The sequence below is a fragment of the Pholcus phalangioides genome, unplaced genomic scaffold, assembly GCF_987345545.1.
Source record: "Pholcus phalangioides strain wild (caught in Gottingen) unplaced genomic scaffold, Ppha-v1.0 ptg000007l_1, whole genome shotgun sequence".
In the NCBI taxonomy this organism is placed as follows: Eukaryota; Metazoa; Arthropoda; class Arachnida; order Araneae; family Pholcidae; genus Pholcus; species Pholcus phalangioides.
Genome location: NW_028301600.1, coordinates 16,099,881 through 16,338,377, shown reverse-complemented (window position 1 = coordinate 16,338,377; position 238,497 = coordinate 16,099,881). Strand labels below are relative to the sequence as shown.

General features: G+C 36.4%; 3 protein-coding genes across 7 annotated transcripts; 2 read left to right on the top strand and 1 right to left on the bottom strand.

Moving 5' to 3' along the window:
* Window positions 1–4,030: 4,030 nt before the first annotated feature.
* Window positions 4,031–27,289, bottom strand: LOC149084983 (WD repeat-containing protein 54-like). Its single transcript, XM_089233872.1, has 8 exons — window positions 26,931–27,289; window positions 23,230–23,292; window positions 16,586–16,655; window positions 13,304–13,354; window positions 6,770–6,977; window positions 6,171–6,333; window positions 5,636–5,701; window positions 4,031–4,220 (listed from the first exon to the last, which is right to left on the bottom strand). Exons 1-8 carry the CDS (start codon window positions 27,150–27,152, stop codon window positions 4,092–4,094), a joined length of 972 nt encoding a protein of 323 aa, XP_089089998.1. The 5' UTR covers window positions 27,153–27,289; the 3' UTR covers window positions 4,031–4,091.
* Window positions 27,290–43,375: 16,086 nt separating this feature from the next.
* Window positions 43,376–90,048, top strand: LOC149084982 (peptidyl-prolyl cis-trans isomerase FKBP4-like). Of its 5 annotated transcripts, none has more exons than XM_089232726.1 (8): window positions 43,376–43,602; window positions 51,900–52,360; window positions 54,797–55,060; window positions 55,682–55,929; window positions 57,940–58,023; window positions 66,675–66,911; window positions 69,178–69,363; window positions 89,230–90,048. In XM_089232726.1, the coding sequence occupies exons 2-7, from the start codon at window positions 51,904–51,906 to the stop codon at window positions 69,361–69,363; spliced, it is 1,476 nt and encodes a 491-aa protein (XP_089088852.1). In that variant the 5' UTR covers window positions 43,376–43,602; window positions 51,900–51,903; the 3' UTR covers window positions 89,230–90,048. The 5 variants fall into 5 exon arrangements, with proteins under 5 accessions (XP_089088852.1, XP_089088851.1, XP_089088853.1 ...); XM_089232725.1 differs by having other exon boundaries at window positions 43,394–43,602; window positions 89,698–90,048; XM_089232727.1 differs by lacking the exon at window positions 89,230–90,048 and adding an exon at window positions 74,809–76,565 and having other exon boundaries at window positions 43,396–43,602.
* Window positions 90,049–115,295: 25,247 nt separating this feature from the next.
* Window positions 115,296–220,665, top strand: PAPLA1 (Phosphatidic Acid Phospholipase A1). The gene is made up of 17 exons (XM_089232724.1): window positions 115,296–115,664; window positions 121,638–121,892; window positions 125,276–125,437; window positions 127,238–127,437; window positions 128,928–129,050; window positions 136,741–136,894; window positions 146,883–147,024; window positions 148,304–148,512; window positions 160,131–160,384; window positions 167,696–167,782; window positions 187,849–187,961; window positions 189,191–189,326; window positions 192,547–192,558; window positions 199,184–199,274; window positions 210,339–210,527; window positions 218,650–218,815; window positions 219,991–220,665. The coding sequence occupies exons 1-17, from the start codon at window positions 115,535–115,537 to the stop codon at window positions 220,409–220,411; spliced, it is 2,844 nt and encodes a 947-aa protein (XP_089088850.1). The 5' UTR covers window positions 115,296–115,534; the 3' UTR covers window positions 220,412–220,665.
* Window positions 220,666–238,497: the final 17,832 nt, after the last annotated feature.

The window sequence follows — 238,497 nt, the reverse complement described above, 5'->3', positions numbered from 1 at the left end:
TCTTTTTGGTCGAAGACCCACAAAGAAACCTTTGATTTTCGTTAAGAATAGAAAGGCCCTACTTGATTTTGCTTGGAAGCAGCAAAGTTGGACTCCTAAACAATGGTCGAAGGTTGTTTGGAGTGATGAGTCCAAGTTCCAAATGTTTAAATTGAGTTAATGACAATATATTAGGCAGCCAGTAAACTAGCGATTCAACAGGAGATATCAGTTTCCTCCAGTTAAACATAGTGGTGGTAACATCATGATGTGGGGCTTCTTTGGATCATCCGGTGCTGATCTTTTGGTGCGAATAACGGGCATCATGGACCAAAAACAATATTTGCACATTCTAAAGGCCCACATGTTACCCTACGGCAAAATTCAAATGCTTCAAGGATGAATTTTTAAACAAGACAATGATTCAAAGCACACAGCCAAGTCTGTGAAGTCGTGCTTTACCGCCAAAAAAATGGGAATTCTAAAATGGCCATTGATGTTACCTGATCTAAATCCAATAGAGTACCTATGGTAGGTGCTTAAACATCACTCTACAGCAATGAAATTGTCTAATCTGGGTGAAAAATTTCAATTTTTAAAGCAAGAATGAAAAAAAATACCTATAAAAAATTTGATGGACTCAATATCCTGCAGATGCAGTGCAGTAATTAAAGCCATGAGTGACCCTACCAAATACTGAAAAATGTTATTTATTATGTTCATTTTTAATGGTTTATCTCATAAGTTTGAGTATTTTTGTTATAAACAAAGTATGATTCGATTGTGGGTCCAATTTCTCAGATATGTATTTTATTCGTAGGTAAGAATAAAATCTATATGCTTTATATACCGATTGCACCCATGCATTAAAATATTTTAGCAAAAATGATGTCGTCCGACTTTTTATGAATGTAACTATTAATTACTTTGTTTAAGCTGCATTTTTGTCTAAACACTTTCAATCCATCCAAAAAACAAAAATAAAATAAAAGTTTACTAACCCCAAACAAATTTCAGCAACGTGTAGATGTCATCCTTCTGCCTTATTATATACTAAGTTCTCAGGGTAGTGCATGCATATGAATTGGCACTTCTGGTATTATTGCATTTGTCAAAAAAACTTTAGTGTGCTACTGTATGTAGTAGTTTCTTAATTTGATAAATAGTTTAATTTATGAATAGTTCTTTTTTTAATTAAATTTTTTTTGTGTTTTTTTGTTTAATCTGTGACCTTTTATTGATTTAATTTTTGTTAATTTATATCAAAAATATTTGCCTACAATTTTTTTTCCCATGTTTGGTGCCTTTTTTCTGAAACAAATGCTCCTGATCATAATGTATCATTATTATTAACTGCTCCACTTACAAGGAATTGGCAAGAAATTTGGATGATCTCTGACGAATCAGCGATAAATATAACTTAGTTCTAACATAATGGCATTTTAGAAAAAGGAAGACAAAAAACAAATGTGTGAAAGGAACAGTATATTGCTATACTCTCCCTCTTATCTGTAATACAGAGAGTAGGTATGAAGTACATTTCTCTTTTCACCCTCATTACCTGTTCTCTTTTCCCTCTTATGTACATAGTAGAAGCTTTTAACCTCCTCATGATGGAGGTAAAATACAGTAGACTCTCAGTAACTCGACACCCTAAAAGTATCGACAAACATGTCGAGTTAGCAGAGTTTCGCTCTAAATTTTTGTCCGATCATTTTTGTGTACGTAATTATATGCATTAAAACAATTTGATTAAATAAAATGCTAATTCTCTCATTAATTTTAATTTGGGGTTGTTTCATAATAGAATCAAATCATATAAAAAAATTTACCTCATGAAAAATAATCAAGTATATTTGTTTGTGTTTCTTTCCGCAGAGAAAACAAAAAATTCTTCTACACTGTTCAGTTTATCCTGCGATTGTTCGGTTTTTTCCTGAGTGCGTAGGAATTGACGTATCACATCTACAGCTTTTAATGCATCATGACGAGATGGTGCAGATACTTCTTCATCTGAACTTTTTGATTCTATCTCTTCGGAACATGAAGCACTTCCTCCTTGATTGATTCATTGATTCTAGAATATCGTCGTCTTCTAAAAGTCCTGAAGTTACAAGATCAAAGTCAACATTCACAAATTCATCTTCTATAAAATCACCTGTAGTGTTATTTATGCTTTCTCCACAGGTAATTTGAGAGGAATCTTCGGATAAATTAACGTTTTCCAAAGACTCGGAACAAAAACGAACATGACGAAAGCAGTTCCGAATCGTGGCACGCGTTACTGACTTCCACGCAGAATCAATCATTTCAATAGCATCTAAAACAGAAATTTTTACGTCCATTCAAACATCCACAAATTTTTTTGGTCTGTAATTTTCTGTAAAAAGTTTTCATACTTAGGATAATTCCTTGATAAATTTTCTATCTAACTTCCTCAACCATTGTTCGAAAATCTCTGATGTCATCCATGCCTTTTTGTTGCCATCATATAATCCACAGGAAGAGTTTTAACATTTTTAAACCACTGCAGGTTTTTGATTTTTCGATAACTAACGGTTTCAATTTTTCAGAACCATCTGAGTTCGCAGCCAAAAGAACTGTCAAACGATCTTTGTGTTTTTTTTATTTCTTTCACATTTTTCGCCTTTGAAGGTAAGCGTTTGGTTAGGCAAAAGGCAAAAAAATAAACCTGTCTCTTCACAATTAAGCACATCTGCATCTTTATACCCTTCTATATATCACTGTTTTCAGAATATCATTCTTCCAATTTTCAACAGTTTCTTGAGATGCAGATATGCTTTCTCCACAAACTTTCCTAAAAAAAATGCCATAGCGCTCTTTGAATCGGGTCAACCATCCGACTTTTGCTCACAGTAAAATCACCTTGATTGAGACTTTTTGCGAAATCCTTTGCTTTCTCCTAAATTATTGGTCCTGATAATGGGATTGAGTGAGATCGAGTGGATTTGAACCACAAAAGAGTTGCTTCTTCTACGTCACTGAAGTCTGCTTGGTCCTTAAGAAGATTCAAATGCTGACAAAATTGTTCCCTTGTTTTTGGCAAATGTTGAAATAGTGTTCTGTGCAACTCCATATTCTTTGGCGAGTTCTGCCCGATTCTAGTTTTTTCAAAATTCAACTTTTGATTTTAAACTTGAAGTGTGAAGTTTGCATGGAGCCATTGTATTCATGGCCGTCGATACTCAAGATGAAAACCAAATGAGATATTCAGCATCTAACCACACACAGACCCATCATAAAGGACAAAGAAACAAAGGATTATCAAAGTACCCATGAACAATGTCAAAAAATTCTTAGAACTGGTAACAGAAGGCCAATTGTAAAATCTAGTCGTGGTGAAGGGACAAAAATCGTAGTTGACTTAAGCGGAGTTAAGCCAAACGTGTCAAGTTAGAGGGGTTTCCCTACATTGAAATTAGTATTGTGCCAACCAAGGGAATAATAGATGTAGAGTTATCCACGTATCGAGTTACAGAGAGTCTACTGTACTAATTTTTTTTCATAGGGTTGCAACAAAGTTTTGTGGTGATGAGGAAAGAAAACAGACTTGTTTGAATTTATTCCACTGGCATTTGGATGCAATATTATGTCCTTGACCATAAAGTGGTTAAATTGATTATTGTAACCATAATTATATTTGAAATTCACAAAAATTTCGATAAAAACTATTTTCGTTTCTCTAACAAATTTTTTCATGGAATGAAGCTACTTCACGGATGGAGGCAACTGTGTAATGTAGTGGAAATATAGATATGTAAACACCAATATATACATGAGAAATGAACTTAATTTTCTCTTAAGGATCAATATACAAGTATATACTCTTTAAAATGCACATATTCAATTTTTTTTTTTATTTACAATCATAGACAAATATCCATATTAAATTTTTGACATCACCTCCAGTTTATTTTGCACTAAATGCCAGCAAATTTTTAATATTTAAAGTGTGTCATACTTGAAATATAACACCATAAATAAGTAATCTTTGAGCAGCCATTGCCTCGTGAAAGCTATGTAATTAGCATAGACAACAGAAATATATTTTTAATATTTTTAAACTTTCCGACACTTGCAAAACAAAAATTCTACATCTTGTAACAGATTATTTCATTCATGTCATATCCTGAAATGCAAAATGAGTTGCCAGATGCTCCAAGAAAGCAAGCTCCATGCAAAGGACAATCTGGAACATTTTCACTAAATTTATATGATACCTGAATAAGATAATAAAACAAATTAATCTATTGTATTTGTTAGAAATAAAATACAATCATTAAAAATACAGTAAATAAATGATATTGCTTCTAATAAAAATATTGTTACTGACTCTGGAAATAATCAAAATTTGACAAAAGCCCTCAGAATCTTATAATCAATCAAAATTTTCGTTTAAAAAATATTTTCTGAAATGTTTGTTATAGTTTTTGAATGAAATTTTAAGACTCAAAATCAATTAAGAAAGAGAAAGATCCTCGTTTTCTGGCCCACAAAATATCAAAAAAAGTGATTTTCCTGGATATTATATAGTACTGAAATCTTCAAAAAACGTTTGTACCGATGAAAATGTATAAAAGGCAACAAATATATTCATCATGCACATCCAATATTATATATATATATATATATGTGTGTGTGTCTGTAAATTTGTTTCATTCAGTATCTTAATATATATTTGCAATCTTTATCTTGAAAAGAGATGGGCATTCAGAGATACAAAAGTGGAAGAGGTGACCTGTCATCATTTACTGAAAAAGAAGGGTGTTGAAGAAAACAATAAGGGATAGTAAAAAGGAAATTGAATCGAGGTTGGCAGATAATATTGGCTCTGGCCCAAAATCATTTTTAGGTATGTCAATGATGGATGTAAGGGGATAAATTACTTGATTTTATCAATAGGAGTATCAATCAAATATATGGAAAAGACATTTATAATGATATTTAAGAACTATACCTTGGAAATGCTTTAAAATAAAAATATATTCAATATTTATTAAATATACAAAATGCATTTGCAAATTATACACAAATAAAAACTGGTAAAAGTGATGAATTCCTTCATATTTATTCAATTTACCACCCAAACTTGGATATTATACATAATCCTGAACAAGAGTGAGAAAAATATAGTCAAACTTACAATGAGTTTATTTTAACTTTATGATGAGTGATTATGCATAATAATTGATAAATCACTTTTGCCATAACACATACAATTATTACATTGAGATCGAACAATTCTAGACTTTCAAGAGGTTTCTACCGAGCGAACTTCTACAAAGTTGAACTTCTTTCAAGAAGTTAGACATTTTGAAGGTCAAGAAATTTAAGACAAGTTAGACAGCCAAAGCATAAGAATTTTGAGTCTTCTGAAATTTAAAATTTTAAACTTGAATAGTTTTAAGTGGTCATATCAGAGAAGATTTCAACATTCCCAAAAAAGAGTATCAGCAGAAATGTTTCAAGTAAAAGTTTAAATAGGAATATGAAATGAAAGAAATACGGATTTTCCCTATTGTAGAGTTTGATGCTTATGAGCCTTCCACAGTATCAAACATGAAATGTAAATAATAACACAAAAATAATGTAAATATTCAAAAAGAATATTAAAATCTTATATTCTTGAACATACAGCTGGAACATGTCCATGTTTCATTTGCCATATACGAATGAAGCTATCTTCTGACACAGACAAAACCTGTAATAGCACAGAAAAAATTACTGAAAATCAACTAAAGCTCAATTATGTTTTTTTCAGTATTTATTTAATTTGCATTTTTTCCCCCCAAAAATTCAAGCAAAAGATGTGATGCACAAATCTGTTATGTTTCTATCATGAAAATGTTTCATTTATATAAGAGTACAGTGATCCAAATAAGTATACTTCCACTTTAATTTACATTAAAAAATCACATTTTTTTGGAATTTAAATTTTTGTGTCAATTCAACCAAGGGAAATTACCATGACAATGTCTGCAATAAATTAATTTCTATTGATTTATACATGAAAAAAAATTACTTTCACAGGAATGCTGTTCCAAAATGTAATTTTAGAATTACTTCTGATGAATTTAAGAGAAACAGATAATTTCAAGATTCTTTTTTTTATTCAATCTCCCAAGAAACTTTTAAAGTGAATTAAACTGGAAAAAAAAAGAGAAACATGCCAGCCCACAATCATCTGCAATGTCAACAGCTGTGATGGCACGAGCATGTGCATCAATATCATTCATCAAGTTTCCTGTAACAAGATCATACAGTTTCAACTGTCCTTGAGCAAAGCTTGCAACCAAAATATCTTTCCATATGTTCAAACTTGTACATGGAATTCTGAACAAAAAAAAACATTTAATTTTATCAATTGACATATCAAAATTGTTTTACTGACTCAAAATACTTCATGCATTCTTATAAATCATGGTAATTCATGAACGGTAATTCATGAAACGAACTCATAATATTGTAATATCATTGCAATTTTAATTCATGCATATTGATGTTACAACTTTTTAAACAACATTAGGTATTATTACAATATATTATTTCATACATACAAAGTTTCAAATTCTGTTTGTGTTAAAAACTTTCATACACTCCTGTGAATAAACAATAACTTTTGAGAAGAAAAAGAAGGATGTGCCTGGAGTGTTAAATTTGACACCACCGTGATGCTCTTGTTTTGAAAATTTTAGTGAATCTCATAACATTAGAAAAGTGGAATGATAAAATAGCAACTAATTTATTAAAGTTTAGAAAATAGCATTACCCTGTAACTTGCAGAACATGGGTCATTTCTAATGAATCCATGTTTTCTTTCCATATGCACAATTTTCCATCGTCATCTCCACTTACCAAAACATTCTTGTCACTTTCAAGGCAAGACACTGAATTTTCATGTTCTTTCAGAGTTTCTAAAAATGTAATTTCACCTTCGAGTGGCACTTGAAAAACAAGAATAGAACCATTGGCTGTCCCTAAATACAATTACAGAACAGTGACAGGCATTTATATAGAATCTTTTTAAAAATATCATGATAGAGTAAAAATAAATTTGTATAGAAAGTTTCATATGAAAAGGTAAAGTTTCTGGCTGTTTTCTGCTATTTCAATCTTTCACTAATATACATAGTTCATTTCTATACTCAAATTTTGTTTATACAGGGTGTTTCACGAAGGACCCCTAACTTTGAAAATAAATAACTCAGAAACAGTGATAGAAGCATGAAACCAGTGGTATGTCTGTTAAAAAAACGAAGAATCTGATATAGAAACCTCAGAATTTAGTTTAAAATTGCGCCGATAGATGGCACCGCAGGCAGCATTACCATAAGTAGGCTGTACATAGTGGGTAATGCAAGCAGACCTTGTTGCATTCACATCAAAAGCAATTCAAAATGTGCACCTTTCACACAACACACGTCGCAAACACAGAATGAAATTGTCAGTGAGACTGTAGTGTGTCACCGGAAATCGACACACAAGCTTGACAAATAGCCTCCACCAGCTCATCGAGTGTTAAAGGATTGTTGCGGTAAACAATGTCCTTCAGTGTGCCCCACAGAAAGTAGTCGCAGGGGGTGAGGTCGGGTGAATACGGAGGCCAGTCCATGCCTTTTCCCTTAACTGTTGAATAGTTCAACACAATAACTCTATCATCACAGTATTTGTCCAGAAAGTCAAAAACGGCTTGTGTATGGTGTGGGCGAGCCCCATCTTGCATGAACACCCCTTGTATGGTCGATCGTCCAACGCTTGTTGAGTGGCGACAAATTGTTTCAAAAACGCAATAGACCAGTCAGTCATCGCCATTTCTCGCAAGAAAAGGGCCCAATGATGCCTTTGCGGGAGATTGCAGCCCAAACGGTAAGTTTTGGGCAATGGAGTGGTCATGCGTGAAACAAATGTGGATTTTCGGTACCCCAAAATCGGCAATTGTGTCTGATAACGACACCATCCAGATGAAAATGTGCCTCGTCTGTAAACCATATTCGGGCGACATCGAAACCAGAGCCATCAATCATGCAGTAGTGTATTTACAAGGGGGGCTAAGCGGCTATAGCCCACGGTGGCAAATTCAGACGGGCAGCAACTAATGGAGTATAGAGATAGGGGAAAGAAAAAACATTTTTTAAAATTCATGTTTCGTGAACGTGTGGAAGTGCCATGAGTCATTTCTATCGTAAATAATATATAATTATTAAACCATATTGTTTATTTTTATTTATTTTTTGTGTTTTTTCCACACAGACTGCCGTTGGAGTAAAAGAATATATGATTATCTAACCTTCCTATTTACAGTGTTATTCACCGCGTTTCCCAGCTGACCACAAAGAACATTTCAATAGCTCAATTTCGGCTCTCTGAAAGTAAAAAGACAACATTCTACAATGCAGGTTGTCTGAATAGGGGCCATTCAAGTATTACGTAAGCAGATTTTCAGCTATTTTTGACCCCCTCTCCTGTCAGCAAAATTTCGTCAGCAGCTTAGAATATTTCATATCTTCAAAAAGCGGTAGTAGATGACGTAAGCAACCTTCAAACCCTCCTCCCCCCCCCCCTGTCATCAAAAGTCAGCAAATTCAAACCCCCCCCCCCCTCGATGCTAACGTAATACTTGAATGACCCCATACGAAAGGAAAAAATATCCTCTAATTTTAACAACGCCTGCCATATGAGAAAGAATCTTCTGCAACAAAGATGCTTTTATTGGCGCTGGTCGGGACTTTGGTGAGTCTTTGGGTTATGGTTGACCATATGGGGGATAGAAACAGTGTTAAGTGGATATAAACGAATGGATGAATTCGATTACAATACGATTTTTTTTAACTTGTTTGGGAAACGAAATGAGATGAAGCTGGTCAATCCAGAAAAACCTGTTTGAAGCCACTAATGGGAATATAAAGAAATCATGGTACAGAATGGTAGGCGGGGTCACGCGATTCTGTCCTAAGGACAGCTTTCCTCATGCGACGTTTTCCTGAAAAAAAAGGGGGGAACAAATGTGGAGCTTTTGGCAGAACCCACATTTTTATTAATTAATTGTTTACAGTATTTCAAAACTACATTCGGTTATAAACGCAGGATTACCAACAAAATGGAAAAAATCTTCATTCCACACTTTCCTGACGAAAACAAAGTAAGTGAATATCGAATATAGCTACTCGTTTCTGATAAGTTCATATGTTTCATATTTTGTGAGTTTTCTTCAATGATAATTTATTAACAATTGCCACAATTCAATCTTAGGTAATTTGGAATCCTCTGTAATACTCATATTTTTTTATACGATACATCGATAAATTGAAAATAAACTTTGAGATAGTGTTCATTTAAGAAATTAAAGTAAAAAAAGAATAGTTATTGTGTATTTTATTTATTTATTGTTATAGGACTTGATGTTCTATGACTGTTTATAGTGTAACGAAAATACAGCAAATTAATAACGTTATCTCAATATTGATGAAAATGGACATAGTGCCTTTTACATATACACAGTATTTTAACTGCTACGTTATATTAATCCTCTTATTTCATGGAATGAGCATCGTGTTGTCTACATTTTGAAAAACATGATTTTAGAGACTGGTGGTACTTACACTAAGAGATGTGACACGTATGTTAATTTTCATTTCAAAAAACCCAATTTCCAAGAGATTGGCCTATTGAATTACATGATATTCAACTCTCAATTGACCGAGTAGCATTTTTAAAATTGGCAAGCATTTGATAAGCATTACTGAGCATTTAGCAAGTATTTCCGAAATTAAAAATAAGCATTTATTAAATTTTTATATCAGAAATGTGCAGCAGATGCAGACCTTATGTTAAGTTCATAAAAGAAATGTTATTCACATATTGATGGTTCTTTTTTTTCCGATACAGAGCAACGCATACGTTCATGCAGTGGCATCGGAGCCGGGGGTGCTCAAGCACCCATAGTAATTTGTGGCATGGATCCAAGTACCCCCAGAATTGATTCACAAATTAAAATTTCTGATATAAAACTAAAGAAACTGAAGACGAGCACCCACAGTTTAAAAACACTTCCGATGCCCCTGCATTCATACGGTGCTTATTCCAAGAAATACAGTACTGTGTTAAACTACATTCACTGGAATAAAAAAACATACGCAATGAAATATAGAAACAAAAGACCGCAATAAAATATATATTAGTTATAGCTCATTTCGTTTTTAATTATAATAAAAAAATTAATTGCCACTCAGTAAATCCCATATCAATTCGTATTTAGAATCTATGTAATATAATAAGTTTGATTGTTCAGACCTGTAGAATTGAAATTTTGGAAAATTGTCTGGAAACTGATGAACATACCAAGTTTTGGAAACCATAAAGTTTCATGATGCATTTTTGGTCACTGATTTTAAACGTGGCTCATTTTTGACTATCATGTAAAATTTTTTCACAAAAATTGATTTTGGTATAACGAAGAAAATCTGTAAAATATGTATTATTCTAACCTTTTAAGTACTAAATCAAATTTTCAAAGAATTTTTTACATAATTTTTGTATTATTATATTTTTTTATTATGTAGCTTTCAATAGCATAGGGAAAAGAACAAAAGCAGTTTAATTAATAAGAATTTCCTTGTTTCTAAGCATTCACTGAGACATTTGAATTCGAAAATTGGAGGAAAATTGAGGGAAAAAAAAGCAGCAAAAACTAACAGACAACGCTTCTTTCACAACTTTTATTCAATTTTTGAATTCAGATATATCTGTGAATATTTCACTTAGAAACGTTGAAATTTATTCGTTGGCACCAGAAGAGACAGGGCAACAACTTCTTAATTCAGTTTTTGGGCACAGGTTGTCCATATATAAAGTTAATTTTTTTAAATTTTAATAACTATATAATCCCTTGACACATGAATGACATTTACATTCCACAAGAATGACTTTAATATCTGTCATAATTTTCTTGCTATTCCTACTTTGAAACCGTCAGACGATTGTGGGACACTCTGCATAATCAAGTAATGCAAGAATTTAAATCACACGTGCACAAACCAGTGGCAGGCCCCGTCTAGAATTTTAATCGGTCCACGAAAAAATTTTGAAAAATTATTTCATTATTTCAAAATGCACTTTAGAATGTGTGGTTAAAGATAATATGTATAGATATTATGTAATGCATTATTGATTTTTTTTGCTAGACTATAACCAAGTACGCACAAAGTATCTCGACACTATTCATTAGTGCTGAGATACTTTCATATGTGAATGTATGCACCATACATTGGAATTAAATTCATCAGTGTTTTTCATCGATGTGTAGATGCCTATGGCAGGAGGCTGAGCAGTCCGGCCCAGGGCCATCTTAAGAGCATCATGGACCCCTGGGCCAAGTGGTTTTTCTGAGACCCTACCTTCTAAATGCTAAAAAATTTGAACTGGATCTCAATTTTGTGAGGTCCTCTTCTCCTGAGGCCCCCAGGAGAAGAATGCCCGGGTGGGCCCATGTGTTAAGACGGCTCTGGTTCGGCCCCTCCACCGTTATATGGCAGTCATTACGGATTGGAATAGGATACGAATACAGGACAGAAAAGTCAAATTTAGGAGCAACTATATACAGTACCACTTTTTTGTCTTTTGTTTGTTTATGATTTATTAGTAATGGCCTGGGAGGGGTAAAAAAGTTAGACTGAAATGGGAGGGGGGAGGCAAAATTTGTATAGCCCACAGGTGGCAACAACAAATATGTCCCTCCAATCATGTTGAGCATCTTGTTAGCGAAATCCTCTCGTTGTCATTCAGTTCGAACTGGTATGGCATGCCGGCATTGAATCTTGTGCGGAAACATGTAATGTTTTCCGCACAATTCTGTACATGCTGGATGGCATGATTCCGGATTCAGCTGCAAGTCTGCAGACAGATTTATTCGGATAACGCTCAATAACTGCAGCAATTACCATTGTATTTTCAGGTGTAACGACGGAATGGGTGGGACCCACATTTTCGACTAATGCATCGGCCATGTTGCCAGTCTGTTGAAATGTTTTGAATAGCTCACGAATTGTTTTCCCATCTGGGAAAACAAAATCCCTTTTGCGACTTGAAATCGCTTTTGAAAACTTCTCCTTGTGGCAATAGGGCTATGATTTAATCTCTCGGTGGTACTCCAACACAATAAACACATGTTCTTCCATGGAATACATCACTTCCGGAATTTCTTTCACTAAACGCTAATAGCAGTCACGTTTCAACGGCGTAATCTTTGACGACTGATTGCTCTCGGCGTCTGAGCTCTCTTTATAGGAATCTGTACCATCTAATGCACCATCTATTGGTGCAACTTGTAATTAAATTTATGAGGCTTCTGTATCAGATTCTTATGATTTTTTTAATAAACATACCACTGGTTTCATGCTTCTATCTATCACGTTTTCGAGTTATTTTCAAAGTTAGGGGGTCCTTCGTGAAACACCCTGTATCTTTCTTATAAAGCTTCCTTAGAAAATAGATGTTCAGCTGACATACATCCTCTGTGGGATATCTGATTGACCTACTCATGTTTGTATGACATAACTGATATCTTATCAAAAACTACGAAATCAGACATGCACCTCATCCATATTCCTCTGCGGAACTTCTAATGAATTGGTAGATGTTGGAATGTGTGTGTAGTGAACCTTCCATGAAATTTGTTTCTGTGTAATGTTTGTTTTGTGTAGTGCTGCCATCTGCCATCAATTTTTCTAACTATGCATGAAGTCTAATGATGGAATAGTATACTGTTGTAGGCTTGTTGCTCTCTGCAGTGAACGTCTTATCAACTGGTGGCCATTATCATTCCCCCAAAGAGCATTGAGGCCAACAAGTACTATCCAACATCAACACGATTTCAAAAGGAAGAAGCACCCATAATTTGAACACAGAGCTTGGCTTCTTACTCTTTGTAACACTCATTCAAAATAATTAAGCTTTCAAACTTTTTGGTGATTTATCCGCCACTCAATAACTCAATAAGCCTGATGCCACGCAAGCTAGTCACTTCTTTGAATAACATCTTAACTCTGACTTGGGCTCTGCTATCTCTGGACACTTGAGAAAATCCCATCTACTCTGGTACAGTCAGTCTTCACTGAAAATGTCTGCGATGACTATAAAATATTTGGAAATCATAACCCACATCTGAACCAAGACTCTTTAGCCAGGAACATTTTTGCTTTGAATGAATAAATTTATCAGCTAAATATAGCTCTTCTTTGCTTGCTGCTGATCATAACAGCACAAAGGGAATTAGAAATCACATACATATTGAGAATGAGAAACTTACCAACACATAACTTGTTGGATTTGAAAACTGCAATTCCTTGGCCAAAAGTTTCTAAAAAATAAATAAATTGGATAAGATATTGAAAAAGCATAAGATTATATTGACACTTTTACTCCTTGAAAAATAGATAGGAAAAACAGGGTGCATCTTATACATTGGTATCTAGCATTTGCAAGTGTTTGAATATAAAAATGTTTTACAAAAGGAGGAGTATACTTTTCATTCACTAGCAAATACAGCATTTTGAATAATCAGTGCAGGAGTTGGAATGAAATCTGCATAATCCTCTATATGTACTCCCGATTCAAAAAGAAATGTCAGTTATGTGTTAATGTCAGTCTTATGATAAAAAAATAAACTAATTGGTTTATTAGAGAGAGAGAGAGTTGAATGACATGAACAATTGATATTTAGGATTTAAAAATTGAAGGTGAAAGAAGTTATTGTTCATACTTCTCGAAGTACACACTCCAAAGACACCAAATTCAAAATATTTACTTTGAGAAATGCAGGTGTTGTGGGGGGGATATGATCAAAGTGGTTAAAATTTTCAATAGGATGAATCATGAATTATTAATACACTACTGCAACAAGGGGATACCAGTATTGTTAAGTAAGGGACAACTCCAGGTTGTGGTGTCACAGAGTTTTTCCCTAATAGGGTTCTTAATAAATGGAATAACTTACCTTCGGGGTCATGAATCCTAACACAATTGACACGCTTAAAAAGAAATACATAGTAGGATAAATAAAGAAGCTATCCATACTTAGAATAAGACAAACCATAATCTTTTTAGGGCAGTGTATATAGTAATTAAATTTTATAGTATTATATCGTATTAATTTTTTTTTTCTTTCATGATACATGCTTTTAAATTGGGGTGCCGTATTTTAGTTATACTGGACATCTATGTTTTATGGGCATTTTTTGTGCATGCCTACAGGTTAGGAACCAATGGTAATGTGATTAGTGCATAAATACAAACACAAAGGTCACAACAGACAAATTGCCCAATGAGATGGCTGAAAAAACCAGCAATGGCGGAAAAAAAACTAGTGCAGTAACAAAAGAAAAAGTACAAAATAAAGGAACTAGCAAACATACCGGAGGGAGGGTAAACAAGGTGCTAGTAGTATATACACACACCTTTCCCACATTTCTAGGGATTCAAAAGCCTGCTCATCTATAGTGGTACACAATGTAACAGATCAGGATGGGATCCTTCTTCATTAATTATATATACAGGGTGATTATAAAAAACTATCCCGACATATAAACCCCTAACTATCATACCATTCACAGAAACTGAATGAAATTTTGGCATAAGGTATTTTGAGGTATGCGCTCAAGAATGATATGGAAAACAACAGTGTCACCCTAACAGTTACGGTTACAGTGAGAAAATTTCGAAAATATCAAATGGCAACACCAAGTTTTTTGTATTGGAATGTGATCTCCATTGTGAAAAACCCTAAATAGCGTTCGAACGGCAACTTTAGCATGAAAATCACCGGCGGTAGATAGGCTAAAAGTGAGGACAACCAATAAGGACAGAGAAGCAGCATAAAATAAAGCATTTTATTGTGTTTCACAAATTTTCCACATAACCTTGTGGAGGACTAATCAGGCTGGGATCTCAGCCGAAGAAACGGTGTGACGAATGAAACGAACATTAATGCTCTGGTGCACGGCAAAGTCCTTTTTACTTTTTCCTTGCCTAGCTCCGGGGATTTTCGTAGTACCGAGAGAGTTCGAAAATTTTTAAAAGTGTAATTCTTTTGTTCTTAATGTTCAAAATATTCAAGTTTTATAGATTATGACCACTGAAATTCACCAATAAACTTAAAAATATGTTAAAATAGGCATTTATGGCAGGAAAACTTCAAAAAAGGTATTTTTTTTAGACGACACCAATGAATAAGGCAAATACACAAAAGTCCTAATGCATTTCAACACCAATGGGTGCCGTCTTCAGAGGAAAAATTTAACCACTAGTTTCGCTGACCGAGTTTCCCATTTGGGTTGAATACCAAATCTTCACGCTCGATTGCTCAGCGGAAGAAGTACGTCTGTTCACTTCAAACGTCGTGGTCAGAATGAAGCTGTGAGCCTGCGTGAGATACTAATGCAGCGTCCTGATTGGACATTTGCGGAATAGTGCTAACTCTTCTATAAAGGTATTTTTACCAAAAAAGTTTGAGAATAGGCAAAAAAAGGCATTTTGCCTGAACTTCCAGGCTCTAATTATAACCCTCTTGCTCCCAGCTGGTTCGGATGTAATTTTTTTTTAAATGAAATTCTAAATGTCTCTGAGTCTTGTGGATTAGGATTGAGATACAGCTACCACTTCAATATGTGTCTTGAGTGATGTATTACCGAAAGACTCCTTCAATGATTAAATGATTATGTTGTGATTACAATAGCCCAAGTCCTCTTCCTTTAGCAGCATCAGTTTGGTTGGTACACATCATAGCATTCATCAAAAATTTTTTGTTCGTCTATTGGATAGTGATAGCTCTTGATCAGACTTGATCTACATGATATATTTCTACAATTCGTCATCTCAGAATGGTTGATTCTATATGATGTTTGTAACTGTGGCCATCTGGTTGGCGTATGTCATTCACGAGCTATTAGTTGATTGTTGATGCCGTCCACATGTACGGTGCCTTTCAACACATATATGTGCTCCAAGGTTGAAATTCTATCTGCTTCCATAGATTAGATGATAGAGCACTTGTGCGGCAAGTGAGAGACAGGGGTTCGAGTCCCCGTGGGGGCAGTGATGAATTTTTCTTCCTTGTAATCTTCATCTCCACAAATAGCCAGTCTTTCAATGAATCTTGTATTGACAAGTGGAGAGGACATTTCTAAATGCATAAGGGAGGTTAATTAACACAAGGGCAGTACATGTACACATTAAGTTTCACAACAAGTGCTCAAAGTTCTTACCATCCACAGTTATGCACAATGTTTTTGTTTTTTTGTGATTCTGTTTTCTACCGCCCCTAAAAGTTTGTACGTTGAGTTTTGAATCACCCTGTATATACATACTCCAGTTCAATTAAGCCTTTTTATTTTCTTTTTTTGTGATATGGAAAAAAAAAATCCTTGGAAAATTTGTGATTTTCATCTTATGGATTAATAAGACAACATTCTGACAAAATATTGGAGATCATAAACTTGAAAATTTAGCAAGAACTTCTTGCTTAGTTTTTTTAATTTAATTTTGTGACAATCAGTAAGAATTGAAAATGTCAAATTATGTATTCAAGGTTTACCTTCCATATCTGTATCTGGTGATAAGAAACTATGCCAGCACAAAAGCGTAGTACCCGTGTTATCAAAAACCTGCAATGGTTGAAAGAAATTTAAACAGATCTAAATACTTCTTGAGTTTACCTTAGTCAAACGTATTGCTATGATAAAATTGAATTCATAAACTTTTAAATACAATGTTGACTATTAAAAAAAAATCAGCACTGAAATTACTAACACCTTTCAGCACACATGACTGAATGAAGTAACAAAGAGAGAGGTGGCTCTAGGGCTGTGCAGTTGCACTTGTTGCAGTTATGGGAAGGGTTCCAAATCAGGGTAAAAAAGAGAAATTAATTGCAGAAAAAATTAGAAAAATTTTTTTGTCTGTGAAATTCAAATTATGAATGCATTGAATATTTTTTTTTTTCATACCGAGCACAACTCAGGTCTATCGCCATAGGCAATTTACTACCTAGCGAGTTGTGCCGGAATTGCAAGTGTGTGTACCTAACAGTCTGAGTGCATATCTAGTGTTGTGTATGATTTTTCAGTGATGCTATCTATATCTCAGAAGTGAAGTGAGTGATGTGTAGTGACTGAATATTTGTACTGTTTGTAGGCCTGTTGCTCTCTGTGGCGAGACTTTTTAACGGGGCTCACATTTGCGCCTCGAAGCTGGGTACCACTGTGGTGATGGTGGGACTCGAACCCGGGTCCCAGCGATGCGAGTCCGTCACTATGACCACTCGACCACCACAGCGGCGAATGCATTGAATAAAATGATTCACATAGAGAAAAGTAAGATGCATTTCATCTAGCTGAGAACACAGCTGTGAGTTTTTAGAAGTTTTACTGGTGCGGCTTATATGCTGGAAGGGTCTCAGAGTGAGAATTTTGGCTTGATCCGCCCCTGAGAAAAGATGATTTTTCAATGCTTTGAGACCACATTCTGAGTTTTATATTATTTCCTCGAGCAGTCATCTCTGTATAAATTAAAAAAAAAAAAGTTAAGTTGTGCTTTGAAAGAATGCAGTATAGCTTCAGATTAAAGAATATATACATCTGTTAATCTATATATTAAATGCATAAGCAAGTGCAGATTAACAGAATGCAGAATCTGCCAAATGTGTCAGTAGAAAGGAATTTCTTTTAAAGAGGAGCACAGTGAATTTTCAGAAGGGAGTAGCAAAGTAGTAGCATAGACTTAACCATGTTATTTCATAGACATCAGTCATTTTCTCACATTTTGGGCAGGGAGTACGGACCGCTAAGAACTAGAGATTTTCAGCATGAAAGAATCACATTTCATTCACATGGTGAATGCCAAAGAAACTTTCTTTTCAGCTGAAATATTTTAGCCCCTATTACAGAAAATCACATGAATAAAATCTTTAGTCTGGACATGCCCCCTCCCACATCGTGCAGCCAGGCTCCTAGGGTTGGATCTTTGATGGGGCCCCTTTAAAGTGAATTTATAGGTGAAAAAGTAAAATGATATGAGTCCTAATGGGGCCCTAACGCTAGAGGCCTATACAACCCTGCCCTTGTGTGGGTCATGAGTCTAGAAGTGAGTAACTTTCCATATTTCCCAGGAACTCTTGTATTTTAAATTATGTTCTTATGATCATCTCAGCACCAAAATATAGCATGCTTAATATGATTTGATTGATATTATGTATTTCAATGTGCCATAACTTAAATATCTACTAGTGTATGAACATATTAACAAATGATTCACTTCCTAATTTTTGGGTATCTCAAAAATTTATCAGAGAATGATGTCACTCTCCGCTATCCATATGAAGGTTTTTAACAGCTAGCTGATGCAAAGATGTATTTAGGAAAGAGAGAAAATTCAACTGCCCTTGTGGGAATCGAGAGAACCCATGCCCTCTCACTTGCCAGGTGCCCACCCTAGATCACTAGACTTCAAAAGGCAACAAATATCTCAATCTTTCCTTAGAGCTTGTGTGCACTGAACAAGACTGTACAGGAAGGACAAGTTCCCATCTGGTGGCAGTGTCAGCAATTGTGAACTTAGGCCTGAATCGGGTCTGATGGTCCCATTCAGTGCCCACGAGCTCTAAGGAAAGATTGATATATTTATTGCCTTTGTAATCTAGTGGTCTAGGGTGCTCACCCAGCAAATGAGAAGACATGGGTTTGATTCCCTGCAAGGGCAGTTGAATTTTCTCTCTTTTCTAAACACATCTTTACATCAGCCAGCTATCAAGAACCTTCATATCTCAAAATTTGTCAAGACCCAGTGTCCCGTAATTTCATGTCAAACAGTTGGAAACTCTACTGAAGTTTGTTGTTAAATTTTTTACTTTGGTGGAGACAAAAAGATCCACTTGTAAAAAAAAATCTTTTCTTCCATGATTTATTGTATGCATCCCTGATGTTAAGTGGAGTAGCTTTGGGCTTGTTGTTAGCTTTGGGCTATTAAACAGGGGCAGCTCGTGAAAGAGGTGTGTAAGCGTGCCCCCCTCCCCCGAAAATTACAAATCATTAATTCTTCAAATGGATTTGATACCAACTTAATACCATTGAATTTCTTTCTTTTGATAAATTATAAAAGAAATACATATTTTTGGAAGCATTGATAAAAAAAGTCCCGTAAAATACAGGCCATATGGTCGAGATTCTGTGGTGCTTTCCATGGAGAGAGCTCTGTATTCTTCTCTCCTCTTTAGGCACTTTCCGTTGTGTGCCATATGAGATACCCTTTAGTAATAGAAATACGAGAGAAGGGAGATAGAGTTAGCACAGGCTATTATGGTCGTTTTGGCCACACTGAAAACGTGCTGTGGATACTGATACTACCATCTACATTCTATCTTTTAAATATATTTGAATAAAAAATATATATATTTTATAACTTTATCATAGAATTTTATACATCTTTTAAATTAGAGTATAATATTCAGGGGTCTGTCCAGACCTTTTTTGTAGGGTCCTGTTTTTGTGAAAAGTATCATTAATTTTGTGAAAAATAAGTAATTTTGCGGGAAGTGAAGTAATCTAGTTAATCAATCTATCACAAAAGAAATGAAATTCTAAATTAATGGTTTCATTAATTTTTATTTTGGGAAGGTTAATTTTTCAGGTCCAGAATTTTGTAAAGGGTCCATTTTTAGATCTGGAATTTGTGAAAGGTCCTGAAAACGGGTCAAATTTTGGCTGGGCAGACCCCTGATATTGGAAGAGTATGAATTTACACACAATTTGCAAAAACCATTGCCAATGGCAACTGCTAAACTTAAATGATGATTTTCAAGGTTGTTAAGATATTGATTAAGCTTACTGAGCAAACAATTTGCGTAAATGTTGCATTGATAGAGCATTATTATTTTTGTACTGCATAGATATACAGATGTAAAAAATAATTTGATGAACAAAAATAGGAGTTTTCAATGCAGTGCAATACTTTACTAATTGTAAATAGTACATGTACTTGATTACATATCTTCACCGATAGATGGCAGTATATATTTTTGGAAATTTGTGCCCTCCCAAAATATCCGACCGCGAGCCGCCACTGCTAGTAAAGTATTAAATTGCTTTAACCTCTACATACAAGGATGAAATATTTTGGCTCAGAGTAGATGGAAGAAATATATTCAAGCTCTCTCTCTCTTCCCTTTCCTTGTATAGTCATTTTATTAGTAACCCTATAAGGAAATTGTTTGTTTTGCTTTGGAATTGCTTTTCCCTTTTTTTTTACAATGTCATCTACAGTAAATAAAAGGAGGAACTTTTAATAATGAATTATACCACAGGACTGTAACTAGGATTTATGTTGGCGGGAACACGATTTTTTCCTGTCCCAGACACTGTAAAAGTTTATGATGTTCTCACCTATAAAATTTGCCACACTTAAATTTAGCCTTCCCGGGCAGTTGCCTCCTCTAGTTTTTGCCCTATAGTACTGAAAGCAAAAAAAATCAACTGAACTTAATGGTAAAATGTTTTTGTCATTAATAGAATGTAGGCTAATTTATTTGTTTTAATAACATTTCATTACCAAGGAAAGCACAGTTCAAAGCATAATAGCACATCACAAATTTATTGAAGTGTTTTGATAATCATGATAATCGTAATAAGTATTGTGTTATACTGATTTTATTGTAATATATGGAATATATTAACGATATAGGAGGTGCAGAAAAAGGAAATATATAAGAAACTGGAGAGAAATATTGTTGTATAAGTAATTATTGTTAAAAGGGTATCGTTACTCAAGGATTTTCACCGTAGGTGGAGATAAGACATGAAAGGCTGGGGACATGATGATGATGATGATGCCAATTCACATATATGCATATACACTCATGTCCATAAATTAAGGTTAATGCCAGCTCCGGCAAATAAAGGTTCAGAAACAAAGCAAACGTTACTTATTCATAAAGCCCATTTATTAAACAAAAGATAAAGAACAAAAACGATGGTGTATGTATGATACCATTCATAAAAACTACGATTTTCGCTCCCTGGAGCAATTGTAAAAAATATCTCCTTTACTAAAACTTAGTATTACATGGTTGGTATGATGGTTAATACATTGTACATGTCTCCCATGCGATGAAATACAGTCCGTACAATGCCTAGGCATGCTGAGTATCAAATTATCGATCTGATCTTGGGGAAGATCACTCCATTCAGCAAGCAATGCTCTCCGAAGTTCCGGTACACATGTAGGAGGTGGTTGACGGGCTGCAACTCGTTGGCCAAGCATGTCCCACACATGCTCTATCGTATTCAAGTCAGGTGAGAATGCTGGCCATTCCATACGGGTTATATCCTCAGATTCAAGGCATTCGTTTACGATGTTTGCTCGGTGAGGGCAGGCGTTGTCATCCATAAACACAAATTCTGCGCCCATGGCACCCCTAAACAAACGTACATGTTGTTCCAGAATGATGTCCCGATAAATTTGGGCTTTCATGGTTCTGGTTTTTTGAACATGCAGATCTGTTCTGGAACCCAGTATAATTCCACCCCAAACGAGCAATGCTGCACCACCGTAACGGTGTCGTTCAATGATGTTGTCTTCGGGGTAACGGGTACCTGGCGTTCTCCATATGAAAGTCCGACGTGAATCAGACTGCAAGCTAAACCTGGACTCGTCAGAAAACATCACACAAGCCCACTGTGACGATATCCACATTGCATGTTCTCTACTCCAGGCTAATCGCTGCCGACAGTGAGTTGCCGTGAGCGGAACACATCTGACAGGCCTGCGAGCATATAGACCAATATCTCCCAAATGTCTGTACACGGTTTGCCTTGAAACTGTGGTACCCGTGGCTGCAGATAGCTGACGAGACAGGTCGGATGCTGTGCTCCGTCTGCTTCTTTTGGCAGTTACTGCCAAATACCGGTCTCTATTCTGTGTTGTAACTCGGGGGCGACCTGTACTGTAACGTCTACTGACATTTCCGTTATCTTGGAATCGTTGCCAAAGCCTAGAGATGACACTTTGGGCAATTCCAAGTTCCGGATACTTCCATCTGAGTACGCCCACATTCCAGGCGGCCGATAATTCTACCACATAAAAAATCATCCACATGCGTCCTCTGTGTCATAACTATTCGCTTATGGCACTGAGCGCCTTACAGAACTCTTGTGAACAATTTTACTTCTTTGCCACCATTCCTTATATACCCCCCTCTTACACTCTCGTCATTGTGATGTACTATCGGCATCATCTGGTGGCTTCCTGAAATTTGCATATCATTCTTGCAGATGTGTGTGATAATTCTACAGGTGAAATTTTTACTTTAGATTTCGATTTCCGTGTGATTCTGAATTATCCTTAATTTATGGACATGAGTGTATATTAGATCTGTCGACTTTGTCATTGATGCTATAGGGAGGAGGGAGCAATACCCTCCCCCTGTATCTTCGCCCATGATTTTCACTATATGTACATAAAACTAAAATCAATTTTCACCAACTATGAGAGACAGAATCATTTTCAAATGCCAGAAAATAATGAAAGGTGCATGTTGAGTTTTAAAACAGTTTTGTGTATTTTTTTCTCTCATACATATCTGGTATGCAAAATACAGGAACAAAGAACATTTTGGATTAACTCTGCCTTATATAGTTTTATAAATACATTTTTGGCTCCTGTGTGTGTGTGTGCAATGTACTCAAAGATGTGACCTATTTAATGACTTTTCCTTTCTTGCTGTGTATTGGTAAACAAGTGATAAGGACCGAAGAATGGTGTCAGCTCACAGGTATCGCCTTATCATACAATAGGCACTAGAACTTGAGCGATCAGGGTTATAAATATATAACACAATCCCCCTCCCCTCTGCACATGGCTTTGAATCCCATATATATGGAACGTTGGGCAACCTCACGACTCCCAATGTTTTGATGCCAGTGCTTCTGTTTCTAACGCTCAGCAAACTATATTTTACTATGATGGTTTGTGTTATGGTGTTGGAATAAATCCCAACATTTTGTCTGTATCAGCTGCAGGCACTATGAATGGAAAGAAAATAGTTAAAGAGAATCCAAATTTTTTGCTTGACAGACAAATTTTTCTTCATATGAGTAGCAAAAAATTATTTGCATACTTACAATATATTTGAATATTACATACAATTTGTATATTTAAATACTTACTCAAAAGAGAAAAATAGCTTACTTGTATGCCTATTTGGGATGTGATTACAAATAAAGTTTTATCAGTTAACATCACCCATTTAGCCTGGAGAAAGATACAACAGCATCATTGTGTAAAACGTTATATTAGCAATAAATGTAATTAATTTTTATTCAACTAATATTATCAACAAGTGTTCAATTCACCAACCAATAAACATAACTCAAAAGAAAAACATTAAAAAAAAATACATAACATAATAAAATTGGTAATATAATATATTATGATCGAAGTCATGACATCCGTGAAATAATTCCCCTTCCCCAGCTGAGAAAAAAATAATATAATTTACATAAAGTTACTTTATGTAAATTATATTATTATTGTTTTGGATGGCTATATTGTACATAAAGTGTGTGTTGTTTTTCTTTTTTTTTTTCTCAGCTGGTGAAGGGGAATTATTTCACGGATCGCAAGAACAGAAGTTTGCCCACATGGCCCCCTCAGACATTCCGTAGATGGATGAGGTCCACTTTCACTTTGAAGGGGTCGGATGGTCCAAGTTCCTGGAAACTTTCCGTGACATAGGGCCCATTCACCACGCTGATTGGCTCAAAGTCCCACTCCAGGAGCACTATCTTGTGAGTTTCGCTTCTCTCGGGGCAATTTTTGATGAGTATGTCAATGTGGTAAGAAGTAAAAAATTAATAATTGAGCAGGACTACGATGTCTGTGCTTGTGTTGTGTGTTAAATGTAATGAAGTAGTGAAAGGCACATCAGAAAAGATGGGGCATCGTTGTAATCTTTTGTTCTTTTTTTATTTATATATGTTGTATTATATGTATTATATGTTGTATTATATGTGGTTCGAACCCCACAGTGGTGGTCGGCTGAAGTTGGTTTCCTGTGGTTCCCAACTTCAAGGCGCAAATGCGAGCCGATCTCCCCGTTAAAAAGTCTCGCCGCAGAGAGCAACAGTCCTACAACGATAAATCATTCAATCATAACACTTCACTCATAGTTAGAAAAACTGGTGGCAGATGGCAGCACTACACATAACAAGCATTACAGAGAAACAAAAAAACTTCGCGTCAGGTTTCACTACACGTACACGCACATTCCCGCATGTACCGATTCGTTGGGGGTTCCGCGGGGGGGGGGCATGTGTGGTGTAGCAGTAGTAGGTAGGGCTCGGGGATCCATGATGTTCTTAAGTCAGCCACCTCGTTGGGCAATTTGCCTGTTGTGGCGTTGTATTTGTATTATTTGTATTGTATTATATATATTATATTATTGACACATTTAAAAAGAAATACGATAAACATGTTGGGGTAAATCGAGAAGCTATCCATACTAAGAATAAGACAACCATAAGTATTCTTTATGGGCATTGTATAATATTTTATCATGTGTATATATTGTTTATAATTTTTGTGATTGTGTTTTTAATTGGGTTGCTATATTTTTGAAATATATGACATTCATATTTGTTATGGGCATCTTTTTCTCAGCCACCTCGTTGGGAATTTTGCCTGTTGTGGTGGTGTATTTGTATTTGTATATTGTGATTATGTAACAAAGGTGTCAAGTAATTATTTTTTTTCACAACACACATGTCCTATTCATGAAGTAAATGTGAAGCTTTAAATTAAAAAAAAACAAACATACACACTTTATGTACAATACAGCTATCCAAAACAATAATAATATAATTTACATAAAGTATGTTATGACTTCGATCATAATACACATGGCCTGAGCCTTCTAGGTTCCATTGCCTATGAGGTGTATTTCATGAACTTTCAATTAAAAAAAATTAAGTTTCAAATGATTTTTTTATTGTACTATGATTATGTTGTCCTAGGGGGTATCTTCCACCCACCATGGCAAAGCTAAACATTCACCACTACTGACAAGATCAAACCAATGTTGGCATGTCTGCATTTATTTAATACTTAGGAATATTTTTTTGAAGAAAAACTTTGAAAGATCAATGCAATGGTAGAAAAATTTATCATAAGATAAAGAATGAAAGAAATTGCCAATATATATATATACAAAATCATGTATAAAATTTTAGTAATAATACAAATACAAGCAAATGGATTTCATATAATGCTAGGCTATTTTTTTAAAATGTAATTTAGCAATGAATACTATGAACTTTCTGTTTATATAGGCTTCAAAATTCAGGCTTTCACCGAGGTTTGGCCAGGCCTTATACGTTGATCCCTATATATGGATCAGTAAGATATCGATATTCAGATTCCTTTGATCATTAGGGTTGTCATAGCTAACCATAATAATTATGATTAGTTATGGCTAATTATAAATGGTCATAATTATCACAAAAAATATGCCAATGCAGCGATGACCCTGAATCACTGGGATTGATATAAGGATATATGGAGATCGATATATAGGGGCCGGCCAGAGCACGGTGAAAGCCCAAATTTGGCTGTTTCAACTGGACTGGCGAGTTTGCGAAGTGGCCAACTTCTGGCTTTGGCAGTAACACATATATACTATCATGTTAAATAAATTAATAAAACAATTAAAAAAGAGTACTAGAACATTAAGAAAATTCTGGATATGTTTTGCTAAAAAGAATCGATATACAGACAATATATGTTTATGCAGTGTTTTGTTCTTTTGAAGTAGATACCCTGTGCAACCATGCATTTTTACCAGGGTTCATACAAAGATATAAAAGCAGTTTAAGTTTTTTTAAAACATCCTCCGTTGCCTCTGTCACTGCGTCTTTGGAAGTTAAGAAGCATCAGCCTCTTAACCCTTTAAACAGAACTGACATGATATCCTGCTTTCTTAAAAGTCTCTTATTTTAGCATTGACAAGCACAGACATTTTGTAAAATTGATTTCTAAGTGGAACACTTTTCCCTACACTCCTTAGTTTACACATGCTGAAATTCAGAAGGAAACCTATTTAATTTAGAAAGATATGGCATTTTGAAGGGGTATAGTGATTTCTTCTGTGACGCTTCAAGGGTTAAGCTAAGGTGGGTGGCAAATTTTTTGCAGGTTGACAAAAAGAGGGGGGATGTTTATGATTTCCAAAAAAAGTGTATCGAGTAACTGGAGTGGCAAAAAAAAACCAACCTGGAATCCAAGGGCGTATCGGGGGGGGGGGGGGACTAGGGGGTGCCCCCCCCAAAAATGTGAGAAAATGACTAAAAAAAGGGGGGGGGGAAAGATGGCCAAATCTATTGTTCTATAACTTTGGTGTCCCCCCCCAAACAAAATTTCTGGCTACGCATCTGTAACTTTGTATCAACCCGGGGAAAAAATACATCGGTGCATAGGACAATTACTTTGAAGGAAAAACACCCATAAACAGGTACTATCAGTACTTATTATTTTTCAATAAAAAAGGTTTCAAGAATTTTTTTGGCATACTAGTAAAAATATTTAGTATACATACTAGATATATATAATTTGTTGTGAAATGCAAAGAACAGTATAGAGAAAATTTTAATTACACAACTTTCGCCAACCTGAATTCCCATTACCTCAGTATTAGTGTGTTTACAGCCACATATATATATTTTAGTATATTTGAGCATCATTAGCAGTAAATTTCACAATTTGAATAAAATAAAAATCTGTCAGAACATAAATAAATGTACAAAAGTGAAATGATTAATGGCACATGGTAAAAATATCTAAATTGTAATAAAAAAAATGATAACTTTAGTATTTGAATTATATATAAACAGATTTACCTGGTATAATAATGGTTGGTATGACTTCACTGAATCACAGATGCTTTTCAACCCTACTTGTCTACATTCAAAATCGTTTGGTCCATGTGTAATTAAATTAACAAGGTGCTTATGAATCACTGCCAAACTATATTTATCAGAACTTTCAGCAAAGTATGAGAGATTGTTATTTACTGCTGAAGCACTCTGCTTTAAAGCTATCCGCATGAATTTTTCGTACATTTTAAAACTAAATCTAGTATTATATTTATTTAAAAAACTTTGAAATGTCCAAAAATCGAAAAAAATTATCTATTGAAACATTTATATCATTTTATTTCTCTGGCTAGATTTTGAGATGTTACAAGCATTTATGCTCAACAAAGATTCCCACGTTTCGGAAAATAAACACGCATTCGTTTTTCAAGTAGTAGTTTCTAATTCGTTGCTCAGTTACCGTTCCTAGTATAGAAAAATGTTTGATTATGGTTTCCATGGTGATGAAAACAAATAACTTGTCTTGACTCTATTATTCAAAGTTTGACCATTCGATTCAATGTGACCATATGATCCATATTTACTGGAACATTACGGTATGTTTGGTTGTCCCGCTTTTTTTTATCCCTTTAACCTTTAAAGAGGAGAAATAGAGGAAAAGTAAAACTTTTTATATTTCTCCTCGATGCCTTTAACAGGCAAAAAAGTCACTAAACTTAAGTTGACCATATTTTCTCTAAAAAAATACGGGAAATTCGGTTCGCAAATATTGGAACATACGTAGGCTGACCATATTTCCTCGAGAGAAATACGGAAATTGGGATTCTAAATACGGGACATCGCCAATTATCGTCAAGAACAACACTAAAAGTGCACAAAGTCACCAAATATTGCTGAAATTACGGAAAAATAGCAATGCGGGAAACGAAGCGTTACTGCAAATTGCAGTGGATTGAAATGAATCCCACGAAATAAAACGTTCAACAAGACAAATGTGGGAGATTAATGTTTTTATTTATAGTTGTAATTATCATAATATAACTTATGAGTTGGAAAACAATTTCAATCTTTCCCTTCAATAAAGAATAAAAATCCAAGTAGGCGTCATGTAAAAAACGGGGAAAACCGGGACGCTTTTGCCAAAAAGTCGGGACTGTCCCGGGAAATACGGGGCATCGCCGATTATTGCCGTTGTTAATGTGGGTGTTTTTCATCACTCTTTTTTTAAAATGAGAATTGAGTAGAAGAACGGCACCACACATATTTATGTGGTGGTTAAAATTCACAGAGTACCATTTAAGTTGTGACAGATCAAAAAACTTAACACTTAAGTCCATCGTTTTGACTTTGCAATGAATGGGTTTTAACGAGTCGACTGATAATCCCATAGATTCAATCGGACCATGATTTACAGAAGTCAAGCACTAACAATGACTGAGATGATGATGTAGAAGGCAAAAAAAGAGAATTTTTCTTAAAACTAAAATTCAGTGAGTGTTGACATTTCTTTTCTTTGTGTGGGATTTAATCATTAAGGTTATGAATGTTCTAGTGCATATTGATCAGGAGAATTACTCTCCGTGGTAAAGGGCTGTTGCGGTCGTGGAGACAGCATATTGTATAGCCACTTTATTGATCACCGGCCAAATTATTTGAACATAAAGGGAAACTTTTTTCCGAAAAAGTTTCCTTAGAGGAGAAATTTTTTTCGGAAAGTTTCAGAAAAACTTTCCCTTTATGTTCAAATAATTTGGCTGGTGATCGATAAAGTGGCTATACAATATGCTGTCTCTACCATGGCCCCCACAAGGGGTAGACTGACAAGGCTCCAGCCCTGGGGGCAAAATTCTGTTTGCCCCGGGTGGCAAAAATCCTAACTACGGCCCTGTCAGAAGGTGCTCGAGCACCTCAGAATTGATTCAGAAATCAAAATTCTTCATGTAAAGCTTAAGACGAGCGCCCACGGGCCTAAAACACTTTCAAAATGTCCCGGATCTATGATGAACGAAACAAAAAGGAAAAATAAACAGTAAAAAGAAAAAAATATGAAAATGGCATTTTAAATTGGAGCTTCATATTATTTTAATTAATCATATTCCCATAGACATTAATGTGATACATCCAATTTTTAAAATAAATTGAAGGCACTGAACTAAAAACTTATGAAGAGTTGAGAGTAAAAAATGATCTTCCCCTTTCAAAAATGAATTAAAAATATAACAACCCCTCTTTTTTATATATAAGGATAAGATTTTATCTTTCCCCATTATCGGATCATGTAGATTACCTGAAGACGCATTAAACAGTGATGGTGCTTAAATTTATTTAGTTATTAATATTTTAAAAGAATTCGATCCGGCAAAACACACGTTAAGTATAGGGAAAAGAACGGTTTGTTTGGGCTGACTTGTCAGCCTATAGGGTTGCCGCAACGGCTTTAATTTTCGTGCCTGATGTCACCTCCTTGTATTCTTTCTTCTATGATATTAACCCGACTTCTACTGGTAGAATAGAGACGGCCCTGTGGACAGTCCCGGTATTTTCTATTTTTCTGGTCGTCCCGACTTGTTGGCAAAAGTGTCCCGGTTTTTTCCGTTTTTTACGCGAGCCCTACTTGGATTTTTATTCTTTATTGAAGTCAGACTGAAATTATTTTTCAACTCATAAATTATATTATGACAATTAAAACTATAAATAAGAATATTAATCTCCCACATTTGTCTCGGTGAATGTTTTTGCTCGTGGAACTAATTTTAGTCCACTGCAATTTGCTGTATGCTTTATTTTCCGCCATATTGTTTTGCCCATAATTTTAGCAATATTTGGCAACTTTGTTCAGTTTTGTTGACATTTTTGGAAATGTCCCGTATTTCGAATCCCAATTTCCCGTATTTCTTTCGAGGAAATATGGTCAGCTTATCTTAATCTCTTTTTCCATCTCCACCCAACCCTTTCCCTCAAATGAAGGGAAAAAGACTGCTAGCGAGAGTGACCATACGCCCCGTATCTCCCGGGATAGTTCCGTTTTTCTGGATGTCCCGACTTTTTTGCAAAAATGTCCCGGTATTTCATGTATTTTCTACGAAGACAAATTGACATTTTATTCATCATTTTATATATTCTTCAAATCAACGATTAAAATTATCTTCCAAACTCAGAAATTGCATTACAATAATTACGACTATAAATAAGAATATTCATGTCACATTTGTCACTGCAATTCGAATTGGCGCTTCATTTCCCGCGATTGGCTAGTTCTCTGTGATCTTAGAACGAGTTGGCAATTGTGCTTACTTTTGGCGTTTTTGGCGATAATTTGCATTGTCCCGTATTTTCTCGTATTGAGAAGCCGAATTTCCCGTATTTTTCTCAAGAAAATATGGTCAGCCTACTGCTACCAGAACATTTTTACATATTTACATACTTGAGTTTCACTTTGTGCTCTGAATGTGTTTATTCTGCAAAATATATAATGGAAAAAAGATTTTCGGTGGAATATTCACAGGCCACGTCACCGTTTTATTTAAAAAATCAATACTACTCTCAATGCACAAGATGTTGAATAAAATCTATTAATCAATCTAATCTAAAATCTAAATGAATTAACTTATTCACAGCTGCCTGTCAAATGTGAAAAGCAGCAGGCCTCTGACAAAAAGATGTTAATGGGCATTCTACTATGCATGGTTTATGTATGTTGAGGAATGTGTCGCTAAATATTTCAAAATCCTTCAACTCACTTTTGACGACTCAAGTGTTGTCAATACGTGTAATATTCAGAGAAAATACAATATATATATATATAAACCACTAGAAATAATGTCAACTCGTCAACTTATATTTATTGAGTTATGAAAATTACCTGTCTAGATTTTTGATGGAAATAACAAATTCAAGTATTCAAGTAAACTCTGAGAAACGGGAAAAATCGGGATATTTCAGCAAAGTAGTCGGGATGGCCAGAAAAACAGAAAAAACCGGGAGTGTCCCGGGAAATATGGGACATGTGGTCATTCTAACTAAACTCCCTCTCCTTTACCATCTTTATACCTGTAACATTGGCGTACGCAAAGGGGGTTGTGGGGTTCTGACCCCACCCCCCGTCAAGCCGAGATTATAGTGTTATTTTGCAGGAAAAAACGCAAACCCCCGTTTGAGAAGGACCCCCTTGAGAAAATTGAAACCCCCCCCCCCTTGAGAAAATTCTGCATACGCCTATGACCTGTAAAGTGTCTTTTTTTTATGAAGTGAGCTTCCGATTTTTTGCGGGTACAAATTAAGCGGGATAAAAAAATGTGTAATTTTCAAAAATCAGCTTTTTACAAAATATTTTTGCTTGTCATTGCTAAAATAAAAGGCTTTTGAAAGGCGAGATATCTCGACAATGCCCGTGAGAGAATTAAATGAAAATGTTACGTTTTCTATCGTATTTTCAACGAAGCCTACATGAATTTCTATTTTTTATGGGCATCTTTTTCTCAGCCACCTCGTTGGGCATTTTGCCTGTTGTGGCGTTGTATTTGTATTCTTCACTAAAATCTAGGATCAAAACTATTTTTGTTCATTCCAGGTTTTTCATGAAATATATTCTGATTCACTCCATTTTGCAGTAGTGGTTCATTTTCGGCCATTGGTGAACATCACAGCAATAATACAATTGCTTATAAGAATCCCGTTTGGTTCAACCATTTTGATTCTTATATCAGATTTTTCTCTGTTGCTCTTATATATAGTTACGACCAGTGCCGTCTTAACACATGGGCCCACCCGGGCATGGCCGGGGGCCTCAAGAAAAGAGGGGCCTCAGAAAAATGAGAAGTAGTTGAATTTTTCGAGAATCTTCCAGGTAGGGCTTCAGAAAAATCTCTTGGCCCGGGGGTCCATGATGTTCTTAGGACGGCCATGGTTACGACTGTAGTACGCGCGGGGAAAAGAGGCTTAAGACGATGTGATGTTATGATGTTGTAAAAAACTGAAAAAAACCCACAGTAATTTATTATTAAATATAAAATTTTAATTCTTTAAATATCCATAGCATATCGTTATCCTTTGATATCGTTCATTGTCAATGTAGACTGACTAAAATTTTTCTCAGTAATGGTACTACCGGAGCCCATAACTAGGATTTTGACCGCCCGGGGCAAACATGATTCAGCCGCCCCCACAACTTTAAAATTTGATAATTTTATAACGGCGTTGTTTGTTCCCACCTGAAATTGCCGACCGGGCAGTTGCCTCCCCCCCCCCGCCCACTCTAGTTCCAGCCCTGGTACTTACCTACTACTTTACTATTTTCCGAGCACGTAACTCTATATCAATCTTTCTCACGGTGGGCAATAATTGTACAGGGCATGGGAGCCGGATCCTAGGGGGCTGAGGCTATTTGAGCCCCTCGAATAAATTTTGTGAGGGGCTCAGCTCCCCCCACCCCAATAATTGATGAATATGCAATGCAAAGCACCATTCCGTCTCGTGCGTACGGACTTTAGTCCCGTATAAACGGGACGAATGTCGATTTCGAGCCCCCTCAGTGTTTTCTTCATGTTGGCATCTCTAGTCCAGGGGGAAGGTAGGAACTATGGGTGTGACAGGGATTACTGTAGGTTGACTTAATTGAGTTTGAGGGGCGCGGCGGTGAGAAAAAGAAATTCCCGACGAAGGGGTGATGGAACAAAAAGTTTCGGAAACTCTGCTCTAGATCTGTTATCAGGGTCGGACTTGGGAAGGTGCGAAGGGTGCGATTGCACCGGGCCACAAAATATTAGGGGCCGTAAAACTGGATTTATTTCATGATTTCGTATAACGTTTTACGATAACTGCTTTTCAAAAGCCAGAACATGAAATTCTATTGGTCTATTGATGAAGAATTTCTTTATTTATTAACAGCGGTAGTGAATTCGTGGTCCCCACAACCTTGAATGGGGAGGGGAAAGAGCCTTGATTTTTCACAGGAACAGGACCCCAGAATAAGATTTTTAGCTGGCTTCTTATGTCAACTTTCAATAAAATTTGTAGCTTTAAGTATTAAAAAATATAAGACCAATACATAAGGCTCCCAGAGCCCCTTTCAGCCTTTCCCATGAGGGAGGGCATAGTTTTAACATCGCCATGAGCCCTCGTTAAAAAAAGAATCTCTGGGAGCCCGTCATCCCTATTCAAAATCTCATTTCAATGTATTAGACCGTGGTCTTAAACCTTTCTCGAGTCATGAGCCCTGCCTATGCTAATCATCAAACAGAGAGCACCTCTTATTAGGAAAAGGGTACTCAACCTTTACGAGAATGCGGTCCACTTTATTGGTTTTCAAACCAATAAAGTGGACCGCATGACCGTGTCGCGGGCCACTTAAATGATCTTTAACTATGCCGTGGGTCCCTTGCTTAAGTGATTTGGAGATATAACCGCCGACCACTTAAGTCATCTGTAAATATGCCGCAGGTCACTTGTAAATGTTCTGTTTCGTTCATTTTCACAAAATTAGTGTTCGAGGTAGAGAGAAAAATTAAGCCTATGGGTCATGAGTTGAGCATTATGCTTTACGGCAACGTCTATATATGCATGCTTGAAATCTGCGTAATTGTAATTCTTGAATGCAGTTTTTACAGGGTATTTAATCGAAGAGTTGCTAAAAAGTGACATGGAATCTGGCATGAGCATTGAGTGCTTGAGGACACATTGCACTCTTGGTGCTTGAGGACAGACAGGGATCTGTGAGGGGGAGGGGTTGATCACACTGATCACCCCATCCCCAAGCGAAATGCAAATATGATAATATTGCAATCAATAAATCCGTTGAAAATTACTTGTATCGATGTTTTTGGGTTAAATAACAAATTCAAGAAAAATTCGACTAAAAAACGTAAAGAACTGGGGCATTTTTTGAAAAAAATAGTCGGGACAGAGAGAACCGTGGCTGTGTCCCTGACAATGTGGAACATATAGTTACTATATCCACAATGTGGAAAAATCATTTCCCTCCCCCCAGAGAGAGAGAGCTCTAGATCTGCCCCTGCTTGAGGAAAAACTATGGTGCTCGCGAGCAACAGCTTGAAGATGACTGTTACGCAATAGTTTTGTTCTTCATATGTCTCGTTTTACGCTAGGCCCCATAATCGCCTGCACTATCCAGTAGGCTATGCCGATGGGTTAGGCGACCCTGCTTTCTGAAAGTTTTTTTTTCGACGTACCAGAATTCCAAAACTTTTATCGCCCCCCCCCCCTCCGCTTAATTTGGTATGTATAGCCAGAAATCAGTTAATCTCCGGGCCTAATTCCCTATCACATCTCTCTCGTAATATTGAAGAGGACCGCAAAACTATTATCACACCGGGCCTTTAAATGGCTAAGTCTGGCCCTGTCTGTTATTCATGGAAGCTCACTTTACTACAAAGCTGTAATCCTTTCTGCTTGAGGAGGGGAGGTCAGTACGGAATGGTTAAATTATCCGACGATACTGGATGCATCCGCAAAACGTTGCGTGACGAAATGCTTTAAACGCTCATATCTCAGGAAATATTCAGAATATGTCAGTGTTTTCATGTCTGCGTGTAGATCTCGTCAAGACAAATCCAATGGTTCCACTTTGGTTTTAATACCTCTTCCACTCTGAGTACTAGGCTCGTGACCCGCATTCATAACCAGGGCCGCAACTAGGGGGGGGGGAGCAGGCGGGTCTAGTGCCCTGTGCGCTGGACCCGAGGGGACGCAAATTTCATTCTGAAACCTCTCCATCAACATTACAAGGGGGCGTCAAAATGCGCGCTTGTCCCGGGTGACCAAGCATCTAGTTGCGGCCCTGTTCATAACGAAATCCTTTTACACTATATCTCGGGAGGTTTGCAAAGCAAATAGAAGCTAATGGTGTGTCGTCTGCCAGATTCTTAAGCAAAGCCGATGGTATCACTCAAATTTTGATACCTCTTCCGGTCTAGGCTAGTCGTCCGCTTTTGTAACGAAATTTTTTAGGATCTGTATCTCGGGAGTTTCGGAACGCACTAGAAGCAAGGCAATGGTGTCGTCTGATAGATATCCTTGAGACAAATTGAATGGCATCACTCTAGTTTTCATACTTAAACCGGTTTGGGCACTAGCAACACCTTCTAGAGCAAGACCTCTGCTTTAGAAGGTATTGGCACTAGCCAGGTCCGTGGCCAGCATTCGTAACGAAATCGTTTTACGTTGTATCTCAGGAAGTTGACATTACAAATAGACGACAATGTTATTGTCTGTTAGATATTTAAAAACAAGTTTGATGATGCTATTTCATTAAGGGCGGTATTCACCGACATGGTTTAAGCTATAGTCACAATTTTTTGATAAGAGATCGACACGGATTGGTTAAATTCAGGATTTTGACCAATCTATGTTGATCTCTTATCCAAAAATTGTAACTACAGGTTTAAACCATGTCGGTGAATACGGCCCTTAGTCAGTTCATTGACGCAGTTCAAAGCACAAATTTGTGCTTTGTGACGTGAAACTTGTGCCACTCTGACGTGCTCACTTAGAAACATATTCTTGTCAAAACTTGCAGCGTATCTATGACACGGTCTACCCCAATTTTTTTCATAAACTTGTCACATCTTTTGCCGTTTTTGAACGAAGTTTACTTGCAATTTACTAAAATGTGTGAAGGATGGTTAAATCAATATTTTCATAACTTATAAATTATATTAAGACAATTTTGACTGAATATGAACACTCATCTTGCATTTATCATGTTAAAAAAATTTTAATTTTCGCGAAATACATTTTAATTCACTGTGATTGTTAGTAGTCTTTTATTTCCGTCTATCAGCAATTTTTTCCAAATTTGGTATCTTTTTTGGAAAAAATTGACGAAGTACCCTATTTTCCGATGTGTGGTAAAAAGTTTTGTTTAGCTAAAAACGCGTATTTTGTTATATTTAATGGGATTTATGGGAAGTTTTTATGGCAGAAATGTAGACACGGATATGTGTTTTGGCCACCCTCCTGCCGCCCTTTCTAGTTTAACCTTGTTTCATTTTCCGAACTTACCGCCCTGGACTATAGGTGGCTTTTGTTTCCCCCCCCGAAAATGCACCTCTATAGGGGTTACTCAACCTTTTCATTCTACGGTAGTGGCGTATTTACGTCCCCCCTCCCCGGGCACGGCCCGGGGTGCATAGGAGGACCTCATGATTATGAGATTCTAGTGCTATGATTTTAAAGACTTGAGTATGTAAACTGGCAGGCTGATAAGTGTTCAGCCAGACAGGGCCTTGACATAGGCGGAAGTAGACTGGGAAGTCTGGGGAAGGGCACTGTCATTATTGCTGGGGGGGGGGGCACGATGATGATGATGATGTCAATGCATATATACATTAGATCAGACGACTCCACCTTTGATTATGGGGGGGGGGGGTCACACATCACTATTCCTTGGGGGCCAATGATGCGCTTACAACGGTATGGACTCTATATGAAGTAAAAATTCAGACATAATGAGTTCGGCTTATAAAGAGAATTTATTACGAGTGATTTGCAAGCGATTTCAAAGACATCGCCCCCCACAAGAACAAGAGTGGGGGTGCGATTCTCGTCAACTCTCTTTTCTTTTTTTTTTGGATTTTCACGCTATCTAGATAGGGGCCCGCCAAAAGATAGGATATCCAGCCTAGGGAACCTGCTGCACGTAGTGGGGGCCATGGTCGAAAAGCTGATGTTAATACAAAAAAAGGGTTTTTAGTGAGCATTTGATAATTATAGAAACATTCGCTATAACTTCACAACAAAATTCTCAAAAATGCTAGTTTTTTCGCACTTGTAAACACCACACAGTTCCCTGATTCCTCTATAACTGTATGCGCGCGTGCGTGACCGCGACGTAAAATTCAGAAATAAACCATACGGGAATATGTCGAGACACCCATCCCTCAATCTCAATATTTTTCAGCCCTCCCAATATTTTCATTAACAACACGCCTATGTGAACTTTCATTCTTTAAATGCAAAAATATCGTGACAACTAATGTTTTCAGGTTTAAAATAAACTGTAACTTTTTATGTGGGTGTGTCGGTTCTTGTGTTTTGATCCTAAATGTTCTTTTTGGAAATTTCCTGTTTGGAATAGTTACTAAATTTCCTTGATGACTTCGACGGTTTCTTTTTTTGTTTCCTGTTTGTATCTGCTGTTTGTTTAAAATAGAATTCTTTAAGTAGATTCCCTTTTACCAGTAACTTTCTTTAGTGGAGATTTCATCTCACGTGCGTATGTGAATACTACATGGTAAAATAACTGCGATCATGAAATGTCAATGACTTTCATAAAACGCCGATATTCAAATTTCATATTGTGGGGATTGTGAAAAGAAGTTTTTCATTACCATAGAATATAACGGCTATAACTCATTTCAGTTTTTCTTCCATTTTTTATCGAATAAAGATTTAGAACATTTTTCGAATTAGATCTGTTTGACCAATTGAACACTGCTCTGAAAGAAAACGGTACCTTTTCGTTGAACAGTCGTGTCAAATTATATTTGGTATCAGTACTGTGGGAATATTTTCCCTGGTATTTTTTTTTACTGGTTACTTTATATTTTTCGCATGGCCCCACATCAGGCCATTTTACAAGAAATTGAAACTAATGGGCCACTTTGAAGAAAGGGGACCCAACACATATATGTGCTCCAAGGTTGAAATTCTATCTGGTTCCGTAGCTTAGATGGTAGAGCACTTGTGCGGCAAGCGAGAGTCCCCGTGGGGGCAGTGATGAACGGGGAGTCATAATGATTCACAAAAAAATAGGTCATTTGTCACGGGTGAACGCTTTTCATCTTCACTGGTGGGCCAAAAACCCCCACCAGTTAATATGTGTTAAAAAAATTCTTGCCCCACATCAAATACAAATACAACGCCACAACAGGCAAATTGCCCAACGAGGTGGCTGACTTAAGAGCATCATGGATCCCCGAGCCATTTTTTGGAAGCCCTACCTACTACTACTACACCACACATGCACCCCGCGGAACCCCCCAAAGAATCGGTACATGCGGGAATGTGCGTGTACGTATAGTGAAACCAGACGTGAAGTTTTTTTTGTTGTTTCTCTGTAATGCTTGTTATGTGTAGTGCTGCCATCTGCCACAGTTTTTCAAACTATGAGTGAAGTGTTATGATTGAATGATTTATCGTTGTAGGACTGTTGCTCTCTGTGGCGAGACTTTTTAACGGGGAGATCGGCTCGCATTTGCGCCTTGAAGTTGGGAACCACAGAAAACCGACCACCACTGTGGAGTTCGAAACCGGATCCTCGCATCGTGAGTCCGTCACTATAACCACTCGACCACCACAGCGGCAATCCCGCACAGCACATCCCGCATCAAAGTCCCCTTAAGCTGGTGTTGCCTAAGCTGTGATCTATTGTGGGTCCCAGGTCACTTCCCATGGACCCCTCTAAAGTGAATTTATAGTGTGAAAAGCAAAAAAAATTGTGAAGTGGACCCCTGACTGGAACCCTGTCAGTCCCACCCTCGTTAAGTCCATGAATTTTCGTCACCGAACTATTCCGTCATTGTTAGTACTAGTTAGTACACAGAGCCGTAACGAGAGCTGTCGGTTTGCCATGTTATGGGAAGGGAGTTCCTTTCAGAGACAGTGCCACCTCAATGTAAGGGCATACCTAGGCAGCCAATGCCCAGGGGCCACCAAGTGTATCAGGGGAACCATATAATGTTGCATTTTTCAAATAAACGTATAGCCAAAATTGAGGACAATGACCAATGAGCAAAACAGGCATTTGAGTGCAGGGCCAGAATTTGACATAAAAAGACACCGTTGCGAGAGGGACACGTCAGGCTACTATTTAGGAATTGAGCATTTGACTATAGAGACGCCATTTCATTTAAAGAAGTTGTCTCCACATCTTCATGCTTGCGCATTCCGACAAATGTGCTTTCCCTGGTAGACTCTTGTGACACCACCGACTATCGTCAATAAAGTTGCCGAGTATCAACGAAGTACTATATAAAACGGCGATTCCTAACCTGGGGCCCACGCTCCACTAAAGGACGGGGTGATTTCGATTTTTAGGGGGGGGGGAGGGCAATTTGAGAATGAGTTTTCCTATTAAGGCTTATATACAGGGTGATTACTTAATTCACCTTGCTGCATTTTACTGGCGAACCGTTGATCCCAGAGGCATACTTCATTAGAAAAAGTATCCAAATGACTGTAGAACTCAGATACGTCATTCATGTTGCAAGGGTTGGTATAGTTATGAAAATAAAGAAAAACAACTTCTTATACGGACACCCTGTCTCCAAAAACCCAATTAGAAAGTTGGTGCTATGTCTCTCCTGAAGCCAACAAAAAAAAAAATTTCCACGTTTCTAAATGCAATATTTGAATTTAAAAATCGAGAAAAGTTGTTAAAAAAAATTAAGGAAAGAAGCGTTGTCCAGTGCCGTCTTAACGCATGGGCCCACCCGGGCATGGCCCGAGGGCCTCAAGGGAAGAGGGTCCTAACAAAAATGAGAAACGGTTGAAATTTTTAAAAATTTGTCAGGTAGGCTCTCGCGAAAATCACTTGGCCCTGGGGCCCATGATGCTCTTAAGACGGCCCTGGCGTTGTCCGTTAGTTTATGATGTTTTGACACCAACTTTCCTCCGACTTTTGAATTCAAATACTGTACCTCTGCGAATATTGCACTTAGAAACGTGGGATTTCTTTTGTTGGGTTCAGGAGAAACAGGAAAACAACTTTCTCTCTCTAATTTGGTTTTTTAGGACAGGGTATCCATATAAAAATTTAGATTTTTTTTCATTTTGTGATACACTGTAATTAAATATAAAATAATGAGCCAGACTCACTTTTGAGGTGGATATCCATGCAATAACATTGATTTCAACTTTTTATTTATCTTCTCAAGCACGAAAATGAGAATTAATGTCTCCGTATTGTCTTGTAAGATCCAATTCCATCAATCCATATAGTTTAGGATGTGTTGAAATTAATTATGGGGCCACATAAATTACATTGAAGAAATTCCGCAGCTTTAATCACTGAGCTATAAGGTTTACTTATAGCTCAGTGGCTTTAATCAAGCAGTTTCAAAGCAAAAATAGGCAGATAAATAACTTGAACTTGAGGTGACAGGAGGTGACGTGACTAGCGAGTCCGTTGAGAAAGCATGGGGAATCAGGGTTGCCAGATGAAGCCAGTGATCGCTCTATTAAAGGGACCAAGTAAGCCCAAACAAACCGTGGCTTCCCATGCTTTCCTACGAGAAACATCCCCGTTTTTAAAAAACATTAAAAAATTTTCTTTCCACTTCAGGAACTCAATTTTTTCCCTCAAATTCTGTGTATATATTTATACAATTGAACGAGAGCTTTGACAATTTTAATTGATATTTGTTTTCGAATATTAATTTCAACAACATGGAACCTTTTGCAAAAATAACCAAAATTTATCCATATCTTGTGCCACAAAATTTCTACTCAGCATTTTAATTTTTTAAAAATTCTGCAAAAGCATGTAACACCTCAGTGTTGAGAGAAAGACAATGTTTAAAGACAGTTGAACAATCGGTGTTTGAAAAAATATGACTTTTTTTTTTTGCGAAAAACATTATATATGCAAAACATTAGCATATAAAATGCCTTTCAGCTGTTTATATTAAAATATTGTAGAAATATTTCCAGTCCATGTTGAACAAAAACTCGAACACAGACAATTTTAGATTTCAAATTCAATGCGAAACTGTGTTTTTTGTCAAATTTTCGAACACATACAGCTTTAAAAGCAAAGTAATAGGTACAAAATGAAGAGGAAAAAATAAAACAGCCCAAGTGATTATTTTCCTAAATACTATAGGCCAGAGAAAAGACTTATCGCGGCTCGTAAAAAAAGTTTTAAATTTTTAATATTTTTTTCTCAATACTACATCTACATAGCGGAAGGTTCGGATGGGCGGCATATATTTGAGTAATATGTATTCAAGAATATGAGAGTGGAACGGAAGAAGGGTGGCGAAATTTGTACAGCCTACTGGCAGCAAAACCATAAATACACAGTGGCGGAGAACGCTCGAGCACTTTGAGGCACGGGAGCGGCAAAATGCTGTTTGCTCCGGACGGCTGAATCATGTTTGCCCGGGTGGCAAAAATCCTAGCTACGGCCCTGTCAGAAGGTGCTCGAGCACCTCAGAATTGATTCAGAAATCAAAATTCCTTATGTAAAGCTTAAGACGAGCACCTACGGGCCTGAAACACTTCCGAAATGTCCCGGATCTATCATAATGACGAACGAAACAAAAAGGCAAAATAAACAGTTGAAAGAAAAAATTATGAAAATTACATTTTATTGGAGCTTCATATTGTTTTAATTAATCATATTCCCATAGACATTAATGTGATACATCGAATTTTCAAAATAAATTGAAGGCGCTGAACTAAAAACGTATGACGAGTTGCGAGTGAAAAATGATCTTCCCCTTTCAAAAATGAATTAAAAATATAAAAACCCCTTATACAAGGATAAAATTTTATCTTTCCCCTTTATTGGATCATGTATATTACCTGAAGATGCATTAAATAGTCATGGTGCTTAAATTTATTTAGTTATTAATATTTTAAAAGAATTTGATCCGGAAAAACACATGTTAAGTATAGGGAAAAGAGCGGTTTGTTTGGGGTTGCCACAACGGCTTCAAATTTCGTGCCTGATGTCACCTCGTATTCTTTCCTCCATGATCTACAAGACGGTAGTCGAGAGATTTTTAGCCCATGGCGCCTCAGCATGGTATAAGTATCCAACCAAAAAAGCACATCAGGCCCTACATAGCGGGCAATGTTGAAATTGCCGATTTAACCGTAAAAATGCGGAAATTGAGTGTTGTTTTCCACCGCATCAATAATTTAAAAAATTAAATTTTTGATTTTCGAAATATTGAGTTCGCTTAGAGATAAGAAGCCCAGAACATTAAATATGAAATAATGCGCCAGACCCACTTTTGAGGTATGGATATCCATGCAATAACATTGATTTCAACTTTTTATTTATATCTTCTTAAGCACAAAAATTAGAATTAATGTCTCAGTACTGTCTTATAATATCCAATTGCATCAATCCATATAGTTTAGGATGTTTTGAAATTAATCATGGACCCATATAAATTACATTGAAGAAATGCCGCTGCTTTGATCAAGCGTTTTTTGAAGCAAAAACAAACAGATCGATAACTTGAACTTAAAAAAAATGTCGAAATATCTAGCTCCCATTAAAAAGAAAAAAGTGATTTATTTCTTTTAGATTTGTTTCTTTCATGAGTCACACAAGAAGTAGACATATTGGTTGCCTTGTATGTCCCTCAAGAAAGAGGGAAATGTCACGTGATCCAAAAACCCTCATTGCATTTTTGAAAGCCGCTTCCCCGACCCCACCCAAATGACGGGCCTGGCTTAAGGACTAATTAATCACAGTGAATAAAAATTCATTTTGCAGAAAAAAAACCATTCAAACTTAAAAATTATGAGATGAACATTTATTTGTAGGGTGACCATGCATCCCGTATTTGCCGGGACAGTCATGGTTTTTTTTCTGTTTTTGTGGCCTTATTTCTCCTCTAAGTTTCCGACTATTTTGCAAATATGTCGCTGTTTTTCACGTATTTTCAACGAAGCTAACTTGACTTTTATCCTTCAAATTAGGGTGACCATACGTCCCGTATTTCCCGGGACAGTCCCGGTATTTTCTGTTATTTTGGCCGTCCCGACTTTTTGGTAAAAGTGTCCCGGTTTTTCCCGTATTTTACACGAAGCCTAGTTGAATTTTTATTCTTTATTGAAGTCAAAGATTGACATTATCTTTCAACTCATAAATTATTTTATGATAATTACATCTATATATGAGAATACTAATCTCCCACATTTGCCTTGGTGAACGTTTTTTTTTTCGTGGAATACATTTTAATCCACTGCAATTAGCAGTAATGCATCATTTCCCGCCATTGTGATTTATCCGTAATTTCAACAATATTTGGCAACTTTGTGTGGTTTTGGCGTCGTTTTTGGCGATAATTGGCGATGTCCCGTATTTCCCCGTATTTGGAATCCCAATGTCCCGTATTTCTCTCGAGGAAATATGGTCAGCCTACTTCAAATCAAAGATTAACATTATCTTCACAATTCAGAAATCACTTTTTTTTTTTATCATGAGTTGGCAACTTTACTTACTTTTGGCAATAATTGGGACTTTCCCGTATTTTCCCATATTTCGAAGCTCAATTTCAAGTATTTTTCACGAGCAAATATGATCAGCCTATTTATTTGGTCAAAATTATCTTTATATTGTTTATAAATAATTATCATTGGCTACAATTACGTGGAAATACGGTAATTTCCTATGGAGTCATTCTTTCCTCCATGGTAATTTCCCGTCAAATGCAGATCGTATGGTCACATCGAATATAAAACCAATTTGTTTTATGTCCGTTACTTGTATCAAACAAGAAGTCAACACCGTCTTAATAAAAATGTCGTTTATTTTCGTTTTTCCTAGGAACAACCGTTCATATAAATAACCTTTATCACTTGTTTCTGTATCGACAATACGATTCTTGCGTTCGCCACGAGAGCTTCGTATTTTTAATTGGGCTGTTAATAACTGTTGTTTCACGAAATAAATTTCCATTGTTGCTTCGCAAATTTTAAAAGATTATTTATTGTAGCTGTAAGTTTTGCATTTATTATTTTGACTTCTAATTATTTATCAATTTATGATGCTTTCAACTCAATTTTGTGCATTTGATTTAATTTCCTTGTGTGAATTTTACTGCCATAATTTCCTGCTTATAATCCGCACATCCAAATTTCGTTTTGTCTACTCTTATTATAAGTTGTAATATCTGTATCAGTGAATTTCACTAATTTGAAAGAGAAAATTCCTCTATTAACCGCAAACGAAACACCGCATCGGGAATGTGTGAGGTAGAAACACTATAAACCTTTTAGTTTAAAAATGCACACAAAACAAGGTTGAGATCTTTGTTGAATTAAGATCTGAAATCTGTACTTTAGCATTCTGGTGATCTGTGTTGCTCATGGCCCCGCAGGGTCCCTAGCTGAGATCTTTGGGGGCTTTCCCAAGCCTGACTTTTCACGGACCCCCTTCTATAGTGAATTTCAGGATTGACAAGTTTTTTCCATAATTGGAAAAAACGCGGTAAAAATTGTCCCGCAAAAAATAGGTTTTTGCTAAGTGGCAAGAATTGATTTTTCCCCCATTTATGCATGTGAGACATTATTGTTTGTATATTTGATTATTTTTTTTAATGCAAATAGGATAGCTTTTAAAAACATAAACTTTACTTTATGAATTAATAAGTTTTTGAGTTGGTGAGTTTTTGCCATTGCTGAAAAAAACTGCAGTAAAATATGTCCTGACAATAATGGGTTTTTCTCAATCATAAAAAGTTGATACTTCATACTTTTTTTTTTCTAGCATCATTTCAGAAAAAACATGAAAAAATTGTTTGAAACACACAAACTCTGATTTCAGAATTATATTAACATGATATATAGGCCTATGCTTATTAATTTTATTAAAAAATGAGCACAAATTATGTTTTACAAAAACGTTTAAAACATCTAATACCCTACCATTCACGCAATTGTATTTACAATGAAAGTTGCAAATTTTGTCCAAAGTAAACCATATAAAAAGTAAATAGATAGATAGATATAAAAGAGAGAAAGTAATGTCTGAGATAGACAAAGCACAGTAATACCATGAAGTTATGCTATATGTGAGGCTAGTAACAACCACGTAAGTCAACGTACAGTTTTCTATAGAAATACATATAGATATTAGTTCATTGGGACCAAATTTTACAAAAAGAACACCTGTCTTTTTCTTTCTTACTCTGACTATAATGCTATGGTACTCTCATATATATAATATGTAAAATATCTTTATAAATATAGGTTAAGTTGTCGCTGTGTGCAATCTGCTCGGGTAAAAAAGACTGTATTAATATCTGTATTTGCACTCTGAAATCTGCTCAAATGAAAGTTGTGTGTTAAGCACTTTGAATATTTTGATAATACTTTGACCAATCGAAAGAAATGAGCTGCTCGTTTTTGGAGGCAAGGAAACAAATTTCAGCCATTAGTTGGAGTTTATTGAAAGTTGCAGACCAGGTGCATTTGTCATCAAAAAGCAATACATTAAACCAGTTATTCTTTGAACTTGGCATTGGACTTCACGTATAAAATTATGACCCTTTTCTGTGAAAAATATCACATACCAAACAAGACTTAGGATTTCATTCTAAAATCCCAGCAAGGTTTTCATCTTTACATAATACTGTAAACTCTCAAAAATTGGTACAATTTCATTAAATATAATATTCTGAGATCGAATAAAACAATTTTTTACTTGATTATTATTTAATGATCTCAACAATAATCCAGTGATTATGCTTGAATATAAGAAATGTGTATTTTTCACAGAAAATAGTGTAACTCTGAAATCGCAAAAGTCTGGGGTATTACCATACAGTGAAACCTCACTTCAATGATGCTTGATGTAACAATAAATCCCTCTACACCACTACATTTTTCTTGATCCATAGAGTATCATTATATCAAGATCTCGCTGTATCAGGGTTGGCATGTTTTTGCCATAGGTGGAAATAACCACTGTAAAAACTGTCTTGCATGTGAAAACACGTCTATGTATGTGAACCATTGCTATACATTTATTTTTCCATTTATTATGCAAATAACATGGTTTTTAATTCACATTTTGGTTTAATAATCAATAACTTTTAGTAAGATTTGCCATAGCTGGGAAAAACTAGAGTGAAAAATGTCCTGACAAAAATAGGTTTTTGCCAAGCATAAAACAAACCTACACTTTCCACATTAATTTATGAAGAACATTTCACCTTTTCTTACTGTGAAACACAGCCAAAAATATAGTCCTTTGTCGTTTGCCCCTCATACCACAAAATACCTCATAATTTTTATTTTTTTTAAATATTTATTCCATATTATTTCAAATTTATGTGGAAGATGGGAAAAAATATTTTTTAAAGATCGGTCACAAAGCGTTTTTGCTGCTATGTCTTCAGGGTGGGTGTTGACAAGATACGCCTTCCTCACTCAAACATTACCATCCCCTTTTTAAACAGAAGTTTCATTATATTATTATTATTCCCATTAGCAAACAGATTTGCTATACACTTGTACACGCTTCTTCAAGAGTTTTTGCAAGAAAAAGAGCTTTCTTTATCGTTTGATGACTTTATCGTTGATAAATGAAATATGCGTGTCTATCTTGTTTGGCAGAGCCATTTGAAAATTCATTTCTTTGCAGCTGCTCTGAACTCCTATAAACAAAGTTGCTGTCAACAAGATTTTTTCTCACCCACACACTTTGACGTACACTGGATACGGGTGGGGGGGGGGGGAAAGGGGTCACTTATCGTTTGTGGTGAATATATGCATTTCAAAAGAATTCGCACTTCTGCTTGAACAGCTTGTTGGGAGGAAGTAATATTGGTTTCGTCGAAGGTGGCGAGCCGAAGAAGTCTGAGGATTATCACGTAGACATGAAGATTAAGTTTTGAAAATCTGGTTCGAAAGAGTAATGCTCATTTTTGATTCAGTTAGCCTCATTATGACAAACACTATAGATACCGTGAGAAAGCCTGGCCTGGGGGCCCATTAAAGATCCCAGTCGAGGGGCTCCTGCTGCTGGAGGTCATAGTTCGCAATCTACGTACGGATAAAAACCGAAATTGTCTTGACAAAAGACAGGATATCAACAACAGGTTGAAGTAAAGAAACGAAATAATGTGGATGACTCTCATCAAATTGGAACTTTTACAGCCTGTGGATTATTATGAAATATTTAATTATACAGACCCGCAAGAAAAATAAAAAGCGGCAACACAACCGTAAGTTGTTCATAATTTGTTTCACGTTATAATTGGTAGCATATCCGGCCCAGGAAAATCATACAGCGTAAATTAGCTCGGAAATAAAGTTGTAAAATTCGGAAGAAAAAAAAGTAATGAGAAAAAATGAGGATTTTTTTTCTCACTATCTGCCGTAAAATAATAAACAACTCGCACAAACTTTTCTAATGCGTGCGACCATGGCGCCTCATCTTGCCGCAAGACCCCCCCCCAGGCTGTGATCTTTGGTGGGCCCTCAGACCAACCTTTCAACAGCCCTTCTATATAGTAAACTTTTAGCGTAAAAAAATGACAAAAATTGTCGCAGGCAATGTCCGGACTGCAGCCCTGTCATCCCAACTCTTGAGGAGTATGCTATGATAACGACAGAATACCTTATCGAACTTTTTTTGGGAGATATATACCTCTTTCTATTTTAATTAGTGTTATCAACAGTTTTTATTTCAACAAAATTTAGAGAACAGTGAAAAAAAAATTTCCCAGGAAAATTTTTTTCTTCATAACAAATTTATGATCTCACGTTTGAGGAAAAAACGCACTTGTTCGGAACACGTAATGAAGGGGCGGGTAAAATTACAGCCAATACAGATAAAGGATGCGGAGTGATATCAAAAATTGGTACAGCGGTTTATTTACATCAGGACCCAAGTTAGAGTGGACAGAGTATAGTATCACTTAAAAAAATTGATACAAAAGAATTTTATATTGTTATAATGGCCCTTTACCTGTAGGAAAACATACAATTTTTCCTACAGATCATTGCAATGGAATGATCGCTATAACATATAACATTGGGGCATTATAATGAGCATCGACTGTATCTCTCTTTATTTGTACATTTTTCTACCAAATTACTTCTCAATGTGACAGTATAAAGTTGATTGTTGTAATGATTTCAAGTCTTAGTTACATATAATACATATTAAGTCAAATGTTTTTTCCCATTAAACCATTTTTGCCCTGGTTTTTACTAGTTTTTGCCACTGTCCAGGCAAAACCGGCAAAATGCCCAACCCTGGTGAATTTATAGCATGAAATAAAAAAATATGATAATTGTCTCAGGCCCCAGGGCTGGAGCCTTGTCAGCCCCACTGTTGTGGGGGGCTATGGTGTTATGGTGTTGCTACCAGGGCTTGACAAATCCCAGGCTGCAGGTTGCCATGGCAACTAGAAAGCCAGTATTGGCACCTAAAATTTTCTACATGTGATTGCTTAATTGGAGTATAAGGATGACACAGAATGTTTTAATTTCATTGCAATGTGTCTTCAACTAAAGAAAGGGTCCAGAAAAAAAAAGTCCAGAAAAAATGGGAAAAAAAGTTATCCAGGACTGTTTTTCATGAGGAAAAATACTTGGCTCCTAGGAAATTTTGCTGGCACCTAAATATGTTTTGATTTGTCAAGCCCTGATTGTTACTGACCATAGGCAGTGGAATCTGGGGACTGAGAGCATCTGATAACCCTTTAACCCATAGTTTCCCAACCTTTTTTGTCCCATTGCCCACTTCTTCATAAATTTTTTTCTCTCATGCCCCAATGCAATCTAACCCATAGGATCCTATGTTATACCTGTAGCTTCTACCGCTTCCCTGGAACTTTCCATTGCCCACGTTGGGAATCAATGCTCTAGCCCCTCTATCCCTAATGTTATGGGTGTCTGACACTAATACAATATTGAGGATTGGAAGAAGTTGTTGACCATATTTAATATTTAAAAAATGTAAATTCTTCTACTGGCTCCTGTAAGCTATCTGTTATGTTGAAAAAAACAAAAAAACTTTTTGTGAATTATTTTTTTGAATGTTTGTTTTCATTCTAACCTCTAAGAAAAAAAGATTATAAACAGTGACTTTTTTTTGTAATTCACACTAAGAGAAATTCAGATATTTTTAATGTATAAATCCAAGAATTACACACAGAATAATACAGTGTTTTTGGATAATGATTGATAGCTTGAGAATGTAACTCTTGAATAAAAGGATTATTAAATTAAAGATTAGATTATTATATTAAATTAAAGATTAGATTATTATATTAAATTAAAGATTAGATTATTATATTAAATTAAAGATTAGATTACTATATTAAATTAAAGATTAGATTATTATATTAAATTAAAGATTAGATTATTATATTAAATTAAAGATTCTAAATTATCTTTATTTCATTAAAAAAGAATGTAATATAATTATAAACTAATATAGACAGTTTTAATATTCAGATTAAAATTTGAAAAATATTCAAGTTCATACAATTTTTTATTTATGTAATTTTATTAGCATAAATATTATTTAGTGCATGCATGCATGTAGTTGGTGATTGTTATTAATCACAGTCCCATTGATTCACCATACAGACAAGGAAATAAAAGTAAAATTAAAAATTTCATTTAAAAATAATAACAAAATTTGTGTGATAGAACTTTTTTTATGTGGTTATTCTAATATGTAAGCCCTATTATTCTAAATTAAAAATATGCAAATTAAAACTGGAGTAATTTAATTGATACTTTTATTTCTAAATTATATATTTTTACACCTTCCAATCGTCACAAATCTTTAAAGTTTAAATCACAAAATCTTGTTCTTTGCAAATTTCATTGCATTAAATTATTTTGAAAATTCAATTAATTTGCGTGCCCTCCAAAAGACGTGAAGTCTAACATCCTTGAGGAGGTCCCCCTTTTTTGGGCCCTTCATATGAATTTTCTATTAAATTTGTATGAGGGGCGTTCAATACGTAAGGAGAAACTGTGGTTAACTTTCTTTGGAAAATTATATTTTATTTTTCAACAGTCTTCTCCCTTAAACTCATGCACTTTTTTCAATGGTTTTAAACTTTCTTTATGCCATCAGGAAATTACATTTTCTCTAACTCTTTGAAAAAGTTATTTACAGCTACAATGGCCTTTCCATTTGATGAACAATTTTTTCCAGCTAGCAAAACTTTCAATATTGAGAGCAGGAAAAAGTTGCATTGGGCCAATCTGTAGAATTTGGTGAATGAGAGATTTGTGCAAAGCCTTGCATGAAATTTGGCCATTGTAATGGTGTATCTATGAGATGGGGAATTGTCTTAATGAGATGGGAATTTTTTGTGCATCAATCTTGGCCGTTTCATCTGCAGCTGTTTTTTCAAATTTCCCAGAAAAATAGCATAATGTTCTCCAATTATTGTCTGACCCTTCTCTGGAAGTAGTCTATTATATAGACTATATGTCAGGGGGTTCTGAAACTTTTTCCACCCGCCTCCCTAATCAACGCTTATTTGTGGCATCCCAGAGCTGTATTTTACAAAGAATCTTTTGGAAAAATCTTTGTCAGGGGCACCACGGCATACAGTTTGAGAACCCCTTGACTATGTCATGAGAATCCCAAAAAAATGTGGCCATTGCTTTTCCAGCAAACAAAACAGCCTTCATCTTGTTTAGTGCCATTTCACCATGCTTTACCACTGCTTTGGTTGTTGCTTTAACTCTAGTGTACAGCGGTGAATCTATGTTTCACCTGTGGTCAAAAATCGACACAGAAAGTCTTCAGGATTATTAGCCAATATCAACAAATTTTCTTTTGAAATGTCTTTTTCATTCACTTTTGATCAGTTGTCAGCAATCACAGCACTCATCTTGCACAAAGTTTTTCATTTCCAATTTCTCATGAAGAATATTGGGAACCTGTTCTATAGAAATGCCCACAGTATCAGCTATCTAAAGCACCTTCAATCTGCGATCTTCATGAAGATACCATGGAATTTTCCAATGACTTTGTTCTGGTTCTTACTTTGTACTTTTAGGGGTAATGTCCTAAACCAGGCACCCAGGATGCTCTTCTTCTTCTGTGGATGTGCGCCCTAAAGTAGAATATACCAAAATCTGTGACGTATGTTGCAGAACAATCAGTGCTACTGCTGAACAAACTAGAAAAATTTCAAGAAAAGTGTAGAAAACACTATGGGAATTTTTACTGCAGAACATCCCCATTCAGCCGAGGGCTCGTTGCAGAACAATGCAAACATTCTGCTTTGGAGGATGTGCGACCCATTTAAAATTCGTTGATCCAAAATAAATGGTCTTTAATGATGGTGAAGAGTCCCTGTGAACTTATTCCAATTCAGCTTTCATCTGGGTAGCTTGCAACTATTCAAGATAAAAATGCTTTTTTTTCACTGCACAGTGCTTTAGTTTTATACATTTTCAGAATAACTGCTATAACCCAAACTTGGAGCGGCGTCAAAAAATAAACCACAAAGTGAACCACTTTTTTCTCTTACTTGAGACAAGTTATGAGTCATAGGTTATGAGATAAAGAGTCATACCTGCAGTTGTAATAATTTGAAAGTGATTGTACTGCTTTCTCATAGAGATTTATCTTACTTGTTGAATGGCCTATGTAAAGGCAGACTCTTATTCTAAAATAGGTGCTCTTCAAAACAATTTTCTATAAATAAAAAACTCCAGAAATTTTCAATATCTGATTTCCATAATTTCATGTAGCTAATAGTAGTTTCATATTTGTATATGACTGTTCCATCCAAATTTCACCAAAAAATATCATAGGTACCCTCACCATCCACAAGTTTTTATCCATTGTTTATCTTTATGAGGGCACGGTTATCTTAATCTTGGTGTATAAAGAACTCTATGATGACCTTGCATTGCAATCAGGACGCCAGCTGGCTTTTTTATTATTTGTAAAAATGTGGCCAATTCAAAAAAAAAAACAAAAAGGGACGAATATAATAAATGAATATAATAAAATAGGATGAAACAATAGCATAATCTATGTACCGTTGGTACTTTGGTAAATGGATATAAATCATGTTTTGAGTATTTGGTCATTTATTTACTTGCCAAACGAAACATTTCATTTCGATTTGCCACAGTGATGATTGGCAGCAGGAACCCTGTGATTGCAGTTAATATCTGTTTTGGCAGGCTTGAAGGGGTAGTATTGTACATTGCTTTACCCAGGGAAGATGGTGGGAGGGCCATAGAAGGGCATTATATGTTTTGTTGGTTTTCACTATTTACTTGATTTCTTTTCAGCTTCATGGCAGACTTAAATACAGAACATGAGCAAAGTACATCATCTGATTCCATGAAAAAAAAAGAACTCTACAGCTCTCCAAACAAAGTAAATTCAAGTATTGAATGTGGTTCAGAAATACCTATGCAGTCTGTTATAGATGATGAATATTCTTTTGAGCAAGAAGATTCATCAGATATTTCATTCAATGTCGAAGAACAATCTTCCACGAAGCAATGTGATGAAGAAGAAGACAGTGCAGTCCTGACTAAAGAGTCAAATATAGTGCCTGAATCAATAGATATTTCTCCTTCTAAGGATGGAGGTGTCACAAAGCAGATATTAAGAAAAGGAAATGGATATGAGAGCCCTCAGTACGGCTATACAGTTTCAGTTCGTTACAATGGATATACTATTGTAAATGGTTCTGTGGAACCTCTTATTTGCAAAGAAGGAATCACGCAAATAGTCTTAGGAAAGGGTAAGATTTTCTTTATATCAGATATTATTGTAGCTTTGTGCTTTGTAATAGCTGATTTTTTTTAATCTTTTAAACTGTTTTGTCTGCAGATTCAAACTATGAATGTATTGGATAGCATAATTTGAACTTTTTGTGATTATTAAGTATCAAATTCTGATGATTATATACTGAGTTTTAAAACAAAGATTCAAAGTTGACTCCCTGTTGAGGGGGGGAGGGCAAGTTCATTGACACTTTTAGACAAACTAGAATAGGTTTAAAATTAAGTAATTTGCATATTTATGAACACACCGACAAATGACATTAGAAAGTTGTATAATGAAGATTAAATATCCCTGCATCCAGAAAGGAATCATTTGAGCACTATCTTGTAATGTGAAAAATACAAGTACAAGGCCACAACAGGCAAATTGCCTATCGAGGTGGCTGAGAAAAAGATGCCCATAACAAATATGGATGTCATATATTTCTAAAATACAGCAACCCAATTAAAAATTTGATTATAAAAACTAAAAACTATATATACATGTTAAAATATTATGCAATGCCCATAAAAAATATTTATGGTGGTTTTATTCTAAGCATGGATAGCTTCTCGATTTACTGTTACATGTTCATCATATTTTTTTTTAAATGTATCAAAATAGAACTTACTACCCTCACCCACCCCGGAGTAAGCTATTCCATTTATTAACAACCCTAGTAGAGAAAAATTCTCAGTGACACCACAACCTAGAATTGTCCTTTACCAATCGATAGTAGTGTCCCCTTGTGAAAGCAATCGATTTATGCCGTATTAATAATTCAGAGTCCCCATCCTATCCATTCCGTTGAAAATTTTGAACACTTTGATCATATCCCCCAACACCTGCATTCATCCAATGTAAACATATTTATAAAATGAAGTCTTTCTTCATAACTCAAGCCCTGTGTGCCAACAAGGACATGCGCAGCTCTTCTCTGCACCCCTTCAACCAAGTCTATGTCCCTCTGTAGGTATGGTCTCCAAAACCTTATAGCATACTCCAGTCCAAGACAAACTAAGCCTTGGAAAAAACAGAAAAATGACTTTAGGAGAATGCAGAGACATTTTTGAAAATGCAACCGAACATTCTATTTGCTATATGGAATTTTATATTTATTATTTTTTAAATAGAATGTGAAATTTTACTAATGAATACTTTTTCTTTACATTATTGCAACAATAGGGCAGTGGGAGGAACATTCTGAAATGACGCAATAAATGAATAAACTATTCAGTGATGGTTTTTTTTTTCAGCTTATATGCCAGATTGGTGCCAAAGAGATGTTTTGGCATGGGTGAGAATTTGGTTCCAAGCCCGGGCTAGCAAGCTAACCACTCGATTGCCAGGTGGCTGATGATTATATGTCTGTGAAATATATATGTCCTATACTCACAACACAGCCAAAGGAAGAGAGATGAGAGAATTGTCCGAGGATGATGTCACTCTCCACTATCCATAAAAAGGTTTTTAACAGCTGGCTGATGCGAAGATATATTTTGAAAAGAGAAAATTCAAAAAAATTTTGAATTTTCTCTTTCCAAAATATATCTTCACATCAGCCCGTTGTTAAAAACCTTTGTATGAGAGAATTGAATTGACCATTTCGTTTAAAAAGTGATATGCAGTAAAATCCTGATTATAAGCTTAGTTTAGACATCTGTGGACTAAACAGAGATTCAAGCTAAATTTTCAAGCTTCATAATGAAATTTTCCATGTGTGTAAACACAAGAGGATGATTATCTTAGGAGCTTTTGATTTTATTTGAGCATTCATTGGCAGAACTTCTCAGCTAGTGATCAATATGAGAGAGATTTTTTTTAATGGAACTTGATAATTTTTTTGTGCCAACAGGTATTACAGGAACCTACAACAGCAATCTACTTCAAAGACCAGTTGGAATCAGTTGAGGTTGAAAATGAATGGGTGGAGTTTAAGGAGTAATTTTTCTCTGTGTTGCATGAACCCTCTGTAAGAACCAAACACAATCCTCTTTAGTTCATGGATGACATTATAATTATCTTGATAAGTAAATGACATTCAGGAAGTGTAATAATAGGAGGAATTCATTAGCATTTATTGATGAAAGAGAAAGATGGAAAAAATGATACCAGATAGTTGGATCTAGGTTAGCAAATAATGTTGATGCTACTCAACATTGTTTTTCCAAGTTTGCCAATAATGTATGCAGGATGACTGTTTGCCCTCTCCACAGCAGGGTCTATAGTGGAGGGCACCATAAAGGTGTAGGACATTCAATGAGAGTGGTTGTATTCTAAGTAGGGATGAATCATGGGGTGATAAGGTACTTTGATTATATTTTTTTGGTAGTTTGAATATTTTTTTTGATACAATGTCAAAAATTGTTCAGATATGCATGTAAAACTATTTGAAATTCCTGTCTTTTTTCAGGGACAGTGGTACCTGGTTTAGAAATAGCTATTTCTAGCATGAGAAAAAATGAAGTATCATTGTTTGTTGTTCAGCCAACTTATGGTTATGGTGAGATGGGTATACCCAAAGTTATTCCTCCATATTCCATCCTATGTTTTGAAGTTGAACTTGTTGACTGGAAGTATGAAGACCTTTCGCCTAAGAAGGATGAGGGAATATTACGGAAAGTGATTGAAAAGGGTGAAGGCTCTCTTTTCCCTAATGAGGGAGCATCAGTAAAAAGTGAATCATTCATGTTTCTATCAGCGTAGTTCTTATTGAAGATGTTTTCTTTCCTTGATACAAGATTTTGAAAAACTGTTGGACATAAGTTGTTAAATGTTTGTATTTATCTTCAATTTGTATACATCTTCAATTTTGGTAAAACTGGTGGTGAAGGGAAAGAAAATTTTATAGCATATTTTTCATTGAATTTATTTGCTTAGTATAGGAAACAAATTTTTATATTTATCATTTTCATTACCACACACACATATGCATTCTTTAAATTTAATTACATTTATAAACAATGATTAAGACCCTTACTCAAAAAATTGATCTTTACATTGAGGTGAAAGATTAAGGAAGGAGAGAGACAATTGCTTTCTCAAAGTGAGCAAGGCTCTTGAAACATTATCTACAAACCAGCTTTATTTTCTTCCTATTGGAAAATAGTGTGCTTGTGTGCGAGAGAACTTTAAATTCCTTTTTTAAAATTATAAAATTAAAAAAAAAACTTTTCTAAGAATTGTATAAATTGTTATATTTTGCATATCACTAATGAATTTGTAGTATTTAATTATACAATTGTATTTCAGTTTAATTAGTGTGATTTTTAATACTATATTTTCTATTGTGTTATAGTTAAAATAATTGGCTATTCTGAAGGCTTGGTTTTTGATGATAGAGAAGTTGAATTCATTCTTGGAGAAGGCATCACAGATAATATTCCAGAAGGAGTGGAATATGCATTATTTAAATTTCGACAGAAAGAGACATCAATAATATACCTCAAGCCAAAATATGCATTTGATCCAGATAGATATCAAACATATCGTATTCCATCATACAAGACATTGGAATATCAAGTTAAACTTCTTTCTTTTGAAAAGGTATAAATGATTAATTTTTTATATTTTTTGCAGGGCTCAATCTTACTTTTCAGTAAAATGTCCTATTTTTGTCCTACTTTTCCTAGTTTTTACCTAATCCTATCTACAAAATTTGTGTAATTGGTTTCAATTGAGTAGGGAATCATCGATATATTATCAAATAGTACAAATGTTGTAGATTGCAATTAATGATTCTGCCAAAGCAGAAATTTTATCATTTTCAAGGTTATTTGGGCAGCATATGTGGACCATTTGGTTTATTAATTTTTAATTTGCTTAGTTTGAGGGTTCAACAAGTAGAGTAGTCATTAAAAACTTCTGTCCGGATGAAAAAAATAATTTTGTATATACTTTTCATGGTCTTGGACAGTAACTAACAGTCATCATTGAAAATTATGACGCACATTTTGTGTATAGGTGAAAACAGTTTGCATTACAAAGCACAGAACAAAAATCAGAAACACTTCCTCTAGAAGAAAGGAATGAGCCATTACCTCCTAGATATGAGGGTGCAGCCCTCCACAAGCTCATATTAATAATAGTAGGTATTGGAGAGCATGGGAAATGAAGATTAAAACTGACCAATTGGACCATCCACAAGAACTAAAGAAAGCCACTTTGTGGCTGAAAAATAAAAGTAAGATTTTTATTTTCAACTGTTGAGTTTCATATGTGTGTCAGGCCCTTCCAATGTATGAGACCCAAGGCAGCACCTTGTTTGCCTCTATAATAGAGATGCTATTGTTGCTGCTGCCTGGACTGCACAAAATTTGCTTTACCAGATATAAACTTTTGGTTGCATTAATGTGACTCAAATGTGTGTATTCAAGGTTGTCTTGTGTGTGACAAATTTGAGCCCTACCTCTTCCCTTGAGCCCCAAATAAAAAAAATTAGGGATAAGGGGGAGTCTGCATCAAAAAAAAAAAGAGACACATAACTATAAAATTTAAAGGAATTCTGTTAAGCCGGTATTACACTATAAAAGTTTGATTAAAGTTCATTTATAAAACTTGAAAGATGCAACCAATAGACGGATCAGTTAAGTTCGCTCAAATGTAACAGATGTGCTTATTGGTTATACATTTTCAAGTTTTATAAAAGAATTTTTATCAAAGTTTTATAGTGTAAAACTAAAATACCAAAATAAAAATATGAACATATTGACAAAGGTAGATGAGAATTTAGAATTAATGAAATAAATGACATGTTAAATCATGAAAAAGTATTATATGCATTTTATTTTTTGTTCTCATCTTACTTAATATATGCATATTTTTTTTATTTTCTGTTGCTAATTGTCTTAATTGTCTAATAATTTGTATTTGTAAATACTGATTATACACTTACAACTACTATGGGTCTTTCAACCCCTTGTGCTATAAGTGCTTTGATATATGGCAGTGATACAAGAGATATTGAATATTCTAATCTCATTCCAAAGGGTGTCAACCTTAATCACTGCACCCAGTCATGGCCTCCTAAGGGTATCTTGAACATAAAAAATTTAGTTAAAGTGTTTTTTCTTCTCTTGAAATTAATGATTCTATTCAAGAAATGTGAATAAAAAATCTGAAATGAGATTTTAAAAAAAAATATTCCCATGTATGAACAAACTCAAGGAATTGTAATTGAGAGATGTGATGTTTGAGGATATGCTTGATAACACAGAATTAGAAATAGCCATAAGTAGATTCCTACAGAATCATATAAATCTGACTTATAATATACAGTAACCCCGTTGTTACATCATGCATGCCACAAAGAGAAAGCATGGTATAACCAATGACTTTATCTAAATTTTAATTTTAACAATGATTCTAATATATTGTGTAACATTTCTGTATCAGCATACATTGGCGATCATAGCAGGGAATCAATCTTTATGATAATGCTTTATAACATGTATCAATGCATGAATGAAAAATCATGTAGTTCAATTTCATATTACTTTACTTCAAATGTGCATTTTTTTTTATGTTCTCATTTTCCTCTATCCCTATTAAATAAAGGCAAAAGATATCTGGGAGATGAACAGTGATGAAAAGTATGAAAAGTCTAAAGAAGCCAGGATGAAGGGTGTTAATTACTTCAAGGTAGGATTCAAATATTTCATTTTCCTCTAAAAAAAAGTAATCATAAATTATGAGAAACAGATGATTTCTGCATGGTTAAAATAGTTATCTGTCATAAATCTGCTTGCATCAAATTTAAAGCTTTTGTTTTTTTTAATATCATCAGAAAGAGTCAAGTATTCCTCCCTGATGTTGCAGTAAAATCTTTATAGAATAACATTAGTGTTATGTTTCTCAAAAAAGAATTATTAACAAATATTATACACAGCAGAACCTTGATTAACTGTGCGGAGTAAGTTTGAAGTCACCTTGTATATAGAGACCCTTGGTTAATAGAAACAATCCTTGAAAATATGTGAAATATAGAATGCTGCCAATTGTGTGAGTAAATTTATTTTCTCTAATGATAGCTTTTCTCTGTACATACCCAGTTCTCTGATTTTATGAGAGAGAGAGTGAGAGAGCTTATCTTAGAGATTTTATTTTTTCCTTAGATTTTTTGAGGAAACCCTGGTTCACAGGGAACAACTCATCACCAACCAGTCTTTTACTAAAGATCACTCATGCAAAATGACACCAGAGGTGGAAACTCCTAAAGCATATTGCTGTTTAAACTAACTGCTTCATGAAATGTGGTTTTTTTTTTTTAATGTGAAGTTTTTCTTAACTCAATCTTGCCATGAAATTTTTATAATTTCTGCTTGTCATTTCTGATCTCTGACCATCATTTTTCCAATACCACATTTCATATTGCTTGTGGAATATAGTATAGATCGATTCTCCAATTTTGAGTATTTTAATGGTTTATTTTTTTTTCCATTGACACTACACTTCTCTTCTGTTCATTAGTGAACTTTTCTTGGTTGCAACAATGGTACGTATATGAACAGTCATCTTTTGTCTAGTCCAGAGGTCTTCAACCTTTTTCTAGACGACAGCACTGCCTATACCCATCATCAAAAGAAGAACACCCTTACGGCAAGTTTGACTTGTGAATGCATGAAATCAGAATGATTTCAATCCTTGAATGGGATTTGTATGAGGTGTTTGATTGGAACATTGATCAAGTGCCCATGAGCACAAAATCGGACATGAGCATTGAGCACTTGGGTGCTTAAGGGAGCAACGGGTTGAAGATGCCTTGGTCTAGTCAAATACTTGGTTGATAGAGGTCGGTTAATTGAGGCTGTACTCTGTATGGAGCAAATGATGAATAAAAAATATATATTCATGCGGTATATAAGTATTATCTATACAGTAAACTATACAAAGAATATAACATAATTTTAAATAATTTTTACATGTGCATATTTGAAGGTGCATATAGTCTGAGTGGGTGTACACAATGCTGGTGATGAAAGAAAATAGTGCAAATAATTTGCAAGCTTTGTTAGCGTTATGTGAAATTGCATAATTGAAACAAGCAAATTTTTTTTTTTTCTGTAATTTTTAGTACCTTAATATAAGAAAGCAGAAAAGTATTGTATTCCACAAAATGCAGAGAGAAATGTGTGATTTCACTCTCCATTGTTCATATGAAGTACAAAAGACTGCATAACCAAGCACAGAGATGAAGATGAAGTTTAGAAATAAAATTCACATTCTCCTGTGGGGGAATTGAACTACCAACCTCTCACTGTCTGGACGAGTGCTCTACCATTAAGCTAAGATGACATATTTTTTTCCCTTAGAGCATATGTATGAACGCTGAATGGGACTGTGCGTGGGCAGCCCCCAAGATCTGCTAATAGCTCTTAATGATGTTAGCCTCCAGCCGGCTACATGTAGAGAAAAACTATGTCACTCTCTATTGTTCATACAAAGTAAGAAAGTTGGCATAACCAAGCAGAGATGATGAAGTTCAGAAAGAAATACACATTCCTCACGTGGAGAATTGAACCACCAACCCCTCACTGTCCATGCGAGTGCTCTACCATTAAGTTACAGAGGACAGATATTTTCTTCCCTTAGAGCATATGTATGAATAGACAGTAAAAGGTTGCTGGTTCCCCACAGAGGAATGTGAATTTTCTGTTCGAACTTAATCTCCTCTTGGTTATCCAAGCTTTTGTACTTTGTATAAACAGTGGAATGACATTGTTTCTTTATATGTTACCATCTGAGGGCCAACATTGCTAAGTTATTAACTGAGCTAGGAAGCTGTCCATGCGCAGTTCTATTCAGCATTCATACACATACTCTAAGAGAAGAAAATATTTGTCCTCTGTAGCACAATAGTAGAGCATATTCTTGGAGTATAGTATAGTATATTCTTGGACAGTGAGATGTAATTAAAACAACATGAGCTCTTCAATATCATTACTTAAAACCAAGAGTTTTTGCAGAAATAGAATTCCATGATTGCAATCTTTTTGAAAATTTGAATATTCAACATTCAATTTGACACTAATGTGTCAATTCAATTCACTCAGGTATAGGTAGTTGAACATTATCTGCAATCGTCCTAACTCTCAGGATGCTCAGATATAATTTATTTAACAGTAGGCAACCTCGTGGCCTTATCAGAGAATGAACTACTGGGGCTGCAACATAGCCTACATCCAGGGAAGCACGCAGGATTGACTTTTGTAAGGACCACAAGAGAATCGCTTCCAGAGAAATTTTGAGTTACCAACCTTTAAAAAGCATTTAAATCAACAGAAATTGATGTAAACAGCATATGAATGTATTTTCTTTTGATATTGTAATTTTTTGTACAAAAATATTTAATTTAATTTTTGATCGTCTTGGATGGGGGACACGAGACCCATGTGTTCCTTCCCATGTGTGCCTCTGCCTATATCCTGAATGTTTGAGCCTCTTAAGTTTTGTATTCTAAATGTTTTTTGAATAAACTCCTATTCATGAAACAAAACATCTCTAATATTGGTACTGTACTTAGCATTTGAAGAGCACCCGAGTGGCGTGGTGGTAAGATGCTCATCTACCACTTTGAAGGTTGCTATCACAGTCCTGGGTTTGAACCCAAGGGAGGATATGGATAAGATATTTTCCCTAATGAACTTGAGATGACCACCAAGAGACAGTGCCTTCATTTCCAATCCATCTCATTAATGGCAGTAAATTGCAATATAGCGATATGGCCAGAGTTGGTATTTGGTGAAATAGCAGGTGAATAATGAGAAAAAATTAAAAAAAAACAGAATGAAACGCCTCACCTTTTTTCAGAGGTTCAGTAGTAAAAAATTGTTGTTAGGATTAAATTTAGAATTTATATGCTGCATACGACTGCTTCCTGAAGATATTGGGAAGAAACTTTTCACTGATGAAAAATTAATAGAGCAGGGTAGAAAAATCCAAAAAAAATATTCATACTTTGCTATAAAATTGCTAATCCCCAATGTTCACATTCTATCCAATTTCTCATCCTTAGCTAGAGGGATGAGACAATTGGTGTTGACTGAAAAAATTAGTACTTTTGGTTCTCTACAGAAAAATTGCTCATATCTTCGAATGCAACCATTTGTGAAATGATTTCAACACTATGAACGAAAGAAGACATAGCCTTGCTCTGTGGCAGTTGTTATTTAGCCATGTCCATGCTAAAAGGTACTTTTAAACATCAATAGTTGAAGTACCGCAAGAAAAAAATTTACCTTGTTTGCACAATGGGCACCTCCAATTTCAATTAGGAAGTGCAGATTTTAAGGGGTCAAAAATAAAGAAATAGAATAGGAAGTGGTATTATAGCCCCATCAAAAGACACACACATACAAGCGAAATTTCGACCCATTCTACCACTTGACAAGTGAAGAGGGTTTGTTGAACTGCTGTTTTTTTTTTCAAAAAAACTCCTTAAGCTAATAACACTAAAAATGGGTGTTTTAAACTGAAAATCTCCTTCTTACAATCAATGCTAGTTTAAGGGAAAAAAATTGAATTTTAATCAAAAATTTTTGCTACATTTGCTGAGAAAGGAAAGAGTTTCGTTTGGAAAAATTACAGCCCCTGAAATTTTGCGGCCCCCCCTGCAACCGCACCTTTCACACCTGTCTAAGTCTGGGCCTGGAGGTGGCAACAACAGCTTTAGTAGACTAAAGCTAGTATTGGTTGTGTACATTATTGTAAAATAAAAAGATCTTCAATATCTCTTATTTTTCTGCAGATTCTAATTTATACAATTTTGAAGCTGTCCATTTTAGCCTTCAGTCAGTTTTTGAGTTTTTTATAGCGTTACTTGGTGTTTTAAAAAACTTATCTTCAAATTTTGGGCTGTTTCTGAAACAAATTAAATAATTTTCCATAGAAACCTATGGGAAATCACATTTTGGCTAACAAGCATGATTGAGAAATGAATCATCTTTGTTGGCCGAGATATCACCGTAGTTAAATTTGTTTCACTTTAATTTCAAGGAAACAAAAATAATTCCTGTTCTTAAAAGTACAGGGTGTTTCAAAAAGAATCACCTGATTTGAAATGTGTATATTACAAAAAATATTGAACTTAAGATTAGTTTTATATTACATGGCTAATCATAAAGTTTTTTACAAACCAAATTAAAGGTGCTCAATATATGTCCACCTTGGGATGCACAGCATATGTCTATATGGTAGTCAAATACGTCCCAAACTTTTGCGAGCATGTTTGCATCCACTGTTAGTGGATTTCTGTGGACTATGTGCAAAACTCTGTCGGATGTGCTCCACATTTTCGTCTGACATGCAGGGACAGCCAGGGGATTTCCCTTTGCACCCATGTTTCAGAATTGTTTATACCATCACCTAATGCTCTGAGCAGTAGGAAGTTCAACACTAGGGTATTGTCGATGAAAAGCACGATGAACAGTTGTTATGAACTCACACTTTGCGAAGCTTAGAACACAAAACGATTTCTGTTGTGCAGTCACAATCTTGACGAACACTGAAGTGGCTGCCGAAGGAAGAGCATTAGCGCTACCTGTCAGCAACTGCGTGAAACTTGAGATTTCCCTCTTCTTACCTATACATTATTCGATCAATACAGATTAAAAGCTGAATAGTTATGATTTTTTTTAATCAGATGATTCTTTTTGAAACACTCTGTATATTTTATAGTCAATGGTAGACCATAAAACATTAGGTAGACCTAAAAAATTATTTTCCACTCAAGATAGTGAAAATGATTTTGAAAAGACTTCAGTGATAAAGACTATGTTCCTAGTGATGATATTGATACAGACGAGTTCTCAAGTAGTGACTCTGAGAAAGATGACTATTGCTACATCTTCTTTGAATGATAACGATGCATAATAATAGAAAGAAAAAAATAAAATTAAAAGAAATAATAAACAAAAAGTTATCAGGTCTCCACTGAAACATGAACCCAGGCTTGAAGATTTGTGTCTTGCAAACCAGGCAAGCATGCTACCATATACATCACTGAAGACATGACCCTGCCTTCCTTATTTCACGCACTATGGCATGAGGCACTGAAGTATAGAGTCATTAGTAGCCTTTCTTAACTTAATATATACTCGTGCAAAATTAAGAGGATTAGCACATTATGTCAAATTTCTGAAAAACCAATGGACAGATTTTAATGAAATTTGATACGAATACAAAGAGAATATACAGATGCAACAGAGAAAGAGATATGCCATACAAAAGCCATAGTATGCACACATGATTGTCAGTAAAGCTCATCATTACAGGAACGTTCAAAATCCATGTTGCAAGATCAAACCGAAAATGAGTGTAATATGGGGTATGGTCCCCTCTCACAGTCATGCACAGCATGACAGTATACTGGACACAAGGCAGTTGAGGAGTCTTTGAGGCAATAGGTCCTACTCCTGCAGCAACACAGTTGTCAGCTGCGGAATGGTTCTCGGAAGGGGAATGGCGACATGCAATTGTCCTCCCAAGAGTGTCCCAGACATGTCCTATAGGATTTAGGCCAGCAGATCTGGCTGGCTAGTCCATACGATGAATATTCTTACTTTCCAGATAATTGTTGGCCAGGTGAGCTCAATGTGGACGAGCGTTGTTGTCCATGAACAGTAATTGAGGGCCAACTGCGCTTCTGGAAAGTCTAACATAAGGCTCCAAGATCTCCTCTCTATACCTCCTAGCAGTCAGGGACCCACTGTCAAACACATGGAGGGGTGTGGGGCCATCCATCATGATGCCTGCCTAGACCATGGCATCTCCATTACCATAGTGGTACATTTTCCTGATGTGAGAGGGATGGTATCGAGTCACAGGCTCTCTCCTCCGGATGAGGGTACGTCAAGAATCAGTGTCAAGGCTGAATCTCGACTCATCTGTGAAGAGCACATGCTCCACTGAAGTCTGGTCCAAGGCTAATGTTGTCTGTACCAGTGTTTCTTAACCTTTTTTTGCCCGTGGCCCCCATTGAACCATATTTTTTTCTCGTGGCTCCCCGCCTTACCCAGAGTCTTCAACTCTCATCTAGAAGCAAGATCCTTTATACGTATTGAAATGATTTTTTCAGTGAATTTATACTCAAGAAAATTTTGCTAAGAAAATTGTCCTCCAGACCACTGGCCTATAATTTATCGATCTCCCCGCTAGTCCGAGTTCTGTTCAGGACCGTCTCAACATGATGCCCTCAGGCAAAGTTATGCTATGGTAGTCCCGTACTTATCTGAAAATAAACAGCCTACATATTTCCTACTTATTTTCAAAATTAATTGTACTATACAAAATATCATAAAGTGGGGTCACTTATGGGCATGACCCCTCACAAAAGTGGGACTGACATAGCTGCAGCCCGGGGCCTGATATGGTTTTCATCAGTTTTTGTTTTTCACACTTTAATTTAATATAGAGAAGGGGTCTGTGAAAAATCTAGCCAGGGGCCTGTGAAAAACCCCATCCTAGGGAACTTGTTGCAAAATGTAGGTAGTGCGGCCCGGGTGGGTCCATGCCCTAAGACGGCCCTGGTTTTACGGGTGGTTTTGTTGGATTCTATAAGTGTATAGTCACTAATATAAAAGCTTTATTTCTTCACACCTTAATTTTTCTTCTCACCTCTCTGCAGCCCTCCAAACCACCTGTCATGGCCCCTTTCTCTATTTTCTTCTGCGGCCCCCTTGAAGTATCCCAGTACCACTAGGGGGCCATATGGCCTCAGGTTGAGAACCACTGGTCTGCACCATGCTAAACATGCTCCCTTGTGTGCTGCAGTGAGTGGGACTAAAACAACTGGTCTTCTGTCATAAAGCCCTTTCTCATGAAGCCTTCAGGCAACAGTAAACTGTGAAACTCGAGTTCCAGTAGTAGCATACAGCTCACGTAAGAGCTGTGATTCTGTAGCAGTCCTATGGCACTGCACTGAAAGTGCCAAATATTGATCCTCATTGGTCGTCATGGCTCTTTGACAACCTTGTCCAGGTCTTCTCAATATGGATCCAGTGTCCTGAAACTGTTTGCACAAATTGCAGATGACACTGGGCGTAACATCGAGCTCTGTAGCCACCTTCACTTGTGATTTCCCTGCGTCCAATCTACAGATGATTCTCTATCTCATTCCATCATCCATATGTTTATAGCTACTCATTTTATCTGATAGCTTATAAAATTTACCCAACTCTTGTGAGGAAACAGAGAATGTCGTCGAGGTGTATGAGCACACAAATCATGGGAAAACACTTCATGCACTTATCATCCCCTCCATGGTCACACCTTCTCCCACACGCACGTGCACACTTCTGTATTTGACACTGAATATTTGCATATTTCTTCGGTGGCATTATTAGTACCTTTGGTTAAGTACCTTTTGTGAAAATTGACACAATGAGCAAATTCTCTTAATTTTGCACATGAGTGTATATCAAGAAAAATATCTGTTTCCTTGATATCTTGGGCTGAGAAAAAAAAAGCCACCTATCTCTCTCAATAATTTGTATGTCACTGGTTGGCATGCCTAGCTTTTGAGTATATTAAAGCAATATCAGGGCGGTATTTACAGACATGGTTTAAACTTTATTCACATTTTTTTGATAAGAGATAGACACGGATTGTTTAAATTCAAGTTTTTAACCAATCTATGTTGATCTCTTATCCAGAAATTGTGACTGCAGTTTAAAACATGTTAGTGCATACAGCCCTCACTCTCCTAACTGATGTCATGCTGTGTCAAGATGGTGATGTTAGCAAATCAAGAAACATCTGTATTTTACTGATAACAATAAAAAAAAGGCAAACCTTACTGAAGTTGAAAGAGACTTATCTCTCTTTCTAAAAAAATTGTTTTCTATAAAAATGTTTTTTGAGATTCTGGTTGCTAACTTAAAAGTTTCGTATCAAAAGCAAAAAATTGTACTTTTTAAATTTAAAAAAAAAAATTCCCTTTAAATATAAGAAAATGTTTTAAGGATATTTTGCAAATTCGCATGTTTTCATAAAGAAATAATTACTCAAAAATCATGGGCAGTTTAGAAAAGAAAGTGGTTGTGCTTGTTAAGCATATAGGTCTATTCCAGATTCCTGTGTTATACTTATGTTAATCAAAATGGTTGCAAACAGCAATTATTATTAGTAATTGTTTCTGATTTAAAACATTGCTAAAAACTTGATATTGCTGAGAAGGGGTTTTTTTCATGTGCTGAAAATTTTCTTGCTTGGTTTTAAAACACTTTAGGTATATATACTGTATATTCAAATCTTTCAACTTAAGCCAAGTCTAAGCCTCTATGTTTATGTATCAGGAAGGTTATTACAAAGTTGCACTGAGGCAGTTCAAGAAGATTATTGCTTGTTTAGAGAAAGAGCCAGGAGTATTGCCTGAATCTGAGGAATCAAGACGCTTGTTATTGGTTGCTGGATATAATAACTGTGCAATGTGCTACAAGAAATTAGGAAATTATATAGAGGCAACAAAATTATGCGATAAAGTACTGGTTTTAGATCCAGAAAATGAGAAAGCTCTGTATCAAAGAGGACAGGTGATATTCTGTTAACATTTTTTTAAACATTTAACACTAATGTAATGTTTAATCATTTGCTTTAGAAATTGATTTATTGTTGTGCATTACAACATTTTCTACAATAACTTTGAGCAAACAACAATTTGAAACACTCATACTGAAATCATATGTTTATCACACATTATTTCTACTTTCAATGTATTCAGCCATCAAATATACATAACAATCATTATAAATTATAATGCAGGTCTGAGCAAACAATGAAAACATTTGATAAACTTACATGTGCAGTTCATAAAATGAGCTAGTCAGAAAGTCTGATTTTTTCATGTCTGCAATTTGCAGCTGTCTTTTTAAAAAATTCTTTTTGAGCATATCCACTATAAAAAGTTACATGAAGTAGAATAATCCTCCCCCCCAAAAAAAATGTAAAAATAATTTTTTCATGTTTATTTCATAAAATTAAAATATCTTGAAAGTTTTTTTTTTCTTCAATTATAACATCGGAATAAAAATACATTGCATAAAAAATGCAGTAGTTTGTTATAACAAGAGCTTACATTTGCGGGAAAAAATGTTGCTATATAACAAACTTGAAGTAAATTTAGAATTTTCGCTTTGTCAGGAATGATAGAACATTCCAGCTTTATCTGCATTACAAATGTCTTTTTAGATAATTTAATTGTGATGTTAACAAAAATGAATGAACAGAATGATAATCTTGAATTATTTTGTGGCTAACAGTAGTTCGTTCTTCAAACCATTTATGCATTGAAGTGCTTTCCGAATATTTTCAAAATGATTTAAAAATATAAATTTGAGTTATAAAAGTTTGACTATATCAATTGAACAATTTTAAGATGTACATGAATGACAGGAATTAGCAGTTTTTTCAATGTAATGATTTATACCAAGTCGCATATGGATCATTCTCACAAAATTGAACAAAAAAAACTAAATGTCAACCAAAAAAACCCAAAAATATTCTTATGGACACTTCTTCACCTGCTGATAAATGAAATATAGTCAGCAGCAAAGTTTATCCAAAATTAATAGTGAAAAAATTTTATTTAAGTTTAACCATGAAGTTAAGTTCAACCAAGAAATAGGCAAATCCGATGTGGCATTTTGCCTATTTCAGTGTTTAACTTAATATTTATGCTTGACACTCACAACAAGTTCCCCATATAGTTTGATATTTTATTTTCAACTCGGACAAGCACTGATACTCTGAATAATTTTTTTGTCAATTGCATTTTTATTTTTTTTATGTGTGTTTCTTGCTCTTTTTCTGTCAATGCTATAGGGACAACAGATTTCTAATTTGTCTCTGTTTTGCTAGAGCACGAGTTGCATTATGAAAATCATTAGATGAAACATTACTGCTGCTTGATGATGCAGCCAAGAAATTTGGATTTTTTTTTCTCCCCCCCCAACTTATGATCAAACCTTCCTTCTGGTTACCTAATGCCAGAAGAAAGACATGTAAAAAAAAGTAGCCAGGCGAAGGACATTTAATAAAAACACTAGCCTCATTTTTTTCTGAATAAATCTAATTTGTGAAGTGACTTACAACTCTAACTAATTTAAAAGGAAGTTCAAGTAATGGCTACATTCTTCTCTTAACCTTTCCAAAGCAAAATTTCATAGGTGGCTACTGGTGTTGTAGTTTAAAACCAATAGTTGTATTTAAAACCAATGTTTTTCAAGTGTCACAAATGGAAAAACAAAAGCTGGGGAAAATTTTCATTTGGCTGTAAACTATTGATAAAAAATATTTTCTGGTCCTAAAAATATATATTATTGAAAAAATAATTGTTTTCTGATAGAAAGTTATTTTAAAATTTAAAAAATGAGCTAGGGACAGCTAGGAAAAGGACATTTCCTTAAGAAATAAAAATTTATTCAAGCGAATTCAAAAAATCTATTGATGAAAAAATTATAGATAGAATGGCGACTTGTTAGAAACACAAATATAAATAGAAAGTGGCAAAAAAGCAAATTCTGTGCGAAATATATTAAACGTAAAAACTGCTGTGGACACAATTTAGACCAATTCTGTGAGAATCACCCACATACAAGCATAATTATCTTTCAAATTGAAGCATCCCATCTTTGAAGCAGTTGTGCTGCAATAAATAATATGATACAGTGTGATTGTTAAAAAATTGAAAGTAAATCTAATAGTATTTTTTTACCTAGTGAAGCTTAATCAGCTTACTCTGTTGTGAAATCATTTTAGTCTTTTGAAGTGACTTATATTACTGTTTGTTTTCGGTTTCAGTGTCATGTGCTTACAAATGATTGTGATGATGCATTAGAAGATTTTCAAAAACTTCTGAGTTTTAAGCCTGAAAGCAGTCTTTACAAAAAATCTATTGAAATGTGTCGTGACAAAATGAAGCAACAGCATATAAAAGATAAGGCATTGTACAGCAACATGTTTGGAAAGTTGGCTTCTAATAAATAGGTGAGTAGTTTTATATACAAATTGCTTTTGTTTTCAATGAAAGAGTTTTTATGCATTATGATGAAATTTTACGCATTCTATTTCACTATATACTTACACCGTAGAATCTTTTTCATGAATTAGATTAGAGAGATTATGGTAATAAATTGCATCATTTGCTTCAAAATTGTATCTGACATTTTACTTTAGAATTTAATTATTAAGTTGCTTTTTTTTCCTTAATGTTTCATAAGGAATTTGTTGTAAAACAATATTAATATACAGGGTGTTTGTGAAATATTTTATCAAAATAAGAAGAAGGTGATAGCACCCATCAAAGTAAACAATATGAGATCAGAGAAATTCTTAAAGTGGCATCCAAGCATGGGCGGAGATACGGTACTGGCAAACACACTGGCAAATGGTACGATACACACAAATGAAAGACTGCACATCTGCTTGTAGATTCCCTGTGTTGTGTTCTATCTTGTCTGCTGCTATTAAGGTGGTGGTAAAATGTTTAGAACAACCAAAAACCGCTATATCTTGAAACCTTTGGATGTAAATATATGAAAAACTTTTGAGTGATAATAACAAGTAGAACCAGTGACATCATAGTCAATGGGTGCTCAAGCACCCCCAGAAATCAAAATCTCCTATATAAAGAATATATATAGGTCTCAATGACTTCTGATGCCTCTGAGCCAAGTTTTTGACGCATATCAGTTTTAGGCACTTTAAACCGTGATTTAAACCGTCACATTAAAAACGGCCGTCAAAAAATGTCACAAAACCTCAAATATTGCTTTTCAATATAAAAATTCCCATTGGAAATACGCACATTAATTGCATGTAATGCTTAAAATGACTATGTTATACAAAGAATAAATACTCAATATGATTGTAAAATAATTTTATACTCTCTGCAGAATTATTTTGGATAATATATATGGGGTTTTTTTCTTATAAAATATGCAATTTGAATAGAGCATAGCATAAAAGCTGAAGGAAAAACTATGGAACTATTTGATATTCTGCAATTTGATTTTTCACCTTCCAAAATTTCTTTAACTGCTTATAGTTATTACATATAGATATAAAAATCTGCTGTACTCTTTTTATAACACACAGATAGGTATTTAAAAACTTCTTTTACACCATATATGTAGTGCTGATTTCTTTTATTAAATTATCTAGATAATCACTGCTACTTAAACAATACCCTTATATTGCATAACATTAGAATATATCTAGCAATCAAAATACTAAATTGTAGGACTAAAATTAATTTGGAAGCGCTGACTTGTAATATGATGCTTAAGAAACTCCTGTAACTTATTCTTAGTACAAAAGTAAAAAATGGCTAAGTTTGACTATGATATGGTATATTTACTAGCATTTATATAATGCAATGTTTTTCCAATTGAAGCTGTATCTAAACATGCAAAAAAATACTTTGGGTATGAAGTACTTCCAGCTCTGTTTTGATTGAAAATACTCTTTAAAACCCATGATTTATACAACCTGACCTAGAATATTTTTAGGTGAGAATAAATGAGTTTAATTAGTGTATTAACAGATGCTGCATGAGAATTTTTAATATGGGATAAAATTTTGGGCAGATCAGAATATTTAAAATATCAAAATACATACTTTGTGCTCAGTAATTATAATTCAAAATATAAAACACTTCAATCTACATTAAAGTAAGTGTTTTGTTATTTAACATATCTATCAGGTTAACAAAAACTATTTGACAACATTGGCAGTAAGTTTTTGGCTGTTTTAATACTGAGCTAATTTCTGAGGTCAAAACCTAACCTTTATTTCCTATCACACATATCTTGAATAAACATCTCTATTTCGCTAAGCAAATTGAACAGGTAATCAGTAGTGTAGATAAATGTACCATAAAAGAATATATTATCTGTTCTAGAGCCTTTGTATGTCGAAAAATTCAAAATTGCAAATTGTAATCAATATATTGTTTTAATTGTAATAAATTAATGTTTAAGAATAAAACATTGTAATATGCAAAAAAGTATGTTTTTCATCATGTTGTACCTATTGTGTTTAAAACATTATCCAAAATTATTCATTTAGGTTTTTGACAGTTTAAACCAGTTTTTCACACTTGTCATGTCAAAAACCATGTAAACATTTAGTTCTGCTCACAGAACTAAATGTTTACATTTTCCAAAGAAAATAATTTTGACGAGTGCTGCTCTGCTTCAGGAAAAAAATGTTGAAATTATAGTTATGAAAGTCAATAGCTGGAAAGTCAAATTCTAGAAAAAAGTTATAAGGACAAGTTGAAAATTAGGTGCAAAAAAAAATTATATATAATAAACATGAACTATTACTATATTTTTCTCTATAATCCTTATCATTCGAGATGCCACTGATTGAGATAATCCATATAAAGCTTGTTGTGGAATCTTCTTGTAGGTTTATTTGATGACTGCTGCAAAATCATGTTTATGGTTATTTTCACATTTTGTGAGCCAAAATGACCTGCAAGTGTTTTACAGGATTAACAAAAGTGTGTATGGTGAAAAGTTACTGAGTACTATTTAAACTGACAGTACCCCAAAAAAAAAGAAAACTTTTGGCCTGATGACCATAGTAGTGGGGGGGAGGGGCACTATGAGTTGTTATCGTGCCCGCAACAACCCTTTGTGTGTCTGTGAGTAATTCTCCTAAAAAAAATATATACACTAAAGCATTTTAACCCTAACAATTAAGTCACAAAAAAAAAAGGAAATATGTCAACACACAGAGGTTTAAGGTACTTAAGGTTATTTAATTTTTTTGAATTCATATTTTCATTGTTTCACAAAATTAGACACACAAAAAAAAATATTTCCGTCTTCAAAAGTGTTTCAACTATAAGTAAAAATCAAAACATAAACAAACAATATTTCAGTCCTTCTCAAGACCAAACATATTTATAAAATAAACACAAAAAAAAATTATTTCTGACCCCTTAATTTTTCTTATTGGTACTAACGCAACATATTTGGGTGCCTAAAACTATCAATTTGCCTGACCTCTCGAAATACAAAATTGAAAAAAGGAAATTTTTACTCACAGTCTCCCATGCTGGTTACAGCATCTTTGAAAACCAGATTTCTGATGGGACAGACAGATCATGACAGTTCATTTCGATTTGAACCTATTATAGTCTCCAAAGAGCCTTCCTCGACGAGTATGGACTGCTTGCCACCAGACACTTGACTTGAAAGATTAATGTCCTCTGTACCTGTGTGCTGAGGCGATGGTCCGTGCACATGCTTTTCAAGTCGGAGCACCACCAAAAGTTCTCCAGTTGTGCTACCACTCAGGGTAGTGTGGACATGGACAAAGTACCAATCCTTGTACTGGACTGCAAGAGACTGCTGCTGGGCTTCATCTTTTTTGGCATGACTGTTAGTTGCTCCTGGGTTTCTCCATATGGTACGAAGATGATAGAAGGTAAACCTTCTTCCTGGTTCACTACCGCTCGGGGTAGTGTGACATCACTGACGATTCTGCATACTGGCTTGTAGTTATTTTTCCTGAACTTACATCTTCAAGAAATCCTTCCCTCGTTACAACTTTTGGCAGTTTAGAACTAATAGGGGTTTGAGTGACTTGGGACTATAAGTTTTGGGGGATCTTCAAGTTTCGTGGGGGGGGGGGGAACTTTTATTCGCGAGGGACCGATGGGCGGGGCTTGAGAAAGCGCACCCTCTAATTCGTCGCGCAAACTTCGTCATCCAAACTTTTATCCAATTGTATCACAACCAAAACTGAAACATGAAACCAAAAGAAAAACACCATGGGGTAGATTTGAATAAAACGAAAGGGCTTTCACAAAGATTTTAACGACAACAATTTTCAATATAAGATTTCCGGAATTAAACACATAAATATTCATCAAAATCAAAAAGCATTAACATCATTGTGTGGGGAAAAAAATTAGCTTTCCAACGATACTCGACACTGTATATAAATATTCTTGTTTCGTGACATGCCGAAAAATTTAAATCTAGACAAAGGAAATTCTTTAAAAAAAATTCAAATTCAACACTTTCTCGATGACAGAGAATAATTTCAAGCATATAACATTATTTCAAAAAGTTTCTCTCCCTCACAATATTTTACATCACAAGCCTTTTTTTTATTTTTTTTTTATTTAAGCATCAGAAACTGTGGAGAGAAAAGGGAAAAAAATTAAATTTTAAAATTGAAAGACTAGCACGGTCTCAAACTTATATTAACTCTTGATTAACTAAAAAAAATGTTTGTTTCCCTTTTTTTTAAAAAAAAACCATCGACTCGGAATATGCTGAAGGTGAAAAATCGGCTTTTAAGAAAAAAAATTCAATGGGTTACGAACGACGAGAGAGAAAGAAAAGGAATCTTCCTTTTACATGTGCCAGAAGCATTTATGCGGGAACAAGAAAACTGACTCATCAATATGGCGATGATATCTTAGATTATCTGTGAATCATTCTCTCACAAAAGAAAGGATATATTATTCAAAAGATCACACATTTTCTCGTTCAATTTAACTCAGAATTTCCCAAAATTTTACAGGAAGAATCAGCTCAAAAGATTGAGATGTCAAAGCAAAGCATTTAATATTTAGGATTTTCCGACAAACACATACAGTGTGATGCATAAAGAGTGTGTGTCCACTCTATACAAACGATCGGTGGTTCAGATCTTGGACGTTTTAGAATATCAGACAGAATGATAACACAAGGAGAAAAAATAAATATATATATATATAGACAACCACAAAATTCATCTCAGCCTTCCACAATAGAAATAAAGACAGAGCTCAGTAATTATTTACACGCAAACACAATCATCTCTACATTTAGCAAATTACACTTATGAGACATGACTATTCTGGATTAAAAATGTCAGGCTTATTTGTCAAAGGAGGGGAAAGTGTCCTACTTTTCCCACCTTGACAAAAGGACTTCTGGCTGGCCATTCAAGGAGTTTCACTGAACTAGCTTCAAACCAAGACTTTTGGACTTTGAAACATATACAGAAACATTTCCCATTGAGACAAAAGTTGTCCAAAAGTTATGAGAGGAGCCTCAGAAAGTATGTTTTCTGCCAAAATGTATTGATATGTCTTTGAATTGATTTTAATAGCTTAACCCAAGCTATTTGGCATTTTCCCTTGGAATACAAAATCTCTACTAACCATCACTGATATACTTCCGAATTGGCATTTCTGCAAAATGGCTTTGTCATGGCACAGGTTATGCCAGTAATATTTAAAACCGTCTCAGGTCCATCTAAGTAAAATTTTTTCTCATCAGAAAAACATCCTCATCCCACTTGTCACCGAAAGGTACACATTGTTTGGTGAATTTAACTCACGTTTGTCTGTTTTGTATTTATCAGAGGGTGAGGAATGTACTTTTTTCCAACATATTTTAAACTTTATCTTTTTTAACACAGGTGCAGTCCGACTTGTGCAAGACATTCCTTCTGATTATAGTTGTATTCCTTCTGAATTGCACCAGAGACTTTTTTAACACAAACACTGAGAATAATCCTCTTTTTCTCACAAGTAGAAAGAGAAGGAGAACTTGTTCAAGCTTTCGGCCAATAATTCTCAAGTTCATGTATGAAACCGCAAACAGCAGTCTTCAATATTTCAATTCTGCCCAGAATTTTGTGACCAGACATCCACTTTATCCGAGACCAAGTATTTTGTCCTTTTGATTTCTGATAAATGTGTTGTCTTTGTATTTTCAGAATAAAATTCAATTTCACAACGTGTGACTGATCAAAATAGTCTAGGCCAGTGGTGCACAAACCGTGGGTTGCGACCACTCATGGGGTCGCGAGAGATTCTCCAAAATAAAAATTTCCAAATAAGAAATTCATTTTCATTTACAGATATGTCAAAACTAAAGAATGCCTTTATTCAGCTGAGCTAATTACCATGTGCAATGTAATTTTAACAAATACTACTTGTGCAATAATGAATATTATCTGCTCCATCCTGCCAGAATCACAAATGTGCAGTGTCCTTGCAAAAAAAAAAAAATGGGAAATATGGTTTGAATGTTTACTCTACCCATGTTACTCTATGGAAGTTTTTTTCAATAGGGCGTTATTAAAATATGCGTGTGTGTTACATTCGCGTTTCAAGCACAACTTGGATAGCAAACTAATATCAATCCACACAGTCGACAGGACCAAGACGACGTTTTAATATCACATGAGAACAGGTGATGAGACGCTAGAGGTGCTGAAGCACACCTTTCCCACAATTTAGCACATGACTATGATTGAGAGATCAACTGGAGCTTGCTGTAGCAGGACAAAACTCCTTTATGACTAGATAATGGTTTCAAGAGGAAGAGAAGTAAGTAAGTACAGAGGCGTAGCCAGAAATTTCGTTCGGGGGGGGGGAACCAAAGTGATAGAACAATAGATTTGGCCATCTTTTTCCCTTTTTTTGGTCATTTTCTCACATTTCGGGGGGGGGGGGACCAGACCCTCAAGTCTCCCCCCTCGCTACATCCTTGAGCAAGTAAGAAGTGAGTATCTCTTTGTACATCCAGTATTTAAACAAGAGCATTCCCATAATGCCTCATAACGGAAACTAATCACAAGGACAAAGGTATAACGCTGAACTCTGCATCAGATTTACATATCTTCATGAGAGAGAATTAATATTGTACAAAATATATCACAGAATCTGGCAACAACACAAATACAGGAAATTGGAGATCTGGCCAGGATCCACAACTTTTAGGCCTATTGCAAATTGTATAAGCTCATGACATTATTGACCGTGAGATGGTCCTAGGACCTACTGACGACGTTAAGGTAAAATTATTGCACATTTGTATATATAACACTTTGCAGAACAACTATATTATACAACACAAACAGTTAATTTCTCAACACAATAATTCAATAATTCTGAGTTTGACGATGACTCCCCGTGTAAATCCACTGGACTTCCCATCATAATATCAGCAACTACCGGGCCCCCTCACATTATATAATAAGGTCAGTCTAGGTCACGGGACATATGGGCAGCTTATGTAGGGGGGGGGGTCAATGAAAAATTTTTTGGTCAAAAGGGTGTCACGCTTCAAAAAGTTTGTGCACCACAGGTCTAGGCTTTTACACCAACATAAAAAAAATGGAAATTTCTCTCCCCAGTGTCAATAAACACGTCTTTATACTTTTTCCAGAATTTGACTTTAAGTTCATTTCAACAATTTTTCTCTGAAGTAGTGTAAACTCATCAAAGTTATTTTCACTGGAAAATGTTAAGTCCTACTTGTAATTATCACTCTAAAATTTTCATACATTTATTTCCACAGGTTTTCAAGATATGGCAGTTTTTTGGTTGTCCTTAAACCTTTTTCTACTGCCTAAGATTCTTTCTTTTAACTATTTCTTCCAGACTTCACGAGGCATCTCATACATGTTCTGGAGATGTCTTACTTCTCTGGCAAGGCAGAATTGATATCTTGTGTTTGTTGAACATGTTACAAAGTTACTCTTTTGTGACATCTTGAATGGAATATGGCACTAGGTTCTTTTGTAAATATTGCGTCTTGATGGCATAGGCGGTGATAGACTTGAAAGTCTGGGGGGGCATGATGATGATGATGTCAATTCATATATATACAAATAGGATAATAAAAATATACAGTCGGCTTTACCTTTGATTCTGGGGGAGCACTGCCCCCATGCCCCCCATATCTCCACCCATGCTTAACGGGTACTGTTGCCCCTCTAATTTGAGGAAACAGTTTACAAACACTCTGTATATAGTTCATTTTATTGTAACAGCTACTACATGATCACCTTAGTCCCCTTTGTGATTTTTCCATCATTTCTAAAATTTAATTTTTTATCATATTGATGGGCCCAGTTAAAAAAGGCAACAACTCAGAAAATTGCATTTTTGAGTTATGCTTGCCATGAGAACAGTGGAAAATGCCTCTACATATTGCAAAACAGCAACAACTTCCAACTCTGCTTATATGATCCCTACTTTAATTAAATCTGAGTTGATTTCCATTCAGTTCCATGCAAAGTGAATCTTTAAAATACAGATATTTCAAAACATAAAATTTTGAGTTTTTCTTTTTCAACTGGACTGTTGATATTATTTGAAGTTATTCTTGTCAAAAATAAATAAAATTAACAGTAAGTTATTGAAAAACAGATTTCAGGAAATCAACAGTTTTTATTTAAAAAAATATACAGATGTCTTATAAATAGAGGTACAAACTTTAAGAGGAGGTAGAGAACATCAAAAAAATTGAGAATTGCATAGGAACCTATGACCAGAAACATCATCATACGCTCTAGGTGGAGCTGTTCATGACAGGGCTGGAGAGGAAATATGTGATTTTTCCTCATTCTTTTTTCTACTGGCATCCTGTTCATACGTATACTGTTGCATGCTTCTCCTAGGGCAATTACCACTTGAATAAGGGAAAATAATATTTTCTCTCCAGCGCTATCATGAAAAGTGCCACCTCACACTGTACAATGATGTTTCCGGTCATGGGTTCCTGTGCAATTCTCAATCTATTTGATGGTCTCTACCTCCTCTTAAAGTTTGTACCTCTATTTATGGGACACCCTGTACAATGAAAAACACAATATTGATTTTTCGTTCTGTTTACAGGGTTTTGTTGGCAAAACCTCAGAAGACCATCCACATTTACAAGCCTTTTCTCAACTTTGTCCCTCTAATAACAAAAAAAATGCTTCTCAGACCTGGCTTCATGAAAAAGTGGTGACCTGTTCAAGTTTAGCAGTCTGTTTTTTATTTTAAAATTATAGCAGTGATTCCAAAACAATGAGCTGTGAGATGGGTTGGGGTTGCCAAAGATATTTTGAGGTTAAAGTACAGTAATATCCCAACTTATGCTACCTATTCAGAATAACATGATTTTCTGTAAAAAAAATGCCTAGTTTTTGAATTTGAGCACATTCTGTAAGCATTACAAGATTATTGCCCAAGGGGAAAATTTTTTTTAATTATCGTGAAATTATCAAATAAGAATTGTCTAGTCAATCGTATGTAGTGGAGCTAAGCAGATATTTTCGATGCTAAAAGTAGAAACTAAGAAAGGATCTGAAGAGTGCAAGAGATTTGAAAATCAAAGTTGAGCCATTCAACCACTTGCAATTAAAGCTTCCATTTTTGAAGAATGATTTGATCACCAATCAATATGCGGAATCAAGCTTTATTGCCAGTCTTAAAAAAAGTTCTTTTAAAATAATGATATTTGGTTTACCTGGTCAGTACACCTGGTCACCCACCTTCCATTCTATTCGGAAATATGTTTTCTTGCTTTATGCAAGGAGTTGTGATCTGACAACACTCCAGACTAATTTGCATATCAACAACAAGCGTGCATGGCTAGTGTCACATCCACCTTGAAGCATATATATTGTTGCAAGTCGTATGTGATCACTACTACTTCTGCTTAACTATGTAACTTAACTATGCACTTGTTATAATTTTAATCTAATGTTATGGTCTTGCTATGTTTCAATCTCCCCCTCCCCACAATATTTTTGTCAAAGTAAATGGGATCGGATGAACGAAATTTCTACGACATGGAAAAATCTTCGTTTCGCACCATCGGTCAGAAATGCTGATTTTCGCTCAAGTTTGTGTCAATGCTCGTGATCATCAATATTTTCTCAAGGTCATTTAAAAGTTGTTTGTTGATCTGCGATCATTCCAGTGAATGTAGTTCGTGATTTAGTTCACGATGTTCCGATCGTCGAAGTTTTGGTGTTGTTGAACTGACAATTTCAATGCGTTTTGGCTGTGCTTCCCCTGGGATTTTTCGGACGCATTAGGGTGGATCTCTATTATTATTTTGGAACATTTAAGTAATTATATTATACACTTTGTTCTTAGTTTTACTAATTTCTTCAAATCATGTTTATACCAAAAAGTTTTTTTTTGAATTTTGGCAAATTTTCAAATTCTTGTTCCCATTCCCTTTAAATGGCTGGTGTCAGATTTATTCAGGAATTTGACATTTCTGATCCAAATTCTTTTGAACTTTATGCCGAGCAACTAAATTTTTTTCTAGAGACAAATTAAATAGACGATCTCGATAGAAGTGTACCACTCTATTGGCTATTTATGGCATTAAGACTTCGGGCATTATTCGGGTCTTGGTTTCTCCAAAAAAGGTCTCGGATGTCTCTTTTGATTTAATTTTAAGCTTGCTCTAAAATGATTTATGTCTAAAATCATCGGAAATTTTTCAATGTTTTAAATTTCATAAATGTGTTCAGAGTAAACATGAAAATGTTAATGTTTATGTGTCACTGAACTGCGTAAACTCGCTGAGGAGTGTAATTTTGGAGACACGTTGTCAGAATGCTTGAGGGGCCAATTTTGGCAGTGATGTTTAAAAGAAACTTTTAGCTGAGTCTAATGACTCAAGAAAATCACCGTTTCTATTGCAGTTGCGGCCGAAACCATGGCTTTCCAGTAGAGGCATATTCATTTTCAGAATTCATCCGAGACTTCAGATTGTTTCGATTGTGTCGGATGCAAGTGCAAAGAAAAAATTTGTTAAAAAAAAAATTCATCTGGAAATAGGCCTGGGAATTTGAAGGGAAAACTGGTTTGTTTCAGTTGCTGCGGTAATCATAATTGATCAAATTGTAAATTCTGAACAGCTGTATGTCATTCCTGTGGTATTGAAGGTTACACAAGAAAAGTGTGCCAGAAAAATTGGAACAGGGGATCGTTTCATGCTGATGAAGTAGAAGTTCAGGGAGAGTATGTGAATCCATTGAAAAACTGTAATTCTGTAATTATCCTTTCAAGCAAAATATATTCATTAATGTTGAGGGTAAAAAATTACAAATGGAGGTAGATTCAGGAAGTTACTATTCTATTATTTCAAATCTTTTACTTTCAAGAACCTTTTTGTGAAATTCAAAAGACCCATATTTAGTAAAACAACCAAATAGTTAAGGGATTAAAAAAAAGGGATTTCGCTCATCAGAAAATGTGAGATTGGAGTTGAGTATAATTTTGGCCGGGTGAAACTTGAATTGCTAGTTTCAAAATTTTATTGCACTAATATTTTGAGATTTTCATGGTTTTTAACCCATTAAGTATTTGTTTCACTGGCATAAATGAGATAAGGGGGGGGGGGAGATTAGTTGATCAAGTACTTTTCAAGCACAAAGATATTTTAGAGGAAGGTCTAGGCACCTACCTACACAGGCCCTGCAGTTTCTTTAACTCTCAATCCAGATTTTCCGCCCATCTCTTGAAAGATGGGGTTATAGAGGAAATTTCTAATGGAAATTTTCAATTGTCAACTCTTGTCATGCCCATAATAAAATCATCAAGTGACATACGATTTTGCCGGAACTACAAGGTCACCTTAAATAAAGCTATACACGTCCACCCTTATGCAATTCCTGCTGTAAATTAGCTGTGTCCAAATCTGAAAAGGGGTGGTAATTATGCAAAGATCAACTTAGCCCAGACTTATTTGAAGCTTCCCGTGGACAAGACATCAGCCGAGGCACAAACAATTGTTACGCATGAGGGTGCATTCAAAATGAAGCATCTCCAATTTGGAATTAATGTAACCCCAAGTATTTTTCAAAATTTGATTGAAAAATTGTTTTCAAATTTAGAGGGGGGTTGTCTTTTATTTTGGTGCCGTATTAGTCAGAGCATGCTCTGAGAAGCAATTGGCTAAAAGATTAGGGCAAGTTTTTGATCGGTTGAGATCATCTGGATTGATGGCTAATAAAAACAAATTCCTTTTCAGTATTAGAGACAGGTTGAATTTCTTGGTTATTGCATTGATGAAAATGGTATCCATCCATTATAATCTAAGGTTGAAGCTTTTCATGGCTTTCCAGTACCCAAAAATAAAGCGCAGCTTCAAACTTTTTTAGGACTTATAAACTTCTATAACAGTTTTCTAAAAGATGAAGCAACCAAAGCAGAGGTCCTGCATAAGTTATTAGATAAGGATACAAAATTTGAATGGTGTAAAATTCATAATGATGCTTTTGAATCCTTAAAAAAGCTTCTGACATCAGAGGATGTGCTCTTCCCTTTTGATGAGAAACTGCCCATCATCAAAAGGGAATCATCTTGGTATGTGATACCTCTCCATTTGGTATCGGGAGTATTTTCTGTCATTTCAGGTAAATTAGATTTTAATTCCATAGAATTGATTTCTTGTTTAGACACACAACTGATACCTTCAGTATTAGGTTGTGGTTTGCCACCATCAACTGACACGCATTCTTTATGCTGCTCATTGTCTGTATTCCGTTCATTGAATCAAATTTTTCCTGTTGGTCATTAAGTTCCCATTGCCTTCGCTTCTAAAACACTCTTATCTACAGAGAGAAATTATGCCCAGATTGATAAGGAAGCATTAGGAATTTTAGTTTTGGAGTTAAAAAATGTCAGTTTCCCATAGTTACCGATCATCAACCTCTACTCAGTGCTGTCTTAATGCATGGGCTCAGCCGGGCACATCCTGGGGCCTCAACTGCAGAGGGGCCTGGTGGAAATGAAATCTGGTAAAAAATTTTGAGTGTAAGCATGTAAATTGTAAGGCACAAATTAAAAATCATGTAAGGGGCCTTAGAAAAATCTCTTTGTCTGAGGCCCATGATGCTCTTAAGACAGCCCTGTCCAGCAGGGCCAAAGTGCATCATGAGCTTCCATGCAATGATATTTTTCTGAGGCTCCCCTACCTGTGAAGAAATGCCTGGTTACAAATTTGGATGCTTAATCTCGAGTGCCTGAGTGGTGCAATGATAAGATGTTCATCTCCCACTATGAAGGTCACCATCAAGGTCCATGGGTTCAAATCCAGGCATAGAATGTCAGAAGCAAGTTCTTTACCTATGGAGCTGCGGTGACCACCGATGGATGGAATCTTCATTTCCCACCCATCTCCACTGGTTGGAAATTGCCATATGGCAATATATGACTGGAGTTGGTGTATGGTAAAGTAGTAATAGTAGCTTAATCTTGAAAATCCTAAACAGATCTCAATATCTTAAGGGCCCTAGACCATGCATTAAGATGGCACCGGGTTCCATCCTGGGATGATCTATGCCATCTTAAAGCATCAGCCAATTCAGGCACGGCCCGGTGGCCTCAAGAGAAATAGGGCCTCACAAAAATGAGATACAGTTGCAATTTTCAAGGAGTATGCAAGTAAATTTGCATTAAATTTGCAAAAAATTGATGTTCTTCGAGAGATCTTTGCTACTCATGGTATTCCAGATGTCATTGTCTCCTACAATAGAGGCCAGTTCGTTTCTTCAGCGTATAAGCTTTTCTTGCAGTGAGATTCCATACAACGAGTGCTGATTTGACCTATAGTTCGTTTCAGGTTAACTTTGCAGTGAACGGGAAGCTACGAGGGAACCGCATCACTCGTTGCTATGGGAACGAAAGCCTCTTAACCAATGTATCGATGTGCGGCCTTGGTGAGGTATGGCCGATTCTCGCCAATCTCACTGAGAAAAATGTTTTTTTACGTGTAACGTAATGAGTGTAAAAAAATTTCACAGTAAATTAGTAATAACCATAGAATTAAAAAAAACCACTGCCGATATTTTCAAAAATTAAAGTGAGATTTTTGAAATAATTTTTTTTTTTTTTTGATTAGAAAGTTTTTTAAAATTTAGAAAAATAATTATCTTACATCAGCGCGTCACTTACTCTTCATTGATGTGCCGTAAGTAACACTAAAAATTTCGAAAAACATAGTAATATTTTTCTGCAATACTTCCCTTCCCTTAGCTGAAATTTATTTGTAAAAAAAATTCCAAACAATAATATGAAAGCAACGGATAATTTTAAAATACTGTATATACTAACCATGGCTCTCAAAAGCTTGGGGATTTCTAATTGTTTTCTTCAATTTATATTTTAAAAAATTCACGTTAAATAAAACTTTTGAAGCCAATCAAAAAAAAATTAAGAACAGATTAATTCTGTTTTCACGTGAAAATTCAGGAATAGCACAAAATAATAATAATGCGGAAAAGTTTAGAAATTTTTTTACTCACTTTTCTTGCCGAAATTTCCGTTGCTCATCCAGCCCCCTTTCCCGGAACGGTATAACGTCGATGACACTTGTTTTCACAACAGTTTTAGTCTTTTGTTACAGTTCATGTACCACTCATGGGGTTATTATGGATGATTCTTATCGAGTTTTGTTTACAGCGAGTATTCAGGAATGGAAGAGCCAGAGAACGTTTTAGCATATGAAGAGAGATATAACTGTCACATAAAGCATGAAACTAAGCCTAACAAACTGTGCCCCCCCCCTCCTCTCTCACTTATTTTATCTGAAGAGAAACTAAAAGCAAAGGCATCTGGAGAAACAGGTGGCCCTACTGGGTGGAACATGGCGTTTGTGTGAGTGAGACGCGACTCATGTCAACAATCTCTGTGATTGGCAATAGGGGATTCAGCATCCACTACTCTCCCCAGAAAAGACGGCAAAAAATAAATAATTAAAAAAAAGGAGGATCTAAAACCAAAACTTCTGCACCCATAGAGACCCTCTCAAGATAGTATCGGCACTCTCGTGGAAGAGAAACACTTCCTGTTATCTATAAGTGAATATCTGAATTCACTGAAGCCTATGTTCCGGAGAAAAAAAAAAACATTGGATATTCGTATTGATGTAAACCTATAACAGCATGTAAAACAATGAAAAATTGTATCGTTATGGAAAATTCAACCGAATAGCGATGTAAAATATGTATGTATATTCAGTATATAACTGGGTGTAACAAAAAAAGCACGACAGTGATATTGGCGGAGAAAATTTCTAGGATATCGCGCCAGAATATTCTTGCCGTTGCTGTAGGATCTCGATAATAGCAACCAATATTTTTTCTAATTTAAAAATTTTAAACGAATAAACATCGGTTCAAAACCATATTTGTTCAGTATTTTTTTCAAAACCACAGAAAAAATTGAAATATTCTGCATAAAGGATCACCGTAAACCTCTGATGTATGAGAACTATATTTTGCGGCGAAGGAATACACTCTCTACCTTTCTCTTCACTGCAAAGTTAACCTGAAACAAACTATAGAAAGCCTTCCAGTAATGACCAAGCTGAAATGATTGGGCAGACCGTTAAAAATTCCCTTTGACGCATCGTGAGTGGAACGTGAAAGAAAAGATTGACGACCTTCTTGCTTCAACAGCATGTGACTCTGATAACACCCACTGGTGCAAGTCCTGCGAAGTTGCTTGTGGGAAGATGACTATAAAGACTGTCTTGGATAACCTACATCCAGACCTGACTTCCGAGAGGAAAGACAAACAGGGAATTGATACTGCTGATCCTTTGTTGCAGATGAACCAGTGTTTGTGAGAAATTACAGAGAGGGTCCAAAGTGGATTCCTGCAACTGTATCAGAACCAGGGAACGGGTCCTGTGTCATATCGTGCAGTTACCAAGGACAGCAATCTGGTAATACGACATGTAGACCAGATGTTGCTCATCTGCCATGGAACCTTCGAATAGAAATCCAGTGGAGGAAACAACAGTACCTAAAGAAAAAATCAGCTATGTTCCTGAACCTGTCATACCTGCAGAAAGTGTCAAGAAAGCTCCCAATCCAGTGGTTCCAGACCCTCTGATAGTGACTGTGTCAAGTGAAAGACCCAGAAGGACAATCATCCGTCCAAAGTGGTTAAAGAACTTTGTCACATAGAGGGAAGGGGTGTTGTGATCTGGCAACACTCCAGACTAATTTGCATATTAACAACGAGCATGTCCGGCTAGTGCCATGTTCACCTTGAAGCATATATATTGTCGCAAGTCGAATGTGATCACAACTACTTCTGCTTAACTATGTAACTAAACTATGCACTTGTTATCATTTTAATCTCATGTTAATCGTGTAATAAATTCTAGTCAGTTACCAGCATGGTCTTGCTGTGTTTCAATCTTTCCCCCACTACACAAGGAATCAAAAACTTATAACAGTACTACGCTGCTTTAACACAAGCAGCTTACTTCTGTCAATAAACCAAGATTTTAACGAACTTCACACTCTACACGTGATATGCATTTATACATATTTGGATGTAACTTAATTAAAAAACTGTCTTCAAAATAATTATTTGTAGGAATAACTGAAGTTTTTATTGCAATGTTTTCCAAAAGACTGATGGTTTTTTTTTTAATAGTGGTCTCAATTACAACTATTATTTTTTGGTCAACAAGCAATATATTTTGTATTTGTATGCAAAATTTTACCTTGACTGATGCAGGTGTTTTCATCCTACCCATTGTACAATTTTAGGGTATTACTGTATTATATTGAACCTAGCTATAGGACTGTGATTACTAAAAGTATTATCAGAATAAGACATATTTCGTCAAAAAAAAAAGGGAAATTATTTTTGTTATATTATATTTTGTTAATTATTATGCATGTACTTTTCCACCAGTATATACTTCCTTCCCCCCCCCCCCCACCAGTCAAGGTTATTCTTTTTCTTTTTCTTTGTAATAAAACATACAAAATGGAAAAATTCCTTTTGAGGAAAAAAAATATCCTGTGTATGTCCCTTTCATAATTATTCAAATGAGAATTATTTTTTACCCCTTGGTGAATGTAAAAAAAAAAGGCTGACAACATTCGGTATCATCAATAAATTGTAGACTATGGTTTAATTAGCCCTCGGGTGCAGAAAATATCTGATGTGCGACAAAAATGATCAAATGAGAATTATATTTTGTTTCTGATTGCTGGGTGTTTTTTTCATTTGATTCATATATGAACACCTTTCACCATCGAAACTTTTATTCTGACAGAAGAAAGTCATTCAAAATTTTTTAATTTTTACCTATGATATGGCAGCCCTGCCATAACTATAAACATTTAGTGTGTTTTTGTTATTCATTATGCTATGAGCTACTTCATTATTATGAGTAAATTAACATCAAATTAGATAAACTAACATCAAATTAACATGATTCATAAAAAATATATATAATTACACTTCAATAAGCAGTTTATTATGAGGAAATTTTGTCACACTTACTGTAGTGTTATTTCTCAATTATTGTATCAGAGATGATGCTGACGCGCTATAGCATGTCAAATACCCCAAATTTTGGAAAGGGATGCATAAAAATTTGGTTCACCCATCGTGTGGGATGTGTTCTTTTCTAATTTCTAGAAGAAAGAAGTCAGAAAGAAAAACCTTCTCATCTTTATTTCTTTTTTTATACTTTCTACCATTTATCATGATCGTGCAACCTTGAAAAGTAGTTTTACTACTTTGAAGTATAAATTAAGCACTTTACTAACCCACGTGCTATTAGAGAAGCTGATGAGATATCTAGTTGGGAATCTAAATGAGGAGCTGTATACCAAATTTTCCAATTTCAGATTTTTTTCCTCCTGTGGGTTACATACCGGAAATTATGGTACTTCTGCTACTATATATTGACATTCAAAGCCAACATCTAAACTTAGTAAATTTGCTTCATTCCTACAAGATTGCACATGTGACTTTTTTGAAAAATCGTAAAGGATTAGAGTGCCCACACACACACGCATTCAAATTTTAAAAAAATATTTTCTAGATCGTTGGAGGAAAAAAAACTGAATCTCTAGCTTTCACAGTTTTGTCATTTAGCTGCTATGCAGTCTTGGTGTAAGCATAATCAGTCTTTGGAGAGACACAAAGATTTCTCCCACAGAAATTTTGGATTTCTATCACTCAGAAAGAAATTTAAATCATCAGAAATTAATAGATAGTATAAGAAAGTATATACTATATATATATATATTTCGTTCAACATTTGAATTTTTCTAAATTATTATATTTTTCTAAATTTTTTTTAAAAGTATTTTTAATTTTTGATCTTCTTACCCCTATTCACCTTTGGCAAAAATCCGGGTTAGAAACCCTTGAATGCAAAATGGTAATTGGTTACATACAATTTTCTGAGGTTTTCCAAATTTGAGTTGACTATCCCTTTAAAAAGAGTGATTTTTGTTGCTTTACAATCACACAGACCTACAACACAAATATGTATACATTAAATTTCAAATCCCACGCACAAGTACACTGTTAGGTTTCACCAGCACAAATTTGACATAGCTCTCATATATATTCAGGTGTGAAATATGTGTGGGAGTTAAATGGGGGTAGATCGGAGATTTGCCTCTCTCTCTCTTTATAACTTAATTATATTTATTTGAGATTTATTACATATTGTCCCCCCTCATGCCAGAAACATAAATGTGCAAATTTTCACTTTTTCCATCAGCTGGTTGGATTCTTTATTTTGATATCCAAGTTTTGCCTGAAACATAAATGTGTATCCCTACTGAAACACATGTTACAAAAAATTTTTGGGAAATAACTTCCATAGAGTAACATGGATAGAGCAGAGTTGCCAACAGCTACGGATTGTCCATAGTTTCTATGCACGGCCGCAATAAACTACAGAGATGCGGGAGGCACTGAATACTATGGAAATCTGTTTAAAAAAAATCTGGTCTTTGAGTTTGTGGTGTTTCACTTATTTTTATTATTATTCTTAAATTGCATTGATCTTTACCATAGTGATGAATTCATATACACATATGAGAGAGTTCGAGTGAAGACTAACTTGGAGCCAATATGTTTTGTCTGTATACAAAGGCAGTCTGTAAAGCCACTTCTAAACCTGCTGCTCTACTCGATGCCCACATGCACAAAAAACTGTTTTCTGTCAAAACCGCCCCACACTGTGAGCTAAAAACAGGTTTTTGAGTAGTAGTTCAGTGTGGTGGGTTCGGACCCAGCTTCATTTGCTTAGTGCATGGTCGAGCTCATGGAAATTGTGTCAGAAAGAATGTTTGGTTGTAGGTGCCATATGTAGGAGCTCTGATACAAAGAAAACGAGGATGTGTCTGGGGTTTCTAGACACATCGGTATATATATACGGCCCACAAGGGCATATGCAGGTTGGGATTGCATTGAATATTCATGACTTATTAAGGGACTCTGTGACCTCGGAAAGTTGCTTCGGGAGGCCTGAGCCATCTGGGTTCCAGTGCCAATGAGGGGTGCTGTATTTAATAAACTTCCAATAAAAATTTTTAAAAAATTGAATTTTTGTGATTATTTTTTATTGTAACTATGATTATGTTGTCCTAGCTGAACATTTATCACTACTGACAAGCTTTAAGCTAATTTTGGCATATCTGGAGTAACATTCACACGTCATTTCTGATGTTATTTTTTTCCCAAGGATATTGCACATATATGCTTCTGGCATGAGGGGGGACGATATGTTAAATTCTCAGTGTTGATGGGTTTGTTTGCAAGCTATCTCTACCAGTAGGCAATGAAAGTAAAAGAACCTAGTTATAAGCTGGTGAGTTAATATTTTTTAATGAACCTTTGGATTAAACATTTTTTCAGAAATTAAATTATTTATTTGATTCACAGGATACCAATGAATGGGGGGGAGGGTGATACTTTAATTTTTCTTGAGAGGGACCCACTTTCACTCAAAAAGGACCCAGATTTTGCCAAAATAAATTAGAGTAGAGCGGCATTGCTGTATGGACAAACATGAACCTTGGTTTAACGAATGAAGTGGGACTGACTTTTTTTTTTTTTTGCTACATCAGAGAAAATCTTTGAATTGAGACCAATGGGAATTCAAAATAGTTTGTTAAATCGAGAAATTTTTTTAATAAGATTCTTTAGATCAGGGTAGACTATATATTTAAAACAGTTTTTAAACTGATAGAAAATTTAAGTTTTTGTTTATACATCTTGCATGTCACTAAATGCCAATTTTTTTTTTTTTTAAAATTCATCAGTTCCATTCCTGTTGCTACTCGTTACTTTCAGTTATATATGTGGATTTATTCCCAAAAGCAGAATATGCCAAAATCTGCGACATACCAGAACAATCAGTGCTGCTGCAGAACAATCTGGAAGAATTTTAAGTGCAGAAAACACTATTGTGGGAATTTTTACTGCAAAACAATTCCAGTCAGTTGAGGGCCTGTTGCAAAACAAAATGTACTATATTCTGCTTAGGGGCATTTATTTTTTTATTTTTTTGTATATTATTTGCTCTTACTTTTGTCTTCTTATATGATGATTATTATTGCTTTTCGGGGCTCACAATCCAGCTTAACCCCAAAATCTTTTGTATCTGTATTTTGATTCAATAAATAAATTATTTTAACATAGAAAAAAATTTAAATTATACAATAGCGCAGAAAATTGATTAAAAATATAAGTTTTTAATTACAAGAAAGTTTTATGTTTATACATTGCAGATATTTAGGCTAATGAATTTGAATGACGAAGAATGAGCAAGGAGAAATACATTATAAAATAGCTGATTGTATTCTATGCTATATCAAACAATGATAGTGGCTCACAGCGATAGTGCTTTTGAAATAATAACAATAAACATCCCCAATTATAATATCTTGAAATATTTATACTTTATACAAGTAGAGATAATTTCACTCAAAAATGACTATCATGTCCTAGTGTTGCATTTGTTTTTGATGAAATAATGTATATATCCACCTTTATACATATGCAATATGTCAAGATATTTTGAGATGACCAAGTGTTTTATTAACTTAATAAGAAAAATAAAATAGTGTTATGATTCCACCATGTGTGTGTATGTGTTTGAAAGTTTATTTGAAATCATGGCTATTATAAGAGAATATTGAGTAATCACGAGTGGGAACTCTGCACCACACTGTGCCAAAATTAACATCTTGCTCAAATAGTGTTTTCGTATTTTGCTGCACGAAATAGTGCGTGTTTTTTTGTAGAGCTCCTCTTTAATGGCATGTAAATGATGTTCAGTTGTATTAAGTAATGGTTTTAATGGTTTGCTAAAACAAGCAAACATCGTGTGTGTTTAAATATTGACTTATACATAAGCATAATAAAATGAAGATTGCTACGACAAAGGTCAACCAATGTTTTAGGGCCTGAAAGCTTATGTTTCGGATTTTAACATACTGCACATATGTAATGATATACGTATTTTGTATAGCTGAACATTTTTGCGTATAAGTATGGAGATGAATGGAGTCCCTGAATTATTATCAAGCCCTACATTCCACACTAACTTGTTCGAACTCTGAGCAAACACATAGTAAGTACTAATTTATCATTGCAATTAAGAAAAACAAAGCGTGCAACCTTTTTTTCCCAATTTTTTTTCCTACAGTAACCAAATAAGTCTTCAACGAATTTCTGTTAAAGTCCTTTTTTTGATATTTTAAATTAATATTGAGAAAAAGCAATCAAAAGTCTTACCTTTTTTTAGGTTGCAAAATATGATGTTAGATACAGTAAAGTGGCTGTATTCGTCTCAAAACCTTATAATGATGTAAGCTTATGACAAATTGGATGAACACACACACAAAAAAAATTAAATTCTTGTTTTTGTGAAACTCTTAAAATTTTGGATACTTCAAGTGCTAAATTTCAACTTTTAACTAATACTCAGATTCTAGGGTAACTGGTGAAGTATCCTGCCAACCAAAGTTATTAATTTTTTTTCGTTGATTTGTATTTATGAGTCTGCCTTAAGGACTGTATTCGCTAGCCTCAGCACGGAGTAGGGGAAGGTTAACAAATATCCCTAAAAAACATATCTCATGTGGTGTCATCCTCCCTTCTTTTATTTTTCTAGCAATAATAGCGCAACACTATTTCTTTTCAGCAGAGGCAATGGATTGGCAAGGTCATAATAAATACCTCACAACAATAATTATTTATTTGATTTTCCTGACCCCCCAACAGACCCACCGGCCGAGCATAGCTTTGTGCTATGTTAGATAGCCGTCTGTAATTGCTTGATAACGATGTTGTTGACAAACTTTCATTTTTCACCCCATTCTACTTCTAGGATTACATTCACTACCATCACTATAACCAGCACGGAAAAGAATGTCAGTGAGTGGTCAACAAATCTTTGTCTGCTTTTTTAATGACAGCCTCTTTGTGTATGAAAAGTCTCCAACACACACACAATTTTCTGTTTTTACAGTTACTCCAACCTTACTGAAGTCTCTTCTGTAAAGGTGTGTGTCATAGTCTACTGTCAGCCTCACAACGTATGTCGTAAAATCACCCAGATAACATGCAACACATTTTTTTCCCCTCCTTCATGCTAATGTTGCCTAAATAAGGAAAATATTGTGAAGAAAAATCTATGCGTTTTGTTTGAAACTGAATTTTTTTGGTCACTTTTCACAAATTACTTCGTGGCCCCCTTTTGCGGGTTTGCATCTGTGCCCCCCTGGAATATCCTAGGGCCCCTTGGAGCCATATAGTTCTTGGTTGAGAACCACTGCTATAATGGATTCAAAGATGTTGGTGAAATTCCAAGGTAATGTTTTCAGACAATGATATTGCATCCTCAAGCTCTGAAAGATTTTGCTTAAATTCTCTAGATGTTCCGAGAATTTTCTTCCAACTATTATTATGTCGTCCAAGTACACAAGACATGATTCATAAGATAGTCCATATAAAATTGTTTCCATCAGCTGTTCGAAGGTAGCCGGAACATTGCACAAGCTAACTGGCATGACCTTGAACTGCCACGGTCCTTCAGGATGAAGGGAGATAAGGCAAGTAGACCAAGTGAAGTGAGGGTGTCGCCACGTATCTCACAGGCCTTGAAAAGGCAAAGAAATTGGAGAGTGAGGTCCAGTTTATGGGATATATAAGTAAGGTGAAAAAGGATTATCTCAATACTAAAATTCTTTTTCTCAGCGATGACTATGACAAGGAGATATAGGCGAGTTAAGAAGAGCTCGAACTCACCTAACAACACAACTTCGAGATTGAAAGAATCAGGTGGATCTGTTGGGACTATCTGAAAGGGACGAGGAACTAGTCAAAGAACTAGAAGAGGCTAGGAAAGAAGAGAGCATAAAACAAGAAAGTGTCATATATGACCTCAAAAATAGGTTGGATCAGAAAGAAGTGGAACTAGCTAATGTGACAGAGAAGCACGATGACTTGAAAATTCAAGTTATTCATATGCAGACTGACTACATAAGTAGGGACAAAGTCCAGGAGCTTGAGGAAAGCTATAAAGCAAAGTTGGATGTAGCAATAAGCAAGACAACAGCAGAAAACGAGAGGTTAAAGGACCAAATGCTGGCAGGTATCACACAATCTCAGATCAAGAATTTGCTGGAGAGGGAAATGGACAAAACTAGTAGACTAAACAAGAGTTTAGTAGGAAGACAGAGGGAAATTCGAAACCTTAAATGGCAATGTTAGACGTGTAAAGGACTTAGAAGAGATCAATGATCTCTATCTTGCGGAGATTTTTATCAGAAGAGACTTTGTGTGGAAAGGATGGAACAAAGTATAGAGAAATCAATTCAAGAGGAGGTGGAACAAATGATTCAGGAAGGAGCAAGAGAGGAGGAATGGACTTGGTGCTCTTAACACAGCTGCATGGTCTAATCCAGAGAAACCTAGTGGAACTTAGCTTCCTAGACTTAGGAGAAAAGGGTTTCAACACTGTTGAAAGTCTGAAGATTTACACGGTAGAGAGCACGGATGGTGATGAGGACCTTAGGTAAGGTCTTTAAGACAGTTAGGAAAAATCAAGAGGCTAGTCAAAGGCAGAGTAGCCCAAAACCACTCTCAGTTATAATGAGAGAGGAGGAGGAGAAGAGATGAGGAATGGAGGCAAGAGAAAGAAGGAAAACTCCAGAAGACAGGACCTAGGAACAAGAAAGACAGAAACATCATTAAGATAAGACCAGTGGGGGAAATAGCCAATCCCATGCAGGAGTTAAAGACTTTAATGTTCAAAGGACTTTAATCCTTCAGCGAAGCAAATAAGAATTAAGGATCACTGTAGAGGGACCGAACTGAAAAAGAAATATGTAGTGGAAAGACTGAAGGCACAAGACTCCAAGATCATCATCCATTCAGTTGATAAGGAGATGGGGAAGGAAGAACTGCTAGCTTTGATAGCAGAGGCAATAGGACAAGTTGGTGTTACAAGGGTAATCAGCAAGTATCAGACCCCGAGGGAAATAAATTGAATCCTGCAGATTGGTCCAAAGAAGTTCGGGGAATTGCTGGGGAAAAGAGCCATTTAATGTGGATGGCAAAGATTCAGATTGACTGAATACCTATAACCTCTGCAGTGCTTCAATTGTTGGCGTTTCGTCCCTAGGTGTAAGAAGTGTGGTGGAACCCAGAACAAAATGGCAGAGTGTCAGGAGGAATTTAAGTGCTCGAATTATGTAGATTTGTGTAAGACAGCGGTTCCCAACCGGGGGTACGCGAGAGGCCGTTAGGGGGTACGCGAAAAGGAAATGGTAATGGCAGCCATCCATCTAAATAAAAGAACAAAATAATTAAAAAGAATTTTTAAAAGTAGGTAGAGGTTGTCTTCTATGAAAGAGGGGTTGCGTCCGCTGGACTTCCCTTCTCCCGCCCACCCCCAACCTATGATCCGGATTCGCGTACTCCTTTCTCTCGGCTCACTTTTCTTTGGCGTTTTAGATTTGATTGTTGACACATACCGGGCTGCGCATAAAAGCGAAGAATTAATTCGTGTTGTGTCAACTTTTGTTGCGAGCGTTTTTACTGCGGCGTGTGCGTGTTATTCGCACAATTTTCTACGTCAACTTTTCTACCAAGCACCTACTACTCACGTGATTTGCGCTCTGTATCAGTGGCTAAAAACTAGATCTGTGCGGAAGCAGACTGAAACACCAAAATGAAATTCCGTGCACCTGTAAACGTGAAAACATATTTTGAATCTTCCAAAAGTGATTCTGACAAAGTTACCGAAACCTCCTAATACATTGGCTATCGTATTGCGAGACGAGGAAAAAAATCACACTATTGGTGAAAATATGCTGTCAGATTATATATTCTAGAAACCTTGGTCAGATGCATATTTGCAGAGGAAAGTGCTCTTATAATGAGTTAAATACCTCTGTCAAATAATACGGTATCTCAAAGAATACAGGACATGTCAGACGATGTTGAGAGCACAGTCGTAAGTCACGTCAAAGGTTGTGAATTTTTTTTTCTATCCAAGTGGGCGAAAGTACAGACGTTTTGCGCAATATTCTATGCTAAAAGTAATTGCTAAGTACTTCAAAGAGAATTCGAAATATATAAATCTTTTTATTTGTCACCCATTGAAGGGGTCGTACGACTGTTAAAGACTTATTTGAAGCAATTAATCGTTATTTCGTTAAAAAAAAAAGAATTCATTGGTCAAAATGCATTGGGCTCACAACAGATGGAGGAAAATCCACGGAAGGTTGCTACTCAGGCCGTCGTGCACGCATGGTAGAAGCCACTCCCAAAATGAAATGGACTCACTGCACAGACAGATCCCTGCATCGAACCGTTGCCCCCAAATTTGCGAAACGTTCTTGAAGCGGTCAAGGTTGTCAAATTTATCAAGGTGAATCCTGCCAACTACAGGTTGTTTAAATTGTTGTGTGAAGACATGGACAGCCTTCATAACGCTTTGCTTTTGCACACCGAAGTTAGGTGGTTGTCCCGGGGTTAAGTCCTGACGTTGCTGTTCGAACTAGGGCACGAGGTAGCCCTTTTTTTTAGGAAGTGTTTGAAACAATTCACGATATCTTGTCACAAGCTGAGCTAAATTTAACAGTCGGCCACTTGGAAGGATTAAAATCCTCGTTTGAAAAATATTTTTCAGAGCCAGAAATGGGTGATCGGTGGATATCTAATCCTTTAAAAGAAGAGTATTTTGAACCGGCTTTATTGTTGATTCCAGAATAGGAGAAATTGCTAGAGCTCGCATCAGATACCACTATGAAGAACCTCTTCAATGGCGGAATGATGAACCTAGTCAGTTTTTGGGCTTGCTGCGGTGACGAATACGTTGAACTTTCTAGAAAAGCCTAATGTTTTTGTTGCCGTTTGTTAGCATGGAGCTTGTTGAACTTGCGTTTTCTTCGTATATTTACATAAAAAATATATATAAAAGCAAATTAAGCGCTCCGGATTTGAGTTTGTATTTATCCTCTTTTGAGTTTAATTTTTCAAAACTTTATAATTCGATACAGTCCCGAACATCACATTATTTTTTTCCCAATCTTTGTGTTAATTTTTTCACTTACTTGAAAAATAAAAAAGCTAAATAATGAAAAAATAGACAATTTAATTTGATTCCACATGTACCTTTTTTTTAAGTTTTTCCGAAACTGATGGGTGAAACAGATTGGAGGGAGGTCTGGAGGATTCGGGGTTCGGGGTACGCGGACTGAAAAAGGTTGGGAACCGCTGGTGTAAGAGGAGGAACTTGGTTTGACCTACGAACCATTCCTGCTCTGGCGCGGACTGCCGGGTGCTTCAGAGAGAGATAGCAAAAGTCAGAGTATGAACTATCAATATTGATACCAAGCGAGGACTTAACCTTAACAAGGATTTAGGAGCAATAGCCCACTGTTTAGAAATTTTGTAAATAGGTATTGTACATGGGTGCCGGAACCTAGGGGCTGAGGTCATTTGACCCCCCCCCCAACAAATTTTGTAATGGGGCTGAGCTCCCCCCCCCCATAATTTGTGAAAAAACAATGCAATGCACTTTCCTCCTCCTGCGTACGCGCTTGAGTCCTGTATATACGGGACGACCATCAATTTTTAGCCCCCTCCAATGTTTTCTTCATGTCGGCGCCTCTGGTATTGTAAATATGTTGCCAAGCTGTGTAAATATTGTAAAGCTTGAGCCAAATTTTGTAACTTAATGTAAATTCAAACTGAGTTTGTAATCCAGTCACGGGGTTGAGTGGGATCCAGGGACTGAGATTAGGTTTTAGACTAACCCGGGCTTCCCGTATAAGGAGAATACGGAGACCCTAATTAGAATAATTTTAAGTTATCCTAAAGATGCAAATTGCATCTTAGCCCATTCTCTCCTGCTGGGCAGGATTGCATTTACGACTGTCCGATCTTCAGAATCAGCCACATGCCCCTAGGGGCGTGTCGGGATGTACTTCATGCATTCTCCGGTCGTGAAAGTCGTCTTTTCTCGGTCATCCGGGTGTATTTCTACTTGCCAATATCTACTCTTCAGGTCCAGGGTAGGAAGCCACTGAAGTCCGGAAAGCGTGTCAAGAGCAGGGCCGGATTAACCATTAAGGGCGGTATTCACCGACATGGTTTAAACTATAGTCACAATTTTTGGATAGGAGATCGACACGGATTGGTTAAATTCAGGTTTTTAATCAATCCGTGTCGATCACCCATCCAAAAATTGTGACTGCAGTTTAAACCATGTCGTTTTAAGCAAAATAAGCACGTGCTTAGGTCATTAGGAGAAACGGGACACCACAAAAAGTTATCAAATTATGTTTTTTTTTATTAATGTACAATTTTTTTCACAGTATTCAGTAGAAAATCCTCAAAGATCATATTGGTAATGAAAGTATCTTGAAAATCTTCTTTGACGCAAGATGAGACGCACATGCTATTCCCACGGAAACAATATTGAAATCTCAAATCTGAAGAAACTAATAATGTTGCAAATTAGAGTTTTTCACGTTAATGCTGATTTTTTGGAATGAGATGTGACAAAAGTTCCATAAAGTAAGGCCAGGGCATTCTTCACAGTATCACCGGCTCCAGAAGCTTACGCAGGTAGGGCTCCGTACCCCACCCCCATGACGATTAAAAATATTTTTGTGAAAAGAATTAAAATATCTAAAGAAAATACACAATTTTTTATGTTACTAAATCTATATCTGTTTATTTAAAATGTTTTTTTTGAAGAGGTTAGTAGCTCAAAATTTCTCTGGAAAGATTCCTTGTGCCCCTCGAAAAGTCGATCCTGTGTATGCTTTCAATAGGTCCCCGGGCAAAGCGATTTTTCCGAGGCCACCATCTAGCTAAAAATACCTACCTTCCAATTTGCATACTTATTCTCGAGACCGTCTCGGCACTTTCCCGAGGCTTAGTAGGGTGGTCCCATGCATCGAGAAGGTACTGAGTAAGCCAAGTTATACAGAATAAGGACATGAAATTGAAACGTGCAGATCTGAAGGTATACTCGCATATGGAATAAAAAGGTATACTCGCATATGGATTATAAATGAATCAACTTTGTAGTTTAACCCACCGTAGAAGCAAAAGAAATGCTACCAGATCTAGATTGCAAACGAACTCGGAAAATATATCAGAAAAAAAGGTACCCGATGATGGTGATTAACTACTTCATGTTCAAGTTTTTGGCAGAAAAAATTGAATTTTCTCTATTTATTAACGAATTGAAAGAAAACACTGAGAACTTGTTTGAATTTATTCCACTAGTGTATGAGCGTAATATTACGCCTGTGATCGTAAAGAGGTTAACCCAGGGGCGTAGCCAGAAATTTCGTTCGGGGGGGGGGGGACCAAAGTGACAGAACAATGGATTTGGCCATCTTTTTCCCTTTTTTCGGTCATTTTCTCACATTTCGGGAGGGGGGGACCAGACCCCCCAAATCCCCCACCCCTCGCTACGCCCTTGGATTAACCAAAACTAAGGTACAGTAGAGTCTAAATAATTCGAGTCCCCGAAAGTTCGAGGTTCCTAATAATCCGAGGTATGCTGGAATTTTTTTGAAATTCCTTCTAAAAAAACCCTCACCTTTTCTGTTTTTTGCCAAGAACGTGTTTTGTTTCATTTTTCCTAGGAAGGTCAGTAGTTTTAGTTTGAAGAGGACTCGCATCGTATCGCCGTCCATGACTAAAGTGGGGGGGGGGGGGTCTTGATCCCTATGCCAGGGTCTTCTTCAGTAAGACTTCAGGCCAGAATTTTCCAGAGGTTCCTCCAGTAAGTAGATTTATTCCAGAGGTAGTAAATTTATATTGTAAAAAAAACAATATTTTTGTATCGGGTCCCCTGTGCCAGAGCCCCTGTTACTTAGAGGACATGTATCTTGGCTGCCCTAATCTAATGGATTAAGCCCTTGAATCAAGAATTAAGAAGGTATGAGTAAGTACGAATGTTGCTGCCCATGCTGGAGACATTCAACATACAGGGGTTGGCCAAAATAATGTGAACACCTGTGAAAAAAACAACACTGAAGGGAACCTGTCGTATACTCCCGCCCTCTAGTATGGAAGAGTGCCACTTAGCGGGCGAGCATGTGCACACATCAGTCTAGTCATAGCAGTGATGGCGTTCAGATGCGATGTATATTTGGGCGTTAAAACTTCGTTATGGCTGACCCCACAGATTTCGAAAAAGGCATGATTGTTGGAGCCCGTCTTGCCGGGGCCAAAGTAACGAAAACGGCTACCCTTGTTGGTGTCGGGTGAAGTACCGTGTCAATGGTAATGACAGCCTATAGCAAACAGGGGAAGACATCATCTGCCAAGCATAACAGTGGCCGGAAGTCGAAGATGGCTGATAGACCCAGAAGAGTTTTGAAGCGGATTGTGGCCGAAAGCACAAGACAACAGCATCCCAGATAACATCTGAGATGAACACACATCTACAGGAAGGTGTATCGACAAAAACTATCCGCCGTGAACTGCATGCAGCAAACATACAAGGTCCCAAGTAGCACAAAGATATAGATCTATATCGTAAAATTTCACTTTCCAATATAGATCTATATCGGGCCACGATATCGTTCGGGCTAAAAAAGGCATAGTCATAGATAAATAGATCTATATCGTGAATGTGATATATTCAAATACTTCAAATTTTAGACTATAGATGGCGCCCTTTCAAAAGAAATAAAATTTTAAAAAAAGGTAATTTTCTGTAGGTGGGTTTGAACCCATGTACCTTTCCCATCTCTGACCTTTTAAAAAAAAGGTAATTTTCTGTAGGTGGGTTTGAACCCATGTACCTTTCCCATCTCATCTGATATAGATCTTTGTCAGGTTCATGATATAGATCTATGTTTTTCAAACTATATTAAAATAATTTATTGTCCCAAGTTGTTGTCCTTCAAATTAGAGGTTATTGACATGGAATCAAATGCATATTCGACTGAAAAATTAAAGACTTGATCAATTAATATCATAAATAATTTGCACCATATAAGACAAGATCGTTCTATATCATAGTTATGACATCTGATATTCCTCTGACATTTCGATGTATAACAATATGGTCCAGATAGATTAACGGCCGTTTGGGTTATGAGGTTGCGTGATTTGGATAAAATGATGGATTCAGGATAATTGATTAATTTCTTAAAATAATTATTTATTTACAACACGAAACATAAGACGAAATAAAAAATCTACGGAGCGACATGTTAAGCTCTTGATGGTTTGATCGCTTCTCTTGCGATTTCCCGCGCGACAATCCAATGGCGTCGGCTTTACAAGTGCCGCCATCTGTGAGATAAAATACAAATCGAATCTCACCACATGAGTTTCCCCCCAGTGAAGGAACATGGTGAGAGAACGATAAATGAGATACAATATGAAAATGTGATACAAAAAATTATTCATAAGATGCAGAATAATAGATGTGCAAGACATAATACAATGATGCAGGAAATCATGTGCAATAAGTATACACTTAAAAAAAATATGATGCAAAATGTACAATTAAATGCAGAAAATTCAATAAGCTGTACAAAATATATATCGGATGCATAATATAAATGAGATGCATGAAATACAAGATGCAAAAAAATATTATGATGCACAATTCGAAACAAAATTAATTTCGGTTATCAGCCTAGGACTGAATTTGACTTTTCTGCCAGACCTAGTGACATATGGTTGTACTGGCACAGTGTCATTTTTCTTTTCTTCGAGCTTGTTTTTGTCAAGTTCCACACAGACATCGTTAAAGATAAATGCGGGTTTCACTCTGTCAAGTGAAACACAGGTCTTTCTCCCATTTACATTTAAAGTGATATTTTTTTCATTACGAGAAATCACTTCATGGGGTCCAGTATATGGTTGTGTCAAAGGTGGTGTGATCTTGTCAATTCGAAGAAACACATGTGAGCAAGTTTGCAGTTGAGGATGCACATAAATTTTGGATTGACCATGAGCTGATGTTTTGCATGGTTTGATGCTATTCATACGCTCTCTGAGCTGTTGTACATATGTGTATGTTGATGAGAGCTGACAGGGTGTATCCGTGCAGAGATCTGCAGGTAATCTCAAAGATGTACCAAAAACTAACTCGGCACTAGAGGCTTTGATATCCGGCTTGACGGCTGCCCTGAGACCAAGTAAGATGGCTGGCAATGTGACGGTCCACTTTGGATTCTCATGTGCCTTCAATGAGCTTTTTAAGACACGGTGGAACCGTTCGACCATGCCATTGGCCTGTGGATGGTAAGCAGTGGTACGAATCCTGCTAGTGCCAAGCAGGTTGATCAGTTCTCTGAAGAGTGATGATTCGAACTGCCGTCCTTGATCGGTTGTTATGGTTGATGGACATCCATAACGGCAAATCCAACCATCGAACAAGGCACGACAAACTGTGTCTGCTGTGATGTCTGCTACAGGTATGACTTCCGGCCATCTGGTGTAGCGATCAATTACTGTTAAGCAGTATGTCTTTCCTTCTGAAGGAGGCAGAGGTCCAACCAGATCGATATGAATATGAGAAAATCTTGCATCGGGTGTTGCAAAGGTGCCTAAAGGTGTTTTGGTATGCTTATGAACCTTTGAGCGTTGGCACTCATTGCAACACTTTACCCAATCTTTGATGTTCCTTCTCATGTTAGGCCAAACGTATCTTGCAGATATTAGCTGAGTAGATGATGTTACACCTGCATGAGCAAGATTGTGGAAATGATGAAAAATAGTCTTGCGGAAGCTCGCTGGAACAAATGGTCTTGGTGAGCCTGTAGACACATCACATACCAGTTCTGTTGCGGTAAATGGACTTGGCATTGACTTGAAAGTCAGTGAACTAGAGTTGTCTTGCTGTAACTGTTTTAATTCAGGATCCTCTCGTTGAGCAGTTGCAAAAAGGTCAAAATCCAGGAATGGTGATTTGGAAATCGAGTTGATTACTATTCTTGAAAGAGCGTGAGCTACCACATTATCAGCACCTTTAGTATGACGAACATCAGTGCTGAATTGCGAGATGAAGTCGAGGTGTCGCCATTGACGTGGGCTGCATTTATCAGGATTTTGCTTGAAGGCGAAGACAAGAGGTTTCTGATCTGTGAAAATTATGAACTCACGGCCGTCTAGCATGTGCCGGAATCTTTTGACAGCAGTGTACATTGCTAACAGTTCTCGGTCGTAAGTGGAGAACTTCTGTTGACTCTTTGTCAGTTTCATGGACAGGAATGCAATGGGTTCCCATCCTTTTCCATTTGATTGCATTAGCGAACCACCGACTGCTAAATCACTGGCGTCAACCCAAAGACTTAGCTTGGCACCAGGAATTGGATGGTGAAGTAATGTTGCACCCGCTAAAGCTTGCTTCGCATCGATGAATGCTTGCTCGGCTGGATCAGTCCACTGAAGGATATCAGCTGGCTTGGTTTGAGTAGCTCTTTTGGATTTCTTTTTGTTTTTTTATTCCCTCCAAAAACTTGTGTAGAGGTGTTAAGATGTGTGCAGCTCTGGGCACAAAACGACGATAAAAGTTGAAGAGACCAAGAAAACGTCGTAATTGAGTGATGGTGTTTGGCTTAGGAAAGTTCAGGATGCAATCAACACGATCTGTTAAAGGCTCGATGCCAGATCCAGAAACTTGGTAACCCAAAAATTCAATTGATGAACCACCAAATACACATTTAGAGGGCTTGATGCTGAGGCCATATATTTGCAGACGTTCGAATAACAACCTTAGATGTTCGATGTGCTCTTCTGGTGATTCCGAGGCTACCAGTATGTCATCAACAAAGGCATATACAAATGGAAGTCCACGAGTGACCTCGTCAATAAACCTTTGGAATGTGGCTGCAGCGTTGCAAAGGCCAAATTGCATTCGAGTGCTCTCGAATAACACAAACGGTGTGATAATAGCACTTTTATGGACATCTTCCGGATGTATAGGAATCTGATGATAGGCCCTAATGAGATCTATGTGGGAAAAGATTTTACTACCATGCAATTCAGATGTAAAGTCCAGAACATTTGGAACACTGTACCGGTCCTTCACAGTCTGTGCATTTAAAGCTCGGTAATCACCAACTGGACGCCATTCATCACTGTCCTTTTTTGGGACCAAGTGCAGAGGTGATGCGTAGCAGCTGTTCGATGGTCGTAAATGGCCAAGGTCAAGCATCTGCTGAAATTCTTGCTTCACGATTTTCAATCGATCAGGAGCTAGACGTCTTGGTTTGGCATGCACAGATGGACCAACAGTCTCGATATGATGCACGACAGAGTGTTTCACAGGTTGTCCTGGTTGTGGTGGTTTGATGATGTCGGGAAACTTGCTGAGAAGGCTGTGGTAGATGGTGTCACCTTCGATGAGTTTGATTGAGTGAACTTCTGCAATGTGAAGATCACAGTCAGTATTGAGTTTTGTTGTCCTATCCAGCAAACATCGTCGTCGGAGATCCGGAACAAGATCAAAGTTGAACAGAAAGTCTGCCCCAATGATGGGTGTGGAAACATTAGCCAGTAGGAAAGTCCAAGTGAAATTACGACGGAGATTGAAATCTAATGTCACCCTCTTTTGACCATAAACACTAATGGATGAAGCATTAGCAGCAGAGAGCTTCATAGTGGCGTCACGGCGTCGTTGTGATGGTGATGCTGGAGGGATGGAAACATCGGATCCAGTGTCAATCAGGAATCGAATTTTGGAATTTCTGTCCATGGCAAAAAGGCGACGAGATGCCTGTGGCAAGGAGCATGTCGCGATTACTCCTCGCCCGCCCCGTTTTTTTGAAACTTGCACGGCGACACGCACTTTTTGGCGTTGTTGCCGAATTTCTTGTGATACCAGCAGTTTTCCGATCGTGGATGCGGACTGCGCGCACGTGAGGTACGTTGGCGAGAGTTGCTGCGCGAACGCAGGATGTTTTTCAACTCGCGGCGTAACTGAGCCACTTCGTCCCGAAGTTGCGCGACGGAATCCGGCTGTTGCGGTTTCTCAACTGCGTCAACATGCTGAGGGTTCACTTCATGAATTTTGTCGGCGAGTTGAGCAGCTTTCTCGAGAACGAGTGGAGTGACAGCAGCGAGAATGGACTGAGTTGATGCCGGTAGGTGTTGGAGAAAAAGCTCCATCAGCAATTCTTCGGAGACAGAATGCGATTCCGCTCGTCGTCGCAATTCGCGGAGAATGTCGGATGGTTTCCGATCTCCCAATGACCCGCATGTTAAGAGCTTTCGAAGTTGAGTGGACGACGACTCGCTCGACCGTTTAATCAGTTCCGATTTCAGCCTTTCATACGGATCCGTGGCCGGCGGATTAATGAGAATGTCTCTGACAAGAGCCGCACTTTCCGGAGGCAGATTCGCGACAACATAGTTGTACTTTGTGACAGATTCGGTTATCGGTTTCGGAACAGCGAGAGCGAAAGTGCTTTCACACATGATAAACCACAGCGCTGGATCATGGTGGTTAAAAAGTGGTACCTGAACGGCACTTACTTCCATGATGAAAATCCAGGAAAAGTGATGTCAAGTTCCGGAAAGCGAAAGTTCACTCACGGGAAACACCAGTAGATTGCCTCGTGCTGCAGTGAAGAAACTGGAACTTGTTTGAAGTCCGCGGTCACCATACTTTGGGTTATGAGGTTGCGTGATTTGGATAAAATGATGGATTCAGGATAATTGATTAATTTCTTAAAATAATTATTTATTTACAACACGAAACATAAGACGAAATAAAAAATCTACGGAGCGACATGTTAAGCTCTTGATGGTTTGATCGCTTCTCTTGCGATTTCCCGCGCGACAATCCAATGGCGTCGGCTTTACAAGTGCCGCCATCTGTGAGATAAAATACAAATCGAATCTCACCACAGCCGTATTCACCAACACAGTTTCCAATACCAATACCATGAGTGGTGCTACGGGGTTCCAGTCGTTGCTGTAGTAGCAACGCATACCCCCTTCATTTAGTACCGCCATCTGCTAGCGTTGTTTGCGTAACTGCAGGTACAATCAGTCGAAGGGTACCGCCCTCTTCCGATTCGTACAAAATAACAACATCGACATCCTGGCAACTAGAGAACCCACCCACTTCCCAGCATGCTCCATTCAGATCCCTTCGGTTATTGACTTTGCTCTTACTAAAAACTTTGACCACACCTTCTCTATCTCTTCTCCCGAACTTGTTGACTCTAACCATAACCCCATTCTCATCAAACTTGACTTTCTCTTTCCCCGTAAAATTCCTTACTACCTAAAAACTAATTGGGAAACATTTACTGCTGAACTTGCCACGACCCCAGAGATCTCGATCGATCTTCCCTCAGAAAGTGCTATTGACGAGAAAATTGCACATTTCACAGAAATGATCCAAGACGCCATCTGCCGGTCCACGACCAAAATAAAAGCGAACGAACATCAGTATGGGCTATCTAAAGAGCTTCTTAAAAAAATAAGAGACAAAAATAAACTAAGAAAGAAATGGCAAAGAAATAGGCTCGGCACAGATAAGATCAGGCTCTCGCAGTTGGAAAGGGAAATAAGAGCAGACATAAGGGCCTACAAACATGAAAGATTTAACTTCTTCATGAATGAGGTTAACATAGCCGACGGCTCTATTTGGAAGGCCCTCAAAATCTGTAAGCCCAAAATGAATGCAATACACAGTATTCATGGGAATAATGGTAGGGTAGTATTCACCCCAGAAGAAATAGCGGAGAGTTTCGCTGACCAATTCGAGCAGCAATTTGCCCCGAACGGCCTTCAAAGCGCCCGTACAAAACAACATATAAGCGACACCATCACAAGCTACCTCCAATGCAGCCCCGCCCCCCAGTCAACAAACAACGAGGTCCCGCCCACTTCGATACAAGAACTTAATGAATTAATAAAACACCTTGCAACGAGAAAAGCCCCAGGCCGAGATAATATCTCCAACCATGCGATAAAGGCGTTCCCCCCGAACATTAGGGCCTCATTGGTCAACATTTTTAACGCAATACTTGCCATTAATTACTTTCCCCCAGCTTGGAAAGACGCTATAGTCAAACCCATCCCGAAACCAAATGCTGACCCCCTTTTCCCCCAAAACTATCGCCCAATCAGCTTGCTTTCGAACATTGGGAAATTATATGAACGAATATATATTAAGCGCCTTCATAATTATTGTGACAAGTACTCTATAATTCGAACCGAACAGCACGGATTCAGGAAAGAACATTCGTGCGTCACTCAACTTATCAGAACAACCGAATATTTCATGGACGCTGTAAACAACAAAGATTACGTTTGTTCGCTCTCCCTCGACTTCGCTCGAGCGTTTGACAGAACTAGCCATGAAACACTCATCTTCAAATTAATTAACCTTAATTTCCCTCCTAAATTCATTTATTTTGTTAAGAATTACCTTCATGAAAGACACTTCTCAGTAAAGATAGGCAACGCACTCTCTACGAGTAGACCTGTAAGGGCCTCGGTCCCTCAGGGTAGCGTATTGGGCCCACTATTGTTCTCCCTCTACGTCAACGATTTCCCCGCCCCCCAGAGAGGCCTTATAAGTCAGTACGCTGATGACGTACTAATCTCAACAAATTGCAGAGACCCAAATAAGGCCTTTGAAAATTTACAAGAGACGGTCGATGATATCGAAGATTACTGCCTCGATTCAGATATAGCACTTAACCATAGCAAGTGCAGCTTCATATGGTTTCACAAAAGAAGAAACCCTCCCATGGGACCAAACCACCATATAGAACTTGGCCGTGAGAGGCTGCCCCCAAAACAACAAATAAAATACCTGGGCATATTTTTCGACAGAAAATTAAACTTCAAAGCCCACACAGAATACGTCAGGATGAAGGCCACCAAACAACTTGGCATGCTCAATAAAATTTTCTTCCCAAATAGCGGTCTCTCACTTAGGAACAAGATGCACCTATATAAAACCGTGATCAGACCGGTAATCTCTTACGCCGCCCCCGTTTGGACCTTCGCTACAAAAAAGAACCTGAACACCCTTCAAATTTTCGAAAATAAAAACTTTCGAAAATTCACCAGAGCGGGCTGGTATATGAGAAACATTGATATCCGCAGAGACCTTCAGATAAACTCTTTCTTCGATCACGTCAAGACTCTGGCGGAATCGCAATATGAAATCCTCAGAAATTCGGAACAGAGACATCTCTCAGAACTGGTCGGATATGACCCCAGAGTCATTTGGCGGTATGGACGGCCGCAGAACGTCCTCTTCAGACCTTGGTGAACTGTACAGTGTAAGAAAGTGTAAATAATGTATATATCCCGTTTTTAATAATTTTTGAATCATATTTTCTTTTTCTCTATTTTTCCAATTTATTGCATCATGTTTCTACAAAGCCAAGGAGGGAGGGGGCGTTCCCAGGCCCCTTTAAGCCCATACAGTTCTTAAACGAAACATAAGCCGATAGATGGCGACACTGATGATCAAGAAATGACTCGGTAAACGAGCACGAAATGAAAACTGCAAACGAAAGAAACAAGAACGTACATTAACGATATATACACTTCATTCCAAGCCAGCACAAATGATTTAACCCAGAGGTTTTTTGTTTTGCATCAACATCGCGGAAATTTTTCCTCTCTTCCCCCCTTAACATCATGGACCTGCTTTTTAAAAATCTTTTAAAAATTTTTTCCTAAACCTGGACATTATTGGAGTGCATAATCATGAAATGACTCTCATTTTCAGCTCACGGCAACGGCTTTTTACCTGCGGAAAATTATGAAATGAACTTGAACTTGAAAAACCCGGATGTGACTAATTTTTCACACCACATTCACACACATTTTCACAAACACACACTTACACGATACAATATAGGTCACGTACTTCGTGGCCCGCGATTAAGACCGGCAGAACGGCCATAAAAAATTGTGTCGTGGCACCGGCGAAAAAAATTTTAATTCAGTTCAGTTCAGTTCGTTGTTTGCGTATAGCCATTGCGTTTTGTGCAGACTTTTTTAAAAAGGGTGCTCCGTTTTCTCAAGGAGCTGGCGCCCTGACGGGCTTTTCATGAGCATGTTTTACGTTTGTTCTCGCCGGGTTCCTGACGCGCTTTCCTCTTACAGGGGCTGGACCGTGTATCTAGCTACGATTATTTTCTTTGACGTTTTTACACATTAGTGTCTTATTTGGATCCGGGGTGATCGGGTCGCTGTCATGTGTTGATTGCAAAACGGAATCTTCTAAGGGCCGGGTCATGTTAAATTTGCAGTTTTCAAGAAATATATATTTACAGGTGTGCATTTACAAATCACAAGTTACAAATCTCAATTGCATTTACAATTATGATTCATATTAATTTGCTTATCCTATTCCAAAATTGTTATATACCTCCACCAGAATATATTTACAGGTTCTTGTTTATATTTACAAATACAATTCTTATTGCTTGTTTATCAATTATAACGTTATACACCTCCACCATTATTTACATATTCGTATGGGCGTTACCCTCTATATATCTTTATTTCCTTTTGTTTATTTACATACAAGAATTTCTGCCGTTTGTAGCTCCCCCTGGCGGGAGGGATCCTTGTGTTGTCTTTGGGTTTCTACTCTTTCCCTTCACAGGGTTTCCTGCATCCTTCGTCACGCATCGCTCGTCACTATGGCGATGTGGTGGGGGGGGGGGGAGAGCCAGCAGCTCTCTTCTTATCTGCTCTCGCTATCGCCTTTGTTCTTTTCCCCTTCTCCTCCGTTTCTTAGTGACTTTTCTCCTATAGTTGGGCGTGGGGAGGGGGTCTAGTCTCACAAGTATCAATTACTCTTTTCTCCCTTGCTCCTATTCATTTCAAGGGTTGTTTATCTTGTTGGAGTTCTCCTATTGTGTTTCTCGGAGCGCTCCTATTGTGGGTGTTAGAGGCTCTCCTATTGTTGATTTCTGCGCTCTTTCGTTGTTGGCGCTGTTGCTATGACAACCGTACGGCTGCTACCCCTTTACCCGGAACAAGATACAAGATACAAGATGAAAGATTTCTGGCGGGGCCTATCTGTTTGCAGACATCAGCCGCCTTCAAAACCGGCCCGCGGGGGACCACTGTGAAGAGAAAGGCAAGGGCGCAAATGTTCGTGTAAGTGTGGAGTGCATGTATGTCGGTCAGAATTGGGAGTACTGTCTGGTGGGGAACCCACAGTCAATTAAAGAATTTCTTTAATTAACTAGGAATTTTTAAATTGAACATGTCTGGACGAGCATGTTAGTAATATTAATTATTAATATTTTCGGCAGGAAAAGTAAACTGCTTGGTGACGTTGTCATCTCGTCGTCATGGTCGCACCTGATTCGTCGGTTGCGTGCCTCGCTCTGGTAGGCTGAAAATAGTCACATGATATACAATTAATAAAGTAAAGTTAGATTTAAGGGGAAGAGAAAAGGGGAATAGTATTAGTATTATTAAAAAAGTAAGGAAATTAGAGGGAGAGAAAGAAAATCATTTTTTTTTTTTTTTTTTTTTTTGTTTATTTCCAGAGTAATTCCTAAAAATATTAGGAATACTACTGCAGTTTAAAGAAAAATTTTTTTTGGGTTTTGGAGAAAATATTTTTGGAAAGATGGGTAAAGGAAATGAAGAAAAAGATAGATAGAGAAAAAGAAAATTTTCGGAATTTAAGTTTCCGGCTATTGCTGGGCTGAGTTTCGCTCAGCATACGTTTGCTAGCTCTGCAAGTTGTTCAAAATTTTCAGTGCGCTAGAATTAGCCCGGCTTCCTTTTGGAACTCTTGTAAAAGTTCGCGTTTCACTTTCCTGGAAGTGGCTTTGCTGATGTTTGTCATGTATACCTTTGCGATCGCGTAAAGTTCTGATGTTGAATCGGAGCATTCGACAGATCCATCTGATCCTGTTTCTTCAACCGTTAAATCGCTCGGTTTCGATTCAGGTTTTCTAGTGGTTTTTGCCGATGTCCGGGCAGTCTGCTCTACGGCAGTTCCTACGGTATGTTCGGGGATCGGTGCGTGCCGTGGCTGGCCCTTGGTCGCTCGGGTTTGATTGCTGGCTTCGTTACGCTTTTGCCCCGGATGTCCCTTCGGTTCGGCCGAAAGCTTGAGGTCCGTAGACTTGGTTCCTCTCAGTAGCTCTGGTTGTATCGTAGGGAGCTCCGTAGATGCAGGCTGACCAATCGCGTTCGACTTGGTTGCTTTCCTATCCTCGAGAGAAATTCGCTTTTTCCGCTCGTAGAACTGTTTCCAGACACTTCTCGGGATAAACGAAAAATTGGAATATTTTTTCGGGGATCTCCTGTATTCTGATGGTTTAATTTTTTCCTGAATTACTTCGGGCGTTGGCAGAATAGATCTTGGATTTCTAAGTTTTGCAAGTTCTTTTTTATAAGTTTCACAGCCGCGATAGATGCTGATATGGTCTTTTCCACAGTTACAGCATGTCGGGGTGTCAACACCTTTGACGTTGCCGCATTGCTTGACTTCGTGCGGGCCCGTACAAACCATACATTTAAGGGGGCGCTCGCACGTTTCTCCGTTGTGGCCCCATGTCTGGCATCGATTGCAGATGCTTAAAACAGGTCGACCGGGGTTCCTCCGGTATCTTTCGATCGATATGTCGATTAAGAAAAGATTTTTAAGATCGAAGATTCGCTTCGACTCGTTAGAGGCCGGCAGGTCAATTTTCCAGAGGGGTAGAAATTTTCCTCTTATTCTTTTCCTGCGGGAGCGTATTTGGGTGACTGAAATCGGCGAGAACCCTTCGTCAATGAGCTCGGTTTGGATATCATCGACGGGCGTTGATGCGTCAAGCCCTCGTAAGACAACGCTGAGGGCTGGGGCGTCCGGCGTGGATCGCTTAAGGATTTCAGCACTGCTGCTTTCAAGATACTGTAGGACCCTATCATAGTCACTTGTGTTGTGAAAGTTGATTTTATATTCGCCATGCGACAGTTTTACTCGCACAGTCTCTCGGCAGGTCTCCCGAATTTTCCGGGCAGTTTTCCGCCAGTTTCGATCGGCCCGCACCACGATCGAACAGTTGCCGCTGCACTCACGACTTAGTGCCGGTCGTTCATTGCCGTGCTCGTTCGTCTCAGGCAGGGTCTGTTCCTGTTCATTGCTGATCAGACGCGATTCGTCAGCTGATGCTGGTTCGATTTCTGGGGCGGGGCTTCCCTTGACGTCAATCACTTCGAGGAGTCCGGCAGAGATCCCTGCTGGGTTCTCAACGCCGCCGTCGTGAGGCCCATTTACCGCCGGCTGGTCACTGCTCGGCTCGTCAGCCTCCATCAGGCGTGTGGGCGGGGCTTGGTCCATGTCGCTGTCGCGCGATTGGCTCTCGTCCGTCAGCTTGTCTGTTGAGGCGGGACTGTTTTGGGCGGCTTCCTCGGTGGGGACGTCGTCTTTGGCCTTTTCGCCGTCATCTTTTTCCTGAATTTTTCCGGGATCGCTTGACTTTTCAGGATTTTCTTTGGTGTTAGGATGTCCTTGGATACCATTCTTCTCTTCCGGAGGGTCAATGGTCTCCGTCATTGAGGTACTTGAATCTTGACTGGCCTCCTGGACAGACGATTTCCGCATGAAAAGTGGGATTTCGTCCCATTTCCTGGCCCTTTTCCAGATGTGTATGTTTATCTCATTCACATAGTCAGCCCAGATTTGCTCGTTTCCATCCTCATCGAAGAAGCAGTCGTAGCCTATTACGAAGGCCTGGCTAATATTCCACCTTAGCTGCTGCTTGAAGAGGGGAATCTCCGGGTCATCTGGTCTGGCTGCTATGGCTTTATGGTTTTCCATGGCTTTCCTCAGGAATTCGTCACCCGTGCAAAAGAAAACTTCAGTTTCTGGGCGTCTGATTCTTGGGTGTGACTTTTCCCAACAGTCATAATGGTCCCTGATGGTGTCCAGGAAAGCGATGGTGGCTCGGTTCAGGTCGGCGTTACGCGCCTTCTTCCGGCTGTATTTTGCAGACAGCTTGTGCCATTCCTCGTTTTCTCTGTCCTCATCCAGGATCATTTCGTGCAAAAAACATGCTGGTTGTTGGGCAAGAAGCTTACGGTCTGCCATATTCTTTTATTTTACTGTTTCAATCAAAAATTTATTGTTGGGGTTTATTAGTTGGTAGATCCGACTGAGTACGGATTCGTGCCTAAACTTTGCTGTACTTCACAGCATTTCAATGTTCCCTAACATGAGAAATGGGGGGAGCTCAATCGGAGCGTGCTCGCTCTCTCGTGTCTCACGCGAGTTGTGAAAAAAGAAAAATGTCCGGAACATTTGGTCTTAACACAGTTTCAACTGCAATCGCAGGTTAAACGATCAGCGATCGACACGGATTGGTTAAAATCCTTAATTTAACCAATCCGTTTCGATCTTCAATCTTTCCACCTGCGAAGCTAGTCATCGTTCCGTACCCAGTCGGACTCATCTGAACTGTAACATTTAGGGTTTAAAAAATTTTTTAAATTTATTTTGTAATTCTACCCTCAAACGACTTTGATAAAATTCCCATAATGGCACTTGAACTGATATGTTTCTTTCATGGACACTCGTTATCCCCGGGCAACAAGGCATGGTCCACCATGGCAGAAACCTTCAGCAACCAGAAGGTTCGACCAGCGGTACAGAGCCAAGCTGCCGTCAAATACCTCGCTAGAATTGCTGAGCACTACACCCTTTGGAGACGAGTCCATCCACGGAACATGTCGGGACACTTCAAGACGCACTCGTGCCCGGCTGATGACATACTAGAGAAAGCCTTCCTGGTATACCTGGAACTCCGGAGACAGCCGAAAGATGGCAGCACGCTCCAGCTAGAGCTTGCAATCCGGCAGAACTTCGTTTAACTCCTCCGAGCCGACAGCAGCTGCTTTTTCAACCAGCCGTCGCTCAAGGTAGTTGCAGAAAACTACTCCACGAGGATTAACGAAGCTATCTACCAAACCTTCCGGAAGCGGGATAAAATTCCGGAGTTTCTGATACCGGCGAAGGTGATCCCCCCAAAAAGCAGTAGTGAAAATCAAGCTGCAAAAGACATAAACATGCCTCAAGGACAGAACGTCCCCGCAGATACCGCACAACCAGGTAAAATCCCGGAACGGCCTGCGGAAAACCCGGATAAAAAGACCGGAGAGGAAGGCGATGATATCACCGCTACTGTCTCCCAGTCGGCGGCGGCACCGGTTCAAACAGACCAATCGCAAGCTTCCCAAGATGGTGAAGCCCCGCCCACAACGGTCGGCGAGCCAGACGGCCAGAAAGGTCCTGAACGAAGCGGTACCTCTCTTCTGATCCGGTGCGGCCGACGATGGCGTACGGTGGCGAGAAAAATTAAGGACACATGCAACGCCGCGTGTGAAGTGAAATTCTCGCGTGGTGATTATAAAATCACTTTTTCAGACACTGATGACCGCGATAAAATAATTGAGTTCCTTACCGAAGAGAGAATTACAATTCTCAGACAGTCCGCTCAAGCGGCGGACATTTTCAGCGTAATTCTACGCGGACTTGATTCAGCAATACCAGCTCAAGAAATACTTCAGGAGCTCACTGACGAGGGCTTCAAACCGATCAGAGTGACCCCTATCAGATCACGAAGACGAAGGATCCGGTCCAAAATTCTTCCGCTATGGAAAGTCGACCTGCCCAGCAGCGCCGAATCCAAAGAAATTTTTGGACTCAAGCAACTTTTTCTAGTTGCCATATCCGTCGAGAAGCACCGACGAAATCCGAACCGGAAAGCTCCGTCAATTTGTTTTCGCTGCTTGAACTGGGGTCATACAGGTGTCTCGTGTGATCGCCCCCAACGATGTATGTTTTGTCCCGGATTCCATGATCGAAAACAATGCCCTAAGCGTGGAAGTGGCCCCCCAGAATGCTGCAATTGTGGTGAAGAACACCCAAGCACGTCACGGAAGTGCATAGCGTTCAAAAAAGAACTTGAAAAAATGAAGGGGAATCTTGAACACCAAGAAATTATCACGACAGAAGCAGAGACCATCCATCCCGCGACTTTCAGAAGATCGGGGAAAAATTTCAAAAATCCCAAATTTATCCCAAAAAACGTTTGGGAAAGTTTTCTGAAATATAAGAAAAAGCAGCCCCAGCCAAGTCGAACCTCCCAGCGGTTAACTGTGATGACAACCTAACCCCATCTACGGACCTGGTGGAGAAACCCAGCGGAGCTGAAAATCACAAGTCCCAGTCTACGGACTTTAGACCCACTACCGAGAAGAAAGTCAACTCGAGGCTCCAAGGCGAGAAGGACAAGACCCTGCCCCGATCCAGAACCGAAGCGACTGGGCAAGAGTGCTCCCCGGGCCCATCCGAACGTAGTGACGGCGGCGCAAGTGCCACCCCCAGCGGCCGAGTGGAAGCTGACGAAGTTCGTAAGCCCGCCTCCCCGGCCTCTGTCTACTCGTCCTCGGCGTCATCCACGTCGTCGGACTCCGAATCGTCAGCCAACCTTGACTTGGCACGGGACCTGTTCGACTTTGCCAAGGCTTGCATACAAAACACCGTCCAGCAATGCTCGAAGAAAGAGAGACGAGCTACTCTACAAAAATTCCTAAAAGAGGCTGATCGAATTCTAGAACGATAGCCGACGAGACAAAACAAGGAGCCGAGAGTAGCTCCCATATTTAGCGACATTAGTGTTGCAAACTCTATCTTTTTCTACGCTTCCTTTACCCATCTTTTCAAAAATATTTCCTAAAAAATCCCATAAAAACTTAAAAATTTTTAAAAAACTCTCAAAAAAAAAAAAAAAATAAAAATCACTTTTTTAAGTGAAATCTCTTCTCCATCTATCGCTACGAACTTTTTTAATATGACTAATTCTATTCCTCTTTTTTCTTCACCTTCTAATTAATAATTTTTAATAAATTGTATTTTTGTGTATTTTCATTCCTTTTCAGCCAATCCCTGACAAGCAACTCTTCCGACCAATGAGGATGAGCCACGACGAACCAAGATGGCGTCGCAGAAGCAGTCCACTTTACTTTTCCTGCCGAAAATATTAATAAGTAATATGACTAATAAGTTCGGAAAGACATGTTTGATTTTTCCTGGTTAATTAAGTTTTTAATTAACGTAGACATGCTCCCAAATTCTAGCATACCACACGCACTTCACATTACACAAACATTTGCACCCTTGCCTTTCTCTTCACAGTGGTCCCCCGCGGGCCGGTTTTGAAGGCGGCAGATGTCTGTAAACAGATAGGCCCCGCCAGAAATCTTTTAACTTGTAACTTGTACGGGCCTGAAACACTTTCGAAATGTCCCGGATCTATGATGAACGAAACAAAAAGGAAAGATAAACAGTTGAAAGAAAAAAATTATGAAAATTGCATTTTATATTGGAGCTTCATATTATTTTAATTAATCATATTCCCATAGACATTAATGTGATACATCGAATTTTTGAAACAAATTGAAGGCACTGAACTAAAAACTTATGACGAGTTGAGAGTGAAAAATGATCTTCCCCTTTCAAAAATAAATTAAAAATATTACAACCCCTCTTTTATATATAAGGATAAGATTTTATCTCTCCCCATTATCGGATCATGTAGATTACCTGAAGACGCATTAAACAGTCATGGTGCTTAAATTTATTTAGTTATTAATAATTTAAAAGAATTCGATCCGGCAAAACACATGTTAAGTATAGAGAAAAGAGCGGTTTGTTTGGGCTTACTTGTCAGCCTATGGGGTTGTCACAACGGCTTCAATTTTCGTGCGTGCCTGATGTCACCTCCTTGTATTCTTTCCTCTATGGGTTCTAGTAAGACGCCTTCATATACGTGTATTAAGGAGTTCTAGGTTCTAGTAATATAAGCTCGATGCTTTTGGCATAATTTTTGGCAATAGTTTGTGAATTCTCGTATTTTTCTGAACCCAAATTCGCCGTATTTTTCTAGTGCAAATATGGTCACCATTGACATAGTTCCACCTCAGCGGAAGAGCAAAACTGTGATTCTTTGTCGATTATGTAATCTTTGTGTTTTTGTTTATGTTACATTCAAATTGACGTGTTGACACGTGAAGTGAAGTCCTTGAGAAATTTAATTTCAAACGCTGCCTTTTCCCCCCCATAGGCCTATGGAGCCTAATGTTAAAAAAAGCGAAAAACGCAACCCATCATCATTGTTGCTGCAACCGGGTTCACTTCCCACTTGGAGCGTGCAAGGGAATCCCATTTTTATGCCGGTTGCTGTTGGAACGTTAGAACGTATGCATCAGTTTTCAGTTTGAATATTTAGACGCGTCGCATGATATTATTTTTCATTGCTACAGAGAGAAATGATGTCTTTCTCATCTGTTATACAAAGTACGATAAACTGGTTATCAAACAGAATGAAAAATTAGTTTTGTGAAAGAAAGAGATGAACACTATGTGTGGCAACCTGAGGAGATGGGACTGTTGTCTGAATCTGGAGGCTGTCCATGTCCAGTCTCGTTCAGCACACATATATGCTCTAAAGGCCATTTTACACGTCAAGTGGTTTAGTAAACTAAATTTTAAGTTGTCAAGGACTCTAAAATGTGTGCAGATGTTAAGTCTAGTTTTCCTAGGAGCAGGTTTTTAACGCCGCATGCGACGCGAATTGTCCAGTGTGACACACTGTCCACTTACCAATAAAAAAAAGCAGTATGGCTAAGGAACGCAGTATGCCCAATGGCAGAGCTTTAAGTTGGCTTGATTGGGAGATTGCTGCTGGAGATGTCAAATGCATTGTAGGCCGCGCATTTCACTAATTTTCTCTACATTTTGTTGTGTTTTTTCCCTTAATCTTCAGACTGGAGCATGCATACAACAGAAAAGCTGCGACCATGCTAGGAAAACAACGCTTAGTGTGATAAAGCTACTCATTTTTTCCAATGCGAGATATTCCTATTTGGTTAACGTGGCGCGGAGGGGGGGGGGCACGATGATGTCAATTCATATATATGCATATACATTAGATCAGTAGGCTTCAACTTTGATGCTGGGGGGGGGGGCATATATGATGCTGCCCCATATCTCCACCCATTACGTGGTGTAAAAAAATTATTACTCTTAGGAAAACTCCTGCTTTAAGTGCTGTATGCACATCGTTAAGTTGTGAAGTGATTTAGTTAAGAAGTAAATAAACTTAATTCTATTTTTTCAGTTAAGTAAGCCTGTGCATGTTCCAGTAGGCCTCCTATGAAAATTATCCAATCAGCATTTATTAAATCCAATTAATGTGTGGACACCTTTTTGAGAACTTAACTCAAAATTTAGTTAACTAAATAATTTAACGTGTAAACAAGCCTTAAGAAAAGAAGTGGAACAGCTGCAGTATGATCCTTTTTGTGTTGACAGTTTTTTTCCTTTGGTGAGAAAAATGCCCACAAGAAGTCACCAAGAGTGAAACAGACAAATGCTTTCAGACGTCTTTCTTTCCAAAAGAAAATTACCAATTCATCACCAAAAAGAAATAATATTATGGCTATATATTTTTTTGTTAAAAATGAAAAAAAAAATGAATAACAAAACAACATTCTTAGAAAAATAATGGATCAAGATTAAAAATAAAATATTTTAGACCAAATAAGGGATCAAGATTAAATATAACATCTTACAAGGAAAGGGTCCAAAGGTGTCATTCTCAGAAAATTAAAATTATGAAATAAAGTACATTCATCTCGTCCAGAAACACAAAAACAAAAATTAGTGGCGAGATACAATATGAAAGCCACAAAAAGTTATTAAGAATAACAGTTGGCTACTTATCACCTTTCGCGGTTCTTGGCGATATCTTTAAAAAGAATTCTTTTTCCCCTCTTTGTTCAGAAGCAGATAAGACTTATCCTCTTGTAATTTCCTCCAGCTTTTTTTTCATAGAAATTCTCTCTAGTTCTTTTTTTTTCTTTCACTGTCTGTACTATACCTAATCATGTGTTGTTGGAATGACGCCACTCTAAGACTGTAGGGTTGTGGGATTTTAAAATTCATTTTTGGCCTCTGTTGGTGTTCAAAATATTGGGGGAAGCCAGGGGGTGTAAATTTTGCCCTTTAACCTCTTCTTCAACATTACAGGGGGGCGTCAATATGCATGCTTACCTCTGCTGACTAAGCATCTAGTTGTGGCCACACAGAATTTTCAAAAGTTATGTCAGCATGTTTCACTGCATGGAAAAGAGTCACCAAGTCCTGGATTGCCTTATAAATGGTTTTTGTATTCATCTTAAAAAGAAAATAAACACATAAAAATTATTAATTATAAAAAATTCGAAGCTTTTATCTCGGATGTTGAATCTCTAGAACATTGTAGAAGATGAAATTGACGAAAACAAATATAAACACTTAATGAATATCTTAACACTGAACTCAAACGTATGGACTGACACTGTGAAACAAAAACCAAAAAAAGAATAAAAAAAACTGGATTAATGAAGACATATTAAAAAGAATAAATTATAAAGAAAAAACCATAGAAAATACAAAAAAAAATTCCCCTTGTAATCTTGTACAAATTAGAGTATAAAGAATATGAAACAAACATGGGCGGAGATACGGGGGGGGGGGGAGAGACATTGCTGAAGTTGACAGATCTAATGCATATATGTATAGATGAATCGACATCATCATCATCTTGCCCCCCCAGACTTCCAAGTCTATCTCCGCCTATGGAAACAAATTTTAAAAAAATATTTAAAAAATTTAGCATGAGTATATTGAAAATAACTTTAAAAAAACTGGGAAAAACAAACGACTGTAATGGAAATACATTAATGAAAATATATTAAATAAAATCATTGGACATAAGACACTGCCAGAATGTCAGGACCCTACAGACTTGACCAATAACTTCAATAATGACTTCATTACTAGGAATTTAGACACCAATGAACAAAATAGTTTTTGCATGTACTGTATGGAACAAAATAATATATCAACCAGTTCAACCAACTCTATGTACTGTACTGAGATAGATCAAGAAGAACTGAAACAAGTAATAAGAAACCTAAAGGAAAATAAAGCAAGTGGCTATAATAGACTAACCCCTAAAATGATGAAAATAATTTCAAAAATACCACCTAAATACATTTAAAAAATTTATTGATCATTCTATTTTAAATGGTATCTTTTATCATGAATTAAAATACTCTCTCATCCATCCTATATATAAAGCAGAAGATAGAAATGATCGGATAAATTACAGACAGATAAGTATAAAAATAAGTATTAAAAAACGACTTCTAAATTTCCTAAATAGACAAAATTTCTTTTCTAATTAATATGGATTCCAAAAAAATAAAAACGCAGAAATGGCAATATTAGATCTAAGTAACTATCTAAACAATGGCTTTAATAATAATATGTATTCCATAACTATGTTCCTAGATTTAAAAAGCGCATTTGACTTTGTTGATCTGGAAATATTAACAAGTAAACTATTCTCAATAGGAGTTAGAGGAAACATGCTTAAATGGTTTGAGTCATATTATAATAAAAGACAACAAGCAGTTGTGATTCAGAAAGAAATTAGTTCCTTTCGAGAGGTGAAGAAAGGAGTACCTCAAGGATCTGTACTGGGCCCAATACTATTTTTGATATATATAAATGATTTATGCAATCTGAAATTAAATGGGAAGTTGATAACCTTTGCTGATGACACAGTGCTTTATGTAGAAGATACAAGTACATTAGATTTAATAAAAAAGTAGATGACCTAACAAATATTAACATCTGGCTAATAAAACAAACTAAAACTTAACATACTAAAAGCAAAATACATCTATATGAAAACAAGAAACATGAATCTCAATGAAAGCATACACCTAAAAATACATAATCATTGTCACTGCCAAGATAATGATGATTGCTATTGCCAAGAAATAGAAAAAGTTCATGAGTACAATTATTTGGGTATAACAATACAACATGACCTTAAATAGAACTCGCACTGCGATATTTTAATCAAAAAAATCAGAAAAATATGCTGCAATAATCATATATAAAATGAAAAACTTAATCGATGAAAAATTTTTGAAAGACTTATTTTATGCATGGATTTATTCAATCATTAATTATGAAATTTGTGTTTGAGTGGAGCATACTATGACAATATCCAGAAATTAGATGGCATGTACAATAGAATAAGATTTAAATTGTAACAAATAGTATGAAAATACAGTGCCACACTATGTTTCTAAGACAAAACTATATATAGAATGATAAAATTTTCACAAGTAAATGAAAAATATTTAACAAAAAATCAGAATAGAACCACAGGTAGATACAATAGAGTATATCAGGTACCAAACCCTAATAAAATACTGTATAAAAAGAGCTTTTCCTACATAGCCTCTAAAGTTTTAAACTTATTTTATACTGAAAATCAAATTAGCAGTAGAAAAAACATAAATCATATAGTATTTGACTTTGTTAAAAATTATGATGATGAAATGATTTTAACAAATATGCTGTAATCAGATATAAAAATAGTTTTGTGCACTATGTACGAAAGAGAGAGAAAGAAATTGTAAAATGATGAACAGATGTATATGGTTGTGATTGTGCATATAAGTATAGATAGATGCATGTATATGTATGATGTTACATGTAATGTACTAACTGATATTCATAATACATAATTTAATTATATAACCGTGATTATGACTCTCAAAATGAGAAATCTATCATTTTAACGTATACCATAATCGTAAATATATAAATAGTAATACAATATAACATGTGTAATCTTTATAGAAGCTGTTGAATAATCAAGTTAATAATAAATTGCATGCCATCAAGCCCACACTTGGCCATTGGCGTTCGAGCTGCAGAACTAACCGAAAGGAGGAAGTTTTGCTTGCCCGGTTGCGCATAGGACACAGTCGTATCACACAATCATATCTTTTATTACGAGAGAGTCAGCCACAGTGCCCACATTGTCCATTGACCATTGCTCATGCTTTTACTTGTTCATATCATCGTCATAATTTTACGACCGCTTTTGGTCAAAGTCAACTTTCACTTCATGACATTTTAAATGAGCGATGCATCTCTCATTTTTAAATTCATTAAAGCCATTGGTTTTTATAACAAATTATAGATTTTTACAATTCATGTCATTGTTTTATGTTTTACGTTGCTTTTTATCATACATAGTTTTAGTATTTTGACATGACAAAAGGATGATTTTTCTTATTTTTATATAATCATTTGTTTTGGCGCAGTTTGACCATATTGGTCCTTGCGCCAATAAGTCCAAAATCCAATCCTATAGAAGCTGTTGTCTGAAACATGTGATTATAACCCCCTTTAGACCTGCTGGAAGGACTTATTAAGTCCCTTGGGGTCACAAAGTGTTTGTATTTATGTGTTTTTAGGTTTGTACCTATGTGTATATTTGTATTTGTATCTGTGTTTTTGTGATTTGTTTATTAAAAACAAAAACCTCCAGAGAGCCCTGATCAAAACCTCACTGAACAGAAATGTTTTTGTCAAATTCTTGTCATGGAATTAATTGAAATTATTTGAATTGAATTATTTGAAAAGAATGTAATCTAAATATGTTGTCCAGAAGTGAATAAGGATACATAATAATTAACTCCTTTACTGTTTTTGACATAATATGCTGGCCTTATTGTGCAGAGCTGCAACTAAGGGTGGGAGATTACTTGGTCAGCCATGTGAAGGATGTAGGCCTATATTGTACCCCCTCTCATAATGTTGAAGGAACTATCAAAGAAAGGGAAAGAGTGAATTTTTTTGCACTAGAATCTGCCTGTTCTCCTCTTCTAGTTTCTACGCTAGTAGTCTGACATATTTTTGCCCTTCTGCTGTTAAGCTGTGATATTCAAAATAATAACAAGAACAGCAGGAAAAAATATTGTTAGAGCATACATGCATTGGATTGTATACATGGACCGAGATACAGGGGGAGCAATGCTCTTCCCAAAATCAAAGATGTGTGTGAGGGGGATCTGTATACATGTATTGACATAATCATAATCATGCCTCCCAGACCTTCCGGCTTATCCCTACCTGTGATTGTGTTTTACAAGTTCCTGTGCCTACAATGCTGGTTATGGGTGACTGATCAAAATTTTTACTGTAGATTGAAAATTTAGAGATGCTTTTATTATCTTATATCATTTACTTAAAAAGTTTTTATTTATTTATTACATGTATTAGAAAAAATATTAAAATTTTAATTGTACTATATAGAGCCTTCCATTGCTGAAAGAGAATGTTTAAGCACTTCACAGGCAAGTGAGTCTGTAATGTTGACTTCACATTCAGATGTGTCTTTGATACCAGTTCCTCAGTCAGATGCATCAACAGTACTAGATCATCAGCAGTGTGCATCTCCAACTGCACCTCTTCAGCAGGACGCACCTTTAACAGCAATTTTTCAGCAGGGTGCATCAAAAATGGCAACTCTTCAGCAGGGTGTATCTTTAACATCAGCTGTTCAGCCAGGTATTTATTTGTTATCAGCTCACACACAGCTTTTCAATATCAAACTCCTCATGTTTTTTTTTACTTTATACTACTTGTGAGGTGTCTTTCTGGTACTAAAAGTTACCAGAATATGAAGGTAGAGCATGAAAGTCACTGATGCTCTATAGCTTGTCAAATACAAGGGTGCTCTAGCCCAGGTTGAAAAGATACTCGCCTAAAGTACCAAAGGATGTCTGGAGGTGTTTTTGGAATTTGATACCCGATTAGTCTTTGTCAGAATCTTTCCTGATGCAGGGGGCACAACAGAAATGATGACAAATAACTACAGAAAAAAATTGCTGCCACAGGAAGTCCTTCCCACAAGGGGTTAACACGTCACTCTTAGTGAGATATGTAAAAAAAAAAATCAAATTGTGCTACTGACAACGTCAACCAGGAATAAACTGTAGGTCTCAGTCTAATTAGCTCCCATGCAGAAAATGATAGTGGTGTGACAAAAATTATCAATGATTGTCAAATACACAAACTTTTAGGAATGAAAGCATAAAAATTTAATTCATACACCCATAGTATATTTTTACATGGCAGGGATCCAGATTTTTCTAACTACGTCAGTTTTCCGGAACCTAGAAGTTAGAAGAGAGTGACTTCACTGTACTACAACTTTTGTTAATTTTCCACTTCATTACAAAAGTTTTAGTTATATATTTACAGTCTTACACAAAGTATGATGAATAATAGTTTTGGGTGGATAATCTTTTTTGTGCAATGATAATTGTGTTGGTGAATCTCAAATTTGAAGCCATTTGCAAAATGAGATAAAATGTTTCTTTTGTATTCTATTCAGGATTAGGAATAACATATTACTAGAGTCAAAGCTTGGGTACTAAAAATGATGCAAATAGGCAAGCAAAATGACACTAAAAATGCTAAATTAAGTGCTAAAAAAGCATAAAGGGAAAAAAATGATATAATGTGAAAGTAAGGGTCTAAAAGCTGACAAAAAGAGTTTAATTACTTGAAACGGAATTTTAATAGACCAATCGGATAGCACTATTCTGCAAGCATCCAATCAGGACACCGCATTAGTATCTTACACAGGCTCACAGCTTCATTTTTACCATGACGTTTGAAGCGAACAGACATACTTTTTCCACTGAGCAACCGAGCGTGAAGATTTGGTATTCAACCCAAGTGGGAAACTCTGTCAGCGTGACTAGTGGTTAAAATTTTCCTCGGAAGACAGCACCCATTGGTGTTGAAATGCATTAGGACTTTTTGTATTTTCGTGTATTTGCCTTATTCATTGGTGTCTTCTTAATATTCTTGGGCAAAGTTGATCAACTCTGCCATGGATACACATTTGCATTTCAGGCGAAACTTAGATAGCACAATAAGGTATTCAACCAGCTGATAAAAAAAAGTGAAAATTTGCACATTAATACTTTTAGCATGGGGTGCGATATAATATTAACAATCGCCCCTCTTAACACTAGAACCGCAGCACTTTCGGTATACCTAGAACTGCAGATTGGGTCAAATTGACCCAAACTGTGAAGAAACAGTGTTCCGTAGCAAAAACAGGAATTTATTTTCGGTTTTCTTCGGTTTTTCCCCCCACTCTTATTCAATGTTGTTTAATTGTGAACTCAATAACCGAAAAATATATTTGTTTGCTTATATGAAATAGGCTTCAAAATTAGCTAAAAAATGGTGTAATTCAGGAAAAATAAGATTTTGTACACAGTACACTGTTCAATACAAAATCTTTTTTTAAAGTAATTCCATAATATGACAAATATGTAAAACAAGTGTGTCAAATTAAGTAGAAGAAAGTCTATAAGGGGCCGTTCAAGTATTACGTAAGCAAGATTTTAGCCATTTTTGACCCCCTCCCCCCATTGTCAGAAAAACTTTGTCATCAGCTCTGCCCCTCTGAATCCTAACTCATATTTTCATAAATGGTGGCTGATGACGTAAGCATTATCCACCCCCCCCCCCGTCATCAAAAGTCAGCAAATCAGAACCCCCCCCCCCATCAATGATGACGTAATACTTAAACGGCCCCAATATGATTCTGCCAAAATAAATAGATTTCTTACCGATAAATGGAATTTATGATCAGCAATGTTTGGAGCAAAAATATTTTCATGATTTTTGTACATTTAACCGCATGTTGAAGTTGTTCCACAAACCGTGCCAGTTTAATGCAAAAATTAACAGATTAGTTTCCACATTTTGATATTACCTAAAATCACACTTTTTTTTTTTGATGGTTCACAAAGTTACACGATCAAGAGCGCACGAACATGTTCTCTTGTGCAAGAGTGAAATGTATGATGAACGCATATCTTCAATAAGATTTTAGAGGAACTGCATCCGAAAAATAGTTTTGCAGCTCTGTACTATTCTACACAAAATCGAGGATTGTATTATAGTGAGAACCAGGATGTTGTAGAAAATGTAGACAGAGGCCACCTCCATGATGCTATGTTCACCAATTGTTTTTGTGGTAATTTGATCGGTACATCTACAGCAAATTTTGTTGAATTTTAGTTTGAAATAGTTTCTGGGGAAGCTTTTCAGGGCTAACTACTGTCAATATTTACTGTCAGAAGCGTGCTGACTGATAAAACATATTTTTTTCCTTGATAAATTTTCATTATGACATCATTGTATGCCAGTAGTGATGTTGCATGCAACTGTAGTTTCACTATCTTTATTGCGTCAGGTAGTTCTCTTCGTTTTTGTCTCACCATCCCTAATAAGCTCATATTTGTGTGGCTATTAGCATTTCAGCTGGCTTCAGTGTAGTGAAAAAAGTTGTCAGTAGTGAGATTTCTGTCCTTGTTCTCAAATGGCTTGATCAGTAGTTGTTCTGAAAGAGGGAGATTCATTCAACACTGATCCTTTCCTAGGTTTTGAAATCAATTCAAAATGTACTTGGTGTCCAGCTCAACTGCAAGCCAGAATTCTACTACCTTTCTGTGACATTGTTTGCGTACAGAAATTTCAGCTACACATTTCTTCTAGAGTTGGTGTTTTACTTTCCGAAAACCTTTCTTGAGTCCTGTCAGAATACCAGGTATTCATCAAGTTTACAAAGAAAAGGAAATATTAGCTCTACTTGCCATTCCTTCATTGAAAAAAAAAATCTCCTCAGACAATAAATTGGCCTTGACTTTGAAAAGACCTTAATTCTTCACTATCTTCTTTAAAAATGCATTTCAGAAAGGGGTAACCACTTCCGAGAAAATTCTACACCCCCTTTTTCCCATAGAATAATATGTTGGGTCAAACTGACCCACTCCACGGTTCTAGTGTTAACAAATATTTTCAATAAATTGCCAGTATTTCTCTATTTAATAATTTTTTTTCATAATTCAATATATTTCATGCAGAACAACAGGCAGTTTCAAATGATATACCTATCCATGATGACAGCTCTGTTGACAATGCACCTGAAGCTCACTGGTTTTTTCAAGAAATTGTTGAAAATAAAGAATTGTGGCATCCTTTCAGTATACTAGATTCTTCATTTATAGAAACACTATATCAAAATGGTAAAAACTTATTCTATGTATTCCACATTACACTGTGTTAAGAAATTAAAAAACCCCACTAGTTTTTTTAAATTTTACCATGAATCAAAGAAATATTTCATTTAAAATTCAGTATGACCCGCTTATAATGAAGTTACAGTCTTCGTTATACGTGAACTTTGCTATATCCATACCGATTTGAAAAATGGTGCGTTTAAGTAAACTAAAACAGTTTACATGCACGATACACATTTCTATGTTAAATAAGCATCCTTTTCATGTATAGTAATAGCATGAACACAGGAAAATTTTATTCCTCACTTTTTTTTCCATTTTTTGGCTTTCAACCTACTGCAGAGCTATTTTTGAAGCAATGAGTAGTATGTTGCACTTGAACATTCTCAAAATTAATTTGCACACGATATGAACCCATCACAACTAACGTTCGAATCTAGCTTGGAAAAAAAAAAGAATAGCAAATGTACGCTAAAGGTGATGCACACCACTTCAGTAGTTAAGGACATTAGATACTCTCGATAAATTACCTCAATCCTTTTTTCCTGATAAGTCTTTCTGTAAACAAAATAAGATTTAACAGAGAAAAGTAGAAAAAGGAGCAAAATAAGATTTTGCAGTACGGGGAACAGCCCTGCTAGAATGTCTTCCAAGGAAAGAAATGAGACCTTATCAGTTGGAGAAAGGTAAATTTACAGATAAGAAGATTTAGATAAGATTACAAAGAAATTCATGATAATTCTATGTTTGAAAATCAGTCTAAATTTGTTATAGGCGTACTTTGCTGAAATTGGTGTTTGTTATAAGCAATCAAAATAGCATTGATATGCAACACGAAAATCACAGAACACGGAAAAAATTTGTTATATGTGGAAATTTGTAATGTCCATGTTTGTTACAAGCAAGTTCAACTGTATCACGGGACTTATAAACACCTCATATGATGCAAAATATATAGTAAATGATATTTCTTATTAATAATCAGAGAAAAAGTAGAAAATTTAAGAAAATCAATTGATGTAAAATTGTAAAACCACCCGTTCAAAAAAATAAAATAAAAATGAAATGGTTATTAGTCCTTTTGAGGTCATAAAGTATTTGTATATACAACATACAGTGAAGCTGTGCTACAAAGATACTCGATATAATAATTAATCCCTCTACCACGATATTTTTCGAAACCTTGTTTGGAATTGCCTACAGTCTAATGTTAAACATCTCTCAATACAACAATATCCTCTACAACGATAAATCCCTCTAAAACAATATTTTGAGAGATTATAAAATCACTACAATATATTTTGCTCAAAATCGTCTTGAATTTAATTTTAACTTTGTCACTTGTTTCCATTCATCCAAGAGCATCTAACAACATCATTGTTTTGCACCACATGATCACAGAAAATGTTGATAAAGCTGTTGGTATAGCCAATTTCTCTGTGAGACTCAAAAGTGCAATAGGGTAAACTTCTTTACAGGGGCAATGCATTTGAATGAATTTCAATAATCAATTAATTAATAAATAAATACTTTGAAGCACATTTTCTGATGGTACTAAAAACGCAGAATTAGAAAAGATGCATAAATTTGGTGGCATGTGAAGACAATGCTGCCTCTCAATATAATGATAATTCCCTCTACAATAATATGTTTTCTTTTCCCACAGAATATCGTTATATCAAGGTTTCACTGTATATCTTAAAGTTGCATTCTTAAAGTGTGAATTTTCTTTAAACTTTTTCAGATATGTAAATCTGAATAATATCTTCCATACAAAAAAATTTTTATTTATTTATTTTTTCACAGAGCTGACAGACCCAACAGGACATGAAGTTTATGGTCCTGTGATTGGTAGTCGATATGATGTACATCTCAAAAACAGAGTGATGGTAGCTGTCTATTGGAAAGAAGATGAACGCAAGATTCGTCGTTGTACATGGTTTTACAAAGCAGAAGGGTCTCAACATCATATACCTTATGATGAAGTTATAGCATCAGCAATAGAGGTGAGATTCAAACGGCAACCATCAGTGTTTTTTTCATGACATGTTCCTAGTATTTTATACACAATTTCTCTTTTAACCTGAAATTTTAAGGGTGGTTTTCATTCCTTAACACTTTCGGGTCTGAGCTATTTCGACTATGTTTGTCCCTGTCGACTCGGGGGTTTTTGGCACTTTTTGTAATATTTTTTAAAAATACGTAGAATATATATATCTCTTAACAGTTTTTTAGCTAGAAATTTTAAACTCTTTTTCTTTCATAATATAGCAATTATTTAAAGGTACTAATAATTAATAATAGATAATTAAAAAGTATGTTTTAGAGTTTTAAACAAAGTTCCACATAAGAAAACATTTTTTAAAAACTTACTCAAATTTTGTACAAATATCTAAAAGTAGTTTTTATTAAAAAATATCATTAGCAAGCATGTAAGAAAGAAGAAATGAGTTTACAAGGGAAAAAAATTAAAAAAATTCTGAACTCACAAAGAATGTTGTCCAAAAAGCTTCAGTGTACTCTATTGTGGCATTTTGGATCATGTGGCTTTTTCCTTCTCTAAGATCAGTGTAAGAATAATAAACAGTGTTTTACAGGGAGATCTTCATATGTACTGTAGATTTGTATCTAACATTGTGATTTTTTAATAATGACACAACATATTCAAACAATTTTTGCAAAAAGAATAATTTTCTTTCTTTCAAACGGAACACAACTCCAGTCCATCACCATGGGCAATTTACTATCAATTGAGTTGTGCCGGCAGTGTGAGTTTAGTTTACCTAACAGTCTGAGTGACTACATAGTATTGGGTGTGAATTTTCAGTTCTCGCCATCTATGTTTCCAATTGTGAGTGAAGTGTAATGATTGAATATTTGTACCGTTGTAGGTCTGTTGCTTTCTGTGGCAAGACTTTTTAATGGAGAGATCGGCTCCCATTCACTTCTTGAAGTTGGAAACCACCGAATAACGGTAAAACTCACAAATTTTTCTTCTATTCATTTTATAAAATATCAGGACAGCAGCAAGAAAGTCAATGGGTTACTCAGAGACATGGACTAATATGATCCAGAAATTTAAAAATATGATCCAGATTATCTTCAGGGGGAGGGGGTGCAGAGAAGAGCTGCGTATACTCTTGTTGGCACATAAGGCTTGAGCTATGAAGAAAGATTCAATTTCTTGAAAATGTTTACATTGGAGGAATACAGGTGTCTCTGGGAGGGGGATATAATTGAAGTGTTTAAAATTTTCAACGGGATGGATAGGATGGACCTTGAGTTATTAATATGCCGTCAATCAACTGCTTCAGTCAGAAAATAAGATAATGAGATGTGAAGATTATAAACCTGTATTCTGAAAATATTGTTTGGGCAGATCACACTGCACACAAAACTTATTGCCCATATCACGTAGCAGCAAAACTTTCAAGTAATTGAAGATATAAAAATAGCACAAGTTAATGACCAAAATTATTATGTATATTTTTATCAGGCTCGATACAGAAGATGCTTAGCTGATGATAAGTGGCAGCAGAGAACGTTGATCAATGATGAGGTTGTGTTATTTGAGGGGCCTTTTTCTGTTACACAGTATCATGCAGGAAATTCAGTTTCAGTAAGTTTTTCAATATGTGCACCAGTCTCTATGTTCAATGTTATTTTTGAAACTAGATGTTTTGATTCTTTAATAGATGTATCCTTTTATTTATACACTGATTGAAAGTAAAAACTTCATATGCTGCGAAACCCTTTCATAATGATTCATATCACGATATTGCCCAATTTGGGAAACACTATTCTAGATGGAGTGTTCTTGTTCATAGACAACAAACTTTAATGTGTAACAGGCAGTGGCGTAGCCAGGTTTCTGTCAGTGGGGGAGCGAAATATAATAAGGCGCCTTATTCTGTTCCTCATTTACCTGTAATTAAAAAAAAATTAAATATACAAAGAAACTTGTTAAAATTTTGATAAAAACTTCATTTGTTTACGTTTTGTTTTCGTGTTTATTTTTCACACAACTTTTTAAACTGAAAATAAAAATGTAAATATTATATGTTTATATATATATAAACTACAAGATATGTGGAACGAAGAACCCTAAAAAAATTGAACTTGTCACGACAATGAAAAAAATATATATTTATGGGTTTCTAGAACTATGTAATATTGTTTTTATCATGGGATGTTTATGCAACAGTTTTGCACTTGTAAGTGAAGCTGAAAAAGTTTGATTAAAACCTATGATTCACTTCCTCTCTGAGTTTTGACACAAATTTTTGCAAGAGCAAAATTCATAATCAGAACATTTTCCGCCTTTTCATCTTTGAAAAGTGCTCAATTACTTTTTGAATATCAAGCTCATTGGCTAATTTCCTTTCTATCGACAACGAAGCCAACCCCTTCTTCTTTTCTTCTTTCATGGTCGATCTTAAATAAGATTTTATAATTTTTAACCTGCTGAATGATCTTTCTACAGAAGAGCTGCTGATTGGCAAAGTTAGATAAAGTCTGCGTTCATTCCATGAGCAATCATGAATTTTAGCATTGTGCTGATATTCAATGCTTTTATGTCGTCCGATATATCTTTGCAGAGGTTTCTAAATGAAAGAAATTCCTTCACAAGTTCATCTTTATCTAACACATCGTCGTATTCTTTATCCAAAACAGCTATTTTTTCATGCGTGTCGTCTTCAAAAAAGTGAATCGTATCCAGGGAACAAAGTTGCACGCTGTTTCTTCTAAGCGTGAATCTTTCTGTTAAGATGTTAATGATGGAATCTAGTGAGACTAGATATGTTTTCGTGATGAAGTTTCTCCTACTATTCGACACAACTTCGTCTTTGGTGATCTCATCAGGGAACAGTGTTTTTTTCGCATCCTGTATTTTTTGTACTCGACAGGAATACCGCACTTTCCCACTAATTCGGAAGCAGTTGATTCTAGAGTCTGAAATTGACTTTCATAATTTTTACGAATTTCGTTATTTAAGAATGCATTCTGCACATTCATTGCGAGACCGTCCATCCCTTTGGGAAAGAGCGCAAACCATCCCAAGATGGTCTCTCTGAGTGGTCATGTCTGTCTGTCTACACATTCATCGTAATGAGAATTGATGAATTCAATGTTGCAGGTGTGATTGAGGTATAAATTCATGAACCCCAGCGTCTCCTACGGCGATGTTTTGACACAATGCATTAGGTAACTTTATGCTACTGTTTGGGGAGGAAACCAGGGCTGAACGAATCTATTGTCCGACAATCTTGGGGGCATGTAAAAATGTTAAATACCAGACTATAAGTGAATGCAGACTCCTTGAACCGGGGGGGGGGGGAGGCATTACAAATCACCACAGTAGCATGTATAGTGAACGGGAGCGGGTGGTGAAGTTCTACTTCTACTCTGCCACCTATGTCAATAATACAATTTTTTTACTGAACAGAGAGGGGATGATCGTCTCCATGCTCCTGTTTCTCTACCTACATATGTTTCCGGCACTAGTACATAAAATATTGATTCAAGCATGTACATTTTTGGAGATTTGTCCAGTCCTGGAGCAACCAGATCCTGGTGTTATTTCAACTACTATTTTCATATACCCAATGACAATAATATCTTGTGCCAAGAGTACGATAATCAGTGATATATCTGCAGCTGTTTTTCTAATGCATACATACACTCATTGCCATAAAAATTTGCGCACCAAGAAATAATTGTGGGATCGAAATGAAAGTTGGCCTGAAGGTACATGTCGGGCAGATATGCAAATGATTAGAAATGCAGCCTGATTGCGCATTGCGTAATGCCACTAGAGGGCATTGAACTTCGTTCTCCTTGGAGTATAAAACGGGTAGGAGTGTATTTAATCGTTTGCAAAGGAAATGCTGAGGTAGACATGCCGTTACGCCGCCGTCGAAGACCATATGAGCAGTTGTCAGAGTTCGATAGGGGAAGAATCATCGGGATGATGGAAGCTGGGTGGTCAGCTTGGCGAGTAGCTTGTCAACTAGGCCGTTCTGATTTTACTGTGAGGAGGTGTTGGGACCAGTGGACAGAAGAGACGTCATTTACACGGCGACCAGGTTCAGGACGCCCTCGACAGACCAGTGGTCGAGAAGACCGTCACATCATCCGAAACACATGCGTAGAGCCAACTGCCTCATTGGCCGCTATCCAGACACAGGCAGCAGCTTCACTACGGGCCCCTGTGTCTTCCCGAACCATCGCAAGGCGCCTGGCTGAAGGACATCTGGTATCGCGGCGCCCATTACGTGTGCTGCCAATGACACCCACCCACCAACGCCTCCGTTTGGAGTGGTGTCGAGCACGACGGGATTGGACTGCAACGGAATGGAACCAGGTCGTCTTCAGCGACGAATCGAGATTCAACTTGAGCAGTGATGACAATTGTGTTCGTGTGTGGAGGCCCCGTGGTGAACGCTTCAATCCTGCCTTTGCTTTACAGCGACACACCGCTCCCACAGCTGGTGTCATGGTATGCGGTGTTATTGCTTACGATACACGGTCACCCCTAATATTGATCCATGGCACAATGACAGCCCAGCGGTACGTCCACAACATCCTTCAGCCACATGTGTTGCCACTCATGGCAGGGCGGGCTTCCAGGAGCCATTTTTCAACAAGACAATGCTAGGCCACACACAGCAAGGATGTCACAAGACTGCCTCTGCCACATTACCACCCTTCCCTGGCCTGCTCTATCCCCAGATTTGTCACCAATCGAGAATATCTGGGATCATTTGGGACGGCAAGTTGGACACCCTACGAGGTTGGTCGAACTGGAGGCGCATTTACAGCAACTGTGGAACGAGATGTCTCAGGACATCATAGGGAACTTGTATGCCTCAATGCCCGCTCGTATCGCATCGTGCATTCGCGCTAGAGGGGGGTCCAACAGAGTACTAAAACTTCTGTTCATCTGTACTTTTTTCTGCAGTAAATGATCCTTTTTCTTGGATTTTCTAATCACTTACTTATATCAACATAGTACTTACATGTGTAAAATTTCGTTTCATTTTGACTACTTCTTCTGGGTGCGCAAATTTTTATGGCAATGAGTGTATATAGATTTTGCAAAATCACTTCTCCTGGTATACAGTATTAATATGACATTGCTTCGAAGATCTCAAAAGTATACAGTAGAATCTCACTAATCCGGGGCATATAAGACTAGGGTTATGATGAAGTACTGAAATCACTGGATTACCGGAAGGTAGTTGAAAAAAATAAATAAATGTGCTGCAAATTTCTATGCATAGATACGAACAAGGCACAATTTCCGCATGGGCGGATGGATTTGCCCCCGGGCATCATAATTGTGGGGCCGGAAGCTGAAACATATATTCATTGACTAATGAAACAGCTTTTACCTAAGTTGCAAGAGTCCCATGATTTTTGCTTTCTCCATGGCTCCTAATATCAAAGTCGGACGTTGGAGAGGCTGTAACAGGTTTTCCACTTCTAGACACTAAGGAAGTCAGCCCGAAAACGCCACATTACTGGTCGAGCCAGACTATTGTACGGCCGGTTTATGGAGGCAACTGTATTACTTAATACTGTATAAACAAATATTAATAGTAGTGGTTTATATTCTATGAACGCGAAGAAAAAATATGTATTCAAAAATGTACTCACCAATCGAATATTAAGAAAAAGAAAATATCTAGAAAAAATATTGACCACTTGATGAAAAAATAATTTAGTACTCCACTTAGGGTATGAAGATATCAGTATTGAAGTGGTAGAGAAGCAATTATACTATAAAATGAACACAAGCTTTTGAAAGAAGTTATAAGCTTTGCAACAACCACATCCATGTATATTCTAAGCCCTCTTTTTTTCTTACTCAAAAAATATAGTGTCTATCTTTGATTGTATGTACACGGCCATCAAGTACATATGGGGAAAAGAGATGAAGGCATCACTCATTTTCTTGGAATAATTTCTGCCATATATATTGTGCTCTCTGAAGCTGCTCATCCCCTTGGGAAAAATGATGCCATTTTGACACCAGACCATGCAGATCTGCAGAGGGGTAAAAGAATTATCTACTGATTTGATCTAGAATGTCTGTCTGGGCAGACATGTCTGTCGGTGGATCCAACGTTTAACACACAGTTGGCATTTACTATCTCATTGTAATCATTTAAAAGTGCACAACAATTTGAACTTCCAGGCCTTCAAGCTTTTTCACTTTGGGACCCACCTTCCATTTCTTGAAACAAACCCTGTCGCGTTTGACCTCTGGTGTTTTAGCTCAAGAGCACCAAATTCATCCCCCCCCCCCACTAACCCATACATTAGCTAACTCTGACTCATTGCTGGTTTACAATATCTCACCACACTGCACCTTATCCTTCCAGTGCATGCCTGTGAAAAGCTATGGGAGCTCACAGTGTAACTACAAAAGAAGCCTAGACCCCCTCTCTTCCCCTTCTAAGCACGTATTGACCCTCAGTAAATTGATTTGATCATTTTTGTCGCACCACAGTCATTTTCTGCACACGAGGGCTAATTGGACCAGGACCTACAATTTATTGCCGATTCCGAACGGCAGGCTTGTTTTTTATACTCATCGAGAGGTTGGTGCGCTAACCCCTCGATGGGGGCCTCCCTGTGGTAGCATTTTTTTTTTGCTGTGGTCAAGTCGCCGTTTTTTTGTTGTTTTGTCGTTTATTACAGCAGCATAAATGAACGCCAGGGGCTCTGCCACTGGACTTATCCTACTGCTGAGATCTCTTCCAGCCCAGCTTCGTGGCAGAGCCTGGAGTGCACCTAACAGTCTGAGTGTGTTGTGCTTGATATTTCAGTGCTGCCATCTATACTTCAAATTGTGTATGAAGTGTAATGATTGAATATTTGTTACGTTTTTGGCCTGTTGCTCTCTGTGGCAAGACTTTTTAACGGGGAGGTCGGCTTGCATTCATGCCTTGTAGTCGGAAACCATAGAAAACTAGCTTCAGCCGACCACCACTGTGGCACCGGTGGGATTCGAACCCAGATCCTCGTGATGAAAATCCGTCACTATGACCACTCGACCACCACAGCGGCTATTACAGCAGCAAGGACGTAGCGGGGGGAGATGACTTGGGGGTCGGGTTCCCCCTGAAATGTGAGGAAAATGGCCGAAAAAGGGAAAAAGATAGGAAAATCTATTCTTCTATCACTGGTACCACCGAACAAAATTTCTGGCTACACCCCTGTACAGCAGTATGTGTTCCATGTGACCACCACCACAGGGGATAACACATTGCAGGCAAGTCACAAATCCAGCAGCGGCAGATTGCAGCAGGTCCACATACACGGTTTACAACAGTGAACTGGTTGTGGATTAAGAGCGCAAGTTCTTATAACCGTCTCATTTGCATATATTTCCACCGAAGTCACTCATATCAGTGCCATCTATCGGCTGTTTTGAGAGTTTTTCCCTGTCCGAAAAAAATTCCAGTGATCTATCGATGCTAACCCTGCAAACCGTTTATTTCAGTTATTTTTCTGGATTTTATTCACTTTTAAAGTTTCTACGGACTTTTTGCCCACCCTGTACAAGGAAGAAGAGTGGGGGAATCATGTCAAAAAATTGAATTTTTTATGTTAGTATGTATATACAAATACAAAAACAATGCCACAACAGGCAAAATGCCCAACGAGGTGGCTGAGAAAAAGATGCCCATAAAAATATGGATGTCATATACTTCAAAAATACAGCAACCCAATTAAAAATGCAATTAACAAAAATTATAAACAATATATACACATGACAAAATATTATACAATGCCCATAAAGAATACTTATGGTTGTCTTATTCTAAGTATGGATAGCTTCTCGATTTACCCCAACATGTTTATCGTATTACTTTTTGAACGTGTCAATTGTGTTACAATTTACTACCTCCGGGGGTAAGCTATTCCATTTATTAACAACCCTATTAGAGAAAAATTCCCTGCGACACCATAACCTTGCATTGTCCCTCACCAATCGATACTGGTGTCCCCTTGTAAAAGCAGTCGATTGGCGGCGTACTAAAAGTTCATTGTCCATCCTATCCATCCCATTGAAAATTTTGAACACTTCGATCATATCTCCTCGACACCTGCTGTCATCTAATGTAAACATATTCAAAAAATGAAGTCTCTCTTCATAACTCAAGCCCTGTGTGCCAATAAGGACACGCGTAGCTCTTAACTGCACCCCTTCAACCAAGTCTATGTCCCTCTGTAGGTATGGTCTCCAAAACCTTACAGCATACTGCAGTCCAGGACGAACTAAGCCTCGAAAAAGCGGAAGAATGACTTTAGGAGAACGCGAAGAGACCTTTTTGAAAATTGAGAGACCAAGCATTCTAATCGCTTTTTTGACCACCGCTGAACAATGTTCAGAAAACCTAAGTCGCTCGTCAATGAGAATTCCCAAATCGGTGACCCTAGTTGCATCCGGAATAGTGACACCATTCAACTCGTAAGAGAACCGTGGGTTGTTCGAACCAAAATGAGCGACCATGCACTTATCAACGCTAAACGTCATGCTCCATTCATTTGCCCATGCTGCAATCCTGTTTAAGTTTGTTTGGAGCAACTCCCTATCGCTTTCATTCCCGATTGCCCCCATTATCTCCACATCATCTGCGAATTTGCTAGTAATCCCATCGATACCCTGGTCAAGTTTATCTATAAAAAGTGAAAAAAGTATGGGGTCAAGGACACTTCCCCGAGGAACTCCACTTGTGACGTCTGTCCAACCAGAGAATTCCCCGTTCACCATAACTGGTTGCGACCTATCTCTTAACCACGATTCTATCCAATTCAGCAAGTTGCCCCCAATTCCAATCTCGTGTAAACGCTTCAAGAGTTTGCCATGTTGGACCCGATCGAATGCCTTCTGGAAATCAAGGTAAACAACATCTACATTTTTGCTCTTACCCGAAGCCTTAGTCAAGTGATCATAGAAGCAAAGGAGGTTAGTTACACATGACTTCCCCTTCCTGAACCCATGCTGATTATCCGACAATACATTATTCTCATCTATCCACTTCACAAACTGCCTTTTGATGATAATTTCCAAAATTTTCATCATCGCAGAGAACGAGGTTAGTATCAGTGTTGGGGGGAGTTTAACATTTTGGTATGAGCAGTAAAAAGTGTGTTTCATAGCTTGAAGTCTTTTTTTTTCAAATATTTCTTATCTATGAAATGTTTTTTTTCCCCTTTTTTTTCATACAACATATCACTAGAAGCTGATTTAGACATTTTAATTTATATTGAATCATACATTTCTGTAATTTTAGGATGGAAAATCAAATATTCGAACTCTGTGTAGAGGAATTCCTGTAGATATAGTCATTCCAGAAAGTGAACCATCAGTTATTGACCACTTGGTTTTTATAGTTCCAGGAATTGGTTCTGTATGTGATTTACGCTTCCGTTCTGTGTCAGAATGTGGTGAGTCTGTTGTTATATATATATATGAACAAAATCAAATTAAAAAACACTAGGTCTTCATGGTAATCATTTGTGGATATATTGCAACTGACTGTTACTAAGATGGATATATGTCTGACTATTTTGCTGCTGTGAAATGATGACTCATTTTATGGGAGTGAGTTAATTCACTCATTCAAGATGGCAGAGAAGTCTGAAATCTTTCCTTCATTGTAAAAATAAATTGCGACAAAATATTCGTGAATATTTATTACTTATATAATTAAATAGCTTAACTGCTCAGTTGTATCATTTTTTTTTCATATGAGATTTATTTTTTCTCCGTACAAAAATTTGCAAAAAATGAAATGTTACATTGCATTAATGTGTCAGGAGAAAAGAGAAGTCTATTTCAGAAAATTTTACTTTTTTTTAATGTTTGGATTGATTGCCTATTTTTTTATGTCTTTGTATCACAAAAGACAATGAGCTATTTACTGCTGTATTCAGCAGATTGGCATAAGGAAAGAAAAAATAAATTTATGCTTTCTCAACTATTTACATTTAGCAGATGACATTGTCATTATCAACAATAATCCAGATGAACTGGAACAGAAGTGGTCAACTTTTTTCTGTTCGAATATTAACATAATTGTCAGCTGCAGTATAACAGGCCACATTAAGGTTGTCACTCTGGTGTATAAGGTCCACCAGTAAAATGACCAAGAAAATTCACAGATTTGTTTACGCCATAAATAATATGGTGAAACATAGGCAATTTAGTCGCTAAGCTTTTAACCTGGGCTTTATGTTTCTCCACTTCATAAATTTGCTCTTTTTCATTGTTTATCTGGTTGCTTTTCCATCTAGATGTAATGCATCAATTTGAACTGTTTCATGCACTGATAGATTTTGAGAGAAGTTTTGTTAGCATTGAAAAACGCCAATAAACAGTTGCACACACACATGGATGGCATTGACCATCCACTCCGAAGAGCTTCGAAAAGTTTTGTCATAGGAACCAGAGCTTCAAATTTGCATTAAGCATATACAGAAGCAGCAGTGGGCAACTTACCCAAAAAATAAGGAAAAAAAATGCCCATAACAAATCTTAAAAGCAATTTGTGTGTTCAAAAAGACAGCCAGTTGGCCAGCTGTTGTTTCCTGAACTAGAAGTACAAAAACTGGTGAATGCTAAAATTATTGTGGGTTTGAAAATGAATGCACACACACACAAAAGTCAAGTTCAACTTAAGTTCAGGTTTACTTTAAAGAAGAAGATTTTGTTGAACAGCATGTAGATCAAAGAAGTACAAAGCTACGTGTACCCAAGACAAGAAATAACCATGGACAATAGCATCACAAAAGAAACAAACAAAAAAATCGGGATCAGGTGAGAATTTTGCACTTTTAGTGAAAAATGTGTGATTCTAAAGAGTAACATGCTATTATGCCTGAAAAGAAAAGTATTCATCCAGTGTGTATTACCAGCACTGACTTAACATGGACAACAAAAACATGGACTCTCACAAGCAAAACAATACAAAGACTGCAGACAGCATGAAGAAGCATGGAAAGATCTATACTAGACATCATAAGGATAAATGGAAAACTAATCACTAGGATAAGTTCAGGTGTACATGTTGATACATTGAATTCATAGCTTCTTATGAGAAGTGTAACAGTTTTCATTTAACACTTTCACTGCGGGGCCTAATTTGTTTTCCAAGTTTTTCTGGTGAATTGTTTTTATAAATAGGTTCATTTTAGTGTATGAAACACAACATTAGAGTTAAATTAGTATAATATTAAATATTTCAATCAAAATATTGTATGATGCCAAGGTGGCATCTTCCGCTGGTGGAATTAGGCTAGTTATGCAAACCCGCAACACGTGAGAAAGTAAGTCTCCTGCCCTATGAATAGTGGGGAGGCCGAAACCTGGCAATCAATGGGCTTTTCTTGCCATGAGTTTAGGATAAAACAAGCATTATCTTGCAAATCGTTTTCTTACCTGAGTAATGAAAGAAAAAGAGCAATGAACTAAGACGGTGAAACAAATGACCAGTGCCGTATTTACAGGGGGGCTTAGCAAACTATAGCCCAGCACTGCAAGTTCAGAGGAGTGGCAAATTTGAAAAATGAGCATAGGCGTAAACTTATTAAAAATGTTGGGGGGGGGGGGCTCAGGCTCAAATAATGAAACCTCAAATGAAACCTGAAATATGTGAAGACTTTATAACTGGAACTTTTTCGAAAATTACCTTTCCTACCCCCCCCCCTTTTTTTTACAGACGTTTCCCAAAAAAAAAAATTTTTGTAAAAAAACTCTTGTTTTGATTCAAAATCTTATGCTTGAGAAGAAATATAATACTATCATAACATTACTGTTGCTAAAGTCTCAAGCAATTTTACGGTATTCATTTCAAAATTTAACAGAAATTTTTTTTTATTTAAACTTTATATAAAACATACTATACATACCTGTTTGTTTTGCTTTTGGTTTCTATATCTAAGTAAAAAGTAGATGATGTATTGAGTTTCGTTGTGTTGAAAGATTTTTCTCTTAAAGAAAGAACTAATAGTGTACATGTTTGCTATTAGCAGAGGGCCGGAACTAGAGTGGGGGGGGCAGAGGAAGAAACTGCCCCGGGCGGCAAAAATTAGTGGGTGGCAGTTCTAAGTGGGAACAAAGAGCACCGTTGCAAAATTATGTAGGGGCAGCAAAATCATATTTGCTCCCGGTCGGCAAAAATCCTAGTTACGGCCCTGGCTAACAGCATACCATAGCCCGTTCAGTAATTATTTCAGTACCTGTCAAAAGCCATTGAACCAGTCAATCATCTTAAATTTTATGACTTTTTCAGTAAAAAATATGCATGAGAAACTGTTGTCGATCCCGCTTAGTTTTTCCGCTTACAACGTTTCTTCATGATGTGTTTTTGAAAACCGGGAAACACTGTATTTCAATGACACAGTTTTACCAATTGAAAAATTATTTGATATTCGATTGATAAAAATGGTGTTTTCCAAAGACTTGAGAGTTGGAATCGAAGTGAAAACGTTGATTAATTGAAGTGTATACAGGCAGGGCCCTGGGTAAAGCAGGAATTAAGAGGCTCTTGCGGAAAGAGTCAAAGATGTTAATTAGTCAGTGAATGTATGTTGTTTGAATTTCGGGGGCTCAAAGTTATAAAGGCTTCATTTGCCCATGCAGAAATTAGGCCCTGTATACAGGTATAATGTATAGGAATATATAGCAACTGAAATCAAATGTCGTGCAAATGAGTAAGGTCAGAAACGTAATAAGGAGACGTATATAGGAAGGGTTCCATTATATTTTCCTAAATGCAGTAAAATCTCCACAAATGATCACCTGTACAAAAACACAAATATGCATCAATTGTCGCCTCTATTTGGCGTAAAATTTCTATGGCGGAGCCCCGTAGGCTCCTCTTTTATTCATTTATCAAATTTACTGATTTATTTTATTTTCTTCAAGTGGTGGCAGAGTCCCCGGGAAGTGCACACGGAGCACCGGTTGAGAACTGCTGCTTCATTGAAAAGTTTCCCAAATTTTTTGTTCCATAGCTCTTCTCTTAAAAAAAAATTTCTTTTTCATCTCTCCCAACTCAAGCCCCACCCATAGGATCCTATACTAAACCCACAGCTTCTACCGACCCTCAGGACCCTCAACGCACCCTATCCCCGGGGGCGATATTTCACACTTTGGAAAACACTGCTTTAGTGGCCATTCTTGATTATTATACAACTTGATTTAATGAAAGGTCCTCCAGTGGGAGACGGGAAATTGACCTTTTTATTTTTGTTTTCTTTTGCACTATTTATTAATTTGTTGTGAGTAGTGCTGTTTTTAGCATTTACATATTTTCAAGGGTGTAGCGGGGGGAGGGACTTGAGGGGTCTGCCCCCCCCCCCCCGACATGTGAGAAAGCGACCGAAAAAAGGGAAAAAGATGTCCAAATCTATTGTTCTATCACTTTGATCCCCCCGAACGAAATTTCTGGCTACGCCCTTGCATATTTTAACATTTTTTTAGCATTAATGTGTGTGTTAATGTATGTAATTGAAGAATTTTCAGAATAAGTGCATATTTTCAACTTGTGCGGAAGATTAATTGAATTTTTATAATTTTTCAAATTAATATTGCTCATAACACAATAAAAGTTCGTTATAACGAACCCAGGATCCCCTGGGTCCCCCCCCCCCAGGTCTCATGAATCCCGAAATCCCTGGGCGGGGTTACGAAAACGAGTATATACAAAGAATACAAGTAAATCCAAAAAATATATACAGTATATACATCTTTATTTATTCCAGGGTTGGACAAATCCCAGGCGCCAGGTCACCATGGTGACTGGAAAATCTGTATCAACGCCTAAAATTTTGTATATGTGATTGCTTAAATCAGAATCTAGGGATGGCTCAAAATTTTCTGATTTTATAATTAACTGTCTTTCAATATAGAAAGAAGCAGAGCCGCAACTATAGAGAGCAGGCGGGTCTGGTGCTCGAGCCGCTGGACCAGAATGGTAGTCGAGAATTCACCCTTTAACTGTTTCTTCTACTAAGGGGAGCCAAAATTCCTGCTTGCCCTAGGTAACAAAGTATCTAGTTGCGGCCCTGGGAAGGGGTTATCAATTCCCAGAAAGGTCGAAAAAAGATTATTTAAGACACTTTTCTCATGAAAAAATCATGTTTGGCTCTTACGGAATTTGGCTGGCGCTTAAATTTTTTTCTGATTTGTCAAGCCCTGTATTTATTTATATTTTATGATACAGCGTATATATATATATATTTCCCTCAAAATCAAATTACATTTTACTTATTTCAGATTTATTTTACTCTCATATATTGAGTCATATATCAGGTTTTAAATTAGAAAAATAATAAATTTTTAGTTGCATAAATTTCTTAATAAAAACTCGATTTAAATATTGTCACTTTTCGAAGTTCGCAAACCAAATGAAGTTTTTCTTAAATTTTAAATATGATTGAAAAAAATAAAACATGTGGTAAGTTTTATTAATTTATTGATATGTGTAACAGAAAAGAATTCTTTTACTACTCTTTATTGATTATAAGTACTAGAGGTCTGCAAAATACTGTATCTAGATTGCTTTTGAAGATTCTGAATAAATTTTCATTGAAGAAAATGCTTCAAATGCATGAATTTATCAAAAATGTGTAACTATATTTAATATTGCTTACTTTTTCTGTCAGGAAACTGTGTGGAATCATGAGGAATTTTTCCGTTTTTTCTTGTAATACAACATGTTCTACTAACAGAAGGTTATACTGTACATGCACAACCGAATGTGGTCCACACAAACCATAAAATACTGTGGAACTGCCTATCTCATCATTTGTGGGGTTTTTTCAGGGAAAGACAAGGCGTTTACTTCAAGGGGCTCCAAACAAAGCTATTCTTATTCTGCAGAACTACAAACCCCGTCTATAGCCGATTTTTTCACCACCGTTATTTCTTTATATTCCAATTAAGATCATCTATGGAAATGCTTCTGTCGGCGTCCCTGTTTCACTGATGACCATCCATTAAGAAATACGTCCGTAAAAAAGAAGTGACCTTGAGAGGAGGAACCTTATTAAAACCTTGAGAATAATTCTTCATTTTGAAATAAACACAATTTTGAATAACATAAGTAAGAAATACTGCATACTCTCTTTTTTTAGAAATTTTAGAATAGAACATAGAAAAAATTACAGTAATTTCCGATAAATAAGGCGCATCCTGAAAAATGGCCAGGAAAAAAAGTTTTTGCGGAAAAATCGTCACTTTTTTTTACGTCACAGCTTCGTATAAAAGCCGAAACACACTGTACTGACGTGACGTGATTATTCCGAGTCTAGGTGCGGAAAACGTATCCATGCGATTTTTTTTGGGGGGGGAATTGAGCCAGCTTTTCAAAATTATTAGGGGGGGGGGGCCTTCGATCCCATTGGCCCAATACAAATTTATGCCTATGACAGGTTCCAAGCACTTCACTGTGAAAAATCGGGATCCTCGCGAAAGATCTCGGTCCAAAAGCCCGGTTCAACGGAAACAGGATCCTTTTTGTCGTGGGGGGAAGAATATGTAATTTTTTCACCGTCTCCACTGAAAAAAGCGATCGAAATGGTATTTTTCGTCCCTCCTCCCCAGAATTAGCAGCCCCCTCAAGATTTCCGCCTGTGAAAACTGCCTTCTTCCTTAGTTCCGGCCCTGGCTACCTAAGTGTTGGGATACTGGAAACAGGGCTGCAACTGGGGGGGGGGGGTCACAAATTTCACCCTTTAACCTCCCTTCAACATTACTTGAAATACTGTATTTAAAATTTCTATATATATATATATATATATATATAAGAGCGATGCTAACGTAAATAGTTTGAGAATCCCTGATTTGTAAGGAGGAAATTTCATATTCCTATTATTAGAATGCAATGGTACCCGGCTCAAGGGCTTTGAAATTTTCCATTCATTTCTTATTTTCTTTTTTATGTTAATTTTATTTTACTATTATTTATTTGATTCTTCATCAAAGGCACCGGAACCTAGGAGCGGAGGATATTTGAGCCCCTCCAACCCCAATAAATTTTGTAAGGGGTCTGAGCCAACACCTACTAGAGAATTTTCAGTGGGTGTTGGCTGAGCCTCTCCCCAATAATTTTTAGAAAAACAATGCAGTGTGTCCTCTGTTTCCTGCGTATGTGCTTCAGCCCCGTATATACGGGACGGCCAGCAACTTTCAGCGCTCTCTCTCCACCCAATGTTAATTTCTTCATGTCGGCGCTTCTGTTGTGAAGGCTCGAAAAATGTTACAGGCATGGCCCCCACATCCTGGAGAGGGGCCCCCAGGCTGGAATCTTTTGAGGGACCCCGGGCATACTTTTCACGGGCCCCTTCTGTAGTTAATTTATATCATGAAAAAGCAAAAAATTATGAGAACTGCCCGGGCCCCAGGGCTAGAGCCCTGTCAGCCCCCCCCCATTTGTGGGGGCCATGATTACAGGCCTTTGAACTTGTTAATAAGCTAAATCGTTGTTCACTTTACCTCCTCCCACTCAACAAAAGAAGGAAGAGATGCTCTTGAGTTTACCGACAGTGCAAGCAAGAGAAAGGATTCCTTCCCCCCCACCCCCAAGTTATCTACACAGGCACCTTCAGGCACAGCACTCTGGGAGGATGCAATTTAGGATGGATGGATGCCGGGGTGATTGCGAGATAAGACTACTATTGTCACAGAACAAGTGCATTGAGATTCTAAAGAGAGAGAAAAATAAAAAATAAAATTTCGAGCAGATGATTTCTACTATTTAGAGAAAATTTTTGTCAAAAAGTTTTTTCTGAGCCAAGCGTGCGAAACATATCTACTCGAATTTTTGGGGGGGCCAAGCCGGCTCTTCAAAAATGTTGGGGGGGCTCGGGCCCATGGGCCACATACAAGTTTATGCCTATGAAAATGAGTGGCCAAAACAATTAGTAGAATGAGAGAAGGGCGGCAAAATTGGTATAACCATAAATAAATCTGTCTTTGCTGAGACAGTAAGGGACTAGGTCAGTGAGTGATCAAAAGTGTGACCTAGAAAGTTTGCAAGCACATGAGTGAGCAAAAGAGTGACTTCGAGCATGAGCAAGCATGTGAATGACCAAAACAGTATGAAAGCATGTGAATGACCAAAGAAGTGTGCAAGCATGTGAATGACCAAAACAGTATGAAAGCATGTGAATGACCAAAGAAGTGTGCAAGCATGTGAATGACCTGTTGCATATGCCGCCAAGTCGCCAATGTTTGGTGAGATTTGATCTCGCTTGGTGGGAAACCTAACACACACGCACTTCCGCTGGCAGTCACCGTGGAAGGAACATGCACAACAACCATCCTGAAATTGTTAAGTTTATAAATTGTATAGTAATAAATATTTTATTTTAGCTCGCGTGATCATTATTTTTCTCAACTCTTCCATCACTCACCATCAGGACAGACCAAAGAAGTGTGCAAGCATGTGAATGACTAAAAGAGTGACCAAAACAGTGAGAGACACTGGTGCACTTGCAGGAGTACGGGGAGGCCAAGCACGTTATAGCACAGGGTGGCAAATTCAAGGAAAGAGTAGTCAAGAAAATTAGACTAGAATGGGTGAAGGGAGGCAAAATTTGTGTGGTCCACAGGCGGCAAAACCATAAATTCTCCTTTGCCTAAGACCGTTTCTCTAAGTTTTTTTCCCTTCATCTTCTAAATCCAAATTGTGGAGCATTTCTAATATATCCTGGTCCAAAAAGTATCTAGCCTCATCATATGGATATTTCTTTTTCATTCCTGATGGACCAGCAGTAGAGTCGCAATGCGAGGAGGCTAAAAAATAAAAGAATACTATGAAATAATCAATATATATAGGAAAACCAAACATAAGGAGTCAAAGCTTCAAAATATATGTATGTTTATGTAACAAGAAATAAAAAAATTTTGAAATGGACCTTTCAGAAGATAGGTGGCGCTATTCAAAGAGATGGAAGGGAAAAAATGTATAATGTCGTGGCGCAGCTCGGATTCGAACCTAGACTGTTTGAGGATTGTGCCTATGTATCTCACGCCATGCCTGTACAGATCGCGCTATCGTAGCAATACCCACTGGGTGTTATTTTATGAAGACTTCACAAGTATTGATTAGTTGTATTATACAATTTCCAATAACTAATCAGTACTTGTGAAGTCTTCATAAAATAACACCCAGTGGGTACTGCTACTATAGCGCGATCTGTAGAAGCATGGCATGAGAGTATTGATTAGTTATATTATACAATTTCCGTTAAGTAATCTCCTGCTGAGTTTAGCCGATGGCAGTTATTTTTTCTTTTTCTTTTATTTTTTTATCCTTTAAAAATATAATATAATAATTATAAATATAATTATTTGCATTGTTTATAATTATCGAACAGAAAAAGATTTTTAAATTAATTTTTTTAGTTCACGGCATAGAATACATTTCATCTTTTTCAATTGTTGACAAATTTCACAGATCCTCTGATCGTCCATAAAAAACATGATATGGATGTAATTATAATTTATATAATGTGTTGATAAATTTATATGAACTCATTGAAAAGTTTTACATTTACATTCAAACAAAATTGCAGTTGAAAGTACTTAATTTATCTGTGACAAACAGTAACGAATAGGCCTAGGGTAATTTGGATACACCCTCTGAAGGTTCATTAACAAACATTTTGGATAATTTTGGTATTTTCATCTGGAACAGAATTTTTCAGTTCAAAAGAAATTTGTGATTTTTATGACGCAAAATCATTTATGCCATTTAATATCACGTCATTTCATGACCTGATATTTCATTAAGGTCATCAAGTATCATGTTATTTCCTGACCTTTATTTTTCGTGGTCATTAAATTACTTTGAAATGACATGATTTTTTTTGACTGACGTCATTCAGCAAAAATTACCAAATTTTTACGTCATATTTGACATCAGACGACTACTTGGAAAGATTTAAAAGAGGGAAACACAATGATATAAAACTAACTGATTAGTAAGTTTAAATATTACAAAAAAAATTTAAATCACGTTTTTGTGTGCAAAAAAAAAAAACCTTTATAGTAAAAAATAATTATTGGGATGTGGATATATATACAATAAATAAAAATGTAAAACCTGCCTAAAAGTCATTTCGGAAAATGGAGGGAGAGTGAACAAAAAACTTGAAATATCTAACTTACAGTATGAAAAACTTTGAATGTTCACAGCGACCGCAATGCAAATTCAAGACCCCATCCCCACCAGTAATATTCTAGTCCCTCAACAAAACACACCGATATGACGCTACCCACAGTGAAAGTGATAATGAAGCATCATAAAAACATATTCTAGGCAGTGGTATTTCTGAAGTTTTGCCTTAACTTTATACATTTATTTTAATATCTCTAAATCAGTCTTTTTTTTTAATTCTGTAACTTTTACTTTCTCACATCAAGTGGATGGATTTCGTGACATTGCAAACAAATTGATACCTGTTCACTTCAAAAATGATTATGAAATGAAGAGGGTTACAAGAGTTGAATTTTTACCTGTTGCATGGCATTCAAGTCTGCATGATAGAGATATGGGTTTTGACAGGTATTTTTTCCCATTCTTTTCACTTTTCAATGAATTTATATTGAACCGCAATATTGATATCTGTACTCTACTTTAGTTGGGTTTTATGAGTATGTGAAGTGTTAATTATTAAAATTGTGGTGCACAAAGTTTGTCATACATCATGTTACAAATAGTAGTAATTCTTAGACATGAATAAGAGAGCCTAGGTTTTGCAATACAAAAAATTTATTTTCACACAGCCTAACAATTGCTCTGAACTAGTCTGTTACATTATGTAAAATAATTTCACAGTTATGAAAAAAGAAGCAAAGTTCAAGTTGATGAGGTCAAGTTTTCCAAGAAGTTACTAATTAAACTACTCAAAAAAAAAAAAATGTTTGGTTTTACTCGTGATTTTATATGAACTAAAGTTTAAGGAAATTTTTGTGAGATAGTACAGTAAACTAAGTGAATAGTCTCGAATCTGTCCATAAATGTTGCATAGTCCAAGCCTCATGAATGCAAAATACTGCTTTACATGAAACATGTATTTGGTCCCTCTCCTAGACCAAAGTCTTCAGAAACATGTGTATTGCTGAGGTTATCTAGACCTTGGCTTCTAAATTGCTTGAATTTTTTAAGCACAGCTTTATCATGTCTACACACAAACTTGAGATTCTTCATCTACAAGTATAATATTTTATTAATTTTGTTATTCTTATATATCATGAATTTTTGCAAACTGTCATCTTGCAAATCTTTGACCTATTACTTGTATTTTTAAAATCATTCAAACATGAGAGATTTACCATCTTGAAGCTTAAAATGAGAATAAAAACAAATTTTAAACTCTGAACACCTGTTTTTTGGAGTCTAATATAGCCCCTTCTTAGGTGGAACAACAAAAGGAAGAAGGAATTAGTCTGATGTAGCGCAGACGAAGTTTGTTTTTGTGAGAAATGAGTGAGATTGAATTGAGGACTGATGTGTGATAATGATGATAGTGTCTTTTTTGACTCTTTATCATCACTGTACTGATCCTCAGTCTGATCATGTGTCTTTATTTTTCACTTATGAAAGCAGTCTGAACCATATAAGACCAATTTCTTATTCTTTGTTTCTTTGAAGAAGGAGCTATGTTAGACTACCCCGAAACAGCTATTTGAAGTTTATAATTTTTTTTAATTTTCATTTTGATCTCCAAGGCATTGGAGCACTTCTCATCCTTAATTTGCTCAAAAGCTTTTGTCTTTTATAGGATTTTCAATGAGTAACATGCATTTATAACTAAAATTCACACTACATAATCATTTTACAGGTCTATGGAACCTATAACATTGCCAAGTATTCAAAAGCTGAGACGTTTCACAAATGATACATTGCTGGATATTCTTCTATATAGCAGCCCAAAATATTGTCAAGCAATCATCAATACTGTATCGAATGAACTAAATCGCTTGCATAAGTTGTTCCTGTCTCGAAATCCACTTTTCAAAGGGAGTGTCTCTCTTTCTGGCCACAGTTTAGGTAGTTTCTGTGTTTAATTTTCTTATTTTTATTTATTTATTTTATTTTTTGCATCTCTATTATACAGTCAGGCTCGTTTATAACAAACATAGATAATGTAAGTTTTCCCATGTCCTGTAAATTTCATATGGTTTATCTATTTCATTGTTTTCCAACATGAAAGCTCACCTGGAACCCTTGATGATTAAGAAGCTATTCTGCAGAATCCTTAACAAATTTTTAATATTTCTTCAATATACAGGGTGTCCCAAAAGTCCACATTCGATCTGCTGAATAAGAATTGAAACTTGTAGTTTTTAATTGGGTTGCTATATTTTTGAAATATATGACATCCATATTTTTATGGGCATCTTTTTCTCAGCCACCTCGTTGGGCATTTTGCCTGTTGTGGCATTGTATTTGTATTTGATAAAAAGTGTGTAAAAAAATATGTGTTACACATATTTTGACCATATGACCCACATTTTAAGGGACAGAATTATTTTTCATAATATCTGGCTATTTCATTGTTTTAGTAAAAATTAATTTTGTCAAGCCTGCTAAAAAAATTCGCTTTGAAATTTTTAAATCATGAGTTCGTTATTTTAACATGAGTTATAGGCTCGGACATCGATGGAAATGTCCAGTTTTTTTTTTGGTCATCCTAGTTCTACACATAGCTTCAGAATATTGAAAAACATGCTCATTTAATCATTTTTTTCCACCACCTTCATTTTCTACAATAGGACCAATTAGACCGTTACTTAGACAGTTCACAACTGATTCCAAACGGCTTTTTTTATATTTCTCACCGAGAGGTTCATACTCCGAACGTTTGGTGTGCAGACTTTCCTCAATAGCAATCTGCTGTTTGATCATCATGGCACTGTTTTTGTAATAGTTCTCAAAGCAGAAAAGTGACTGGCAAGGACAAAAGAGGGTTTCAAACACACAACATCTCTGAGTATCTTGTGGCACAATTCATAAACATCTTATCAACCTGGCTACCATATTCCACTGTTATGTAAGTAGTATTCCACAAATGCCCACAGCTTTTCAATCATGACAACTAATACAAAGTTTCACTGATTTCTCGTTCAAGTATTCCCATTATAATTCACAAAATACAAGAAGCTGTCAAAAGAATAAGAACATAGTAAAAAAATGTTTCATGAAATACTCTTTAATGATAAATAAATAATATTAATAACAATACAGAACAAAGGAAAAAATTGCTACTCACTGTACTTGGTCACCTGGTTCATTATGAATTTTGGCATTCACCATTCTCACCCGAAATATAGAACGAGAGGTCAAAGGAAGAGAAAAAGGGAATCCTTCTCCCCTCGTTCAGTGCGCCAAACTAACACCAGCTATAGTAAATATGAAGATTATAAATTATTCAAAGATTTTTCAGCACACAAACTGAAATCATGGTCTCAGATGAGTGAAAAATTCCAACTTGAGTAAAAACATGAAATGAAAGGATGGCCAGTTTTTAGCAATTGACCCCATGCAGCTTTTTTTTCTGGAACATGCTAAATGTTTGCTTGTCACATGATATTACGTAACCAGCATTGATTGACATTGAGAGCCATTATGTGTTACTGTGATGCAGAATCTTGAAATTTTTGGTGAACTCGCCCACATGCAATGATGGTCACTCGTGAGAAATTTCCCTTACTCTTTTCATTCAACATTAAACAGAAGAATAACTGGAAGAAAAAAAAATGCAGATCATTGTCAATGGCTTTCTCAAGCTCTTCTCATGTGGTTCAAATGTCACAGATGAAGACAGGAGCAAAAAAAGAGACAACAGGACATTTATGAGTGAAAAAAACTTCAATTACTTTTTTAGTTTTCATTTCAACTCAAACTCCAAATGCTTGGAAAATTATCATTTCTATACATTGAATCTATGCAATTATTATGAATTAAAAAAATGTGTTGGCTATAAAATAGTTTTTCATTGCATATCGTCAACTCAAAATCCTTAAACTTTGATGATCGACTGATTGTAGACAGAGATACGGTATCAAGGCCGCTACTCAATACTTAGTCAGCTGGGGCAAGCACACATTTTGGCACCTCTTTGAATGTTGAAGAAGAGGCTAAAGGGTGAAATTTGTGCTCCCTCTGGCCTGGCGCCCAGGACACCAGACCCCCTAGTTAGAACTCCCAAGTCCTGTCCTCCCAGTTGCATCCCTGCCCAGAATAGTCTAAAAATACCCCTTCAAAGCACTAAACAGGCAATCAACAACATCAACAGCTAGTCACAAAGCGCTTGACAAAGGTTGGCGATGCCCTTAGAGCCGCAATGCATGGTTTGAAGAAACAGTGATGTCCAGTATATTTCTGTTTTCTTTTAGACAACTTTTAAAGAGCTTGATTCGATTTAATATCTGCCTTGCTTTTAGATATGGAAAACAAAACAAAAAAAAAATCTTTCTTGAAAAGTGAAAAATTATGTTTTTTTTTCTTTCAAATCTTCATGAGATCAATATAAGAATACTCAAAATTTAAGCAACAGTAATGTAATGCGAATTACAGTTTTTTAAGTAATATATGATTTTGAAAAATTTAATGTTGGCGGTAATTATTTTCAAGAATGATTATTATATAACAAAAAAAAAAAGCAATTAAAACCATTGGATTTTTGTGATAATTTCTTTGAGGTCTATAGGGTGGGGGAAGGAATTATTTTCAGCGAAGTTCCAGTTGTACGATTTTCACCCATATACAACATTTTGAAGTAGCCTCTTGAACATCATATAAATAAGGTTCCATTTGTGATAAAGAATCTGTAGAGTGGAAAAAATGGCCTCAGGCAAGTTAGAAAGTGAAGCTTTTCATTTTTTCACGATTGCTATTTAGGATTTGCTATTCAGAAAAGTGATAAGAACATAAAGCTCAATTGGCCATCTCAAAGAAGAGAGGTGGGGGGCACAGAATATTATGAAACAGTTTAAAAGTTCAACATCTTTGGAGGAAGACCCTCATAAAATCTGCATTTAGGTCTTGAGTTTCTGGAATACCAATTAAGAAGTCATCTTATAAAAAATTGCTTCAGGTGAAATAGTAACAAGAAAAATTTCAGAAAAAATAAGGGTTCCGGGTTTTTGTCATTTTTGATTCTGCGGAACCCCAAAAAGGATCTCACAGAACCCTAGGGTTCCACGGAACACCAGTTGGAAAACCCTGATCTACGCTATTTTGATTGCGTATAATAAACACAGATTTCAGTGAAGTACACCATAATGAATTTTCAACTGGTTTTCATGCACAAATTTTCAGGAATTTCTTTGTAATTGTATATAAATCTTCTTATCAGTAAATTTTACCTTTTTTCTATATGTTGATGCAACTGATAATGCACCCTTTCTATCCCTGGAAAACAGTCTAGTCTAGGGGGAGGTCAACCGGGGGGGAAAATTATTTTTTTCTTTCTTATCATGGCTTTTTTTTTTAAATTTAGATCTCCTTTTTTCCAACTTTAGGAAAAAATTGTGAATCTGACATTCTACATCAAACTAGCAATAATATCTGGCACTGCCTGAATTTTCTTTGTATACTGGGAGCATTAAAAAAGGACAAGCCATTGTTTGGAAACCAAGGTGACAAAAGTAGTCATTCCAAAAGTCATTGTTGCTGGTCATTGTCATCTGCCCATCTCTGAAGAACTTTTAATGTAGCCTATTATCTAAGTTGGGGCCTGTTTGTTACACATACAAAATTTGGTAAAGACTGGTGTGAAATTGCAGATTTGAGTAGAAAACATACACACAAGACAGACACACAGAAAATCAATTTATATGTATATATATATATAGATGTTGAGTTTTTCATTTAACAACACCATCTGCGATTGAAATTTGAACTTTCTTTTATTTATCAAAAAGAATTCTAGGCCATGATAAGTTATCTTAGTGCAAACTGCAACTTTTCATGTCATTGGGTTAATTTGTTATTAATTTGATATTTATTCTTCGCTTGATATTTATTTTTAGGGTTTGTCAGTCTTTGCCTGACGTCATTTTGTACTTGATGGGATAATGGAATTCTAAGAAATTTTTGAACTAAAGAAGTTTCTTAAAAAACAGATTATGTAGTTTTCGCGATTTGTCAGTTCCATATTTTATGGTAGAAATCCATAGTAGTTGGCATGTATGGTCTAGTAGGTCAGTTTTGAGTGTTATAAAAACCTCTTTTCTTCACATTTTTAAAAACTTTTCTCTGTTAAATCCTATTCTGCAGAAAACCTTATTGGGGGAAGAAAAGACTGAGGCTATATTTGGCAAAGAAAGACCATGCATTTCAGACTATGTTTTTTGCATTGTTAGGTTTCTTGTTTTTCCACCTTGAAAATGGCATGCACGAGTGCTGAAACATATGACAGTGTTTTCAAATTTATTTATATATTGCCTGAATATGTTGTAATTTTTTAAACTCTTTCTTTGCTAAACTTAGGCAAGTTATTGATTTTAATTACTGAGGTTATTTACTCCAAAAAATCTATTTCCAGAATTGCTGTAGAGCACATTTGCAGATTTTTAGTTGATTCAGACTTTGGTTGTGGTGGTATATTGTGTGCAAAGTTAGTGTTTGAGAACTTTAAGCTCAAAACACTATCCATCACTTCAAATGAAAAAGTGAGTGAAGAAATTCGCAATTCCTTGAAGTTTATCCAAGATTTTAAAGAACAAAGAAGAATTGAAGAGAAAGTTTTAAGATGGTGAATTGGAAAGCTATGTGGCTAGATTAAAAAGAGCTGATACACTACCACACTAGAGATATTTCTAGTGTGGTGTTAGCTCATATTGACTTTTTCCAGTGGAAGCTGGTTTTTTTTTGAATGGTTAAAAAAAGGGGGGGGGGACAAAAAGATGTTCCAGTTACTGGGCCCTTCATAAAAGAAAAATCATGCTTAAGCAAAAATTATTTTGCATTTCCAACATTCATAATCATATTAAGGAAAAAAACAATGATTGACAAATATTTCCATTGTCAATAAATATATGATAATGTAATGTATGGTAAATATAATATGTTCATTTAAATTTTGTAGGATTTTAATTAAATTTTTGACTTTTGTAAAAGTTATATTAGTTTAATCTCTATTTTAAGAATACTCAGAATATTGAAAAATTTGTATTGTGCATTTAAGTTGTTTCATTTTGCTTAAATGCATCATTTTTCAAGCCAGTACAGATATAACAAAGTTCACATGTAACGAATAGTTTTGCTGTTTTTCTGATTTTTTTTAAGCTGTCTGATTGTATTTACTTTTGACTGTAATTATTTTTCACTGAACCCTTTTGTTAAATGACTTAAGATAAGAAGTTTTATTTTTATTTGCATTTCTTTAACTAACTGCTAGTCAAATGCCCTAAAGCAGAAATATGCCAAAAACAGCAACGTACGTCACAGAAAAATCTCTGGAAGAGTTTTAAGAACAGATAAGAAAATACTGTTATGAGAATTTTTACCACAACATTAATACAAAACATTCTGCTTTGGGGGGGGGGGGTCAAGCGCAATTTTATTGATTATTGTAAATACCAAAAATTCAAATATTAATTATTTATTGCTGTATTTAATTTGAGGTTTGAGGTTATTTTTAGATTTTTGCTACAGGTTGATACAGGTTATGTTTAAAGCAGGTCATCATGTTTGTTGTTGTGTTAACATTTCATGATAGTTTCAGTGAAGTAGAATGTGTTTTGGTTCAAGAAAAAGTTTTTCATGTGTTTCCCTGAAAATTTGTTTTTCTTAGTGAACTACTAAGGTTTGCACCACAGTTACGTTTAGACATGGGAGTTTCTGTGATTTAGGACAATGTTGGGTAAGATCTCCTATATACAATGCTGATTCAATCTTTTTTTATTGAAATTGTTGCTAAGTACAGCCTGGCTTTAGTGGAAGAAAATCAAGTTTGTCCAAACTTGGAACACTTTCCCATGTTGGGCGCTGTTGTCCGAAGTTGGAAAATGCATTGTCGTTGTTATGTTTTTGAATGTTTATTCAAAACATTCAAGACGGTGTGGTTCAACAGTGCAAAAATGCATGTGGTATAATGCAATTCTCGATGTAAACATTTTTTTTTTTGGTAAAACATGGGTAAAACAAATGTGTTTTGATTTCCTGATGGGTTTTTACGACATTAATGATGTTTCAATAAATGAGATAAAGAGAATTGTGTGTGAAACCTCTTAGCATCTGCGGAGATTGCTACACTTTCGTCCTCCAAATTTTCAAACATTTTGATGTTTTGGTCTTTGTTCATTTGTGTCAGACAAAGTCACTACACACATTAATGTTTTTGAAGTGTGATCAAGATTTTCTCGTTTTTCATTTTATAAGTTCATTTGTATCTTTTTTCAATGTGTGATAACCTGTGTTATTTTCTTACCACAGGACTTACTGTGATTTTGTCATTAAGGTTGTGATGTTATTTTTGATGAATAAAATGATTTCTGTGAACTGTTTTTTTTTCAGTCTGGTGTTGTCTTAGGACTTTTTTTAAAAGGATTTAACCTGTCCTAAGTTAAAACTAAGGCACTCAAACATGAGACAGCACGCAAAAACTATACTGGCGCAAGTTAGGGTACCCGCACCTAACTTGGGACAAACACCATTTTATTTGTTTAGGTACTAAATGTGCACCTGAAATTTTCAAATTATCAGTACAAAAAGCCTAGACATACCTTCAGAATATGAATTTTTTTTTTAATTCTGACGTTTCATTTAATAGTTGATTTTTCAGTGCAAATTTCAAAATTATCACAAGTATGAACACTTGACTGCATGTTTCTATGCGTAGCATTTTAGATAAGTGACCATATTTTTAAATATTTGCTTCAATATTTTGATCCAAGTTTTTGGCATGAAGTGCAAGTCGATTCAACAAAACTGATTATTTCAGTTTCAAATTGAATTAGATGGGAGTTTTAGAAGACAATACCAAAACTTATTGTCTCCACTGTGAGTCTGTCTACTGTGTCTGTGAACAACAGTTTTCGTATTCGGGAAGCATCAAGTCCCACTCTCCCACCCCAAGTACCATTTGAGAAGAATTTCTAGGAAAACAAGCAACACCATGATCGAAAGTAGTATTGCAATCAGTGACCAATCTAAAATAACTGATTTGCTAAAAAAATCAAGATCCAAGTGAAAAGATTCCAGGATTTGACAAATATGCCCAGCCTATTAAATTGTTTCAAGTGAGCAGCTTTAATTTCTTTATCTATTTCTATATTTGCTTACATAAGGCAGATAGGTGCATGAAATGAATAAAATATATTTTATAAAAGCATGAATTAATATTGTGTAGTACTGTGAAATAGTACAACTTTGTGCCAAGGTTACAATATTGTGCCACACATGATTTCCAAACGTCAACACATTCTAGTGGTGAATGGTTGTGAAAGTAGAAGTTCAGAAAAATACTGGTAGGAAGGTACATGTGTATGTAGAGGAAATATTGGGTAATAATAACCTTCCTAGTTATCCCGTGCGTTTATCCGAAAATTATTGGTGATTTGCAAGTTTTTGGTGTTCATGAAAAATTAGTCTCCTTTGGTTAGACCATTTAGGGTTTCCTGAGGGATCTGGTAAGTATATATGTTTATTTCTATATCATCTACTACAAGTTGGTGCATTGGGGGTTTCTAAATGTTTTTTTGTTTACCAGTAGTATCACTTGTTATTAATAATCAGAACTTTGTGTTACATCTTTGTGCCACAAATTTTTTCCCAATTTTCATATTTTATATACAGGGTGATTATAAAAAAACTATCCCGACATATGGGCCCCTAACTATCATACCATTCACAGAAACTGAATGAAATTTTGGCATAAGGTATTTTGAGGTATGCGCTCAAGAATGATATGGAAAACAACAGTGTCGCTCTAACAGTTACGGTTACAGTGAGAAAATTTCGAAAATATCAAATGGCAACACCAAGTTTTTTGTATTGGAATGCGATCTCCATACTGAAAAACACTAAATAGCGTTGGAATGGCACCTGTAGCACGAAAATCCCCGGAACTAGGCAAGGAAAAAGTAAAAAGGACTTTGCAGTGCACCAGAGCATTAATGTTTGTTTCATTCGTCACACCGTTTCTTCGGCTGAGATCCCAGTCTGATTAGTCCTCCACAAAACGAGAAGAAGAAACCAAGAAATGCAAATTTCGGGTTCTACGTAAGACACAGTCATGACTGTCGTAGTCACGCTAGGTGAAAGAAAAGGCACTGCGAAATGTGAGCCACATATGTTGCTTTCTGCCATTCTGAACAAGATGCCGCTTTCAGGGGAAGAACGTGGGAAAATCGTAAAGATTTATTACCTGAATGGACAAAATGCCGCAGAGACATTGCGTGTTTACCGCAGAAACCATGGATTACGGCGAGGCCCGTGCACTGTCAAAGCTGTACGGAACTTGATTCATAAATTTGAAGAAACTGGTTGCACATACGATCGACCTCGGTCTGGACGACGTTCCGTTCCCATGGAAGCTGTTGCAGAAGTTCATCAGACGATAAGCACAGTTCGTCCCGCAAGTGCACGCGATGTTTCACGTGTTCTGAATCTGCCGAATTCAACTGTCCGCAAGATTCTGCGCTCTGTTCTAAACATGTTTCCGTATCGATTCCAGCGTGTCCAGATGTTGGAAGCGGGAGACTATCAGTTACAGCTGGATTTTGCAAATCAATTCCTTATCCGGTACTATGAAGATAGCAGCTGGCCTTTACGCATTCTGTGGACAGATGAGGCGCATTTTTCGTTAACTGGTAACGTGAATTCGAAAAATTGTGTGCACTGGGCAGACAATAATCCACATGATGTGCTTGCACGTCCATTACACAAGGAAAAAGTGACTGCGTGGTGTGGTATAACGAGTACGTTCATCCTCGGCCCTTACTTTTTTGAATAGGTTACTGCCGGTGATCTGCAAACATGTACAGTAACGAGTGCTCGCTATCTGGGCATGTTAACTCGTTACGCGATTCCCGCATTGCAACGGCAAAATGCTCTATCTGAAGTGTGGATGCAAGATGGCACTCCTCCACATGTAGGGTCTTCAGTCAAACGTGTCTTAAGTCAACAGTTTGGTGACAGAGTTATCTCCTGTCATTTCCCGTTTCCGTGGCCACCAAGGTTTTCTGATCTCACACCAATGGATTACACCTGTGGGGATATCTGAAATCCAAATTGTATCAGTTTCGTCCGCAAACTGCATCTGATTTGAAAGATGCCATCAGAACTGCGATTCAAGAGATTCCTATTGCCATGGTACATGCTGCAGTGTTATCCACCATCTGCCGCATGCAAAGTGTCATCGTGTGTGAAGGAGGTCATGTGGAAAATTTGTGAAACACAATAAAATGCTTTATTTTATGCTGCTTCTCTGTCCTTATTGGTTGTCCTCACTTTTAGCCTATCTACCGCCGGTGATTTTCATGCTACAGTTGCCGTTCGAACGCTATTTAGGGTTTTTCACAATGGAGATACAAAAAACTTGTACAAAAAAAGTGTTGCCATTTGATATTTTCGAAATTTTCTCACTGTAACCATAACTGTTAGAGTGACACTGTTGTTTTCCATACCATTCTTGAGCGCATACATCAAAATACCTTATGCCAAAATTTAATTCAGTTTCTGTGAATGGTATGATAGTTAGGGGCCCATATGTTGGGATAGTTTTTTTATGTCAGTCATGACTGTGTCTTACGTAGAACCCAAAATTTGCATTTCTTGGTTTCTTCTTCTCGTTTTGTGGAGGACTAATCAGGCTGGGATCTTAGCCGAAGAAACGGTGTGACGAATGAAACGAACATTAATGCTCTGGTGCACTGCAAAGTCCTTTTTACTTTTTCCTTGCCTAGCTCCGGGGATTTTCGTGCTATAAGTGCCATTTCAACGCTATTTAGTGTTTTTCAGTATGGAGATCGCATTCCAATACAAAAAACTTGGTGTTGCCATTTGATATTTTCGAAATTTTCTCACTGTAACCGTAACTGTTAGAGTGACACTGTTGTTTTCCATATCATTCTTGAGCGCATACATCAAAATACCTTATGCCAAAATTTCATTCAGTTTCTGTGAATGGTATGATAGTTAGGGGCCCATATGTCGGGATAGTTTTTTTATAATCACCCCGTATATATATATATATTTTTTTTTTTGCTAATCGGTTTGAAAACTGAAATGAAGTGTCTACTTATTTGATGATGTAGAGGAGAGAGAGTACAAGGTGATGCACAATAATAGGATGAAAATATTTACGTTATTGTGAAATATAGTAGAAAGTTTAGTCCAGGACTGAAGGTTTCCAAGCCAGACAACGAAAGAGATGTACTAGTTTCTGCTATGGTGAAGAAAGGAAAGTATTGGACGTGGCCAGATCCTGCTGACATCGTCTTGTATCGTGAAAATCAAATTGTAAGGGAAATAAGTCCACCAAAACATGCAGGCAATAGCACGTACCTAGTTGACTCAAAGCTGTGAGTGTTCTTCATAAGAGGGTTTAAAATTGTTAAAGGTAGATGTGTATCAAACCTACCAACAGTTCCTTAATGAAAAAATTTGATTAAACTTGGTTTCGTTGTTGTCTATCATTTTTCATTCTCCAATTTATAAAAAATGTGAAAAAAAGAAAAATAGGGGTTATAATGTTTGGGGTTTTTTTATTAAAACATATATGTGGAAATGACAAACACTGATCGAGTTTATAATGCATTTTAAAGGCAGAAAAAGGGATGGCCTAAAGTTGTATCCCACAAGGGTACAAGATTGTGGCTCATGAAAAAAGTCTCCCTCCCTTCTTGTGAAACATAGATTTTTTCTGACACATTCAATAGAGGTGAGATATGTAGGTATAATGAGTAAAGCGTTCAGGCAAATAAGTGCATGATTGAAGGAGATACTTTTCAAAAACCTCAAAAAGTGTCACAAAGTTGTACCATTTTATGGTATATAGTTACAAAAACATTGTATTAAAATTTCTGTGGTGTTTGGTCAGAGCATGACATCTCCAAAAAATTGCTTTTTGATCTAAAAGTAAGTCTTGCTAATTATAACTAATTAGAAGTGAGATAAATGCACAAATACAGGGGTATGGCTAAACAACATGCTGATGTATGATATTTTCATTTGTATTTGTGTGTATGGTTTATGTTTGATTTTCAAATGACAATCAAAATGCTTATGTCTCAAAAATGTTATTTTGGAGTTATGTTCTGACAAAACAGCACAGATTTGATTAATCAATTGAAATTTTTTGATTAATCAGTTGAAAATTCTAATATATTTCCAGCCCTAATAAATAGTGTTAGGAATGGCTGGATATTAGAAATTTGAGAATAGTTAAAAATGTGGCTGCTTTTGAAATTTTGATGGTCCTGAGATTCAGACCATCTGTTTGTTTGGACTGATTTCTGAAAAAAATGGTGAAGTTGGTTGCAGGGTTTTGTGGAAATGCTTTTTTTTTATCTGTTATGAATTTATTTATCTAGTTTTCTTGTAAGAAAAGTGCTATATTGAATAAGTGAATTGTCATAGAATATTAGTTTTATTTAGTCAGTTTCAATTCTATATGCTTTCGTTGCATTAACGTTTGGTGTAACTTTTTTTTTCAGGATCTCTCATATTGTTTGACATCCTTTCTAACCAGCAGTTACCAAAAAGTGATATTGACAGCACAATCACTATAGGGGAAAGCACAAAATCTTTAACTTCCATTCAACAAAGCCCTTCAGACTGTACCAGCATCTCTAACAAACTTTCAAATGAAGCAAGTTCAAGTTCAGAACTGATTGCCTTATTTGATTCCCTTGATCTTCAACAGTATCTAGAACCATTTTTAATGAAGAAAATGGATGTTGAATCTTTGGTAAATTTCAGGCATGAATTGTGTTTGATCACAAAAATGAGAAATTATTTTTGTGAAAAACTTAAGTGGGTAAACACAGTAGTAGTAGTTTATTTCCCACAGAGGCACATGAATTTTTTTTCTTAAATTCATCTCCTCTTGGTACATAATCTTTTGTACTCTGTATGAACTGCATAGAGTGACACCATTTCCTCTTGGCACCGTTTATTGAACATCAGTTCAAAAATGGTGGATAGTGCTGATATTCTGTTTTCATAAAGGGATTCGTATCAATTTTTCATCTATGGTGTATGGGAACTCATTACCAATCCTCCAATATTATTAAATGCAATCATTTTGGTAGTCTTGGGTTTCTCATGCTAGATGGCAAATTTTGGTTTTATGTATTCCTTCCCTTTTAAAACACTTGAGTGGGTAACTAGCATTACTACCAACCAATTAGAGGCATATGAAAAAAAAATATTGAATATCACTTGGAATGAGGTCACTCAAGTCATTCTGTATAAAATATTTTATTTTTTTAAATTCTCTTTATGAAGTCATTTAAGTCATTCTGTATGTGATATTTTTTAAATTCCCTCAAACTATAGATATTTTTTACTATAACTTCTCAAATAAGAATATTTATTTGCTTTCCACAGAAATGATGTCATCTAACACAAACAGTATGAAAATTTTACCAGAAATTTATCACTAATGTAAAATATATCAAAATCTTATTGCTTAGCGTTGTGCTTATATATGCTCCAAGGCAAAGTTTCCCAAACTTTTTGTTTGATCGTCCCCTTCTTCAGAAATTGTTCTCTCTCATTGCACACATTTGTACACATTTGAAGTCTGACTTTTGGAAGAAATCAGGCATGATTGATTTTGATAATAGCGTAGATCTGATGTAACTGTCTCTAGCTTCATGCCCCATACTTTAGTTGAGGCCTCGGTTACAAGTTAGGCAACCCTGCCACCTCAAGCCAACCCCTACATCTATGTTATGCAAACAGCTTCTACCCTCCCCCCTGGACCATTCCATCAAACCCTAGGGTATGATGTTGCCCTTTTTAGGAAACACTACTCTAAGGGAAAAAATGTCAGTCCACTGTAGCTTAATGGTGTAGCACTCACCCAGACTGTGAGGGAACAGAACTTTAATTTCCCATAGAGGCACATGAATTTTTTTTCTTAAGTTCATCTCTTGGTATACATAGTCTTTCATACTCTGTACGAACTACGTAAGAGTGACACTGTTTCCTCTTGGCACCATTTATTGAACATCAGTATTGCTGATATTATGTTTATAAAGAAGGGATTCGTATCAACTTTTCATCTATGGTGTATAGGGAACTCATTACCAACCCTCCAATATTAAATCTTTAAATGCAATCATTATGGTAGTCTTCGGTTTCTCATGTTAGATGGCATAATTTTGGTTTATATATTCCTTCCTTTCTATGCTTTTAACATACTTATGTGCGTAACTAACATTACTACTAACCTCACCAACCAATCGGGGAGACGTGAAAAAAAAGTATTGAATATCACTTGGAATCTGCAATAAACTGTAGTTTTATTAGATAAGTCCCAATCTAATTAGCCCTCAGAGTGCAGAAAATGACAGTGGTGCAACAAAAAAAAAAAGATCAAACTAGCATCTCATGTAAAAATCCACTAACCTGCTTCATTATATAATTTAGTTATAATTTTTGTAAACCAGGATGCACAACCTTCTTAGGCCAGATATGTGAGTTGGCTGACTCTTGTGGGTCACGAACTGGTGTGCTTGTTGTGTGATTGATACTCTTACATACACCTTTTGTGGGCTGCATTTGGCTTGCAGTATGGAGCATTACGCACCACAACCTGGTACGTAACCTTACCCACCACAGTATGGAGCAGAGGTTGTTTGAGTTCCCCCCAAATAAATTTTACAAGAGAGGGCTGAGCCCCTCAATAATCATATACAATCAGGGCTGCAACTAGATGCTTAGTCACTCGGGGCAAGTGCGCATTTTGACTCCTCTTGTAATGTTGAAGGAGAGGTTTCGGAATGAAATTTGCGCCCCCCCCCCTTGGATCCAGCTTCCAGGGCACGAGACGTACCTTCTCCCCCTAGTTGCGGCCCTGTATACAATGCAACACACCACTCCTCCATCCTGCATAAGGGCTTCAGTCCCCCCTTCAATGTTTTCTACATTTTGGGGCCTCTGGTAAGGAGGTTGTGCCCCCACCTTTTAACCTTTTTCCCTTGATCAACTTACATACTTCGGCTAATTTTATTAAAAATACTCTCTTACTTTTTTAAATTATAGCTAATTTTATAATTTTTTGCTGAATTTAATGAAATCGGTGAAAAGTGAGTGGATCAGTACTAATTGTTTGTAACTGATGTAGAACAACTCCAAACATCCCAAGTCATTCATACAAGATCTTCATGAGTATACAAATTCTATTTTATCATCAAGTTGCTAAATTTTACTACAGGCGAGTTCGGTTATAACATACACCCTTGGTGATTCGAGAAGTGTATGTTATATAACCAGGGAATCTTGGAATTAGCAGTTATATATATTCATAAAATGCTTTATTGAGATTGTGGGAGTCAAAATAAGCTTATGCGAGCACAAAATTGAATTGATGGCATAGGTGGATACAGAGGGAGGAAGTGGAAGAAGTGGCTGCTCCCTCACCCGAAAAATCTGTATTACTAGCATAAGGGGAAGGGTAGAGGTGGCATATCTCCCCCTCGTTCACAATATAACCGTCTCTCTTATTCAAAGAGCCTGTATCCACTTACGATTGATAGTAGCATGTATACAGTATCTCTTCGATACTTTCTGAAAAATTAGAAAACATTCTATAATATACTACAAATAATAGCTATGCATTAATTTGTTTCTATTCATATAATTCAAGTTCATGTAATAGTTTCTATTTAAAGATGTCAGCAACATGTATTTAATACAGAAAAATAATTAAAATATCCTTTATGTATTCACATAAATTTTGTTTACAGATTGTGATAGTTAAAATAGCAAAAAATCAAAAAATGTTAATGAAAATATTTAACAATAATGAAGTTTATAATTTTTTTTTTAAATATTCACTGATTTTAGCTTTCCTCTTTTTGCAAGGTCTGCTTACATATAAATTTCTGCAATGCCGAAAGATGTTCTGTTTGCATGTGTCCTATATTTATAAAATATCTTTCAAGCTTTTTTTTTTTATATTGAATGCCTCTGATGTAGTCCATATATCAACTGCAGCCAGAACAGAATCTTTATGGCAATCATCACCTTTGATAGCATTGTCATCAGCTTGATGAGAATCTGCATTGATGATATAAATAGTTTCAAGACAATCATCTGCGGTTGCCTCATCCAAATTCACTAGAGCCAGGACCGCAACTAGTGGGTTCAGGCAGGTCTCATGACCCGAGGGAGCGCAAATTTCATTCTGAAACCTCTCCTTTAACATTACAAGGGGGCATCAAAATGCACGCTTGCCCCGGGTGATCAAGCATCTAGTTGCGGCCCTGACTAGAACTACTATTGATCGAGCTCCACAGGTCGTTTATATCAACTGATGCAGTAGGTTCAGAAACATTTGTCAAATTTTCACGATTCTTCAATGCGGAAATTGCTTTCAGCCAACAGATCTAAATAGTTTCATATTTCACCTGCTTTTAAGCATATGCTGTGTGGATAACACCATCCAACAACATTAATTTTGGCATCTGCCTTTTCAAGTTCTGCCATTATTTGCTTCAGAATTTGGCAATGATAAAAACTTGGACCTTCTGGATGATACCTTGGTGTAATCGTTCTGTTTGGCAGTGCTATTAGGTGGCAGAAAACTGATTGTAATATTAGATAACTTCATTTCGATGTAGGATGGATGTTTATCCATTATCAGAAGAATCTTACAATTTTGCCTTTGTAGTTCTCTATTCCATCTGAGCAGCAAATCTTCATAAATTTTACTCATTATCCACGCTTTTGCATTGGAATAGTAGATGATAGATGATGGGGGAGGGAAGATTTGATATTTTTAAAACATCGAGGATTTGTGATTTATTTTTCCCAATCACAACCAGTTTTCGTTTATCACTCCCATCTATATTACAACACAACACAACAGTGATTCCCTCTTTGGGGTCATTCAAGTATTATGTCAACTTTGATGGGAGAGGGGAAGGGGGTTTTGGATTTGCTGACTTTTGATGACAAGGGGAAAGGAGGGTTTGAATGATGTTTACGTAATCAACTGCCCTTTATTAAACTATTAAATATTCTTAATGGCATCTTTACTGAGTGGGCCAAAAATGAGAAAAACCTTTCCCTTGTTTGTGGGCACCTGAACTGATATTCCCCCTAATGTTAATAAGTCCTCTATAGCAGTGGTTCTCACCCTTTGGAATCCTGTGGCCCAGTTGAGTATTTTTTTCAAGTGGAAGGCCCGGTCATAAACAGAACAAATGGGAAATAAATTGGGAAAAATTAAACAATGAATCACTCATGGCCCGGCAGTTGAGAAACACTGCTGTATAGAGAAACTTTAGTGATCTCCAAATGTTCTGCGAATCCTTCAAGTAATCTCAAAATGTGTCTGGGAAGCTTAAGTGCTCTATAACTGCTTTGCAGGCAATTTAAGTGCTCTAGAAATGTGGCGCAGGCCATTTAAAATGCTTTGTAACTGTGCCGCACATCACTCAAGTGATCCATAAATATGCCATGGATCACTCAAGTAATTTGGGAATGTGCCACAGGTAACTTGAACACCTAAGTGTTCTGAAACTGTGTCGTGGATCACTTATGTGTTAATCTGTTAATGCGCCACAAGCTGCTCAAATGCTCTGGAATTGTGCCACTGGTCACTTAAGTGATCTATAAATTTGCAGTTTAGTTCATTTTTACAAAATTAGGTTTGATGTGGCTGCCCACATTAGATAACCCTGAGGGCCACGGGTTGAGCATATATGGTTTACAGGGTGGGTCGCAATAAATTTCTTAAAAATAAATTTTGAGATCTTAGATTTCAAATGGCATTGAAATTTCCAGAAATTTTGATTATAATAACACATGAAGGTATTTTCTTCTGATATAAGAAAATACCTTTAATTAAAAAAAAATTTTTTTTTTTACATAATAAAAACAATTTTTGTTCATCTGGTCATCTGGGGGAGGGCATAGGGGGCTCATGCCTCCTTCTCTGGCACGTCTCTGATCCCAATATGTGTTAGGAAGGGACAGAGCTGATGAAATTTAGCTGACAAGGGAGAGGGGGGTCAAAAATGGTTAAAAGTCTGCTGATGTAATACTTGAATGGCCCCTCCTGCTCATTTTGCCACTGGTACATTTTTCACCTTTTATGTAGAATAAACCCATCTCATCTACAGTGTAAAAACCAAATTCTTGTATTCTTCCATCAGCAAAGGTGCATTCATGCAGTACAAATTCACCACATCGGGATTTATAAACCCTGCTTCACCACACACAGTTTTGAACACCATGCCATGCCAAATCGGAAGTAGTCTGGTGCTTGAAGCATAGGCGGAGATTGACTTAGAAGTCTGGGGGGGGGAGCACGATGATGATGATGTCAGCTCATATATACATATATACATTAGATCAGTCGACTCCACCTTTGACGCTGGGCCCCCCCCCCCCGTATCTCCGCCCATGGCTCGAAGTTTGAGTGCAATTTCCAATGCTTTCTCTAACATCATAGAGCCCCTTATCATGAGATTTTTTGATCTCATTGTCTTAAACCATGTAAGCAGTTAATCTTCCATATCTTCATGGTCGAGAGCATTTTACTAGCTTTTAGCTACTTCTCTCTTCCCTGTCCCAGCTTTCTTCATCACATGAAATAACTGTTCTACTGTGTCCATTCAAATATTTTTTTCTTTCTCTTTGCATTTGCTTTCAAATATTGTAAAATATGTAATTTAATTGTAATATGTAATTTAATTTCTAATTTGTATGGTATTATCATAGTTGACTGAGGACAAATAAATTATGCTATGTTGTGTTTTCATGTTTTGAAAAGTGCATCTTTTTCTAATCGGACATTCCACTGCAACTGTACTTCCTACAGATAACCTCTTTAATTCATGATGCTCTTAATGGTTGCTTTAGAAAATACTCTTTCTTTTTGCAACAGCAGCATAGGATTTTTTTGTTATTTTCTATATCGTCAATTATCACAACCTTTTCTTCTAGTGAAATAGCTTTCTGCTTTTTGGTTTACATGGTAGAAAAACAAAGGGCATCTATCACCAAAACTGATGTATGAATTGTGATTTGCCTTGTCTATTTATTAAAGTAGCTCAGGAAATACAGTGAGCAAAAGAAATCTACACCACATGAACTAGCAACTGAAACAAGTTTGGAGACAGATCGAATTGAAGCTGAACAAAATAAAACTGTCTGTGTAGTTATGGGTATCCCCTTCATCTCCTATTTGTTGCTGTAATAGACAATGGTCAGTGCCAACACCCTTTGTAGATGAGATCTCATCTTTTTAGATGATGATGAAAATGCTGTTCAGGATTTCCTTGAGATTTATAGTGGAAATTTTTCATGTACTATTGCTCAACTACTGCTGTGGTTAGTGTGGAAATAAGAACCAAAAAACCACTCCACAGCCACATGGAAGTTTACATTAGGATCCAGTAAGGTTGAGCTGAGGGAACTAGGCGCTAGGGCTTGAAGCAATGCCCATAGAAAATACAAATTTTGTTCTTATGAGTCTGTTTTTGACTATATTTTTTAGTTGTGTGTGTGTGTGTGTTTTTCTTTTTTTTTCCGATGCAGTATGTTATACCCAAATTATTTGCTAGCTTTTGGGTGTCTTTTCCATATGTTATAACCACACCGCATGTTTAAAGTGAGGTATGTAATAACAGAGGTAAAAATATATTGAAGTGAATGGGACAAGTTGTGGATAACGAAACCATATGTTATATCCATGGTATATCAGATATCTTATAAATGTACTTGACTGTATATCCTCATGAAAATATATTTTACTGTCTAGCCATGGTTAGATGAATCTCCATTGGCACAGCATAATTACCATTTGTAGTGAAGGACAGCAGTGTCTTAAATCTGGTTTCTTGCCATAACCATGAAACTGGAAGTACTTAGAATTTCTATTTTATCTTTTTTTTTTGAACCTCACTCTGTTTTTATATAAATTTTTATTCATAACTATATAGAAGTTTTGCTGAGATTTCAAGATCCTTGGCTGAGTGATAAGAGATTTTTAAGTTAGAAAGTTTTGTACACATTTATAATTTTGTAATCCGTTGGGCAGATGGTGTGTGATGAAAAGAAGCTTGAGGAGTTTGGTTTGCCAGTTGAAGCCAGAAACAAACTTCTAGAAAATATCAGAAATACAATAGTAAGTATATAGGTTTGATTTAGTTGCATATTATATAGCCATGTTATTATATCAGACTTGAAGAAAAGACTTTAAATGTACCGTAATTTCACACAACTATGGTCCAAACGCCCATGCTCATTAAACAATCGATAATCGAAATGCTAACAGCATCTAATGGACTATTTAATTCCTAAAGCAAAGAGCATGGATAGTGTAATTTGGAGATATGGTTAGGATGCCCTCTCTCCGATACTTTTCCACGAATCAGCTGTTAGTTGGGGGTTATGTTTTTCACGTTATCTTGTCAGCTGAAAACTTCCTCAGCTACAAGTTAATACAACAAGCTGTTCTGCACTATTGATGTTCTGTATTACAGGTAATTTAGCACTTATATATGTTTGATAAACATTTTTACTGTTGTGTGCGTGTAAAAATATTTATAAGAAAAATAATAGAAAATTATACTTTGCTCTCAACTATGGTCTAACCATTTTTATGGACCAGAAGTGTTACCCACAGTTTTGCTCGTGTGGGTTTAGTAATCTGAAAATTACTCATAGATGATTCCCCCATGTAACATTTGAACCCCTCATGACCCCCTTGGAAGATGAATTTTCAGAAATCCCGTCTTAGTGGGTATCTACTTTATAAAATATATTATTGACTAAATTTCATATTTATGAATTCAGTGATTTCGGCTCAGTGATGATTGCTCCATATAACCTTTGAACCCCCCCCCCCATTGAACCCCCCCTTAGCAGTTGAATTTTGAAAAACCCCTTCATAGTTAGCTTTACATAATTAAATGAAACTTCTGACCAAATTTTATAATGATAGCTTCAGCGGTTTTGGCTCTGTCTGATTCTTCTATGAACACCCCCTTTTGACCCTCTTAGGGGTCAAACTTAGAAATTCCTTCATCGTCTAGCAAAGAGGATAAAGATGGTATATGATATAGTTGTAGTACATTCTCTCAACTATGGTTCGTAAGCAATTTATAACACAAAATATTTGATGGACTATAGTTGGGTCTTCGTAACACAACTATGGTCCAAAATTTAATTTTCTAAAAAATCCATATTTGAGCTACATAAGGAATAAAAAAAGTGTTTAGCATGAATGCTTGATCTTTCTACAGGCAATATCAGCAAAACAAAATTTTTGAATCACATGAATACAGAAGTTCAGGGCCATATTTATGTTTTTGTCGCCTGTGGGCTATACAAATTTTGCCACCCCCCCCCTCCCATTCCAGTCTAACTTTCCCCTTCCACCCCTCCCATGCCATTACTAATAAATCATGAACAAACAAAAGACAAAAAAGTGGTACTGTGTATAGTTGCGCTTAAATTTTACTTTTCTGTCCTGTATTCGTATCCTATTCTGATCCATGATTGCCATATAACAGGTGGGGTGCTCAACTTCCATCCCGTAGGCATCTACAAATCGGGGAAAAACACTGATAAATTTAATTCCAATGTATGATACATTCAAGTATGAAAGTATCTCAGCACCAGTCAATGGTACCAAGATACTTTCTGCATATTTATTTAGTCTAGCAACAAAACCAATAATGCATTACATAATAACGCACATCCTAAAGTGTATTTTGAAATAATTAAATACTAAATTTTTTCGTGGGCCGATTAAAATTCTAGACGGGGCCTGCCAGTGGTTTGTGCACTCATGTGATTTAAATGCTTTCATTACTTTAATATACAGAGTGTCCCACAATCAGGGACGTCGAAAGTATTTTTGACCAGTGGGTGCTCACACAGGCGTTCGCCGGGGGAGGCACCCCCCCCTCCCCTGCTTGAAAGATATCAAAAATTAAAAACTTATTTGTAAACATAAATGTTAAAAAAAACACATATATTTTTTGGTTATACCAAAAAATATATGTGTATACCATGGGTGGCTTAAGCCTTGGGGCAAAAGTCTCACCATGCGAGACGACATTGGTTATGCCTCACTATGGCATATAAGCCGCTTCAGTGAATTGATCCCAAAAATTCACAACCTAGCTAGATAAAATGTATAAAAAATTAGTTTTCTCCTAGTGGCATTATACAAATACAAATACAAATACAAATACAAATACAAATACAACACCACAACAGGCAAAATGCCCAACGAGGTGGCTGATAAAAAGATGCCCATAAAAATATGGTTGTCATATGTTTCAAAAATACAGCAACCCAATTAAAAATGCAATTAACACAAATTACAAACAATATATACACATGATAAAATATTATACAATGCCCATAAAGAATACTTATGGTTGTCTTATTCTAAGAATGGATAGCTTCCCGATTTACCCCAACATGTTTATCGTATTTCTTTTTAAACGTGTCAATTGTGTTACAATTTACTACCTCCGGGGGTAAGCTATTCCATTTATTAACAACCCTATTGGAGAAAAATTCCCTGCGACACCATAACCTTGCATTGTCCCTCACCAATCGATACTGGTGTCCCCTTGTAAAAGCAGTCGATTGGCGGTGTACTAAAAGTTCATGGTCCATCCTATCCATCCCATTGAAAATTTTGAACACTTCGATCATATCTCCTCGACACCTGCGTTCATCCAATGTAAACATATTCAAAAAATGAAGTCTTTCTTCATAACTCAAGCCCTGTGTGCCAATAAGGACACGCGTAGCTCTTCTCTGCACCCCTTCAACCAAGTCTATGTCCCTCTGTAGGTATGGTCTCCAAAACCTTACAGCATACTCCAGTCCAGGACGAACTAAGCCTCGAAAAAGCGGAAGAATGACTTTAGGAGAACGCGAAGAGACCTTTTTGAAAATGAGACCAAGCATTCTATTCGATTTTTTGACAACCGCTGAACAATGTTCAGAAAACTTAAGTCGCTCGTCAATGAGAATTCCCAAATCGGTGACTCTAGTTGCATCCGGGATAGTGACACCATTCAACTCGTAAGAGAACCGTGGGTTGTTCGAACCAAAATGAGCGACCATGCACTTATCTACGCTAAACGTCATGCTCCATTCATTTGCCCATGCTGCAATCTTGTTTAAGTTGGTCTGGAGCAACTCCCTATCGCTTTCATTCCCGATTACCCCCATTAGCTTCACATCATCTGCGAATTTGCTAGTAATTCCATCGATACCCTGATCGAGTTTATCGATAAAAAGTGAAAAAAGTATGGGGCCAAGGACACTTCCCTGAGGAACTCCACTTGTGACGTCTGTCCAACCAGAGAATTCCCCGTTCACCATAACTCGTTGCGACCTATCCCTTAACCACGATTCTATCCAATTCAGCAAGTTGCCCCCTATTCCAATCTCGTGTAAACGCTTCAAGAGTTTGCCATGTTGGACCCGATCGAATGCCTTCTGGAAATCAAGGTAAACCACGTCGACATTTTTGCTCTTACCCAAAGCCTTAGTCACGTAATCATAGAAGCAAAGGAGGTTAGTTACACATGACTTCCCCTTCCTGAACCCATGCTGATTATCCGACAATACATTATTCTCGTCTATCTACTTCACAAACTGCCTTTTGATGATAATTTCCAAAATTTTCGCGAGGGAGCTCGTCAAACTCACTGGACGATAATTAGACACCACTTCTCTACTACCCTTCTTAAATATAGGAACAACGTTAGCCAGTTTCCAATCTCTCGGGACGATACCCTCAGCAACACTACTCCTGTATATCTGTGCGACTGGCCCCAACAATTCATTAGCACCTTCCCTGAGAACCCTGGGATAGATATCATCTGGTCCTGGTGCTTTGCTTGCACATACATTTCTTAGAAGATTTAGGACCTCCACGTCTTCCACTTGAATATCGTTGAGCGTTTTATTACCCCATGCAACACCCGTATATCGAATATCATTATCTCCATTAAAAACCGACGCGAAAAAGTCATTGAAAGCACTACACATGCCTACATTGCTCTCTACTTTTGAGCCTCCTATCGAGAGGGGGCCAACTGTCCCCTTACATCCATTATTGACGTATCGAAAAAATGATTTTGGGTCAGAGCCAATGTTATCTGCCAACCTAGATTCAACTTGCTTTTTACTATCCCTTATCGCTTTCTTCAACAGTCTTCTTTTATCAGTAAACAATGATAGGTCACCTCGTCCACTTTTATACTCTCTGAATGCTCTTTTCTTTTCAAGATAAAGGTTCCGCACGCTATCCGTGAACCATAGAGGGTGTGATGTACAAACACGCTTTTTTCGAACAAAGGGTATGACGTCGTGCAAAACAGAGGACAGCTTCGTACTAAATTCTTCCCATTGACTTACCACCCCTACTGATTCCAACCGGTCTTTGAAAACTTCCGCTAACCTTCTTCGCAAAACATCAAAGTTAGTTCTCCGAAAACAAGGAACCAGTCTTTTGTTATCAACCTTACCCGAGGAAAAGTTACAGAGAAATCTGACGATACGATGATCACTGGAAGAAAACTCTTCCCCCACCGAAACATGTTCAACTAGATCCTCAGAACTAGTAAGAACTAAATCCAAAATAGCAGTACCCCTAGTGGCTTCTGATACATGCTGATACAAAAAATTTTCGAGCACCAACTTAAGAAAGTCTCTTTCATACTGATTTCCAGATGAAAGGTTCTCCCAATCAATACCCGGGTAATTGAAATCCCCTAGTATGAGAACCCTCTTTCGCTTACACATGTAGGAAATTTCATCATGCATTTTGGCGATATAATTTTGATCCCTATTCGGTGGATTGTAACAAACCCCAACAATAAGCTTATGACGTCTTTTGTTCTCAAGTTCAACCCATATGGTTTCAATATCACTTCTCTGCACGTTACACTCTCTAGCCTTCAAACATGATTTCACGTATATCAACACTCCACCCCCTTTCCTATCAGATCTATTTCTCAAAAAAGTATCGTATCCGGAGATGTGTAAGAAAGATTCATCCCCATCGTTTGCCCAAGATTCTGTAATGGCTATAAGATCCAAGTCCTCCACAACTATCATAGTTTCTAAAAAATCTTTCTTGTTACCCAAGCTCCTGGCATTTATTAACACACATTTTAATTTGCCCGGTGGTTTGTTGTCAATCGAGAAGCCATCCAAGTCAGAGGTGGGTAATTCCCCGTCAGTACTGTTGTGATTATCATTAACTAACCCGCATTCCCGACTACGTGGTCTGGGAGTAAAAAACCTGACCTAAGACTATCGTAAACCTCCCAGACCCCTCTCTTATTTAGATGGATCCCATCCGAACGAAGCCACCTATCGGTAAATGCGGGAAGCTCCAAGAACGTGACCCCAAGTGAGGAGCAAATGTCCTTCAGGCCTATATTGAATTGGTGGATCCTACTCCTATATCCCCTACTACCCCTTGGCAGCACTGGAATCACTGCCACATCTGAACCCCCCTCCCTAGCGGATAATAGTAAATCCCGGTATTCTGACAGAGACTCACTAATATTCGCTCCTACCTGATTTGTTCCCACCCACAGAATCACCCGCAAGGGCAACTTTCGGCGATGAAAAACGTCTCGAACGTTGCCAATCTTCCCCCCAGGAAGACAACAGCGCTCGAAACCCCGAAAATCCCTACACACTCGGTTCCCAAGTTCCCTAACCATAGAATCGCCGATGATTAAACCCCTATCACTATCCCCCTCTACCTCATCCACGACCTCCCATTCGCCCTCTAAAATGTCGTTGTTCGTGGAGATTGCTTCTTCATCAATAGGTGGCTCGACGACCAGAGGGTCCGTTATAACCGGACCCTCCAGCACCCTAACTTTTTCCCGTAAAGCTTCGACCTCGTGTTCCAGCCTTTTTCTATCCAAGCACCCTTTACAATTGAAACTATCAGCTACTATACCCCTAGACCAGGGAAACCTCCCGTCGCAAGCTCTACACAACACTAGTCGAGGTCGAGGCATACTAACACTATTGCTAAAGCTAGATAATAATAATAATACTTAACAATACGAAAATGAGAAACGTTAACTGGAAATTAAAATAATGTAAAATACATTACTATGCAAAATATACGTAAGAGATTATACGAAAAAATTACGTAAAGTAGAATGCTCAGCACTAAATCACGAAGAATAAAATAAATATGTATATAAAGAATACAACACCCTCTAAAAAAAGTATTAAGCTACGAAGTACAATTTATACTTATTAGAATTAGCTAACTATCTCAAAACACTAACACTACAACAATAGGCCCAAATGGAAGGAAAACAACGTTATTGAGAGTACCCGGGAAAAAGTATACACTGTTTGCTAACACTAACGTCCAAAAACCTACGAACTTATATCAAAGAAGCGACCGAACCTGGCGAAAAAACAACGAAAATGAAATGCGAACGAGAAAAATAAATATAAGTCGATCGAAAATACACAACGAAAATTTAAAAAAAAATGAGAGCAATATAAAAAAAAAAACCACTTATCTCACAATCCAACGTGCGCTAAAAAAAAAAAAGAAAATCACCGCAGAATATGACCCAACAATAAACAACACGCTAAGTAAAACTCACGAGAACGAAGAAAAACACAAAGAAAGACACAAAATGGCGCACTGGCGTGTCGGTGAGCGGAGCGCGATAATAGCACGTCCGTTCCCCACGACGGCGAAGACGATTATGAAACTATAGTTCAAGTGTTTTTACAGACATGAAACACATTCTCTCTCTCTAAACTTTTCTGCAATTATATTTCTCTTTACTCCTGATTTAATACTTTTCCCTAAAGCAGTAAGAGCCATCCCTGTTTATATGCTGCTACAATATTATATCTCTCATCTATTTACTTTTCGGCTCCAGTACATAATAAATAATTTTTTTATTTCCAGTGATAAGATACTTTAGTAATAATTTCTAATAATTCATTATTGGAATCTTATATAAACAAGAGTCATGTTTTTTCTTTATAATTATTTTTGCTACGATCCTAATCTATGAAAATATTTTATTACGAATTTTATTGAATTAATATTTCGAAATATTTTATTGAATTTTTATACAAAATGTTTTTAATGGTTACTTGCATGTAATTATGATAGGGTAAGGTAATTAACCAGTCAGGTGTCCAATTAATTTCTCCTTTTTAAAAGTTTGAAGCTAATAAAATGAATTTTCCTGATTAAAATTTTTTATGAATACATTTAAACTGACTTCATTTTTTTTAAATCACCAACCAAAAAAATTATGAGAATTTAAATAATTAATAATTAATTTTCAAAAATTGAAATAATTAGATTAAATATTGGCGCGACGGCATATGCTGTCATAACCACCTGACTGGTTAAGGTAGATGGATACTTTTGGAATAGCATGCAATAATTACAACCTGAAAGTGTTGAGTGTGAAGAGGTCAACTAAAAATAGGGTCTTTAAGCAGACTGTCGATCCATCGAAGAGTAAATTAAATTTCAAATAATTTGACAAGTACCAACCAAATTTATTGTGGCGCTAATCATAACCAATGGAATTAGTATTTAGTCATGCCAGAGCACTGGTTATAAATTTTTTCTAAAATTGGGGGGGGGGGGAACAACAATTAAAATGAATTTTTTTTTTAGGCGGCTCAAATGAGGTGTGACTCACGCAGACCCATGGAGCCACAGAAGAGGCACCACATCAGGGTTAAGGAAAAAAATAATTAGAGGAAAGTTTGAAAATTTTTCCTAAGGGTGCAACGAAAAAGAGGGCTGTTCTAGCAATTTTCACGCAGTCAGGTGCACCAACTTCAGGACCGTAACTAGTTTGGCACAGAATACATCATTAATTTATCATCATGAAAATTTATATCGCAGTAAAATATTTCATTTCGTACTTTGAACAGGGCCGTAACTAGTGGGGAGCAACTGCCCCGGGTGGCAGTTTTAGGTGGGAACAAAAAACACCATTACAAAATTATCGAATTTTAAAGTTGTGGGGGCGGCAAATATCCTAGTTACGACCCTGCTTTGAATAGTGATAAAAAAATTGAAATACATATAAGGAAATCGTCGGGGAAAATGAATTTCACATGCAATATAAAATTCTTTGCATTTTACATAACCTGTTCTCATCAATCTTCATTGGATTCAGCTTAGGCACTGCTTATTTTTCAAATAGTAGGATTAATAATGAAAATTAGAATACACAAACTCACCCTGATATATTTTCATTGAAGAAAAACTTTTCTTACACACTCGAGCACAACAGTTTCAACTGTAAATCTATTGATTCAAGTCTGGTAATTAAAAGAAATAACACTCTGCCGTTGAGTTTCGAAACAAGATCCTATGAGAAACAGTTTCTGTACAAAAAATCTACAAAGATATCGCTGATAACAGTTTCTGTACGAAAAATCTACAAAGATATCGCTGATAACAGTTTAGTTTAACATCGAATTATATATATGAATCTTACCACTATCTAGTGAATTCACCTGTTGGAAAATCCAAATATGAAATGCCTAGATCTTCGATAGAGTAATTATGTTTGTATTTCATCTTCACTGTTCACACCAATGGTTCTCAAAGTGTGCATCGCGGCTACTAAGGCACTGCGCTGAGCCGTCGATATTGATGTGTGCCGGTTTGGTGCTTTGAAGCGATTCTTTGTTAGACTATTGTGGAGAGGTGCAAAAGGGGCAATGCCGCTATATTGGCAATCATTCTGGCAGCAGTAAACATAGGTAGTACTGTACTTTTACTCGCTATCTAACATGCAAAAAAAGACAACGACTAAGGCAATTAGCGCAATGCCATTGCTGTAGGCACAACCATCCTAATAACATAAAGAATTGGCCATTGACAAAATCGGACAACCAAAAAAATCTCACAAGCTTCTACAGCTGGTTGTCGGCAAACTTCACTGATCGTTTAATAGCATTTTTAGTGTTGGGGAAAGTAAAAGAACTTTGGAAAAAAAAGAAAGAGGAATATCAATAGTTTCAAAATCTTACCTTTCCTTTCTTGGAGTTACCTCCCCCTACCTACATACCATTTACCCCACACAAATATATCCGCTGCTACTTTCGCACCCAAGGGGATGTCGGTCAAACTGAAAAACCCTGTCTTTGCATAATGCTCTTTGGAATTCCTTCACTAATTGTAATAGCCACGAGCACTTTTTGATGTTATCAGGGTTTGGAACTGGAATTTCTTTTACGAAAATTGCGTCCCCCTAAGTTTTGCGGCCAGGTGCGACCGCATCTTTTGCAACTGCCTAGGTCTGGTCTGCTTCAACAAAATGGAAAGTGAAAAAACAAATTTGCTATACATTAATGTAACGAAATTTTTTTATGTAAACAAATTTAGATATCAGTGGTTCTAAAAAGTGCACTGTGACTTTGCAACATTGATGCGTGCCTGTTTCGTGCTCTAAATTGATTTCTTTCAGTGCTTCTAAAAGGCGGAGGAGAAACGATGGCCAGGACCAGGCCCCCCACAAGGGTGGGGCTGACAGGGCTGCAGCCCTGGGCCCGGGACGATTCTCGTCATTTTTTTTTTTTTTCACGCTATAAATTCATTATAAAGGTGGCCGTGAATGTCTGGTTGCCGCCCCTTGCAAAAGATACCATTCTAGGGGCTGGCATCTTTTGCGCCCTCACAATCTCATGGCCTCCACATCCTGGAGGGGCCATGCATGAAGGAGCCGTGGTTGGCAAACACTTGAGAACCACTTGATATTGTATAAGTGGAACTATTGCTTACCTAGCTGCTTCAAATGAAAGAAGGTCCAAACACTCAGAGGACTTGCCTTGATGAACAGCCTAAAGCAGCGGATCTTAACTTTTATCTACTCTCAGCTCTTTTTAGTACATAATTTCTATGACGGAGCTCCGCAGATTCGTCTCTTTTATTTATCAAATTTACTGATTTATTTTATTTTCTTCGAGTGACTGCGGAGCCCTTCCCAAAGTGTACATGGAGCACTGGTTGAGAACAGCTGTTCTAAGGAAATAAATGCACACACAATTGCACCACTGTCAAGACCTTATAAGCAAATTATCCCATATCTGCCGGCATAGGCGTACGCTGAATTTTCTCGAGGTTTTTCCCTGCAAAATAACACTATAATCTTGGCTGGGGGGGGGGGCCCTCACTTGAGTATGCCAATGTCTTCCGGTATCAGTCATAAACAAGGAGACCAAATTTTCCTTAAAAAATCTTTGCAGGCATTCATTTATTCGACTGAAACATGTGTCTGGATCACCCCATCAATACAGAATTGCATTTATTGTAAAATACTTTACCCTAAGATAAAGGAAGTACGCCTGCGTGCAGGGCTGCAACTAGATACTTTGTCACCCGGAGCAAGTGGGAATTTTGGTGCCCCTTGCATGTAGAGGAAGCAGTTAAAGAATGAATTTGGTGCCCCTCCTGGTTCAGCGTCTGGGGCACCGGTTCCGCCTGCTCCCCCCCTAGTTGCACCCCTGCCTGCGTGGACAGAATCGTTAAAAAAGCGGGTGTAGGCTCCGAAAATACCCATCGTAGGTGCCTGAAAAGGTGTGTCACAAATAACTACTGCATAAGCAGAGCAACACGACAGAACAGGTATAGGATGAAGAAAAAATATTTTTCATTTTTTGTTAGGTTTTTGTTTACTGCAAAACACTGGGTGCTCAAGCAGTAGCAGTCCCCGGTTCTGATGCCACACCAAAACATATGCATCTGGTTACCCTCCATCCCTTAAGAAAAACAGGGAAAAAAGACACAAGCAGAAATGTGAGAAGGTGGGGGGAAGGAGTGTGTGGGAGCACTACAAATAAAATGTTTGCTGTATCGGCGCCTAAAGACTCTATCAATTGTGATGGCAACAGGGACTCCAGCAAGATTCAAGACTCATAGAGAGGAAACAGGCAGTTTTTCCTTTAACTTTTTTTTTTGTGTTCGATTTTTACGGGGGAAAAAATCAGAAATCTATGTGGGAAATTTTTATTCCTGAATCAATTCTGTGGGTGCTCTGTCCCATTCTACAAAAGAGTGTGGGTGCTCGAGCACCCACAGCACCCCCGGCTCCAACACCACTGCCCACAATCACTTGACAGTTTTCAAAATGGCAATAGCAAGAAAACAGTGACAGATATTAAAGTCATTATTATGGAATGTAAATGTACGAAGTCAGGAATTTTAGATACGTCATTCATGTTTCAAGGGGTTCTGTAGTTATTAAAATTAAAAAAAAATTATATATTGACATCCTGACTCAAAAAGCCAGCCAGTTAGAAAGTTGTTGCCCTGTCTCTTCTGATGCCACCGAAGAAATTTCCATGTTTCCAAGTGCAATATTCGCAGAGATATCTGAATTAAAAAATTGGAGAAAAGTTGGGAAAGAAGCATTGTCCATTAGTTTTTGCTGTTTTTTTTCCAACTTTCCTGTGATTTTCAAATTCAAATATCTCATTGAATACTTAAAAACAATGAAATTCTTAGTAATTAAACTGCTTTTGTTCCTCCCATTTTTGTCCTTTTCCCTATGCTACTTTTATATTGAAAGCTACATAATAAAAAAATATAATAATAAAAAATTATAATACAAAGCTTATGTAAAAACTTCTTTGAAAAGTTAATTTAGCATTTAAAAGGTTAGAATAATACATATTTTATAAATTTTCTCTTGTTATACCGAAATAAATTTTTGTGAAAAATTTTTACATGATAGTCAAAAATGAGTCACCTTTAAAATCAGTGACCAAAAATGCATCACAAAACTTCATGGTATCCCAAACTTGGCATGTTCATCAGTTTCCTGACAATTTTCGAAAATTTCAATTTTACAGGTCTGAATAATCAAATTTATTATATTAAATTGATTCTTAATATGAATTAATATGGAATTTACTGAGTGGTAATTAATTTTTTTTATTAGAATTAAAAATAACTAATATATATTTTATGAATATGGTCTTTTGTTTCTACATTTCATTGCGTATACTTTTTTATTGCAGTACATATAGTTTAATACAGTACCAAGTACTGTATTAAACTATATTAAACTACATTCAGGATACGATACTTTTTTGAGAAATAGATCTGATAGGAAAGGGGGTGGAGTGTTGATATACGTGAAATCATGTTTGAAGGCTAGAGAGTGTAACGTGCAGAGAAGTGATATTGAAACCATATGGGTTGAACTTGAGAGCAAAAGACGTCATAAGCTTATTGTTGGGGTTTGTTACAATCCACCGAATAGGGATCAAAACTACATTGCCAAAATGCATGATGAAATTTCCTACATGTGTAAGCGAAAGAGGGTTCTCATACTAGGGGATTTCAATTACCCGGGTATTGATTGGGAGAACCTTTCATCTGGAAATCAGTATGAAAGAGACTTTCTTAAGTTGGTGCTCGAAAATTTTTTGTATCAGCATGTATCAGAAGCCACTAGGGGTACTGCTATTTTGGATTTAGTTCTTACTAGTTCTGAGGATCTAGTTGAACATGTTTCGGTGGGGGAAGAGTTTTCTTCCAGTGATCATCGTATCGTCAGATTTCTCTGTAACTTTTCCTCGGGTAAGGTTGATAACAAAAGACTGGTTCCTTGTTTTCGGAGAACTAACTTTGATGTTTTGCGAAGAAGGTTAGCGGAAGTTTTCAAAGACCGGTTGGAATCAGTAGGGGTGCGTGTTTGTACATCACACCCTCTATGGTTCACGGATAGCGTGCGCAATGATAGCGTAACATTTATCTTGAAAAGAAAAGAGCATTCAGAGAGTATAAAAGTGGACGAGGTGACCTATCATTGTTTACTGATAAAAGAAGACTGTTGAAGAAAGCGATAAGGGATAGTAAAAAGCAAGTTGAATCTAGGTTGGCAGATAACATTGGCTCTGACCCAAAATCATTTTTTCGATACGTCAATAATGGATGTAAGGGGACAGTTGGCCCCCTCTCGATAGGAGGCTCAAAAGTAGAGAGCAATGTAGGCATGTGTAGTGCTTTCAATGACTTTTTCGCGTCGGTTTTTAATGGAGATAATGATATTCGATATACGGGTGTTGCATGGGGTAATAAAACGCTCAACGATATTCAAGTGGAAGACGTGGAGGTCCTAAATCTTCTAAGAAATGTATGTGCAAGCAAAGCACCAGGACCAGATGATATCTATCCCAGGGTTCTCAGGGAAGGTGCTAATGAATTGTTGGGGCCAGTCGCACAGATATACAGGAGTAGTGTTGCTGAGGGTATCGTCCCGAGAGATTGGAAACTGGCTAACGTTGTTCCGATATTTAAGAAGGGTAGTAGAGAAGTGGTGTCTAATTATCGTCCAGTGAGTTTGACGAGCTCCCTCTCGAAAATTTTGGAAATTATCATCAAAAGGCAGTTTGTGAAGTGGATAGACGAGAATAATGTATTGTCGGATAATCAGCATGGGTTCAGGAAGGGGAAGTCATGTGTAACTAACCTCCTTTGCTTCTATGATTACTTGACTAAGGCTTTGGGTAAGAGCAAAAATGTCGACGTTGTTTACCTTGATTTCCAGAGGGCATTCGATCGGGTCCAACATGGCAAACTCTTGAAGCGTTTACACGAGATTGGAATAGGGGGCAACTTGCTGAATTGGATAGAATCGTGGTTAAGAGATAGGTCGCAACGAGTTATGGTGAACGGGGAATTCTCTGGTTGGACAGACGTCACAAGTGGAGTTCCTCAGGGAAGTGTCCTTGGCCCCATACTTTTTTCACTTTTTATCGACAAACTCGATCAGGGTATCGATGGAATTACTAGCAAATTCGCAGATGATGTGAAGCTAATGGGGGTAATCGGAAATGAAAGCGATAGGGAGTTGCTCCAGACCAACTTAAACAAGATTGCAGCATGGGCAAATGAATGGAGCATGACGTTTAGCGTAGATAAGTGCATGGTCGCTCATTTTGGTTCGAACAACCCACGGTTCTCTTACGAGTTGAATGGTGTCACTATCCCGGATGCAACTAGAGTCACCGATTTGGGAATTCTCATTGACGAGCGACTTAAGTTTTCTGAACATTGTTCAGCGGTTGTCAAAAAAGCGAATAGAATGCTTGGTCTCATTTTCAAAAAGGTCTCTTCGCGTTCTCCTAAAGTCATTCTTCCGCTTTTTCGAGGCTTAGTTCGTCCTGGACTGGAGTATGCTGTAAGGTTTTGGAGACCATACCTACAGAGGGACATAGACTTGGTTGAAGGGGTGCAGAGAAGAGCTACGCGTGTCCTTATTGGCACACAGGGCTTGAGTTATGAAGAAAGACTTCATTTTTTGAATATGTTTACATTGGATGAACGCAGGTGTCGAGGAGATATGATCGAAGTGTTCAAAATTTTCAATGGGATGGATAGGATGGACCATGAACTTTTAGTACACCGCCAATCGACTGCTTTTACAAGGGGACACCAGTATCGATTGGTGAGGGACAATGCAAGGTTATGGTGTCGCAGGGAATTTTTCTCCAATAGGGTTGTTAATAAATGGAATAGCTTACCCCCGGAGGTAGTAAATTGTAACACAATTGACACGTTTAAAAAGAAATACGATAAACATGTTGGGGTAAATCGAGAAGCTATCCATTCTTAGAATCAGACAACCATAAGTATTCTTTATGGGCATTGTATAATATTTTATCATGTGTATATATTGTTTGTAATTTGTGTTAATTGCATTTTTAATTGGGTTGCTGTATTTTTGAAACATATGACATCCATATTTTTATGGGCATCTTTTTATCAGCCACCTCGTTGGGCATTTTGCCTGTTGTGGCGTTGTATTTGTATTTGTACATTCAGTATTTTTTGGAATAATTACCACATGAAAATATGTGTCGCTGTCTCGGGAAAAAAAAACCCCATCAATATATGACATCCTGCATCCGCCGCACATTTCTGATATAAAATTTATTAAATGCTTATTTTTAATTTTGGAAATACTTGCTATATGTTCAGTACTGCTTGTCAAATGCTTCCCAATTTTAAAAATGCTACTCGGTTAATTGAGAGTTGAATATGTGATGCAGTATGCCAATCTCTTGGAAATTATGTTTTTTGAAACAAAAATGAACATACACATCACGTCTCTCTCAGTGTCAGGGCGGATCAACCATTAAGCAAAATAAGCATGTGCTTAGTGCATCAGGAAAAAAGGGGCACCACAAAAAAATATTTAATTTTTTAATGTACAATTTTTCTCCAGTGTAAAGCAGACTGTAAAAAATCATACAACTTTCGATTGACTGTATAGTTGAAGATCTTCATTAAAAGGATAGCACAAATACAAAAAAATTGATAATATTGTAAGCTAGAGATCACGTTAATACTGAGTTTTGGGAATGAGTTTTCATGCAATTTTCATGAAGTAAGCTTGTGCCTTCTTAACAGCATCATGGGGCCCTTGGGTAAACTGATTTTTCTGAGCCCCCCACTCCTAACTAGCTAAAAATACCTACCTACCAATTCGCATACTAACTGTCACGAATTGTAAATAGATCTAATTGTCATGAGGGTTGTGTTGAGAGAGCTTAATTGCCTCTGTCTGTGTCCAAGAGATGCACACATTAAGAGTAATAGATGACGGGAACTTTAAAATGTGCAAATCTTTGTGAGTTGGGGGAGGGCGGGATCAAAAAACTGCTTGGTTTCAGGGGTGATGCAATGAATGGGCGATGATGAATTCAAGAGCTATCTTTTTGTTAGTTATTGTTACTCGTGCAAGACAGTTTCAGTGCCCCTCTGGTATATAACTCGCACCAGTAAAATAACCCTGAAAACTCACTGCTGTGTTCTCAGCCTGATGAAATGCATAAAAAATTATGGTTTTCTCTGCAAATAATTCAGTCCGGTATGCTCAGTTTTAAATTTTGCCTAGAACTTTTTTTTTATATTTCTGCAATTTTTGTAATTTTTTTTCACCCTGATTCGGCACTCTGTGCATCACATAAACTACATAGTCTAGAGCTACCCTTTTTTGGTTTGATCTAGAGCCCCTAGAATATAGGTGTAAAGAAGCCTTAGAGGCCGGCATCACATTATAAAAGTTTTAGAAAAGTTTTTAAAACTTTAAAATTGCAACCAATCAGTGTGTTGGTCAATTGGTTGTTTTTCAAGTTTTGTAAAAGATCTTTTATCACACTAAAGGTACCTCTGAGTAATATCGGTCATGCTGAAATTCAGTGGTTGTTTTTGAAGCCAGTTCAAGAAATTCAAACAAGCAGTCAATAGCTAAAATATCTCTAACAAAATTTTGAATCCTAGTCTGTCTTTTTGGAAAATATGAAAAACCTCCAAAAACTTCCAGAGATATTCCGAAAAAAACCCCGGAGATATTATCAAAGACTACAAAGGTTTTGACAGCTGGCAGATGCGAAGATGAATTCAGGAAAGAAAATTCAACTGCCCTTGCTGGGAATTGAACCCACATCCTCTTATTTGCCGGGCGAGCTCCCTAGACTACAAAGACAACAAATCCTTTTTCCTCACAGCTCGTCTGCGGTGAACAGGGCCGTACATGGACAGCCAGACCTGACATGGACAACGGTCAAAACCTTCATAGTAATAGCAGAAAGTGCCATCTGGTGCCATCAAGTTGCCATCTGGTGGCAGTGTCAGAAATTGTGAGTTTTGCCCTCAGTTAGGTCTGGCTGTCCATGTATGTCCCCATTCAGCACACATAAGCTCTAAGGAAAGAGGATTCGTTGGCTTTGTGGTCTAGGACGCTCATCCAGCAAATGAGAGGAAGGGCTGTCAAAACTTTCGTAGTATTAGCAGAAAAAACATCATCTTTGGATATTATCAAAGACTTTGCAAGTAAGAAAAGAAAAGCATTGGCAGGAAGGGGAGACCTTCAATGTCCGTGATTAGAAATATTCACCCCATAATTCTGCCCTAGATTAGTTACTTATGAAACTATAAAATTTCATTTGTTTTTATAAATTCAATATCGATTAAAATATAATTGTAGGGACCTGAAGGAGGGGCACCAAAACCATTCAAGTTTTAACTCCTCCAAATGTCTTAATCCGGCCCTGCTCAGTGTAAGCACCACAAGTTTAAAATCATGTTTTCAAAACGTAGACAATGCGATGCTCGTTCCATGAAATAAAGGGATTAATATAGCATAACAATTAAAATACTGTGTTAGGGTTATCTGTGAATTGGTGACAGGTGACTGTTGCTAGATGGCAACAGAGGTTCTGCTGTGTGTGATTTTATTTCATTTTTAATTAAATTGTATTATCTGTGTAATTTATTATTTTAATTGCTATTTATTATAAAACCTAAATTACAATAAATATTCCTTTTTTAACTTTAATTTCTTAAATGAGCACTACTCAAACTTTTTTTGATTTATCGATGTATCACATAAAAAAATATGCATTATATATATGTATACACACCTTATTGAATACAAGTATTACAGAGGATTCCAAATTACATAAGATTGAATTGTGGTGAATTGTTCATAAATTATCATTAAAGAATAATACTCTCACAAAATAAAAAATGTATGAACTTATCAGAAATGAGTAGCTATATTTGAGATATTTACATACTTTCTTTTCGTCAGGAAAGTGTAAAATGAAGAGGAGCTTTTTTTTGCATTTTGATTGTAATCCTGCATTTATAACTGAATGTAGTTTGTAATGCCCAGTAAAACGGAATCCCGCCTACCATTCTGTACCATCCTTACTGCAATGGATGTTGTTCTGGATTGACCATCTTCATTCCATTTCAGTTCCCAAACAAGTTTAAAAAAATCATATTGTAATCATATTCATCCATTCGATTTATATCCACTTAACACTGTTTCTATTCCCTCCAGATGGTCAACCATAGCCCAAAGACTCTCACCAAAGCCCAGACTGGCGTCAATAAAAGCATCTTTGTTGCAGAAGATTCTTTCTCATACAGCAGGCGTTGTTAAAATTAGAAGATATTTTTTTTCTCCTCGTATTCAGAAAACCTGCATGTAGAATGTTCTGTCTTTTTACTTTCAAAGAGAGCCGAAATTGAGCTATTGAAATTTTCTTTGTGGTCAGCTGGGAAGCACGGTGAATAACACTGCAAATAGGAAGGTTACACAATCGCAGTTTTTACTTCAACAGCAGTCTGTGTGGAAAAAACACAAAAAATAAACAATATAGTTTAATAATTAGATATTATTGATAGAAATGACACATGGCACTTCCACACGTTTATGAAACATGGCACTTCCACACGTTTATGAAACATGGCACTTCCACACGTTTATGAAACATGGCACTTCCACACGTTTATGAAACATGAATTTAAAAAAAATGTCCCCTCTTTCTATGCTCCAAAATTTTGCTACCCCTCCGAATTTGCTGCCCTGGGCTATAGACCACTTAGCCCCCCTGTAAGTACACTACTGCAGAAGTTATGATGATTAATGTAGAAAATGGTATTATTTTGGACTATAGTTGTGTGAAATTATGGTAGTGTGGATTTTTATAAAGGGAAATCTCAATGATACAAAATACAATAATTTTGCTAAGGTTTTAGAACACATTATGCATTCTGTTCTCAAAGAATAATATGGAAGAAAAGCATGAGTGCTAGATGGCAAAGTTCTAGTTGTATCATGGCATTGCGATCAGACATATCAGTTTGCACAATGTTTCAATATGTAGCATTAAATCAGTGTTTCTGTGTTTACTAAAGTTTTTACGGGCTATTATCCAGTATTTGGGTCATCCCCCAACCACGAGCATGGCGAGTCACGGCCACAGTTCCTACTATAGTAATTATATTTAATATTGATTGACATAAGAAATACATAGATACACTACTTAATCTTAACTGTAATCCTATGTCCATGCAAGAAAGAAAAATCATATCACATTCATGATACAGTGAGAAATCTTTTTTTGTATGGAAATGTTTTTTTTATGTAATGGAAATTATCCATTTTTGTAAAGAAAGAAGATTACAGCATCGTCACTGTACGATATTAAAATAGTGATAAATGACAAATAAAAATGAAATTGCATCAGCATCATATCGGGAAACTCTCCCATACAGTTCTGTATAATTTACATTGTAATAATACATGTAATGGTCACCCAGATCTCCCAATCTGACACCTTATGACATTTGAAGTCAAAGGTCTACCATGATCAACCAGCATCATTGGCAATATTGAAAGATGCCATCCGGCAACATGCGTATTCCATACCAAACGAAATGTTGCTTAATGCTGCAAACAGCATTGTTTCTTGTCTAACATCTGCATTGCTGAATGACTGATGGCACATTGAACAATTGTAAGCTGAGAGTTAATCTGACATACTATCCTATATAATGCTAGCTAGACCAGTTGCAGCGGCATATTCTAGTCAAAAAACAAACTAATCTTACATTATTTTACATTTTTTGACAATCTTTCTTCATAGCCTCTCTTTCTGTTCAAACAGAATCATTTTAGCTTCATTGATTCACAAATTATAGAATTGGAAAGTTTTTCCTGACTTTTTTGGATCACCTGGTATATTAGGTCACTTGCACTTTTCTTTGATGTTGAATCCAATGGAGAATCTTGGGCATCATGAATTCTAAACTTTCCAGAAATAGCAGTATTCCTCTGTAGCTGAACGTAAAAGTAACTATGGCATGAAACATTTTCTTCATTCAAACCATATGACATGAAATTAAGCCCTATAAAAATAGAACCAAATGAATGAATGAATAAATGCCAGAACTTTACCACTGGACTTATCCCATTGCCCAGATCTCTTCCAGCCCAGTTTTGAGGCAGGTAAAAAATATATGTGGCAGTATAAAAACAACTGCAAATCATAGAAGATTTATCAACTGAAACATAGAACACTCTGCTGAAATAATGGATTTCTCTACTGTCTCCCTCTTATAGAAATTTTCCAGCTATGGCAATGCTATATTGGATTTAAATCAAGTTTATTGTATTGTGATTGCAATTTTACCTAAACTTTGACAGCACTCTATAATTCTGATTTTTTTCACGAAAAATGTAAATATTTTAATTAATCAAAAAAATATTTTTAATCCATTATTATTTTTTTTTAATTTTTTGCAGGTAGTCTCCTGCCTACAATGCATTGGAGCGAAATACTTTTTTAAAAACTTTCAATCTCTATTTATTCTAGTCAAAAGATGATTCAGCCTCACTAACATCATGGAGTGCTAAATTACATACTTTGGGAGCAGAGTATCCAGGAACTGCTGTTCCATCTACCCTTTCAACAATCTCATTTCCCAAGTAATCAACTATTCATCTTATTACATACTAGCTTGTTCACTTGAAATTTGCATTTTAATTTTTCAAATATTTTTGTTAATTATTATGTTGAAGTTGAAAAGCAAGTTAATCACTGTTTTAAATTAATTGAAGTCAAATCAAATTATAAGATCTATCAAGAAATAAGGAATTCAGATAAGTCAACACTAAAACAATAACTTTGAGAGTAGCAATCAAAACTCATTTATCAGTAACAAAACACGAGATTAGTATTTGTCATGCAACAAGCCATAGTGACTGAAATGCTGGGAAGTGGGAGTGAAAAGGTTTGAATTAACAATGTTTTATCCTCCTTAAAATGCTGTAAATTCAATTGTTGTTGTTAGGAGCCATACATCGAGTCTACTCCGACTCCTGGTGACTATATAGATCATGGTTCTCCAGTCTGGTCTGTCATTCACAGTATGCCTCAATTACCATACTAAAATTCAAGGTTCTGCTTATACCAGAATAGTTGGAAGGAGGAATTCACTTTCCACATGTTTTTTGAACATTTGCAATTTGTCCTGTATATATTGCTGTGCTGCTGACTTTGGTATATTCAACCGATTTGAAATAGCTCTGATGCTCCAGATTCTTCATTCTTCATAATATAATGTTCGAATTTTGATAAGTCTTTTTTTTCTCATTTTCTCTTGCAACACCTCCATCCTCATTGTTATCTAAATGTCCATCCCTGATCTTTGACATCCATTCCTTCATGTTACACTGCCTGCCCGCCCAATATTTTCAAGTTTGAGGTATGGTCCATAAGAGCTAAAAATTTGTTGCTTAAAGTCAGAAATAAAAATTATATTGTTTTCTTTGTGTTTCATACTTTACAAAAACTACATACATACTTCATACTTTGCTAAAATGATGCAAAAAAAAAAAAAAAAAACAGCTCTAAAACACAAACTGGCATTGGATTTACAAGTGATTAAAAATGGATGTATTTTGTATGGGACAATCTAACATTAATCTCTTCTAATGAAATTCACTCATTGCTAGTACTAATATCCTTTTAATGTGATCACTATATACTTTATTTAGATGAACAAATATATAAGATAACTGAGATAAATAAATTTTATATGAATTAAATTTCATAAATTCATGTGTAAAATATTTCTTTTTGCTTTTTTTCTTTTGAAATGAAATGAAGTGATTTAAAAAAAAAAAATCATTTTTCCATGATTATTTGTTTTCAGATTGAATTTCAACCCTGCATGTTTCTTTGCTCTTGGCTCACCTATAGCTATGTTTCTTGTTGTACGAGGTTTCACATCAATAAATAAAGAGTTTCAACTTCCTACATGCCCTTCTTTTTTCCACATTTTCCATCCAGTGAGTTTTTAAGTCTTAAAATGCTTGATTAAGACACCAAAGTTTATTTAAAATGGAGTAAATTAAATTGTGACTATATATTAAATGTTTTGGAGTTTACATCTATAAGTAACTCTGTGAAACTTGAATTTCTGATTGCTGATATAATTCTTTTCAAAGTACACATACACTGCTTTACATAAAAAATGACATTTTTTTGCAGGAAGTCTTTGCAAATAAATAATCAAGTTCTGAGTAACTCCATGTGACTAAAATTTTCCCAGATACAAAGTGATAAGTGCCATCACATGGGATCTGAACTTGATCATTTATGGAAAGAATATTGTTATAAGATGTTAGAGATATATTGAACTGCTTACAGCCTCTTGTGCAAGATTAGCAGTTAAAGCATTGAGTGATAGAGAAGCCAATATTATTCTTGATCAAGTTCTTTTAATTAGGGAAACACATTTCTTCAATGAGCAAAGGTTTATAAAGAAAGTAAAATTTGAATTAGTTAAATGCAGAAATAAAAGTTGTGGGTCTTTCACAAAGTACTCTACTTGAACAACATTAGTTGTCCATGTGAGATGGAGGAGGATAAATTTCTTGTATTGTCAAGTAAGAATTAAATTGCACATTTGGCAAAGTCATAAATGGAAAGATTACCCTTTGGCTACGCAAATAGTTGGTAATATACCTTTCTGTATGTGAAAGAAAATTTTTCCCCTGTATCACAAATTATCAGAAAGCAATGAAACATCTGCATATGATGGGGAGCAGTTTAAGAATTACAGAAATATCTAAACAGAAAAGTTCGCATCAGAAAGAAAGGTTTTTCCAAAGAGTTCTGACATTGAGTTATGATTATCTGACCTTTGTCCAGCAACTAATGCTCAATGGCTTTTAAAATTTGATTCTAGAAGCACAAATTAAGGAAAAATATTTGTATTATTATTTGAATTTTTGAGTGAATAATATTTGCATTTGGCTTGCGAAATAAATTTAATTTCATAAAATATATAAATGACATGGATAGCGTTAATACATTACAAAGGTTTTTAACAGCTGGCTGATGCGAAGATATACTTTTTGCAAAGAGAAAATTCAACTGCCCCTGTGGGGAATCGAATCCATGTCCTTTCACTTTCTGGGTGAATGCTCTAGACCACTAGACTACAGAGGCAACGAATATCTCAATCTTTCCTTGGAGCTCGTATGCACTGAACAGGACCGTACATGGACAGTCGGACACAATTCAAGCCATAGCTGTTAAAAACCTTTGTATGGATAATGGAGAGGGACGTCATCCTCAGATTAATACATTATGTGATATGTGTAAAAACCAACCCTAAATAATGAAGATTGATTATGTAAAGTTTGTATAAATTACATTGTTCATGTATTGAAAAAATTTCAATGAACCCTGGCAGAAAAAAGCCACTCTTTTCAGTACCCTTTGTAAGAGAAACTAATTTGGCCTTGGCCACAGTCCATTACTTTATCCAAAGATAAAGCTTACCACCCTGTTTTGATCTAAACCATTGTAGGGCTGAGTTAGGATGATTCCACAGGGTAACACTACATATTAACAAGAGGCATATTCTGCAAGAGTTGTGTCATGAGCACTTCCCAGAGCTGTATAAATATTGCTTTACTGTTGATTTACAATTAATTAATATTCACAGCCTCAAGGAGAAGACTGACAGAGCTGTTGTCCGGGTATCCCATGATATCACTTTATTCTAATTCTCCTGGGTTTCTAACACATTCAATATTGTACAACAGTAATTTTTGGTTTTGTTCCAAGATGGAATTTTTTCAGTTTTTCATCAGGGCCACCCTTATTGGTGTGCGACAGGTATGGCCACACCGGGCCCGCGCTTCTGGTAATAAAAAAAAAAAATACAAGAAAAAAATGATTGCAATTTTTGTAAAAATTTTAGTAGTAAAAAAGTTCTTGCTGCATTTTGACGAAGAAAATGTTAGAAATGATCTAAATAATGCGATGAATAGGCAAAATTTATTCTTCACACATTTTTTGATTATTTAAAGTAATGATAAAACAAAAAGAATCATTATTTGTTGAATGCGGATGTGGAAGTGATTGGAAATGATGCATTAAACACCCCCTTCAATATCTATTTATGGAAATGTATATATGTGTGTGTGTTTGTGTATTATATCTTTCAAGATTGCATCAATAAAGGGTTTTGGAGTGTCTCCCTAGTACAGGTGGAGACAGCCACTGAGACTGACTTGTATGAACATTCTTTAGCACACGTTGCTTATATATAAGCGTTGGAAAAGGTTGTTATTTTATGAAAGCAATGGTCAATTAACACATTATGGAATATAGGCTGCAAAAAAAATTGATCCTCGGTTACTGCAAATTTTTGGTGTACAGATATTTTGAAATAGGATATGCATCACATCCCCCATCATACCCCTAGTTATTTTACTTAATTACCATAACTTCCACTAAATGAGCCACTGGGATGTATAAGCCACACTAAGAAGATGACAAAAGTTTTCATAGAAACGCTGCAGCTTCATATAATTTTCTCGTAATTTTTATTCAAGAATTAAAAAAAAACAAGATTGAAATAAAATTAAATATTGTGCATTTAATTTACCCTAAAAATTTTCTTTCAGAATTTTATGATATGACATTAAAAAATTATTCTTGAGTAAAAATTTAATTTTTTTGTTGAATGTGAAGTAGAATTTCTTAAAAAGTCAGAACATCAAAGAAAAAAAACCTGAAGTCAGTCAGGGGCTTTGAATTGATTGTCAGATTCAACCGTTTCAGTTATGTTTTACTCTGGGGGGGGGGGGGGTGTTGAACAATGCTCCCAACTGCATTTACAGTCTTCTGTGCTTGAGAAATGAAAAATGCCTTTCTCCATCTCCTGTCATCAATGTGAAGCAAATGAGAAATGCTTTTCCCTGTTTCCTGACAGTAATGTGTTGAAATGAAAATTTTTTTTTTTTTTTTTTCTGTATGTGTTTTGTAATACATTAATATTCTTATATTCAGTCTTGATGATGACAACAATCTCAGTTTTTTGAAATACAAGTTTATCGAATACTTTTTCCCCTAAATTCTCAATAGTTAGATTTTTTTAAGTTCAAATGAATGAATGAGGTAACTTCATATTAATGTTTTTGTATTCCATAGTGAACTTTTGATGTTTTTTTTAACATCCTGTTTTTTTTTTTTTTTTTCATGTTCTCACAGTATGATCCAGTGGTAAGTATTTTTTTAATTCCATGTACCCTTTTCAGTATAATATTTTTTCTTCAAAAAAAGTCAAGACATGGTTTCTATTTGCAACTTAATCACTGAGTTATTGGATTTTCATGAAAAAATTCACTTATTTTTACAAAGATATGAATGTTTTTCTAACAATTCTAATTTTTATAGCATGTTTTTTTGTTTATAACAAGTGGAGTTTCTAACCAAATTCCATGAAACTTACAGAAATGTTGATGACCACAAAAATTACATATTATAATGAAGTTTGTAATGAAACTATTACATATTTCATGAGATATATATGAGTGTTTAAAGGAAATAATTTAAGTATGCATGCACGAAAGATATTGATTTTATTTCACACAGTTTGATTGTCAACTATATAGAGCACCTTTTATAAAATTATAAAAACCAGTTGAATATCATGAAAAAACAAAACAATACAGGTCATATAGTGAGCTGTATTCAAGTTACTTCCTGAAAGTAGCTGGATTATGAGGGATTTCCCACAAATTGCCTTTTCAGTTGTTTTCTTGTCATTTGATTATTTCGAGAATAAGTCCACTGCCTTATACGAATGAGGGAAGATGTTTGTCTGATGCTATATATATAAGAGAAGTTCTTGATGATAACATGTGTATGATGTCATAATGAAAAACATTGAAGAAATAATCAGATGGCAGAAAATAATGGAAATATCAATTTGTGGAATCCCTCACCATCCAGATACTTTCAGGAAGTAACTTGAATACAGCTTGCTCTATCACCTATATATTTCTGATTTTTCATGGTTTTCAACTGTAATTTTCACAAAAGTTGCTGGGGCGCGATAACCCAGGTCAATAAGATACTCGCCTAAAGTACCAAAGGATGTTTAGAGGTGTCGCCAACCTCTTGATGAGTATAAAAAAACAAGCCTGCCGTTCAGAATTGAAAATAAATTTTAGGTCCCAGTCTTAGCCTTCATGTGCAGAAAATGACTGTGGTGTGACAAAAATGATCAAATGACAAAAGTTGCTCCATATAGTTGGCAATCAAATGATAAAAAATAAAATTGTCTCTCGCACATGCATACTTAAAAATCATTTCCTTCAAATGCCTATATCTCATGAAATGTTGAATGGTTTTATTTAAAATTTCTGTATAATGTGTAAGTTTTACTTTGTCAAGTTTTCTGTAAGTTCCATGACATTTGGATAAAAACTCTACTTGTTAAAAGTGAAAACACGTGATGAAAATTAAATTTTTTAGAAGAAACATTCATATTTTAGTAAAAATATGAGCAATTTTTTTTATGAAAATCCATGCAAACATTGAAAATAGCAAATACAAATACAATGCCACAACAGGCAAAATGCCCAACGAGGTGGCTGAGAATAAAATATTTTGTTAAAACTACAACTCATTTGCAGCTTTTTTCGATACAGAGTTGATCAAAAACCTTTTTTATTAAATTTTTCGTTAGTCCTCTAAATGCACTTGTGATGACTAAACTTTCACTGGAAATTGTGAGTACACACATAGGGTATACATAACCAAAATTTTAGAACAATTCATTAAGTATTATTCTAGAAATTAGAAAAATCTCTGAACTCCAAAGTGGCCACTGACTTATGGTGGATTATGGTTATAGGGTGGATACTATCGACAGACAATAATTACACATTATTCCTTGTGAAAAACTAATGCAGAAAAGTGCTTTCTGTTTTAGGATTGGTTGAATATTTCGTGAGTTATAACGTTTTGAAGTTTTGTGTCATGTCAGTTTTGTAGTGGTCAATCACACACCAAATACCCAATGGAAATAAATTTTTACCTCTGCAAGTGTTTATTAACAACCCTATTAGAGAAAAATTCCCTGCGACACCATAACCTCACATTGTCCCTTACCAATCAATACTGATGTCTCCTTGTAGAAACAGTCGATTGACGGTGTACTAATAATTCATGGTCCATCCTATCCATCCCGTTGAAAATTTTGAACACTTTGATCATATCTCCCCGACACCTGCGTTAACCTAATGTAAACATATTCAAAAAAGGAAGTTTCTCTGTGTGCCAGTAAGAACACGCGTAGCTTTTCTGTGCACCCCTTCAACCAAGTCTATGTCCCTCTGTAGGTAATATGTTTGAATTTTTGTGACATGTCATTTTTGGAAGTCAGTTATGCGCCAAACAACCAATGAAATTAAAATCTTCCCCAGCAGAGGGTTTCAGGCTTTTTGAAAATAAACTGAAATATTCAATCCCGTTAAAGGCTAAGTTCAATCATCTTCTTCCACTATTGGTCCTTTTTCTCTTCGTGAAGTGTAATGTTATAACCTCTTTATTACCTAATAATCTTGCCCTCCATATTGTCAAATTTATCTCCAGATTTGTAAAATGTTAGCCAAATGAGATCTATTTGAAAAATTGTTTTCCCATTAATTCATCACACTAGTGTTCAGCTTTTTTAAAACTTCCCCATCCACGCATATGCATTATTGTGTTGTAAACCTCCTGTGAATTTCAGCTCCTGGCACACATCTACCAACTAGGGAAATTGGATCACTGTGCTTTGTTTCTCTTTAGTGCACATTGCTAACAGTGTGAAATATATGCAGTAGTTGCAAGAAAATTGAAGCTATTAAAGTCAAAATTTGATAAAATGACTACAGTAGTATCATCTCTAAGCGTGCATACACAGATGTCAGTGTGACAAACCTAAAGATGTGCTATGACAAAAGTGGGGGTGATTGAAAACAATTAACTAAACAATTAATAAGAGAATTCAAAAATAAAAGTGTTAATAAATAAAATAAAAAAATATATTTTTTTTAATGCTATTATTATGCTAAATAAATATATATATATTTAGCATAATAATAGAAAATTACACTCATGTGCAAAATTAAGAGAATATGCACATTATGTCAAATTTCTGAAAAACTAATGGACAGATTTTAATGAAATTTGGTACAAATACACACTTACACTTATAACAGAGAAAGAGATATACTATACAAAAGTCATAGTACACATAATTGTCAGTAAAGCTCATCATTGCAAGAATGTCCAAAATCCCTGTTGCGAGATCGAACCGAAAATGAGTCTAATGTGGGGATATGGTCCCCTCTCACAGTCAGGCAGGTTGTGCAGCACAATGACATACTGGATACGGGCAGTTGAGGAGTCCCTAAGGCAATTGACCCCACTCCTGCAGCTATGCAGTTTTCAGCTCCAGGATGGTTCTTGGAGGGGGATCGTGAGATGCAATTGCCCTCCCAAGAGTGTCCCCAACATATTCTATAGGGTTCAGGTCAGGAGATTTGGCTGGCCAATCCATACGCTGAATACTCTTGCTTTCCAGGTAATCGTTAACCAGGTGAGCCTGATGTGGACGAGTGTTGTCGTCCATGAACAGGAACCGAGGGCCAACTGTGCCACTGAAAAGTCAAACGTAGGGCTCTAAGATCTTCTCTCTATACCTCCTAGCAGTCATGGACCCTCTGTCAAACACATGGAGGGGTGTGTGCGGCCATCTAACATGATGCCAATCCAGACCATGACACCTCCATCACCATAGTGGTCCATTTCCCTGATGTGGGAGGGATGGTATCGGGTCCCAAGCTCTCTCCAGATGAGGGTACATTGAGAAGCAGTGTCCAGGCTGAATCTTGACTTATCTGTGAAGAGCACAGTGCTCCACTTAAGTCTGGTCCGAAGATGACGTTACCTACACCATGCTAAACGCTCAGTCTTGTGTGCTGCAGTGAGCTGGTTTTCTGACGTAAAGCCCTCTCTCTCATAAAGCCTTCAGGTAACACTAAACCATGAAACTCAAGTTCCATGTGGCTCACGTGAGAGCTGCGATGCTGTAGCAGTCCTGTGGCGCTGCACTGAAAGTGCCAAATAATGATCCTCATTGGTTGTCGTGGCTCTTCGACGATCTTGTCCAGATCTTTTCAATATGGATCCAGTGTCCTTAAACTATTTCCACAAATTGTAGATGACACTAGGCATTACATCGAGCTCTGTAGCCACCTGCACTTGTGATTGCCCTGCCTTGAATCTACCGATGATTCTCAATCTCATTCCATTATTTATACGTTTGTGGCTACTCATTTTACCTGATAGCTTATCAAATTTGCAGAACTCTTGTGAGAAATACATTGAACGTCACCAGGGAGTACACTTATTATCTCCTCCGTGGTCACAGCTCCACCCACAAGCACGTATACACTTAGGTATTCAACACTGAATATTTTTGTAATTCTTCGGCAGTATTATTAGTACCTTTGGTTCAGTACTTTTTGTGAAAATAGACACAATGTGCAAATTCTCTCAATTTTGCATATGAGTGTAATATAGGAATTTTTCACGAAGTGTGGGAACAACAATGGCGAATGTTATGACTACCATGTTGAGGTAAACAGTAACAATTTTTCAAAAAAGTGTTTTCTAAAAATGATAAGGAACCAGGCTGTGAATCGACCAAAAAAAGTGTTCAATTCAATAAAATAACATTAATATTTATAGAGGAAAAATGCTCTCACATCAAAATGACTGTATGATCAAATGTGTGTGATCGGACTGTATGATAATTGTGACAATGTAAAATCATGTGGTTATGATAACTTTCCTATTTGAATCACCCCTTCCCTGATAAAAATACCTGGCTCCAGCTTTTGCCACTTTTTCTCTTAAAAAAATAAAGGTATAGAGATTAGTTAACCCTTTCTGACCTCCTAAATATTTTTTGCTTTCGCAGCCTATTCTTCATGGGGAATGATATAAGTTAGCATTACATATTTCAGTTCCATTTTTGTATGATAGATTGCAGTGGTTTACTGTATCAGATTAATTTTAGAGATAGGACGAATTGTGATTTGGCCGAATAACTGAATACCAAATATTCGTTGGCAGAATATCAATTTTCTTTAAATTCATTGTAATTATAAAAATATTGGTGTTTTTGGATTTGAAAATGAAATTATTAGTAAAATTTCAAATGATTGATGTTGAATTTTAATTATGCAATTTATTATTTAAATAAATATTTAAACATTAGTAATTGAAAGATTCCTATTGCCATGATACTACCAATCAAATTTTGCGATGATATATTGTATTTTAATATTACTTACAGAATCTATAGTTTTTTAAACCTGTTACAATTTTACATCTAATTAAGAAAATGAAAATGTCGACTATTATTTACTCGCAACTAGTAATGCATCATAAAATTTACGACTAATTTTCTTAATTTTCTTAATGTTTAAAAAATAGTAAATTTTTAAATTCTATAATTTTAAAATTCTAATTACCATAATTTTTTTAAATTTTAATTTAATTTTTTAAAACACCACTGGAGTGGTGTTTCCCACACTTCATGAAAAATTCCTATATTACACTCATATGCAAAATTGAGAGAATTTGCACATTGTGTCAATTTTCACAAAAAGTACTGAACCAAAGGTACTAATAATACTGCCGAAGAATTACAAAAATATTCAGTGTTGAATACCTAAGTGTATACGTGCTTGTGGGTGGAGCTGTGACCACGGAGGAGATAATAAGTGTACTCCCTGGTGACGTTCAATGTATTTCTCACAAGAGTTCTGCAAATTTGATAAGCTATCAGGTAAAATGAGTAGCCACAAACGTATAAATAATGGAATGAGATTGAGAATCATCGGTAGATTCAAGGCAGGGCAATCACAGTGCAAAATATAAATATTCTGATGTACAGATGTATCAAAAATATTTCTAAAAAATTCATTCCAGTGGTGAGATTCTGAAATGATTCTAATTGGCAACATTTGACATTTTTGAGCCAAATACTCAACTTGAATAATTTTAAATTAGAAAATATAATTTATTGAAGATGAAGACATTTTAAGACTTAAAATGTATTAAAGATTAAATAATTTGATAAAAAAAATTTTTTCAATTTTCCCAAAAAATTCAGGTCAAAAATGGTTCAGCATATTTTATAGTCCCTCTGTTATAATATTATAATGCATTTGATAGTTTTCAATCTTCTATACTTAATATTATGTTCATGAGCATGTCAGATTAAAAAGAAAAAAAAGCCAATTCTTATCTTCAATGTTGCTGGTACCCACAATTTAATGATAATCTTAGCTTATTCTGTCATAATTGGAAAGAGATTACCTTTTGGATGAAGGAATAAATGTAACAGTGGTTCTCAAGTTTTTTTCACCCGTGGCTCCCTTTTCCTAATTAACTTTTATCTGCAGCTCCCCAAAGCAGTCTAACAAAGAATCGCTGACAGGCACACATCAATAACACCATCTTTTCTCCACACCCCTGACAAAAATTGGCAGCACACATGTTGAGAACCACTCAAATAGAAGTGAAAGAAATATATATATATATATATATATCTACAATGTGGTGTAAATGATAGCCATGCATGTTTCAAAATTATATGAAGTTCCTTCTTCAGAAGCAAGGAAAACAAAGCCAAAAAAAGACAAATATAGCACAGGTCTCTGACTTGTGAGGCACAGTTGAAAACAACAACTTTGTGTCATCATTTCAACCACTATATTATATAAATTGGGCCACAGTTCTAATTTAATCATTTATTTCATCATAATTTTTTATTTGTTAGGCTTTCCGTATTGAGCCCATGGTTGTTCCTTGTTTCAAAGAAGATCCTGTTCTTGTACCTCATCATAAAGGCAGAAAGAGAATGCATAGAGGTAATAATGATAGAGAGTTTTTATAGGTTTTAGCTTGAGCAATTTCAGAAATAATATTTTCTAAATGGTTTTGAACGAAATATTTTTTGTTGTTGGAAGTAAACTTTAAAAGCAGCTACATGCATTCAGGTATACCTGTGTGATTGGTGCACCCATACCATTTAGGTATATAATCATTTCCTTTAAGTGGGTATATTTTTTATTAATTTTAAGTAATTGTATTTTTTTATCTTTTTTGTGCCACAGGCATTTATCATTCTTATATTTAAATAAATTCCTCTATGTATTTGCAATAGCTGTTTCGGAGGTTAGTTAGCATTGCCAATATCTTTATCAGTGCAAGTCTGGAAAAATAAGTGATTGGGTGACCTGAGTGTTCCTCCACATGCACATTGGATGCACAGCATTGTAAATTAATTCTGGATTAGACAATACAACATTAAATTAAAATTTTTGCGAATGAAATAAGAATTTTATTTTCTTATCCACCACCAGACTAAATCCAATGACAACTCGCACAAAGTATGATATCACATCTGCATACAGAGTTACTCAAATTTTTAGCCATGCTGAACCTCAATTTTAATGCCTCAAGTTGTCAGCCCTATTGCAGCAGCTGAGGTCATCATCTCAAGGTCAATAAGTGTTTATCTGATGCTTTGTTTAATGGTTTTTCAAATAAGATATTATTAATTCCTGTATCATTTATAGTTTTTAAATTAGTTTTTATTAATTTAACAAATTCAGCATGGTAACCGTTTCAAAATCTAAGATGTATTCTGCGTCAAAAAAAGAAAAAAAGTTGAGAGTAGAAACACTGACACGACTGAAAAAAAAAATCAGTCTTGAGAACACATTTATAGATAACATCTAACAGGGGTGTTGCACAAAGGGACAGATTGTAGAACAAAAAAAAAAGCGTGTTTGTAATCAATATCTCTCTAACCTTTTTAGTGCTACTGCTCCTCTGAAAATTTTTTATTGCCCTTCTGTTTTTGGTATCCTCTTCACACCAAGACAAAACCGCTGAAGCTATCATTATAAAATTTGGTCAGAAGTTTTGTTTCATGACGTAAAGACTAACTATGAAGGGGTTTCTCGAAATTCAACCACTAGGGGGGTCATAAGGAGGGTTCAATGGGGGGGGGGGGGAGGATCGTATGGAGAAATCAGTCAAGCCAAAATTCAACCCTCTCAAAGAGGGGGTTCAAAGGTTATATGGAGCAGTCATCATTGAACTAAAATCGCTGAAGCCATAAATATGAAATTTAGTCAATAATATATTTTATAAAGTAGATACCCACTAAGACAGGATTTCGGAAAATTCATCTTCCAAGGGGGTCATAAGGGGTTCAAATGTGACATGGGGGAATCATCGACAAGTGATTTTGAGATCACAAAATTCACGCGAGCAAAGGTGTGGGTAACAACAGCTTGTGGTTCATAAAAATGGTTAGACCATAGTTGGTTCTGGTTGAGAGGCTCCTGAACCTTTGAAAAATTATCATTTATTTTTTATTTCCTTTTTTAAATCAATATTATAATTCACTTGTTTATTTGATTCTATGTTCTACCCCCCACCCCAGTCAAATTTTGTTGTAAAGAGGCTCGAAAAATGTTTCGGCATCAGCCCTCAAGATTTGTTATGAATGGACATTTACAATGTACTGTTTTTTCCCAATATTTTCAAGAAAACATTGGGGGGGGGGGGGGGCTAAAAGTTATTGGTCCTCCCGTATATACAGGACTCGTGTGTACGAAGGAGAGGGAGGATGCATTGCAATGGTTTTTTCAGTAATTACTAGGAGAAAGGCTCAGTCCCTTTACAAAATCTATTGTGGAGGGGGGGGGGTGCTCAAATGGCCTCAACCTCTAGGTTCTGGCACCTATTCTTCATAGAGTGTAATTTTTTTTACTTTGGTTTCAATATCATTGCTTTCCAATTTTCAACCCCCCCTCCCCCACCATGCATCTTTGGGCTTCTTTTCGTGTCAGTGGCATGCTGCCCCCCCCCCCCCCGGTCGCAGTGAACAAAAGTAGACACTCAGTTTTTGCCAGGCAAACAAAAAAGACCCCTCCCCACTGTGAAAGAAACCGTCATGCCTTCTGGCAGTAGGGATTGGCACCGAGGGAGGGTGCAATTGGGGATTGAATGGCAGGGAAGAAATTAGATAAATGTATTGTCATTGAACAAGAAAACCAAAGACCATCCAGAGTTTTTAAAAGAACTAAAATTTTGAGAGCAGATTGTTTCCATTAACTAATTCATAATTAGGACAACTTTTGGTTAAAAAATTTTTTTCATCATTGCAAAATGAGGAAACCATATTCATACAAATTTTTGGGGGGGCTGAGCCGGGTCTTCTAAATGTTGAGGGGGCTCAGGCCCATGAGCCGGATACAAGTTCCTGCCTATGGAAATGCCCCTTAAATTAGAGAAACTCCTTTAGAGCAGCGGTTCTCAACCTTTGAAAGCCAGCGGCTCGGTCAATTTAATTTTCCAAGTCGAAGGCTCAGTCATATACATGACTAATGGGGAGTAAATGGAAAAACTTGAACAGCAAAATGACTCATGGCCAGTATGAATGATATCGGTGGGCCACAGCCCTTCAGTTGAGAAACACTGCTATAGAGTAGTAACTGAGATAGCACTTACAGAAATTAAGTCATGGACGGCAAAGCTATATTGGTGATCTGCTTCCAGTTGAGTTTGTTGAAGTACAAGGAGAAAGGATGAGATACGATTATCGTTGACTACACAAATTGGTATGAGAACACTCAAGGATGTTTTGGATAAAATGAAATGACTGTATATGGATGTTTCTTTCTCCTCTAATCCATATACCATCCTTTTCGATATCGTCAATTTTTTACAGAAAAATTTCTCACATCTTTGTGTACAACAATTTATCGGCTCCTACCTTTTGTTTACTACTTATAGGAGGTTTTTGGCACACACAAGTCCAGTGAACTATCCTTTCGTGAACCTTTCTGCCATCTAGACGCTTTATTCTGTGTTTGATATTTGTGTTCTGATGCTAGTCTGTCTGGACACCATTAAAATGTAACATTGTGCTGGTGCTGCCTGAAAGAGTGACATACTCATATATATAATATAAGGACGATTCAGAATTCAGATGGTGGTGATGACACAGTTTCGAGAATGTTCACACGCCTCCCTAGAGGCTTCCAGGGAGGCGTATCACATCTATTACTACTGCCCAGAAAAACATCTGGTTAACCATTCTCCCCCTCCCCCTTTTTTTTGCGTGTTTATGTTTTTCAATACAAATTAGCAAGCTTTGACTAAATTTTCCCCAAATTTGCCTACTGATGTATATTTTGCTCTGGGGCAGTCGTATTCTAGTGACGTCCAAGAGTGATGGGGTTTGGCTATAGACGTGGTTTTTTTAAATTCCCTTTCAATGCATATTGTCTAACTTGCAGACAGATTGTTTGAAAGAGAGAGAGTAGGCAATATATATGTCCACTAATAGCATTTTATTCCCTTGACGCCAATGGAACTACATTGACATAACACTCAGTAAGTAAAAAAAACTTTGGTGTCTTTTTGTGGTGTCGCTTTTCTCCTGATGCCCTATAAGCACCCGCTTATTTTGTTGAATAGAATGGGGATACCACCCTACCTACACATTTCCATTTCCTCTAACATGGTCATAAAAATCGTCCTGAGGAAAAGACCCTACTTTTTGCCTTAAGCTAGTCTCTCAGTTTCCTGAACAATATGGGATCGGAAATCAGATTTTTTTAAGCAAAATTAGTATTTTATGGAAAAAAATTAAAATTTAAAACAAATTATAATATTTATTTACTGAGGCAAAACTATTTCATTTTTTTTGTGGCCCGGTGCGACCGCACCTTTCGCACTTGCCTAAGTACAGCCCTGATCTGGATTTACTATTATCCACTGGGGGGGGGGGGGGGTTGTTCAGATGTGGCAGTGATTCCAGTACTGCCAAGGGGTAGTAGGGGGTATAGGAGTGGGATCCACCAATTCAATTTAGGCCTGAAGGACATTTGCTCCTCACTTGGGGTCACGTTCTTGAAGCTTCTCGCATTTACTGATAAGTGGCTTCATTGGGATGGGATCCATCTGAATAGGACGGGGGGTCTGGGAGGTTTAGGATAGGCTTACGTCAGGTTTTTTACTCCCAGACCACGTGGTTAATGATAATCACAACAGTACTGAGAGGGAATTACCCACCTCTGACTTGGATAGCTTCTCAATTGACACTAAATCATCTGGCAAATTAAAATGTGTGATAATTAATGCCAGGAGCTTAGGTAATAAAGTTTTTTTAGAAACTATGATAATTGTGGAGGGCCTGTATCTTACAGTCATTACAGAATCTTGGGCAAACGATGGGAATGAATCTTTCTTACACATCTCAGGATACGATACTTTTTTGAGAAATAGATCTGATAGGAAAGGGGGGTGGAGTGTTGATATACGTGAAATCATGTTTGAAGGCTAGAAAGTGTAACTTGAAGAGAAGTGATATTGAAACTATATGGGTGGAGCTTGACAACAAAAGGTGTCATAAACTTATTGTAGGAGTTTGTTACAATCCACCAAATAGGGATCCAAACTTCATGATGAAATTTCCTACATGTGTAAGCATAAGAGGGTTGTCATATTAGGAGATTTCAATTACCCGGGTATCGATTGGGAGAACCTTAATAACATTAATTGCAAGAACCTTTTTTGTACAAACCTGAACAATTTTTTGTATCAGCATGTATCAGGAGCCACTAGGTGTACTGCTATTTTGGATTTAGTTCTCACTAGCTCTGTGGATCTTGTTGAACATGTTTGGGTGGGGAACAAGTTTTCTTCCAGTGATCGTGTCATCAGTTTTTACTGTAACTTTTCTTCGGTTAAGGTTGATAACAAAAGACTGGTTCCTTGTTTTCGGAAAACTAACTTTGATGTTTTGAGAGGAAGGTTAGCGGAAGTTTTCAAAGACCGGTTGGAATCACACATTAGGGGTGGTAAGTCAATGAGAAGAATTTAGTACGAAGCTATCCTCTGTTTTACACGATGTCATACCTTTTTTCGAAAAAGGCGTGTTTATACATCGCACCCTCTATGGTTCACGGATAGCGTGCGCAATGATAGCGTAACATTTATCTTGAAAAGAAAAGAGCATTCAGAGAGTATAAAAGTGGACGAGGTGACCTATCTTTGTTTACTGATAAAAGAGCGTTGAAGAAAGCAATAAGGGATAGCAAAAAGGAAGTTGAATCTAGGTTGGCAGATAACATTAACTCTGACCAAAAATCATTTTTTAGATACGTTAATAATGGAGATGTGAAGGGACAGTTGGCCCCCCCTCTCAAATACAAATACAACGCCACAACAGGCAAATTGCCCAACGAGGTGGCTGAGTAGGTCGATAGAAGGATCTAAGTTAGAGAGCAATGTAGGCATGTGTAGTGTTTTCAATGACTTTTTCGAGTTAGTTTTTAATGGAGATACTGATATTCAATATACAGGTGTTGCATAATCCTCAACGATATCCAAGTGGAAGACAGGGAGGTCCTAAATCTTCTAAAAAATGTATGTGCGAGCAAAGCACCAGAACCAGATGATATCTATCCTAGGGTCCTCAGGGAATGTGCTAATGAATTGTTGGGGCCAGTTGTGCAGATTTGCAGGAGTGGTGTTGCTGAGGGTATCGTCCCAAGGGATTGGAAACTTGCTAATGTTGTTCTGATATTTAAGAAGGGTAATAGACAAGCTCTGTCTAATTATTGTCCAGTGAGTGTGACGAGCTCCCTCTGGAAAATTTTGGAAATTATCAAAAGGCAGTTTTTTTGTGAAGTGAATAGGTATGTAATGTATTGTCGGATAATCAGCATGGGTTCAGGAAAGGGAAATCATGTGTAACTAATCTCCTTTGCTTCTACGATCATGTGATGAAAGCTTTGGGTAAGGGCAAAAATGTAGATGTCGTTTACCTTGATTTCCAGAAGGCATTCGATCGGGTTCAACATGGTAAACTCTTGAAGCATTTACACGAGATTGCGATTGGGGGTAACTTGTTGAATTGGATAAAATCGTGGTTACGAGATAGGTCACAACAAGTTATGGTGAACGGGAATTCTCTGGTTGGACAAGCATCAGAAGTGGAGTTCCTTAAGGAAGTGTCCTTGGCCCCATACTTTTTGTACTTTTTATCGATAAACTTGATCAGGGTATTGATGGGATTGCTATCAAATTCGCAGATGACTAATGGGGGTAATCAGGAATCAAAGCGATAGGGAGTTGCTCCAGACCAACTTAAACAGGATTGCAGCATGGGCAAATGAATGGAGCATGACGTTTAGCGTTGACAAGTGCATGGTTGCTCATTTTTGTTCGAACAACCCACAGTTCTCTTACGAGTTGAATGGTGTCACTATCCCGGATGCGACTAGGGTCACCTATTTGGGAATTGTCATTAATGCGCAGCTTAGGTTTTCTGAATATTGTTCAGCAGTGGTAAAAAAAAGCTAACAGAATGCTCGGTCTTATTTTCAAAAAATTGTCTTCGCGTTCTCCTAAAGTCATTCTTCCGCTTTTTCGAGGCTTAGTTCGTCCTGGACTGGAGTATGCTGTAAGGTTTTGGAGACCGTACCTACAGAGGGACATAGACTTGGTTGAAAGGGTGCAGAGAAAAGCTATACGTGTTCTTATTGGCACACAGAGAAACTTCCTTTTTTGAATATGTTTACATTGGGTTAACGCAGGTGTCGGGGAGATATGATCAAAGTGTTCAACATTTTCAACGGGATGGATAGGATGGACCATGAATTATTAGTACACCGTCAATCGACTGTTTTTACAAGGGGACATCGGTATTGATTGGTAAGGGACAATGCGAGGTTATGGTGTCGCAGGGAACTTTTCTCTAATAGCGATGTTAATAAATGGAATAGCTTACCCCCGGAGGCAGTAAATTCTAACCCAATTGACAGGTTTAAAAAGAAATGATAAACATGTTGGGGTAAATCGAGAAGCTATCCATACTTAGAATTGGACAACCATAAGTATTGTTTATGGACATTGTATAATATTTCATCATGTATATATATATATTGTTTGTAATTGCATTTTTTAATTGGGTTGCTGTATTTTTGAAATATATGACATCCATATTCGTTATGGGCATCTTTTCCTCAGCCACCTTGTTTGGCATTTTGCCTGTTGTGGCATTTTATTTGTATAACAGCACCCAAATATTTTAAAGGTGTACCCTGTCAATTCGTCGCACTCAACTTGTCGCTCCTCAATTCGTCGCGGTACAAGTTTGTCGCAGTGTCAATTCGTCGTGGTACAAATTTGTCGCAGCTCCAATTCGTAGCTGTACACGTTTGCCGACGTGTCAATTCGTCGTGATGTCAATTTATATATTACAGCGCAGAATCAATTTGTCGAACCGTCGATTCTTCACTGTACATGTTCCACGCGAGCTTGTATGTAGGTTTTTGTCTTACACGCGAAATGAAAACATGAATAAAAGTGTACACGCAGTTAACTGAAAATGATTATTTTTTGTCAATGCGGAAAGGGGCCATCGAAATAAAATTTCAATATCAATTACATTTAAAAATTTAACTGCATATGAAAATTTTATTATATTTGAAAATTCAGTTATAAAAATTTGAAATGTAAATAATTGATTTTTTCTGTGATCAAATTTCGATATCATGTGGAAAAATTTCGGTTTGTATGAGATTCCCCAAATTACAGTGAGCCTATCTTTAACGGTAAATTTCTATCTGCCTCATGGGCTCGAGAGTTCCCCCCCCCCCCCCGAGAGTCACCAACATTTACCATTACAGTATCTCCATAAGAACCTGTAATATTTAATTAATTAATAATTCAATTAAATTAATATTTAATTTTCAGCGTATAAGCCGCACTTCCCGCATTTGTTGGGATTTCTATTTCTCACAGCGAAGAGAGATGGGCGCAGATCAAGGGTAGAAATGTACAGTGCTTATGAATGACGATTCAATGAAGTTTTCATATTGCCCACAGGATTAGCACAGACAAAGACCATGTAATCACCAATAAGAAAGACGACTATGGGTCAGTCGCATAGATATAATATAACCATTAATCTTATGTTTATAATCAGTCGCATATCTTTGGCTCTTTAGCTGGACTGTTTGAATATTTTCAAATAATTTTTATTAGCATCTAAGCTTTTGGTGCAAGGTTGGTGTGCTTGGTCTACATTTTTCTGTTGGCAAAAACATGGAATATTGCAAAACCGAACGTGGAAATGGTATGTTGGTTTGCTTGTGTATTTAAGTTTTACCCCCATAATTCATGTCCCGAAATTAGAAAAACTTTTAATGCAATTGAATGAATTAGCCTATAATTACTTTTTTTATTTAAGTTATTTTGTTGTCTAAAATAGAGGTACAAATTATAAGGATGACAAAAAATAACGTAGTATTTTTTAAAATTAAATTGTTTGAATTCAATTTAAATCTCAATAAATTGAAATCTTGTCCTACGTGTCGTTAAAAGAAAGAAAAATTTCTGATAGTTTAAAATAGCATCACTTGTTATTCTATCAATCATCATCTGGCTTTTTTATTGCGATACTCACGTTAGATAAGTGTTTAAATAAAATGTTACTCAAAGGCACTGAAAATAAATAAAGGTTTAGATATTGTGGAGTGTTTATATGTACGATGCGAATTGTTTTTAAAATTAAAATTATCCTAATAAATGTAATGTATAATCAGAGGCGGATTTATAGTTTTCCCACCTGTGGGCTATCCAAACCTTGCCTCCCTTCTTCCTTTCTAATTCATGTTCTTGATCACCAATTACTTAATTTTGGTTACGCCCATTCACTTGAACTTGTCATCTTGGGATAAAGTCTGCATATCCCCTCCGCAGCCAGGAAATATACCACTGAATATAATCTTACATTGTTTGTTAATGTTAATTCACTTGTAGACGCAAACACTGAAGACGCAAAAAAAAAACTGGTACACCTGCCTAATATCGTGTAAGGCTCCCGCAAGCCCACAGAAGTGCCGCAACACGACGTGGCATGGACTCGACTAATGTCTGAAGTAGTGCTGGAGGTAATTGACACCATGAATCCTGCAGGGCTGTCCATAAATCCGTAGGAGTAAGAGGGGGTGGAGATCTCTTCTGAACAGCACGTTGCAAGGCATCCCAGATATGTTCAATAATGATCATGTCTGGGGATTTAGGTGGCCAGCGGAAGTGTCTGAAGTCAGAAGAGTGTTCCTGGAGCCACTTTGTAGCAATTCTGGACGTGTGGGGTGGCGCATTGTCCTGCTGAAATTGTCCAAGTCCGTCGGAATGCACAATGGACATGAATGGGTGCAGGTGATCAGACAGGATGCTTACGTACCTGTCACCTGTCAGAGTCATATCTAGACGTATCAGGGGTCCCATATCACGGCAACTGCACACGTCCATCAGCTCGAAGCAATTGGAACCGAGACTCGTCAGACCAGGCAACGTGTTTCCAGTCCTCAACAGTCCAATGTCGGTGTTGTCGGGCCCAGGCGAGGCATAAAGCTTTGTGTTATGCAGTCATCAAGGGTACATGAGTGGGCCTTTGGTTCCGAAAGCCCATATCGATGATGTTTCGTTGAATGGTTCACACGCTGACATTTGTTGATGGCCCAGCATTGAGATCTGCAGCAATTTGCAGAAGGGTTGCACGTCTGTCACGTTTAATGATTCTCGTCAGTCGTCGTTGGTCCCGTTCTTGCATGATCTTTTTCCGGCCGCAGCTATGTCGTAGATTTAATTTTTTACCGGATTCCCGATATTCACGGTACACTCGTGAAATGGTCGTACGTGAAAATCCAAATTTCAGCGCTACCTTGGAGATGCTATGTCCCATCTCTCGTGTGCCGACTATAACACCACGTTCAAACTCACTTAAATCTCGATAACCTGCCATTGTAGCAGCAGTAACCGATCTAACAACTATGCCAGACACTTGTTGTGTTATATAGGCTTTGCCGACCGCAGCGCCATACTCTGATTGGTTCCATATCTCTTTATTTGTATACGCATGCCTGTACCAGTTTTTTTGGCTCTTCCGTTTATATTCATGAGTTATTCGAGTGGGGGGGGGGGGCTCAAATAGCATCAGCCCCCAGTTTCTGTCACCTATGGTCGGAGTGTTTGAATATTATTTCGGTGTGATAATACAAAGTGATTTGAAATGTACATTGCATTGCAAAAAAATAATTTGAAAATAATACTTTTCGTAACTGTTACACATAAAACTTAGATACATTGTCATAAAAAATTCCTTAAAGATATATTCTCTGCATGGATACATTAATAGTGAATTACGGAAATCGTGCTGGGAGGGCCACATTGATCGCAATTTATTATTTCGATGTGCACCCTTTACGCCCCTCGCTGCAAGAAATGGAAATCCCTACAGAATGTGGGAAGTGTGGCCTATACGATGGAAATTAAATTTTCAAAATTTATTGTATCCCAATTTATTATCTTGGTGTGCATTCCAATGTCCCTCGATGACTTCAATGAATACTTTCCTTCATTTGTTAAAAATTAAAACAGATGGGAAGGGGGAACATTTCCAATAAATAAGAAAAAAAATTAGTTCCATTTTTTACGCTTAAAGCAACTACCCTATTTATAAGACCACAACAAACATGAATTTTAAAGCAATTCAAATTTGTTGCGACGAATTGCCAATACAGCGACAAAATGAGTCTGCGAAAAATTTGTACTGCGACGAAATGAACCTGCGACAAATTTGTAACGCGACGAAATGAGCCTGCGACAAATTTGTACTGCAACGAAATGAGCGTGCGGCAAATTTGTACCGCGACGAGTTTGTAGCACGATGAATTGATGCTGCGACGAATTGTCCCGCGACAAATTGACCTAGACCCTTTTAAAGGGTGCCTAAAAATTTTGCTTTACAGTCTGTATACATTTCGATTTTTTTAACATTCATAAATTAGATACTCTTTGAGTAGATTCATTTATTATTTTTTTAATTTATTTTGTAGAAATAAGAGAAAATATATCAAAAGTAGGAGCTGAAATGAAACAGAAGTTTTGTGATACTTTAAACTATACTTTGACACAGTTTGGGAACATATTTTCAAAAGAAACAATGTCTCGTCTTGGGGCAATGGAAGCTGAAAGTGATCAAATTGTGACAACTGAAATGAGAAATACACAAACAATGTCTCAAAGTGAGTTTTCTGTGTTATTAATTTTTGATAAGTTACGTGTATACATTTTCTTTTGACATGGAAGTAACAAAAAAGTACAATTTTGTGTTTATAATATTAGATTGTCGCATATTAAATTTGAATAGTTTGTAGTTGAAATTTCAAGGGCACTAATTTAGGTAAATGTTTTTAATAACTAAAACTTTAATGTTTTAATACATAAGAGGTGTGCCAGCGCACAATCTTTTCACGTGCCTTTTATCAACTAAACAATACTGAAAACAGCATTACAAGATATAAACTATGGCAATTGCAGGGAAACATGCTTACTCTACTTATTCTATTTTCCTTTCTTTTTCACCATAAAAAATTAGTATAATAGTTTTACCTGTACATCATGAAAATAATGTTTTTATATTCTGTGTGATTTGTCTGTTAGTATTATTGGGGGCTCATTTTAAAAATCTTAAAATCTTTTATCATATCTCATTTATTTAGTACACTGCTCATTTAGTGTGTATAAAAAAAACATTATTACTAGTGCTACAATTTTTTTTGTAAAGTTATTTACCATTATGAAATGTAACATAATAATGAAAGAACATCAAATTCATCAAGAGATCATATGGATCTTTACCGATGAACATGAAGTAAAATTTATTTGAACAAGTAGCACCTGTGCTGAAAGAAGAAGTCTACGAGGCTATAAGATGTATAAAAAAGGGAAATGCCCAGTTGATGGGATTTCAATAGACATTATTAAAGAAGCAGGAGAAGAATTTGCCAGTATGCTAGCTGCTTTGTTCACAAATTGTCTCACAAAATCGGATGTGCCTGAAGATTGGAATAATGCAATGATGGTTCTTTTTTACAAAAAGGGGGGAAAAAGGGGATATCAAGAATTATCGACCAATCAGTCTCTTATCAGTAATTTATAAAATATTCACCAAATGCTGACATATAGGTTTCATTCCAAATTGGACAAATCCCAACTAAAAGAACAAGCAGGATTTCGAAGTGGATTTAGTACAATGGATCAGGGGCGTAGCCAGAAATTTCGTTCGGGGGGGGGGACCAAAGTGACAGAACAATGGATTTGGCCATCTTTTTCCCTTTTTTCGGTCATTTTCTCACATTTCGGGGGGGGGGGGGAACCAGACCCCCTCGCTACACCCTTGCAATGGATCACATCCAAACAATCAGGGAACTCAGAGAGACACAAGAAATATGAATTACCATTGTGCCTGGCCTTCATTGATTTTGAGAAAGCATTTGACTCTGTCTTCACATCTGCTGTTGTTAAAGCTCTAGATGTAATTGGGGTAGAGAAGACTTACATCTTCAAGAACATATATGACAAAGCAACTTCAACGATTTGTTTGGATAAAGGAAAAGCAAAGATTAAACGGGGAAAAGGAGTCAGACAGGGTGATACTATCTCACCAAAACCCTTTACCACTGGGGCGCGGTAGCCCAGGTCGATAAGATACTAGCCTAAAGTACCAAAGGATGTTTAGAAGTGTCACGAGTTCTGTACCTGGTTCGTCCTTGTCTGAAAACTTTCCTGAGACAGGGGTACAACAGAAACGGCGACATGACCACAGAAAAATTGCTACTGCAGAGAGTCCCCCATCAAGGGGTTAGTGCACCAACCTCTCTATGAGTATAAAAACAAGCCTGCCATTCTGAATCGGCAATAAATTGTAGATCCCGGTCTAATTAGCCCTCGTGTGCAAAAAATAACAGTGGTGCGACAAAAATGATCAAATGATCGTTACGTGTGTGCTACCAGCACTGATTTATGGAGCTGAAACATGGACACTCGCAAGCAAGACAAAAGCTACAGACAACACAAAGGAGCATGGAAAGATGTATGCTAGGCATCACAAGGAGAGACAGAAAACGAATCACTTGGATAAGGAACCGCACAAAGGTATATGATATCATGGAAAGAATTAAATGTCTAAACTAAAAATGGGCTGGACATATTGCAAGAAGACAGGACAACAGATGGACCACAAGTATTCTAGATTGGTACCCCCTGGTGTTAAACATCCAAGAAGGCATCCCCACGCAAGATGGATCGATGAGATCAGAAAAGTGGTTGGAGTCAACTGGATGGCTAAAGCATCAGACAGAGAAAAAAGTGAAAAATTTAGAGGAGACCTTCTCATCCATCAGGGATTGAAAATGGTTATTGATGATGATGATTATTAATTTTTTTTAACACGATCCTCACTTTATTTCCAAGAGATCTGTATGATCTGTCCAGGGAATTTGTTAGTGTTAGTAGACATCCATGCCCGAACTGGGATTCAAACCCAGACCTGCATATTGAGAGGCTAGCTCCCTAACTAGTAGTTTATAGGGTAAATATAATTCATGTAAATAGTGCATTGTTATCGATTAATTCTGCTAATTTTCACTTGTAAATAATGTAAATAGCAATGCAGTGAAACTTGTATAAAGCAGCCACCTCTATTCTGCAACTAACTTCCCTTTGCAGTCAGTTTTTCTTGGAATGGACAATAGGCTTCATAGGCATAATACAAAAAACCAACTCTCCCCCCTGCTTATTCTGCAGTCTCTTCCTAAAGTGCCTGATTGGCATGGTGGTAAGATGTGCATCTACCACCATGAAGGTTGGCTTCACGGCCCCAGGTTCTATATTCCCTTTCCCTATATCCATGGGAGGATATAGATAAGATATTTTCCCTAACGAGCTTGAGGTGATCACCAATAGATAACACCTTCATTTCCAATGAATCTCATTAATGGCAGTAAATTGTAATATAGCAATATGGGCAGAGTTGGTGTTTAGTGAAGTAGTAGCCTCTTCGTTAGCCACTGTGGTGAGACAAATACCCTATGAGTTTTACTGAATAGGTAAAGGATGTGAAAGTTTTGGCTTTGTGGAAATTTTTTTCACTCTTTAGCTTTCAGAGATACAGTAGAACAACAGTTGTGAGCTGTCTCCCATTTGAAAAAGTCTCTGTGCAGACAGCATGCAGACCTTCAACATTATATCTACATAACATGAAAATTCAAGCATTTTCCATCTTTAATTTGAAATAAGACAGATGGCAGTACCAGCAAGAATATAAAACAAGCACACTTCTGACAACATGAATATGTTAGGGCCATGCATATAGATACTCGTACAACGCATTCCAACACATACCAATTGGTTAGAAATTCTGCAGAGGAAGGTGCAGTAAGGCCTCTTTACCCCTCAGCTTTTGTGCACACAATAGCTGTGCAACGTACCGCGTAACGACCCAGGTTCTGATCTGGAGAATTCAACGCAATTGATACACAATGAGAGAGAGAGAGAGACAAATATATCGAGAGAAATTTTAAGTTTAACCAGAAAATTAGTTTAATAACAAATTTAAAATTTTTTTTTAAACAATCAACCATAAAAGAATTTCAAGATATACCAGTCTGCATACAAGTCTAATGTATTATCACAGCCCGAGGAGGTGGTCGAAACCTGTTGACTGTGTTCCAACCATACGTCGATGACCTTGAAAGGCATGAGTGAGGTAGCGATCGGACGATGAAGATCCATGTAATGGGAGGGCATGGCAAGACAGGAAGCCAGAGTAAGCCTGGCGGGAGGAGCGTGGGTGGCTGCAACGATGAATGTTGCATTTCCAGATTCATATCGGATCCAAATTGCAAGACAGCAAAATGAAAACAAAAGCCATTTCTAACAAAAGTTATTTATTTTTTCCACTGTTAACAATTAAATATTTTTAACATTAACAATTAAGTTCATCGGTTCACTTGATAATATGAATCATTTTTCCAATCTAAACATTTTATGAATCAAAGTTTTTATTATAATAAAATTTTTTGATCTCACCAAAAAGGTCCAGCAGTCCACAGTTCTCAATATAAAGTTGAGCATTTCACTCCTTGCTTTGACTACGTGAAATCATCGGCTTTCCTCAGGAACCGGTTCGTCAGTTATAGACGTGAAGCTACGCCATAGATGAATCAACCAAGTTCCCCAAGTGGTTATCCAATGGCAGTTTCTGCAAACTGTCACCTCCAAGTCTGAGTGTGTTGTTGTAGAGGATCGTCCAATATCCAGTCATCATCGGATGCTCTCGATCACCACGGCCTGACATCATGTCAACTTTGAAATCAGCAACAACCGCCATAGGCAAAGAACCCTATTGTCCTTAACAAGATCGCCAGTAAAGATTATTTTGTGAAGTACCAGCCGGTAAAAGTACCTCAGCACGATTAATTATAGCAAATTCACTTCATGTTAGCTTCAATTGGAATGAGCAGATCGCAACTGATTTGAAACAAGTATTTATACATTAAGGAACCAGTATTTTTTACGGCATAATCGGACTACCTGTACCTTATGTCTCAGGATACAAAAAAATGTGTCACAGCCGAAATATCAGCAAAATTTACATATTTCAAATTGAAACAAACTCCAAAATGACAAAACAGATGAGTCTGTTGCAATTGCTGATTGTACAATAATCGAGATCGACCTCCGGGAAAACAAAAAAGTAATTATTTATACATATTCTGATAGGTAAACAAAATATTTAACCCAAATGACCAATCAGATTGAATCAAAAGTGGACTTTTACTCCATGGTCTAACGATATGTTACATAGCGAATGACAAGAAAGGAGTTAACGACTAATTAAGACAGAGTGTGGCGATTGGTGTAGGGTGAGAGAGCGGACGACTGATAGTGGCAATCGGCAACAGGCAAAGCAACGGCCCTGTATAACCAAGACTCAGTATGACATCATACAGGAAAGCAGATGACTATTACCAACTGCATGATGATCTTGACGACACTCCGGAACCGGCTGGGGATGAGCACTGCACTATTGAACTTGTCAAGACTCCAGGTTTTATACCTATAAAGGGAGTGTGGTATGGCCAAACTCCAGGGACTAACAATCTCAAAGGAAAGTTTATCAGAACATGACCAAATGGAAAATAGTATAACAAATTTGCATAAACAATGATATTGAATTTTGAAAACAGTTTTGCATTACCAAAGTGGCAACAGTAACAAACAAAATGGCGACCTGATCAAGATTGCACATTTTCAAGTCTATGAACAATGAAAATATCACAGATTTTTATCTAACCATGCATATATCACATAAGGTAAGACAATTTGTATACAAAAATGACTAGACTGGACTCTTTTCTGCCGAGGGTCTATGAGTAATGTTATAGCTGTAAACAACTTCAGAACTACCTTCAAGAGTGTGTGATTAAGAGTGCGTGCTGGAACTGGTCATTCCAACATTCAATTGCGAACTCAAAATCGTATGTCTAAACACAAACCAGCCCTACAGGCAAAAACGGGGGGAATCCCTCGTTTTTTGCGTCATCTTCCTTCTATAAAAAGACATTTATACAATATAAATAATTTTTTCAGCAATAATATGACTTTAAATTTTTTCAGAGTCTATTTGATGATTTTTCTTCCTTTTTTCAACGAATTGTTTTTTAAAAAAGTGGTTGGTAAATTAGTTTCAAGTACCATAATTACATTTATTAGATTATTGTAATAATTTTCTAACTTTGATTTGGTTTCTTTATCTACTGCATTACTATCAGATTTATGGATATATCAGAGTACTATCATTATTTTGATAAATTCACAAGCTTTCATTTAACCTCAGAGTTTGGAAAAATTCAAAATAATTTAAATAGGGACCCTTAACCTATAAGTTCTCTTTTTCCTTTTTTAAGAAAATGATTGGTTTTTTAAATAAAAAATATTTTAAGAAAGATTAATTTCAAAATTTGAAATTAACGATAGAAAGATGTAGATAAATCCATAATTCATGCAAAATAATGCGAGAATTGATTAAAGAAATTATTTCAAAATTAATAAAAATCCAGAACTGATGAAAAACAATTTCAGAATAAATGAAAGTCTTTGAATAATTTGAGGCCTCTTTTTTTTTTTATTTGGGGCACTGATCCCATTCCTGTTCACTCACAAGACAGGTTACACCACTGGCTACAGAAATTTTGAAACCAAAACATTTTATTATTTAGAAATTTATTCAATAAGAATATTTTGAAAATTGGAAATAGATCTCTGGAACACAAAGTTGATATTGAAGTTTTTTAAGTCGCGGCTGAAAAGGTTAAGAACATCTGATTTAAATTTGATTGTATAAATTTGACTTTGACACACTAGCAAAAACAAGAATTTAAAAGCAATTTGGTAGATTCAAATGATTTTTTGAGGAAATGAATACAACCCAGAGAAATCTATCAAGAATTTTTTAAAAATGTCTAAAATAAAGCCTTATAAATAACACCATAATTTAAAAAAAATGCAGTGAAACCTTGATGTAACTATACTCTGCGGACCAAGAAAGAAATATCATTGTTGGAAGGATTATCGTTATATCAAGTGTTGTTGTAGCGAAGTTTCACTGTAATAATTTTGAAATGTTTTTATATATATCTATTTTTACTGGGAGAACCCATCCCTGCACTTCCCCCTTCTGGTCTGACTGCACCACTGAGGGAGGTATTCATATTAAACCAATTTATACAGTATATTATTTTGCATTGTTAATTAGAATGAAGTGAAACCTCTCTTTTGCTGGTAGTATAAAAAAACATTGGCTACACACCGTGACAATAAATGATGAAAGTAAAAAAAAATCAGATTTTTTTTCTTGTTTCGGTAAAATTATAATTTCAAGTATAACTGATGAAATTCAGAAAATGTAGTTAAGAGCTAATTACAGCAATTAAAGCCAAACAAACAAATGAAAGCTATATTTAAACAATAAAAATTTTGAAATTAACTATTACACAAATTTTATTTCTCAATTTCCTAACAATTGCATAAAAATTACCATAAATTTGTAACAGTAATTTAAATTAATAATTATTGAAATTATTTTTAAAAATGAGTAATCCATGTAGTAATAATAAGCTTTTGAAATCTATTTTTTCCAAGAAAATGTCAACCGAATTCGATCTGTCAACAGGGAAAAAACTTCGGCAGGAATGTAGTGTTGTACTTCCCAAAACTCCACACGCCATGCAAAAGCGTATGAATTTTTCCACACGTTTCCCTTTACACACATAATTCAGAACGAGGCACTTTCATGCAGGAAAGAGCGTGTGCAAGAATCTGTCTCTTTTTAACAACACGCTCCTTTAGATGCATGTACAGTTAAGTAATAGTAGAACAACAGTGAGAGAGTAAAAAATGTGAAGAAAGAACAAATATAAGACCCATACAGTACTTACTACAAGGAAAGTACTCTGTATTCCTGAATTTGACTTAGGATAATAGATTCAGGAATTGGTCAGATGATGTGATATTTGAAGTTCTACATCAAGTATATGCATCAGCAAAGGTTTTGAGTGCACATTTTTTTTGACATTGCAAACAATTATTTTGATATGCCCCCTGAATTTTTTTTTCTTGTCTACCATCTTCTAACTTCTATTCAGCACTAACCCAGACAGCAATTTTTTTTATGGAATGCTGAGTGGTAGACTGAAAGATGTTCCACTGTATTTATTTATCACTTTATTATTTATTATCAGTTTATTTTTATTGTGAGCTGATAATTAGCTGCATTTCCTGTGCTCACTCCAAGTGGATGACAAACTTTTCACATTTGGCAACCATGTTGACATCTGTGATGTAGCTTGTGGAAAGAAAAAGAGTAAACAGGCTATTTTGAGATTTGTTTTGATTGTTCTTTCCCTTAATATGAGGGCACTTGCCAACCAGACAGGAGAGAAGAGGAACTGAGTATGAGTGAGAAATCAGCTAACACAGGTTCTCTGTGATTTTCGCTGCACATTGAATCAGTGCTTGAGAGCAAATTCTTTTTGTGAATAAATCTGTGACATCCTGAATTTTACCTTAGTGCTGTTACTCATTTTGAAGACTTAAGACAGTAATTAGAAACACTAGGATGACTATTTGGTTTTTGAACAACAATGAAATTTTAACACATATTTTGCTTAAAATTTAGTTATTTTTTCAACTTCTGAAATAAAAAAAAATTTGAAGACTTTTTCTAAATATTTTTTTTACTGCTCCGAGAAATGATTGATTTTTTTATAGCATTATTTCTCTAGTTGCCATTTTCTTTTCAAGTTTCAGAACCCGAGTCATCTGTAGAAAACAATGACATTGATGGTGAGCTGTCACAAATAGATGCAAAACTCAATAGTGGAAGGCGGATTGATTTTGTACTTCAAGAAAAACCTATTGAAGCACTTAATGAATATATATTTGCCCTTTCAAGTCATGCAACTTATTGGTATGAAGTTTTTCGTATATAAAAACATTTGTAAACCCATGATAGAGGTAAAAACCTCTAAGTTAGCTGATAAAATTAAAACTGCACTGCTGGTCATCAAATGTAACACCATTACAGCTATGGTTTCATTAACCATCCCACGGGTTTGAATTTTCCATCAAATCAACTACAATGAAACACAATGTTCCAAAATTGGCCAGCTTCTCTTCATGTAAATTAAAAGACACAGAAAAATGTGTCTTGGTAAAAATTCTTGAAGTGGATTAAATAGTGAAGAAATAAGCTTAATCATGTGACTCATTGTATTTTAAAAAATATCAATCATTTTTCCACATTACTGGGAGAACCCATCCCTGCACTTCCCCCTTCTGGTCTGACTGCACCACTGAGGGAGGTATTCATATTAAACCAATTTATACAGTATATTATTTTGCATTGTTAATTAGAATGAAGTGAAACCTCTCTTTTGCAGTCACTCATGAGAAAGATTTTCAGAGTGAAAGTGTGCTGTAAGAGGTAACAATGTCATCTAATCATATTATTGGATAGATTTCATAATTATGTGAAGAGAGAAGACCATTTGATCATTTTTGTCTCACCATGTTCATTTTCTACACACAAGGGCTAATTAGACTGGGACCTACAATTTATTGTCTTTTCCGAACAGCAGGCTTGTTTTTTATACTCGTCGAGAGGTTGGTGCGCTAACCCCTCGATGGGGGACTCCCTGCAGTGACAATTTTTTCTGCGGTCATGTTGCCATTTCTGTTGTACCCCTGTGTCAGGAAAGTTTTCTGACAAGGGCGAACTGGGTATCGAACTCGCGACACCTCTAAACATTCTTTGGTACTTTAGGCAAGTATCTTATCGACCTGGGCTACCGCACCCAGAGAGATTACCCTTTTATTAATAATATTTGATATACAAATTATTCTGATGGCAATCAATATAACAAAATTATATCCACTGCACATTATATTGTATCAATCAAAAGTATCTTACAATGGTGGTATTCTTCAATTTCATCCTATGGTGACCTATTGCACGTTGTGGTGCAAAGAAACATAGACTACTTATTAATATTGATGAATGTCTAGTCTACATAAAATGTAAACTTATTTGAAAGGATAAATTAAAAGTAAGTACTAATAATTGTGCTATTTCTGTATATACAGGAATTCTGAAGATACTGCCCTTTTTATGTTGAAAGAAGTATACTCTGCATCAAGTTTTTCATCAGTTCATGGGACATTAGAAATACCCAGCTTCTCTATACCCGTGACTGCTGTTAGTCAGTTGCAGTCTATTATTCCTGCTGCTTCCTCTTCAGAGAATGATCAGTCTAAATGCGCTGAATCCAGTTTCAACAATGCTGAAAGTGGGCTTGAAGAGTCTTTTTCATTCACTCGAGATACCTGTGAGACACAAGGACATACAAGTGAGGCTGAAGGAGATACCTTTATGGCCAAAGGAGATACCTTTGTGGCCCAGGGAGATACCTGTGAAGCCCAAGGAGTTACACTGTTGCCAACTCAACCGCTTGCACCTCCACCTCTTTCAGGTTTTGTGAGAAAATCTCCTTTTGCTAAACGATGACAAGGTGTAAATGCAATTTATATGTAAAGATGTTATATATTGAGAAATACATCGTATTCACTGATGAACAGCAGAATGAACTTGATTATAAAATTCTTTTTAGTTTTGCCAAATGAATCTTGTATGATTTATTTTTATAATCTTATATTGCATAAAAAAAAGGAAAAAAAAGACTGAAAAAATTAACCCTTAAAAAATTCATGATCTGTGAAGTTTTTTGAAAAATTGAAAACATTAAATTTTTTTGAAGTTTCTATAGTTTTTTTATTGCATTCACATCTGATTTTGTCTGATTTTTTTTGTTTTCATGTGAAATATGGAAGAAGCAAATTGATTGCATATAATTAAGGAAAAAAAAAAAATATTTTCAGTCTTGAAATGAAATCCTTGAATTATGCACAGTTTAATGTGCTTTAAAAATTCATTAAATTACAGGGTAAACAAAAATTAGTTTGAGAATTAAACATGTCTATAAATGTATATAAGTCATGTTGCAGTTCACATGAAGCAAGAAAGATTCTGTAATATGAGATATGTATGATCGTTCCTGAAATATGTGATATGGACTCAGTATTCTGTGTTTTAGCTTTGATAGTGCCTTCAAGTACTTCAGCTTTGTTATTCGTTTCAGAATATAACCCATATTTCAGAGCTTATAATATTGTGCAATAGGTCAACTCCTGTAATTCTCATATTGCATTACTTTTGAAAATGAGAATCATTAATAGATGCAAATTAAAGAAATGATACAGATGCAAACAAGTAAGTCCATTTATTTCACAGTATGGATCCAGTTGAATAAATTTATTGAGCTTCTTTTAAAATGCCTTAAAATAAAAATGAAACTAGCTTTTTTTTATTAGAAAAATATGTTTCTTGCTTTATCCAGTAGTCTGAATGAATATTGATTTAAAATTTTTTTGTTGTTTCAATGTAAATTCAACTCACCGCCCTTCAAGTCAATGGTGGCTGGTGGCCGTATGTTGTAGGGTTGAGCAACTATTAGTTCTTGCAGAAAGAAACTAAAATTATACATATATAAAACTTGTATTATTTAACTTGTACAAAATCTGATTTTTTTTTTTTTTTAGAAATTTATCAAAGAATGGTTTAAATTCATCCTAACATTAAATAAATACATGAAAATTAAAAGTATAATTGGTCTGATTAATTGTTAGTCATGGTTAAAAAAGTTTGGTTAAGATAATCAACTTGATCAATCCAGTAACAATTTTCCAATGAAAGTTTGACTCCTTTTAAACTACGAGAAATGGTAAAACTGCATGTGTGTGATTTGCTACATGGCAACTATTGGACACAATCCACCCAGTGGCTTACTTTGTCCAAGGCGGTAGGCCTATAGCCATTGATTTTGGGTTGTTAACTGTTACAGTTCAACCTTGATTTAATGCCACCATTTGATTTGCAGAAGTCTGGCGCTATAACAAATTTGACATTATATCAAATTGTAAATTAATCTGTGCAATCTCTGTGTATAGAAGATTTGTTTACCAAAAATTTCTGGTGTGACATCGGTGGACTTTATAACAGGGTTCGACTGTATGTTTGTCCACAAGGAGCATGCAAAGGTTCTTAAAGAAATATTGGAGTTGGCATAAGCTAATTAGCACCCCCCTAAAAATACAGTATTTTAATGTGTATAAAGAATTTTTTTTTTTGCTAAAAAATTCGGTCCCAAAAAACTAGGGATTTCTTATACAGTAAAATCTCCCAACAACGGCCTCTAACAGGACTGTGAAAATGCAGCCATTATTGGGAGAGGTAGTTTTATTTCTGGAAAAAACAACTAAAATTTTTTATCCATTTACATAGCACGTGAAATGACAATCCATTCTGCAACTGATTATGATAGTTATATAATTGATTATATTAAAATATATATGATTATATTTTGAGATACCATTATAACTGATTAATTTATCTACAGCATTATGACTTTTTAAAATTCAGGATTGTAGTGCTCAGGTAGAACACAACAAGAGGGAAAAACTGATATGACCAAGACGGTGTACCAACAACCACAAATAGTTCTTTGTTCACAATGGGCCTTCAACTAGACTAGTGTTTCCCAAAGTAGGCAATACTGCCCCCTGGAGATGATGGAATCATCCAAGAGGCAGTAGAAGCTATGGGTTTAGTATAGGATCCTATAGGTTGGCTTAAGTTGAGGGTGATGAGAACAAAACAATGTGTGTTGAAGGAGGAGATGGAACAAAAAGTTTGGGATACTATGAACTAGACTTTTCCAGGGTATTCCCAGAGTTCAATCTGATAGCTGAAGACATAGGTGCTGCCATACATTCCTGTTAAAAAAAGATTCACATCCATCTCAAAAAATTAATACCCTGGATATTTCTATTCCTATTTGTGTATGAGCACCATTTCTTTTGGATGGAACCATCCCGTGGATTAAGGAGTGCTGTGAACTTTCATATCCCTCTAGTCATTAGAAGTGCTGACAATAGGTCTTCTGTTGTCCCCTATATTATCTCAAGATTTTTTCCTCTCCACTGAATTCAATATACCCATCTAGCATTTGTACCCAAGAAAAGAAAGCATATATAATATCCATAAAGTTTGAGGAGCGGGAAAATACCTTGAAAATCAGCTTGAAAATAATTTTTCTCATAGTGATATGCATATTTTTTTCCGACTCCATGCCCAAAGTGGCCGTTATTCAGAAATCATTGTTCGGAGGTTTCTTGTAATGTTAAGTCTATGGGACGCGTTCGGTTCCAACAAAAAATTTAACCATTGTTTGGAGGTGGCCGTTAGAGGAGGTTTTACTGTACACTGATAACATTATAGATAATAACAAAATTACTCAATTCCTTGCAATTTACGATAAAAGTGACTCATGATGACAATGAACAAGTTGATGTAGGTGATTGTGATGCCACATTTGAGGCAAATAGTCCGTAATTTTGTTTTTGTACAAGTATTGTGGAAGCCAAGTAAACAAATTCCTCTAAAGCAGTGTTTCCCAAAGTGGACAATATCACCCCCGTGGTAGGCGATGGAATGGTTCAGGGGGGCGATAGAAGCTACGGGTATAACATAGGGTCCTATGGGCTTGTTTGAGTTGGGGGTGAGTGGAGAAAAAAATTTCTAAAGAAGGGGAGCGAGGGAACAAAAATTTGGAAAACTGCTCTTAAAGCAACGGTTCTCAACCGGTGCTCCGCGGAGCCCTTGGGGCTTCATGTGCACTCCCCGGGGCTCCACGAGCATTCAAGGGAAAAATAAAAGAAAAACAGTAAATTATAAAAAAATAATTATAAATATTTTTAAATAATAAAAAATCAATAACTTTGATGAATAATTAAAAAATTAACCTATCGGGCTCCGCAATAGAAATTATACACCAGAAGGGGCTTTGCAAGTCAAAGAAGGTTGAGAACCGCTGCTCTGAAGTATATACGTGCTCAAACGAGTGCAATGTTTGAAAAAAATGCGTGAAAGATTTCGCATCCAAGCGAATACATGTAAATTCTTTTCTCATATGAGTGGACTGGTAACTAACTGGCACATTTCGGGAATGAATGTCCTGAAATCATATATGTTTCTGGAAAATGTCTTGAACGAATGTCTTGTAAAGGCAGGTACATTTACATCTTGAAGATTTGAAAAAGTCTAGTTCTTTTTTCTATGGGATCTTCTGTTTGAATTTGAAATTCCAACTTTGATTTTCCAAAAATGTTGAAAGAGTAGATGGAGATGTGTCATATTTTAAAGCCACATTGTTTTCATTTACTTCAGAAATGATCTTAAGCTTTTTTTAATCAAAAACTGTTTGCTTTCGAGACCACTCATTCTGAAACAGAAGAAACATAAAACATTCCCAACACGTATATATAGCCACTGGCTTATTACAGATTTTATTTTTTTTTCCGCGAACTTTATTGGTTAAAAATTTCTCTTCACAAGCCATAGAAGAATAACCCTTCTTTCTCAACAATTAACCCTTTAAGCGACAATTAGAAAAATCACTAAATCTTCCTTCAAAATACCATATCTTTTTCAATGAATTAGGCTTTCTTCCAAATTTCAGCAGGTGCAAACTAGGGGGTGTAGGGAAAAGTTTTCCATTGAGAAATAAACTTTATAAAATATCTGGGCTTGTTATTGATAAAATATGCGGCTTTCATGACGAGATATCTCGTCATTGCCGCTTAAAGGGCTAAGCAAATTAATTCTCTGAAACCGATTTTTCGAAATCATTTTTGGGACGTTCTGTACTATTTTGTTTTCTGTACTATTTTCAGAAACTTTTATTTTTGAATTCATTATAATGGAGTTTTCATTTTGTAATATCGGAATTCGAAATAGATTGTTCTTATGTAAACTTATTTAAAGATTGGAAAAAGTTTTCATTACAACGAGATTTTTGCTATAACGGTATTCGCTAAAACAAGATTTGACTGTATTAGTACTGTTGAGAAATTTTATAATACTCTGTACAAACGTGAAGAAAATGGTCGGAACAGAAGAAAGGGAATAGGAAGAAAAGTAAATGGAGCAGAATTTGAACAAGTAGCGCCGATGCGCTGGAAGAGGAAGTCTACAATGCTATGACATAGACACAGAATTCTGGATGTTGAGGCTATATGAACGCTACCCCGAAATAAATTTTGCAAGGGGGCTGAGCTTTCCCAATAATTAATGTATATACAGTGCACCCCAGGCCAATTTATAAGAAATTTAAACTGCTGGGGCACTAGAAAAAAAAAAGGACACTCGAAGCGGAGTAAGCTCCAGTGTGTTCCGTACAAATGACAGCATGGAAAAATTTCAAATTTTAAAAAAATTAATAAAATTAATAAAAATAATAAATTATTAATTAATAAAAGTATTAACCAATGAAATTATTAATTATTAAACCCATTAATTAATTATAACTCTCTCCCTGTGTGTGTTAATGCATAATACATGCAATACAAAGAAGGGCGGAGTTGTACAAATGTGAAAAAAAAACATGGCAAGAAATCTGTCAAGTGTTTACAGAGCGAGCTGCAATCAAAAATTATGCACAATGGGGATAATAACACATTGTGTTGGCATTGATTCAAAACAATATAAAAAACATGCGAGGTAGAAAATTATTGCAGGTGCAAAAGTAAGCAAGATAACATTGTATAGCAGATGCAGAAAAATTATAACGTTTTTCAAAAAAAAGATTCATCTCTTCATCGAAAACAACTAGAAACCGAACTTAACCAGAATTAATTTTAATCATTATTTGGATGACCCATACGTCTCGTATTTCCTGGAACATTCCTGTATTTTCATGTGATTTAATAATAGACTACTAGTACACAGGAAATGTTTTTGAAAAAGACAACCAACTAGCAACTAGATGGGTATATTTTCCATCCAAATGGTTAAGAATGGCTTGATCTAGTTGGAAAATAACTAAGTTGTCAACACTGTTTTAGCTTGAGCAGGCATTAAAGAAACACATGCAAACACTCAAACTTTAGAATGGAAAATAAAAACAAGAAAAAAATATTACCTTTTTCCAATATTAAAATGTAGATGTTGATTTCTATCTTTTTTCAATTAAAACAAGAAAACAACACAACAAGAGATGAAAAACAAATATTCAATTTAAAAAAGAATCTGAACAAAAAGTAATTTTACACAAGTCCGCATTTGCGAATAATAAATTCTCAACATTAAATTCCCGGGTAAAATAATAATCTCAAATCTCGCCTTACGTAGCACAACTCCTGCTAAAAAGGCGTTGACATATGATACCCCAGGTCTTGATTGGTATTTTTTTATGGTTTGTTATTACTGTATGGTCCTGCTTGAGAGGGACCATTGGTTCATTCATTATACATGTTTGGCTTCAGTTTGCAGTTTATTCCTATATACATATTAATGTTAAAATATTTAATTTAGCAGACGCAAAACATTAATCACATGGCGTTTTCATTTCAACTGGAACCCCGAAACTCTGTAAAAATTTCATTTTTGTCAAAGACGTCATGAATAATATTCATCAAAGATGTCACTGAAATGAATGTTTTTACGAATATTATCGCCAGAAAAGTCATAATTTTAGTATGATTGTTAACGGATACATAAACATTCAGCAAGCTGATGACCCCTTTAAAGTGGGCTCTAAAATGGTTTGTTTTTTGCAGGTTTTTGAGAACTACAGAAATGTGGCAACCATAAACAAAATAATTTACATTTGTTGAAAGGTAACTATATTTATTTATTTATTCAATATTGGTTGGCCGAGGCCTATACAAGGGAATGCGGTGATGAAGTTAGACAGATGATTGATGTCACAAAGAAAATCTGAAATTGTTTCACAATCAATAATGTTTGGGGGGGAGGTTGTTCCAGTCGGTTATTGTTCAAGGAAAGAAACTAAATTTGAAACAATCTGTGGATGCAAAGATGGGTTTCAATTTTTGTAAATGGTAATTAATTCTTTTTGAAAAGTATGAAGCCAGAGTTAGAAGGTTCGAGGTGCTGATATGAAAATGACCGTGGAGAATTTTAAAAAGGAAGGATAACTGAGAGATATATCTACGGGTAAAAAGCGGTTGCATATTGAGTTGGTGCTTGAGTTCAGCGACGGAGGCAGAGGATGACCAACAGTTAAGAATGAAATGGCAGATATATTTTGAATAGATTCTAATTTGTCTATATTGGAGAGAGTATGGGGGGGTCCCAGATTTCACAGGCATATGAGAGTAGAGGAAGGATGTAGGTTTGGAAGAAGAGATGTCTGAGAGAGAGGTGACGGGTGGAGTTTTCGAGGTTCCGACGAAGAAAAAAGAGTTTTTGGAGACACTTATGAAAGAGGTAATCAACATGGAGATTCCAATGGAGGTCGGCAGAAATAATTACACCCAGATATTTATGATTAGAAATTTCGGTGATCATAGAGTTATCGATAGTGTAAAAAGAAATGAGGGGAAGTCTTTTTCGAGTAATTCTCATAAAAACTGTTTTTGAAGAATTAAGGGCTAATTGCCAGGACGAGCACCATTGAGAGACAATGTTGAGGTTATTTTGCAGAAATGCTTGGTCAGATTCGTTGTGTGTGGTAGATGACGCAATCATCTGCAAAGAGTCTAATATGACAATTGATAGAGTTTGGGAGATCGTTAATGTAAATCAAAAACAATAATGGCAAGAGGACCGAACCCTGGGGTGTGCCAGACTCAACTTGGAGAAATGGGGAGTTCTGGCCCTTGAAGGAGGCAAACTGACTGCGGTTGGTAAGGAAGGCTTCCACCCATTTAAGCAGTTGAACACATAGGCCAAGGTTTTGGAGTTTAAGTAGAAGTTTATTATGGGGCACCCTGTCAAAAGCTTTAGAGAAATCGAAGAAAATGACATCCGTTTGGACGTTTTTGTCGATACTGCTTGATAAATCCTGTATGAAAAGAGCTAATTGGGTAGTTACTGATAAAGATAGTCGAAAGCCGTGCTGATTTGAGAAAAAGAAGTTTATTGAATCGAGGTGTGAGCGGATTTCCTTGGCAACTATGTGCTCAAAAAGCTTGCAGCAGGTAGAGGTGATAGCGATGGGTCTGAAATTAAGAGGATTTGAAAGAGAACTTGATTTGAGACCCCCCTATAAAGTGAACTAATAGTGGGAAAAAATTACAAGTATGGTCCAGGCGTCGTTTAAAGCGTTTCCCCGCAAAAAGTATTGCACGGAATGGCTGTAATGACGTGTGTACTGAATCACGTGATTTCGCTCATGTCCCCTCTAATAATCCCCTCCCTCTACCCAGTCCGAACAAATCAAGGGGTTTTCTCCTTGCTTCTGAAAAGAAAAGGCTGCGTTCCGCATCAGCCTTTTTTATTCGCTGTACTGTCTTGAGGACATATCTCCCTTCAAAACTTCTATTCACAGACGACATTGTTGGCTCTGTTGAACAAAAAATATTTACGGTTCGGGTCTGCAAAAATACAGTTGTTCGAAATCTTTTAGTAAAATAGTTGAACGAGTTTGCGTACATAAAGGATTAATTTTTTTCCCATGGGGATGAATCCTCCAGGTCTAGCCCAAAAGAACGGTAAGCAAAGCTAACAATGTGAATTTTTTTTAAATTTTTATTTTGAGCATTAAGAGTTGACTATAATAAATCTATATCTGAAGAGTTTGGCCCTGCCTCGAGGCTAGTTGCGATGTTTGTTGAATTGTGTTTCATAAAGTTTAAAAACGCTTACTTTTAATAGGGCATATCTACAAATTACAGAGTAACCTTGTTCATACATCACTCAGTTATACAACGTTTAACTTTGGTAGCAATTGGTAACAATACATTTTAAACAACAATACAACAAATACATTTTAATGTTAAAATATCTCATTCATTTATTTAACGCAAAACCTCAATTATTCAACGTTTTCACTTCGACTGAAACTCGGAAACTTTTGAAAAAAGAAAAACGTAATTTATATCCACATCAAATGCTCACAAAATTTTTGTATGCAGTGAAAAAGCATTGCTGCAACAGTTCTTGCATATTGTCACCGCAAAAGACATAAAATTTAGGGTGATTGCTGACGTATACGAAAATTGCCAGTGAGATGGCTGATGACCATTTAGAGTGGACACTTAGGTGATTTGTTTATTGCCTCTTTCTGAGAATAGGCAGATGTGGAGAGTCCCGAAGAAATGGGTTTCAATTGTTTTGATGGCCATATGATCTTTCAGAATTTTTTCTCTCCCTATGTTTTCACCGTTATCCCGAGAGGGTGAGAAAGTCTACTGTAAGCATTTGGGGGGTACAGAGGTCTGCCAAAAAGAGACAGATACGGTACACATGCACAGTAAGTTCTTTCGATCATTTCCTGTAGAACTTTCTTTCGATGTGGTGCTTTGCTTGCTGACAGGGCCGTCTTAAGAGCTTCATGGGCCCCCGGACCAATTGATTTTTCTGAGGCCCAACCTGGAGAATTCTCGAAAATTTCAATTAGTTCCCATTTTTGTGAGGCCTTTCTTCTCTTGAGGCCCCTGGACCGTGCTCGGGTGGGGCCATGCATTCAGACGGCACTGCTTGCTGACTGTCAAATCTGCCGTTCGTAATGTAGGAAAAACAAAAAACGCTCTCTCTAAAAAAACTGGAAATTTTGGAAGAATTCAACAAGAATTTTAAATTGATAACAAAAGTTCATCGTGCAAACCAGTTGAATATCTTCGTTTCAACTTTTTGTAACGATTATAAAGCAGAGAAACAAAACCAAAGAGCAAGCTCCTGATTGAAAATCATCTACTGCCAAAAAAAAAGTCCAAGATGGGGAAATTTTTTCATGTCGAGAAGATTTTGTTGCAATTTTATACCCAATGTCGTGCCCCAAAGGTAATGTTGTGCTAAATTTTATTTCTTTAAATGATTTGAAATGCGATTTAATTTCCTCTCAAGTATGAAATTATATTTTTTAAGAACAGAATTGGAATGTAATTAAACACATAAGATGTTCAATGCAATGCACGTATAAAATTTTATAACATTTTATATGTATGGGGGCGGGGGGGGGTCTGGTCCCCCCCCCCGAAATGTGAGAAAATGACCGAAAAAAGGTTAAAAGATGCCCAAATCCATTGTTTTGTCAGTTTGGTCCCCCCCCAAAATGAAAGTGGTCCCCCCCCGAACGAAATTTCTGGCTACGCCCCTGTATGGGGGGGGGGCATAATTTTTTAAAAAGGCTCAGTTATTCACTTCGACTTACACATAAAACGTTTTGACTCTGCTTCTTGAACGTCGTATAAACGACTGTAACAGAATTGTCAAGTTGCTCAGTAGAATAGATGAAGTGAACATAAATATTTGATTTATTTCAGTTTAATTTTTCAGGCCGGTGCTTCAACAAGGCCAATGAAAATAGTTTTCAGTATTATTACTTTCAATAACTCTTTAAATTCACTAAATTCATTTATTCTTTTTGGACGCCTGGCAAAACTGAATCGCTTCGTTTTATCAAAAAAATTATTGCATGGAATAACTTCACGTTAGATCAGGGCGTCTCAAACTTTTTCCACCTGTGGCGCCCTTTTCCCCTATTCAATGCTTATCCGCGAGCTCCACCGGCTCTCCAGAGCTGTTTAACAAAGAATATTTTCGAAAACCTCACACCCTAACAAAGGTTGGAGGTGCACAGTTTGAGAACCCGTGCCTTATAGGAATAATCATTGATGTTCTAAATGAAAGGAAAGTTAAACGTTTGGATAGAAATTTTGTTTTGTGTAAAACACGTTTCAAATGGTTCGTCATCCCAAGTTGTCGCCTGACGTCAATAAAAACTTTTTTGGAAGTCATAAAATGTCTCAAACATGACGTGATAAAATGGTCCATTTTGGAAACGTCAAAAATGACGTCAAAAAAATGACCATTTGCAAATAGTTAGACTTTCAGAAGATAGATGGCGCTATTCGGAGAGACGGGGGGAAAAAAAATGTATCGCTTTCTGGGGCAGGTCGGAGTTGAACTTGGTTCAATCTAGGATTGTCCCTATGTATCTCACGCCATGCCTTTACCGATCGCGCTATCGTAACAGCAACCAGCTGGTGTTATTTAATGAGGACTTAAAAAGTATTGATTAGTTATATTACAATTGCCGTTTAATCTCTTGCTGAGTTTAGCCGATGGCAGTTATTTTTTCGTTTTATTTTATTTTTTTATCTATGAAAAATATAGTAATATAATTATAAATATAATTATTTGCGTTATTTAAAATTATCGAAAAAAAAAGTTTTTAAAAAATTCATTTTTTTTAGCTCAATGAATTCGTTGCATCTTTCTGAATTTTTGACAGATTTCACAGATCTTCTGATCGTCCGTAAAAAACATGATATGGATGCAATTATAATTTATATAACGTACGTTGATAAATTTATATGAACAATTACTCATTGAAAAATTTTGCATTTCCATTCAAAACAAAATCGCAATTAAAAGTACTTTATTTATCTTGTGACAACCAGTAACGAATAGGCCTAGGGTAATTTTGAAACACTCTCTGAAGGTTCATTAACAAACATTTTGGATAATTTTGATATTTTCATCCGGAACAGAATTTTTCAGTTGGAAAGAAATTCGTGATTTTTATGACGCAAAATCGTTTACGCCATAAAAAATCACGTCATTTCATGACCTTCATGGCTAATAAGGTCCTGAAATGACCTGATATTTCATTTGGGTCATCAAGAATCACGTTATTTCCTGACCTTTATTGTTCGTGGTCATTAAATGACTTTAAAATGGCGTGATTTTTTTTTGACTGACGTCATTCAGAGAAAATGACCAAATTTTCACGTCATATTTGACGTCAGGCGACTACTTGGGATGTTGAGACTTTTTGGTGTAGTATGAGTATACTTGCTTGCTTGGTGAACAACGAAACTATAGAGATGTGGTGGATATCTTATCTGAGAGAAACTAAGGATAAATTTGATACTGTGCATATATATCTATATAATTGATTTTCTGTCTGTGTGTTCTCTGTAAAAATCCACAATTTTAAATCGATCGTCGCCAAAGTTTGGATATTGTTGTATCTGGCAACAAGATATAAAGACAGTGGTCAAGACCGTCCATGTGTGTGTTTACGTCCTGTATCAATCCCGGTCACATTGCCGGTTGCTGCGTTGCGTCTTTGTCTATATTCTATACATTAATTATTAATCAAGATTGTTCTCATTATGTTTTCGTTAATAAATGGTGTATGTTAATATGGCGTGTCTTTTAATCAGCCTCACCTCGGATAAAATAATTGGCGACGAGATAAAGAAACTTCAATTCCGGTAAGCCGCTTTCTCTTTGGTATGGAACTAAGATGAATCCTGAACAATTCGACAAATTTTTGGGCGAGTTTCAAACTCAACAACGGGAATTATTCGAAGCATTTTTATCTACCCAGACGCAGTTAAAGCAACCGGCCATGATTCAAACATTCGATACTTTCGATCCAAAGAAAGAATCTTTCATAACCTTTATTCAGCGCTTCAAAAATTTTCTTGATATGAAAAACATGTCATCCAACAAAGAATTGTGTGCTCAAATACTTCTGAACTCTGTAGGTGTCTCTAATTATAATACTTTAGCAGCATTGGTTTCGCCACGCCTACTGAACGAGCTCACATATGACGAACTCATCAAAACATTCGAAGTCCATCTGTGTCCAAAGAAGAACATAGTAGTGGCACAACATCAATTTTTGTCTACCTATCAGACGGAAAATCAAACAATCGCGGATTATGTAGCAACTCTGCGACAGGATATTATCAACTGTGAGTTCATGTCACCTTGCCAATGCAAAACGTCTATAGCGGATATATTTCTACGTGCGCAGCTTGTTCGTGGAATTCGGGAGAACTTGATTCGGGAGCAACTGTTACAGTCTGAAATTCTTGAATTCGATGACATCTTGAAGAGAGCAATAGCTCTTGAAGCATCAAAAATCGACTGTCGCGAACTTTCAAGGAAATCAACAAGTGCAACTTTTGATGAAGTCAACAAAGTTGTGAAATCCAGACCAGCAAAACGTGACTCGAGTACCTCAAGAAACACAGCTGTATCTTATCCAAGAAGGAAGAACCACCAGCGTTTCAAATCCAGTTCCTGAATAGACTTTGTAAAATTGGGTATACAAAATCTTTGTATTCGTTGTGGTCGTGATAATCACATTGCAAATGATTGCAAAACGAATCCAAAATCTCTCAAGTGCAGTGCCTGCAAGAAAACGGGACACCTCAGAAAAGTATGCATTAGGACACTGCTAGATGAACAGAGCGAGAATCCATCAGAATTAAAATCAACCAATCATGTGTCCAATGCCAAAGCTTTTCATTGTTATGGTGTGCAACAAATTATCGACATATTTCAACACCACGAGCGACCAAAGGATATCGACAAATGTTTCATCATGATCAACATTGAAGGTCGAGAGGTAAGATTCGAAGTGGACTCTGGTGCAGGATTTACAGTTATTCCACGCGATGCATTCCATAAGCTGAACATTCGAACACAACTTCAAAATTCAACTGTTGCTTTCCGATCATACACTGGTAATGTGTTCCTGCCAGATGGAAAAGTGAATGTGGAATACCAAGGGAAAACATCCCGTGAAGAACTTTACATTGTTCCAGAGGAATATGATGCATTATTAGGACGTGTTTGGATAAGACATCTAAAAATAAGCCTAGAAGATATCGACTCTCATAAACCAGCTGATTTGGGAAGTTTCAACAAACCAACTGCCTGGATAACATTATTTTTAAATATCCAAAAATTTTTGAAGAAAAAGTTGGTTGTATCCCAGGTTTCAAAGTCTCATTGCAGCTACATGAAAATTGCAAACCAGTGTTCCATAAGGAACGCGAAGTTCCTTATGCCTTACGCGAACAAGTCAATCAAGAACTGGACACGCTTGAATCTCAAGGAATCATATCGAAAGTTGCAACAAGTGATTGGGGATCACCGTTGGTAATCATTCCTAAACCTGATGGAAATGTACGACTCTGTGTAGATTATAAAATTGGTGTCAACGAGCGTCTTGTCAGTGCCAACTATCCAATTCGTCGAATTGATGAGATCCTGAACAGTCTCCGAAACTCTAAATATTTCTGCCGGCTAGATTTGTTCAAAGCCTATCTTCATGTTCCAGTAGATGAAGAAAGCAGTCAAATTCAAACTTTGTCTACTCATCGTGAAACTTACCACATGAATAAGCTATCTTTTGGCATCAAAACAGCACCTAGTGAATTCAACAGAATAATCGACCAAGTCCTTCAAAGGATACCCAAGACTCTCTCGTACTTCGACGATATCATTGTGCATGGTACCACACAAGAAGAATGTGCTGGGAACCTTGAACTGTGCCTCCAGAGGTTACAGGAATATGACCTTCACCTGAATAAGAATAAGTGTTAATTTTTTCAAGAACGTATCAAATACCTAGGACATACTGTGGAGTTCAACAAAATTTCCAAAAGTTCTGAGAAAATTAGGGCAATTATGGAAATTCCACGTCCATCAAATGTGGAAGCATTACGCCGATTTCTCCGTATGGTCACATATTATTCAAGATTTCTACCAAATATTTCTTCTGTTACCTACCCCCTGCGACAACTCCTTCGAAAAGATTCAAAGTTCCAATGGTCAGCATCATGTGAAGCAGCCTTTATCAAGCTGAAAATGGAAATATCAAGTGACCGAACTCTAACTCCATATGATCCAAACTTACCAGTTATCCTTACCTGTGATGCTAGTCCTGTTGGTATCGCCGGAATCTTGGCACACATTATTAACGGTCAAGAGAAACCTATTGCATATGCCTCAAGATCTTTGATGAAAGCTGAACAAAACTATTCACAGCTGGATCGTGAAGCACTAGCCATCGTGTTTGCAGTTAATCATTTCTTCAACTACCTGTTCGGGAAACGTTTCAAGTTAGTGACCGACAATCGTCCTCTAACAAGGATTTTTCATCCGAGTTTAAAGCTACCTCCTATGACGTCTGGCTGGTTACTCCGACATGCTAGTTTTCTTTCAGCGTTTGATTACGAAATTACGTTCAAGAAAGGAATTGAAAATGCAGATGCTGATTGCCTTTCCAGGGCTCCAGTTGTGCAGAAAGAGACGTCTAGTGACATGACTATCAACAACGAGATCAATCAAGTGTGTATGGTGTCAATTAATGAAATATCGACAGAAGTATTGAATGCCGACTCGATCAAAAAAGCAACTGACTCTGATGAAAATTTATCGAAAATCAAACAGAAAATTCAACAAGATCCTGAACTTTCTTATGAATACACCTTAAAAGACGGAATCCTATTCAAAGGACAGACAGTAGTAATTCCGAAGATACTACAGAAATCTGTTTTAAATGAACTGCATCGAACGCACATTGGCATCACAAAAATGAAACAACTTTCTTGAAGATACATTTATTGGAAAGGAATCGACTAAGATATTGAACATTTATCCAGATCATGCGAACAGTATGTACAAATCAAGACAAATCCTTCAAAAGTGCAAGTCCATTCTTGTGACGAACCAAAGGAAAATTGGGACCGTGTCCACATCGATTACGCTGGGCCTTTCCAGAACAATTTTTTCTTGATCGTTATCGACGCAAACTCCAAATGGGTCGAGATCAAAATATGTCGAAATGCGCCTTCTACATCCTCAACCCTTGAAATGTTATCTGACATTTTCGCTGTGCACCGGTATCCACGCACAATTGTTTCAGACAACGAACAATTTTTGTCAGTGACCAGTTCAAATCTTACTGTGCTAAAAATGGAATCTTTCAGAAGCTTATTGCACCTGGACATCTTGCTACTAATGGCTTGGCCGAGCGAAATGTACAGACATTGAAAAATCGATTGAAAGCAATGTCTAATGAGCCAAATTCAATGCATGCGAAAGTGAGAGAAATAGTTTTTCGATATCGAGCCACTCCATTGGCAAATGGTAAAACTCCGGCTGAAATGTATTTGCAACGCAATATCCGTATTCGATTCGATGGTTTTCTACAAAGGAAACACATTAAGAACACTGAACACACAATCAAGTCCAGACAATTAAGCGTGGGAGACAGAATACAAGCCCGATGTTATATCAACAATCGAACTGTATGGAAACGTGGTACCGTCATTCAGAAATTTGGAAAGCTTCACTATCAAGTGGAGTTGGATGATGGTTATTCTTTCAAAAGACACATTGATCAACTGAGAAGAACAGAGGTTCTGAAAAAGTCAGTCTCATTCTTACCAACTACCAAATTTAATGATAGTGAGGATTCTGATGAAAAGATTCAACAACAACCCAGATGGTAAGACTTTTGTTATCCAAGAATGTATCAGCAACAACCTGATGACTCCCAGAATTCAGATATTCAACCGCAACCAAGAAACAGCCAGCATGTACCAGTTACAGACCAACCTGATACCCAGATTCGTAGGTCAACACGGCAACGCAGATCTACATCATACCTGCAAGAGTATATAACAGATTAACTGTTCAATTAAGCGTGGGAGAACTGTTGTATCTGGCAACAAGATATAAAGACAGTGGTCAAGACCGCCCATGTGTGTGTTTATGTCCTGTATCAATCCCGGTCACATTGCCGGTTGCTGCGTTGCGTCTTTGTCTATATTCTATACATTAATTATTAATCAAGATTGTCCTCATTATGTTTTCGTTAATAAATGGTGTATGTTACAAGTAATATGGCGTGTTCTTTAATCAGCCTCACCTCGGATAAAATAGATATATACCAAACAGAGCCCGGATTGAACGATAGGTTATTTTAAAAGTTCGTCAGAGAAGGGCAGATGCCCGAAATGGACGAAAAACCGTAGGGCAACAATGGTTTCTGCATTCTGGGCCTCAACAATCACTTTCGGAATGTTTACTTTGGTTACCGTGGTTCCCTAGTGATGTGTTTTACACGTGCATATGCCTTTACAATGGTTTGTCACTTCTTTAATCCTGACAGTGTTATATATTTATTCCTTTGTAATTGTTTTTGTCACTTTTCCAATCCTCCCAATAAATGAAGAAAACACGGGCAGGGCGGGTATTATACCTAGTAATATGCATGATAAAACTACAGTGAAATCTCGATATAACGATATTCTGCGGACGAAGAAAAATACCATAATAGAGGTATTATCGTTAATCGGGAGACTTTGACATTGAACACTAGCCATTAGGGCCGCAACTAAATGCTTGATCAGCTGAGGTAAGCACATATTTTGACACCCCCCCCCCTGTAATTTTGAAGAAGAGGCTATATAAAAGGAGAATTTTGCGCACCCTTCTGGTCCTAGGCAAGATAACTGCTTGTCCCCCCGCCCCCAGTTGCGGCCCTGCTGACCATGGATCACGATCACCATTGGTGTATGCAAAGGGGGTTTAGGGTTCTAACCCTCCCCCCCCCCAGAGCCGAGATTATAGCGTTATTTTGCAGGAAAAAAGAACGTAACCCCCCACCCTCGTGAAAATTCTGTGTACGCCTATGGCAATCATAAGTTTCTATGGGAAAACCATATCGCCTAACCAATTTGTTCTCTTAACTGGCCCATAGGGGAGCTCTATTGTATTGCGTAAAATTATATACAAATCACATAATCATATCTCGAAATGTAATAATATTTATTACACACACAATTATATTTTATTATTTAGTTTAAATATACAGTGAAACCTCGATATAACAATATTCTACGGACCAAAATAAAATATTGTGGTAGAGGGATTAAAGAGGTAACATTATCCTCACGTGTGATCAAATTTACGCTATTGCTAAAATTTTTTCTATATCGGCATTGTTAATATCATCGGCAAAATGCGCTTTTATGTATTTATTCGTTACAAAAAATCGTAATTGATTAGTTTATTTATAAAATTCACTTAGATGTGTATTGACCCTGTGAAGAAGCTTACCGCATAGCGCTTTTGTGTCGTACACAGAGTGCAGCAATACAAATAACTTTAGCTTTCTGTGATCATTTAGTGCAAAATATTGATGTTATCAGACGCCTTCAGAAGAACGAGAACAAGTGGCGAAGTTAAAATTAAATTCAAAACGATTTTGAAAAAAATATAAAAAATATTGTTGTAGCGATTTTAAAAATCTCCTAAAAATATCGTGTTAGGGGTTTATCATAGTAGATGTCGTTGTGTGTGTGTGTACCGAGAGTTTAACATTAAGCCAGGCAATTCCAAACAAGATTTGAAAAAAATATCATTGTTGATGTATTTATTATTGATTATCGTTGTAGCGATGTTTTGCTGCATATACAAATGCCATATGCAGGATTTTCTCGGGGGGGGGGGGACACAGGGGCGTAGCCAGAAATTTCGGGGGGGGGACCAGACCCTCAAGTCCCCCCCTCGCTACGCCCTTGGGGGGGCATTCAACATTTTTTTTCTTCCCGAAAGGGGTTTCTTTTTTTTTTTTTACTGAAAAAATACACCCTAATCTTTTCTCAAGAAAGGTGCACAAAATTTTTCGGGGGGGGGGGGGTAGGGGTCCGGCACTAGCATGTGGGGGCCATGCCCAGGGTTATATAACTATA

Bases quoted from the DNA above. Each gene is read 5' to 3' on its own strand.
- LOC149084983 (XM_089233872.1), bottom strand. From the start codon at position 27,152: ATGTACGAAAAATTCATGCGGATAGCTTTAAAGCAGAGTGCTTCAGCA. The intron at 6,334-6,769 runs GTAATGCTATTT...TTTTTTGTTCAG, and splicing joins CATGTTCTGCAAGTTACAGG to AATTCCATGTACAAGTTTGA. The intron at 4,221-5,635 runs GTATGTTCAAGA...TATCTTATTCAG, and splicing joins AACATGGACATGTTCCAGCT to GTATCATATAAATTTAGTGA.
- LOC149084982 (XM_089232726.1), top strand. From the start codon at position 51,904: ATGGCAGACTTAAATACAGAACATGAGCAAAGTACATCATCTGATTCC. The intron at 52,361-54,796 runs GTAAGATTTTCT...GTCTTTTTTCAG, and splicing joins GCAAATAGTCTTAGGAAAGG to GGACAGTGGTACCTGGTTTA. The intron at 55,061-55,681 runs GTGAATCATTCA...ATTGTGTTATAG, and splicing joins TGAGGGAGCATCAGTAAAAA to TTAAAATAATTGGCTATTCT.
- PAPLA1 (XM_089232724.1), top strand. From the start codon at position 115,535: ATGGAGCCTAATGTTAAAAAAAGCGAAAAACGCAACCCATCATCATTG. The intron at 147,025-148,303 runs GTATTTTTTCCC...ATCATTTTACAG, and splicing joins AGAGATATGGGTTTTGACAG to GTCTATGGAACCTATAACAT. The intron at 210,528-218,649 runs GTGAGTTTTCTG...TTTCTTTTCAAG, and splicing joins TACACAAACAATGTCTCAAA to TTTCAGAACCCGAGTCATCT.